The 277,278-nt window shown below is 44.3% G+C and overlaps 11 protein-coding genes and 1 long non-coding RNA gene across 23 annotated transcripts; 5 read left to right on the top strand and 7 right to left on the bottom strand.

The window, feature by feature from the left end:
- Window positions 1-26,434: 26,434 nt before the first annotated feature.
- RGS13 (regulator of G protein signaling 13) lies at window positions 26,435-39,677 on the bottom strand. The gene is given in 8 exon segments (XM_064664016.1): window positions 26,435-26,460; window positions 32,489-32,648; window positions 34,474-34,549; window positions 34,551-34,635; window positions 36,508-36,569; window positions 38,593-38,661; window positions 39,029-39,083; window positions 39,620-39,677. Coding segments are annotated over 8 exon segments (591 nt in total).
- Window positions 39,678-50,642: 10,965 nt separating this feature from the next.
- RGS1 (regulator of G protein signaling 1) lies at window positions 50,643-54,307 on the bottom strand. The gene is made up of 5 exons (XM_064664427.1): window positions 54,078-54,307; window positions 53,611-53,694; window positions 52,920-52,981; window positions 52,214-52,377; window positions 50,643-51,522 (listed from the first exon to the last, which is right to left on the bottom strand). The coding sequence occupies exons 1-5, from the start codon at window positions 54,176-54,178 to the stop codon at window positions 51,337-51,339; spliced, it is 597 nt and encodes a 198-aa protein (XP_064520497.1). The 5' UTR covers window positions 54,179-54,307; the 3' UTR covers window positions 50,643-51,336.
- Window positions 54,308-86,418: 32,111 nt separating this feature from the next.
- On the bottom strand, window positions 86,419-89,681 carry RGS21 (regulator of G protein signaling 21). The gene is made up of 4 exons (XM_064664012.1): window positions 89,661-89,681; window positions 89,184-89,301; window positions 87,762-87,928; window positions 86,419-86,795 (listed from the first exon to the last, which is right to left on the bottom strand). Exons 1-4 carry the CDS (start codon window positions 89,679-89,681, stop codon window positions 86,592-86,594), a joined length of 510 nt encoding a protein of 169 aa, XP_064520082.1. The 3' UTR covers window positions 86,419-86,591.
- A 5,680-nt stretch (window positions 89,682-95,361) lies between these two features.
- LOC135418795 (uncharacterized) lies at window positions 95,362-109,570 on the top strand. Of its 2 annotated transcripts, XR_010432666.1 has the most exons (4): window positions 95,362-97,197; window positions 97,474-97,611; window positions 107,980-108,090; window positions 109,178-109,570. It is a non-coding gene; the product is annotated as an uncharacterized LOC135418795 (long non-coding RNA). The 2 variants fall into 2 exon arrangements; XR_010432667.1 differs by lacking the exon at window positions 97,474-97,611.
- On the bottom strand, window positions 97,332-107,081 carry RGS18 (regulator of G protein signaling 18). Of its 2 annotated transcripts, none has more exons than XM_064664416.1 (5): window positions 106,774-107,081; window positions 106,005-106,106; window positions 102,621-102,685; window positions 101,386-101,552; window positions 97,332-98,927 (listed from the first exon to the last, which is right to left on the bottom strand). In XM_064664416.1, exons 1-5 carry the CDS (start codon window positions 106,890-106,892, stop codon window positions 98,673-98,675), a joined length of 708 nt encoding a protein of 235 aa, XP_064520486.1. In that variant the 5' UTR covers window positions 106,893-107,081; the 3' UTR covers window positions 97,332-98,672. The 2 variants fall into 2 exon arrangements, with proteins under 2 accessions (XP_064520486.1, XP_064520487.1); XM_064664417.1 differs by having other exon boundaries at window positions 102,621-102,682.
- A 333-nt stretch (window positions 109,571-109,903) lies between the features above and the next one.
- On the top strand, window positions 109,904-142,399 carry RGS4 (regulator of G protein signaling 4). Of its 6 annotated transcripts, none has more exons than XM_064664423.1 (6): window positions 109,904-109,995; window positions 134,961-135,190; window positions 138,012-138,116; window positions 139,053-139,114; window positions 139,868-140,034; window positions 140,546-142,399. In XM_064664423.1, the coding sequence occupies exons 3-6, from the start codon at window positions 138,022-138,024 to the stop codon at window positions 140,795-140,797; spliced, it is 576 nt and encodes a 191-aa protein (XP_064520493.1). In that variant the 5' UTR covers window positions 109,904-109,995; window positions 134,961-135,190; window positions 138,012-138,021; the 3' UTR covers window positions 140,798-142,399. The 6 variants fall into 6 exon arrangements, with proteins under 6 accessions (XP_064520493.1, XP_064520491.1, XP_064520492.1 ...); XM_064664421.1 differs by lacking the exon at window positions 109,904-109,995 and adding an exon at window positions 134,337-134,532; XM_064664422.1 differs by lacking the exon at window positions 109,904-109,995 and adding an exon at window positions 134,720-134,859.
- A 748-nt stretch (window positions 142,400-143,147) lies between these two features.
- On the bottom strand, window positions 143,148-155,431 carry LOC135418794 (regulator of G-protein signaling 5-like). The gene is made up of 5 exons (XM_064664426.1): window positions 155,291-155,431; window positions 149,976-150,086; window positions 147,819-147,880; window positions 147,540-147,706; window positions 143,148-147,035 (listed from the first exon to the last, which is right to left on the bottom strand). Exons 1-5 carry the CDS (start codon window positions 155,332-155,334, stop codon window positions 146,874-146,876), a joined length of 546 nt encoding a protein of 181 aa, XP_064520496.1. The 5' UTR covers window positions 155,335-155,431; the 3' UTR covers window positions 143,148-146,873.
- Window positions 155,432-160,054: 4,623 nt separating this feature from the next.
- On the bottom strand, window positions 160,055-162,467 carry HTATIP2 (HIV-1 Tat interactive protein 2). Of its 2 annotated transcripts, XM_064664418.1 has the most exons (5): window positions 162,243-162,464; window positions 162,052-162,159; window positions 161,808-161,945; window positions 161,093-161,154; window positions 160,055-160,552 (listed from the first exon to the last, which is right to left on the bottom strand). In XM_064664418.1, the coding sequence occupies exons 1-5, from the start codon at window positions 162,411-162,413 to the stop codon at window positions 160,327-160,329; spliced, it is 705 nt and encodes a 234-aa protein (XP_064520488.1). In that variant the 5' UTR covers window positions 162,414-162,464; the 3' UTR covers window positions 160,055-160,326. The 2 variants fall into 2 exon arrangements, with proteins under 2 accessions (XP_064520488.1, XP_064520489.1); XM_064664419.1 differs by lacking the exon at window positions 161,093-161,154 and having other exon boundaries at window positions 162,243-162,467.
- Window positions 162,455-166,015, top strand: LOC135418789 (1-phosphatidylinositol phosphodiesterase-like). 2 transcript variants are annotated; one of them, XR_010432664.1, is made up of 3 exons: window positions 162,455-163,454; window positions 163,657-164,868; window positions 165,261-166,015. XR_010432664.1 is itself a non-coding variant. In XM_064664415.1 (2 exons), the coding sequence occupies exons 1-2, from the start codon at window positions 163,215-163,217 to the stop codon at window positions 164,770-164,772; spliced, it is 1,356 nt and encodes a 451-aa protein (XP_064520485.1). In that variant the 5' UTR covers window positions 162,455-163,214; the 3' UTR covers window positions 164,773-165,073. The 2 variants fall into 2 exon arrangements, 1 of the variants encoding a protein (XP_064520485.1); XM_064664415.1 differs by lacking the exon at window positions 165,261-166,015 and having other exon boundaries at window positions 163,657-165,073.
- Window positions 166,016-166,104: 89 nt separating this feature from the next.
- Window positions 166,105-179,612, top strand: LOC135418785 (P-selectin-like). The gene is made up of 19 exons (XM_064664410.1): window positions 166,105-169,119; window positions 170,086-170,173; window positions 172,213-172,602; window positions 172,698-172,805; window positions 172,918-173,100; window positions 175,159-175,344; window positions 175,478-175,663; window positions 175,799-175,984; window positions 176,118-176,303; window positions 176,440-176,625; window positions 176,761-176,946; window positions 177,088-177,273; window positions 177,407-177,592; window positions 177,719-177,904; window positions 178,071-178,256; window positions 178,398-178,517; window positions 178,879-178,909; window positions 179,091-179,146; window positions 179,287-179,612. Exons 1-18 carry the CDS (start codon window positions 169,111-169,113, stop codon window positions 179,143-179,145), a joined length of 2,844 nt encoding a protein of 947 aa, XP_064520480.1. The 5' UTR covers window positions 166,105-169,110; the 3' UTR covers window position 179,146; window positions 179,287-179,612.
- Window positions 179,613-180,280: 668 nt separating this feature from the next.
- Window positions 180,281-258,088, top strand: ATF6 (activating transcription factor 6). Of its 2 annotated transcripts, none has more exons than XM_064664414.1 (16): window positions 180,281-180,418; window positions 180,502-180,566; window positions 182,235-182,322; window positions 182,641-182,735; window positions 183,205-183,334; window positions 183,597-183,803; window positions 186,581-186,801; window positions 192,545-192,730; window positions 193,153-193,244; window positions 204,801-204,944; window positions 206,719-206,838; window positions 207,743-207,845; window positions 209,003-209,067; window positions 212,983-213,094; window positions 239,882-239,966; window positions 255,759-258,088. In XM_064664414.1, exons 1-16 carry the CDS (start codon window positions 180,349-180,351, stop codon window positions 255,965-255,967), a joined length of 1,992 nt encoding a protein of 663 aa, XP_064520484.1. In that variant the 5' UTR covers window positions 180,281-180,348; the 3' UTR covers window positions 255,968-258,088. The 2 variants fall into 2 exon arrangements, with proteins under 2 accessions (XP_064520484.1, XP_064520483.1); XM_064664413.1 differs by having other exon boundaries at window positions 212,980-213,094.
- Window positions 258,089-258,560: 472 nt separating this feature from the next.
- Window positions 258,561-272,363, bottom strand: OLFML2B (olfactomedin like 2B). Of its 2 annotated transcripts, none has more exons than XM_064664411.1 (8): window positions 272,165-272,363; window positions 270,796-271,059; window positions 267,236-267,343; window positions 263,990-264,166; window positions 262,102-262,339; window positions 260,972-261,448; window positions 260,389-260,565; window positions 258,561-260,110 (listed from the first exon to the last, which is right to left on the bottom strand). In XM_064664411.1, the coding sequence occupies exons 1-8, from the start codon at window positions 272,306-272,308 to the stop codon at window positions 259,509-259,511; spliced, it is 2,187 nt and encodes a 728-aa protein (XP_064520481.1). In that variant the 5' UTR covers window positions 272,309-272,363; the 3' UTR covers window positions 258,561-259,508. The 2 variants fall into 2 exon arrangements, with proteins under 2 accessions (XP_064520481.1, XP_064520482.1); XM_064664412.1 differs by having other exon boundaries at window positions 262,111-262,339.
- Window positions 272,364-277,278: the final 4,915 nt, after the last annotated feature.

Raw genomic sequence — 277,278 nt, 5'->3', positions numbered from 1 at the left:
TTAAATGTTCAGTCTTCCCTAAAAAAAAAAAAAGTGTCTCATTACAAATGGATCTTGTTTCACTTAACAGCAAAATCCTCTGTCTGAGTAATCTATAAACTAGACAGAGTTTTCTGAGAACTCATCATTCTCGGCCGTCAGCCACCTTGTTTCACATAAACACTGACATTAGTTTATAAAAGTTCTAAAAATAGAGCTGAAATTTGTCGAGAAGTGGATCAGCTGGGACTGTGTGTCTACTTACAGGCTTGCTGTAGTGTGGATGTGTACGTCTCTGTTTTAGTGATGCTGTAAAAAGAGCAGGAATCCACGCACTGAGCAGTTGCTCGTGATTCCACCTCTACCTGTGGATGTTTGGAAATGTTAGTTTTGAAGGGGAGATACTGTAACAATGGTGGGCAGGAGTTGGAACAGCGGGTTCCTTGGGGAGGCTGGGATGACTGTCCTCCTGTAAGATCTGCTTCATCCCTTCTGCAAAGACAAGCTGAAAGGAGACCTGTTAATATAGTCTGCATTCTAAAGGACAGGACATTCTCGTATTCCCTACGTCTTTTGTCAATACAGAAAGCAAACAGCTTAGCAAGAAGCAGTGTATTTTTAACAATGAAATTTTCTTAGCGGAGACGAGCTGGGTTACACCATCTCAGGTAAAGAGATATGATTAATCTTGTTTGAGGTTAGCTAGGTGATGCAGAACACTGGCTCCATGTTCTGTTCCAGTTGCAGCCTATTTTGTTTCCCCCCAGAGGCCGTATTTGTTACACCGGGTGTGCAGAGGGACATTAAACAATCAAATGTGTTTGTTGAATCTGGATATGGGCACCATCTTTGTCATATCATCTGCACGTAACACAGTCAACACACACTCCTTTTGATGACTACTTAGTCCATATTAATGAAACTCTCTGTAAGTGCCCGAATGGTATTAGTCAGACAATGATTCAGAAAGTCTTTGTGGCTTACAGAATCAACCCCCTTTTACAACTCCTGCAGATAAATACTGTCAGGAGCACATCAGTGAGAAAACTAAAGATTAGAGAGGGATGTAAACATTTTTTGCTCCACCTGCAAAGTTCAAATTAAAATAAGCATTGAAAGTAAGTGAAAATAAGCATTGAAATGGAGATAAAATGTCAGTCTGTCTTATTTCGTGATGGGCAGAAAAATTTAAACAAAACCACTTCTTGGAACACCTTGTTTTCCAGGTTGGTTAGAACTAGCAGAGTTAGAGTTTCTTAGTGGAAAATAAAAACACTAGCAAAATATCAAATTTGTCAGTGTAAATTTTTTTCATTTCCTTAAAATTATTTTAGCGTGGTATATTCTTTTTATCACTTTCAGAGTTGCTGAAATTTGCAATTTCTTCTCTGATCGTAAGTACCAAAATGCACCAAATAGATAATTTAAGGTGAAAAAAGGAAGTCTTGCCAGTTCTTAAAGGTTAATCAGAGGTGTCAGAGAGGAGAGTTGAATATGTCTGTGAACAGACTTGTATCTGTAAGTTTGGTAAAGATCTAGAAAGGCTGCCAAGCTGTGAAGACAACCAAGGATGTTGGTCAGCTCATTTGGAACCTCACAAGATACTGCAAATCCTGACCTTTACTATCCCCAAGCTAGGATGAAAGACAGTACTAAAGTCCTGAGAGGGGAGTGATCTTCCAGCAGGCATGTAGAGGAAAAGGGAGGGAGAACTAACTGCATAAGAGGGGCCAAATATTGCCCGAGTCCCACTGTGGACACTGCCTTTGCTCCCCTCAGGTGTGACCTTGCAGGTCACCATTTCTGTCCAGCCTGGTGGCTTCTTTTTAGAGATGAACAGCTACTGCAGGGGAGGGGCATGCTCTGTCATGTTAGCTGTGCGTTTACCTGGGCCTTTCAGGAAGCTTTTCTTAACTCTTCTAAAAATGAAATCAAATATATGGCAGTTTCTAAACGAACGCTTCATTACTTGTTCTGGTACGTGTTGTTCTGAGGTGTGATCTGTGAGCTGCAGTTCAAATTCTGGGATGGTGAACTTATTTTACAGTTACCATTGTACTAGTGTTTAGTTGCTATGGTTTTGTTGATGGTTTTTGGTTTTGCTTTTTTTTTTTTTTAAATCAAGTTGTTTACTTAATGCCTTTGTTTTAAATAAATGTGTTCTTCTGGTAGTTTTCCAATAAGAACTGTTACTCGAAGGCTGGGAAAATATTCCTGGCAAGTTTATAACTGAGAAAGAAACCAGGGGACAAGATGGCTTACATCAGCCCTCTGGGATACACATGAACATACCAGGAGTCACTGGAGACATAGGTAAATTGCAAGGAGTGATAGAAGAAGCTAAAATTATCAGGAGGAAATTTCTTTCTGCCGTGTCCTATACCAGTATCCACTGAGTAACTAATGCCCACTGTATTGATTATCTTCTGCTTGTTTTGGCTGCAGGAGAAGCGAGGACAGTTTCTTCCACGTATTATGGAATTATTACTTCTTTATATAGTGTATTTTCTTTATTTCAGACAAGTACTCTAATCCATTTACAGTATGCAGCGAAGAGAGATTTGGAACTGGGCACAGAATCAACACATGGAAAGCCTCTTGCAGCTAGAGGATATTTTTGCACTGACAGTTTCCACACAGGTGATTTGCAAGTAAATGAAGAGCAAAGAAGGATGTGATGATGTCCTCTGCTGTGTTTTTGGTTTTTTGGCAGGTATTACAAAACTACTCTCTGTGCATCATACAGGCATGCTGCTTTGAATATTTTTTACTAAATCTTCTGTCTGCCAGCACTATTTAATTTGCATTTGTTAAAACATATTGAAACAAAAGGTTATTTTGTTACAAGTCAAAATGGCTAAGAGACTTTTGTTTTCTTTGCCAGTTTGCATTTACATTTCTAATGTATTACTAGCCAGCTCATTTTCTCTTCTGATAGACTTTATTTTCAGTGACAAGTACAGCTGAGAAATCAGCAGCTTTTTATTAAACTACATCCCCATTTTTTTTTTATCCCTCATGGAAGGAAATTTAATAAGATTTGGTTTTGTTTGCCTGTCTGTTTGTTTTTTTAGTTTATGACTGAAGAATCAACATGTATTTATAACATTATTATAGTGAGTCCTTCCTGAACTGGGGAAAATAGATAAGAAGAGTCATCTTGAATAGGAACAGTCAGGCCTACAGGGTGTCTGCCTGTATTTCGGGCTGGCTGTCCTGGGGATGGAGATGGGTTACCATGATGGCTGCAGTATTGAATAGCAGCATTTCACAGCTGGAGCACAGCTGCATATGCACATGGCAGTGAGGCTTTCCTGTTAGGTCTGCCTGACATCCAGCCAGCTGGCAGCACAGGCAAAGCACCTGTGAGCCTGGCTGGACCCCCTCCGAGTGAAGCAGCCTTCAGAAGTGGACAGGTTGTTCCTTGTTCTCCACGAACCTCCATTTTCCCTGCCACGACCGAAAGTTTACATTGCAAATGCATGTTCGAACGCGTTTGTGCCCGGAAAGGGAAGGGATTTTATCAAGGGGTGAGAAACGAGCATTTGCCGCTCTGCGTCTGTGCTGATCCACTGCTTTATCTGCTCCCGAAACAACCGTCAGCCCGAGATCACGTTCTGTGCCGGACAGCCCCGTGCCAATGTTCCACGGAGCGGGGCTGAGCTGCAGCAGCTGGTGACTTGGCTGGAGCAGCCCTGGCTCCAGCTCTCTCCCTGTCACAGCTCAATCTCACCCCTGCACAGGCTCCGACACCCTCAGAGGGCAGAGCTGGGCAGCCCCAACCCTGCCGGGGCTGGAGCTCACTCTGGACCCCGTCCCAGTTCCAGGCGGGTGTGCACCAGGACCACGCACCTACTGCTTCTCTTCAACAGAAAAATCTCTCTGTGGCTTCCTTCTTACTTTGTGTGAAGCCCTCAGGCTCAGCGAGCCCTTTGAAGTGGTGCTGGCAGCTGGGAAGTAACCTTCTGAATAAAGAGACTGAAGGTTTCCCTTTCCCTATCTGTATTTCTATTATTTTACTTTTCATGTTTTCTTTCTATTCTGAGAACTGCGCATTCAGTGCTGCTGTGATTGTAATTCTTTTTGTCTTTTCTTCAAATCCTCAGTGAAACAGCAATACTGGTCCGATGTTTTAAGCTTTTAAAAGCAGCAGGTCATTACCATTTGCCATTGCTCAAGTTTAAGAGGATGTTTATTTATAAATATTTACCCAAAGGATAATGAAACAAGAAACTGGGAATGTTTTCCCAGTCTCCTATACTGACCTGGTCATGTGGTACCATTTAATAGATTTACAGCAATTTTCCAGCTCTGTGAGTTCTCCTAGGTAAGAGAGCTACCAACAAGCAGCTCCTAGATTTCCCTTTTGCCAGCAAATACACTGGGAGAAATGGGAAGGTATGAAGTATCCTGAAAATCTGCAGGTGTCTATATTGGTTGTTCTAAGCTGTGCCATAGCTGACATTTATCCTCACCCACTTTGGTCTGCATAAGCTGCATGAAAGCAGCTGAAAGCATGGTCCAAGGACTGGATAACTGAGATTAAATAGTAATTAAGATTTAATTAAATTAACAAATTATATGCTGTTCAGCAAGATTACAAAAAGTAGATAATATAAGTGCCAGCTGATATTCTTTTTGCAAAAAAATAAACTACAAAAAAATTCTCCTTTGCAGACTCTGAGCTAAAATAGCTAAAATGTAACCTCTCCCAGAGTATATAGAGGAAGGTTGGGTCAGATTTCTACTTGTTTTCAAAAATCTAAAAGAAATTCTTATCTGGAAAGCATCCTGTTATTTTTACAGTAACAGAGGATTTTTAGATTTTGCAATCTCAAATGTTTCTATATTGGCCTGTATTTTGCCCTGCTGTTAATCAAGGGCTTCCTAGAGGGTAGTCATTAGCTTTTACTTAAATCACAGAATTCTGGGATGCATTTGAAAGACATGATGAAATTTTAAACTTACTCCAAACAATGCAGAAGAAAAGCTGTCTGGAAGACTACATTTGCTGTGGAGAGGCTGCGATGAGATTTTTAGATCAGTTTAGTTGGTACCCCAAGATTTTTAAATCATGGGCACCTGGGTATTAACTCATGCAGCTGCCTTGCCTTGCATCATCTTTTAGAGAAGTAGTGGTTGCTCTCTGTCTTTTGTCTCGTCTTTGTCATTAATTAGCAAGAGTTTACATGCTCAGGGACTTCTTTTCCTTAAGAGACATGTAACCTTTGAATATTTTCAGCCAGCAATGTAATTACCTTGATCTTCCTGCTTAATCCAGTTGCTGATTTTAAATAGCTATGTTTTTTTACGCAACCTTTTCATGAAGTAGACTCAAATGCATGTGAAATTATCCTCATCTCCAGCCAAGCTCCATTTGAGCGGGAATGTTCTCAGACTGTGATAACAGCATTTTGTGCTCTTTGGAATTTAGGGTAATTTTAGAGAGAGAGATTGAGAGCTCCAATTATTCTTTTTCAGAAACCATTTCGAGGAGAAATCCTCTCTAGGTAGACACATCCATTTGTGTTGTTTATTTTGCCACAGTCACCCTTTGCTCAGTCATTACCAGGTCGATTTTTCATCAGCTCCTGGGTAAACTGAGCTTCTTTTCTGCTGGCTCCTTAGTTACTGCAATGCCAATTTTCAGGGCCACACAAGGCACCCTTCATTTTCTAGACACGCATTTTGTGAAATATTGAAATGTTATTTCTGCTCCTGTTTCCTTTTTTTCATTTTTCCTAACCAGATTTTAGTCAGTAGTTAAATGTAGATGCACTCAAGAAACTTTGCAAGTACTCGAGATGTAAGACAAAAACATTACTAAGCAGTTAGTGTTTGATGCTTCATTGCTGCCCTTTTTGGAATATGTTCAGAACTACTGGAAAAATGTGGTAATGGTAAGAGCTCCATGTTATTTTGTCACCTGATGCGTGGGGCCTTATGGCACATGCTGTTAGTTCTTGCTGGGAGCAGGCTGGAGAGTTCATGGGCCATAGGTCTGTAAATGGATACTAAAGGATAGTTATTTTGGGCTTGTCTACCAGGAGCAAGGAGATAGTGCAAAGAAGGGATATTAGAATGATCACAGGGATGAAACCAGGGGATCACTTGATAAAAGCAGTAGGAGACCAGTTAGAATGGAAACAAACTGTCTTCAGCCAGCAGACAGTGACTACTGGGAACTTGCTTCCACAGGAGGTTGTGGAGATGGGGCAGTTACTGGGTTCAAAGTTAAACAATAGATGCTAAAAAGGATAAGGATCCTCTGACATCCCTAGTGAAATAGTTGTGAATGCTGAGCAACTGTGAGGGAAGCAGAGCAAGAAAGCAGTTGGGTTCTTGTAGTAGGTTTCCCTGCTCAGCTACTTCACCACCACTGGAGACACTTCTGGGCTAGACGAGGCAGTGCTCTGTCCCACTGGGGCATTTCCTATGCCTTTGTAAGTTTTTATTATTGCTCAGACCACCACACAATTAGGACTTAAAGCATTTACCCCTCAAAACTCTAAAAGGAAGGACCTTGTATGTGCTCAAGATTTTGCTAGACTCAGGTCCTATACTTTATTTGGTTAAATAGTACAGCGAACATTTACACAGCTATACAAATAATCACATCCAGCTAGTCCTGTCAGCTGAGCCAAAATAGAGATTTTAAGTGCCAAAAACTTAGAACATCTCTTTCTAATTTTACCCTGGCTCAAAGTATGTTTAGAAGATAAGCAAAATTATTTAGTATCCTGTCACTTGTAAAATGTTTATCAGTTAAAAATAAAAGAGGTGAGAAAAATGAGTTAATCTTTTGCAAGAAACAAAAACATATCTAATGGCTGGGTTAGGAGCCTGTGTTTAATAAGCAACAAGCAATGATTACAAACAGTCCACACAGGCTCTTGACAGACATCCTGTTTTTGGCAGTTTGTGCACAATTCACAAAGAGATGCTACCTGCATGTGTTGTCTTAGCTGTAGCTAATTAGCTGGAAGATGGGTAGAAAAACATGAATGACTAAACTGAATATTGGAGCTGTTTGGAGATGTTCCAGCTGACTGGTTTTCTGGTAGAAAACGCTGATTCTTCCAAATGAAAACATTTTGCTAGAATATGTAGTCACAATAAGACTGACTTTTGTGCTCGGTCCAGACTATTCTCCCACTTTGTCAGGCTCTCTGGCAGTCACCAGACAGATAGTAGAGAGGTGAACCCTTTCCCTCTTCCTCTGCTGGATTTGCAGTGCCTCCTACCTGGTCTTGCTGTCAGTGGCCATGTCTGTTCTTACAGCCACATCAGCTGACTATGTTGTCTGTCCAAAGCTACCACTGGAGATGATATTTTTTCATGTGTTTGAAATATTTTACAGGCGGAATAGAAAATCTTCCAGGAAGCTGCATTAATATACAAAGATCCTGGAGGCAAGAGAAGTCCTTGCAGAAAATACAGCAGATCCTTTTTTTTCTCCTGCAAGAAAAACTTCCGTAGGCTTCTCATTATTGATTTGTAAATCAGGAGGGATTTTCAGTGGTTTTCTGAAATATTTCCAGCTGAAACTGGGCTGTTCCTGCCCTTAGCAGTGTAATAATATCTAATGGCTTACATATGCTAAGCTTCATCCTTGTTTATGAAACAGGACTTGTGGCACAAAGGATGCTGAGAAAGGTTCCTATGCAAAAAAATTTAATAGTGTGTTTCATAGCTTATGGTATACAGTAACTCTAATGATGCATGTTACTTTTGGGGAGACAGAGGCAGAAAAGGGAAAAGGAAAAGTCTCAGTAGCCACCTGAGAAGAGGAAAAAGCACTGCCACAGCACCTCAGGTAAGAGGTCTCAAGAGCTGCAGGTGGGAAGCAGCTACCACGTTGCAAAGAGATTTTCAGTGCTACAAACAGTAAGGCTCCTTGCAACATCCAGCTGCTACATTTTCTCTTTACCAGGTAGTTGGATGTCTGTTCATCTCTTTCAATATCTCACGTTTTATCGAACACTCCTCTTAAAAAATCATGGGATTGTGCCTGTCTAAAGGCACGTTGCAAGTTTGAATGGTTTTGTAATAGTTCAGTGTTTTCTCAACCTAAAATGTCGCTTTTGTGAACTGTTTCACTGCTTTTGCAACCATGAGTATAGCTGAAATGACAGGGTAGGAACAAGCAACTGTGCATTCCTCTTCATCAGAAAACAGTTCTTTATTTCAGTTACGATATTTGTTTCTTTTTTTGGCTCTAAGGTGTTACAAGTTCTTCATCAGAGAGATTTATTTTGTGCTTCGTAATTTATATCTTTGTGTCATGGATGTCAAAACTTCACAACATAGAAGGCAGTAAAAATGTTGAGCTCAGCAAGTCATAGTCCAGGCAGAATGTCAGCCATGGATTTGTCCTTCCTGGAAGTCGAGACATGATATTAAGGAGAAACGAAGAAGTCACTTATGTTTGTTTGTCACAGTGTAAGGACTAGCTTACCCTGATGGTGGGAAATTTGGACTCATCTCTGTCTTTTCCATATCAAAACTACTGTACTAATAAGGAAGGAAGGAAGAAAAAAATGAGGCAATTGCTAGACAATTAATTCTTGCAAAAGAGAAAAAATATGTTTACAGAACGATGTTTATATTATTAGATGGAACAACCATTAGGGACTTTAAACATGAGCCTTTTCAGTCTTTGTAACTCCCAGATGTTCCTGCTGGCAGAGGCCAGCTGTCCCTCAGCCTTACTGCTTGTGCATCCAAAAAAGGGATGTGGAGTGATGGAGTTTCACCTTACAGCTAAACACATCAAATGGTGATTTGCTTCTGCAGGGGCTGATCTTGTTGTTCTGGCTCTAGCCCCCATATAACCTCTGGGTGTGATTCAGCTGGCTTTTCCAATGCCAGACTGCTGCTTTTGTCCCTTTCCCAGTCACTGTATTGGATATGAGAGAAATAATGGGAAGAGGGTGCAGGGTAAAGCTCCTCTCAGTGCTTCTTTGTGTCTTACACTGCCTTGGCTGGGTGACATTATACCCTTAGGAATGTGGAGGTTACTCCTTTGCAAGTTCCATGCCTGGAGTTTGGGACACCTACAAAAGGATATTCTGGGGGATAGACATGTAGAAAGAAAAAGAGGTATTTTGTGGATCAAATGACTTCTCCTTTTCAGTGATAATTGATGAATTAAGAATAAAGCCAATTTTTAGAAGTGTGTGTTGTAATAATGAAAAGAGAGGGTTGGGTTGAAAGACTGGAGATGGTCCCATGACACAATGTTTAATCTTGATCTGGAATCGCAAGTTTTTTCCTTTGTTTTCTTTGAGACTCTGTAATTATTAAAAAAAAAAGTCCAACACAGCAGCTGGCTGAAGCAAAACATTTAAAAAACTTCCCTGCTCTGTGAAACATTTCCTTTTAACCCTGAACTGATGAACAGTGGAGAGGCAAGTTATTATTCCTTTCCTTTACAAGGAGAAAACATCAGCCTTTCCCTATTGCTGGTCAGCAGATTTCACCATGGATACAGATGACATAAAATACTTTTTTCTTTTCATTTTATGCTCCATTAAAATATACTTGGCTCAGTTCAGAGTACTTCTGAGATGGCCAGGTTTTAATCTTTCAAATAAAAATATGCCTGTGCTTTCTGATTTATTTCTCCTATTTATTGACTTCTTTTTATTTCAACATAACAAGCTAACTCTCAGGAACAAAGCAACACGTGAGAAATACTGTGGCAGGAATCCCAGTGCAGTGCAGCCTATACAGCAAAGCACCTGCAACAGGACGTGCTGATGATGACTTCTGCTGCATTTTAGTTGATAGATGGAGTTGGGGGTAGTGCTAAGGTCTCTAAATGCTATTGGTGGACTTTGCAAGACCCAAAGGATAGCAGAGTCCAATAAGACAGAAATGGTTTTGTATATGTATTATATGGGCTGAACACTACGGTCACGGTTGCAGGTACGTTTCAAAAAGCAGGTGCTTTAACATCCCACCCTCTCCCTGGCAGAGGGTTTGTGGTTGTGATGAGACCTGCTGTGGTCAAACTGCAGTGACAGAGGCTTAGTTCTGGTACTGGTAGGTATTATTACACATAGGGCACAGCGAGTTTGTTTTGGGGTTGCTTGTTAAAAATATAAGCAGTGAAGATTCCAGTTCTGAAGTTCTCACATTCCTCTAGTCCCTGGGAAGGAACAGGAGAGGCACAAGCTCAAAGAGGCAAGAACATCTTACATTTTTAGAAGGTACTGTGGAGAACATATTAGTATTATTTTGGTCACATGCATTCCAAAATTAAAAAGAGATAAGGAGTTTCACTGCAGGAAGATGTTAAAATAATCCAGTCTTATATTTAAAAATTAGAAAACAATCTTCCCAGTATGTTATTTAAAGGCTTTGAAGGCTGCTTGTATTAGATGATCCTGTCTCTCACAGTGCAGTATCAAAAGAATCAACTTTCTCAAGACCACAGGTAGAATTAAAATAGCAGAGAAAGGATGGCTGCCAGAGCTCCTTTTCCAGCACAGCGTCTTCTTGCAAGTGTTCTGGGAAAGAAGCAAGGAATAATAACAAGAGTGTTGATCTAACTCCTTTTCTCCAAATATATTCCAAGAATGACCTGAAAAATATTCCTTCTCTAAACTTGCAATGGATGTCCTCTTCCCTCTCCAGTGTCTCTCTCTAGCAATGAGAGAATTGCTGCAACAGGAATAAGGTCAACTCCTTATCTAGATTTTTATATTTTTTTTTAACTAGAAGTAGATTATTAAAAGAACAAATTGAGACCAAATTTGCTATGCAATATCATGTGGAAATGCCAGCTTGGTGGGAGATGTGTTTGAAAGTCATAAGAATATGCTCAGTCCTCTCAAATTTTTGTCTCCTAATTTTAGAAAGGAAACAGGTGCCTCAGAAGGTAAATAGTCTCAACAGCTACTTGCAGAAGTTCTTACAAAGAGAGTTTTCAGTGCCTATGAAAATGTAAACAGTGCTATGCTGCTGACTATTTATTTTGGCTTGGCTTTGGTGGTATAAACTTTGGAGTTTCGGTTGGTTTGCTGTAAATAGATGTCATGGGGGGCTGAGAATTCAAAAATGCATTACTTCTGTCGTGTCACTTTCTTCTCATTGTGTAGGATAGCTAGCAACCAAACTTATTTTATTGTACAGCTTTGCTGTTTAGAGTTATTACATACTAGTGAACAATTTGCTTAAGAAGCCTAGAAGGACCTTCTCCTAACAAGAACCAGTCTCAAGAACTGAACTTCAAATTCTCTGAAAAGGACATCTCTTGTCTCGTTTCCAAAGTGTTCGTCTTCCATTTCCCTTATAATTGCATGGTACTTCTAGGAGACATTCTGAGTTCTGAATCTCTTCTCATAACTAGACAGAAGAAGTTTTACAGAAGTCTCCTTCAGTGGGAAATGCAAGATTGTGTAGGTATTTAAGATGAGAAGTTCATATATTTTTGTGCAAAATCGTTATGCTGACCGGAAGACTTAGATGGTCCCACTTAACATCTGTGTAGTTTATCTGTAAACAGGGGAAGCAAATGAAGAATTATTAGGGACATTGGCTTGTTTTCTTCACACAATTCTAGGCTCAGTGCCAGAGAGGCCTTCCTTTCCAAAACTCACGAAAGGCTTTTTTGGGCATGGACTGCATCATGGTGACCGTTTGGAGAGAAAAAAATTCTTTAATTTTGGTGTATAAGCTCAGAAAATTCAGAAGCATCAGGTGAGAAAGAGGTGACGACATATTTGGGCTTCATTAAAAAGAAAAAAGCAGCAATAAGCCAGATTCAAGGAATTGGCCACCAAGGAAACACAGTAAACAAACAAACAAACAAGAAAAGGACATGATGGTTTGCAGGCAGGAGGTGCTCCTTGGTACTAGATGAGGCTGGAAAAGGTGCATGTGGTGGAAATTCTTCTTCTGTCTTCATGAGAGTAAATATTCACAGTTAGCATTATGTAGGGTGGGAATTTCTTGTACGAGTCGTGATAAATAAAAGCATATTGAGGAACAAGGAGGGCTTTGCTGCCTCTGGGAGAACAACCTTCCAGGCATGTCCCCACCATGCTGGGCAGGGCTGGCTGGAGATCCACTTCAGCCACTTAGGAACTTCTGCAGATGAACAACACAGAGAAGGACACAGATGTGTTCTGGGCAGGAAGAAACGCAATTTACTCTCTCATGAGAAGTCACAATCAGAGTGCGAGGGTACAACCCATGTACAGGCCATGCTGTCAGCCCTGCCTAGAGGCAGGGGCAGCTGCCCTGCTGCGGTACCTTCAGGGAGATTCTCTTGTCTACCCATATATATGAGCATCTTCTTAATGCTTGTGGATTGAACACAGTGATTACTCACTAGTAATCACTGACATAGAGATACTGAGCCACTGAATGTAAGGTGTTCACAGATATTGTTCATGACTCTAAGTAACTTATTCTGGAGAATCCATCTTATTACAGCCCTCTGCTTGTCATCTAATTGCAGTTCCATTATTCCTGTAGCCACAAAAGCAATGTGCTTAATCTTTCAATTTTCAGAGGATGAGTCAGAGGACTTGTTTAACCCATAAAGTATAACAATTTTTTCCTGTTTGTGACTTCCTGGCTTTACCTTACTAATCATGGTGTAAATATTTGACATTATTTCCAGGTAAGCTTATCTGATAAGGCTCACATTGCATAAAATAGAATTTTACATTATTCACCAAGATATTTATTTAATCCTCAATTCATGGGAATGAGGCTGAAAGTATTCCATAGAAGGACACAGTCAGGGTCTGAGTGACTTCCTCTAGCCTACATGCTAACATATGACTGGCTTTACTAGCAAACTTGTGACAAAAACACGGAACTACCACAGTCCTGTAAAAGTCTGTGAAAAAAGTCCAGCCAGGTTTTGCTACATAGTACTGAACTGTACATGTAAAAGGGAGGGATGTAGGGATTAGAAAACTCTTGCAAATAAATTTCTTTTTTCTCGGTGGAAATATTTTTCCTTCCTTTTGTTAGTGGAAAGGAAATGTAAGGAATAGGGACGGTATTTGTGGATTGCACCAAATACTGTCAATACTACAAATACTGAAGATTGGAGCAATATTGATTTATATAAAAGATAAGCAGGAGGAAGTGTACAAAATTATGTTTGTCCATCTTCCATGACTTGGAGAACTCACAGTGAAGTTCCTCTGCGTACGATACGTTGAGCTAAGCTGAAATTGCAATAAATCTGAGAAAGCTGCAGTACAAACTGAATGTACTGAACCACAAAATTTATGAAAATTGGTCTTATCTCATGTTCTGTTGTAGGTTCAGACTGTTTCTTAGCCTGATGCCAGAATTTAGTCAACTAGGTGTTTTTTAAAGACTAATTGGATTTTGAAAGAAAATATTTGCATAGGCATCAGATGTGCTTTTTGTTCCATTCCCTTTCTTAAACTGATATGGAGCATGCACCTCTATTACTGAAAATTAATACACCATTTTTGGACAAAACTATACTACTATTCAGCAAGACATACTGTAGCAGTCATGTGTAATGTGAAAATCACAGCAGCTCCTTAAAATCCCTTCATCACCAGCCAGTGCTGATGCAGCCTCGTGCAGGATGGTTAGTCACCTGCTCGACTCCAATCCCTCTCCTGGTGAAATGATTTCTTATGCTACCTTGTTAGGTTAGTCATCTGTTACTAGCTTGGGGAGGCTTATATGTTTCATTTTACCTCCCAGACCTAAGCTGCCAACGTGTAGAAGTACACTAATAAATGGCTGGAATTTAAGGAAGGGCAGAGTGACCAAATATCTAATTAAAACCTGGCGCAGTTGTGATTCAGGCCTCTAAACCAAAGTCCGTGGAAGCTAATAAAATGTGGGTCTTACAACTCTGTGCATAAACACAGATAAGAATCTAATTTTTGGCCCCTGGTTTTTGGAGACTTTTGGCACAGATTTCTTGAAGTGCAGCATAGAAGCCATTGTTACTTGACGGCTTCTCCAGACAGACACTGTGACAGCTGACCTATGATGCAACTTGTAAAAATTATAAAGAAACCATATTTCTTTCTTATAAGGAAAACAACGACAGCCTCAGATCATCACATTTTAATCTCCTCCTCTGTATTTCCTCTGAACTCAGAAGGAATTTGGCCAGGGCTCTCCACTAGTCCATCTTTACTGGAAATTTGTGCTGAATTAATTGGCAGACTCTGTAAAGCTTTTCTGCTTTTGCTGATGGTGATTACAAATCAGGACAATAGTGACTACAAATCAGTGCAATAGCAACCTAGAGGTGACAACTGCTCAGCTGCTTAAAAAGAATAGCAGAGAGCTGTTCTCCTGGGCATACAGGCTGCAAGCAGAAAGTTTTCCTTTTGTTAATGGTCCCTGATGGAATGGCTGTTCCATGTTTCTCTGGTTCTCTAAGTATGATGATATGTCAAGGGGTCTTGCAAATCCAAGTTTAACACCAGGTTTTCTTTCCATGGGGTAGGTACTTTTAAATGAAATGCAGCACTCCAAACTAGACAAAAATATGTTTCAGAGAACACCATAGACCAGAAATACCAGGAAAAATACTCCATAATTTTGGCGGCTATTGGTGGATATACTGACACCTAAAATTAGCCATATAGGTAATTTCAGTAAGGGTAGCCTAATTTGGAACAAGTAGCAGTTTCTGTCCCACTGCAGATGGAGTTGAACAGCTCATTTAGCAGCTGCTGCCAATCACAGCCCCAAAACCCCATTGGGCTGTCCTAAGTAGCAAACAGGTGATGTGATAATGGCTAATTGAGCAATTAACTGCTGTTATATGAAGAGGCTGAAGGGAGAGGAGGTTTTGCCTGGTTGGAGGGCGCATATTTGGGAAAGAAGTTTTGTAAGTTTTGATGTAAAGAGTTTGTTTAGTTTAGGTTGTTTGTGTGAAATATGTAGCGGAGTGACTTGAAAAAGCTATACTGAATTATCCTTCTAATTCACTAACAGGATACTGGCACCAAATCATCTGAGCAGCTGAGACTAGGACATTCCTACAGGAAGCTCCTCCGGTACAGATGGCTAGATATACAACCTGCAAGTGAGTTCAGTGGACTTCTAGTACCACAGTTTTAAGTAAATATGTTGAGTAGTAAAATATGGTTTAGGTAAATAGGTAAAGTAAATGATCAATTGAATAATCACTCTTATTTTAGCAGAAGTTTTCTGCAACTTGGGCTTTCTTCAGGGAGAAGAAAAAACCAGCATGTGGGTAAATGTCACCTCCCTTACCCCTTGATGGTAGCTGTATTTTTAAACAAAGCTTGGGAGCTCAAGCCTTAGAGGGGCATGGTTCAGAGCAGCAAAGGTGAATGCTGTGGTGGCCTTGCAGGTATTACAGTGCCTAGAACTGTGGCTTCTCAGGAGTTTACACGGTTTGCAGGCAGAAATCACTTTGCTCTGCCAAAATGCTGAGCTGCTGGGAAGGGTCATTATGTAGCTGCCTTGAGTTCAGTGGTGTGCTTGGCCTGCCTGCAAGGCCAGGAGTCTGTCTTCGGAGTTTTTGCTGTACAGCTTTGCGCATTTTGGAGCACAGGCAAGAGCCTGTGCCTGCTTTGTTAATGAGCCAGTCAAGCCTGTTTCTGCTTGCAAAGTACTCTAAGGACAATCTGTAGGTTTAATAGAAGGCTGAGGTATGTCCAGCCAAAGCATGCAAAAGATATCTCTTATCAATTCTCTTTTCTGTTTCTATTTTTATTCTTTTAATAAATTTTTTACTGTAATACTTCCAATAAAGACTGAGTAATAAAACTGGGGAGCAGGGCTATAGATTTGAACTGCTACCAGGGAGACAGAAGGTACTCACTGCTCAGTAGGATATTAAAGTTAGTTACTAAGTTAATCAATTAGTTAATTAAGCTCAGCAGAGTTTATGGAGCTGATGCTTAGAGTCTGACTAGCAGCATTTCCCAGCACTACACAGATGTGTATGTTCTTTTCTGTTCTTCTCTGTTTTAAATTCATCTTCGTGCTTTTTCCGTTGGAAGAGTTTTTAACCAAAATCTACATTTGTTGCCTTCTGCTGTGCGACCTGCACAGGGATATTCAGCAGAAGGCAGTGCTACCAGACCAGATGTGAGCTCAGACCTGCTCTGGAAGCTCTCATAAGTATTCCCTTTGCTCTTTGGCACTTAGTGAGCTGCACTGGCTGCTTACCTATGAAATGCCTGATGTCCCTGCAGCTGCTTACCTGGACAGAAATAGTAATAACAAAAAAAAATACGGAAAGAAGTTGGCACTTCACTTTTATAATTTAATTTGCTCTTGAACTCCAAAGCAGAACCTGAAAGTATCTCATTTAAGAGTGTAGCATTTTAATTGCATCATAGTCTGTATGCAGTGAGGTCTAACAACGTGTATTTTAGATTGAATTAGGGATGGGTTTGCTACTAATAACTTTCTCATTTCCTTGTGATGAATTTAGTGTTATTTTGTTGTGTGATCTGTTATTTCTGTAAATACTTTGCCTAATCTAGTTATAGGAGCATCTGCCTTTGTGAAGAATTCCATTACTATACCTGCTCCTTATATTTGCATCTCTGCTTTCCGGGCTTGATTGTCTTCAAATTTGTGCATCACAACAAGTTAGTCTGTTTTCCACTGAAATAAGTCACATTTATACAAAAAGTGCACTGCCTGAAAATTTGTGCAAGTCATATTATGTGTTCTTTAGAAACTCTAGTGTTTTATTTCTGTCTTTCTTGCTTGATGTTTGTGTTTTGTAGCCATAAAGAAGGAGAGGGAGAAAGAAAAGAGAGAAGGTTACATGAAATGTTTTCTTGCATAAAAATTAGGCTGTGAATGACTTTAAAGATCCTTTTACAGATTAAAGGGTTAAAAAAGTCACTGGAGTGTACTATTTAGAAGTATGAGGGCTTTTAGTAATGAAAAATCACCAATGAAAATGCTGAAATTATCTCTGTATGTATTTTTTCTTGAAGAAAACTGGTGTTGGAGCATGCATGTTTCCTTACTTTCATCTGAAATATTCTCTTGGAAAAAGCTACAGAAAGTGGGTGTAGAATAAATATTTTTGGTACTGCAAATGTATACAATAGGAGGTTATGTATTTGTTTTACATCATAGAAACCTGGCTGGGCTTAATCAATTGCTCCTCCTTGCTAACCTTCCTTGAGGTAATTTGGCTCTTGTTTTATTAGGGGTTTGTATAATTACGGTTTTTGAAATATTGCTACTATGTTGCAGGAGACAGTATCTGGAAAGAAAATCGGCAAAAAAGTGTGACAGAGAATTAATGTTCTAGTTATAAGTTTACAAGCAAATTTGAACAGTCTGTTCTAAACTATTTTGTACTTCTGGCATAGGAAGACAGAAAAGTGATGCTGGTAAGCTGGAGCAAGTTATGTGTTTGTGTACTTGGCGTGTGGGATTTTTGTGTGTTAAATTTGGCCAGATCTCTGTGGTCTGAAGTCAGTACAGCTTTGCTGGTCAGGACCAGGCTAATGGGAAGCTAATTTTTTTCATTTAATGTTATGTTGGAGATCAGGCTTGATATTCCCATTCTGTCTCGTGTGTGTGACTTTGTGCAAAGGTTGTCTCATGATCTGCCTTTGATTTCTTTGTTTACAACATAAAACCAAAATATCCTTAATCTGCAAGGAGTCTGGAAGAGTTTAGATAATTAGTGGCTGTTAGTACCGTGTCCTGGGGCGAGGTGGCTCAAACCTATCCACCTCTTAATTATGTCTTTCTGAATGGGATCACTCACCTTTTCAAACAAATCTTCCTTTGCTAATATATCTTCCAAAACATTTTTTTCAAGTCTTTCTTTTTGGAACCTAGAAAGAAAACGTGGTTTAAAATTTAACCAAAATCAATTGACTGGGGAGAGCAAACCCAACTCTTGCCTTATTTCAGTTTTACTGTGGGTTTGATGTCTCGCACACATTGCAGGTTGGGCAGAGCAGCAAAGGACCTGCCTTTCCCAACTCTTGTTCCTCCTGGGGGTGTTTCTGGGAAGGAGAAGGTAAGGTGGCTGTCTGTCAGCAGGGTCAGGGCCCTGAGCTGAAGGGAGGCAGCTGTGCTGATGAGACCTGTTGCACTGGGAAAGGTGGCAAAATCTTCCACAGCAGAAGTTTTTCCTGAGGTCACAATGTTGGTGGAGCAGGGGGGGAGTGATTTTTACACTGTTACTCCTGTACTATTTTACATCTTATTGTAGAAGCTTCCCTTTTGTTTGCCTGCTGTCACCTTCTGGCTCCTTTCCCTGATAAGAGGTTTTCTGTATGGGCAAGCCTGTTACATCTCACCAGGTAGCAAGTGCTCTTCTCCTGCAGTCCAGGCTTCAGGAAAGACAAAATAAAGCCTAACAGAAAACCTGAGAGAGATCACGTGGATGGTCTTCTGAAGACACCACTAAATAAATGTTTGTGACAGTGGGAGTTCTCTACATGTGATGTACTCTTTCCAAGTATCCCAGGAGGAAGTATACCTCACTGACTGGGGACATTCATGGATCTATTGAAAGATGGAAGAATGAATAAACAGAAGGCTTTATTTAAACAAACAAAAAAGGAAAAAAGAGAAAAGGAAAAAAACCCACCTCCTGGGTACCAGAAGCAATGCTGTTTGCTGTGATCCTTTATTTGCACAGTAGGCAGGTATTTTAATTTCTCTATTCTAATTACAGTGGCAAGTACATGTTGCCCATTTCACCTTTTGTTGTTGGGTTTTCTGTTCCAAGTATTGTAATTCACATAGAACTGCCTGGAAATGCACAGTCTGCTCTTGGTGTAAATAACTTGCTATCAGTTGCTTTTGAGTAGGATTTTGGCCCCTATCTGATGGAGGAGACAGAACAGCACAGTGGGGAGCTGTGCATGATGAGGAAATGACTCAGGCCATCTTTACATCTCATTTGAACCTGCGGCTGAGGATTCTTGTACTTCAACAGGCCTGGCTTTAAACTTGTGCACTTAAACACAAGGATGGATTTATTTCACTTATGATCTAATCTGATCTGTGCTGCTGGATTAATTACTTTCTAAATGAGTGTGATGATTCCATGTAATAATGGTGCTCTTTTTTCCCATTTATGGGGACTTAATGCCACGAAGGATTTGAAGCTTGGCATAAAACCATCCAGCAGATCAGTATGATAAGTAATGGAACATTTTACTGATAGCAAATTTCACTTGGTGGTATGAGACAGTTAGAGATGTAGCTGGTCAACTTCAGATTTCTTGCCTTTTCTTCCCTCCTTGGTGTCTACTCCTGCTAATAAGCTTATAAGAACAAGTACAGTAAGTTTGGTTTCCTGTGTTACTCTACTTCTCTGGCATAAACAAATCCACAAAGTAAAGGCAAAATGAATATGGATGTCTTAGTTGCATACTTGCATTTTTATCAGAAATTATAGTCTTTGCTCAGCTGAGCCTTTCAGTTGCCCTGGATACAGGCACTTTGTGTATTAATGTTCTCTCCTTATCAGAACTTGTCAGGAACTTTCAGTGAAAGAAGAAAATGATAATTCAACTAGTCTTTTAAGTTCTGATAAAAATCAGTGGTATCTGAGCTGCTTCTGGCAAAGATGTCTTAGCTCTTGTGGTGAAATTCTTTTCCAGAGTTGAGAGAAAAACACTTCTAAAACCTATTGCCTGGACACTGAGGTGGCTTGAAAACCCAATGTCTTCTATTTGTTTTCAAGAGGTCTATCTAAAGCAGACTGCTGGTTGGCCACTGCTGCTCAGCTTTATGTAACCACATTTAACAGGAGCTCTTTCTTCCATACAGCAGCTGAGGGTGCTGAACTAGTCACCATTTCAACCAGGTTTTGTTTGGATGTGGAGACCCACTGTGGCATGACCTAAAGCTGTATATTGTGGGGACTTAAGACATTTACTTTTGGCTTTGGATGAGCACAGAAAGGACTGGCATGGCTCCTGAAAACACAAATGGGCATCCAAAACCAATGGGTGTGATTCCTAGCCTGCACTCAGCCTCAATTAACATTGGTTAAGTCTTTTCTAATGCTTTCCTACTGAGACTTGGCTATTAGGGATTGCATCTCATAAGGTTACCTGGAGAGCTTGTGCCTGCAGAAGAAATCTTTGTGACACTGACATGGTGATTGCAGAGCTCACCTCTGTCAGCAAGCATGGATGAAATAGGGGGTGTTTCCTTCAGGCTGAGGGTGAGCCCTGGAAATCATGCAACTGAAACTAAGCACAGTAAGAGCCTTGGCCACTCCCAGTGTCCTGAGCAATATGTATTTATATGATTTTGGAAAAGCTGATTTCTCTGGAAACTACAGAAAAGCTAGCATTTACAAAGCAGAGTTTATTTGTCTGATGCTAATACTACTTGATCTGTGTCGGACTACATCTGGGTCTTGGATTTTTGCCTAATAGACGACAGCTTTGGAACTAGTGTGTTATAACAAATTAACTGAAACACCTGCTTTATTATGGTCACACTTTCTTTCTTAGATTGTTGAGACAGCACTATGAAATTTTAATTTATTTGAGGATATATTGCCATTTAGTGCTTTGACAACTTGCCAAGTGTTAAGTGACTGAGTTTTCCAGCTACATGAAACTCTGACTTCCTTGGTTTTGTTCCTTTGAACTATTATTCTGTTTCACCAGCACACTGAGTCACCCCCATACACTGAAGTTATTTGGTAATATTCCTGGAACACTGTATAAACCAGTTTATTCTGAGAAGTTACAAACTAAAACTGGCAAAATCTTACTCAGCAGACCTACTCCTCTTACTCATTACAACTTATTCCAGCTGACACCAGAGGCCACCTACCTTTTGCCACCTACCAAGTTTCCTGGGAAACTTGGTCAAATGTGTCAAGTCCCAAACCTGTGGTATCAGAACATTTCTCAGGAGGTGCTATCAAGCACCATTGCACAGTTCAATGTGGAAAAAATGCTCTTTCAGACATCTGCATGAAGGAGGAGAGCTTTGATGACAGTGCAATGAAGTTTAACCTTCTTCTCCAAAACGACAGTGTTTGTGCACACATATAGAGCCAAGGATGGAAGATGAGAAGAAAAGTGAAACATTTAAAATATTTTGTAAAAGTCCACCATGTTTACTGACACAAACCAGCAAAGAGTGGAGAGACTGATAAGGAATGCTTTTGCTTTTACTTTTACAGAGCAGATACTGGCTGGGTTTTGGCTGTCCCTGTGTTCTGTGAACACCACAAGAGTGACTGATTATGCAGACAGTTATGGAGTTGGAATTCCCTGGATGAGAATTGTTTGGTGGCAACAACTTTTGCCAAAACAGAACCCTGAGTTTTATATATGCTTTAAAGCGATGTTTAAATGCCTCTCTTTAAATCATAATGAGAAAATTGTGGTGGTGGAAGGTATTATCTTAGGTTTGGCTACTTCTAAGCTTGTGTGCTTTACAGAAGACATTTAACCTCTGAAAATGAAAGGATTACTTCTGAAAATACCTCCAAGACTGTTATCAGGAAAGAAATGTGCTTCTAGGCTCCTTGCCAAGCCTCGAGGTTGCATCTGTCCTTTTAGAGTATGTTTTGTTAGTGCTAAAGAGACAGTGTACTCCTGTGTGTGTTGTCTCTTTTCACTGGAGTAAGAGAAGTGACCTTTCAAAGGATAATTAATTGGATTTTTCTTCCTCTTTTGTATGCTAGTTTCCTACTGAATCTAAACTGTAAGGGCAGAGACTTGCTGGCTCTGTGATCTGTTGAACTGTACCTTCCATCTTATCAGGGCAGCAAATTACAGGTCTCCAATATCTATTGTTGTTGAATGAAGGGCTCAGTGGGTAATTAATATTCCAAAATACCTAGGTATAAGACACTTGTGGAGAAGTTTTGGACAGTAAACAAACTCATAAAAGTTGCAGAACTTTTCTACCCAGCATGTAATCAGCCAATAGGGAAACCTGATGGCTAATTTTCAGGTCATTTAAATGTGTTTTTTTCCTCCTCCTTTTTACCGGCAGTGATGGATGGGATGGGCCAGGATTGGAGGTTTTGTTCCAGGCCCTAAATATGCTTTCCCATATCATGATGGAGCAAGCTGGTTTTTGTATTTGATAATTTGAACACTTAGGAAAGCAAGCAGTCAGTGGTTTGAGTGCTCAGAGGAGTTGGGAATTCACCTTTGCTCTCAGTGTTTGCAGTAGCACTGACCAGGTGAGAAGGGCTGGAATAGCCGGGTCAGAAACATGATATATCTGCATGGGGGAGGAAACAGGCACAACTGTCATGCAAATAATAATTGGAAGAAAAATCCACACAATACTCAATTAACAAGTGATCCTAATGAGAATGGTAATGGTACATAAAAAAGGCCCTAAACATCTAAAGAACTTGCATGTGAATCTTGAAAAGTTCACTTCCAGGTTCCTCCCTTGAGATATGTGGCCCTAAATTGCTCATCAGTTGAGGGTGTTATTTCTTTTTGATGCTGACGTTTTCTGTATGATTTTTCAATTTCTTTAGAAAGTCAAGGAAACGTATTAATATTTTATGGAGGGGCAGAATTCCAGCTTGTGTTTGTATAAAATTCTATCAGCATGCTATTTAGACACACCACTGCTCGGACTTTTATTTAGCTTATTTTATTTCATGTTTGAACTTAAGGGGTTTTTTCCTTCTTTTGCAGCATATATATCAGTACTAATTCATCTATATATGAGTAATAGCTGGCAAGTTTCCAGAATGTAGAAGTCTCTGAAGAAACCTTATTCAGAGTCGCGTTGCTTACTGTAGTGGGAAAGCAGAAATAATCTGCACCCCTGATAGCAGCATCTTTTTAAGGAATTACTAAAAGAGAACACAAGTGACGCCTCTTAGTATGTATTAATATGCTAGAACTGCATGAGATGCTTGATTGGCCACTGAGAGTTCTGCAATGTGCATTTACCCCCTTCCAGTTTTGGTAATGTCAGCTCTTAGCTACGTCACCTTCCTCTTCTTAAACAAACTAACTGCAATCTTCACAAAGTGGAAGTAAACATAAATTTCACTCTAAACAGGTAGGTCTGACTGCCTTTTATGGACTAAACTGTGACAAGGCCAAGGACAAGTGTAGCTTGTGGTGGTAGTACTGTCTAAATTGGAATGAAACAAAAAAAATTATTAACTCATAAGTGAGTTTTAAGAGTCCTTTATCAATTATGGGAAAGAATTTTTATAAGGAAGTTGTTGAGGTTTAACAGATTTTAGGTCTTCAGTGTGAGTTTATGAATGGATGATGGGCAAGTCTAAGAATTAGATGATTTCCTGAAGAGTATCTCCAAACTTTTTTGGCTTCGGTCATTAACTGAGCCCTGCACAGTCCTCCTGCTTCAATTAAAAGCAGAGACATCAAAGACTCCTGTAATATTTGAAGTCTTCTGCCATACAGAATATTGTGTAGTTGTAACAAATGCAGACCACTCCTCATGCTTTTCTTGCTTAACATAAATACTTGTGTGGTCACTGTATAATACATATGTATAAATATTGGGCATATTAAAAATCAGTCTTTGTAACAAAGCCTATCTCTTTAAAGACTGATAGTTAATATCTATAATCAGCAGTAGCATCATCTTAGCATGCTGAGGCCTTCTTATGTGCTGCATAGTTGTAACAGCAGATAAAGCTGCATTAGTCTTCAAAACTGCATGGCAGGAATAAGTGATCTCTCTTGAAATTTGAGCACGACCACTGTATAAGTTTTCAGATTTATCTTAAAGTGGGTAAAAGTAACTTAAGAAAATTAAGGCAAAGCATGTGACTGCTTGTTTGAGGATCTAAAGAGTCCGCACAGCAACTAATCAATATAAATCCGCTTGAATTAACTGGACTATTCAGGACTTTTTGTGAAGCCAGATGCTTCTAATGGTGGGGAGTAGAAAAACCCAAACAGAAAACGAAAGCCTCCCTCTGAGTCCTCAAGAATGTCCTGGTGGAGGGAGAAGCTGATGCAGTAAGACTTTGAAAGGTAAAGGAAGTGTGTGGGCTCGATGTTTTTTTTTTGTTTGTTTGTTTTGTTTTGATTTTTTTTTTTCTTCTCTGCAGACAGTACCTATCACACATTTCCATTCTGGACACAGTTCTAGGAGTGCTTTGACATAATCTGTCATTAGATAGAGTTGTTTTGTTGTTTTAGTATGGTATATAACCAATAAGAATTGGAAGAAAGGTTACAGCAGCAGGTTGTGCAGGTGTGGTATGGTTGTAAAGATTCCATTACGCTTGAAGTAAAACTTCTCCCATGGAAGATGCTGGACCTAGGAACTGAACTGGGGAGTTGTAGTTAAACAAGGAAGTCAGGCCTGCCTATTTTTAAATGTAATCTTTAAGAAGGAACAAGAAAAGTGAATCAAAACAAGTACAGAAACAAATGTTCAAGAAACATGTAACTGTTTATCTAAGCTCACAACATATTTTTACACACCAAAAAGGCTGTGACTTTTATTAAGGCTGTTGGTGAGCTTACTCATTTTGAGAGTCCAGTTAATTTTTGTGTTTGTGTAAGATTAGCCACACATTCCCTGGGAACTCCACTGACAACCCTAGTACCGATTTAAGCAGTGTGGAGGAACTACTTTCTTGCTGAGAGCTGATGAGACCTTTCAGATGTCTTTGGGGACTTTCAAACACGTCTCACAGTAGCGTTACTTCCAAAAGCACGAAGTAGAAATGTAGGGAAGCATAACAACTACAGCTACATGACAGAAAACGTGATCTGTATCCAGTTGCTGGCATTCCCTTCTCTCTGGGCAGTTTTGGCAGAACAGCAATGCTAACTGGAACTGGTTTCAACTGAATATTAAAGTGACTGAGTGACATAACAGGTCCTCTTTGCATGTTGAAATCAATGTGGTTTTGGGGAGGGTTGAAAGGAGGTGTGTGAAAGGCTACAGCTTGCACCTTTCCTGATCTTTTCCCTAAATGCTCTTCTGTTTGTGAAGCTTCCTTCACAAGTGAGAAATCTTGCTTCTTTATCACAGAGAAATTCTTTTGCTCCCCTAATCCATGACCAGATGCAACTTTTTGGTCATCATCTTTCCTGACCATTATGGGTCAGGACCAGTGCAGGACTGATACACAAATAAAATACAGATATGTTATAAAATTTATATATCATATAAATTATACAAAACCATAAATTGCTCTACTTTGAGTTATTCACCTTATCTTTTGCTTTTAAAGTACTTCTTCCTGCTTGTTTCTTTTGTTCTTTTTTGGTTGATCCCTTTTGTGACACTGCACTTCTTGTTTCTTCAGTTATCTGAGAATCCATCTGGGATTAATTCTGCACTGGATAGTGTGGTTGTATCTGCCATCTCATTTGTCACGCTGCAGTAAAGCAGAGTACGTGTTGTGCTTTTTGTCTCAGTGAGCTTTACCACTTATTAATTGTCACACACTTTAATCATTTGCTCATGTAAATTCTTTTCAAACCTTTCATTAAAAAGGTTAATGGTAAGCAGCTGAATTTAAATGGCAAATGTAACCATGCAATTGTTTCCTGACAGAGCTCTCTAGACGAGAAGCAGTAACAATTTCAGTTTCCTGAGTGTGTTTGAGGACCATATTTTCTTTATCACATAAGAAAAGGCTCTGCTATGCCTGTCCAGGCAGGTCTGCTTTGTACATCTATCAACAGAGCTGTTTGGCCAAGGGAAAAAAAAAAAGAGAAAAAGAGAGCTCTAAACAAAATAAAAATAGCAACAGTGGAAAACTGACCAAAACCCATTTTAATTCATTGAGCACCAAAGGAATGTTGAGTTTCTATAATGGTATTTCCCATTGGATCCAAATTGTCCCCTTTACAACATTGATCGTAAATTCTTTTTTCATTGCTTCAGTAATAAATATTATTGCACATCTGGACTAAACATGATCAGCCTTAGATCTTACTGATGCAATGCATGCTGGTGCATTTGCAGGAATGGACTGTGCACAAGTTGAGAGGGAAAAGAAAGCTTCTAATCTCCTCCATGTGTGGTAGACTTTAAATTATTTGTGAGGGTTTGAGAAAGTTGTGTTAGGCTAAATGGGAAGCCAGAGTCTTTTTATAGTTTTGTTTCTCTACTTTCTTAGTTCTTCTTATTTCTGGTCTTGCAGGGGTGGTGTCCTGATTAAAACATTCTGCCTTCTGAAGCCTGTTGGACACATGTTAATTGTGGTTTTAAATAAAAAAAGTCAAATAAAACGGAATGAGAAAAGTCTGCTTGAAACTCTAAGTTTCTGATTTATGTTTGTATGTTTGGTGCAGTTTGCTTCTCTAAATATCAGTCATAAATGATTATGACTGATTGTTTCGTGGGGTTTTAAGCTGTGCGTATTAAAAATACTTTTCTAATATAAAAATACAGAATTATGCACTCTTACTGAAATAGAAGCTGTAATTTAAGATGGCTTGATGTGGTAATGTGGATACTCTGTTTTTAGTTTGAAATTTTAAAAGAATCTCTCTTAATAAAGAGCTGAGTTTTATTCACATGACTCAGTTTTTAACCCTGTTTCCTTGAACACTTAAAAATTACCATTACCTGCATGGTAATAACCCCTAAAACACTTCTGTAGCTGATGGATGACACGAAGTATGACCCTTGTTGGGTTGCCCTCTTTATTGGGTGCAATGTTTATCTGGCTGGTTGTAGCAGGTAAAGAGCCTGTGCTGATGGTGACACATCGAGTTGTCCTGCAGGTTACTCCTGGGATACCTCCAGGGACTCTTCCCAAGTGCTTGTCCTGGCTGGCAGTGGGCTGTCTAAGGCTGTGGGCTGTGGCCAAATAGGGGTGTGGAGGGGAGGAGGTCAGGTTGAGGTGAGCTGGCCCTCTCCCAGACTTCTTTCTGCTGTTTGTTTCATTTGGGGCAATATTTCACCAGCAAACCTGGTACTCCCCTACATCTAATTAAGTTTCTTACCTGCTGGCTTTCCAATCCTGTTACTCCTTCATGAATTCTTTTGTTGTTTTTTTGTTTGTTTGTTTGTTTTTTAAAGCAGCATGTGCTAACACCCTAGGGCTTTCCATAAGGACTACCAGCATTAACATGATGTAAATATATGACAACCTGGTCCTCTCTGTCCAGAAATCCTTCCAAGTTACATCACTGCTAAAGTCTAACTGCCTCAGAGTCATGAGATGTGCTTTTGTCAAAACAGTTTCTCAGCAATGGTTCTAAACTTTTGCTAGTGGGGTTGGGTAGCTCTTGGCACTGGAAATTGTCTTTCTTCTGTTGATGTGAAGTGCAGGTGGAGTAGATAACACCTTTCTACTGGTGCTGTAGATATACTCCAGCTAGCTGGCTTCACTTTCAAACCACTAGATTCTGGGTAGAAAAGCTATTTTTATCACCAAAATGGCTGTCAGGCCCAGTGCAGATACAGAAACTGGAAGAATTGTTTCCAAAAGCTGTAAGAAGAACTATCTGAATTATTTGGACAATTAGCTTCATGTATCACTGCACAACAATCAGTAAGTCCAAACTAAGTTACTCGAGGCAAAACTATCAGCATATTCTGTTAAAACTTTCACCTCTTAAGACAGGTAATTTCTTTGCTAGATTTAATCTTCACTGTTTGATCTCATTTCTGATCATGCTGAAAAAGTTTTTGTAATGCTATACCTTTTACAAGTTTATTAGAGAACATAATTATCTTGGTAACTGTTGTTTTGCAACTTATCACTTCTGTAATTGACACTAGATGTAGATTTCACCCACTCTTCAATACTTAGAAATGTAAAACTATCTGGTTTTAAATGTCAGTGAGCTGTTCATCCAGTGTACTACAATTGTAAAGACAATACAGGCTTATTATCCTCTGAACAATTTTATCTTGCCATGCTGAAGTAGCAGCAATAAAAGTTTAACTAGAATCTCCCCCTTGTAATTTGGTCAGTTGCCGTGTTTGTGTTCTGGAATTATATTTGATAATGTCCTATTCATCATTTCAGTCTTGTAATTAGTCCTTGTGAGGAGTCCTCTGAGTCAATCAAGGAGCCCTTTCGACTCGTGGGCTGGATGGGCAGCACTCCCTCTGAGCAGCAGGGAGCTGCCACAGTTATACCTTGCTGTGGTTTAGGTGGGACTGCAGGAAAGTCCATGAACAGCATTTCTGGGAGGGCTTTTTTGGGTGCTGGAGTATTACTGGTGCTTTGGACTTGTTATCTGGGCTGATTATGAAGAGACTGTGGTGGTGCTGGAGAGTATTCTAGAAGACTCAGTAGGGGTAGAGTGGAGAGAGGTCTTTTTAAAGTAGCATCAAGATAGCTCCTGAGAGAGTATGAGCTTGTCCAAAAGGGCTGGAAGTGATAGATGCTGACCTGGAACCAATGTTGTAAAACTTTACGTTATTTAAAACAAACACCAAACCCTCTAAAATATGCTGAAATATGTGAGTGTTAAATATGCTTTTAAAAAAATACTGAATGTAAAAAGAAAGGGCAGTCAGATTGGAAGGGAAGGAATTTGTAGAACTGCTGAGATAGATATATGAAGGAAAATATGTTCTAGAAAACAAGAGCAGGGTGTCCATCAGCAGGAACTGTTGCAAAAATACAGCTAAAATGAGAAGTAGGGAGAGAGTAAAGAAGATAATGAGGAATAAACAAGTAATTTATGTGTTGGTATCTGCACTGAAATGAGATTACATGTATTAGTTATAAAATCCTCTTTCATTGTTATAAGATTATGTCAGCAACAGACAAAATTGAGTGAAGGAACAGGGATAATGATTCACAGACTAAATATTTATTCCTTTTGAATTTTTTCATTGATTGTGGACTTTTTGAATTATGATATTAAAAAATAAGTAGGTATTCATTGGTAGAGAGTAATTAATAGAAAATATTGCTGACTACTACTATTAAGAATTGATGTAGTCTGCCATGGTACTGAATGACTCATTAATAACTGACTGGGTCATGTGTTGTGAATGATAAATCTTTATAATTTCAAGTGTCTGAAAACTGCTTTTAGAACTTTTGAGAGTTCTTTCCCTGTATTTTTATGCAAATAAAGTTACGGTCCTGTACTCTTTTTATCTAACCAAAAGCAAAGCAGGTCATGTCATGGTAGTAAGGAAATACCTCCATGAAATAATTGTGTAACTACTTCTTCAAGGCGGGGGGGGGGGGGGGGATTCTTGTTCATATTTACTCACCTGTTGTTTCCAAAGTGATTACTGGAATCACCATTTGCTGATAAGGAGTGTGAGAGAAAAACCTATTTGCCTTGACTGGTGCTATGTGTAGCAACAACCTTAAGGATGGATGTTCTGGGCAGGTTTTGACTTAGCAGTGGGAGACTAGTGAGACAGACAATCCAGGACAACAAAGAGGTAACCAATTAATTCTGTCGTTAGATGAATGCCCTGTTCCTTCAGAACTGAGCAAATACAGTGACAATCTGTCATTTCTGATTATTGGCACTTTCAGTGCTTATGAAATGCTATCTGCCAGCTGTGGTGTCACATGATGCCTTAAGACTTGTCACCAGCCTGGCAGAGCACTCTTACCATAGTTACAAAGCTGCTGCTCTTCGCAGCTGGGCAGGAAGGCAACACTCATATACAGTCTTTGCTACAAGTTTTAGGTTTTGGCTTCTGAGTTGTTTCCCATTAAGAAGTGCGGGCTGTGGATCTAGAGGGTCCTGTAACAGTGACTTACAGGGGGATGGGTTTGTGGAAGAGGAACTGCAGCCCTGTTTTCCTGCTCCTTTGCTGTAAAGCCTCGGGATTTTCCCCCCGTCCTCAGATTTGTGCACCTAATGCAGAAATCCAGAGAGAGGAAGTAGCACTAGAGAGCTATGGGTGTGAAGGTGGGCTGTGGCTCATCAGTGGAGGTTTGACATGGTTAAAACCCCCTAGCTGGGTAAACTCCTCAGACTAGACCTATCCCATTTCCCCATTGTGTGAGATGCATGTCTTTGCAGTAAGGAGCTGCTCTTAGTCCCTGAAGAGTTGCATTATAATTTGAGCTGAGCAGAATCTGAGGTTCAGGACACTTGAGATAACTGCCATGGCAGTTTGGGAGAGAAAATACATTTATAGATGAAACAGTTCTTCAGTAAATGATTTAAGATGGCAGAGGTGGATAAAGTCTAACAAATGTGAAACCTTCAGTGAAGAAATCGGGCTTGAGTTGTGTGAACACAGGCATCTAATCCTACTGAGATGCTCTAGATCTCTGGCATCCACTTACCAGCAGGGAATGGGCAGTGTCAGACCTCCTAGTCATAGGAGAAGCCTTAGATATCCCAAGGGGCACTATGTGCTATAAAGTGTTCATGTAGCTGAGTCAAGACAGAATCTGTATGTCCATAATGCTGACTGTCTGCACTTCATGATGTCCCGTTCCGTGTCACTGTTCCTGTAAAGACATGCAGACACATGAAAGTCAATGGGAAGACGCGCCTGGAATCCATAATATGATGCTCTTTCTGATTTACATTCCTTTCTGAAGAACCAATTGCACAATTTGGCTGCAGTGCCTGATATCTTATTTCTGGTGTCATGAGAACTCCTAGTTCTTGGAATCTGCACACCTATGATGTATAACATCTAAAAGAGTGCTCAGCTACATGATTATTTTCCTGAATACATAATTTGCTCCTCTTGTGTTTCTTTATCTTTCTTTCTACATTGCTTCACCTGTTTCTTTTTTATTTTTAATCTAAAAAAAAAAAAGAATATTTTTTGTTTTCTAATCAGACCCTGAGATGGGTCTACTATTTTAAATTTGAATTTTTAAAAGTTCGGTTTTCTAAAGTGTTTTAGCGCTTGAAATTTAACATTTTGATATCAAAACACCTTAATACTGTGCTACTGATAAATTATTAAATAGGTAATTCTGCTGAGAGAGGTTACCATATTACCACCTCTGTGAAGCTTTTTTGTAGGAGACTGTAGGTAAGCCTGTGTTAGGATGCAGTCTTTGCCAAGAAATAGCTCTGATCTGTAGCCATGGATTCCAGCTCCCTGGAATGTGCAGCGAAATGTTCTTTTTGGAAGACTTTTTGCATTGCACTCTTCCCACTGTTTAGCGAACATTAGACCAAACGTCATTTTCTGAAGGGTCCTGTGATTGCAACAGCACTGTACATTTGGTAATACTTGGAAATGCTGCAGTCATTTCCCTTTCCTCTGAGGTTGCAAGGTCCCAGACCTTCTCATCTGCCCTGTAATTGGTGATAAACATTTCTGCTCACAGTTTGTTTAAATCTGTTGTCTACAGTACCAAGTTCTGTACAATTGTTCGTTGCTACACTTAGAGTGACACTGCCTGCCATTTGTTTTTTGGGACTTAAAAGTAGAAATATCTAGAGTTAAAATGGAAGTACAAAATTGATTGAGAGAACCTGAGAGAAAAGCCTCCTCACAACTTATTCTCTGAAGTCTGTTGATTGTACAATGAAGAGACATTGTATGTTCTCACCACCCATCTGCGCTGAAAATATTATCTTGTGCTATTCTTTCAGCTTTGGTTTGATTGACTCTGATTATAAGCAGATTTTTACTTTGTTTCATAGGTCTGACCTGCAATCTGCATTTTTTTATTCTATGCTTATCAACTATATACCAAGAGAGTGGATGTAAAAACTCATGAAAACAGCAGTATAATAATAAAGTATGAACTTCAAGACTGTTATCAAGAATGGAGGCTAACACGGCTCATATTTACAAAGAAAAAATTATATAATTGTCAGCTCTTCTAAAAACAAAACAAAACCCAATAAACCCCCAGACCATCTGTTCAGTATGGTTGTTTTCCTGGGTGCCTCCATAGGTCAACAGTTTCCAGGGTTGAATACGGTTAATTGCTATAGTGGTTTTATTAATCTGCATTTTAATCTTGCCAAATTTAATGTTAGAAGAGTTGCCTACTTAATTTTTTTAATTTTGTTTTTATTCTTCTTAAATAAATAAGGGAAGAGACAGAATTCTACCAATTTAGCTATTTCTAAGGTTTTTATCTTTTTCAACAGTAGCTTTGAATGATTAATGTGAGCAAATGCCTTTTAGTTTTGTCTGCCAGTGGAAAAGTGTACCTGAGCTCGTTCAAGTGCTGTTAATGAAAGTGATAAAAGCAGTGATTTGTTATTGCTGCTGCCATTAGTTACTGTTTTATGAATCATATGATCTGAGGAAATACAGTGTTATTGCCTTGCATCTGGTAACACAAAAGAACAATCAAGCAGGAGAAAGCTCTGTAGCAGTTAACAATAAATCTATTTTTGGGAAAAGGACCCTCTCTTCTTCCAGCTGGGATGGGGGGGATGTGTGGAATGGACTTGGGGGACAGGAAACTAACCTCTCAAAATCAACCTTTTAATTATTTCTAGAAGGAAGGGGGAAGATAATACCTCATGAATTCTAGTATCAACAGAACAGTTGAATGGATCAGTAATAATATTCATCTATTGTCTGATTTCTCCTGTCTACTTAAAATCTGAAACACTTGCATACCAGAAGAACCTTTTCTAAATTTTCAACCATTTCTTTAACTTACCATTGAATTGTTTGCCATTAGTTTGAAGACTGTGTTTGAGTTTTTGGTAGAACTGTGGTTCAAGAAATCGTGGATGAGAATCTCTTTCCATGTGCATGTAAATTATTCTCTGTGCTTCATCAAAGCAGGGTTGTGTTGGCTCTTGGATATTCCTCATGATCCCGTTCCTTGCAGGACTGTCAGTGTTAATCTGAAACACAAAGTAACACCACTGAGGTATCTCTGAATATATACAAAGGAAGGGGAAGGATCATTGAATTCAGGGGATCTGTACTGAATGCCTTCTATTTATATCTTTTTACGTATTTTATAATCTAAAATCAGAACTGAAAACAAACCTTTCATTTGCTAAGAGTTGTTCCTAGACCTAGGATTAGATTCTGTAGGAGGAAGCCTGACTTTTGATTTGTAATGAGTCCAAGTGTGTGAAAGTGCACATTACCAGTGAAAAACAATGTCTAAAATTGTTCTGATCTCTAGGATAGATAAAACTGAGCCTGTATACAAACCTTGTTAAGGAAAAGTTTTAATTTCTAGAATTTTTCTGCTGCAATCCATGGCTTGTAGCAGATAAATTGAAGCTCTGCAGGTGTGTAACAGCAGAAGGGTGTAGTGATCAGCAAATACACCAGGGAAAAGGAAATGTTTGATAATCCATCAGCTCATGATGAATTACATTGTTTATTTTCAGCTTCACTTTGTCTGTTAGTGTTGAGAGGAGATTTGGTTAGTGCTGATGTCTTTCATGGGTTGAGATCTTGCACTTCCAGAGGAGTCATTTGAGTGGCACCTTTTTATATGCTGCTGAAATCTGAATATAGACTGGTTTTAAATCCTCATGAGCATCTAGTTTTTTTAGAGTGGTACCTAGTTCTTGTGTTAATAGTGAATATCAAGAATATATGAAATCAGTGTGTCCTGAAGACTTAAAAACCAGACACCAATAGCAAGATTCTATTACACACTATTTTAGAAAAAAATTGCACAGCTTATTTTTAAATGTCCTGATTTAAGCCCTGACTTTTCATTAATTAATTTGTGGTTGGCAAAACTGACATTTCTCTTTTGGAAATGCAAATGTCTTGCTGAGTTTCCTATAGCTGCTCATGCTAAAAATAAAATCAGGAAAAAAAAACAAGGGACAAGAATGCACTGTCTTGCCAATTGGCCTTTAAAACCAAAAGAGGGAACTTTAAAATTTTAAAGTTTTGGATTTGTGCAAGTGGTTTAATCATTTAAAGCAGCAACTGCTCTCAGCCAACATTTGGGAATCCAGCTGATTTGGGTTTGGCTTGTCCTTCAATGCTGGCAGGGAGGCTGCATTTTGAGACTCTATAATAACTTTATTGTTACACATAAACCAAAAAATAATCTAGCATGATTCTCTGGTTGTGTCAGCCTGCCAAAAGCAGTGGCAGTAAAAGCCAGTACTGGCTTATTTTTGCAAGGAGAGTAATAAGCAGGAATGGTTAAAGGTCATAGAGCATTACTGGCTGAGCAGGAATGACTTTTTTCTATAGCCACTTGTCAGGGGAGAAAAATCAGACATTTTATATACAAATCTGCTCTGTTTTCCCTAAACCTTGTGCTGCTGGAAACAGGAATAAAAAAGGTTATCTGTCTTGGAATCTTTCTTTTAGCCCGTTTTACAAAGGGTAGAGCTTTTACTTTGTTCATGTATATTTACTCTTGCAAAGACCAGACTAATATATATATATGCTGCACTGCCATAATCCAAAATCTCTTGAAGTTATATCAATGGATCTGATGCTAAGGAGAACAGGACAGATCCAAGAACTCGTGCCTTTTGTATTCTTGGTGGATATAGGTGAAAGATTTACCTATAGAGAAGATGTAGAGTCAAGTATTAAAATTTGGGAAAGAGGTTTGGGGAGGATGAATAGTTTTCACTCCCTTTAATACAAGAGGTGCAAGGCATTTAATGTTGTTCTTTGTTGCATGACACATCAGGCCCTTCTGTAAGAGAAAATAAAGAGCTCATGATATTTTGTCACCTCCTTGGGAACCTGGGGTTGAATATATCTCGTAAAAAGCTTCCTGGCCATGGAGATCCTTCTCCTCTGACATGTTCTTATAAGCTTCACAAGCAAGCCAGAACCCTGTATTTTCATCACTGTGTTCTGTCTTCAAGTAGATCTTGCAGATGAGAGGTCCATCTGTAAATATTTTAGAAGCCAAATTTATATAACCTGTATATATGCATTACCTTTAAAGTCCTTTGGAGGCAACAGAGATATTTACAAGGCAGTGTAATTTTTGATTGTACACCTACAAATATTGTACTTATATAATATAATATAATATATAAATATTATTAGATTATGTCAAATGGGCAATTAATCCCTGTACCTCACCCCCACACTTCAACCTTGCATTTTCCTGCATGTGCCGTGCTCCCTTTAACTTCAGTGGCATTTCAGTATACAGGGGCAGAGCATGGAAAGCTTTGTTCATTCTGGACTCTGTGAAAAAAATATCCAAAGACTTACAAGTATTCCTAATTTCCAGTTCTAAGTTTTTACAGAAAATATCTAAGTATTAACAAATAACCACGATCTGAGTAAAAAACCAAGACCATTTTTTGTGCTGTAAGAATCTAGGGGGAAAAGCACTTAGTAAAATAGAAGACAATAACTTTTTCCTTGGTGATATAAACATTTAAAATAATTCTTTCTTTGGCAAATAAGTGGTTCTGCACCTGAGGATGTCTTTGAAACACGTGACATGGAGTTTGACAGGAGCAATTAGTGGGACCTTGGCAAAGATTAAGTTCCTGAGGCTTGCTTTGCACAGAATTAGGTGACAGAGTTGCTAAAATGCCTCTATCTAGCAGAATATTTATGAGGCCTCACTCGGTGGCACAAGAGTGGAAATGGTGCTTGCAGTTGTGAGATGTGCTTTCAAAGTAAATCCAACACAGGCAAACACTTTGCCCACTTTTCATAAAGAGCTGCAAATCCACTGGCTTTAGAGTCTGTCTTTTTATGTGAGCACACCTTTGCATTTCTTGATGTCATGAAGCTTTGAAATTAATTAAAACTCAACGAGTAGTGCCATCTAAGAACAATGAAGGAGGCATTTTAAGAAGGGCAGCGTTCTGAGTACTGCTGGAAGATACAAGTGTTTTATTTAAAGCAAGCTTTCCTACTTGTGCAGCACTCTGGGCTTTCATACTTCTGAAGACGTTGAACACTGTCTATCATCTGGCAGTAGTGGTGACCACACGTGTGCCTGCTGCTTCTGCTGTGGTTGTGTCTCTTCAAACTGTTTTCTTTTGTGGAGTTTCTCCCTGTGCTTTCCCTGCAAACTGTATCATACTAATTTGTTTCCTGTTAAGGCTCTAACTGGCAAAATCTTTATAGTTAGAAGTTCTGTCTGTTAATCTGCTTGCTCTTCGTAGTTTGTCTGTAGTTTGAAAGTAATGTCAGTCCTCAGGAATAATTTTTAGAAGTTTGTGCTGTGATGTAACATTTTCGTCAGTATTTAAAAAAAAAAAAAAGGCAGTGATGTTCCAGACTGCTGGCCATATGAGAAATGTGGGAGAGCTCTGAGCCCTCTGTGAGGCAGAGGGAGGCTGGGGTGGGAAAGGTCAGAATTGCTGCTGCAGCTACAGTTCTTCCCGTATCTGAATACGGGAGTTAACTTCCATGGCATCACCCTGCACAGAGGTACTATTAGATACAGTGCCTTTGCCATACATGGGATTTCCCAAGTCAAATTTTCTTTCACTTTTCTGCTAATATAGGTTGCTATTCAGTGCTCTAAGTGGGGATATAGCAGATAAACCTGCCCTCATCGTATGTCTTTAGAAGAATTATGAGTGAATGCAGAAATGGCAAGTTTGGGAAAGCATTTACAGCATGCTACATTTATTTTTAGTGCAATGTATGCTGAGCATGTCACATACAGTTGTTTTTCATTAGTTGTATATAAGGCAGCATATATTATACAACATGAGTTGTTGATTTTTGCTTTGTGGGAACTTTTTTTCAGTAATCCATCTGGGATGCAAACACACAATTACTTACATTTCCTTGTTACCAGCTTTTCAAAAGACTGGGATCACTGTAGCACTTCCTCCAAAGGCACACTTCAGAAAAAAGGAGAGCATTATTGCAGGATTAGCTACAGTTCAAAGTATTAAAAAAATATATTACACTGTTGAAAATCTGTCCCCTAATTTAAGTATGATCTGTGTGAAAACTTACATTGGAAAAGGACTTTCTGTGTGTCCTAAATCTTGTGCTTATTATGGTGACACAAATATTTTTCTTGCTGCAACAGATATATTGCCATGTAAAGGTGTTCCCATATAATTCCTCTAGAAATGGCATTCACCTATTTAAATTGTGCTTAGGAGGAGCACAAGAAGTTACTAGCTTTCTAGACAGCAACTTCATTGGGACAGGAATCCCCACACAGTTTGGGGAATACTGAAGTTTGTATTTAGTAGCAAAGTCTTCAAGGATACAAGATCTTATTGTAATATTTAAAGGCCTTTAACATCTAAGCTGACTTATCAGCTGAGAGATTAATATAAACTCTAAACATAAGGTAAATAATGAAAGGCTGATGCAATCTTAGCTGCAAGGGTACTTTCCATCTCTCTCTAGTCTGTTTACAATGCAGAATGACACATTATTACTAATCTAGACAGATCTTGGAGGTGACTAAAATCAGATTTTTACTTTTATGTTTGCTATTCTTAAGCAATAAGTCCATAAGCTTGTAGGAGTCTCCTGCCTGGTTCTGGGAAAGAGCATGGAAGTAGTGAGGTGAGAGACTAAACAATTTAAGGAAAAACAAATGTTTGAGGGCAGTAGCTCCATTTGAGTGCACGTAGCTCCATTTTCACCAACTGATTTTTAAGCATTGCAGTTTTAGGACATCAATGCTGGTAACTTGGAAAAAATTCTTATGCTTATATTAGTAGAAGAAAGCACAAGGGATTATGTGCCAGCCATTCTCATTGAGTATTTAGTTTTCATGTAAGCTATAATTCTGACAACAGCTTTTTTTTGACACAGCACTTCTTAAAAATCTAAATTAAAATTTGTTACAAGTGCTGCATAATTCTGTGTAGATTTCTGCTGCAGAACAGCCATTAGAAGCTTTGTACCTTTTTTAATTGGTGAAGACCCATTTATTTTTAATTTGATATAATTATCTTTCTCGGAAAAAGTACATGGTGTGACTCACAGATTTTGTCAGGCTTTCCTCCTCAAAGAAATACACAATAAGAGAAATGTTACCACTGTTGAACTGTATTGTCAATAACTCTCTAGCAACTCTGGCCAGTAAAATAGTTATTTTCTTTTTCATTCTCATGGGCTATTATCCTTCTCTCTGCATAAACTCATGAAGTGTGTTGTTGTGGGGAGTGAGAATCCTTTAAATGATTTCTTTTTTTTCTCTTTAAGAGCTATTTCTGAGTCATATTCACTGTTACTGACGCAGATAGTTTTTCACCTCTGTCAGCAATGGCACTTGTATATAGAATGAGTGACAATCAGGTCTGTCTCACCGAACATCGTCAGTAGAGCTGCCTTATTTCCATTTCTGATTATTTGTCTTTACCATTAATCTGTGAAGCAGAAAGAACACTGCCCCATGGGGCAGCTGACACAGAGGAAAAGCTTTTTACCTTTTTACTTTCCTTTAAAAATTGGGAAAATGAGAAAGACAACAAGGGAATATGAACATGAGTTATGATCTGTATTAATCCAACTTTAATAGCTGTCGTGCTGATAGTAAGAGTCTTGCTGCACTGATCTGCAGCATGATTTAATTTGCTGAAGAATACATATTACACTGAAAAAAATTTAGTATTCCACAAAAATAACTAAAGCTTTATAGCTCCAAAATTTAAATTGTAGTGTCTCGTGGGAGCTATCATTCACTTATTGTACACCCTCCACTGTGAGTGGCTTCCCTCGACACTGTGGTCCAGAAGTCCTTGTCCAGGAGGCACCAGGTTGGGGCAGTTGGGAAGATGTCACACCCTTTTGCATGACCTTAAGCTTACAAAGAAAACTTCCACTGTGAATTTTGAGGGTTTTGTATCTCTTACTCAGCTGCACGTACTGCAGAACATAACTCTCCTCTTTACTTACTTAGAACTGATCCCATTTTCTTCTGCTCTGAATATCTTGCAAAGCCAACAGGTGTTTGGACTCATTCTTCTAAACATGGAAAATATGTGAGTTTTGAATCTGCTATGCTCAGTTGTGGCCTTCTTAAATAAAAACTTAAAATTCACTGTACGTATAGCAGTGCAATCAGTTCTAACAGTATTCTTATTTTATGTATCTGATCTCTGTGTGTGAGTCATGTCTGAAGCATTTGACCAAAATATATTTTTGTAACATATGAGAACTTAAAAAAAAAATAAAAATTAATAAGCAGTCCAGTGAATATCTCTTAGGGAAGAATTGAAATGTTAATAATTCTCCCTTTTAGCTTCCTCAATTGTGAAAAGAGATTAGAAGGTTGAGTCTGACCCAAAGCAGAAGGAAACTAGCAGTCTTCTCCCTGAAAGTTCAGAGTGACCTGGATGAGAGATCAGAGGTCAATGTAAACTGGACAATGCTGATTAAGTTGTTAACTGTCAGAGATTAACACTGATATTTGTCCAGCATGTATCTCAAAATCAAGAAAACATCATATAAAACTTGTTTTTGTATAGAGATGATATCCATAAGAAAGGGTGTAAGTTTTTGTTAGGAATGAGGCAGTTAAAAATATGTTTGTCCAGAAAAGACAAAATTTAAAAAATATCTTGTGGCACGGAGAATGTTTATTGCTTCTCCTTTGGTTTCCAAGCAATGCCAATACTTTGGTAAGTTTTCACAGGACAGTGAGTAAGTTTGTATAGACCTGTCTGAAATCAAAACAATAGTTTTATTTATCTAAAGTCAGAGTTTCTTTCAGGTTTGGGTTTGACTGGCACATCTTACTCCTAGAACCAATTTTTTTTCCTTCAAACTGAAACACACAATAAAACACAGGACAAGGCTGTATCTTCCAGCTTTCTGAACTGGTGAACTATGCACATTTACCTTTCATCTTATTTTCCTTCTTTCCCTGACATCTATATTGAATTTTACATTATTTGAGAGTCTTACCCAGTACGTTTCCTACAGGATATTGAAGCTTCATAACTCTGCCCAGCTGCTGCACTGCCACTCCTGCTGCTCATGCTCCCTGCAGCCCTATGATTGCCAGTGGCCACTGCCTGTTGCCTGCTTTGGAATTCTCTGAACTATGTTCTCTGCTTTGTTTCTTTGTCACTTCCTATTTGTTTTGCATTTACTTATCTCACCCTCTGCCTAAAAACAGAGTGTCTTTTAAAACTGCACAATATTCTATATTTAATATGAAGTTATACATTTAAATTCTGGCATATGATTATTACTTATCACCTTAGTTTAGACTATTTTACCCAATGCCATCTATTTTGGGTGTTTTCATGTGGCAATCATTAGCCTTCTATTCACTGAAATCTAAGTTGCATACAGCCTTTGTGGCTGTTTGGAAACCTGAAGAAACTCATGTAGGTTGCCTGCTATACAGAAATCCTCAAGAAATATTAGATTAAGCAATGTAATGTAATCTAATTCAGCTACTTCCATCTAAATTCAAACTGTCAGTCAGTAATTTTTTTCTTCAGGTGGTTTCTGCATGAAGTTACTTCTGTGTAAGGAAATGTTATTGTTCTGAGGAGCCATTTTAATTTGAGTGAGAGGTTCTATGCAAATATTATTCCCCAGGGTTGTTGAGTACACACATTTGTCAAGCATACACATCCAGGGCTTTGTGGTTCTCTCCTCTTATGTTACTCATCTCCTAGTAGACCAAGGAACAGAGCATGCTGATTATATCTTCTCCAGAGCTCTCTGGAACATCTTTTTTCCGCTGAAGCATAGTATATGTTTCACTAGTGAGATGCTGTGTGTTTCTGCTGACCATAGTGTTAACCCTAAAATAAGACAGGAATAGTATGAAAGCTACAACATCCCTTGAGCAGTTTGTTGGGTTTGGATCGTGTGATCTTCACAAGTGCTGCCTATTACTTTACCTATATTAATGTCTATTGTAAATGGTAAATCACATCTTAACTACTCAATACATCTTTGCAGAGTTCAGCTAGTTCTGATTCAGAGATCAGACTTGGATCATGGGAACTCTTTTCATCCAATCTGTATAAATGACGTGTAGAATCCTTTCTCTTTGCTCATTATGAGGCTTTATGGCAACAAGGCCAGAAGTTCTTTTAACGTGTAGGACCTGTGCTTCCTGCAGGACCTGTAATCAAACAAAGTCACGTGGCTGCAAGATTTTTGGAAAAGGAATTGCCTGACTGATAATATATGAATCCAAGTGCTGAAGTTACTCGTGTCTGTAAAACATATAAGTAGTACTGATCTGGAAATGACCGTTTAACTGTTAACATAGTTTATATTGGAGAAACATCAGAAAAACTGATTTAATATATCAAAGAACAAGATCTGTTTACTTTTCAAATTACAACATGCATTTTGATTTTTTTCACCACCTTTATGCTGTGCCAATGAATCTGTAAACTACCTAATGCCACAGTTTTTAGTACACATCTAGCTTCCAGCTAGCCCTCAGAGAGAAACTGCTATATTAAAGTTTTAATTAATTGCCTCTAATGTTATTCAACTTACTTTGCACTGTTACACAAAATATTCATATATAAATAGGGACGAAGTTGTTTATACATCAGAAACATTTCAAACATGAATGCCTTTGCTATGATGACATACCTTTTTTTCTCTCGGCATGAAAAGTTATTTCCCTGCCTTTGCTATACTTTGCTGTTTTAATGTATCAGAGTATGAAATCTTATACTTGCACAAACTCTTCCTGTTTGCCTTGTTTAAAAAGCTTAATTTAGCAGTTCCATTTGTAAGGGTAATTTTCCGAATTTCTTGACTTGTTCTTTTGTTTCATCATTTTCTCATAGTGTAGATAGTCTTAGTACCCTTTGGCTGTGCCTGTGCTGCTTGTGTTAGTGCCTGACTCCCTTTTTTATACATACTTGGGCAAACAGTTGCTGTGGTTTCTACCAGAAAAAGCTCCTTTGATTAAGGGGTGGAAAACATTACTCACAAAACTTGGACAATACATGCAAGATTTCAATGAAGTAAAGCACGGTTTCATGTCATTACTGCTGATCAGTAGAGATGTCAAGATAATTTCTGTGTAAACAGACTGTCAGTGGTGCATCAGAGTCCAAAGTTCTTTATATGAAATCTAAAGTCCACGTTGAAATGAGACAAAAGGCACAAGCATTGCATTGAAAACAAGTTTCATCTTCCTACAGGAGAGCATTATGAAGCACTTTGGGCTGCCATGAGTGAAGCTTTATTTTCTGCTCTGACCCATTAGTGTCAGGCCTTTATGTGCTTCTAACTGGTCAACCTGCTCTTGCACAGCATCTGAGGGATGTTAGACCAGAATTCTCTTTAAACTTGTATGAGGTCCCCTGTCATTCTTCTCATAGCTGTTGCCCAGATTATGGCCTCCTTTTAAATTGGGACTTGGGTTATCTATATTTTGCTTATTCTTCTCCAGCCAGGTGTTTCAAGGCAGCTGTGCAGAGCAATAGCACTGAAGTTGCTGTTTGTGCCAGTGGTAGATTTGTTCCTAGTGATATTGGGGCTTTGAGAGTAAGTGCTACCTCAACTAATTGCTGCAAATTAGTCGTGGAAGGGGATATTTCCAGGGAGTTTTCTGTTCTTCCTGGGGTAGTTGTGACTTGTGATCTCTGAGGATTTGCCAGTGCCTATAAAGTGCAGACTGACACTATTGAGAGGGCAAGGTTGGTCATCTCCTTGCTCCATCTGGCAGCCCAGTTGTGTGCAGTGATATTTCTTTCAATCTTGTCTCTCTGTTCTGACTCATTTCTTTTCTTTTTACAGAGCCTCCTAGGCAAAGCATGAGCTGTGTAGAATTGGAACTTCAGTTGAAGCTTGAGCCTACAATAATACAGTGCACTCATTTATTTTATTGCAGCTCACCCTACTGGTATGCAGCCTTTGTGTGTGAGGATGTACACCAGTTTCCCCACAGTAAGGGTTCTGCTAGGGAGGAAATTTATGTGGTGTGCTCACCCACAGCAGAACCTTGTGTTTGAGCAGGGCAGCATCAGACACATGAGACTTGGCCTTGTGCTATTGGCTCCTTGCTATTTGGCAAGGACAAATATCCCCATGTGATCTATTTTCTATGGGTTGCTATTTCATTAAATCTTATTTTGTATTCTTCATAATTTTACACAGGATTTTGGAGTATTTTATTCTATTTCTATATTGGGAATGAGAAGGGGCAAATATCTATGCAATGTGACTGAGCTGATTATTCAAATAACCACAACAGTGACATGTTTTGACTTTCTCACATACCTCCTCAAACATCATACTTCTGATGTCTCATATAGAGGCAGTTATATGCTAAAAGCATCTGAGGGCTGGAACTTGACAAGCTAAATATGGCTATAAACAATTTCATTTGTAGAACTACTTAAAGTTAAATAAGAAAAAAAGCAGCACGTTAATAACATTGGCTCTGGAGAAGTTACAGAATGAAAATCCCAATTATGTTGATAGTCTCCAGTAGTGATTTGAACCAGTATTTAACTACTTGATTTACATATGTTTTGTAAAAACCTTGTATGTATAGATAGGTACATGTGCAAGTTCTTTTGCAAAAGCCTAAATCTATCTTATTTTTGTAATAAATTTCATTGGCATGAAATGACAGTGCATCTAAATTCTCAATATTAAAATTAATGATAATGAACTACTTAGGGCTGTTTTTTCTATCAAATGATGTTCAGGAGACCATATATGACCAGATATGACATATCTTTGTAGGTTTGAATTGTGCAGAGACTGAGGATCAGTAACTAATGACTTTATGTTCACATATTTTTCTTTTACATATTGCAGACATAAAGAAATAGCGTAATATTTCTTGAATTGAAATAAACTTGTTTTGGGGTTTTCTCTCTAAGTTTGTTTTTACTATTAAGTTGAAGAAAATACTTTTGCAAACCTCTCTTGACTTGTACAGTGGGAGGATATTTAGGTACAGGACTTGTTGCTTATTTCATATCTGCAGTTTTGTTGTATTCTTGACCGTGCTCTAAAGCATCATTTGAAATGTAATGGTTATCCACAGGCACTTAGCATTGCCTGAGTCCCCTAGCATTGGGTGACTGACCTGCTGGAAAATGTGTCCTTGGGTCAGTGTAGAGGAACTGTAAAACCAGAGAATTTGTTTGGGTGGGAAGCCCTCAGAAACCTGAGAGACCCTAAAAGGCAGTGGGTACATTCCTGGCTGCCATCTCCGTGCCTCCCAGCCAGTACAAGGTTTCTTCTTGCTCTTGACAGAACTGCTGCCATTCAAACCTGTTCCTACTTCATTAAACTTGTTGCAAATATGATTTTACAATTTGTTTCTGACTCAGCTCTCTTCACTACCATCATTCATAGCTTGATACCCAGAATGTTACCTATATACTTCTGTTTTTAAAGCCCATAGGAGTGGAAATTTTAGTCATTAACCAGGTGTGCAGCTTCACTGAAATACTGTGATTTAACCAAAATCATACGCTTCCTTTTATTGCATCTATATTCCACTAGAGGTCATCTGGTACCACTCTGAAGAAAGAGGTTGAACTGTGGTGTTCATCAGCTCAAACTGGCCTCATGAAGGGTGGATGTGGGTGCAGGCTCTGTGGACACTCTGCAGTGCCATTGATGGATGGTCTCATTTAGCCTCAAAGACTCCTTGTGCAGATGGGTGAGACACTGAGATCAGCAGGAAACTGAGATATAGTTGGAACAGGCAGGTTGACATGGCTTCTGAAAGGGCCATTCCTTTGAATTTCTTGTGTTGCCATCTGCATGGGCACAGAACAGCTTTAGTGTCATGAGGGGATGTGCTACCTAGGAATTGATCATTGGCTGGACATCCTTTTCAGAAAAGAAAATGATGAGGAAAATTGAAAAGTACAAAAAATTAGAAGATGGCTATATCATACCAGAGCTGCTGAATTTGTCAATTGTCAGACCTGTTCTTTTCTAGGGATTCGCTCTTAGTTGCCAGCTAGTTTAGAACATGTATGCTGACCATCTTGATTGGAACAATTTTTGCTTTTAGTGAGGATAATGCTCCCAGATGAGTTCTTGCTCAGTCTTCTATTTCCTTTTCTGTTTTCTTGCATTCACATACCTAGTATCACCTCTTAACTTTCATGCCTTCTCTTTGGGTTTTTTTCCTCCTGCTGTTATATTAATTATTTCCCATTTGTGTTTCTATTTTAATGTTCCTCTGCTCAATAAACATCTCACCCACCTACATCTGTTTTGCACTAATGCATGTGGAAGTGCTGTCTGTCTCATTCTCTGTGTTGTACCCATTCTTTCCATCTACCCACATGCTCCCTTGCCTGCACATTTCCACCCTTCCTTCTGCAGTGCACCCACACACTGGCACTCATGAATGCCAGGGACACTGCTTGTTGGGGCTTGCCTGGTGCTCAGGTCCCACAAGGGCATGTTAAATAGGGACACCCAGGATGGGCCTAGAGGTCCAGGTCTGAGCACAGGAAAAGCAGTTAGAACAGTAAGATGCCTTTGTTAATCTTGAGGTGAGCACAAAGTGGATACTCTGATCTAGCTGCTGCTCATCCTTACTGCTGTTTGAGTGGCTGTAGTGCAGAAATAATGGATCAATGTTCTTGCTTCTCCCTTAGTACAACCTTAGATGTTTCTAGCAGAGAGTCCCGTTTCTCTAATTACATCTGACTTGGTGGCTTTGGCAGATTTTGTTGGGAGCTTTCTTGCTATACATATGAAAATAGCCTCAAGAAAAGTTAGGTTCAGTGTGCAACAAAGGTCTGCTCACAGGGCAACAGGGAACAGTGTGCACAGGTTCAACTCCTTACAATAAGTCACAACAATCAGTAAGTTGTCTGCAAATATAGAGATGATGCAGTGGTTTGGTTCTGGGTAGAAGTAGCCAAGGCCTGCTAGTAGTTACTGACTGAAGAATTTCAATAGTTTCTGTATTCATGGCTTTAGGTTTTAACAATAAAGTTGGACAAATCTTAACATTGTGACTGGTTTCTGCAAGCTGTTAACTATTGTCTGCTGAGTGAGAACAGATTCAAGTCTAGATAGCACTTTTGGAAGTCTCACCTCAGTTGTACTGTGTGACCTTTCTCTTCCTTTTTTCTTCCTAATACTGTGATGTCATTGTGTGAGCCTGATATCCTGCAGCTATTGCAGTAGGAAAAGACATCGTGTCATTAGAAACTTGGACTGATTTTTAAATGAATTTTCAACCCACTCCTTCAATCAGGCTTCCTGGAGGAGCATACTGTGGTCTGGGTATGATGCACTGCATACCCTGAACTCTGTCAGACTCTGCATTCCCACACAAAGCTCTGCAGTGAGCAGGGTTAATCACACCACCTGCAGGGGCACTCATTTTGAAGATCCTGGTTCTCCATCTTGCCACTCTGTTTATGTCAAGTTATCAATTATGGTGTGGGCCAAGTTGGTCAGAACACTTGACTGTGTTAATCCAGGGCCCCTGTATCCTGTTGTTCCAGCTGAACTTTGGGCTCTGTTTGAACATCCAGAGTGTGTTCACTGTTTCCTCAGACTGGCATGAACAAGCACGCTGCCTTACTCAAACTTGTGGCTGGTTGAATTCTGTTCAATATTGAGTCTCTTCTCTATATCTTAAGTTGGCTTCTTGACCTTCATGGTTGACAAATCATTTGCTACAGTAAATGTAGTACAGACTTTTTCCATAAGTAGTATGGAAATCATGGGTTACTGAGTTATTACTCTTATGCAAAGAGTGTTTGTTTTATTTTTGAAGCTTGTTCTCTAATAGCAGAAGCCCTCCAACCACAGTAACTTGAAAAAAAACCAAACCCCTTGTGACTCAAGTCAAGTTTGTAGGCAGCTGTGCTGTCACTTCAGTACTTTGGCTGCATAACAAACTTTGAAGAGAAGCATTGCTAATCTGCTCTGTTTCTCTCTGCACACAAGTCTAGAGTGGTCCTGAAAGATTTACATTCCTGCATTTCATGTTCTACTCAAGCTATTTCTAATTTTATTAGTGAAAGGGACCATATGAGGGCTGGTCTCCAAACTGGTTTAGATAAGTGCTTTAAGGCTGTGTGGTGCTTAGGCTGCTTGAGGAAATTGCAGGGAAATACTCAGTAGAATGTAAATGTTGATCATCTTTGGGGTCTTTCAAGAGAGTACCTTCTGGAGATGCTTTGAGAAATGAGGGGGAATGAGTTTATTTCCAAAGAAGGCACACTGATTCATGATTGATGTAAATCCTCTTTTTGTGACTTAAAACCTTTGAAGCTGTATCTATCCAAGCAAAGAGAAGAAGAGGAGGCTCAGGGGAGACCTCATCACTCTCTACAACTCCCTGAAAGGAGGTTGTAGCCAGGAGGGGTTCGTCTCTTCTCCCAGGCAGCTCTCAGTAAGACAACAGGGCACAGTCTTAAGCTGTGCCAGGGGAGGTTCAGGTTAGATATTAGGAAGAAATTCTTTACAGAGAGGGTAATCAGGCACTGGAATGGGCTGCCCAGGGAGGTGGTGGATTCTCCATCCCTGGAGGTTTTTAAGATGAGACTGGATGTGGCACTTGGTGCCATGGTCTGGTAACCACGGCGGTGTTGGATCAAGTGTTGGACTTGATGATCTCAGAGGTCCCTTCCAACCCAACTGATTCTGTGATTCCAAAGCCAGGGGATAACTTTAGCTCCCCTCTGACCTTGTTTCTGAGCATCCAATAAAAATTTAAATCATCCCATGATTAATTAACCAAGAACTTCTTTCGCAATTTCTGCCTGTGTTTAATGACTAAAGATGTAATTTCAAAAAGCTTCATTTATAGACATTACACACTCTGATACAATCAACCTATGTCCCTGAATGGAAGATGAGAAAATCTAATTTTTCCATCTTCTGTCATCTATTTTTGCTTTTCAAACTCATTTCACTACTATAAAGGAGGTGACATCTGGAAAGCCTGCTGCTGCAGAGCGTGGGCAGGGAGAGGTGGCACAGAGGAGTCTAAGCGCTGAATCTGTACTGTGTATCACTATCTCAGCTTCAGTTTCCTTCCTGCTTCACTGTGCACAATGATACAATGTCTCCACTACCAGGTTTCCATGGATGGCCTATTCACTATATGGGAGAGATTGGTACTATGTTACACCATGGCTTATTTGGGAAAATATTAAAAACACCTGTTTCAGTGAATTAATTTTTTCCAAATTGGAGAGGTTGAAGTTGGTCTTCTAAATTCACATTTGGGGTCTGCTGGACCCTTGAGTCCTTCTGTAAAGAAAACTGCAGCAAAGTTAATTCACTCCAAAAGTATACTCGAAGATGGTACAGTAATTGATTTTTACACTGGAACACTTGCAAACAATGAAAATGTTTCCTTCAGGGCCAAGGCAGAACACATAAAGAAAAGTCTGAGTCACTACTGTCAAATCTTAAAGCTTCTCCATGTACTGCATCCTGTTTTCCTACACTCTTCTGTATCTGATGGTCAGTCTGATTCAACTGCTTCTCTTAGAGACAGTGAATGGAACAGCAAATATCCATTCTTTTATTGTGTGCTTTTTCCAGAAAGGGAAAGCTAAATCTAGTTTAAAAAAAAAAAAAAAGGCACAACCCACAGCTGTGAAACCAATCTGTGATATTGGGGCTATTCATGTGCGTGAGTGGAGGGAGGAGATGAGTAGTGCATGCACCTTGTAAATAAACCAAGGATCACAGAAAGTACTGAGTTCCTCTGATCTGTATGTTCCACTGTTTTTCTGAGTCCAGAGAACCTCTGTTTAGGCAGTATTTAAAAAAAAAAAAAAAAAGGAATTCACTGCAAAATAAGCATTGTATACTGCATTTAAAAAAAAATTAATAGAAATACCTATCTCTGAACCATTTTAAAACATGTAAGTATTCTTAACTGTCTTAAAGTAATGTAAAATTTCTTTCACGTGTACTGTTGGACTACTACTTACAGCTTCTTTTATAAAGTATGGATGACACTGTAAATTGTCATAAAATATATCCAGATCTCTCGGACCTTGTTTAAACACTAGTTTTGTATAGCCCTGCTATAGCAACAGATGTATAATACTGGGTGTATGACAGCACCCCAGAGCCAGGTCTGAATTTCTGCTATACTGTTTATTGCTTTGTGAAACGTGGTCGTGTTGCCAGGGGACGCTGGAGTGGGCTGGAATATCTCTGGAATTAACAACCTGGGTGATTGACCTCTGCAGTTGATTTTGGGTTTGTACTGCAAATAAGGTGAAAGACTAAGAAATATGCCAAGGTTGGGGTTTATGGAGTGGAATCGTTTCTTTTTGATCAAGGAAAAACCTTTCAATTCTCTCACTGTACCAAATCGTGAAGTAGGGAGAGATGTATGTGGAAGAGAGGCAAAAGTCTCTTCTTCCCTTCTAAAATACTCTGGTCTGTGCTAGCTGTATAATACAAGTCATTCTACAGTCCTCTCTGCCAGCAACAAACCATTGAAAAATAAATGAGAACTCTAACTATCCATGCTATGAAATATGATTTTAGTCAGAAATTTCATACAGGTGCTTGGCTAAATTGTAGCAAAATTGTAAAACTGCAGGGGAAGCAAATGAAGACTGTGGCCATACTAATTTAAGGGATTTACAGTCAAAAGAACAATGTTACTTGAAGGCAGTGTCTGTTCAGAGAGTAGCTGATATTTCATAGTTCTCTTTTGTCTTCTCTGAGGTTGAAGTAATGCAAGAAGTGCCATTTGGTCCGTGTCTGTGTCAGAACAAACATCATGATCCACCTTGTGTGGGAGGCATATTCGTTGCTCCTGCTTCACAGAAATTAGATTTATTCGTAGTGATCCTGGGAAATTATTTCATGTAAGAGTGCCAGCTGGAGATTGCTTTACATTGTTTCAGGAGCATTCAGGTTTTGCAGTCAGACTTCCTCAGGTATACGCATTTAGCAATAATACTGCAAGACCAGATTCTTTTCTTCTGCATTTTTTGGCCCTGAAAGGAGGAAAATGTGATTTGCAGTGGCTTCCAGCTCCAACAATTGGTGATGGTGGAAGCTGGCAGCGTTTGCCGTTTTGCTCTGTTCCTTCCAGCTGTTTTGCTTGTAACATAGATTTTTTTTGTTCTCCCTTGGAGGTCCCAAAGTCCCCAAAGGGTGGCAGCAAGAACACACGGTCTGTTCTCGCCATGAGATGACGTCTCTGGGTTTATAGCTTCTCCATTTGGTGAGGAATAACAGAGTGGGCCTGACTAAGCTCATGTTATTTTGGAAAAATGGAAAATGTGAGAAAATCTTGTATTGCCACCCATGTGATACCGGTATCTCATGATGGTAACTCACTAAGACCAGGGCAGTCTTTGATTTATTTTTCATTGTAAACTCTAATGTCACAAGATCTCAAACACTTTAGTTTTGGTGGTACTCATGTTCATAGTTACATAGTTCAAGCATAATCGCACAACTTTTCTTCTTTTACTTTAGTTCTCATCACTACCCACTGTGGTACAGGCCACTCAACATTTGCAGTGAAATCATGTGATCTTTGATGCTAGTATTGGTATTGTAAGGTACAGTCTGGATCTTGCCAAGGTGGTGAGCAAGCAATGGGACTCCTGGTGAGCCTCACTGATTGCTGCCTCTCTGCATAAGCAACCATGGGTGATCTGTGTGCTCAACACATCATTAGTGTCAAAAGGGGATTGAACTGTGAGTTCAGTGGTTAAACAATTTCTGTATCTGAGCTTTGTTTGAAGTGCTGGTAGCTGGGGCAGTATGAAAAACAGGGAGGAAGTTCAGACCTGCTCCTCTTTTTTGTTTGTTTGTTCTTTCTTGGGGGTTGTGAGGATGGATCTGTGTCAGTCAGGATCACCCACTCCAGAAAACTAAGGTTATGGTTGTGTAAAATGGATAAAAAGAGACAAGTCCTGGTGGCAAAATTAATATTTGGATACCAGGATGAGTAGTGGTACAGTGGGATGGAAGGGGATCATGTTTCAATACTTCAGTAATTATGGTTGAAAGATCACTTAAAATAAGATACAAAATGACAATAAAACTTTATTTTTAAGTAGATCTCATTGAAGAGTTGCTTATTATTTTGCAATAAATTAAACAGCAAAGATGCTACATACCTGCCTGTTGAGTACAAACTTATTAAAAGTACAGCTTATATAATTCTTATATAATTTAAAACATAAATTTTAACACATGTCAATTTATAATATATTTACATAGCACAATAGCATCGTGGAGCTCACACTCACACTTATTAACACTTCACAGATTTTTATGACAGCTATCAGTCTTGTCTGAACGTTTTCTCGTTATGCACAAAATTGTCAGTCATCCTTGTTTTTCTTCTGAACTTGATAATCTTTTCCCATTACTCAGCTTGATAGTCTTGCACTTCCCAATAATCAGCAGTTCTTTGGGATCTAAGATTTGTTTCAATGTTCATAGTGTAGTTCAAACAACAAATAGTATCCATATCCTGTCTTGACTCCATGGTGTATGGGAGGAGAGGATTTTCTCCCTGTGCTGCTCTCACCCTTGTGACAGCCTTGCCAGTTTTTATCCTGCATTGTCTTGGCTGTGGAGCTTTTTGCATCTCCCTCGTACTCTTCCTCCCAAGGCAGGGATTTTCCTTGCCGAGATCCAACCACCCTGAAGGATCTTGTCAGGATACTCTACATAGAGTTTACCTGGCTCTTCACTGCCTCAAACACTTTATTTTGAAGTGTTGGGTTGCAGCTGGTTCAAAAGGTTCAGGTAGGTTTTGGATTTTAAAAATCTGGGATATGAATCCCTTTCCATAAGGGTGTACACTGTTTTCTGGGCTTCATCAAAACTTGTGTGAGTTGGGTCTTGAGCCTTTTTGGCTGTTGCTTCTCTCATCTGATAGTCAATATTGATCTGGAAAGGAAAAACCAAATGCCATTGAAAACTTAAAAATGTACTCTCTATATCTAATGTTTTCAGCCTTAGAACTCAGTGTGATGGTTCAATGTCAGAACTGCAAACTGAGGGAATTTAGGTACTTATATTCCAGTTAGGCACTGAAATTGCTGTTCATTATAGAAGTGCAGTTTCTTATGGAGTCAGAAGTAATACAGCTCAACAATGGACTACTTGGAGGAACAGCCTCCAGTTAAAGAGAGAAACCTTGTGTTGATTGTCTCCAGTTTGAAATATGACCAACATACAGAACTTTCAATTTTCTAGAAGGTCCGCATATTTTAAAAGACAAGAAATTACCCATGGTGCTTCTGCTAGCAAAACTCTAGGGATCTACAGACACCATCAGTAATTCAAACTGGGCTGACTCAGCAAGAAGCATCATGTGCTAAGCTGCTGAGGCCTTTGCTGAGCTCTGCTATTGGTGCTGCCAAGTACCGGCCTGTATCCTGTGACTCTGTTTGTGAGATCTGATAATCTTATGGCTGAAGACAGCAGTGATGCAAGTATGGTCATGAAAACATATGTCTATCTCTTCCTCTTATGTAACTGAGTGAATGTGTGAGTACGTCAGTGAAGCTACACTTCTATTTTCTCACTGTCCAGAATCCCTGTACTGTAACACTGCACTGACTGACTCTGTACATACCTGTTTAATAGCATCTGACTGAACAAACTCCTCATAAATCCTCTCTGCTTTGCCATGTAACTGATCAGACTTGGTTTTCTTGTAATCCTCACAAGCCAACCAGAACTCGATGTTTTCCTCGCTGAACTCTGACTTCAGGAACTCCCGAAAGACACCTTGACCACCTAAAGCCAAACACAAATACATCTTCACTTATTGACCAGAAAGGATAAAGTAAATAGCAGGAGTTGTATTGAAATCTGATATAAAATCTTGCCAAAATACACTGTTCTTCCCTTCTTCACCATACTACAGATAGTCTAATATTAAGACTGGTGAGAGTCTTCATAGTAATGTTCAGTGTTTTTAGATCTAGACCCTGAGTACCATATTATATCAGTGGGTTCTAGTCCTTCCTGAACAGACTGTCTTATGGTACAAGTGGAAAGAAAATTCCAAGTTACACTAATGTATTATCCAAGGATAGAAGACTGAACTAAAAGCACTGAAATGAGCTATTTGGGGGTTATTTGCTATACTGAAAATGGAAAGAAGAAAAAAATCGACTTGGAAACAAAGCTGTACTTGTGGCCATGGCGAGAGCTGTAAAAAACTGGAACGCAGCTGGCCATTCTCTGGCAGTGTTTATATAATGCTACAGCTTTGCCTATTTGGTGAGGTTGGACAAAAGTTTGTCCTCAGAGTCATATTGAAGTAATAGACTTACTTTGGCTGGCCAAGAGCTTTTCCAAAGACTGTGACCACTGAATAACTTCCTCTGTAGAAAGCCTAAGGTGACAAGAGAAAGAAAAACTTTAAGCAAGAAGTCATGGGGGTTTTTTTGCACATCTGAAGGAGATAAATTTTATTATTATATTCTAGGAATATGTATACCAGGTATTTACTAAACTTATGGTTTTCTCATAATTTGAGACCCTGGAGACAGCCTATTTTCAGGAAAATAATCAGAGATGGAAAAATGTGCAACTATGATGTTGTCCTGAATTCAGTTTCCAGGAAGATAAGCTTCTACTGTGATTGCAGTAAAGTAATTTTGTACCTGTACTTCTATCCCCAAATTTCTGCAAGAATGATAATACCTCCTGCTCTTCACTTAAGTGTGAAGCACCGCTTCTTGTAAATCTTTAGAGAATAGATACCAATGTCCTTCTGATGAAAATGGATTTAACTGAGGTGTCTTCTCCCTCACTATTTTATGTAAATACATCAAATCACTAAGAAAACATCTCTAACTCCATGAATAGTTTCTATTTACTAATGTTCACCTCTCTTGCAGTTTGGAAATTCTAGGCATTATTATAATATTTGTTGTTCTACTAGTTTAGAAATGAAGTAGTTTATTACATTGTAAACTAGCTATAGTTATATTTTATAACTTGTTTTATCTCAGTACTTACATGACATTTCTAGTGTTGGAAGTCTTGATCCCAGATTCAATATGTGGTACCATGCACTTCAAATAGTTTTTGAGATCTGCACCACTGAAACAATGAACAGACATTTTTGTAATCCATTAAAATTACAGTTGCATTTAAATTCCACTTAAATTTTCTTCAAACTTTTAAACAGAGACAGACAGGTCCATCCTATGACTGAAGTCTGGGAAGCTACGTACCCAAGCAATTTTTTTGAAAAGACTAAGAGGCCCCCCCGTATCCAAATCTACTTCTGATTACTTAAAGCAATCAATTAATTGATATGCCTCAGCTCATGCCTTTTTTAATGTTGCTGCAGTCGTGGGCTTTGAGCAGGCTTTTGCAGTCATCTAGCCTGAAACACAGTGCTAATTCTTAATCTCCAAGATTAGCGGAGTGCTATTTTCACTTCTAATACATTAAAGTTTGTACGAGTTGTATATACTTACAAAGACTTTTGCTTCTTTTTATGGATTTTGCCTTCTGCAAGCTTGCAGTCTTCTCTTCCATTTAATTCAGTCATGTTGTGAGAAAAAAAAAATCCTGGCATTTTACTTAACTTCAGTGTGAAGCGACTTTTGCAGTGATAATCCTCCAAGCACCAAATGTCAGCTCCCTGCCTCTGCTGCTGCCTTTTATTGACGCAGGCAGACCTTCTAGCTGGTGTGAACAGATCTGTTTATCATGTATCCTCACCACAAACTGGAAGTTCCCTTTTTTCAGTGCACAGTGACGTGAGTCTTTTGAGAAAGAAAACAGACAGCGGTGTCTTGTGGTCGAAGTTAAACCGGATGACACTGTGTGTGTCTGTTACCCAAGAAAAAAAAAAGAATCCCCTCTAGAACTTTGAATCCTTGTCCCTTTCTGATTGGTACTTGCAAATCAGAAATATTTCTTGGTTTTATCAAATGAGGTGCAAATACTGCAGTCTTTTTCTTCGTAAAATTCATCTGTTACATGCCCATGACCTGAAATTTTCAATTAATTAGGTGGGTTTAGCAGAATACCAGAAAAAAGTACTTTAAGATACTCCAGTATTAAAGTTCCATATGCAACAAGTTATATGAGAGTCACCAATTATGTTTCAAACTAGAATATTATATTGGACAGAGGCATCTGGTTTGTTTAGATATGTGCTGTGAAAATATTTAGAAGTGATTTTCATAGGAAAGGGTTTTGAAGCAGCAAGAACTTATTTAATTTGGTGTAATTTTACCAAGTCAGATTATTTGGAAGCACACTGCCATATTTCAGGAACACTTCCATAATTTTAAGTGACTTGGCACGTATAAATATTAAGTTAAAGAGCTGCTGTTGTAACCACAGTGTGAATATTACAGCAGGTTTGAGGGAGGTGTGCGTTTTTTGTGCATACTTAAGTTCCATTGCAAAGAAGAAACCATGGATATAAAACAAGATGAAGAATTAATTGTAACTCTCTGTCTAGGATGATGATTTAGATGTTGAAGTACTTGATCTGGTCCCTGGGCATCCCAATTTCTACTTGATTGCTTGTTGGGTTTTTTTTTTTGTATTGGTGGTTTTGTATTGTTTTGTTTTTCTGTGACATTTTGAAGATTTTGTTGTACTAAATAACACGTACAACTTTGATTACTTATAAATAGCTCATGACTGATGCGAGCAGGGCTGCATACGATCGTGGTAACTGCTCACACATCTACAACTTCCTAGTGAGGTGTGATGCAAAGGACTGGGAGACCAAAAGCTGTCTGCAGACAGCTGTGCACGCAAGGACACACCGTCTGCATCAGGGTGGTTTTAACCGCAGGAGGCTCCCGATCCTCAGTGTTTAGTGACACAAATGCATCTGCATAAGTCGTACTGCAGGAAATATTTATCTCCGTGCTATCAGGTAAACACTGACCTTTGTGCAGCAGAGATATTCACCAACTGCTCTTAGCCGCCCTGAATAAGGCTAAAAAGGAAGAAAGAGATGTTATCAGTACTGTGTGTGTTTTCGTACCCAGCGTGCTGGGCTTTGACATTCAGCCCCCTCAGCACCTCACTGTGTTTCCTCAGTTAGTAGCCGTCCTTAGTGAATTGCTGGGAGGGTTTTAGAGGTGCTGCATCCAAACTCATCTCACAAAGGTGCAATAAAAGGGTAAAAGGCGACAGACAAAAGTCACATCGAGGGGGGGAAAAACCGAAATCACTATTTCCTATCATATCTCCCGGTACTTTGTAGCCTGAGGCTAGAAGCAGGGCAATGTCTTGAACTTACAATTACAAGCTGGTATAAACAAGCCACCAGAGACGTTCTGCGAGTCTAAGAGGGATTCGATAGAGTAGATTTCTTGAAGAATAGGATGGTTTGTTTGTTTATACCTACTCTCAATGCAAGACTGTTGACAGTTCGTTTGCAAGACAAGGAATGTCTGTTCTCCGTTTAAAATGAAATTACCATCTTTACTTTTGGGATTTGTTAAATATATCAATGCATATAACAGGTGTTGCATCAGACCTTCCTCTAGAAAGGGATTATCATGTGGTCTTTGTACTTCATGTTCTTGCAATAAATATTCTCTTGAGTAAAGAAAGAATAATATTCTTGTAATTTACATCAAGATAATGCTGCTGTCACACAATATTTGAATTGCTTTCCAGATACTTTATTTTTTATAGAGGAGATCAGATGTATTAATATTACAAAACAGTGTCACTTATACCACTGGACTCTAGGAGAAGTGATAACCTTTGTCTTTAGGATCCTGGTGCTAATAAAGACAGTCAAAAGTGAAGTAGGAATAGGTGGGGTACTATACTGTGAAGGAAGAAAAAGTAGTGGTTAACAAGCAGACCACCTGCCATCAGCTGATGTTCTTATGTTCTGTTGTTCTCACATCCTCAATTAGCAATGCTCTTAATACATGGGAGAGTCCTCTCCTGTCTTCCAAATCAGTAAACCCCATGCCCTGCACTACTACTGCTGCTCTTTATTCCTGTGCAAAGAAAATCAGAGCTGCCTCTCTGGTTCACTCTATGCCAGGTCTATTTGTCTACTTGTGTAAAGATTCGTTTAAGACTGGGAAATGCAGAGAGAAGACCGGGAGTTACGAGTATCTGATGTGGAGAGGGGATGAACAGTGTGTGCCTAGGAAAGAAGTTTGGCTCATAAACTTCTTAGCTTAGGCCATAAAAAGTGTAAAGGCAATATAAAACAACAATATTCTCATATCTTACTGTAAGCAGTGCTCAAACTCCGCAAAATCAAAGCCTACTGCATTTAGTAGCAGACATCTCAACGTGGAAGTGTGATTATTATTCACTTTTTTTCCTCCACTGTGGATAAATTCTTTCTTCCTCTGAGCAACTCTGATATTCAAGACATCCTTTTTTTTCCTCAATGGCATGTTTCACAGACTTTGATTCACTCTATGCAAGCCTACTTGTCTTTAAAACATTACTTGTTGAGCCCAGTGCGAGTTTCCCAATTTCAAAAATGGGAAAAATTGTCTACAAGGCTTAGGTAAATATACAATTACAGTGAGAAGGCAAAGAGCAACTGCAAGATTCATAGGGCTGACACTAACTTCTCATTACTTGGGTAACCTTATGCTTCCACAGAAAGTCTGCAGACCACAGAAAACCAGGAAAACCCCTGCATGGAATGTCCAAAGTTAAAAGTGCTTTGCTAACTATGTGTTTGGTTATTGTAGGGGATTCTGCTTTGCACAAGAGTTGGACTAGATCCCACGGATGGACTAGAGGTTGATTACCTACAGCTTGCACCATTTTATTGCTCTGAATACTCTGATTTGACATTTGCAGTGTCAAAAGGGCTACTGATTTTTAACTTGACTTAGAAAATATAATACTTTCAAACCATGTGCATACATCCATATTCAGGGGCACTATCCTTGTTTCCTGTAGACAGAAGTGTAGTCCAGGTTCTGGTGGGGTTTAACATGATTCCATGAGGTATCATAGTTATGTCCAGAGCCTGTGGAAAGCTTTTGCATAACTTCTGTCCTCCTAATTTCCTGGGTTTCCTCCTCAGTTTCCTCAGGAGATGGTTGGTAATAGACCTGTCTTTTTCATCTCCCACTGTCTTAATCTACCCATATAACACTTTCCTCTATTTCATGCAGAGCATGATGGCTAATTGCTGCTTGAAATACTTCCTAGCTTAATAGTCAGTCTTCTTCTGTGTTATTACAGGAAATTGCAAAAAGGATATTTTATGCCTTACAATTGTAGGGCTTATTAGAATAATCCCATCATTTGATACAGAATTCTTTTTGTCCTAGGGTTTGACCCCATTGCCTCCTTTAACTCTGTCCAATAAAAGGACAGAGGAGCACTTTTTGCAGCAACAGTAGCACAGGTGGGCTTCATCAGCTGATTTCTGCTGATTTCCAGATCTCTTGTAGGTTTGTGATAAGTAATTAATCCAACTTAATGTGCACAGAAAACACTTGCAAATATTTGCTAATATCCAACCTGTTTCCATGCATTGTTTTCTGTTGTTTTTGGTGACCAGTTGGTAGAGTGTAAGAGAGAAAATATGAGAATTTCCAAGGTTACTGGACAAGTTTGGTTAAAGCAAAGAGGATAAAACGTTCTGTGAACTCTTAAGTCCCATTTGCTGGTGTAAATGACTTCAAGCTTCTCCTTCTGACTTCTGCTTTTATGTTTCTTTTTGGTCACTCTTGACAATTTTTAGCTTCACTGCACTGTTGCTGTTTATCACAGAGTTCTCTGGAGTTAAGCCTGGCCACATCTGCTGAGTTGAGTGCCCAGCCAGACAGTGCTGCCCCACTGCAGAATATCCACCTGCCCATCACATAGCTGAGTGCCAACTATGAAAACAAGTGATTTCTTTGAAATGCTGCTGTCTTTTATGTGACCTAAAGAAGTCAACTGCTGATAAACCATCTCTCTACCAAAAAAGAAAAAAAAAAAAAGGCGCTTAAAGGAAATAGAAACTAGTTTTTATGTGAGAGGAAACAGTGCTCATTAAAAAAAAAAAGGGTGGGTGCTTTTGAGGTGCAGGGATGATATGTTGGAACATTAGGATTTTCTCTAATAGCATGTAGTCAGTCCATAACAGTCGTGGTATCCATTATGATTTATTTTTATATCTAATTTCTGCTACAAGCAAAAGTTTGCTCGAATGAAATACTGAAGCCATTAAGATAAAAATCTTGCTACTGGTTTTAGTGGTCTCGTTTTTGGTGTTGGAATGATTTGACTGAGAATTGGTTTCTTTGAGGACTATTGCTTTTGTTCGAAAGTTCAAATGTTCCCAATGTTAGCTGTTGTTCCTGATTAATTCAATGATAGTTTTAATTTTGGAACCATTGGGGCCTAACTGGGATTGAATGGCATTGTACTTCTCAAAATACAAGAGGACTTCTATATTTGAAAAACAAGTGAAGCCTGATGCCAACCTCGGTCAAGGAATGCCACAAACTAAACCTTGGGCAATGATCTACCACTTGAGGAAAGTCTTGTGGTGTTTGTTGTGTGGGAGACCTGACTCTGGAGGACAAGTAACCAGAGCTTTCCTGCAATCTGTTTTAGCTCTTTCACTTCCTCAACATAAAATAACTTGACAGAAACATTCCTGCAAACTGCCAGTTCTACCCAAAATTGCCCTGTCTGTCTCTGAAGTATCTGCAGGATACTTTTAGGGGATTTTTTTTTTCTTTTAGGGGTTCCCCTAGCTTCTGAGGGAACCTTGTGGAGTTTTGGGGGGGTTTTTTGGACCATGGCAGCGAAGGAGAGACCTGTCAGGAGCTCTTGAAATCACTGTGGAGAGCACTCAAGTGATGTTTTCCCTGGTTTTATGAATCATATGGAGATTAAAATACAGTCCAGTCTCTACATCCATTCTGGTATGCCTACTGGCTCTGTAAAGAGATGGCAACGGGTCTTTCCTTTATCTGTCTAAACCTCTAAATGTTTCCATGGGCACTGTGCTTCCACCTTTTGTGACTTCAGTCATGTCACTCACCTCTCTGGCTGTTGTAAGTGACCATTGGCTACTGTAAGCCTTCGAATTTAAAACATTGTGGAATATAAGTTGTTATCATGGTTACTATTTTCTCTATGGCATCTTTTCAAACTTTCATGACTCAGCTTTACAGAAAAATATTAACAATATTTTATTATAAGTGTTTTCAGCATTAGCAGTCATGTGATTATAGGACAGAGTCAGTGCAAGGCATTAGATGTATATTTTTCTCATGGTGCTGAAGCACATTTCACTGATATGCACATCCAGTAACTCTCCATTTTTTTTGGTGACCGTTTCTTAATTACAGTGTAATAAGCTTGTACAGTTTATCAGAAATCAGATCCTTTTCTCTCTGAGGCTTTGCATCTGAAATAAATTAACTGTTTGATTTCTGTGAAATCAAAGGACTTCTGGTTCTCAGCCAGACTGAGTGGGTTGACAAAAAAAAAGGGGGAGGGGGAGAAAAAACTGCAGTACAGTGACTTTTGGGTGCTGATGCTGATGGTGATGCTTCCTGTATCTGCTGTTTGGTAGCGCAGGAAGTGTTCATCATGCACCATCTGGGAAACGCACACATTTCTGATTATCTCCTCACATTTTTATGCAGTCACACACTGCACTGACCCAGCGTGCTGTTTCTCATGTTTTATTAAGCAAAATAGAGTGAGAACAGGACCTGAGGCACTGGGGTGTGAAGCAGAGTTCGCTGAGTTGTCACTGTCAGCGTGGAAATGTGGCGTGAGCAGAGTGCAGCTGTAGCTTTTGAACTTGACAGGCTTCAGTTTCATCTGAATCTTAACAGTGAAAGATTAGGTGCTTTTTCTCTCTTAGTTTTAATAGAAGGTAAAATTCTGTATCCTTCAGTACTAAAGTAACAAAAGGTTTGATTCAACGCAGCAAGCTAAAACTCATGGTTTCCATTTTTAAAATGTTTTCAAAAACTTTTAAACGGGAAAAGTATTACTGAAGCTTTAAGTGGGATTATGTTCATAAAGACTTCTCTGTAGGATTACAAATAGTTTTAAGTGTCTATTTCATGCTTGGTGTTATAAATTTTCTGGCTGAATTATCACATCAGTGCTGGCCCAAATATGGCTCTTGCTTTGACCAAAAAAAACCCAAAAAATCCTCACAGGGATGGGTTCATCCAAAGATTGCCTTATTACTGGAGACCACTCCAGACACAAGGAGGATCTGTCCTGACACTCAGAAAAACAACCAGATGTGTATCAGGAGACTATCTTGGCTGAGCAGGGAACTCACGATGGAGCTCAGATTTAAAAAAAACAGCGTACAGGGAGCTGAAGAATGGACATGTTAAAAAGAAGGAATTTAGAAACGTTGTCCAGGGATGTAGAGATGTTGTTGGAGGGCTTATCAAGGAGGTGAAACCAGGCTCTCACAATGCTGTGTGGTAGGAGGATGAGACACAATGGGTGCAGATTTGCACAAGAACAGTTTTTGGTTATACAGAAAACCTTCTTCCCCCTTAAGGGCATCAGAGCAGGCTGCCTGCAGATCTGGGTCATCTCCATCCTTGAAGATTTTCCACAGCAGACTGGATAAATCTCTAAGCAACAGGGTGTTGGAGTAGAAACCTGCTCAGTTCCTTCCCAACCTGATTTATTCTGAGATTCTATGTATAACTAATGAATAATGTCCTGACTATAGAAGTGTAATTCAGTTAGGAGAGTCCTACTTAGGAAAGAATGGTGATTGTAGAAATTATTACATGTTTCCAACTTGACTTTTTTAATAAGAACTACATACTGGAAGTGCATAATTCAAATTACCATTTCTTCCATCTCCTTCTGAAAATCCTTGCCTAGTATATAGGAGAAGTAGTAGAAAGTTACTTCAAGAAATGGGAAAATTGGAGGTAGCAATGTAGTCTCAATTTAAATCTATGGAGATTTAAAAGCAACATGTTTTCTGTGATGTTCTCTTAGAACCAGCTCTTCTTGTGATGAACCAGGAAAGGAAGAGAGTTTAGTTGTATTTCCTGCCACTTACTTTGAATCTCACCTGCTGTCTACTTTGACTTCTCAGGAATCAGAATGTTTGCAACAGAAAGACTTGAATTTGCTCTCATTTATTATATTTGCTGTTTTATGCTATACCACAGGGACCAACCCCATCCTCCCTCCCTCCCTTCCATATGACTTGCACCTGACGTATCCTGAAACACTGGGACATCTTGCCCAGAGAGGTGGTGGATACCTAGGAACGTTCAGGGTCAAGCCAGACAGGGCTCTGAGCAGCCTGATCTGATTGAAGGTGTCCCCGCTTATTACAGGGAGTGGGACTGAATGACTTTTAAAGGTTTCTTCCAACCCAAACCATTTTAGGATTCCATTAAATGCCTGTACTAGACTGGCTGCTACTTTTGAACTGCTGGCACCTCTGTGCATTTGAGGAAATTCAGCTACCAGCAGTTAGCATATAATTCCTGAGAAGAATGTGGGCAAACACATTATTACAATGCAAGTCTACTGTAGTTCTTAGAAAACTGAACTGCTCTTTGATCATACAATATTTAGTTAAAGACAGTTATTTGTAAGAAACAAGTGGGTTTATGTTTGACAAGACAAATATTCCTGAATGTACCCACCCATATTACTGGTGCCTGTGCTTGGCACCTGTTTTCAAACATGCATCACCCAGGATGCCAGTCTGAAAGCTTAACGAAGCCTTTGGTGCATGGGTTTGATTAAGAACAGCCTAATCCTTCACATACCTTCTCCTTGCAGAGTTGAGAACAGAGTTTATGTATATGCCTAGGGTTTTACTAAAATAAATGTGTGCTTCTTTGGATCCCTACAATTCTCTCTCATCCCTAACATGTGTGGGAAATGACTCTTTAATTCACATCTAAATCACAGGACATAGGCCGTAGATGAGCCCTTGTCATTCAGAACCACTGCTCAGTTCCTTGTTAATTATCTACCTGGAAGCCTACAGACAAGAGTACTGATTAGAATCTTTATTCAAAAGAGGATTTGTCATATCCTCAGAATGGATTTTCCTAATACGTGTCGTTCTCAAAACGCAAAGTGACTACCATGTCACACCAGTTCCTCACCCATGGTGAAAACTAATTATTTCAGCCTTGTTTCTGTGACCTCCACAGACCATTAAAACTGCTCTTCCTGCAGCGTGGGCTACGTGTTGCCAGGTCTGAATTCCCCATGGCCTGTGTGCTGTACATGTCAGTACTGTAAACCAGGTGAGTTCTGACACATGGGGCCACTTCCCTTTGATTTTGAAATGAATTTGAACGCATGAAAATTCAGTGTGCAAACCAAGATAACCAAATCTGGAGGGAAGGTTTCATATGAGCAGCAGGAAACGGAACCCGCTGAGTTTCACGACAATAATAGTTTTGCTCTTAACTGCTGAGCTTTTTTGTGCTGCTCTGAGTTACTCTGAAAGAGTCATCAAAACTTGATATTAAAGTTCTTCTAACCTCAGCCTGAGACATGGGGCTTAGAAACCACAGGATAACAATCCTTTATAAAGATAGCTGTTCTATTGGTTGGCACTGCCTTGGCAAGTGCTAAAAGGAAGCAAAAGAGACTTATAAATATATTTTTCTTTCTTAAGAGTGTGAGATACTTGTAAAAGCACATGTGGGTATATATGTGTATATATAACTTTATCTCTAATATCCATTTAAATGTAATAATAGAATGGCTCCTCTCTTTCCATACGTGATAGGTAACATCAGAATGTTTGCAGCAGATCTGATTAATACACATCTCTTAGGAAATATTCGTAGATGCTTGCATGTGTTTTATTAATAATGTTACTTAAAAGCAGCTTTGCAACTTCCAAGTTGCCAAGTTTCCTCTCAAATACAGTTTGTTCTTGGTTTTCATTTAAACCTTGTCATATTTAACACTCAAGCAATGTATTGGAACACATTATGTCAGTGACAAACATTGCACAAAACCTGTTGGTGTTAGAAAATAAAATATAAAACAAGTATTATTCTATATAGAAGCATGGGGGCAATTCTCTTAGATTTGCTTAGAATCTGATTACACCCTTCAGTTTTACTGTGAACTCACTTAATGTAGGAATAGCCACAGTAAGTGAAGGAAAAGGAAGGCGACTTGGGGATTTTGGTTATTACATTCTCTTTTTTTGTGTGTTAATGTCCTTGAAATGCTAATGCTTTCTGCATTTGTTTTTCTGGAAACTGCAGAATAGCTCCCCCCAGCTTTTTACTCTTAATGAAAAAATCAAGTCAGGTAATGATGCAGTTTGAATGAAAATCAGCAGAACTGGAGTGATCTCTGCCAAACTTCACCCTTAATTGTAATGGTAAGAGACACTTCCCTCAGCTTGGAAGCTCTTTCTTTCTTTTTAGCTTTCACTTCCTCATTACTGTTATTCAGAAGGATGAAACTCAAATTTTCTGTGAGGTTTTTTTCTCACTTAAGACTGTAGAGAAGTCCCTGACCTTTTTAATGTAAAGGTTGGGATCCGTAACCAGAATGAGTAAAGGCAACAACTCAGGAAACAAGAAAGCTGACTTCTGAACTGAATAATAAATAGGACTTCACTTGCACCAGGACTCAGACACATAGTGAAAGATTAATTATAAAATTTCTCCTACCAATGGGAGAAATTCCTAGCAATAGGAAATGGCAGGACATTACCTGCTTTATGGTTCTTCTCCTCCAGTGAATTGGCATGTCATGCCACTTATTTTTCATGTAGTAATTGGTTATGAATAACTGGACTATCTCCCATGAGAAGACTTTTCCTGTGGTCCTGACTTCGTTTGGTTATATTTTGCTTAGGATCTTGCATGTGGCAGCTTCCCCCTCACATAAACAAATAGTGCTGATTGGAAAATGACAACATCGGGAAGTCCTATTACTGCTGGGGAGGGGGAAAATGTATAAAGTGACATTCTGTATGACATGGCCATTCTAACTTCGGCCATCAAGGATGGTATGAGTAGAATCTACTAAACACAAAGCTACAGTGAACCTTGATGAATATTTAACAGATCCTTTCTGTATTCTCATGGTTCATGCAAATAACCCTCTAAAGTCAGGTCACAATAAAAGAGAGACCTAACAACATTAATTTGCGTCATTTGAAGCTCAGAACACTGTTTGCATATTGTTCTCTTTTTTTAACTCGTTTCGTCTGCTGTTGTAGCAGGATTTGTATTTTACAAGCCAACCTCTTTCTGATTCCTCTTACGTTCATTGAATAACCAGCACCACTTTCACTTGTCATCTGTTTTAATCTCACTGTGGGTTGCTATGGAACGTTCCAAATATTAGGGAGCTGCGGTGTTACAGAGCCCGAGGCTCCATGTGGTTTCCAGTCACAGAGCAAAACAATTGGAAAAATACGATCTTTGAACCTGAGAAACTAACACAGACCTCAAAACATTGCAGCACATGGAATATATATTTTGCGACACTCATGGTTTATGATTGAATGAGGTTTCTGTTTACCTGATCTATCAGTTGATAGGCTCACGTGAAGAACAGACTATTCTGCTATTTCTGCAGATGTAATTTCTGTGAATTTTACTTTCTTGCTCTCATTGGCTCATACTAATACCTGTTTCCTTTTTGCCCAACTTGTGTTATACCTCGTATTCATAAAAGAAGGAAGAACACTTACAACTTCAGTGAATCTCTTCAGAGATCTCTTGTCCAATTTTTCAATACTTGCAATATGCTGCTTGCATTTTCAAGAAACGAAGGGAGGGCTAATGTCAAGACAAAGAAGCAAATAATATAGTTGCCTAAAAAGTATATTTTTATGTATCACACTGGACCTGTAGTTTATCTGGATTCTTTTCCCCTTATGTTCATCAGCTTTTGCTTTTCATTCTCTTCTTTCTACGAAGCATCTCTGTCAGTGCTAGAGACTATTCAGCCTCTCTATCTGGCAAGGCTGCATGTGGATGTCGAGAAGATTGCAGGGTGCAGAAGGGCTGTGGGTGAGGTAACACTGAGAGGAAACTGAAGAAACAAAGGAGCTGTGAGATGGAAAAAATAAAAGAATAAAAGAGTGAGAGGGTACTTTTCCCATAGAACCTGCCACTGTGCTGTGGAATGAGCCCCAACCCTGTACTTTTTTCAAGGCAATAGACTTCAGTGAGATGCGGAAGAAGCTGTTGTATTCATTTTCTCCCTAAACTTGATAGCAGAGTTTAACTTGAAACTTCATGTTCACAAAGCTTTCCATGAAAATAACAATGAAAGCTCAGTACTGTCCCAAACACAAAATTTGCCAAGGATATGTGAAGTGAGGTTTCAGAAAAAAAAGATTCAGTTTTAATCTTCCCAGTCTTTTGAGGATGGTAGTGAAATCTCTTGTTACTATATACTGGCTCCAGGAGCGATACAGAAAACCCAGTCTGCATAAATCTGTTTGTTCTAGAATTCAAGCCAAAGCTTTAAGGCTTTCCTCTTGTGCGTGGTCTCAGAAACAGCTGGAGCACCTGTGGCCACCAGTGCATCTGCAGTTGCTATCCCTGGGGGCTGGCAAAGGGAAACCACTTCAGAATGAGTGGTTTTCCGCTGTCTGTGCAGTGTTTTTCACTGTTACAATGGCCAACCAGATGTGGGAGGGAGGGCACACCCAAGGTTTAGAACAAACCCAATGCCATGATTCTTTGGAATAAACTTAGTCTGTCACGCACACAAAGCACCTGTGTAGCAGTATGACATTCCTCTTCTCTTCTTCCTTCTATGTAAATGAGTCTGACTGCCTTTGGTGGGATCCCTGCTGAGAACTAGCTTATTGCAGAATATTTTTGTTGCAGAGGCAGATGAGGAAGTTTTATGCAGCATCAGCAGAACTGTAGGATACTCTATAATTACAATTAAGTGATTGTTGTGAGCTCACCCTGACAGTGAAAAACACTCATCTTATTTCAGAAGGAGATAAAAGGAAGTCACTGGGACATGGGCTCTAAGAAATCTGTGATACTGCTAGAGTAGCACTGGGAAGTTTATTTATCATTCTTAGGAGACAAAATTGGAGTTCTTTGGTGTGTTTAGTTACAAAATTCTAATTAAAAAAAAACAATGAATTGCACTGAATTGTACCTATATTAATGAGAAAACTCTCTCAATATAATTTGAGATAAATTTTCTGTTTCATTACTAAAAATCCAGCTCAATCAATGGCCTTGTAATTCCCTAGTCACTGTTGAGCTTGGCTGATGGAGATTGTTTTCTGTTAAACAAGATAATTTTTTAGTGAAGACCACGTACACATTCTTATTTTAACGTGTTACCCATTTGTCAAGGGTAGGCCACGTAGGCAGCCTCACAAGGAACACCAAATAATACCATGTTTGTCCTTGAGTAGAAGGGGATAGTATTTGGAAGCTACATTGCAAAGGAAAGGCCAAAAGGCACGCTCTGTGACCTGCTACATTAATGAGCTTTTATGCTTTACGGACAAGTTCACTGAGTACTTGTAGACAGCGAAGAATTTCAGAAGCCAATGTAAGTGCAGATATGATACACTTCTTTTTAAACTCCTTGCTACACTAATACTGTCACGTTGTTCTAGCTCAAAGCATGAGCACAAGGAAGTTGCAGCATCTGTCAGAGGAGATGCAAATTTGTTCAGTTTGGATCCATTGTCATGAAACCTGGGACAGAGTCTTTGATTCAGTACTAACAGGCATGATGGTAGCTATTGCTGTTTGCACACTTACATAGGTAAAGGGGGGTGTACAAACCATTCCATGGTGCTGGTAGTCCTGGGTCCTCAAGGTCTGGGAATAACAGGAGTTAGTTTGAGCACTACAGAGCTGACAGAGGGACAGGGAGTGCTGGATAGGCATAGAAAATCATGTAATTTGTTTAACATAGGGTTCTGGTTAGTTGTTTACTATTTATATAGATGTATGTTTTACATGATACAAAAAGAGAAGAAATTTCTTTCTTTTGTTTATTTCCCTGAATTTGTAATAATAATAAAAAAAAATTAATAACATCATAGCAAAGAATTTTGTGCTGAACACTATGTTCTGAAGCATATTGATCTTAAGTCCCAGGGTATACCAGTCTGCATTTGCAATGCAAAAAGGTAGTTATGAGTTCCTGGAACAACTGTTGACATGTAACCTGGGTCACTCCTAGCATCACTGATGCAGGTTTAAGAAAAACTCAAAACAAAAAAACCAAAATGCTAGATGATGCTGTATTCTTTGGGCTTTGGACCTGCAAATGCTGAACCCAGGTGCTTTTTGATTGATCCTCTCCCTAAATTGTAATCTCTTTGAAGTTTTGTGAAGAAACAATTATCCAAAAGTGCAGATTCTTGCGGAAACAGGGTTGTAGGTTGTGTAAGAGTGGTAGTATCAAATTGGCTTGGCTTTGTGGGTCCTGTTGTTAGATGTGAGGCTGCAATATTATCTCAGATCTCATCTCAACAAAGAGATTTTGTTGAATGCTTTGCATAGTCATCAATGTCATTGACCCTCTAAAAATTATTTTAACATTAACAAAATTAAATGAAAATTACATGTACCTACTTATAGAAACTTGCACATAGATACATGTCAACCTTTGTGAAACATCATCATGTGATGTTTGACTTTGCCTAGTTCCAGATTTGAGCTGAAGTGTTGAAGGATGTTATTTGCCCATTATAAGATGAGGTTTTAATCTTAGCTCTTTTTAGCATGGAATAGCCTTCTAAATCCGGTAATGTGCTCTCTAACATGTGAATTTTATTCCTCCTTAATACTTCTGCCCCTTTTTTTTTTTGGCTTTGTCACAGAGTTTTGTGATGTTCCAACTGTTTCTCCTTTTATTTACAGAAGACACCAGTCAGTAGTACTCTGAAACCTGTTGAGCTCAGTCTCCTATTAGTTCACTGGATGTAGCTGTGCACCTGCCTAAATACCAAAGCAGATTGAAGACATTTGGAATTGGTGAGAACATGGCCTTGTGCAGATATGAGAGAGGAAAGCAGACCAGCTTGCCACCTCAAAACAATTACAGGAATTCAAACTTGTATATTTTGATTTCAAATACCTTTTGTCTGGTTTTATTTGGCTCATAACTATTGTTCTACAGATAAAATTTCAATAAATCAACTAGATACAGTTTCACTGCTAGAGAGCACACTTGAATGTATGATGCTAGAGTATTAGGTTGGCAGATATGCAACTTGGTGTTTCAATGAATTCCTAATATGTGTGTTGGTCACACATCAGCAGTATTTACTGATACAGCAGTGAGAACAGTACATGACAGAGAACAGAACATGATAGAACAGGAGAAGGAAATAGATTGAATGTTGGGTACAAAAATAGCTAAGAAGTCATATTGCTGTGGTTGGAAGATAAAGTGTGGGTTGTTTGGTGCTAGAGCATATATAAAATGAAGGCGTTTCTCACCACCAAAAAGGGGTGATCAGTTTAAACAAGTTTCATAGCAGCAATAGCAGGGGTCATGTAGTTATGGAATGACACTTCAGTAAACTGGGTCTGCCATGGATTTCCTGTGTGAGTTAGAGCAAAACTTATTCTTTCCGGGTTCTTAACAATCACCCAGGCATGGGTATCTACTCCCATGTGAAATATGGTGCTGTGTCTGAAAAGTCTAGGCAGCATTGGCAAGTATGGCCTAGGAGCTGTGGAAGCCCTGTGGTCTCCTCAAGTGATGAATGAAGATCAGGTGGCTCATGAAGGGGTGTCAGATGACAATATGTCACTATGTGCGGGCTAAGTGGTGAGAAGAAAGGATTTGTAGGGATTTAGCAGATGTGCTGCAGGTAGAACAACCTAGATCCAACAAAAAACTTACTAAGGAGAAAAAGTAAAATGAACCTTGGCATAGCTTCATGTAAGCAAAGACTAATTTTGAGTTTTATTATCAGAATGTTTGGGTTTCTGAATTTCACACAGCCCCCGAGGTAAGAGCTGGTGTTTACAGGGGAGTTTTGTTCAGATTATATATGTCCAGCCTGGGACAGGAAAGGCTATGAACTCAAAAGGCCATGAATTCAACCTGATGTGGATCTGAAGTGAATCGATAAGTTTTATGAAGTTGTCTAAGGTACTTCGTCTGATTTTGACTGGATTTTTCTAAGTGGTTTGCTCAGAGTTTGAATAATACCAAAGCAGTTAGATATTTGGCAGCCTCAGACTGGCCCTGCATCACAGTTAACAATGGCCTTGTTTACTTTGCTTTTGGGGAACATCTTTTAAAACGTGTTTTCTCTTTTCGCTTTATTGCTCCTTAGATAATCAAAAAACAGTGAAGTACTTTTTTTCCCCTTTCTTGTTTCCTTTTCTACAGCTTTTAGATACACATAATATGACTCCATCTGCTGCTTTCCTTATTTACACCCTCAACTGCTTTACTTAAAGAGGTGACTGTGGGGAGACTGTACTTCCTCCACGCTGCTAAAATGTCCCATCATCAAAACAGAGTATCAGAGAGGTCCTGGAGGTCTTCTGCCCACACAGCTTTTTTTTTTTTTTTGTAAATCTCACCATGAGATTACAAATATCGAGCGAAATGAGTAAGAGTCCCAACTGATTAGTCAGTCCTTCAAAAGCGGAAGCAGACGACTTCCACCCAGAGCCCTGCACAGGGGAGACCAAACAGGAAAAAGGAAATGGGGGACAAGGAGGCTGAAAAACTGCGTTCACGACGTGCGTCCCACACAACCACACGCTCCTGACAGGCAGACAGACCCAAAACTTGTCTTACGCACTGTCTCCTCTTGTGACTAAATCAGCATTTACTTACTAAAGCGGTTTGTTTGTTTAATCGAATAAATCAAATAAATAAGTGTACGACATCAATATTTATAAACCCCTTCCCTTTAAGTGAATAAAGTGGCAGCACATGTTCACACCATTTAACGTAACTACAAAAGATGTAATTTTCTTTTTTTTTTCAAGTACTAACTGAAATTTGCAAAAAAATTCATAAAGTCCCCCTAATACCATTTCGATGTGAGAAAAATGTTTTGGAAAACGAAATATTTTTATAAAAATAGTTAATGAAAAAAAACCACAAAGAAAATCCAAGTACAAAGGCTGAAAGGGATTATATTCCCATCACAAAATTAAGCAAATGTTTGCTAGTGTCCCATCAAGCCTTCCATCTACAGAGTCCTATCTATGTCAATCTACACTTTTTTCTGGAAAAAGGGACATGTTTTGGGGAATATTTATACAAGGCTATAAAGAGAAAGATTTTGGACTGACAAATACATTTTGAGGGTCCATACAAATCATTGATTTCAAGAAAAAAGAAATAAGATACACTAAATGAACTGACATGGCAGCATCATGTCCACTTTCACAGACTTGAAAGTTAGTGCTTCCCTCCTAAGTTTCTTCTGTCTCCCTCCTCACAGAAGTATTGAAAGGTTAAAATATACATATTCACCAAGTCACAAAGGCTCTGGAATTTCTCTTCTTTCCATCTCTCTAATGTTTGCTGTGTCCAAAAGCTCTGCACTGCCAAGGGAAGGGTTTAAAGCATTTCCTATGTACAGACTTGCCAAAGACAACACCAATGGCTAAGGAAAGAGAAAAGATGATCAGCACACTAAACTGGTATGGATTTTAGTCTTATGAATATGTCTAGAGATGCTATTAAGTTCCTGAACTTTTGCCTTGGATGAGACTACATAAAGGCTTAAACAGCATGTCAGCCATTATTGAAGATTTGTGTGGGTTTTGTGGTTTGGTTTTTGATTAGACACAGTGGGGACAAGACTGTCCTGGTTAATAGAACTATGACTCCCTTTGTAGTGAATTTATAAAACTTAGATGCATTTCTATGCATTCCCTTCCATATTAAATGCACCATAATCTGGTCATCCTTAGGTACTTTTATAGTAAACCCATAGTTTATCTTCTCACTTCAGACAATAAGGGAAAGGTAAAGTCTCTAAGAAATAAGATCCCTTGGTAATATGATTTGGTTCTGTTCCTGTAGTTGTTCAGCCCTCAGCCCTTCAACTGACTTCACTGGGATCTGCAAAAATGTAGCTCTAGGAATGCTCCTTAACCAAGGTCATTAGTCACTGGTATGATTTTCATGTTCCTGCGAATCCTGTTGACAATGAAACAGTACAACTGCCAGAAGTTTAAGACTGTTTCTAGCTGTTAATAGCAACCAGTGTATATCATAGAATAAATGTCCAACAACCAGGGTGTTCTGTGTTCTCTCTTTTTGAGTGTTATTTGATTAATGTTAGCACGCTCAGCTTACATGAAGAAGGATTTACTGGTGGAAAAATAGATAACAGGCACAATCCTACAATTTAATGTACCTCATGAGTAGCAATAAACCAACAACTGATTCCACTGATTCTGAAGTCCATGTGAGGAGTTATGAGGTTTATGAGGTTTGTAGTAGTCTCTACAGAGATTCTAGATGTCAGATCACAGAAGTAATGAGAAGATTCTAAAGGGCTGAAAAATATTTGCATAGATTCAGAGCTTTTTAAACCCCTAAAAGACCTTGATGACCTGGTTTGACATGCTGCAAAATAAAAGCTTTAGAATTGCATGCAAGTAAAACATTCTTTAGAATGCTATTTAGTTTGGATTTGGAGTCTATTACTGGTCTAATACGTCTTGACATGGTCTTGTCATTAACAAGTGTCTCGTTCTAGTTTGAACTGGTCTTGCTTTTGTACTTCAATTTCTGTTATGGGTTATGATGACATTATTTGTTGATCTGTTCCATGACAAATTAAATAGATTTAATTTCTTTGCTCCTTTACTAGCAAGGAGATTGCTGGGCCCCAATTCTGGCTCTTTTTATAAGCCCTTTAAATTTGGAAATGATAGTTTTAACACATGGAAATCAAAATGACATAGGGGATGGTATTTATGTCCCACTTTATATGCAAGGATATTAATACCTTTCTGTGTGAATAATCAAAATACAAAATGAGCTGCCTATCACATTTGGAATGCAGAAAATACACATTTTTGCGTATAGAATATATATTTTAAATATATATTTTTGGGGTATGGTCTGTTGGTGAACAGTTCCTGTATTAGGAAGAATGCAATTTTGTACATAAAGAGCAGGAATATATTTCCTTTTTTAATTCTGCGGGACTCTTTTCAAATGAGACTGTATGTTAACTATCTCCTGCACATTCATATGCTAATAGCTATTTGGAGATGGTGCAATTCATTTTCCAGTATTTTGAGAATTTTACAGGGTAGTAAATATTGTTGGAAAACACTTGTAACAAAGTAAAAATGTCTTATTGATAATGTTTTGAAAAGGACTCTTTTTCTCATTTACTAAGGCTGAAAAGAAGAATTCTTGATTTTCACTGGTCCCTCAAAGAAGAAAACCTTTATCCTGATTTTTAAAAGCACATAGTGAAGGTTTTTGTTAGTTTGTGATGGGGGACCATATAAATGTTGTCATTCCTTGGTGGTAAAGTGTCATCAAATCTTGTGGAATATGAAGTCATGGAAAAGGACAGCTATGATCAGACATGACTGTATTCAAAACTTCTTCCCCATCCAAAGAACCAGAGTGTGAGACAGCTGCTGCCTAAATATAGTGTATACTGTCCCTGCAGGTAAAAAATATTGAAGGTATAGGGCTGTCAGTTATGACATTGAACCTGCAGATCTCAGACCTTCTGAAATAGCAACTAAGGGCAAGTAGGAACCCATTCAACATGTAAAATAGCACTAAATATCTTTATTAAAAAAAATATCTCCCTGGATATTTTGGTTAAATAAAATAGGGTATTGCATTTCTAATCTAAGATTGAGCCTTGTGATCCACACTCCAGGTTTTTACTATTATTATACTACAATTCTGGCTGAATTTGAGCACAGTGCTTAAAGGCAACCAGGTTTAAGAACTGAGACTTTCAGTATCCAAATGGTGTAATAGTTGTGCAAGTGTACAGCTCAGTCATTTCTCAAGAGATCTTTGCTTCTGTAGCACATTTATGTGCACTCTTGACTTTCTTTTTGGATGCCTTTGCCCAGTGTTACCTAAACACTGAACCATCTCTTCTCTCAGAGCAGAAAGGAAGATCCATCTCTCTATATGTATAAAGCCTTGCTGTCCCCTGCTGGTAAATAATGTAAACTTTAATTTTTTTGAAACAGGGTGTACAGAACCTTGTCTGAGCCCAATTTTCTGCAAACTTACTGTTCTTTTTATCCCATCAAACCTTGGTAAAGTTTGTGTTTGTTTTATTTTGGTGCCTGTGCTTGAGTGACTTGGGTCATTGAGGCCCAAGTGTGTCTCCAAACCATGTGCTGTGCCTCTGCCAGAGGTCTGCAGGCAGTGGGAGATGTGAAATGTGGGTGTAAGAAATGGAGCCTTATGTAAGGGTGAAGTGGTGGGTGACAGCAGGGCGAGACTTTTTGATACTAAGAATAGAAGACACAAATTTCCATAGAGAAAACAGGTTTCACTGGTTCCAGTCTTCTCACAACAGCTTGTTAAAAAAGTGTAGTTGCAAAAGCCATAGTTGGAGTTTTACTTTCAGACTAAGAAGATGTCTTTGAACAGCAAAGGGGATTGTGTACCAGACTTGGTCAGGATGGGCAATTCAGAAGTGGCAAGGAGGGGAGAACACAGCAGGCTGACTCAGGCATGCATTAATAGCTGGGCATGTTGGCAGAAACTTTCCATGCAAGTCATCACCTTCCTTCTGTTTTTTTTTAAAACCTACAGTTGTGGAAATGTCACATGTATACATCTATATATAGATGGAGTGGCTCAAATGTGGGCCAGAGTGCTATACTGATCACCCTCCCAAAAGTCAGACAAACCTAAAAAAGCACACAAGGTCATGATGTCTACCCCCATGCTGAGTAACATTGAGTCTCTGTGGGCAGAGACAGACAGGGGATCACATCATCAGGACCTCAAAAACCAATACTCTTTAAATCAAGAAAAAAGGCAAGAGGGAGGAGTGGAAATTTGAAGACAAATGGTCTGGCTTAAAGAAAAAACCGAAACAAAACCAGAACTGAAGCTACTGCTACTACAGAAGAACCCACACCAGTCAGACAGACACCCTTCAGTCACAAGATAAGCAGTATCTGGACTGAGGGAGACTTGAGACAGCTGTTCTGTGCTCTGTTGCACTTCCATACATCCCGACAGGTTGTGAGTCACTGGTTACCTTCAAATGAGGAAGGAAATACTGCAGTCATGAGGAAAAGAGATTTTTTTTTTTCTTGCCCCTCCCACCTGGTCCTGAGAGTTTCATGATGGTCCTTTTAAAATATACCTTTTTATTTTTTTAGGAAATCAGAGAGTTGCCTCCTAGTTTTTGTTGAAAAATTCTGACCAGGTTTAACCCCTTGACATACAGAGATATTTTCTTTTCAGTCTATTCATTTGTATATTGATTGCAGGATCTGAACTTGAAAGGATTCTTCATACGAAGCTGTGGAAGGAGGTACAAATAAGTTAAGAGCAAAAATGTTAACTATTACAGGTGCATCTGACGAAAGCCTCCTCCAGCTCCGTGTCTTTGCCACCTTACTGTGCCCCATTTTGCAGATGGCTAATGTATGGTGGTTTACAGCTTCTTTATCCAGCCCACTGGGACAGTATTCAGCTCATTCTGTAGCATGAAAATAACTGATAAAAAATCACAAGGAAGTATAGAAGGGCTGTATCAGAGTTTGAAGACTCTCACTGAGCCATCATAGTTTTCAATTCCAGTTCTGTGTATACAAGTGAATATCAACATATCAACAACTCTCACTGTGCTCTTATCACTAGTCCTGTGACTGTGGGAGCGCTGCTGAAGGAAATGGAGTTTTTACCTATCTTATATAAATCTAAACTGATATCCAAAATTATTTCAGAAAAACTATCTATTCCCGTTGCACTTGATTTTGTTGCTGTTCTCCTTAGACAGTCATGCTGTGTTTTCTCAAACTGTTCCCTCTCTTCCTCAGACTTCTTCACAGTGAGGACTTGACTTTCTCCTCGCCAGCTGGGAGGTGAGCAAATGTTTAAATACTTTCTGAATTGATCTTCTTTCTCAAGAAGAGGACGTGTGACGTGGTCTGTTTCAAGTACACAGCATAGATTGATAAATGGGTGATTAGTGTGTTGAGGTTAAAGCAGCTGTTTAAGAAACCTTCCTTTAATTAGCTCGATGTATCTTCCGAAGGGAAGATTATCTACTGCTTCTCTTTATCATGAGTTATGACTTATTTAGTATAGCATCGAGGCATGGGCTTATAGCTACCATAAATGATGGATATTTGCAAAGATTATTTGACAGGTTACAGTCAACATTGCCTTATAGAGCATGCATGGGAGTTTGGAAAACACATGTCCCAGGTACATAAGTGCCTACTAAGTGGAAAAATATCTGACTATAGTAACAGGCTGTGGCATTCACTGGGAAGACAGTAGTGTGAGCCTTTAAAGGGTAGCTTTTAAAAACGAAGAAAATAGTCAAAATTTCGTATCTGGTTATTCTGTCAGAAAGTAATATCCATCAGAGTGCTTCAGGAGAAAGTGGGTTTATTGCTCTGATCACTAGGTGGGCACTCTTTTGTGACCTTTTTTTAAACCTGAGGTAGAGTGGTAACACAGCCATTGGATGGGAAATACTAAAAAGTGTGACAGGAAGGGATCTAAACAGAGAGTCTTCTGAGAGGGTGTAAGAGCCTTTGTTCACATCTTCTGTTGCTTTGTATTTTAGCCTTCTGCTTTCTCTTCAGTTTGACCAAGAAACATCTGATCTTTTGGCATTTTCATATTTCATTGCCACCTCAATAAGTAGGTGTAATATGTAATCCCAATGCTTTTCTCTTTGGGGTTCAGCTGGAAACTGAAAAGTGAGATGCTGGAGAAACTAGTTCTTGAGGAGCCAAAACCCCTTGCTTCAAATTGGGTCATTCATGGCTAATTTCTGTACCAGTTTTTGATCTTTTCTTACATTAAAATGATGCTTGTAGTTAGTGAATGAAACAGGAGCACATGTGAGTTTGAGCTGGGGTGTGGCAAGCTGCTTCAAATTGGAAGCACGAATTTGAAAAAACCCAGAGCTTCCTTGTACACAAAATAAACAACCTGTTAACTCCCGTTTTCAAACAAGGGAAGTTCTCCTTCCTGGTCTGTGTTTTCAAATCAGTCAAAGCTGTAAGATAAATTTGTCCCTAAACTTCAATACTCTGAGATGGACCTCCACTAAAGCACAAAGTCTAAACAGATGGTACATCTTGTTTAAGAGCAGAAGCCTCATTTCCTGCAGTGATGTGGAAAGGAGGCTGAAGATGGCTTGTGGGAGAAGCAGACAAAAAGGTTCTTGAAACAATATTGTTTGTTATACTTTAGTGCCTCTAAAAAGATTCAAAACCAGGAGAGTATGAAGGGGCTAATTAGCTACTGGCCCAGCCAGGTCACCTAAAATAGATGCTTTTTCAGTGTGATGCCTCCAGTCCACTTAGCAGTATCTGTATTTCTGTGTTTTTCTTTCCAAAAGCTCATTTTTACCATGGCAGCTCAGTTACTCATCAGTTTGCCTTCCAGAGTTTTCCATGACTTCTAATCTTAACACCATGAGAGTAAAACCTGCTGTCTTCCCTGTGTTACCTCTCTGTACCTCTTATTGGCTTTCTTCTCCTTGCAAATCTGTGAGACAACAGGGACACTCTGGGCTCCTCCAGGTCTGTTGGTTCCCTCTTGTGCTGCTGGTGCCTGCAGGCTCTCAGCAGCTTCCTGAGCTGTCACTCCTACCTGACAGATCTGTGGTGTAGATCCCACCACAGTGCCTCAAAAAGAGGCATATATGTATATATATATATATATATATATATATATATATATGTATATATAAAGTGCTTTCAAATAATGTTGGAACACCTATATCCAGCATTCACTAAAATGCATTTGAAATCTCCTTCACATATGAAGTATTCTAATTGGCAGGAGGATGCAGATGGTTCTGAACACAGCTCAAAACTCTAATGAAAGCAAATGCTAACTGTTCTATTTTAATTTTTAAAAATCATTCACAGTCTTAATGCCAACAGAGCTATCTAAAAATCTGCCACAAGGTGGTACTGGAGTATTTGATAAGATTTTGAAGCTGTTATATTAAAGCAACTCTTTTCTTAATATCAGTGCAGTGTAAAATAGATGTGGATCCAAAACAATGTCTTTTTCTTTTTTAAGATAAGGCCCCTTAGTGCTGCAGAAGGGCTCTCTGCAGAACTTGGATCTGCTCCTACAAAGGCACCAGCAGTCAAATCTGTCTGACAGCAGTGATTCAACAGGGTACCAATGTTTGCAATGTGCTCTCCAGGCATAATTATGCAAGATAGATTTTTTTTTTTTTAGGTGCTGAAAGTTAAGCAGATTAAATATTTTCCTAATAATAATAATAGCTGCCTAAGTAAACAAATTAATCTTGATGTCTATCTTGGTTTTTCTCCTCCCTTCTCCCATATGTTAGTCACTGTAACATTTTCCAGTTCCTTGGTGGGGCAATTGTGCCTGAATTGTATAAAGACATTTTCCTGAAAATGCCAGGATATTTAAGTGTCAAGGAAGCAAAAAAACCTGGGCAGATTTACTGTATGGGAATAAAGCACCAACTTTGTGTCTCTTGTAGTGGTGGGATCAGTATCCAGCTGAAGTATGGGCTGAAACAAAATATTTAGTAATGAAAGTCCATCAGCTGTGCCAGTGAGGATTTCTTCTCTGGTCCATTATCTATCTAGTATTCCAGTGAGTATCCAGTCTCATGGGAATTCTTGTCCTTTCCCTTGGAATCAACAAGGAAAAAACTTCATAGGGCCTCAATCTGTATTATGTAGCTGTAAACCCATCACTCTTTGGTGTCTCTAAACTACACTCCGTGTGACAAGATAGATCATATCTTCTGGTTTTATGCTATTTTAACATGCATGGTTCATGTTTCCTTGACTGAGACACCATATTTATGTTACTTTCTTTAATGTTTCTTCGTAAATTAAACCTCTGTTGCCCTAATTACCTAGACATTGAGTTCCTACTGATTCACTTATATTGTTCAGGTAACTGAGGTGCCTCTGATTTCAAAATGCCAATGTATGGAAATTTTAGATAGCAACAGTTCTGTGCCTGTTGAATACAAATAGGTTTTTGAAAAAGCCCTAAATAGGTCCAGACTGAAGTGTTCAAGGCCTGTATTGAATTCCAGGACTGTGTATGGGTCTGTACGTTCAGACTCATCTGTACTGCTTTTGATCCTTGAAGCAAAGCTCAGTGGAGTGGGTTGTGCTTAAGGCAAGGCCGTGTCCCTGGAATTTGATTTCTGGACTCTACTTCAGCTGAAACCTAAAGGAGCAGTATAAACATTATCTGTTGGCTCAGATCTTTGAAAGGTGGTTTTGATGAGAGTTAATACATACCTGTGAATAAGCAAGCTCTCATACCAAGGCACACAATGTTTTTCAAGACTATTGCTTAGCTATCACCTGCCCAAGGGGCTGCATTTCAAGCTGTCTTCCCTCAATTTTATTGGATTAACATTCATAAAGGTTTATAAAGTAATATAAAGCATTTATATTTCTCTGTCATTATCCTGCTGCTGCTGTGCAGCTTCTCTGCAATTACATTGTACCCACCTCCCTTTTTAATGCCAGTGGATTCCATTTGCATATGAATTTCCTTCACTTTTATATAATTGATGAATTTAAAAAAGATCTCTAATGGTCTGCAATTCCTTTTACCATTCCTCTTTTTTTCATATGAACTGTCAACAAAAGATCAATTCCTCACTTAATTTTAAATACATAATTAACAAAAAAAGGACAGTAATACAAAATAATATTGAAATGTATTACAAAAATAAGATGCAAGACACGATTTTTTTATATAATAAAACCAGACAATTTTGTAGCACAGACTGCAATGCTTCTGTAAACACTTTAGTAATCAACAGCTTGCTGGTAATTGAAGTCTCCATCAGACAATTCCTATGCATAAAACCCTGTTTACACCGAGGACAGAGAAGTATTAATTCATATTTCCATCCATTCTAAAAGGAGACAAAACAAACAAACCACTCTGTGTTCTCCTTTACCATTCCTCCAATTCTAATTTCAGTTCAGTATCCAAACTTATTACCCCATCATGCATGGTAAAAAAGAAAGTGTTATTCCTAATAAAAATGGGAGAATAAGCTTATAGAATTACCATTAAAAGTTGACTGCAATCAACAAGGTTTTTTTTAATATATCAAATTATCTTGTACTAAAATTTATTCCAAAATGTAATTTTTCTATGAAAACCAATGTATTCCTGGTAAATGGCATTGTCACTGCAGAGAAATCTACATAAAGTGTGAAAATAATTGAAAAATGGTATAAATATCAGCAAGTGTAAAGTATGATCCAAGTACAGTGTGTTCTAATAATTTCTGTCTCAGAAGATGTAATTTCTAATACTGACTCACTATCAACAGTGAAAAACATTTGAGACTGAAAGGTGTATTAATGAGTCTGTTTAGTTTAGAATATGTTGTACTTTCCACTTGACATGAAAAGATATCATGTCACAAAAACCCCTTTTATGCCATTTAACATGCCACACATTTTATCCTACTATAAAGCTCAGCTGTGGAAAAAAATTAAAAAAATACAGAGCTTTTCACTAGTGCAATTTTATCTCATTACAACAGGCAAAATGATTGCATCGAGATCAAAATCCAGTCCATTTGTTCTGGAAATTAAATTCAAATCAATTTGAAACTATTCGTATTGTATAGTTGCCGATGGCACTTGAAGACAAGTGATAGCACTGTGCAAATTTAGAATGGGCTTGAAGCAAGATTGGTCCCTTCACAGCTTGGGTAAGAAAGAAAGGGAGGCAGAATGCAGAACTTAGAAATGTACTAGGAATACAAGCAGTGGTGTGATTCTGTCAGATAAATCACTATGGGCTGACGTGCCCTGGTTTGTGTGATGTCACTTTACAGTGTCAAGAGCGTTTCAGAAGTTCTCTGTTGTCAGCTCATTCAGCCTGCATTTGCCTATGCATTTTCTCCACTGAATATAATGTTTTTAGTAACAAACCAGTCCAACATTTCAAAGGAGCTTCCCCCTGTGCCATGGTATGAAGGATGAGCTTTCTTGAGTTTGTGATATTTATACTTCTTTCCATTTTTTGATTTCCCCTTAAGGTCTGGATATTTGCTTGGGTTAGTGGCAGAAATAGCTATTAACTAAATGAGAAGAACTACTAATAACATTATTTATGTGTAGTGGTGGTTTAAAGACTCTGTAGCCTGTAGTTAACACAGTGCAGTTATTCTATATTTTGGAGTGATTAAAAAATTATTGATTTTTAGTAAGAGTCTTTTTGCTGCTGGAATTTGGTGAAGAATTGAAAGGTGAATACATTGCAGCTCACCAAAGAGCTTCAGCCTTGGGATGATTGACCAGTGTGGGAGACTGGCCTGGGTGATCTCCCTGTATCCTGTCTTGCCCTGTGCTGTGGAGGCGTGGAGGTGTTTCTGCCAACAAAGAAAAGATTAAGTTGTTTTTCATCCAAAATGCCAAATCATGTATCTTCATCATTCCTTCTATTTCAGTTTTATCCTCTCTGCTAAAATACAATGTTTAGAAGCATAGCATATTTGAAATTATTCAAGAAACAACTTATTTATGGATTTCCCCTCCCCCTTTCTTTTCTGGTTTATGAGCCTGTAATTTATAATCACTGTATTAGGAAAAAAAATGTTTTCCCTACGGTTTTTACTGAGTACTTGCTTTTGTTTGTCTTTCCAAGACTGTTATGCATAGTAGGAAAACTATTCATAGAAGTAAAAATAACCTCCATGCAAACCTAAAGGGAAACAGATATGGACTGAGAGACAAATCCAGCTCTACTCATTTTATATGCAAATAATTGAAGCCATGCAATATAGGAGAAAAAAATTACAAGGTGCCGTTTCATTTAGTACAGAGAAATTATGACACTGCAGCTAGAAACCATAGCAACAATATAAAAAAATAAGGTAGGGAAGCATTTGATCTCATATATTCTCATTTTTCTCACTAAAGATCAAAGCATCCAGAGCCTCCTTTGAAAGATGTAGTAATACCTTGAGTCTAATTTCCAGGCCCTAATATTATAGAAGTTGAAAAGCTGGGGGAAAATGGAAAAGAAACTTCTCTGGGAGGTGTTTTTTTCTCCAAATGAGCAGCTTCAGAATACTTAAAGTAGAGCTTTTAGTGATAATTTTAGTGCTGCTTGTCAGTTCATCAAAATACTTTCTGTTACTAAGTAAGTATTTCAAATTATTTCAAAATTACCATATCAGACAATTAGTGTTTCCAGGCAGTGCAGAGACTGCATCTCATGCTGTATTTACGGAATGAAGGTGAATATGCATGAGGATCTCTTTTTCATTACTCAGTTTAATTTTTCCTTAATGAACACGAGCTGCTTCTTGAGTTACATGAGACCTTTAATCTGTGTCAACAACTGTGATAATGCTTCTTTTCATGGTTTTTTTTCCCCCTTGTTTTTCAGTAAACTGAAAGGCAGGAAGTACACTTCATTTTTCAGGTCCATAATGTGCTTTAAAGCTCCACCAGCACTACAGAGTGTGATTATAACCCAGAAATGAAGACCTTACACTGATTTCATTAGTTTAATTTATCTGTCCCTTTGCAGGAGTACATATATGACAGGTTTCCCTTTCGTACACATAGCAGATGTCTAAGATGCCTAGATGTAGCAATTAGTCTTTCCCAAAATTCAGAGAGTTTTTTGGTAAAAAATGGTTAATTTTAGCCTCTAGTCTTCAGAATTTCTGGAAATGTTGTATATCTAGTTCAGACTGGATTGTATTCCCTTGCATCTGATCTAGCACCCCCATAGGTGAGCGGGGGCCCTTCCGCTGGCTAACGTACCTTCATTCACATCATTTCACACGAGCTGGAGCTGTGTGCTATAGAGGGAAGGTAAAAATCAATCATGTCATGAGCCAGCTTTGACGTAAATGTGTAGGGAATTTGTCTAACTGAGCGTTTTCTAGCTGCTGCTTGCTGGAATAGTTTGAACACACCTGTATCGCTTGTGTTTTGGATGAACTGCAGTGGTTGTGGGAGCTGTCACTGACTCTTTCCATGACTGGATTTCATTTCAAAACCTGCATCCTCTAAAAGAGCTGAACTGGGTCAAGAATCACCCATAGACATGTCATCAAGAGAGAGATCTTTATACTCAGAAAACAAGGCTGATTTAAGAAGAGTCCTGTAGCCTCAGTGGCTGGTGAGAGCTCAGGGAGGCAGAGGATGAGCAGTGTCCGCGTGTCACGGGGTCAGGTCTCTGGGGTCTGACATCAGTCCAAAGGCCTTGGGAATGCCTTGCACTGAAGTCTGCTCGTTGAAAATCTACTGTAGCCCCTCACAGATCACGTAGGTTCTTAGAGCAGTGGTCATTCTGCTTAGCAGCAGACGCTGCCTGAGGGTTTCTGTACTCTGAACTGCAGTGTTTGGGTTGAGATCAAAACAAAATCTAGGAAGCTCTTGTGCAGACCCTGTAATTATGTGTGTTTGTTCAGGTATGGTTTTGCATTATTGTGTTAGCAGAGAATTTTCTGACAGAACAGAAAATACTGAGTCTTCATCTCCAACATGTACTGAAGAGGCTGTATTTAACAAACCTCTACTAAAACATGTAGGAGTCTCACAAATCCTGTCCACAACTGGAAATACACCTGGCTGCCTATAATTTGGGATCCTGTGCTTCATAACAATCCTGATATGAGTCCTGTGTCAAGGAATACTTATACATTTATTGTCTTTATTTATATGGTCATTATTTTATATATTATATAAATATGAAATATAATAATTTAATAAAAGATAAACTATATGTCTTTAATTTTAAACTTGGGGCAGTCCTGTCATTATGTGAGTGTGATGGATCTGGTGGGATCTATAAGTATAGATGCTATTGGAGTTTTAGGATTGACACTTTGTGAAGAAATTGAGATTTTTTTTAAAAAAATTTTAATTTTTTTTAAGAAATGTGGTATTCACTTTGCATTTATTACTATCATTTCTATTTGGTAGGATTTTTTGGTAGATCTGCCTTTTTGTGCTGAAAGAGATTGAGTCCTTTTAGCAAAGTTCAATCTAAATCCTCTAAATCGCACTTCAGTGCCTGGCCTTTTCCTATGTCAAATTATCAGAGCTCAGATGCTAAGCTGTGACATTTTTGGTGTTGTAGAAGTATGAAACATCAGTTTTAAACCTAGAAAATAAAGAGAAATAAAGACTACTGGCTCCTATCTTTCACCTCTGGGTGTTTTCAGATAGTTTCTGAAATAGATTTTTAATAATGCTTAAATGATAAGTTATATCACAGAAGTGTTCAGAAATTTGATTGATACACTCCAAATCCCTTCAATATGGTGTAGATTCTTTTGTTTAATTGTGTATAATACAGAGAGTGCTCAGAGGGTTTTAAAAATTAATTGTGAATGTGCATCCAATTACTATTGGATTTATATGAATTTATAGTGATCATTTATTTAAACTTTGTAAAGCATCTGAAACAGATTAATTAGTAAAACTGTTGAAAGGCTTGATCAACAGCAAAAGTTTAATTAACTTTGTCAATTAAATGTAACACAGTTTTAATTAAGGGGTTATGAAAGGATTAGTATTGTTATGTTACACTTAAGTCTGTGATAACCCCTACAAGTGCCATTACTGTACATTTCTCTTAAACATTCTAGATGAATTGAAAATTTGTTAAAACCTTCATGGTGCTTTATTAGATAATTATTAAAATTAATGCCAAATGTTAAAATGTTAAGAATTATTGCCTCTTTTGACAATAATTGTGCTGCTGATCATAATCAGCCAGACATCATGTGGACATGATGATTCATGCTATTGCTTTTATATAGTTATCAGAATAATGGCATACATTATTTTTATCGTGTTTGCCTATTATATTTATGCTTTTAACTTCTCCATGAGTTGTGTTTTCAAACAGCCAGGAACTGGAGCTCCCTGGCAGCCATCATTCTGGCACTTTCCCTCTCTGTGATGGAGTAAAGCCAGAACTGTGCAAGTTTACAGGAGCACTGAGAGAGCTGTGAGATTTCTTGACCACACGTGTGTTTTCAAGGTACTTTTTTATCCTCAGGTCCCAGGTAGCACCGAAATTTTGGGGTTTCTACTTGCCCTGCTACGAAAAGTGCCACGATCCCACTCCTTCCTCTACGCAGGAAATTTCAGTTCTGAAAATGAGAATTAGACTTGCAAGGAAGGAAAATCACTTGCTACGTTTTTTGAGCAAATCATATAATTTCAGCAATCCTGACTGCTGCCTTCGCTGTGGCTTCAGCCAGCAGAAATCCCCGGGTGCAGAAAGGCGCCGAGGCTGCACCGCGGGCAGAAGTTGCGATTTTTCCACTGAAATGTCACCGCGAGGTAAGTGGCAGCTGCGGGACTGCCAAAGAAACCCACATCCTCCTTGTAGCTTAACCTCAGCCATCGTGTTCATCTCTCTGCCAACCATCAGGAGTGGGGAGGAAAGAAGAGAAAGAACGGCGGACATCAAGAGGAAAAACCAGGTGATAGAAGCTGAAGTGTCAAAGAGTAGAAATTTTTCGCCCTACCTACATAAGCTGTGGTAGGATTTTAACCTCAGTTCACAACTGGAGCTTTCAGGCTACTTAACACCTTTTATTGTCTAAATTAATTGGTTCCTTAACGTAGTTTGATAAAATAGAGAGGATCTCTTGCATAGAGGATGTGATGGCATGTAGAAGGCATGACCAGAGTTCCAAAGAGGGGGAGATTCCTGGAGATTTAGAGCAGCTCAAAAGCAAAAGCATCAGAAGGATCAGACTAATAACAAATGAGGGGTATCTATTTTTAAAAAAATCTTATTGCTTTCTCCTGTATTTAGAATTATTTTCCATAGTGAAGATTATTTCTGCCCCATATGGTTTAAAATACTTTTTCTTCAATATCATGACACAGCTCCTTCCTTACCTAAATATATGCAATAAATCCTCTAATAGCAGTGAATGAGATCAGTGCATCTTGAGACACCTGAAGATTGCACTAGAATCAGATTGTATCTTGCTAGTTTGAAAGATAACCTCATGACTAAGTCCCGTTTTACACATTTACTTGCCTAAAATTGTTTCCTATGCCTACTTTTCTGCTTATCTGTATTTCACTGAAAAATGATAAAAATTAATGCAATTACTTCTTCATGAGTGCATGGCAACAGTACCACTGATATATTTAGAAAATCAAAGAAAACTAATTAATTGAAAATGCACAAAGGAAGATTTACTCCTTTTTGTTTTCCAAAATGCCTACACAGTTATTGAACGAGACTTTTCAATAAAAAAATTGAATTAAATAAACACAAAGAAAATTGAACTCATTCATATTGAAGACAGCTGTATTATGAAACATTAATTTGCTCTGAATGCCAGGAACATTTGCTATAAAGCAGCTGCCTATTTATTAAATATTATCATAGCGTGTTATCTACCATATTTCTACTTGTCCTGTTTTGAATTGGTATAAAACATGTTTAAAAGAGGATTTAAATTTTTTTTACAAACTACAAATAAGATAGCAAATGAATGAATAGATGTATTCAAGTGCCCTGAATTTTTTTGGAGGCCATACTTCTCAGAAGAAATCAATAGAAACCAGAAAATCAAAACATTCTGCTTAAAAATGTCAAATTTCTTTGACAAATAAAGCAAACACTGAAAAAACTAACAATGGCGAACTTCTTTATTAAACAGGTAGCTCAAATTTCTAGCATATTCCATCCTGTTTCTTGAATATTTCTCTACCATTATTAGAAAGTATCATGTGCATTTTGCACTTAAGCTGGCAAAGGCAATTCTTGGGTGTGGTTTGTGCAATTATTTTAATAATTAATAATTATCTGTACTGAATTGCAGTGGAAGATGTTTATAAATTCATAATCCCTGGGGTATTTTCTCACAAAAATGGCAGCCATCTCTTCTGATTTCTGTCCTGATGCTTCTTTACAAGTTCCTTGTACACTTCTGACCTTAGAAACCTGGGGAAAGAGTCCTTTGCCATGAGACTGTAGATTAACCTCTGAGCATTATCAAAGCAGCTGAGCGTGGGCTCAGAGATATTCTGAGAGATGTCATTTTTGGTATGGAAGTCAATATTAATCTGTAGGAAGAAAGGAGGCATAAAACAAATGTCAGTTTGATTGGAAAGCTGAGATCTGTTTGTGTACATGACATAGTCTGCATTTGAATTTCCTCCCAAATTACCTGACTGATGCAAATAAATTGGAAGCTTATCCCTTCATTTTCTAGCATACTGAATTCTTCATTTTATTTGGCTCTTAAACAGATGGCATGACTGAAAAAAAGAAGGGAAAACTAACTTCTGAATATCTCATCTTTTTGCCAAGCCAAATCCTATGAAATACTGATTACCAAAGACTAAATTAGAAGTGAAGGTACTCAGCATCATTTTAGATTTTGGCCCCATGTATTTTGTAAGGATTTTGTGTTTTTAACAATAATAAAATGGATTTGAATCATGTATAAGGCATGATTCAAATCAATCATTCAAAGCATGCCTGCTAGCAAAGGCAAAAACATCAGTGTAAAAGTTTAAGGTGGAGAATGTGAATAAAAATAGGAAATTTGTTCTTTCACAGTAAGCATTTTTGAAATAATGATAAAATTGAATGCTGTGGTGGAACTCTTTGCAAGTTTGCATTCTCATCCTGTTTAGAATACCTATACAAAAGAACAAATGTCATCATTAACATTCCAATATACTGGAACCTAAAATATGGAAGAAATGGTGCTTATTGTGTTATAAAAAATGGTTAGAGAAAACAAATTATATTGAACATAAATTTCCTTAAATCTTTAGGTAGAAATTTCAGAAGGCAGGATAAACCTATGCTTTGTGTGAAGAATGTAAAGTAAAAACCATAATGTCTTTGCTTCACAGAGTTCCACCCAGTGTTTTTTACCTGTTAAACAATGGACGTGAAAAAGGAAGTTACAGTCATGTTGAATTGTATTTTCTGTCATTCCTTGAAGTTTGGTTCTAAGCTTTTCACTTGACTCCCATCCTCAGTACCCAAAGTACAAGCAAAAAAAACTCCCTATTTACCTCTTTTGGAGCATCAGCTTGAATAAAGTCAGAATAAATCTTTTGGGCTTTCGAGGCGATCTTGGTGGAGGACTTGGTTTTCTTGAAGTCTTCACAGGCCAGCCAGAACTCCACATTCTCCTCACTGAACTCTGACTTCAAAAATGTCCGAAAAGCTGCCAGGCCATCTGGGGAAAAATGAATGAGATGGTGGGTAGAGGAAAATTGAAAGGCCAATGCAGTTTATACATATTTATACACACCCACGTGTGTGTGTGTATGTGTATATATATATATATATATATGGAGCATATATATAGTGTAACCTGTGTGACTCATACTGGTTTGCATGTCAGCCAGCAGTTAGGCTTGAGAAGCTGTTGTGGGGGAAATATAAAGGAGATTAAATAACAGTGATGGTAAGGGGACTAAGAGAATTCTTCTGGTGAGTTACCAATGAGGGAACGCTCCCAACACCTGCCTGCTGTGGTTTGGTCTCTCTAGCACTGATACACTTAGTCAAAAGGGGATCCTGGAGATTTTGGTCTTCAAGAGAATTTGTGGTGTTTAGGAAACTAGAGATCTGAGGCTGACCCTGGTCTGAAAAGTAGAAATTTAAGTCATATTGTTGTAGTGTGCTTGACCCACAGCTGAGGTTATCTTGCCTAAACAGTGCTTCCACCTCCTTTCAAGTAATGGTTAAGTCTTGGATGGAGAGACAGACACCTCATTACTTCTTTGTTCCACTTTTTTTGCACTTTGAAGGGGGAAAAAATGAAACAAATTAAGGTTTGCTTGGAAGAAACTGCTTTGAAATTAATCCAAATCACAAGCTCTGAGAAAAGAAAGCTGACCCAAATGTAATTGTGTTGGGTTAATACTATCCAGAAACAGTGTGGAGGCACTCCAGAGTCCAGGCCACAAAGTTACTGCAGGAAAATGAGGCAAGGGCAAGGAAATTTTCAAGTTACATGTGGTTTGGCATGTCAGGACAGTAGGAATGGCATCTCTCAGAGAAGTGACTTTAGATGTGCTAGAAGTAATCATTTTTTGTTTGACTTAATTCACTGCACAACATGTATATTTCTTTGGAACAGGAATACTGAAGAAAAGGTTTGTGAGGTTTTTATTTTTAAAAAATATGAAAACCGGAACCACTGTACAGACAGTTTAGCAGTTATCTTAGTAAAAAATCTTTCAGAGAACTTCTGCTTTATTAAACGTCCCCTGAGGGCTGGTCAGAAGGTATATTGTGTTTGCAGCTTGGACAAATGTGACCCTCTGTCTTTCAGGACAGCAGCTCACCCACCTCCAGCAGCAGCTGATTGGTTCAGTACCTGTGGAGAGCTGAACTGGAGAGCAGTGTGAAAACCTGACAGAAATCTTTGGCAACTGGGTTGACGCATGTTTTTTTTTCAAAAAATATGTTTTTCAGTCACTTACCTTTGTTAGCTAGTAGTGTATCCACAGACTCAGACCAGGCCATGGTTTCCCCAGTATTTGACCTGTAGAAACAACATCTATCCTTGAAAATAAGATTTTGATCTTTCACCTGTGCAGTCTGTGGTAGCTAAGGGTCTATGATTTGGCTTTCTTCTTGAGGGAGTAGGCGAGTCATTCGTCCCACCTTACGCACAGAATAACAGAAACTCAACAAAAAGTGTGACACGGTTTTTGTGTGTGTGTAGAGAACCGCCCAGACTCATCAAGTACACTGTTATTTGACACTGGCAACTTGATTATTCAGCCTGGAAATACTAGTAATGCTTGCAATTGGTGGAACTGTAGTAAAACATAGGAGAGATATTAATGATCTAGAGCGTGTGTTGCATTTCTTCTTGAGTTCAGATGGATTAACTATCAATTTATATGAGACTTTGTGCTTGGAATGACTAGAATTATCTAAAATGTTACACTAACACTGGTAGGATACATGAGCATTATATCAGTTTCTCAGTGGTATAAATAACTGAGTAAACTCATAATTTTAGCTCTTCCTCTGTAACTTTCTGTGAGCTTCTGTTAGACACGAGAGCAAACACTTTGTTCTGTATAAAATGTTACCACTTTTCTTAATTAAAAAAAAACCAAAACCCAAAAACCCAAAAATCCCCACACAAAAACCTCAAGCACTCTAGAATTCTGTAAAAAAAATTTAGTATTCCCAAGGGGGGGACTCAGACTGCTCAGCTATCAAAACTCTGCTCTGAACTATACAGGTTAGTCTGAGAGCTGTATTCCAAAGCCATTTCTCATCATCAACTGTAAAGGTATTTTCTAATTGTAAATTTATGAAGAGATTATATAAAAGTGTCACTATATTAATGTAGCTGTAGTTATAATTACATGAAGTTGTGGCAGTGACATCTTTAACAAGCAAGCTTTTTTGTAGCTGTCAATTTACTTGTGTCCAGAGTGCAAAAATCATATTTAAACAAGAAAAAACATGCATGTTTATGAATAGATTTAAACACATACATGATGGAAACTGAAGTGTAAATATAGTAAGTCTGTGAAAACAAAAATGAAAAACAAACATAGCACGATGTTGTACTTTGTGACACGTTGAGTGCCAATGGAATTAAGCAGCAGAAAATTTGTTTTAGCAACTGTAAGAAACTTTTATGAAAAATGTAGCAAGTTTTCAGGTTATTCAGTAAATGTTTACTAGCTTTCTTGTCAAACAAAAAAGGCAAATGAAAGACCAGGATAAAACAGACAGTTTTGCTTCTTATCCTTATGAGCAATATTACTTGTTTTAATGTTTGCTTACCACTCAGAGAATGATCTCACTGACCTTGTGAGATTTACTTGAATGGGAATGGCAAGCAGAATTGACAAAAGGAATCAAAATAGTCATATCCACTTCAAAGGGGGAAGGAAAATAAAAGCTGTACAGATTATTCAAAATTTGGTCATCCCATCCCATAAATCTCCTACAATTAAAATAGCCATAAACAGCAACTCACTTCACTGGCATTTTTTGTTCCACTGTTTGTTTGTTTGACTGTCACAGGTTGGGCAGAGTTTCTTTTTCTGACTGATCTTCAAGCTGAAGGCAATGTGACAGCAGGAACAGTACAGTTAGCAGGTGAATAACCAAACAGGACAATGCAAATTGACAAACTGCTTTTAATGCTTCCTTTAAACATGGCTTATTTTTTAACAGTGGCTATTCACAGCTTACAGTGGCCATAACGTGGTGACTTGAGGGATGACACCTTGCTGACCTGTGTGGGTGCTGGGGCAGGTCCAGAGAGGGCACCAGAACTGGGGAAGGGTCTGGATCACAAGTCTGATAAGGAGTGACTGAGGAGGTGTTCAGCCTGGAGAAAAGGGGGCTCAGAGGGGACCTTATTGCTCTCTACAATTACCTGAAAGGGGGTTGTAGTCAGATGGAGTATATATAATTTGTCTCTTGCTCTTGATAATTATTCTTTCATCCCCAGCTCTTTTCTTCCTCTGTTTGTTCCTTGCTGTCCCTCACTGTCCTGACCAAGTCAAGCAGCCTTACCAATTTTCTTATCTCCCTCCAAATCTTGTCCTGATGCCCAATCCTTTACTCACCCCACCCAGATTCCTGGTTCTCAGCGTCTTCACTTGATATAAACAAACTTCCAGTGGTTCAGGAACTGGGATCCTAGCTGTCACAACTTGTAGAAAAAGGGATTTTTGTCTTCTTGGTTAAAATATTTTACACCAAGTAGGGCAGTCTTATGAGTTTAGGTCCCATTTGATTTCCCTGTGTGGTGTAGTCACATACCAAGCTGTCCCCTGCCTGAGGACAATCTCTCTTATTTTAGCTATGTCTTTCTTCTAAGGTAAGAAAACCCAAGCACCACATGCCATGTTTTGACCTTAGCAATGTTAGTAGGTTATTCCTTATCCTCACCTTTGGTAGATCTGTAAAAGAAGTTTCAGGCCTAATTATCTGATGAACTTCCCATGGGACAAAAAAGTAGCAAATCTGGTCGATTGTGCTTCAGGAAACTGAAATCAGATGAAAACAGAGAGAGGTGTTTTACTGGGATGAGCAGGAGAACTGAACTGTCTTGCAGGAGAAGAATTAAAGACCAGCTTGTCTATAAGATGTAAGCAGAGAAGAGCTATGATTGCCCTCTGAATATAGAGAATAGCCCAGTGAGAAAAAAAAGAATTATTTTAGCTTAGTGATCAAACTCACAAAAGAAAAAAAATGTATATAAACAGCCAGTTAATAAATTTAGGCTGAAAACCAGAACAAGGCTTCCCAAAGTATTGTTTTTTACAGTCTCCCAGTAGATTTTTTTTGTCCTCTCTGCTCCTCTGTACTTTGAAGATAGAGCTTAGTATATTTATGAGATTATTTTAAACTGTTGTCTTTGCTAACATTAGAAATTATGATCCAAGGTACCCCTTCAGTCCTACATATTACTAAAAAAGATTCCTGGCAGCAAAATACAAATCCTTTCTGCAGTTTCTTAGTTTTGCATTTACTTGCTTCTGAAAGCTGTAGAAGAGGAATAGAAATATTAATTATCATCATGACTTCCTGCAGTGCTTCTTGTTTTCCTTAATTGGTTATTTTCTCTTATTTCCAGAGAATGTACTGTGGACTGTAACACTGTGCCAGACAGGACCAAAAGCCTTCCATGCACTGTCCTGGTGAGATTGGCTTCAGCATCTCACAGGTGGAGAGAAAACTTTCAGCACCTGCATTTACATCAAATCCTTTGTGGCTGATTCAGTTCCAGGTTTGAGCTTTGGTAAAAGGGGATAAACATAATACAAAATCCAACCAATATTTGTTTGTAAAGCTTCTGGGGTGGCAGACTGTAAACAGCTACCATCTGAATTTTCTAACAGTGAGATCGTCTCTTTGTCAATTATTGTAGAAATAGTACCTTTTCCCCCTAATGTTATGTTTTGTGATTGCTGATTGATCTTTCTCATGTAGCAAAAAGGAGGTTCTTCTGCAAATATGTACAGGCTTTTACATACATTACTGTGTCTTGTTGTTTGTTGGAAGGAACCTTGCTTTTAAGTACCCCAAGTTCTCACTGAGAAATAGTTCAAAATTGGTGTTGAATTTTCAGCCAAGTAATAAAATTCTAGATGTAGGCCTGATGCAAGTTTCCTCCAGATTCTTTGGTGTAATGCCAGTAAAGTCAGTGCAGTTATGAGGGCAGGGGTGACACCAAATTAAGCAACACATCATTCTTGGATGATTCCATTTATTTCTCAATGTTTACCCTGTCTCATCCCAATGATTATAGTATTTATGCGCCTTAGAACTGGGACCATAAACTGACTTATTTTACATTTTTGGAGAGGTAATATTATTCTTGTTATGTGGTAGTCTCATTAACTCCTGTTGAAAGGAGTTAATGAAACTAAAGGAACTCCCTATGAAAGGGAGGGTTGGAGGATTTGTGCCTATTTTTTTATCATCTGATGATACACTTAAAAAAAAAAAAATTCCAAGCAGTGCAACAGATGCACTTTTTTAAATTTCTATCTAATTGCCTGATGTCTAAATGATAGACATGACAATCTCTTGAAGATTTTCAGTGCTGATAGATATTTTTAAGTCAGTCTTAGCAGGCCACAGGAGAGCTAGAACTGTAGGAAAGAGAACGTAGATCTATTGACTGAACATTTCCTCCTTTGCCAATATTACTTGCTAGGGAACACTGATTTATTAAATATTTAAATCTCCAGAACTTTTAAGCTAACTACTTGATTTTTTGCTGATGCTCACCTTTTATTTTTAGCTATGTTTAGTAATTAGTTTCACTGAGTTTTATTCCTTTATGAAAAGCTATTGGCTTCTAGTGGAATAAGGCATGTTGTTTTTTTGTTCCTCTGCCCCACATCTGATTTAGACACTAATCACGACAGAGAGTATAAAACAGTGTTACGTGATCAAACTATTTGGTGTATTAACCTAAGACATAATTTTCATTTATATATGTTCCTAGAAGGGCTGCCTTGTACTCACCTGAGTGCAGTGTGAGAAAAGCTCACACTCTCCAGAGGCTGTTTCTGTGTGCTGGTGCTCGCCTGGATCAGATTCAACACATTAATGCCCTTCAGCACGTGGCCTCTCTTAATTCCATTCCATACACAGGTCTGCTTGGATGGTGTTGTCTTGTGTAACTCAGCCTCAGCAGAAAAAATTGTTAATGTTCTGCTGGTCCAAGCAATTCAAGCGCACAGTGACTTGACTGCATTTCTTATGTTGGGAGAAGCCAAGATGATCTGAGCACTGCTGGCATCCTGGTAACATGGAAACACCTGTCCTACTGGATGCAAATTTATTTTAATCACAGCACTATGTAAATGCCCACCTTCCCATAGCACTGCACAGCATGGGCAACTCAGAAAATAACATTTTTCCATATGAATAACTCTGTGTGTCTGCAGTATGCCACAGAGTTGTTTTGCATAAGAAAATAAGCTGTTATTTTCCACCCAACCAAAGTATGCCCTTCAGGTGAAGTGTTTTGATTTCAAGAACAATCTGTCAAAATATTTTACAGCACTCTTGGCTCCTCATATATAGGATTTCCAAGTGCTATTCAAATACAAAGCTATATTGGAAAAAAACTGGAAACAATTCTCAAGAAAGTGTGCAACCCCAAAGATTCCCATGTAGTACTAACTAGCAGATTAGTTGGCACAGCTTGTGTCCTGGACGAATATACTGTTATTTACACAGCATCAGACCTCACAGAACTTCATACAAGAAGCCCATCTAGCAGAAACACAAGGGTTGTATTATGACCTTGTGCTTGGAGACAGGTATAAATTGCACCAATGTGCAATGTGGAAGGAGAGGTAAAAGCTTCAGTATAAAACCAGAGGGAGCTTTTATGAGACCAGCCTTAAATTATCAGAGTACAACAAATGAAAGATAACAAGACATTAGCAAGAAAAAAAAGCAAAATTGGAAACAAGCTTGGGTGGTGGATAGAGGAATACATTTCTATCTTCATCACAAAGCCACACAGGAGCTTAAAGGGCATTTGATTGAGGCATTTGACTAAAATGCAAAGAACAGAGTGGGATCTAGGACAAGCAGCTGAGCAAGGCGTAAGTTCATGAGCATATGAATCACTGATGGGAGGAAGATGGTTTTATGCTATTTTTTTCTCAGTTGAGGTCTTTGGCAGTATGCCTGGAAAGGGGAGGGAAATGCATTCAAAGCAGTAGCTAATTAAGGCAGTCTGAGCAACTGGGGACAAAAAGAAGAGAAAAATGATCTGCCATTTGTGAGTTGCTTATAAGTTGTAGCATGTAAAGGCATGTAAGAACCATATTACCAATTGCCTACTTTACTGGAAGATGGAAATTGATCTTCTTTGAGATTAATTTATCTCATATCAATTTATGAAATCTTAAATTTCATTCCTCTTGTTTCTTGTCAGTTCAAAAAATAATCACGTTATTTTTTGTTCGATAACAAATCCACAAGCTGAAGACGACGTGTATTTCTATCTCCCTCAGGTTAAACAAGAACAACAGATCATAATTAAGCTCATATAAAGCATCTAATTAGGCTGAAGTATTGAAACAGGAAGACAAATCTTTGTGCTAATACAAGTCAGCAGATTGTTTCTCTCATCTCACATCTTCACGTATGTGAGGAGTAAAGTGCAGTGCTTATGTGGGTAAATCATGGTGTTGGTAAGAGGAACATTTTGGGAGCTCTTCCTGAAAGCTGAATGGCACATATAAATATAAAGAGCTGCTACATAAAATAACCCTCAGTAGAAATGCCTGCCCAATAAGCTTTGTGTATGTATTACTTACACTAGGTCAGCTAAACGAGAGGATTTTCATAACTATGGCATTGATTCTGCCAAAACTAGAGAAGCCTGACTATGTTCTCTGGTACCACTCTAAGGTTCATGCTGTAAATATGTCTGTGCAGGGTCAGCCCTGAGTCTGATCAATTCTGGAAAAGCATCACAGACCAAATCTAAGCCTAGTTCATCCTCCAGTACTGCAGTAGAGCACTAAACAGTAGAGCGCTCATTTTCTCTCACTAAAAGGAGCCTCTTCTAGAAAAAACCTTTTGCCAGATAATTATGTCATTTTGGTTTATCTTTGTGTCCTTTGCCTTCCTTTCTCTGAGTTTATCTTGACTTTCTTTTTACAGTAGTTCCCATGGTATTACTCTGCTGTAAATTCAGCTGCGGTTCATAATTATCTTTGAAAAACACACATGCATAAATAGCTACCAGGAATATATTATTTGTTTGTTTTCATTATAAAACTCATAATAGAGACTAGCACTGATGGTTTTGAGGAAGGCCTCCCTGGAGATAAGCAGAATTTTCCATGTGTCTGTGAAATGAAATAACGGGCGCCTGCTGACTTGTATTTATCATTGCAGAGTGTTCTGACTAACAGCTGGGCTTTTGCTAACAACAACAAAAAAAGTCTTACTCAAGGTACTATATTTGTCATTTGTCTAGATTTTGGAACAGTATTAAATATGTGGGTTTTTTTCATTTATTTAGTCCGTGGCAATCCATCCAAGGTACAGATTCTCAGCTGATAATGAAGGAACATAGCAGGGCAGAATCTAGCTGCAAATGTCTGTGCTGCAAACAAACCCACTGTCAACACTCAGGTGGGGCTGTTCTCAAATCTGTTTCCTTTCTCTGACGAAGTTACTAATATATGACACAGGAACATGCATATTTTAAATATCTGAGAACTGGCTTCCATTGTTGGTGATGTATTATAGATTCCCTAATCACAGAATCATCAAGGTTGGAAGAGACCTTCAAGATCTTCTAGTCCAACCATTAACCTACCACCACCACAATCACCCCTAAACTGTACCCCCAAATGCCACATCCAGACAACTGTTGAACAGTTCCAGACGTGGTGGCTCCACCAGTTTCCCAGGCAACTTATTCCAATGCCTAACCATTCTTTCAGTGAAAAAAAATTCTAGTGTCTAATCTGAACCTCCCATAAGCAGAAACAGGATCATTTCTGTCAGAATTGATTTCTTTTCAAGCATCAGACAAAGAGCAGAGGTAAATAATCTATTCAGAAAAAGATACTGATTTCAGCAATGATACTGGGTTAGAAAGTTGCCTTCCACTGCATTCATTCACGTGACCCTTTGACAATGACCCTGGAAGTGCAGACAGCTTGTGAAAAACGGAGGCTGTAAAGCTCCAAGGCTGCATCTGATAGTGCTAAAGAGACTGAAATACAATGTCAGGGCTCCTAAGAACGGTTGAATTGTTCCTGAATCACTGTGCCCGGGTTCTGACTGCTTTACACTGTCAGGGAGAGCATGTGCCTGAAGTTTTGAGATCAGGGAAGGATAATGGAAAGAACCAGCAAGGATCATAGCCCTCATAGTTACAAATGTGTTTCCTCTCTATTTCCAGGGTAATGATAAGGGCTTGGAGATGGTTTCCAGGTCGTTGTGACTCAACAGCATTTCTTGGTGAGTTTGAATCTTTATGCACAGTAACACTTTTTATTAAAATGGTAATGATTACAGCTAGTATTGAAATTTAAGTGAAATCTTCATACCTTTCTCATCAATGTACTAATGATAAACCGAATCCTGACAACTCCTTAAGTAGATCAGATTTATTGAAAGTTAGTAAAGCAGACACAGAAACCCTCAGATCAAGCAGTTCATATACACTCCAAATTAGCAATGAACATAAAAGTCCCATCCTTAGGAACTTCCTCTCTTCTCTTTCACCATTTACAGAAAGGAGAAGAAAAGGGAGAAAACTTAAATTCCATGTGAAGCAACTGAAAATAGAAGCCATAGTTACAAATAAATCCTGCAGCCCCTTGCTAAACTGAACCAATGTTTAAGCTTTTAAGAACTGCCCCATGCTTCAAGGTATGTCTGCATCAATTCTGAAAGAGAAGGACAGGATAACTGTGTGTGCTGAGTATGAAAAATATATGAGATTTCAATAGTAAGGAAATAAAAATGGCGATTTCTCCTTCCTCTGCTATAAAGTATAGATAGTATATTAATGACCAATAGAACTGAAAGTTATTCTACCTGAGTCCAAGAGATGTTAGTTTTCAGATACACTTGCAAAATGAAAGACAGAGAAAATTTAGAACAAAGTGTAGTAACAAAGGTGGCATACCATGGCTATTTACAAATAAAAGTAGAAATATTATATATATATATATATCTACATGGACATGACCTGATATTTAATGACGCACATTGTGTTAAAATAACATTCTTGGCTCTTTTTTTGCTGCTCAAAATTAGAATACGAGTATTTGATGCCAAAGTTAATCTATACAGCATAACTTAAATACAGAGAACAGACACATGTAATAAGAAAAAAGTACAAAATGTATCCTCAAAAAATTAAATATGTATTTTTATGTTCCCCTTAAAACAGGCAATAGCTACATAATAATTATGCAGTGTCTGTAGTTAAAATTCATGTAACTTTGCATTATACCTTATAATGTTCCCGTGTGTTTTACAGCATGAGAAAATACCACAGATTCTCTGTCCTTAGTGTAGGAAATATGGCAGAAACATAAATATGTGCAAAGACTATGTATATACATGCTAACTGTGATGAAACTCTGGCCTAAATGATACAGGCCCAGGATAAATGTTGGATATTATCAAATGGCATTTTATGCCGCATTTTTATGCAGGAAATTCAATTTTTTCCTCCAAATATGATCACAGCTTTTGCTTGAGTTTAAAAAAAGTACTGTATAAAAACTTTACATTATATGACTTGCCAATATGTTGCCTACTTCTCTATGAAAATGAGATTAATCATCTACTTCAGAACTCTGACCTGGTGTAGGTGCATTTAATTTTGCTTTGCCACTTATTTACACCTGCTAAGGATTTGGATTTTAAAACGCATACAGGTAGCTGCAGTAGCTAGATGTTATGAGGGCAGAGGTTTCTTGTTACCAAACAGTAAAGTCTGGGCGTACACCTTGAAAATCATTGACAGTAAAAGACCGTGACCGCCTCCTAAGGGTGGGACGACTGGGATTTCTCCCTTTAACCAAATTTAAATAAGGATCAGATCTCAGGAAGCGTGGGTAGCTGTCTTGCTCCATCAGCCTGTAGACTGTGTTCTGTGCTGTGTCAAAGGTGGTGATGAGGGGCTGGTGAATATTCTGACTTGTGGCTTCTTTGGTGTGAAAGTCCAAATTCACCTGGAAAATGAGGAAAAGTGTATTTCTTTAATGTACATTCTCGCATTTCCTGAGTTATCATTCATAGCAATGACATTGTACATTGGTGAAAGACTTTTCTGGTAAGGAGACCTTGAATCCCCAACACAACAGGATGTAGGCACTCCAGAATCAGTATGTTCATGTTCAGAAGTGGCTGTCAGAAAGTCTTCAAAGCTGTGTCACTGGTGCAAAGCAAAACAGGTAAAATAGAAGATAAGGTCTGGTGCTTGACTAAAAGTGACTTTCTAATAGTGATCTTTGTACAATTGCAGCTCTGGGGCTTTGCAACACCAAACTAATACAGAACTCCCTCCATTCTCATTTAGGTTTCATGTAGAGCTTTGTCTAATGAGACTGTGTTAGTGAATATTTAAAATTTCTGGGTTTTGTGTAGAAACCAGTACAGTAGTGCTGTAGGAAGGTGAGAGTAGGAAGTAGCAGTAGGTGTGTAGTAGGAAGATGAGAAAATTCTAATAAAATGAAAAAAAAATATTTGAATGGGTCTCTGGAGCTTTATGTTGGAAAGCATATAAAAATTATTATTTATTCCATGTGCTGTTGCATTCATCCTGGGAAATGTTTATTTGGTATGAGAATTTTATTAAAGTGTGAGGCACTGATTTAAAATGTTATTTTCAAAAATAAGATAGAATATATAAAAAAAATTGTTGATTTAGTCAAAAAGTGAGTTCTATAATATGTTTTCTTTTCCTCACTAAGAGACACCTGTCATTTCCATACAACTACTTAAAATAAGTAGTTTAGATCTAAAAACTGAAGGGTAATTAGTGATGATAGAATGGTCCTCTCATCTAAGATTTTTATGAACCTGTTGAACCGTATGCTCAGAAATTTTTGTGTAAAAGAGTTCTGTGGACAAGAAGTTAAAGGAAAGGTGCAAACTCCTGAGCTGTGTGGTCTGAAATGAGGTGCTGTTGGCTGGTCTCAGCTGCTCAGCTCAACCCAAGGAGGAAGTCTGACCAAAGCCAAGTGCTTAAGGTGAACCCAGCACCCACCTACCTGCAGCAAATTAAAGTATGACACACAAAGAAATTGCTTGGTTATTGTGAGTCAAAGTACAGCTTCCATACCCTGTCCACTCCTTAAGCTTTCCTCCTGCTCATACTTTGAGTATGAGCAGTTGTTACCTGACCATAACTTCCCAGGGATTGATCAATTGGCAACAACAGGTTCTGCCTCAAGCGACTCAGGGTGTTCTTTTTATAAGTAAGGTCCACCCCAAAGGCACACAGCAGGGAAAGAAATGAAATGGGACACAAGCCTTTGAAAGTGGGCATTTCCTGGGAAAAGAAGACCTGAATCTTAAATGTAATCTATGAGAAATACAGGTGGAAATTGTACCATTTTGCAATCAGTTTCTTAAAATGAGAATTACACCTTTTTCGCCCTCGTTACAGGGAAGCAGCAAGTGTATAACTTCTGTTATTGTGGAAAATAAAAGAAAATAATAATGCAGGCATTGGAAAGTGACTTATTTGATCTGCTCAAGCTCAATAGAATTACAGGAAATTGTAAGTCCAAAAGACCTATTGGTTGTGATTTCACTGAAAAATTCATCATCTCCCAACCCGTTCATCTCCTCCTTAGGGAAGGCAAAAGTATTCCTCTTGCTCATTTCTGAATCCTTTATAACACACTTAAGTAACATGAAGAAGTTGTAAATATGAAAACTTTTTGCACTGTTATAATATTATAAAAAGGCCTTAGTGTTGGTGAGGACTGTCATACCAACGTATTTTTGTGCTGACAGTAACATAACAAGGATATGCAATTAGAGGTGGTGGAGGTGGAGAAGGGGGAGGGAGTCAATCATGACAAGTCCATACCTAAAACATAGTTATTATTTTAAAGGATATATTTAATTTAGTAGTTTCTTCTAATCTTTTTTATTCTTTTAGCTTATTTAAAATAAAAGCTTCTGAATCTCTGTTATGTAATAATTTAATAGATAATTAGTGTTTTAAGAGAAAGGGGGAATAAATTTGTTGTTCTGAAGATAGCTATGAATAAAGACAGGTGAGACTTCTCCACAAATGCTAGCTGATATATCTCATTGCAACTTTAACATTTACTATCACTTTTTTTCTTAAATATACATCGTGTATGTGTGTGTGTATATATATATATATATATATATATATATATCCCAGATTTAAAGATCACTAGGAATCAATGATTCCTATGATATAATATATATATTCATATAGTAACTTGAAGGGGGTATTGAAAGGAGTATGGAAGACAGTGAGAATTATCTCTGCAGATTTCCTTCCAGAGCTTTGATTTTTATTATTATATCCTTCTTATGCCACCAACTACATAAAGTAATTGTTGCACCTACTTCTGGTCATGCACTTCTTAAAGGCAGATTTCATCAGTTGTGTCAAATAGAGTGTAGAATGAAGAAAGACTTTACCTCCTTTGGAGCATCTTTCTGTATGAATGTTTCAAAAATGGTCTTAGCTTTTGGCAGAAGTTCATGTGCAGTTTTGCTTTTCTTGTAATCCTCGCAAGCTATCCAGAACTCGATGTTCTCCTCGCTGAACTCAGTTTTCAGAAACTTTGTAAAGGCATCCAGCCCAGCTACAGAAGGGAAAGTTCAATTGCATTAAAAAATATATCCTTATCAAACAGTTACTCTTTTCACACAATCTGTGCAAAAAGCAAAATAGTTTGTGCTCCCTTTGAATAATATCACGTTATGGATAATTAACTGCACTTATTTTTAAACCTTTATGTATTTTTTCCATTATGATCCTGAGTGCTGTGACTCCCATTACAGAATTCTCAACATCAGTAAAAATCCACTACCAAGACCTCATAAATTTAGAAAGAGAAGCAAGCAAAACATGTCGATGTAAGTAGAAGTGACGGATTTTATTCCATCTGAATATCAGTTTAGGTTGACCAAAACACTATTTGAATCCTCGCTCATAAGTAAACTGTTCTCCAGTAACAATTTAAAGTGGATGGCTTTCAATATATTTATAATTTGCTTTATGCTATTGTTGTTATGCTGAGGACATTTTCTTTCTCAAGTGTGCTTAAATCTACACAAGTCATGCAATTGTATTGAAGTCAACTGTTCAAAGAACACAGATTTGAAAAGCACATGGTGTCCAGCACTGTAGCTGAAACATGTGTGCCCCTCCAGAAGGAAAGGAGGAACATATGTGCACTTGATAATTATGTGAGCAGCAGGCCCTTCCAAAGGACAGGGATCCCAGCTTGGATCCTGTCATGGGTTTAGAAACAAGTTGTATCGGAAGGGACAAAATCTTTTCTTAAGTACATAGAACATATCTTGAAATCAGGAATATTTGAGAAATATTCAGATTAAATGCTCCTGTTTATTGAAGGAATTCTTTGCCATCTGTTATATTACTTTGTTCAATAAAATACAAAAGTTATTTTCAGTTATTTTCACTAGTTAACAGCATACTATAGCCGAAGCATGTGAGGAGAGCAGAAACACACACTGCTATAAATGACCCATCATACCTAATTTAGTTAACTGCCAGGTCTACTTAAGAGAACAACTGAATTTTATAATTTTCCATCAATTTTCCATCATTTTCCATCAATTTTCCATCATTTCCCATCACTTTTCCGTCCTAACACTCTGCACGGAGAGGAAAAAAAACTACTAACCTTTCTCAGAAAGCAGTTTGTCAAAAGATTCTCCCCATTTCACTGCTTCTTCAGGAGACACACTGCTTAAGAAACAGAAAGGGATTCTTAAGAATTGTGTGTACTGTGTATTTAGGAAGCTGTGTAATGTGTTATCAGTTACCCTTGTGGCTCAGGACTGTTTCACAGAGCCTTTGATTAGATCACATTACTAAAGGAACTCATTCTCTTGGGGACTTCAGAAACATTTTCTTTAATTTTTTTTTCTGACCTTTTTTCCTGCAGAGCTGTACTTCTTTTCCCCTTTTTAAAAAAACATCAGAGCAAAGATTTTTTTTTTTTTTTTTTTGCTTTGGTGTTTGCATTGCTCTACCAATCTTTAAGGGAATTGAGATCATGGGGTATTGTAAAACTCCTGAGGGACCCAAGTCTGTCAGCTGTTGAAACTTAAGAAATACTTGTGCAGAGGTGTGGTTTTGAATGCCCTCACTGAGGCTGTGTTACCGCAGTCTGCTTCTGATGAAATATGGAAAATTCAACAGCCTGAAGACAGAGCTGTAGCGATATGGTTTGGGGGTTAGCCTTCTAGGTTAATACCACACATAGTCTGGTTTGTTTACCACAAACATATTTCAGATGTCATGTTACTCTGAGACACTGTGCCTCATTTATAAAACTCCTCATATTCTTCATCAAACATGTCAAGATGCAGGTATTTCACTTTGATTTCAAAAACTCTCCCCTAGAGAACAGTGAAGAAAGGAAAAAACCACCTCGTTCCATTCACACATATACAATTTTGGAGAAATCATTTTTTTGGTTTTGTGTAGACTAACCCTGAATGCACATCTGGACAGTACTTGGATTTTTAGTAGACCAGAACTGTAGTAAGCAGGAGGTGAGCTGTATCGTGCTAGGACTAGGACTTAAGTTCTACACCTGAAGGTGAAGCCAATCTTTATCAACTGCTTTTTGAATACTAATATTTAGAACCATTTTCATTTGAGGACAAAGCACAGTACATGGAAAGTATCAATAAGCAATTTGTCTATGATTAGTTGGTTAGAACAACTTCTTATGGACTGAACACTTCTGGAATATGTTTCTCCCTCATGTTCTGTTGCCTGATTCACACAGTTTGGGCTCCCTTGGCAAAAGCTGTAGGCACATGAAGTTTAGATGAAAGGGAATTCCAATCACTTTGGGAAGGAATTTAAGCCAGTAATGACCTTCATTTTGCATAAAATTCAAAAGGAGGATTTTTTTATTATTATTTTAATAGGTGTCACATGTCTCCTAGCTGAAGTCATTGCTTACAGGAAGGGAATTTTTAACCAAGGAGAGAAAAACAGTTCTTGAGGAGAGGTACAAACGCTGGAGAAGTGAAATCCAAGAAATGAGTATAGGCTAGTAAAGTAGGGGAATTCTGGAGTCAGGGAAAATGAGACCTCGCTCCCTTACAGAATTTGTTAGTTATGAGAAGTACAAAAAGTGTGGTTCTCTGAACTGTGTGGACTGGTAAGTCTGGTAATTGTGGGTTCCTATAGTTACAGAAATTATTTTGGTCATAGTGGAAGATAAAGCCTTATGACTTCAGACCACATACTCAGTCCACAACTGCATGGAATGCTGTAGAGGTTCTTTGTTGGGTTTGGAAACTCCTAGTGCAAGTTTCTGTTTCTTCATTTCTCCTTCAGAATCTGCATCAGCCCAGTAGCCTCACAGATCCCCAAAACCTGGGTGCAGCAATGAGTTTGTGCAATAATGGACAGAAACCAAGATTTGTTCAGCTTTGCCACTTTCTAAATATGAGAAGAAACTAGTTTAAACTAACAGATTACAGGCTATTTCTACCATCACCCCACTGTCCATCTGCAGTGCTCCATTAAATTCTCTTTCTACTTGTGTTAGTAACTCCCTGTGAAGAATAGAAATCATGAAAGCTCAGTAAATCACTTACAAAATCTCAAAATTTTATCTCACTTTATTATTCAAAAAAGAGTCATTTTCTTTTTTGTTTGGTTTTTTTTCCATTTTTTGGCAAAAATAATTGTCACTTCTCTCTAATCTGTATATAAAGATCAGCAAAAATCTGCAAGTTTCTCTTCTGTACAAGAACAGATGAATCTGTTAGTCAGGCACCTATCTGAAGTAACATGGTAAAAGGTAGCTGGCTGAGTGAGGCAGTGATGGTCTGTTAAAAGGGGGAAATTCTTCAGAGAATTATTGTTGCTACTGTATGTTCCTCTGAAAGTGCCTTTACACAGATTATAAGAATGCAGTAATGGCTGTGTATTTGTATGAAATACCCTGGGTAATGAGTACTGTCTGCATACAGACTGCAGGGCAGCTGTGCTCCCTCTTTTTAGATGCAATCTTGGCATGGTTTTACATGTCTGGAACTGAGATGGGTGGGATATTTCCAAATGTGAGCAACAAACTGCTCAGTTATTCAGATACATGGGTGCAAGCGTTTAGATACCACCTTCTCAGCTGCTTTTTCATGGGTTCTAGAAAGAGAGTTTGGGCCTATATGTGATTTCTACTGTGTGCTCATAACTAGTAAGGGCTTGTAAGAAGCAGTTCTGGTCAAAGCAGGCAGCTTGGCCCAAAAGATAGGAACTGTTTAAACAAGGTTCATCAAGACAAAAGAGCATGGTAAGCACGGAAATGTTCTGAAATGGTCTCTGATGGGAAGAAAGGGGCAGCAAATTTTTTAGGCCATGGAGCTGCATTACTTTACATGTTCCTTCTTCTTAGTCAGGACCTAAAAGTGCAATTCTTAATATATTGGTCAGATCTTGGTACCCAATTGAACTCAGAAACGAAACTGTTGCTGAAGTCAATAAAACCAAGAATTTACCCTGCATCTTTATGAAAACATTATAACAGGGGTAATATTACCACAGTGTACAAGCATCAGTATGAATTTTGGAGAGAAGAGTATTCAACCAATTACTACAATTACTGAGGAACTATGCATTAAGAATTTAACATGCATATGGCATCTGTACAACACAGAATTCTTTGGAAAACCTGCTTTGCAGGGTGATGTATCATTTTGCTGCAAGCAGCAATTTGTTAGCTGCATTTCTGAGTTGATGCTTAGTCAGTGGACTAAGACAAAGACAAAGGCTGTTGGCATAAGTAAAGGTTTAAATGTATCTCCAAGTCTATGGGGACCAGTGGTGTGAAAATACTAGTGGTCAGTTACCTTGATGTGCTACAGATATTTCTATAGTGTGTGTATGCTTGAATTAGATTGGTAACTTTCAAATTAAATAGGTCTAGAAAGCATTACTCTGCCGAGTCTGAACGCACACACGTAGATGCAGGAAATGTTCTGAGTCACACAGACACTTCTTGGAAGGAATCCCCATCAGCTCAGTCATTTATAATGCTTACCTTGCTGGTTTTGCCACGTTTCCAGGTTTACCAAGATGGTCACTTTCATGGAATTCAGGTTTCTGCAGGAGCAGGCTCAGCCTATTTCTCTTCTGCTTAGCTCTACAACAGATTTGGAGTAGCTTTTCAAGAAACCGTTTTGAAAGTTGTTTATTCCCCCTCAAACATTTCCTTTGACTATTATCTCTGTTTCTGCATCATAGATCCTGCTATTTTCACTTACAGTAATGTTGATGTTACTTCTCCTACATATATTATTCACATTAGTTATTTTTTTCTTTACTGCTTAGCACAAATTCACATATGAAGCGAAGAGAAATGGAAATCCTTTTGTTTTCAGCATGCTTTTAATTTATTTTAAAGAGGAAGGGGCAAAATTTCCCATTAGAGAACGCAAACAGTTGGCTCAGCGTCTTCTACTTTTAATGTTTCATAAAGAAAAAAAGGAAGTATTGCTTCCTGTCATTTCAAATTTTTGAAAAGAAACCTTCCCAAATCATATTCAGCGTTTCTCAGAACTTCTTCCAACCTCCCTTTCCTGGTTTGCTTAGACCATTATTTGATTTGTTTCTTGTTCTTAAAAAAAAAATACTTCTGCAATGACTTAATATTTTATGTACACGGTTTCTAGGGTTGCAGTTCATGAGTTTTCATATGCACGTCAAAAATAAAATTACCTGTGCCCTAAATTCATACCCACAAGCTGCGTTAGAGGAAACTTTTATGTAAACAGAACACTCAGATGTTTCGGCGTGACCCGAAAACTTACCCAGGTTTGCTCGCTTTGTGTGGCTCTTCTTTAATCACCGATTTCATGACTTTGTAATAGGGTTTGTCCTTTGAAGCAGAAATGTTCAGCTGGGGGAATAAAAGAAGGGGGTTCTCCATCTTCCTTCAGAAATGCCTCCGAAAACGTTCCTCTTGCTCCCTTGCAGCGGTGGCACCTGGAGCAGCTCTCACATGCTGTGCCCAGCCGGGGCTGCCCCCGGTCGGGAACGGCGCAGTTTGCAGAGGGAGGTGGTGGGAAGAAGGTGGTTCTCCACCTTCACTGCCACTGCAGCTGCACGTACGCTGCGCTTTAAGTAGAGTTCTGGTTTTACATTCGTCATTTAGGGAAGTGAGGTTGCAGCTTTGCAAAATGTCCGTCGCTCGCGCCGACAAACCACAGCCGGAGAGCAGCTCCGGGGTGCCTGCTTCTGGGAGCTCATGTTCTGCCAGGCTTAGGGTGACACCAGCATTTGCCCCCAAACACCTGTAAGAAGTGTACACAGTGTAGTGTAGTTTCTCTAAAATTAACTTTAATGACGATAATATTGCATAAAACAGCGTACAGCATCATCTTAAGCTCTTAGAGAGCTTCCATCTGGCCTTAAACTACTCTCCACAGCTCAGGTGCCATGTGCTGGACACAGAAGTAGTTCCATCTGCAGCATGCTGACTTGAAACTCAAGGTTTCTCAGCATCTCCTGCAACACCCAGATGAAGCTGTGGTGGATCATGTATTTTGCAAGCAGAGATTTTAATTTTTGCACCATTCTTCAGAAATTATAACCACTTTTAATTTCAAGTTTGTACACTAAAAGATCCTTCCATATCTTCTCTATGTGTGGATTTATTTTTACTTGCAATCTCACAGCCAGGATAAAAAAAAGTCTTTAGTTCAGAACAAAAATATGTGACTTTTTAAATTATTATTTTGACAGTAAATAACCCAAAAATTCTCAATTCAGTTCCATAATGTAAAAATGTATTTATGTTGTAAGCTGATCAACACGAATTACTTCTTCACAAACAAGTTTGATGTCAATTAAGTTTCATGGTTTTAAGTTCAGCTTGTGTTGGAGATGTCATAGGAACAGTACATCTACTAAAGAAACCTCCTCAGTGTTAACTGAATGAGGTACTGGAAAAGATTAAAACTATGCAGTAGTTAATTGATTAAGAATTAAATCGTTCTCCCTTTTTTTTTTTTTAGTGCCAATATCTCATTTTGATTATTCAGGTAAGACATTGAGCCTTGGGGAGAAGACATGACCTCATCACCTCCAATAATTTTGTTGAGTTCTACAGAACTGCTGCAGCATTGGTAAGTTCTGATGAGAGTCCACTGTGACCTCTTTCCTGTGGCTTGCAGAGCTAAGGAGGATGGAGGTATTAATATTCAAAATAAACAAACAAAAAAACCCCAACAACTCTGCCGGGATTCCAAATTTGTGAAAGACTAGAAAAAGAAGCTGTTATCTATCGTGATTTTTTTTTAAGAGCAAAAAAACTGAAATAAAACTCACATGTGCTACATGTGTGATACAAATTTTAAAACCAGACTGAATGGGAAATACTCAGTGAACAACTGCTTTTGTAACCCAAGAACCTTTAAGGAGCAGGGTTATGGTTTGAACTTCATTTTCAGTTTCAGAGTAGGCTTTATATCACATCATGCTTATTTTAAACTGGCTTTAACCACAGCTGTGTTTAATCATTTATTCTGCCTTTTACTGATAAGTAGATAAATATAGACTGCATGATTTTATTTCACTTTTCTGCAATAGTGGTAGTCACATGAGCTTTTTCTACCTGTTATGTGTATATAATGCTGTCTATGTTTGTCTGCCATAATTTTACAACCTGGTGATTTCAGTTCCTGAAAAATGTCATTAACTGTAGGCTCAGCAATTCATATAAGCTGATTTATGAAAGATTTGGAACATCACTCAGAAGTGAATTATGGTGGCATTGCCACTGTACCAGGTAACTTATAGATGGGAAAGAGCAGCTGTGTCATCTCTTTGAGCACTCATCAGTGATGGGCTCTCCCCTGAGAACATCTGAATGGCTTGTCCAACACACTCTTCAGTGACCCCAAAGCAACAGGTGCTATGCTTCAGGTGCTTGAAATATTGCTGTACTACACTGTGGCAATAGCATCAGTCCCAAATGCAGCAGTGTGCTGTGCATCTCCTGAGAATTCATTAGGAAATCTGGAAGAGTGGGGAGAGGAAGGGAATAATCACAAAAAACTCCTCCCCCACCCCCCGCTCCCCTATTTTTTTTCCCCATTAATAGAAAGCTAATATTAAATCTAGGCCATGAAGTAGCCAAATTACACCCAAGGCAGCCTGTGTTTTGTCAGGGATGGTGCTGGTGCTAATAAGCATTTCTGTTTTGCACTGCAGGCTACAGTAGTTATAGCAACAGTATTAATGACCCTGTAAATGCTTCTGGGCCATTTTGGATACTGCAAGATGACGATATAGAAAAACGAATAAGTTATTTTAAGCTGGAAAAAGCAGACCAAGAATATTATGTTGATGACATGACTAGAGACCTAGAAATCTCTAAAGAAATTTGTGATGGGAACTAAATATCCTGCTTCTCAACCATTTCTCTAACCACTGAAATATATCCACAAATCTTTTGGGAAGAAGACTACTGATTTTTAAGCTCTTAAATCAAGATCATCTCTGTAATGTCAGAACATTATTGACTTAATGATTTATTACTTGTAGAAAAGAATAAATACATTTCTCAAGATGAATACAAAATGTATTTGCAGAACGATCTTTATGTGACACAAAAGTAAAATTGAATAGATCACAAAGTGCAGGAAGTTCCTTGAGGTGATGTCCTGACCCCTTTGGGCCTGTTCTTCAGCTGAAAAGTGTCTGCACTGGCTTCTGTACCTGTTTATAAAGTCCTGTCACAGCTGATGATCAAGTCGTGCTTGGTTTCTACAGACACAATAGCTGCCTGCTGTGAAAGAAATACTGACTGATACTGTTAGCAATAGGGGCATTGTACTATACACTGAGTATGTCTTGTTTCTTTTTTAAAGGAAGGCACTGAAAGGCTCAGCCTTTCAGTTCAGCTGAATAGAAGTGCAGCCCCGACTGAGCGGTTCAGCTCAGCACAAAGAGCTAGAGCACAATGGGGAGCTCTCCTTTGTCAGTAATCCTGCTGCATCTCTCTCCAAGCTATTTTCCTTGCTTGTCAGGTAAGTGTAAACTTTTCATCCTTCACGTCTCTGCTCATGTTCTGGCACTGCCCAGGTTCCTCCACAGCCAAGCTCCATCGCTGTTCTTATTCAGATACAATCTTACCAGTATGGCTTTCGTTGGGTTAGATTTCTGCTGAAGGGAAGCAATATTCATCTTTGTGGGAAGAAAAACAAACAAACAAACAAAACCAAGAGAGGTTCTTTAGCGTTCTGTGAGGAAATAGGCATGGAAAGAAACTTCACAGAAGAGCATGGGCTGAAAAGATGAATTTCTGTATTCCTTTTTCATGTAAAGGGATTTAAAAATTTGAAAATTAAAATTACATGTTTTTAATTAATTTGGTTTTAATAAATAACTCTGCTTTTTACCAACTTCTTAACAATTTAGCACTATGCAATATTTATGTTGTTTATTCCTTATTGGAAACCGTAACTGGACCTACAATTTAACAATTATATGATCCAACGTGTGGTTGTTCTGTTTATCTTTTTCCTATCAAGCAATTCCAAAAGTAAAATAGTTTTATTGGAAATCTCAAGTAGAGGATCCTGCAGTCTGCTAATTCAGTGAATTTGTTTAGTGGTGCACTTAAAAGTTTCATCCTAGCGGAGGGATTTGGCACATGAGATACTTCAGACTTAGTGAAAGAGAAGCATTGCAACACCTGCACATAGTTCACGTTGTAAGACCCTGTTTGTTGTTGATGTTTATAAGGAAGGAAACAAAGTTGCATTGCTTCATATATGGATTACTGACAACAGGAACATAACACTTTGCATTGGGGTCTGTCAGCCAGGGATCTCAAAAGAATTTTGTAAGGAGCCCGTGGTGAAAACTCAAGGCTTGGTGCAGGCTTGGGAATCTTTGTAGTTTTACCAGAACTTCTGCTGTGGAAAGTGTTTACATCTGTGCTAAACTGAATTCATTTGTTATGTCTTCGGAGAGGTCAGAATAAGAAAGTGAGTCTGCAAAGTTCTCAGCTGTGTTCATTTCCTGCCTGTCCCGTGGTTACATGGCCGGCACCTCTGATTAGTTCTATTTACATATTACATACATCACTGTCACAATTAATCTTCAGGAAGCTGGTTTCTCGGTTGAACCACTCCGTGTTTACAACCAGCTCGCACAAGTGCAGAGCAATGACATCAGCGCTCATTAGACAATTGCCTGTTAACAACCAGCTTCCGGAAGGGCTCACCTAGAACACTCACATGCATTTTTTTAAAACGTGTTTATTTTAGTGTGGTATTCACAGGAAACGCTAAAGGCAGGAATGTTCTCTAAATCCTGCCCGAAATATCCTACTGGAGTTCCGTGCTACTGGATTTATTTCTGTCTTACAGAAACCCAGAGGGATTCCTCACATGACAACCCGCTTTTATTTATTTTTTTTTTAAGGAGAAAGATTTTATCACTCCAAGACAACAGTGCAAGCAGCATCAAGTACTGGGCTGAGCGTTTTCTGGTCCTTCTGGGAAAGGTGTGGGAGAACAGAATGGAGGCCTTATTGCTTAATCACATAAGAGGGCTGTGACTCCTTGTCTGCTGACTCTTAGCCATGAAATCCAACTCAAGGGAATAAAATCTGTGTTACATCAGGACTCAGTCTGCTACCACTGAACTACTCAGTGGTTAAAGCAGAGCCACCATGTGTGATGCTAAGCATGCCCTCACTCTGCTTTTCCAGTCAGGAAATTGAGGATTATCTAGGGATAATTATGAATAAGGGATTCGGGAATATCTAGGGATGCTGCAGCCCAGGTTGAGCTACTGGGGCAGGCATTGTCAAACATCCACAATGCAGAACTAGGGATGCTGTAAGGAGCACTTCATATCAAAAAAGCAGCTCTGCAGGAGAGATGGCTACCCCAGGGCTGCGAAAGCACTTAGAACAGGTTTTGAAGGTCACACTTCAGTATTTAGGATGAAGTTAGGCAGGGTCTAAAAGCTCAGGTTCTGCTGTAAAACCACTCATGAAGGCTGCAGGGTTGCATCATGTTTTCCTTCAATATAAATAATACAGCACTGATACAGGGACACCTCATTCTGCCTGTTTAAAACACAGCTAAGGTTTCTGCAATGATACTTTCTTCAGCTTATATGTTATTATGTTTTATTCATTGTTACTCCTTCCTGATAGTGCATTGTTCTGATGTCCTGATTTAGCTGATGCAAATAGTCCTGGGATTTACAAAGTAGTATGGTGGATTGCTCATCAGAGCAGCAAAAAAATTGGTACCCAAAAAAATTGAAAATATATAGCAAATATCTATCTATATGAATATATAAATATATTATCTTCAAAGTCTGTCAAAAGCATCTGAAGATATAAAAGCTACATGTCACTGATTTTTCTCTTCAGTAATTACCCAAAGAAATTCATCACTAAAATTAGGCAAAACTTAGTAATAATGCCACATCACATTTCAGTGAGTATGAAATCTTCAGAATGACTGAGAATGTTTCCAGGAAGGTTCAACTCTTTTTTGAGGATTGAAAAAAGCTGTATTCTAAAATGTAAGTTGGAATGGTTTTATTTCCTATGGAACTTTTTAGGGAAGTTTTGCAGTAGCAGTTTCTTTTCCTACTCCCAAACTGTTAGCAATCTTATGAGGAAGCTGGCTTCAAGGCAGGGACACTCATTGTCAGTGTTCACCAGCCAGTCATAGTCTGTCTTCCTCTTAGACTGTGGCAGAATTTCCAACAAAAGCCTTCCATTATCAGGCACCAGGGTACCAGTGGCTTTCCAAAAACAGCCATCCAATTTTTTCTTCAGATTTGCAGGAACCCTCAAGAAAAGCTTGCTGATTGCCTAACACAGTAATATGCTGAGGGCTGTGAATCTTAGCGAGCCTTCAGAAAAGCTTCAGGCATAGTAGAGACAAAGCTTTGCTCCAGAAAAGTACTCGTGTGTGTGTTTAATTCCAGTCGTGCAAGGAAATCTTGTCTGATTAATTCGCTGTGTTGGATTGGAGGCTGTGTGATCTGGCAAAGACTGAGCCATTTTGGGACACAGCAGATGTAAGCAGCAACATCATAAAGAACTGGACTTATTCTTCATTCTGCACTCTAGGCAGCAGGATGGATTTTATTAATTCCTCACTGCCACCTTGCTGTTATGTTCATGACAAAAGACCTTGCCATTTGGGCACTATCCATTTCTCGAATTTTTTGAGCTTTTAGCCTGAGTCATGCTTCATGATTACAAATTTGATGGTACAGTTTGTAGCTTTTGCAGATGCCGTCCTCGATGACCTCTGGTTTTCACACCAGCATCGAAACCAGATTCTCATCAGGACCAATCTGCTGCTCCTGTCTTTCTCATCAGTGCTTCTCTGCCACGGCCAGAATAATGGGAATCATGAAAATAAATTTTGCAAAGCTTGCCAAAAAAGCTTCCTCAAAACAGAGGAAACATGATATTTGCACTTTCAGTATGCACACTAGGAAACAAGCTATTCTAGTCTCTCTGTTGAGTAAAAACAGGTGATCATACATCAGGTTACACTGTCAATTTGATAAAGTTGAAACAGGTTTGATATTGCTGTGGTCACCAAATCTAATACAAACGTTGCATTTCATTCGTTGCCACTCAGTCTAGATTGCCTGAGGACAGAGACTGTTGGTCTGAAACCTGTCTGTGTGGCACATATGAAATAATTTCCATTCCAGTTCGCAGTGACCACAAGTCATTTCTGTAATGCCTAGGGAAGGTCTGCAGACTGCTTTGCTCGATTCCCAAATGCCTTTCAAATTCAAATTTAGAGATTGTCGGGGAGGCTAGGTAAGGCTTTTTTTTCTAAGCCCAGAATGGTCTCCAGGTTTAAAATCTTTGCTTTCTGATTACCAAATTACACCCCAATCCTGACAGTGTAGATGCATATTCCCCAGAGGATGCATGTATGGGCACCCAGGTTTTCCAGTACCAAAATAAGGCACCTCAGGTGATGGCTGACAGTGGCCACGACAGTCCCGGTGCTCCCCCTATTGGAAAAGTTCTGACATGCCCTTTCTCCTTCAGAAAATGAGAGCATGGATGGCTCTGCTTGGGAATCAACATCCCACGTTTTCCCCAGTCAAATCTAAAAGAGCTGTGCTCATCCCTCTGCTGCTGGTACCTTCCATTCTCCCGCCCTCCCATCTCCACCTCACTCTGGTGAGGGTCCTTGGTTCAGTACCAATACACAGAGCAACCATTTTGAAAGATTTAAAAAGAATCAGTGCAATAGTCTGATTGTTTGCAAATATTCTGCCCAGGTGCTTCCAAGATGAAAGAAGTCAGTTGTTTGGGGTTTTTTTTTAGCATTTGATTTCCAGCACAGGCCACAGGCTCAGGTGCAGCCATAGAGGACACAGGACTGCAGTTCCCTGTATGTTCCCCTGGGTAGGGCTCCTTCCAGCCCTCCTGCCCACCTCCCTTTCATTATCACATGCTATTTCTTCTCTGGAGGGGGTTTGGCCATAGCTTGCCCTGTCAGGGTTTCCCCCAAGGTTTAGAGCTCCCTGTGAGCAGGGCTGGACCTGCAGCCAGCAGAAAGAGCAGCTAAGGAAAGCTGAGCACAGCCAGGCCACCCTGGGGCCAGGGGTACCCATCACACACCCCAACAGACCCCTGCTGAGTCACACAGAATCACAGAATCAACTGGGTTGGAAAAGACCTCTGAGATCATCAATTCCAACCTACGACTGAACACCACCACGACAAGTAGACTATGGCACTAAGAGCCACGTCCAGTCTTTCCTTAAACAGCTCTAGGGATGGTGACTCCACCACCTCCCTGGGCAGTCCATTTGAGTGTTTAATTACCCTTTCTGTGAAGAAATTCTTTCTAATGTCCAACCTGAACCCCCACTGGCTCAGCTTAAGACTGTGTCCTTTCATCCTGTTGCTTGTAGCCTAGGAGATGAGGCTGACTCCCACCTGGATACAACCCCCTTTCAGGTGGTTGTAAGAGAGTGATGAGGTCACCCCTGAATCACTTGGTTGGAGGGTCGAGCAGTCCACATGGGGCCAGACCCTGTGTCGGCTCTTGCCCCTGCTTAAGCTTCAAGATTCCATCCCCTGTTCCCTGGTGATCCACCCTGTGAGCCATGGGAGCACACACAGGTGAGCCAGGCCTCTCTGGTACCTGCAGTTTTGCTATCTGGTTCACGCCAACTCATCCCAGACACGTGCTACCATGTGAACTTCTTTGTCAGCTGCCTGGGGGGCAAAAGGGTTGGCCCTCTTGACTCTGCAAACTCAGACCATCAGCCCTCAGTTTAAAGATCATCTATATCAGAGAACCCCTCTGTCCCTGCTGAGAATGACCAGGATGCTCTTATCAGCCAGTACATTGTTGCTTCTGATGGATCTCCAGTATCTAGAGCTGGGTGATCATGCATCCATTTCCTGGTCACCCGCTTCCAATGACAGCCCCATTAATAAGAGATCCCTGTTTGTGTTGAGGGCACAGGCCTCATATACATTTTTGTTTCTGCTACTTCTGTGGCAGGGCTGTGCAGACGTGGCAAAAGACACAACTGCTCTCTTGATGTTTGCGCCTGGAGTCATTATCTTGTGACTGAGCGCATGCAGGAACCTCTGTAATCTCAGCTGTTAAAAAAACAGGTGGACTGTGAGCTGGGGTCCTTTTCTGACTTCTGAAGAATCATTTGGCACAGCTTTGCCTCTGCGCTTGCCACGCTGCATTCATTCAGCTGGTGTGATGGTTATCTGAGCAGAGCTGGAAACAGGGAACCCCAGCAAGTCCCTGGGGCAGAATCAGAGCAGACACTTCAAAGATAAATCCCAGGCTTGTGCCTAGGACATGTGAGGGAAAGCCTCTTGTGCACCAGTGAACCTCCCTGAAGTCTCATTTAGGCTCCTGCAAAACGTGCTCATTTTCGGGTGCCTTCTGTATCTCCACTTTCTGATTATCATCACTTGGGGGGTAGTTATGCTCATGTCAGGTCTTGCTCTAGCCAAGCGTGATTGGATCAAATTTTAGTATTTTAGCTCTTAACTTATACAAAACCCGGTGCAAGCAAGGAGAAAGTAATTGCTTTGGGGCTGACTGTGTCCAGATTGTGCCAGGGAAACTGAAGTTGTTAATCACCATCTTTCTGGGTGGGGGAGGATGCTCTCCCTTTGCTTGAATACTGCCTGCTCCAGCAGACCAGCTGGTGCACCCTAAGATCACAAGTGCTAGATGTAATACTGTCCTATGATATTTCTCGGCACAGTCTGGCCTCTGCAGGGATCAAACTCTTGGAGAGAAGTTGTTGGCAAACAACCTTAGTCATATGAAAAAAATGGTAGTCCAGTGACCAGTTAGCTCTCAGTGTGTAATTGCAGCTGAATGCCACAGCGATAACAGCAGGCTGACTAAGTCCAGACAAAGTTAGTTTCTTGAAGAAAATGAAAAGTTCTTATCTCTCATCCCCAGTGAGAGTGACTCACTGGCTTTGTATGGGCACTGTGTGAGGTATATGCTGGCACATGAGACATGAGCACCAGAGCTCCCCAGATGGAGGGATTGCAGGGTCCAAGAGCAGAGCCCGAGGTGTGCGCAGGGCCATGAGCCTCCAAACTGCAGTGTGTGGTGAAAACCAGCCTGAAGGAAAGAGATGCTCACTGGTGTCTATCTACCCCACATCAGGCACCCAGCTGACTGTTGCCTCCTCTCTGTCCTTCTGGCAGTGGTGCTAGTCCTGTGCCGTGCCTTCCCCTTCCTTATGAGGCATTGGAGTTTTTCTCCTGAAGTTTTTCCCTCCCTGCACTGCCAGCTGTGAGCTTTGGGACAGAGGTGTGGGTGATGGATGTGCACAGCTCCTGACTGCAGTCTTAGGGACAAACACAGTGAAAAAGTGTAAGGTGAAGTGGTCCAGTGTGATCTGAAGAGATACTAAAAGAATGAGCAATATTGCTGTGGCCTTGCAAAGCTCTGAGTAGGCTAATTAGCCAGGGTGATGGCATGGCTAATTGGACAAGGCTGGGTGTGGTGCTGGTACATCTGTTCTGCTGGTATATGCAGGGAGGAAGCCCTCCTGACTGAACTTGAACTACCTCTAGGTCCTCCCTAACGTTCCTGGTTGAGGTTTCCTTTTGGTGGGACCAGATGCCACCTGATTCATAGAATGGATACAGGATGTCATATCTCTCCTTGCTTTGTGTGAGTGTTGGACCAGATGGGTTCTGGCTGCCTTCCAGCCTCAGTTACTCTGTGAGTCTGAACTCATCAAAGGACTTGACAGTCTCCCCCAAAACAAATGAGCCAACAAATCATCCCCAGTGAACCAGAAAATTGTAGAGTAATGAGCATCGCAAAGCCCATTGATCTTTCTCTCAATCCAGCATAGCAACCAAGGAGTTGTACTTTGGACTCTTCCCCAGTTTGCTCTAGGACACTTTCCAGGGGCTGCAGATGTCATCGACAGAGTCTTGTGTTGCAGGGAGCAGCTGTTGAATAGAAATGGTGGAGGGTCATTTAGCTGAAGTTAAAGCAGAAACAAATCATAAATTGTTTGCAGCTGTGTTGCTGCAGGCAGAACAGTGCTGTGCACACCAGCAGTGGGCAGTCGAAGTCCATTCCAGTGTCCACCCAGCGTCCACCCAGTGTCCAGCCTGCACTCAGGGTGGGAGGTGGGAGAGGTGTCCCCTACAGCCAGGGGAAGGCAGAAGTTTTGTCTAGATTTCCTTTTAATTTTAGCACTGCCCTGGACATTAGCATCTGACAGGAGTCTGCAGGCCAGGCAGGAGCTGGGAAGAAGGTTTAGTGTAAGGAAGAAGGTAAAGCAGCTTTGGTTTATTTTCTGAGAAGGATGAGATCATTTCTTCCCTCCATATCACAGTCCCGGGCTCTTGTATTTTTCATGCTTCATTAAAAGTGTTTGTAATTATATGAGTGGCTTCAGAAGCCAATTAAGCCTTCATTTGGAGGCTGCTCTGGGTGCTGGAAGCCCTCCATTAGCCTGGGCTTCTGCCAGGGAAAAACACTACATAGTCTTTAACAACTGCACCAGCTCCTATCTGCTTAATGTTGATTTTCCTATTAAGTTCAGCTAATACTTTCCTAATTGTGTGAGCTGGGCCTGAAGCCAGGCTGGGTGACTTTTGCCAGCTGCTTCCAAGGCTGAATCAGAGATGAGCAAAACCCTCACAAACACTTCACTATGCACGTGTGCAATTGCATATAAACCGGCTGTTCTCCCCAAAACTGACTCAGACTTTGGTTTGTGACCCCTGTGTTGTTTCCCAAGGTAAGCCCCATACCATCAGGAGACGAGGATGCTCGAGAGCCTACTCACCCAGGGCACTAGGAGTCTGGCATTGCATGGAGCTTACCCCATGAGGTACCAGAAAGGATGCCAGGAAATCAAAGGTCTGCCCACATCTCTGCTTGTCGATGAGCCATAGGCCAGGAACTATTGTGGGGGTTCTTTGAGGCAGGTGATACAGTGCAAACTGCCCAGGAGGGAATACCTACAAATGGAAGGACTTGTTACATCTGCAGGTCTGCACATGGAAGGGAGGACACTGACACCATTGCGGGGTAGGAGATTTCAGTCACAGAGCTTGGGGATGCCATTCACCTGCTGTGAATCTGCTACTCATGAGAGGGTGGTATGACAAACCTCCTGGGCCAGGCACTTCTCACTGTGTTTGAGGCAGAGGTGTGATGGGAACCACCTCTACCCCCACAGTCTAACTGGAGAGTCACCACCTGGCTGCAGGCTGGGCATCTCTGCCCAGGAGCTGGTTCTGGAAGCCTTAAGGAAAGATGGGATTTTTTTCTTTTGGGAGCCAGTGTAGAGGCAACATCCAAACAAAATATCTGTTATATCATGCTGGCAGCAGCAAAGTTGCATGTTCTCTGAGATCCTTGCTGAGAAATAGAATCCATTATCAGCAGAGGATCGACAGCCATTCGCAGGTGACACCTACTGTCTACACATGAAAAGCGTGCCCTTTTCTCTCAGGCTATGGATTGCCCAGAAAGGTGGTGGATGCCCCATCCCTGGAGACATTTAAGGCAAGTTTGGATGGGATTTTGAGCAACCTGCTCTAGTTGAAGGTGTCCCTGCCCATGGCAGGGGGATTTTAACTAGATGGCCTTCTAAGGTCCCTTCCAACCCAAACTATTGCATGAAATTTAAACAAATGTGTAGTTTCATTGTGGACTAGGAGTGAAACTAAGCACATCTGATTTTAATAATTGAATCTCATTCTTTAATTAAAAATGGCCAGGCAATTAAATAATTTAATAAAAAAGCTTATTTAATTTCAATTAGCTCTGATTAATGGCTATTGCTTCAAATTAAAATATCACAATGATAGAAAGCACTGGTTTGGGATTTTTCACTTTAGAAACATTATTCTCTTTTAACTTTGAAATCCTTGCAGCTCTAATACAATTATTATCTGCTAGTTAAGTTTTAATGCCTTATTACATCCTAACACTGACAAATGCAAGAGGCATTCACCTTGACTCTGAGCAGCTTTTGTTTGGAGCTGATTTGCTTCTGAGTGCAACAGTCCCTTGTTTCAAGCCCTGCTGGGCATGGCTGTAGCCAGTCACTTCACAGGGAGCCTGGGCTGTGTGACAGCACCTGGTGCTGGCCAGGTCCCCGGGGGTACAGCAGGCCACCAGAACTCACTGATGGCTGCAGGACTTCTGTGGTCACTGCACATGCTTGGACTGAATTTGTTTTTTCCAGAGTTTATCCCTTTACTAAGGCAGGATTAAGAAAATGGGAAAGATTGTTGAACATTTAGGTGTTTAAGACAGGAAATGTGGTCTTTTGGAAGCCAAAATCATGTTTATTTTCTTGACCATAATAAAAATAAAATTTAAAAAGCAGCGACATGACAGGTTTAAAACCTAATTCATCTCGGAATTTCTGGCTACAGAACATGGCTCCTGTGCAAGGTGTTTGGTACACAGAGAGAGAAGTTTAGAGAGCTTGTAATTCTCTGCAACACAGCACTCGACATCCAAACAAGTCATTATTGTAGATGGTTTCCTGGTAGCATAAAGAAGCAAGAGGAAGACAAGGCTGTTTCAGAGCAAATTTGAAAGCACTAATTGACTTTTACTCGCTGGGAAAGAAGATGTAGCATGACAAATGGCCTTGTGGTTGGAATCATTAGAGACTGAGGAGAGAGTTGCTGGCTAATGGGGCAGAAATGGCTGTGTTAGGATTGCTGTGAGCAATTTGCACGATGTGCTTGTAGAGCACGGGAGGAGTCAGCAGGACCCCGGCTGGCACCACGTGGCCAGGCAGAAAGTGAGGCAGCAGAGGGATGAGGCTGGAAAGGATCAGAGAGGAAACCAGCAGTGCCTGATGGTTGTCATTGCCTCTGGGATGAGCAGTGCTGTACAGCTCTTCCTGGGGAGGTCAGAGGAGCAGGCTGAGTGCAGATATGGTATTAGAGCCCTGATGGCACTAACAGGCCTTAGTTATCCCAACCAGCCTCACCTGGGCCCCTGCCCACACCTTCTGCTCATGGGCCAGGACTCTATTTCAACTCATGCCTTGAGCTATCTTGTTGGTAGGTCTCTGTCTAACCCTATCTCCTAGAGCTCCTGATAGGCCTCCCTCAATGTCCCCTGCCCTGATCTATCCCAGGGCTGTGGATGGACCACTAGTTCACCCCTGTGCAGCCTACCATGCTCAGCTGCTGTGGGATGGTGCCCTCAGTGAGGACACAGCCTATGCTGGGGTCATCCTCAGCTCCTGGCTCGTACCCTTTTATGGAGCATCTCCACTTCTGCTGCCTCCTGACAAAGCATGTTTTTCACCATGTTCTCCTGAGAAGGCAACTGGAAGTCTGCTGAGCTGCAGAGGGGGCACCAGACAAGCCCTGGGAGGAAGGAGTTGTTCTTCTGTCTTATGGCCTGTCATCTGGAGGAGAGATGCCTTCTCACTATAGCAGTTGAATGCATTTCTTTGCTGAAATAATAAGGTATGAGTCCAGTGTTCCTAATTTCACATCATATGCATCAGGGTTTATTCTAGTTGTTGGAAGAAGTGAGCTCAGAAATAATTCAAGGGTCAGTTTTCTAACATTAGGCCAAAATTGTCTTTATTTACTTTTACAAACTTGGCCAAAGCTCAAGGCACTCTAATGTTATGTATTCTTCAGTAAACATAATTAATTGGAAACTCAAAAACACTGATATAACCTCTTCCCTTGGGACTGGTCACTGTGAACTGCTGTGTCCAGCCAGAAAATCAACTTCTCTTTCTCCAGGTTTGCAGAGTAGGTGGAAATCCATTTAGCTAAAACCAAACAAACAAACAAAAAAAAGTGAACCAGCTTGATGATACAACCCAGCTTGGCTTACATGGTGATCAAAGGGCAACAAAGGTTGGTAAGAGTGGGAAGGTCAGGATTGCAAAGGGCAGGTTGTACAGAACCACTGGGTCCCTGCTATTCAACAAGAGTTCTGTTTCTCTCTGAGGCAGCCAGGTGGGATTGTTAGGAACAGGACATGCTGTGCACCCAAAGTTCAACCACAAACTTCACATGTGGGTATTAAAGCTGAACTTTAAACTCCTGTTTTCCATCTCCTCAATAAGCCCTCTCTGAGGGGATGCAGAGGGGCCATCTAGAGCCTCACCAAGGTCCAAGGCAGAGGCAAATAAACTTTTTAAAGTGTTGTTAGACGCCCTTCCCCAGGTGATTCAGTCTAGTACTTCATGATCTTACAGCTGGAAAAATCCTGCCTGCTGTTTGATCTAACCCTTACTTTCTGTAATCGAGGACAAACATTTCTTGTCCTTAACCAGCATGGACACAATAACAGTTTATCATCTTCTTCTCTGTAATTGCAGCCTTTTATGGATGTGACACTTAGATACTTCATGTATCATTACCCTGTGTCCTTTTGGTCTGCCCACTTCTAGATTGAACAAACTCCCGTTCTTCCATCTTACCTTATAGGTCTGTAATCTGGACTCTTTCCAGTTGGTCTGCAGCCCTCTTGGGACCCATCTTCCAACCTCTTACTGATCGTCTGAATGAGGCAGAGCACAATGATTATCCCACATGTGTGTGTAAGAGATTTGTGACAGAAACATTAAGGCTGAAGTGAAGCCTGAGTTGTGGTGTATTTAAACAGTGGGGGAAAAACAACACATAATGCAGAGCACTGCTCCCAGAACTGGGTTTCTAGGATGCCATTCCTGACTGTAAAACTGAAGAATGTTTTTATGGCATGACCAAAAGACCTGTGCTCTGGTCAGGTCACAGCACAGACGAGTCATCACAAAACTCCACGTCCTGCCCAGAAAATGGCATTGAGGTTGCAGGAATTCACATACCATTGCTTTTCCTGACAGGCCACCAGGAAAACAAACATGTCCCTGCTAGGGGAAGCAGGTAATTCTCAAATTGAAAAGTTTAGCCCGTTCTGTTGGTGGCAAAAAGGGTACTGTGCACAGCTTAAAGCTGGTACACCTGGCTTTCTGAGTGCTGTCCTGTGCTTTTGGCTTCACAGTCCCAGGTTGGTGGCCTTTTACCTTCTGGGGAAAAAACTTTGTCTTCTTAGCCATGTAGTTGATTGAAAGCTTCTGTATCTCATCCATTCGTTCTGCACTGACCTTCAGCAGCCCGTCTGTGTGCACAGTACACTCTGCTCTCCCTCCCTTCATTCCCTGTGCAGGACTGCCCATGTTCTAATGGTTTTCTTCCTTACCAACCTCTACTTATGCTGCTCCTGAGCCCTGTACAAGCTAGATCAGCAGTGCTCTTCCATGACTGAATGTTTGGGAATTCTGGACTGATTAGGAAGGGAGAGAGTGTCTCCACCCAAGCCCCTTGGAGGTTTTGATCTGATGTACTTGCTGCTAAACAAAGTATTTCCTTCACTGAAATGTGAACCCTGAATTATTAGGCCATTAGTTCATCAGTGGAGGTTAGTTGAGATAGTCATGTTTCTGCACCAGTACTGAAACAGGTTAACTGAAAATACATTAGCAGCTAGAGAACACAGAATAGTTTGGATAAAAATTTGATGGAGTCTTGGCTGTGAATAATTTCCATGTCCCCATATAATAACACCTGAGCGTGCGCTGTGGGTTGTTTTGGGGTTCAGGGTCTGTTGCTGTTTTGTTGTAATATCAAGCAGGTACTGTTACACCCAAGGATTTGCTGCAAAACTCTGTTAGTCTAGGGCTAAGGGCTGATATCTTCCCCCTTCTCTCTCATGAACAGCTCCAGGCAATATCTGAAGGGCAAATTGAAGAGGAAAAAAATCCTTCTTCTTTTAGAGCTGTCCCCATTCTCTTTCCAGCCTCTGCTGCACATTGCCTTATGTGACTCATACAGAACAAAGTCGAGCAAGGTTTCAGAGATAATTTCTTTAAAATTTGAGCTCACTTTGGTCTCTGCTGCTGACAGAGTCCATCCCGTCTCTTGTACTGGACTGATGGGTTTTGAATCAAGTGCACATATATTAGAGAATTTAAAAATCACAGTGGGATTCAGCCTCTATTATCCAGGAGCCATAAGTAAAGGCAATCCACAGCTGGGTGCAGGGAAATGGAGAAAAACAGAAGCAAACTCACTCCTGTAAGCACCAGATTTCATGCAGTAGAGTAACTCTGTGAAGCTCAGCCCTGTCACACTGATGTACCTTGGCTATGAAAATACACAATGGGTGTCATCTGTTGACAGTGCCTGTTCCCTCCTAGTGTGAGCATCATGGTGTGAAGTCCTTTTGGTGTATCAGCCCTGGGAACGTGGCACTAGGCCGAAGATGCTAAACTGGAATATGCTGGCTCCTGTTCTAGGAGCAGGAGCAGTCTGACTTTTCATTAGAAATACCCTGAGCCATGCTTTCAGGGCTTAGGGCACTGCTTGAGCAGGTGATGCTCTTGGTCCCACTCCTTCCTCCATGACTTTTTTAACGTTTTGGGATCGGGATACAGGTAACAAGGCAGCTGGCCTCTGTGCCTCCTGGCTTACTTTCTTCACATCTTATTGATTAGAGTCTGCTTCAAGAGTTGCTCATTAACCCTCAGAGAGAAAAGTCCTGTGTGAACACAATTTTTTGCTTGATACAGAATGCATCCCAGTCCTTACTGGGAAGATGCAGCAGAACAGCTCTGAAGACCCATGGAAGCGTGCTCAGGATGGTGCCTTTAGATTGCTGTAGCAGAGTCCCCCAGCATAACAAAGATCTGAGCACAAGAGATTAGCAGAGAGACCAGGCTTCAGGGCATGTTTTGATTTCTGCTCCAGTGTAACAAGCCGCACATCGGGGAGCAGGGCACGGAGACACTTTGTTCTCATATCTTTCAAAGTCAATCAGTTGCATAATATGAAACACAGAGGCAGCAGGAACGTGACCAAGTGCAGAGAAGGGACACATCAAACAGCTTTATTGTGGCTATGGGAAGGGTGAGCCAGGCCTCTCTCTATCCAACTTATCTTTCCCAAACTGCCTTTTGAGCCTGTTTTGCATCAGCTGCCTGTCACTCTACACACAGCTCAGATTGCAAGGTAGCTTCCCTGGAGCCCTTGTCTATTAGAACAGGAGAAGTAAGCACCCCCAAAAGCCTCCGGAGTATTTTGGAGACTTTAAATGAGCCACTTCCTCTGCATTATACTCACAGCAGGGCAGGGATTGCTCAGGGTCTGTGCAGGGCTGCATGCTGTGCAGAGCCTGGTTAGAGCAGCATGCGTGTGAGACAGGTGAGAGACAGCACCAGGGCAGGGGTTCATCCTGCCCTTCCTATTCAAAGGGCTGAACTCTGAGGGGGAAATGGCCTTTTGTCTTAAGATAAGGCTATAACTCAGAGCTCCTGCAGCCTGCAAGAGGTGTCTGGGCAACAAGTCCAGTGAGGGGCAACTGGGTTTCTTTCTGTGTGTATGTGTGCGTCCTCATGCAACCAAGAGTACCTGTTGCACCATCTGAAGGAATGGGAGCACCAGGGATCCAGGTATGGTAGCCTGAGATCTTGGGTGTTTCCCCTTTTGAACCTTCTGCTTCTCTCTCATCAACAAGTGCTTAAAAATTTTACAGATCCATTGTGCTTATTCAGGGATTGAGCTGCAGATGCACTAGGCCACATCAGAAGGGACAGACCCTCTGCATGTGGCAGAAATTGCAGTACCCTAAGGGTGAGCCTGAAAAAAGCCATACGTGTTTTTGCTCATGTCTGTCTGTGAAAAGGGAGAAATGCCTCATTGATGTTGACTTAGAAAATGACAGAAAGCCACTCTGTTCTCTCCCAGTGAAAGGTTTGATGTCATGGTTTACCAGATGCTCTGCACACCTGCTGACACCTAATCACCATATATTTTGGTTGGAGGAAGCAGGGTTACAAGGGGAACAGCAGTTGAGTATGTTGAAGGAAGAGGGGGCAAAAAGAAATCACTCCAATACGAAGCCTTCCAGGCATCTGTGACTGTCATAGGCAATTTGATTTTTTGCCTAACAAACAGCAAGAGCATTTGCTGTTGAAAGCATGTCTGAAAGCTGTGGGAGTGCATAATGACAGTGAGGGGCTTCTGGGCTTTCTTGCTCCACTTTGTAAATTCATCTCTCATCCTTGTTACATTAGCACTATTTTTAGCTGTTCTTACTCAGAACATAAGTGATTCTCCATGATGCATCTCAAGCACAAGATAACAGTAAAGACAGTTAGGATGTTGCCAAGTAGAAGGATCATGCTGGAGGCCTGTGTCTGGCACAGCTCCCCTAGAGATCCCACCACATTGCCCCAAAGCACTGAGGCACTGCTTTCAGCTCACCGACCTCCCTTGCAGGTCAGCAAGGCCACTCAGCACATGCACGTGCTCCCTCCAGAGGCAGCTGAGTGTCCCTGGAGACTCTTGGCTGCTGGACAGCGTTCCCAAGGATTGTCTTGTCCAGATGCTGTGGGACATGCCCTCCTTCCCACGGCTCATCTCTGAGGCCACTCCTCACGTAGCTTCCTGCCCCCTCTGTACATCACTGGCCATTCTTCTCCTTCCCGGCTCTCATGACCCCTGCCTTTTCCATTCCTGGCCAGTGTGGCTCCATCCTATTTCTCAGCCTGGAATTCCCTTCAGAGGCACTCCAAGATGGTGCTGTTCACAGGACAAGGGAATACAGATGGGGACTGCTGGCAGCAAAGGGGTAGGAAGTGTCTCAGAGAGCAGAGGTGAATGCACAGTGCAGCGTGGTCGTGGCGTGAGGCTGTCTCAGCGACAGAGGGAGAGAACAAGCAATGCCCAGGGAGCGTTTGCTGGCTGATGGGATACTGGGCATGTTTTTATGGGCATCTAGTGCTCTGTGTAACAACCCAGGGTCTGTGTCTGGGAATCCTTTCCAGGTGGGACAAGCCCATGAAATTAAGCTGAGTGGCAATCTCATGTGAGGGTTTGGCAGGTGAGGTTTAGCTGGGCTGACTGGGACTGCAGCATTATTTCACAAAGTTTGTCACAAATTACAAATTCCTATGATGCACAAATAAGATAAACACTCTGTATTTATGACATAAAATGCTTTGTACATGATGCTAGTCAATTTATGCCATGATAATGCTGAACAATGTAATTCCTTTCAATGTCATGGTGTCTTTAGAGCTGGCTTGTCTCTCCAGTGATCAGAAACAGTGCCCTGGAGCTGAACATCCTTGATTTGAGAAAGTCCAGGTCCATAATGTATCTTTGTGGCTCCATCTCTAAGATTATCCAGAGCAGCATCTCCTTTGATATTTTGCATTATATCCTTGGGACTGCAAGTCCTCTGTGGATGACAGTTTAGGATTGCTTCAGTGATGTTAGTTGGATTCTTGTGTGATCCAAGTAATCCTGTGTTAGATGAGCCAGTTATGGACACTGGAGGCTTGATTCAAAACAGGTGCAGAAGCCCATATTTTTTCCTTTTGTGTTAAAACTTATTTCCAGCTGAAACACTAAAGCATGAATGTGCCTTGAGACAGCAGCTTGCAGGAGGCTCACCTGCTGAGCCAGTAATTGCAGTCTTTAGCATCCAGACTGTATCTGGAGTACCAGAAAGACTGGTAAACACGGTTTCAGAAGAGACAGTAAGATCTCAGCCACTTGCATCCTGCTGAGAAGTTCAGAGGGATAAAATGTAACAACAAGAAGCATTTATTTCTTTTTTTGGGGAAAAGCAGAAATTTTTAAATGGTAAGGCATTAAACGTTGTCACTCTCAGCATGGTGCTATGAGCATCAGCTGCAGGGCCATGTGCCATGTGCCATAGATTTTGCTCGAGCTCTTTCTCTCACTTTTTTTTTTATTCTTCCTCTGTGGCACAGAGAAACTCAGGTCTGCTTGGATTTTCAGCACTGCTGCAACATAAATTTTAAATGGCAAGAGGTCCTGACAAAACAGAGCTCAGCAAGCAATGACTCTTTTCCAGTGGTCTCTATATGTCTGTTATATGCTGTATGCATGCCTGTGCAAACAGCCTCTGCAGCAAGTCACTTGCTCCCAGTGCAGCAATTCCACAGTTTTGCTACATTGGATGTTTGCTATTTGCAATTTCACTTGTCCAATCCACCTTCAAGACACAGGTCAAGAAACTTTAGGCTGAGATCAACTGTTGCCAGTGTTTCCTCTTACTGCTTCCTTTTTGTGAGTGTTAAACTATATGCAGATCAGGGCTGACTGATCAGTTGAATACCTGGCACCTTTTTGAACTCTCCCTCCAGCTGGGGCCACATGAAGAGCATTTAGTTCTTTTCCAAGTTACCTCAGCCATTGTATGCAGCAGGCTGGCATCACAGTGCTTTTGAAAAGATGCTGTTTCTCTGCTGCAGCTGCTTGTCCTTACTTTTGTGTTTTTCTAGCCTGCAACCATGATGCTTGCCACCCCATTCACAGATGTGTCAGAAATCACTTTTTAAATAACAGGCATACCCTTGAGACAGGCATTGACACATGCTTGCTGCTTGCAAATTGCTTTTTGTAAGCAGACTTAAGAGAATTCAACAACTAAACTGTTAGCAGAGCAGTAAGCAGTGTGCTTAGGATGCTGAGCCATGACCCCACTGACAAAATGTCCCCTGGGATTTGCACTAGTCAATAAAGCTCTACCCTTTGTTCCCTGGCATGGGCCCTTGTGGTCTGGCAGCTCTAATCCTGCTCAGCTGCCACTAGAAAGATAAGAGGGAAAGGAGGAAGAAAGGTCCATCTGAGGTTAAGACAGTAGATCCCACTAGATCTGCAGTGGTGAAAGATTTAGCCTTGCAGCTCGTAACTTCCCATCCTCCAGTAACTGTCTAGGCAGAAGATGGCTCAATCACATTAAAAGGTTGGGCTTTTTAAAGCTGTAGAACAGAAGTCACTGCACAGCTGGGTTGCTAAGGTGCTCAAGGCATGAGGAGTGGTTTTGTTGCACACTGTACATAAAGACATCCTAATTTCTGGCGTATCAACCCTCTTCCTGCCTCCCTTTGTGCCTCCTCCTCCCCTATACCTTAGGGCACCGTCAGGTGAAGCAATCGGCCCATGAGTGAGAGGTGTGCACAAACCACTGACTGTAAGCTCTCATGGTGATGAGCCCACGAGGTCAGTCTGAGCTGTCCCACCATCGCCCATCACAGCTCCTGGCTCCATAGGGAGCTTCCCGATGAGCTTCAAATAGACCGTGCAAACCATTTGCAAAGAACATGAAGGAACACAGAATTGTGTATTTAAATGAACAGCAGCTACATTCATGTTACACTATATCAGATCAAAATGTGGAGTGAAAATACTTTGGCCTGGTTGCTGGGAAGGGTGAAGCTGTTCACTGTGAGCAGTCAGTGGTGTGTGTGTGGCACTAGAGCCACCTTTGCTCAGCGGGAGCAGCACCCAGCTCTCGGGCATTGTGCTTCAGCCAGGGTGTGTGGGCTGAGGAGGGGCTGGCAGCACACAGGCAGGACAAGGACAGCTGCCTGGCACCCCCAGGCACAGAAGCAGCAATGGCAGCGTTGGGGTCTGGCACTGGGAGACTTCCAGGGGGGCTGCAGGCAGTGCTGACACAGCACAAGGGTCTGCTCAATGTCCACTGCAAAAGACAATGAGTGTGTCCCTGCCTGGGGCTACACAGCCCTGGGGATCATCCACACAGTCTTATGTCAACCAGGTGCAACTGGCTTGCACTAAGATTCTTGGAGGAATAGGCCAAAGAGCTCCCAGCACAAAGCATGGTTTATTTAGAATACATTTATACATTTTAGAATAAAAGGATATTGGAAGAAAACCATGCTTTCTTTTCTTCCCACAGCATTCTCCTGGAGAAGCTGACAGCCCATGGCTTGGACAGGCGCACTTTTCACTGGGCTAAAAACTAACTGGATGGCCAGGCCGAGAGTGTGGTGGTGAATGGTGCCACATCCAGTTGCCAGCCAGTCATTAGTGAGGTTCCCCAAGAAGCAGTACTGGGGCCAGTTCTGTTTAATATCTTTATCAATTATCTGGATGAAGAGATCGAGTGCACCCTCAGCAAGTTCACAGATGACACCAAGTTGGGCAGGAGTGTTGATCTGCTGAAGGGTAGGAAGGCTCTGCAGAGGCATCAGGACAGGCTGGATCGATGGGACAAGACCAATGGTCTGAGGTTCGATAAGGCAAAGTGTCAACTCCTGCATTTTGGTTACAACAATCCCAGGCAGTGCTACAGGCTGAAGAAAGAGTGACTGAAGTAGGAAAGGACTTGGGGGTGCTGGTGCAGCTGAACATGAGCTGGGTGTGCCCGGGTGGGAAAAAAGGCCAATGGCATCCTGGCCTGGATCAGAAATAGGGTGGCTAGCAGGACCAGGACAGTGATCATCCCCCTGTACTCAGCACTTGAATCCTAAGTTCAGTTTTGGGCCCTTCACTACAAGAAGGACATTGAGCTGCTGGACCAAGTCCAGAGAAGGGCAATGGAGCTGGAGTGCAAGTCATATAAGGAGTGGCTGAGGCAGCTGGGGTTGTTCAGCCTGGAGAAAAGGAGGCTCAGGGGTGACCTTATCACTCTCTACAACTACCTGGAAGGACGTTGGAGACAGGAGGGGGTTGGTCTCTTCTCCCAGGCAACCAGCAACAGGACAAGAGGAAATGGCCTCAGGCTGTGCCAGGGGAGGTTCAGCTAGGCATTAGGAAGAATTTCTTCACTGGAAGGGTGGTTAAGGACTGGAAGGAGCTGCCCAAGGAAGTGGTGGAGTCACCATCCCTGCAGGTGTTCAAGAAATGCCTGGAATTAACACTTAGTGCTATGTTTTACTTGGCATCGTGGTGTTAGGTCAAAGGTTGGATTCAATAATCTTGGAGGTCTTTTCCAACTTTAATAATTCTGTGATTCTCTAAGAGCGGGTGAGCTGTATAGTCACGGAGCTGGTAACCTGTTTATCAGTGCAGGAGCACTATTAGTAGGGACGATAGCAAGCTCGTTTGAAAAAGGTGGTGATGCAATTGATACCAGCTGACGTGATTGAATGGAAAAAATAGACCTTTTCTAATGAGCTTAATAGTTTTTTTATGAGGGAGTTATGGTGGTGAAATAGATGTATAAGTGAATACGACTTGCTATCAATATTTGGCTTCATATGTCATAAAGTCCATATTAAATGGATTAAAAGTGGCTAAATGAGACATTTCAAAGTGGTTTTAGTGTTTAGAAAGCATCAGTGAACAGCCATATGTTGACTTGGTTTGTGGTCCAGTGTTATTCAAAACTGTCTTAGTGATTAGCAGGAAATGTTTAAGGGACTGTAAATCAAGATGGATGATGAGACAGATTTGAGAAATTGGAAGGCAAGCTACTCAAATCATAGCTTTTTCTGTGGTCTGATGCCCATAAACAACAATATCCAGACAAAACAAACAAACAAACAAACCAAATGAAACACACTTATTTCATTAGCAAACCCAAACCAGGAGAGGAAAAAAAAAAAACATCCATTTGGGCTGAACAAAATTCTTCCTTTGATACAAGATGAAATATTTTCTTCCGGGTAGTAACAGAAGAAGTAGGCAACCCAAAAACTGAGGGTTGAAGCAAAGAAAAACGCAACTCCCACCACCCCCTTCAAATGATTAGGAAATTCCAAGCCCTTAGAAATTACAAAAGTCCACTGATGGTATAGGTGCCCATATAAGTAGGAAACACCTGAGAGCATGGGAAAATTGTATGGACTGTATGTTTGGTTGTATGGACTGTGTGAACTTGGAGCTAAGGAATGCACTGAATGAATGTACTAACATTTACAGAGCATCATTTCAGAGAGGAGCAGGCTCAGCAAGAAACTATGACAGCAAAAAAAAGCTGCCTTGTCTTTAAAAGTTCATCTTTGCCTTGTGCAAGAGAAGCAGGAGGTTGACTGGGTCAGCCTGGAGATACATCCACTCAAGAAGGTTTCTGTGTGAGCAGCAAATTAACCATGTCGCAGAATGATGAGTCATCCCTCTCTCAGGGCTAATTTGAGAAGAGATGCTCTCTCCTCAAAGGCTGCCTCTGGGGGCTGCTTGTGAGGGCCATGTCTGTGGTCATGCAGAAAGTCAGGTGGTGCACTGCAGAGACATGGGAAAGGACAGCTTCCTCAGAGTATGCTGTGGGATAGAGTTTCTGGGAATCCCATGGCTGGCTGGGGGACCCTATGGGGAAAGCGTGGCCTCTCCATGTGGCTTTTAGAGGGGTCAGGCCACAGTCAGTGCCCTGGGACAGGAAACATGGCTGCATGCAGTGTCAGGCACAGGCACGTGCTGAGCTCATTCACCCGAATTAGGAACCCAAATAGTCCTTCCAGGAACTCTCTGCTCCCAGCTCATTAGTTATAATTCACTCAAACCACACATCTACATGAATAAGATGCAACCCTTGGTACTGGAAGGAAATCTCAACCACTAACAGGTGTACTGGAGAAGAAATCAGTGGTGGGCAGTTGCAGTGGAAGGGATTTTGTGCAGAGTCCTTGGTGCTGGAGTACAGGGGAAGCAAATCAGGGAGTTCAGCATAGCTCCAGGCCCACTCCCCACAGCAGGGCTCTGTGCCAGGGATGCTCAACTGGACAGAAATGTCACCAGAGCAGCTGATTATGCAGGGCTTCAGCCTGGGGCCTTGGGGGCCAGTGCCATCCAGGCTGGTGTTTCTCAGTTGAGCGGGAGCTGCTCCAGTTCCACAGCAATGCTGTCTGCTAGACATGTATTGAGATGAGAATGCCCATAGGAAAGATGGGCAGTGCCTTGCCCAGTGTCCCTCTGTGCACCCAGGCATTTGCCAGCCCGATCCCAAGGTGCCTGGCTGGCTTTATAAGACATGAGAGGGGGAAGAGTGAGTCACTGAGCCTCTGCAAGGTGGACTGGGGAAGGTAGCTGTGACAGGAGAGGCTCTGGCCCAGCAGCACATCCTCACAGCTCCCATGTCCCTCTCAGTTTCCAGTGACGCAGAGCATCCACCTTCCCTGCGTGCTCACATCCCACGGCTGCTCGGAGATGGGAAGGGATGAGGCAGGAGGGCAACAGCCTGCAGTAGCTCAGCTCTGGGCAACGACCACAGAAGCAGCGTTCCCGTGCTCCCTGCCTCCTCCCACGGCCTGCCTCTTGGCTGCAGCCAAGCCGAGGGACACATCCCACACTCACTTGTGTACGGGGGTGAGCACACGTGTGTGACGTTTTTCCCTAAAAGTGGTGGTGGGAGGGAAAGCTCCAATTCACAGCCTTGTCTCTAGCTGCTTGGGGAGGCAGGGTGTGGGATGCAGCAGGGATGAGTGGGTGGGGAACAAGGGATGCCACGGTGGGTACCGCAGACATTTACGACTGTGCTGGCTCTGTGAGCCCCTGGGTGCCTCCAAAGCACCACAACGCCAAGGGATGGACTAGCCAGGGAGCCCCCACCCCCAGCCCATCCTCACTGCTGAGTTCTCCACGCTGCAGGTGAAGCGAGGCACAGATGACGTGACAGGCGTAAAACGTGGCATGAGCTGCTGCTTCCCTAACTGGCAGGGAGGAGGAGGAGGAGGAGATTTTGGTATTGAGCACAGCACAGTCTGTACGCTGGGAGAAGAGGCCTGACTATGACGGTGAGAGATGGAAGGGGGTACTTTAGATTGGGGACCAGCTGGAGCAGCTGAGAGGATATTAAACTGCAACAGCTGGAAAACACAGCTTAGAGGAGAAACAGTACACAAGCCCAAACTCCTCACATGAGGGCCAGAGTGAACCAGCCTGTGTTAATGAACTGGAAAAAGGGAAATTTCAACTGCAGCATTTCTAGGAGCCCGCATACCCAGTCTAGGGAGGATGCTCTTAATTGCAAAGCCCTTTGGGCTGGCTGTTGTGATGGCAGTGTTAGAAATTTCTGATTAGAGCCTGCCCACACAGAAGTTGGGGAATGCAGAAGGTGACCTGATATTGACACCACCAGCATCTGAGTGTCATTAGAGCCACGCAGCAAACGTGCTTACAATCCATAGAGAAGTGTGACATTCCTAAATCAGTTTCCACAACAATTTGCAGAGAAACTGCAGAATATTTGTGTTCTGCACAGAAGCTCACTGCCCTAGCAAGCAGCCTTTGGGACCTTTCTGAGGCAGGTGGTCTGGCTCTGGCTGCCAGGGTGAGGGTCAGGGTTAGAGCTTGCAGACACTTTGACCATGTCTGCCATCTGAGCTTGTGAATTGCTTGAATGAAAGCGCTGCATTTGCACATGACCAGCAGTAACATTGCACAAGTTTGCAATTAAAATTAAATTAATTAAATATTTAGCAAATAATTAGTTTTCCTGTTGGCCATATTCTGCCCTTTGACTTCTCATGTCCCCAAACAGAAGACATGAGAGAGCTTTGCCAGTACTCAGTTGATTCCTACAGTTCCACCCAAGTGCTGTCAACTCATTAACACAAAAAAGACAAGGGGATTCACTCAATGAAAATTTTACACTGCCCTGAGCTGGAACTGGTTTTTAGTTGGAACAGTGCAGGATTTGCAGGCACGTTGCCTCAGGTTTGGCAGCAGGATGGTTTTCCTACAAAAGCGTTTTACAGTTAATTAGAGCACTGCCTTTCAGCACAGTTAATGATCTGAGAGGATGCAGTACTCAGGTACTCATCCGGGATTTGGGTTGTCTGTGCTGCTGGCTATTGGCTCTAGAGACACAGGAGGGAAAAACTCATCCTGCAACTTCTGCAGATCATGGGCAAAGTATTGAAAGGTTTCTGGGAGAGGGGACACAGCAGTGGGTAGCGTGGGCAGACAGCCTGCTGCTGATCAGAAGCTTCTTTATTTCACAGCAGGAGGAAGACTTAGAATGCAGAAGACCATATGCACATCCGTCTGCCCAAAGCTTTCCCCTCTTTTATAATGATGCTACAGGCTGTGCTGAGCTGCAACTCAATAAATATCAGCCAATTCTCTCTCTCCAGAGGGGCAACTGCCTTCTGTACCATCCAAGAGCTGAGGACAAGGGGTGTAGCTGAAGTCATTTTGTTCTTCTTGGGACTACAGCAGAGCCAGGCAGTGCAGTGTTTGGTCACCACCAAACACCCCCAGAGCCAGGTGTCTCATGAGTCCATTCTTTAGCACGAGGTACCCTCAGCACTGCTTCAAAGTCCTCTCTGGGCAGGTACAGTTATGCCTATTGTTTTACTTACATATCTTTCTTTGGGGATTCCTGAGTCCCAAGCTCTGGCTTTTGATTAGGGGCAAGTGCAACTGGAGAAGTAAGGTATTGCAGCAATACCCATATCTGAGGCAGACGTGTTGCCAGCCTCCTGAATTTCTTTTCTCCACCCATGTACATGAGCTGTCCTCAAATCTGTGTGCTGAGACACGCACATTTTTTATTCCAATAGTGATATGCCCCTCAGAGCTTTTGTTTCAGCCTCACCAAAAGTATATATTCATGACTAGAATAAAACAGGACAGTCTCATCTGCCTGGGTATTTTTCTGGTGAATTTACATTCTTCTCTCCTTAAGAGCTCCGTTTTCTCCATTTGTTGGGATTACAGGAACCTTTTGTGTTTAAAATTCTTGTCCCTTTTTTTCTCCAGGTTACTTTAAATAGAAGAGGAAAGGAAATGAACAGAGGAGCCGGCAAAGCTCATCTCGCTTCTCAGAATTGATTCTCTGATCCTTTTTACTATCTGTGCCCCCCCGAAAATCTCCTCTAGATTTCTATCTGCACCATTCCAACTTCCTGCAATAGAGGAAAGTCCCTAAAGCTTTTTCAGCCCTTTTGAAAGAATCCACCTCTGCAGCCAGACACCAAGCTTCATTTCTGGTAAGGTTTTCAATCTCACTCACTCCTTTGTCTGGGTTTATACGTCAGCCTCTTCCTCTTGGGTGGGCAGAAAGGGGACGGGTGCTGCTGCTGTGCTGACTCCTGACTGGGTCACCCAGTGCTGCTGGGCTGTCTGGGCTAGGCTATAAAACAGAGCCAAGGCAGCGCAGCTGGCTCAGAGACCAGACTGAATTCTGCAGTCGGCGCAGGACCCGTGCGCAGCCTCTGCCGCCTCCTGCTTTGTTGTTTTTTCCTGGAATACTGAACCGACCCCGGGAGCAAGATGTGCAAGGGACTCGCTGCACTGCCAGCCACTTGCTTAAAAAGGTACTGTTTATTTCTGAGCATCTGGTAATGGTCGTGTTAGCCTGGAGATACGCTGATGCATTGCGCTTTGTGTCTGGAGCAGAAAAGGCAGATTTGGCTCTGATTATTTTGTAAGATACAAATGATTGCTTAGAGGCTTTTGAGAGTTTTTTTCTGTTAGAAGCAGGATTGCAGAAAGGTTTCGTACTGAGCTGCGGGAACGCTAAACCTATCCTTCCCATCAGCAAAACAAGCAGCTCTTAGCATTGCTATATTTTTATATTCCTGTCAGCTGTTTCTGCCGCAAGCTTTGCACCCCTTTTCTCCTTTGAATCCTCACACTGCCGACTTTTTTTTTTCTTGATTTTTTGAGGGGGAAGCAAGGCAGACAGGATAAAAATTAGGGATTATCCCCCAAAATGCATCCCAAATGCAGAAACCTAGCCTGGCAGGACCAGAGACCCGTCTGCCAGCAGGCAGGGATGCGAACCAACCCAGTGCACTGTGGATCTGGATGCGGCACCAGCCAGTGTGGGGTCAGCGCGAGTTCCCCGGGCGTGCAGTGATGGTGAGGGGCCGGGTCAGGCTGTACCCGCGGTGCACAGCACTGTGGGGCTGGTGTGGGGCTCATCATACGCCCACAGTGCAGTGCCAATTAGGATGGGCTGAGCTGCACCCCTGCCGTGGGTGCAGGATCTGGCTGCATCCCAGTGTCCGGGACCGTCCAGGCATTCCTGCAGTGGCAGAGCCTGCCACATCCCTAAGCACAGCCTCGGCTGCGTGGGCTGCCCCACAGCCCAGTGTGAGGGGTCTCTGTGCCTGCAAGGTGGCCACGACCCCTCCTGGAGGGGTGTTACTCCTTTTCAGGTGCTGTGGGCCCTGGAGATCCCCAGCAGGGTGGCACAATACTCCCTGCTCACCAAGCCCATGCAAACTTGGACAGGTCTCTGGTGCAGCACTGCTTTTCTACCCACTCGTCCCCTCAGCAGCGCTCCTGAGACTGCTTCCCAGCAGCTGTGCAATGGATTGGGAAAATGCAAACAGAGACTCAGCTGGTTCCCATATGGGGGGAAAAAGCTCCCTGATCATGATTGGATTTGAAAACAAATGCTGAAAATGCAAGGGAAAAATATTGATGCTCTCCACTCCAATTTTCAGGAACATTTGATGGAGATGAAACAAAAAAAAGAAATTGAAAAAATGCAAAGAAAAGTAGTTTGCATCTTTTAAGCACCTCTGTCCAGGATTCCTAAAAAAAACCCCTCTCTCCCAGAAGGCTGTGGGACTCCAAACAAGCAAGAGTGTCTTGTTTCCTCCTGCTCCTGCCTTCCTGCAGACCTGAGTGGTCTCCTTCCCCTGGGACAAAGAGCATGACAGCGCCAGGCAGCCTGATCCTAGCAGCACAGAGTCCCCATGTCTGTCTGGGCAGAGCCTGAATGTTGGTCCTGGCCACATGCACCCTGCTCTAAAGCAGCTGTGAGTTTCCTTTGCTTTCACCAGAGGGCTGGATTTGAGCAAGCAGTGAGAGAAGATATGGCCAGGATGGCTGACAGGGTGCTACTGCTGGGGCAGAGAGCAGTGCTGAGAGGCTGAGCAGCTACCAGAGCTCAGTCCTGTGGCACAGCCTCTTGCTTTTTTTCAGGCTCAGATCTGATAAGCAGGAGAAGAATTTCCTGCTTATGCTATCATTGCACCCTGTGACAGGCCAGGGCTTGCACGGCTGAGCAAGCAGGACTGATTTACCCACCCCTCATTCTTAAACTGGAAGGAAACCCAGAGAGATGCCAAGGCCAATACCAGCTGCTTAACTAGATGCTGCTGTCAGGAGATTGTCCTGAACACGCTTGAAGGCAGAACAAAATTAACAATGCGTCCTCAGAGAGCTTGCTGTCCTTCTTGCAGAGGAGCAAGAGAGTCCTTCTTGTAGTCAGTGTGGGCTGGTCGTGGTGAAACTTTTGGCTCATCCCCTGATCTTACCCCACAATCCTTCTCCAAGCCCTTGGCTTCCTGCCTTCCCTCTCTGTCATGGGCAGCCTCTTGGTGGGGTGGCCTGGCATGGCCCTGCTGTTCCTGTAGCTGGGTGATGAGGTGGGGAGATGGCAAGGGCAGCAGGAAGGGATTAGTAAGGCTGTAAGAAGCAGTCACTGATAGTTGGGCAAATCAGTTCAAGGAGAAGTGACACACACAGTGTGGGGATGCCTTTCTATCACAATATTTTAACTGGAAACAGTAGGAAAACAACAGCTTCTCCCCCTTTGGCAGCCCTGCCTCCAGGCTGATGACCTTCTCAGCAAGAAAATGCTGCTGTTGAATATGAAAAATTACTACTTTGACATTGTTGTATTTGTCTAGAAACAAAAATGTGCATTATGCGAGGAGTGTAAAGTCAGCAGTGGAGTCACCAGCAATGACCTGCATTGGTGTCACTGAGTAATGCTGAGGGAGCTTGTTCAGTGAGGAGACTGCAGAGGGAGTGTAATGCATTACCTTCATCTCCTTGATTTGTTTCTTCCAGTGCCAAAGACATGAAGCACCGTCTGGGTTTCTTGCTGCAGAAGTCAGACTCCTGTGACTACAGCTCTTCCCAGGGCAAGAAGGAGAAGATATCTTCAAGCCAGAGGTAAGAGCAGGTGGTGTCATGTAGCTAAGCATGTTGTTCACTGCCTCATCAAGCTGGACTCCATTAGTGTTTCTGCTGCTGCTTCCTAGTTCCTCCTGAATGCCTGTGTTTGAATCTAGTGTGGCAAGAGTCCTCAAGTGTTGACAGTCCCTTTTCATGAAGAAGGTTGAACTAGAGATCCCTTTCTGCCAACACTTCTATGATTCAATATCTGTGTGCATGTGGGAAGGCGTGTGCCGTCTCCTGGGCAGGGGAACAACGCCATCCCAGACCCAATGTGACTGGACACACTGCAGAATCAGCATCATTGTCTCTTGGAGCTGGATTTGTGCAATGGTCCACACAACTGCAGAGAGGTGCTGACACACAAAACAGAGTGAGCAGCCTGCCAGGGTATCACTGGTGCAAGGTGATGGTGTTCTCTCCAAAGAGGACTCCAAAGGCTCCTGGAATAGATGAGCCATAGATGTTTTAGTATGGCAGGTGGAAGGAATGCAGGATGTGTTCACACATTCCCCATATGTTTCTAGTTCCCACATTCCTCTCTCTTCCACATAACTACTGTTCACCTGACATATTAGAGAAATCAGCTCTTTGGAGTTCACTGATACAACCTGTAAGAGTGATTCCAGGTCTGTGCTCCAGCAAGAGATGCAGCCTCTCACAAAATAAACATGAATTCCATAACAATTTTTCCAGGAAAATTCCAGCCCATGGCTGGTGATAGGAATTGCAACCCAAAATTTCCGTAGATTAGATCTGGGATCCCCAGGGGTATCTGTAAAGCAGGCAGGCATTTCATTCTTGGTCTCTAGTGTATGCTCTTACAACAATCAGGGAAAAATATTTTCTAATGGTACTGAGCAAAAAACCAAATTTGTCCCTTCAGTACTCCCCTTAACTCTTCCCCGTGTTTCTCCCTTTGTCTCCTTTTAGGCTTAGCCAAGAGGAAGTCAGAAAATGGGCAGACTCTTTGGAAAACTTGATCCATCATGAGAGTAAGTAAAGAGGGCCCTTATGCTGCCTGCAGTGTGTGTGCTGTGAGCAGTCGTGGGAGGGGACATGGGATGTTACCTTATGCCTCTTAGGAGCACACAAGATCTCCTTTGGCCACACAAACCTCTGGAAGGGGTGATGAAGGGTCTTCTTGCTCAGATCCAAGGCAAGGGTCAATCCCAACGAATCGTGTGTGGCTTTGACCTACTGCTGATCTGTCCCATTTTTGAAGGCAACTGGCATAGTCTGTGTGTAAGGGGAGGGCAACCCTGGGGCACACAGTTTGTGATGGGCTAAACAAGAATGAAAAAGTGGAGACATTGTTTGCAGCTGAGCCCCTGGGAGACTTTGTCTTCCCAGCAGTTCCAGGCTTCACTGATGTCCTTGAGGTTTCCTTCTCATGGTTCCCATGGCCTGAGACCTTGTGGAGTGTGTTGTCTGTCTCCTCGGGGCCTCATGGGAACACAAGAATTGCTTGTCTTCTCCTGGCTGAGACACTGAAGTTCACAGTGGGGGAGCAGGCAGCTGAGGCCCCACAAATGACATCCCCAGGGGACTCTGAATTCCAGCCTCCCACATCACGCACGAGTCACTGCCATGGAGGCAGGAGCTGTCCCTGCTGCTAGACCCAGGGGAGCTCCTCATTCAGCTCTGGCAAGGAGAACCCAGAATCACTGTTTTCTGGGGTTTGTGGGTATGGCTGTCCAGGAACCAACACTCTTACCTGAACTGGTTTTCCTCTAAACAACCCATAGGAGGACTGGCTGCTTTCCGTGCGTTTCTCAAATCTGAGTACAGCGAGGAAAACATCGAGTTCTGGGTCAGTTGTGAGGACTACAAGAAAACCAAGTCACCAGCCAAGCTCAGCCCCAAGGCCAGAAAGATCTATGATGAGTTCATCTCAGTGCAGGCCACAAAAGAGGTACGTGCGCAGAACATTTCTTGGGCAAAGGTATCACCCTCAATTCTGAACCAGGCCAGCAGTACTGGGATGTAGAGATTGACAGTTTCACAAGAGAGGAAGGGTTCTGCTTCTCTGCTTGTTAGCAAGGAAATGGTGTCATTTTTATTACTTTTATGTTAAACTTGGATAGAGAGAAAGTGTGTTTAGTTACAACCACATGGCCATTCCATGTGCACACTCAAATGTGAGAAGCCCAAGAGGACTATGATTCTCAGTGTTCCAGCTGCTCCCATGGCTGCATCCCAGAGGGATGTGTGTCAGTCTCCCCAACAGTTCTCCTGGCAGCAGGGATGCATTGGTATCCAGCTGCACAGATTCTGCCGAGGCAAAGGGTGTCAAAGGGTGTCAAACAGCTGTTTCAGACAACAGCTCACCAACCACACTTGGTGGAGAGAAACTTGGATTTTCCCTTTCCTGTGCCAGCCACTTCTGGGACGGGTTCTACTTACACTGTCCCTTTGGCCCACAGGTGAACTTGGATTCATGCACACGGGAGAAGACAAGCCACAATATGCTGGAGCCTACACTGTCCTGCTTTGATGAGGCTCAGAGAAAAATATTCACCCTCATGGAAAAGGATTCTTACCGCCGTTTCCTCAAGTCCCCTTACTACCTGGACTTGGTCAGCCCACCTGGGGCTGGCTGTGGGCCCGAAAACTGCAAGAGAAACCATACTCACTCCTTAGACTGCAACTCTAACATCATCTCCCAGTGTGCCTGAACCTGCAGCAAGGCAGGTGCGGGCTGGGCTCTCGCAAGAATATACGGCAGCAAAAGCATTCATTGGCATGAAGCAACAGAGCTGTCTCCAATAGCTGTCTAATGTCCCAGTTGTATCCCATGTCATGCAACAGCCAGCATTTGTAACCCAATCCAGGCTCAGTTTGTGTCGCAAACCCTCCTCTGACTCGGTCGGTGTGGAGTGCTGGGGTCTGTGTCTGACAGGAAGGCTGGGTGCACTCACGGCGTGCCCGCTGTGGGTCTGGCGAGCCCTGCGAGCCCAGGCGGGTGCTGGGAGCTCCTGCCCAGCCCCGGCACTGCCCGCCGAGGGACCAGGCTTGCGGTGTCACCCCATGACACCCAGCAAGGAGCAGGGCAGAGAGGAAGCCCAGGGAAGCGTCGAGGATTGTGATCTCCCCTTTCTAATCCACAAAAGCTTAGGTGAAAAGGACTCGCTCTGGTCCTTAGCTGTTCATATAACTCCCAAATGTGTCTAGGCTGTCAGAAGTGTTTGCTCAGAGCTCAGGCTGTGCTGCATTGCAGTAATCAGGCATAGGAAGAGCTCCTGCTTGTTCTCAAAGGGAGACCAAAACTTCTCAAACAGCCTCCCTCAACCATCACAGCCACCATCACAGGGAAGCTCTTCCCTCTGGCTGCTGCTCCCTCTGTAGCTTCAGGTTTATGCTGGGCAAGGATCTTTCCTGGAGCTACAGAGCTGTTATTTTGGTGGAGGTTCATTATTTCATATATTATTAATTGTGACCTTCATGCTCCCAGGTTAAATAATTTAGCTGAGCAGAAGAGAAATATGTTCCTTCTCTCCCACACTGACAGATGTATATTCCTGACTCTGGGAGTGCCATTTGGATTCAGGTTTACCTGTCCTGGCTTGTATGGAGCAGTTTGTGATGGAATAGGACCACAACAGCTGGGGAGGAAAGGCCCTGCTTGGGAGTACTTGAAAACGTTGAGGGGTTTTATAGTGATATTTACGTGAGTTTGCATTTCAGTAGTAGCATGGCTCACTTTTCCTGAAGATGATAGGAGGAATGTGTCTATCTCAGTACTGCTGCTGGGCTTTGCCAGAAGGCATCTTACTTTTTAATTGCTGTGGTTAGACACGGCCTTCGCTGTGGGCTTTGGGACTGGCACTGACCTGCAGTTGGAAGCACAAGAAGCAGCTGCAGAACTTGCTGCCTTGGGCTGCAGCACCAGGTATCTCACTCTCCCCCAGCCCTTGGTCTCTCCTTAATTAGGTATCGCTGCTCTGGCAACTGTGTATTCCACACTCTGCATCCCAGTCCAGACAACAGTTCTCACACCAAGGTTTTTGGCATGGCAGGAGGAGGATGTGGTTCTCCAGGCCCATAGACAAACGCCTTTTTTAACATTTGCTTTATTTTGTATTTATTCAATGTACTAACACGTATTGCCCTGCATGTTCAGCTAAAAGATGGAGAGGCTTGCTAAAGTGCTGAACGTAGCCAAGCATGTGGCTATGTTTTATTTTCCCCTGGTACTGGGAACTCTTGATAACTATTGCAAAAACTGTATTGATATTTAAATAATGATGAATACATTCTAAATAAAAATGTTTGCGTTAGTCCCTTCTAAAATGCCATTGTGTGAACCAAAGAAGACGCATGAAGATCCAATTCATTGGCCAAGGTTGCTCTAAAGAGTCATTTTAAAAGTGGCTTCACTCATAGGTTAAGTCACAGCTGATGAAATACCCATTATGTCCTCCAGGCACCCTCAGCACCATGAGCCTGGGGGATGTCAGGCTTTTAGGGATCTGTGCTGTTCCTGACCATCAGCTCAACACAAGGGACCACCCATCCTTGCCAAGGGTCTGGGGTGAGTGTGAGGCACCCCTTAACAGCTTTGGAGGGGGGAACATCAAGGAGTACCTCCTTGCTGCAGACACTTTCCCACCAGAGCTCCAGAGGGTAACAGGTTTTAGTTCAGAGCTGAACCTGTTCCTGGGCCAAAACACAGTGGGGGGAGCAGGGCTGGCCTTTGCTGTCACCACACCCCTGTGTCACCACAGCAGCTGCTACTGGTGTGTGAGCTGACCCTGCAAGCCAAAGCCCAAGGCAGCACCCACACAGTGGGGCTGGGAGTGCCTGTGCTGCCCTGGCCCTGGGGAGTTTCTGCTGGATCAGCCTCCTGGGGCGATACTTTTATTCCCTTTTCAGCTTACTTTCAGTCGCTACATCACTGCAGCAGAAGCTCTCAGAGGCCTTTGGTCTTGCCAGGACCTTTTGAGCACAAGTTTTGGGAGCGCCCTGTACAGGGTAAGGAAACACTACACCTTCAGTGCAAATAGACAAAATGAACAGTCCATTGAGTTAGTAGCAGAAATACATGTTTATGTGTGGATTACTGAGTGGTACAAGAATATGGGTTAACACAACCAGTTCCTCTGCACACCAGCACCTCACATCTTCCCCACATGAAGATCTCTAGTGGAAATCACACAGAAAATTTCAGACCAAAAACCTCCTTGCAGGTGTGAGGAGCTGTTCTTCGCTCCTAACCTTGGCCACAGCACCCTCCAGGGAGTGACCAAGGGCTGGGCGGAGCCTGGATGAGCCCCGGGACACCCTCAGCCCTGTGGCTGCCACTGTGTCAGAGGCTTTGGCAGTCCCCAAGACTGGGACCGGGCAGCTGAGGCAGAGCCCTGCCTCAGCACATGGGGCAATAGCTGGTCTCTCCATGGTTCACATCATGGCTGGTGAGGTGCAAGGCTCCTCGTCACTGAAGTCACCATAAAACACACATCAAGCCATCCTTGGCGTTAATCTGAGGGATGCAGCTGCAGAGAGCCCTTTTCCACATGTCCCTGTGGCACAGAGTGGGCGCCAGGGAGGTGTGGAGGCAGTGCCTGGTGCCCAGGGACTCTGGCTGTGCCCCACAGCAGAGGTTGGGGTACCTCGGAGAGCACGAGACGTGCCTCCTGCACCAGCTCAGGCGCCAGGATGGACCAGGGCTGCGGGCACAGGGCGATCCCAGAAGATGTTTTGGAAGATGTACCATCATGTTCACTTGGGCAGATGACCAAGGTTTCCTTTGAGAGGGTCTGGGACCATGCTAAACCCATGCATTTCTGTGATGGACCCCAACCACAATATCCAGAAACTCTGCTTTTTGGCTCTCTGACTCACAGGGGATCCAGATGCCCATGTTACGAGTATGTATGTATATGTGTGTGTGTTTATACTTATATAAGACTATAGGAATACAGATGTACATGTTGTGTGTATAGTGTCATATATGCTGTATTTCAAGAGAGCAAGAGTGATAAAATACATGAAGTATTTCCTACCAGAAATATGATGGTTGGTGTCAGCCCGACAGTAAATACCTCTGGGCCTGTGGAAAGCTGGGCCATGGGCTGGGTACAGGCATTGCCACCTTTCTGGGAGAGCCTACTCATATAGTTGGCCAAATGACCCTTCTACACAAACACAACTTCCCAAGAGCTCCAAGATGCTTCAGGGGCCACATTTTATGGCTGCCCAGTAGATCACTGGCAGCCCTCAAAGTAGACTTCCAGCATTTTAGCAGAAATTGAGCTGGGGAGGGATTTCCAGTTTTATCTCTCCTGAATCCAGCCTCCACCTTTCTTTTCAGCACATGCAAACCTAAACACCTTCTCCCTACCCCACGCTACTGGAGCTGTTGTAGCTACTGACGTCTCAGGTTCTGATAGTGCATAGCAAGATAGCCTCCAGCAGCATCCCGACCTTATGGCGTTGGTGGTGGCATTTAACTCTGAAACATGTGAGGGAATCTGGAAATAGCTGCCAAAGGATTAAGTAGAAATGAAAGATCTAGGTCTTTCTGCAGGGAAGCCTGTTCGGTTTTGCATTTCTGAGTCACACTGTAAATAAGGAGCTTGAACGTGCTGAACCCGCTTGTATTGACACCAGTTCATGGAGACGCTGGGAGAGTGCAGGGAGCACGGGCAGGCAGAGGTGGTGGGAGCACCATGCAGCAGCAGAGGAGCTGGCTAAGCTCCCCATCCCATGCCCAGCCCTGCTCCTGCCTCCCCAGCTCTGAGCAGTGGGCACTGCTGGGGGATCCTGCGCCCTTTCGGTGGGACCCTCCTGCTGCTCATGGGCTCCCTTGGGCTCTTTGGGGGCACCCAAGCCACCCCCTGCATTCACCCCTGCTGCTCCAGCACCAACTTTCCCAGACCTTTTGCTCCAGTGTTTAAAAAAAAAGTCACATTTGTGACTGCCTCCATCCTTTCCCTGCCTCCCCACTCCTGCCTGGAAAACATAGCCCACTTCCTGCAGCTCGGGATGTATTTTTCTTCATCACCATAGTGACAACATGTAAATATTTGGGGCTGGTGGGGTTTTGATCAGATTTTGAGAGTCTTGAAGAGGCTGGCAAATCCGTTGTTTATGTTACTGCATTTTGCATGGAGTCCCATGACTTGCAGCGAGGCTGAGCAGCCCAGGGAAGGGGGCTGGTCTGGGATGCCTGGAGGCAGCACGGACATGGGTTATTTTGCTGGCATCTGTCAGGTTGCTGGCTGAAGCAGCTCCTTGCAAGCCATGACCTGTGGATGCTGCACCAGGAAACCATCACGGGGATGAAACAGAGGCCCTATGGAGCAGTGGTTCATTGCATTTGCCTCGAGGCTGGAATAAGATCCCAGCTGCTTTTCATGTATGCCCTTGCCCCATCCTCAGGTGTGATTTATTCTGTTAGCAGTGGGCTGGCTTTGAATCAGAAAAGAGCTGGTCTTTTTAGAAACAGCCTATGGAATCACACATCCTTGGCAGATGGGAGGAGACAGGAGAGAGAGATGCAGGCTACACAAACTCAGCAGTTTGCATCTGTTCAAGAATCTAGGGGTTTATTTTTCATGTTTCCAATGACGGTTTTTAATTTGGGTTTGGGTTTTTGGGTTTGGTTTGGATTTTTCAAATTGGATCTGAACAGCTGCAATTGCAGCTTTTTTTCTCCCCAACATGACTTTCCTCCCTCCTCTGATCGATGCCCCTCGGTTGGGTTTGTGCAGAAGTATCACTTTGGCATGCCTACTGCAGACAGAAGCAACTGGAGCAAGAAACCCCTGCAGCAACCCCCAGAGCTGCCATCCCAGCACGCCACAGACACCAGCCCTGCGAGGGCTGTGCACTGGCACTGGGACATGGCGCGGGCTGTGGTCTGAGGGCTCAGGACATGGTGCAAAGGTTGGAGAGAGCGAGAGTTCTGGGTTGCTAAACAGTCCTGGTGTTTTGGACAAACAGGTCTTGTTTTACCCTCTTTACTGTCTTTAGTGTGGAGCAAACAGGCTGTCTCAGCACTGACTCCGAGCAGAGCTGTTGGGGAAGCGGTGCTGCAGGCTCGCTCTGCTCACCCCTCGTGCTTGCCAGGTACACTCTGGGGCTCCTGGTTCTGCCATACAGCCATCACTGCCATTCCTGCCATCCCTGCTGTATGGCTGTCACACTGTCCCTGCTTTGCCTCCATCCCTGCACGGCTGTCACTGTGCCTGCTGGTTGGCTGCTTTCTGAAGACAAGATGATGCCAATCAGGCAGTGGACACATCTCACCCTGCACCTTGGCCAGGGAGGGAAGAACCTGTAGGGTACCTGCGCAGTCTCAGCAGCACCCTGGGAAGTTGGGAGGAGGGAGCGAGCCTGGGCCAAATAAGTGATAGGGGCAAAACTGTGAGAAAAATTGTCATGTCCTAAGGAGTCCTAAGAAGGCAGCGTTGGCACCCCAGAGCCTCCAGCTAATGCCAAGCTCTGCAGCGCCAGAGATGTGCCAGCTGCCCAAGTGGCTCCCGGTCACTGTGGACCTGGGGCTGCTCTGCCACCCTTCTGGGTCCCAACTCCAGGGAATTTCTGCGATTGGTCTTTTGTGGGAGAGGAAAGAGATGGGAAGAGAGGAAACACCAGGACATCTGACAATCCAAAGCACGGGGAGAGATGTTTAGCAACATCCCTGGGTGCTCTTCTAGGGTGGTATGAAGAAAGCAAAGCAGCTGCAGGAGAAGGGGCGGGTGTTTAGATAGAAGCAGTGGGGATGCCTTGCACAGCCCTGCCACATTGCTACTTGATTAACTCCTGATAAAACTCTGACCGCACAAATCTCGGCAGGGAGTCTTTCTCCATCAGGGCAAAGATCCTCTTCTGGGCCATGTCAAAGCTGGTTGGTGACGGCTCCACCAGGTTCTTCATGGTCACAGCCTTGGTGAAGTGGTCGATGTTCACCTGTGATGGGAGTGTAAGAGGGATGGGGACCTTGCCTTTAGAGGGGTATGTGATGGCATCTCCCCTCACCTGCTCTGCCCCAAAGGGTGTGGGGAGAGACTGAAGCAAGTTCTTTTCTCTGGAGGAATTACTAGTGGCAAAGCTGTAAGGATGAGGTCTGTCCTGCAGCAAAGCTAACTTGTGGAGGAGGATTACTGTACATTGCCATCCCTTACAATTAATGTCAGCCCTCTGTGGGGAAAAGGGGGACAGGCGTGTGTTGAAGGTGCCCATGGCAGGAGACAGCCCAGCAGAGGCTGAGCATGAAAACAGGGGCACCAGGGCTGTGAAGGGTGGGAATGCAGCACATGGGGATGGGCCTGCCCCTTGCCAAAAATACAGCCCTCTGAGCCCCTCAGCCATGGCATAAGGTGCCCTGCAGCCATCACTCTCCTATGGGAAGGGGGCCAACAGTGCAGCAGCCTCACCCCTCCCAGTTCCATCTCCTGCCCCATGGCCACTGACCTCTTTGGGTGCCTCGGTCTGGATGAACTCCTCATAGATCTTCCTGGCCTTCTCTGCCATCTTCACAGGGGACTTGGTTTTCTTGTAGTCCTCACAGGCCACCCAAAACTCGGCATTCTCCTCGCTGAACTCGGAGCGCAGGAAGGTGAGGAAGCTGGAGAGCCCATCTGTGGGAGGGCCGAGCCCTTGCTGAGCACTGGCAGTGCCAGGGGGGGCCAAGCAACAGCAGGGGATGTGGAGAGAGGGGAGGTGACTGACCACAGGGGGATGTGAACTTACAGGGGTTTTGCAGGAGCTTTTCCAAGGAATCACGCCACTGCAGAGCCTCCTCTGGTGATGGCCTGAAGAGAGTAAAGAAAGCCCAGGTGGTCTATGCTTACCCCACAGCCCCAGTCTGGGCCCCAGGTTTTTAAATAATTCCTTTAAACATGTGGAGAACTGGAGTAACAATCTGCAGGGACTTGCAGAGTGAAGGTGATGGTCTGGGGATGAAATGGTGATGCTGCTGCATTGCAGCACGAGTGCCCTCCTCCTGGGGAGAGCTGAGTGCCAGGGAAGGTGAGGATGGGGCTGGGCAGGCAAAATCCCCCATTTTTGACCAGAGATGTGGCTGACCTGCAAAATGGGTCCCCTCTGCAGCCACATGTCTCCTCCTTACCTCACTGCCTGTGCATGGGATGGTAGAGCAGGAGCTCTGCAGGCAGCTGGGATGCATCTCTGTGTTTTCCTGCTGGGATGGGGAAGGATGCTCCCTGCTGGCAGGGGCTTGGTCATTCGGCCCTGTGCTGCTGGGGCTGGGGTCAGCGCCCTCCACTCCCACAGCCTGCCTGCCCCGTTCCCACGCCCTAAGGCAAGGCAGGACAATGGCCTCGGCACCCTTCCCAGTGGAAACCTCCAGTGTTTTCCAGCTGTGAGGTTTTTCCTCTTTTTTTTTTTTTTTGCTATATTTTTCAATGTGACTAAAGAGTTGGGGGGGGTGGTGGTGGTTGACTGTGGCTTTTTCCTGTTGTTTTAGTTAGGCTCCAAGGAGTTTGGCCAAGCTGCCTTGGGCTCACAGTTCCTGCCCTGTGACCCACCAGGGCAATGCCTGGTGTTGGCTGGAAGGCGAGAGAAGCCCCTGTGCAACTTGTTTTGCTGCCACAGGAGCCACGTGTTGGGGCTGAAACCCCCTGGGTGAGCGGAGCATCCCACAGAGCGTGGGCAGGACAGCCTGATGCTTCAGTGGTGGGTCTGGGGGAAGTGCAGGTGCTGCTGCCCAGCCGTGCTGCCCATGTGGCTCCAGCGCAGACAGGGGAACAGCAGGAAAGCAAAGCTTGCTCAGGGTGGGTACTTGGCCTCACTTGTCATCAGACTGCAGCAGTAAGGACCACGACAGGGGGTTCTGATTGTCCACTTCCTGGACCTCAAATTGCATTTGCACTTCCATCAAGGATCAAAAACTCTCCCTGTTCCTGCCAGGTGACTTCCCACCCCCATGAGGTGAAGCATCGCTGCAGTAACCCAACACAATCCAGATTTCCTGGAAACTACCAAATTCACATTTCCATTATCTGAATGTCCTAGGGATGATATTAACAGCAAGCGAGATTCTGACAGGTGAGTGATGACGAGGCTGCACAACATTGCAGTGCAGAGAAAACAACTCCTCCAGGCAGTGGGGAGAGAGGATGTTCTCTGGCTTTCTGAGGGGACAGCTAATGGGGACAAATGTGTCTCGGTCACAGAGGCATCTGGGGCATGGCAGCTCTGTCTGCCCTGCTTGATCTGGGCAGCTCTTGCCAGGCAGCACTGTGGTGAGCAGGCACCCTGCCAGAAAGCCTCCCCCTGTATATCACCCACCACAGCCTGGATTAGCAGGCAAAACAACTAATGTTTCATGTGCTTTAAGTAATGCTGATAAAGGAGAGCCAATATTATACACCAGCTCAGTGCCAGAGAGCAGTGGCTCAGGACAAAGGCAATAAGGTGAGGAGGTGCCATCATCCCAGAGCTGCCCAGAGCCAGGCATCACACCATACGGTCACACAGCCAGCTCAGGGACACGCTGCCATCCCAAAGCCAGATGGCCGTGAAGGCTGGCACCTCTGGGCTGAGGCAGGTGACTCAGAGAAGTCCAAGTGCCACATGCCTCTGGGAAAAACCTTTATCCAATAACAGGAAATCTCATAAAAAATAAATTGAGTTTCCATGGGAAATTTAGTTTCCATAGAGCTGTATTGCCTGACAGGTCTCATGCTGCCCTGACATAACTTCCTGAGCCTGCACTTAGCAGTCAGGCCACAAAGAGCATGCCACAAGCTGCCTGCCATGTAGAGCCTCCTGTGCCCCCCCCCCCACCCAGCAGGGCTTCAGCTCCTCTGCACCCCAAAAGGGCTCATAACCACCCCACTGGCTGGGCACAGGTGCCAGCACAGCCCACCCCAGCGCAGTACTCACTTCTGGGCCTTGGGCGGCTTCTCTGGCTTCTCAGGGTAGGGGATGATGAAGTCAATGGCTGAGTCGTGCTTCTGGATCAGTGTGCCCAGCTTCGTCTTAATCTCCTTGGCCCTGCAGGAGGGGAGGAGCAGAGGTAGGTCAGGCAGAGGAACGGGGCAATGGGGACAGTCACAATCCCTGCCCTGCACAGCCCCTGGTGAAGTACAAAGCTCTGTAATTACTTACAGATGAACAAATGTACCCTCATGTTGTAAAGGCTGCGCCTGGCTGGTGCTGTTCAAACCGGGCGCTCCGCATTAGCGGCAGCTCTTGATCTTGATCTCTTCACTCTATCCCCATCTGTGGCTGGGATAATTGTATCAGCAGAGCTGGCGGGCTGCTCTGATGGTGAATTAGGGCCGTGTGTGCAGCACTCAGTCTCTATAGTGATGAGCCTGAAGAAGTGCTGGTGAGGAGGTGAAGGAGCTGTCTCCGGAGAGGAGGCTGTGGGGGTGCCGTGCTGGGCTGTACGGCAGTGCCTGCCCCACCGAGCCCTGTCCCACCCTGTGCCTGCCAGCCCTGCACTGCCAGTGGCACTCAGAGCAGGACACCCTCAGAGATACATATATATATATATAGTGTAATAAGTAAGCTTTATATCTGCAATGGGAAATAGACACTGCAAATAGACACCTCCTGAGTGCTGCCTTCCCTGGGGCAGAGGGGGAAGAAGAGTTTTGTCAGGAGCTGAAATACTCTGACTGCCAAAAGCTTCGTGCCAGTTCCCCGTTGCCCCAAGGCCATGCCCTAGACCTCTGTTTGGAAGAAGCAGAAACAAGAGGGGTCCTGGGGCTTGACAGCAGGCCCAGATGTCTCCCGAAACATTCCCTTTTGTGCAATACAATTTGCAATGAGGTCCTGAGCATCTAAAACTGCAGACGAGGCTCCCCTCTGCTGCAGCTCAGCGATGGTAGCAAAAGCAAGCTGAGCTTTTGCAGGGAACACTGAGGTATAAGGGTGAAGAAATAAAGGGGTGAAAACAGATACCCCAAGCCCCATCTTTGCAGGGCAGGACTTTTCCCTGACACAGCAACATTTGGTGGCTTCCAGGTCATCTTGCTGGTAGAGGAGGTGAAGGAGAGCAAGGGGACACACTGCTCCTCACAGGCTGGCTGGGCTGAGCTTTTGGCATGACTGGCAAAGCCAGGCTGTAGGTTCCTGGCTTCAGGGCTCCCTACAATTTTCCTCTCTGCTGTTTATTTTCACAAGCCCTCTGTGGATGATCGCTCCCTTGCTATGTCTGCTGTTTTATTGCAATTCCTTTAATTTTTTTCCCTCCCTGTAAAACTCCCTCTGTGTTTTGGTTTCCACTCGCCAGTCCCCATGGGTGACTTTTTGAGACCTGGAGCAGGGGCGTCTGCTCTGCTCCCTGCCAGCTGCCCCCAGCTTCTGTGAAGAAATCTGCCTCTAAACAGCCACCCTTGCATGAAAGCTCAAAGCAGGGCCAGCCAGAGTGAGCAGCCCAGCTTGGGGCTGCACAGACCACCCGCCGTGGGTGTACGGCACAGGGCATCACACACCCAGAAACCCAACTGTTTTCATGGAAAATGTCAGCAGCTACAGGGACTAGCAGTTCCCACTGCTAGTGCTTCTGAGAAAACTTGAATCTTGGAAAGAGCAGAACCTCAGGCAAAAGGTGATGAGGTCGCCATGCTCCCACACTGAGGTGTCTGGGACAGGGATGCTGCCGTGTACCGTTTGTCCTGCTCCCTCTGATAAATAAATAAAATGCAGATAAATGCTTGGAGCTGGCTCCTGACATCCAGTGCCTGAGACTGTCTCTCCTGCAAGCCTCAGGCACCCTCCTGGCCATCACAGCTGGGACACCCATGGCATGGCCCTGACCAAAGAGGATGGCACGGCTGCAGTGATGGGGAGCAGGTGAAGCAGGCAAGGAGCTGCAGCCCCATTAGCACCAAAGCAATGGGTGGGTGCAGAGGGTGCCCCAGGAAAGCTGTTGGGGCAGAACAGCCTCTCCCTTGGATCTGCTTTCCCAAACATCTGTGCTGGTGGCTACAGGTCCCTGCAGGGAAGGGGACACATGAGTTCAGGGAGAATCTCTCAAAGAGGGGCTGAGCAGAAATGCTGGCTGCCACCATGTGCCTCTCCCTGCCACAGCCCAACACTAGGGAGGGTAAAGCTGTGGATGTTGCCATGGCCAACCCACTGCCAGTGCTGGGTGCTGTGCACCAGGGACAGTCCCTTCCAGGAAACTGGACCATGTGCCCTATCATGAGAGGCTCATCTGGCAGGAGCAGGGGGAAGTTGCCCACCTCTGAAGCAAGGATGGTGGATGCAGGAGGTACCGTGTAGGCAGGGAGATAACACGAGCTGTGCTGGGAGCAGGGGCACCAACAGCCAAATCTAGCCCATGGTGACCTAAGGAGCTGGGAGGACAGGACCAGTAGTCTGTTGCTGTTTGAACATGACCCGGGGACCCCCCCCGCTCTGGTGTAGATGAGCCAAGACATGCACAAGGTGGTTGGGATGCTACTGATGGCAGTTTCACACAGCAGCAAGTACTCCCCTGGATAATGCTCAGAGCTGGTTCAAAGTCTTTCTCTCTGATTCCCATCCTCTGACAGTGACTTATGGGCAACATCTGTCAGGCTCAAAGGGCACTGACAGGTCCTAATGGCCCTGAGCAGCTCCAGCTGAGCCCCACACCCTGCACTTTAATGGGGCTCCATTTAAGCTCAGCCCTGGGGTCTCTTTGTCTCAGGCTGTGCTGTGCAGTGGTGTTAGACCTATATGGCAGCCCCACTGCCTGCTGCTCCCAGTGAGACTCTTTGGATGGATCCATCCTGTTCCATCCCATGGTGCTGTCAATGGACCACCAGTGGCTGCCCACCCCACTGGAGCCCTGCAAGTCCTGGTGTCAGGACAGCAGAAAAAAACCTCCCCCCTGCACTGGAGCAAGTCCTGGCTGTGGGATCTTCATGAAATCCATGGAGGCAGCAGAGGTGAGGAAGGTTACTAAAAGGAAGTGAAAGGACTGGAGCAGGCTGAGAGATTGCAGGTTGAGGGAGGGAAGGGCTATTTAAAGACACCATCCTGGCGTCCTCCAGCAGACAGATTGCAAGCTTTCAAGCAAGGCTTCAGCAAAGGCTAAACAGCAGGGTAAAAAAGGCAGTTATAAACAAAAAGGCATCCTTCAAAAAAAACCCAGCTATGGCCAAGTGAGAAAGAGCAAGAGGACCGTAAACGGTGGAAGGTTAAGTGTGAGAACAGATGGGAGAATGCCAAGAAAAAGTCTGAGAAACAGCTTCCAAGAAGCATTAATAGAAAATATGGGCTCTGTCAAACACATCAAGAGCAAGAAGGCTGCTCGGAGGCCCAGGAGAGACTCCAGCTTTAAAAGCAAAACAAAAATAGAAGCTCAAAGGAGTTAAAGCTATAGCTGAAAGCTAAAGGTGCTGCTGTGCCCAAGGGCAGGAAGGTGTGAGAGGAAATGCCCCTTGAGGGGAAAAAGGCTCCAGAGGGGATTCAAGGAGCCATAAGGCTGCAACTGTGATGCTGTATGGGCACGTCAGTGGCAGCTGTGTCAGATCTGTGGTGGACACATGGACAAATATGGTCTATTGGAGAGAAGTCAAGGCAGCTCTGGCGGTAGGAAGAGATTCCTTCCAACCTATCATCCTTCTCTGAAGAGGCCAGCAACCACGTTTTGTGAGGAGTCAGGGGGTACCAGCCCCTTGGGTCTTCAGGGGACTTTGGGTGGGCTTTCCAGACCCCAGGCAGCCGCAGGGGGGAAGGCCATCTCATGGATGACAGCGTGGGAAAGGTAGCACACAACTGTGGGGATGGTGCTATGGGAACACAGGCTGGGACCGTGCTGTTAAACATCACACATGTGGGGAGAAGGGGGTCAGTGGCCGAGGAGCAGATATTGCACTTCCCAGGTATGGCACTCAGGGACAAATTGTGAGGAACTGTGGGAAGATCTCATGAGACTGGCAGTGGAACAGCTGTTAGAATGCCTCACAGAGCAGTGCAAAGTGATGCGCAGGGGGCAAACACAGTCCTGACTCTGCGTATGAAAGTGTAAGTGAAGCTGCCTTCAGGAGCAAGGATTTGAGGGCACAACAGGTGAAAGCATCAGCATAGCAACAGGGGGAGAAAATCTTTATTGAGAAAATTTAGTATTAGAAAGCATCAGAAGAGTGAAAACAAAGGGGATAGCAGAACAGAAACACGTGGATCACCCGCATCTGGAAGAGTGCTGCTTGTCTGCCTGTGGCGCAGGAGGCTGCAGGGGAGCAGGCAGTGGAGTCACTAGGATGGCCCAAAGACACATTTCCAACAAAGAAACTGCCACAGGTCCATGCTCCTGTTTGTTACCTGTGATAGGAATTTGCCTTGCTTTTGGGCAAGCAGCATCAGACCCCAGTGCCACAACTTCAGCTGGGACTTCTCTGGAGCTCCCCCCAGGACAGTGAATGTCCCCTCATTCTCATCCAAAAACCAGTGCTGAGGCATTTGCAGCCATGAGGGAATTCTCATTGGGGGATTCACATGTATAGTCTTTTCCCAAGCTTCCTCCTTAGGTGAAGCGTCGGGTGCCCTGATGTCGCAGGGAGACCCCAGATTCCAATCACCATGGAAATAGCTGGGGGCTGGAGCTTGCTATGGCTCCAAAGAGGGTTGAGAGCAGCCTGGGAGGCAGCACCAACACCATCAGGGGCAGGTTTTGAGGAAAGCACCCGGGTGGGTAGGCGTGAAGATGAGGATGGGTGCCACAAGCCAGGCAGAGCTGGTGCTCTGCATGGAACTGAGCCTTGTGGAGAGGGGCCAGGTCTGGCTAATCCGTGTGAGAGCAAGACACAGGCAGTTAAAGAGGATTTAAAAGCACTTGTGAGCCAGGGCTGGTTTTGCCTCAGAAAGGCAAAACCTCTTTTCTGCTTTTTTCCTCCTCCCCTCCTCCATGTTTTGCAAATATTAAGATCTGACAACAACGCACTCCTGCTCAGAGCAGCAGGGGTAGAGGGGTGGGTTTGGGGCAGCCCAAACTCACCCAGCAGAGAGGTTCCCAAGTCAGAGTGGGTAGTTTGCAACTGAATCACCACTCGCCCCACTAAGGGTCCCAGCCTCTTGCAGCACCCACTGAGCCGCCCCCAGAAAGCCTCCCCTTCCCTCCCAGTTCAGAGCTGGATAATCCCAGTCCCCATATGAGATGTTCATCTCGGAGACAGGCTTAAGGAAGAGCCCCTGTGCCTCCAGCTGCCCCGGCAGAACCCTGCGGGGAGGCAGCCCCCTGGCATCCTGGCCGTTCTCACCTCTCCAGGCACGTGTGGGGCAGCGCTGCTAATCCTTTGCACATCTTGGCAGGCTGTAGTTTCCTCGAGCCGTGAGAAGAGTGTGAGTGATGGCTAAACCAAGCAGCAGTGGCTCCGTCTGCAGCCCAGCTCCCCCCTCTCGTTCCTATATAGCGCCGGGAGCTGGACCCCTGCCAGCCCCGTAACCAATGCCGGCCGGCCTGCTGCAGCTGGCCCCGGCCCCAGTAGCTTCTGGATTTTGTTTTCTTCTCTCAAAGCTCACACGGGGGGGAAAAAAATGTGGTCTTTCTGGGGTGAGATCAGGTAATCAAATTGGAAGGGCCAAGCTGCTCTCTGGGGGGCTTCAGGAAGCCCACAGCCTTTCTTTTAACAACATATCAAGCTCCGGGTCAGTATTTAGAAGAGCCAGGTAGACATGCTCCATTCAAGTGAGGTTTTTTTCCAGTGAAAAACAGTACTTTCAGAAAAAAAAAAAAGTTCTTATGAGAAGTCTTGCTGTTGATTTAAAGGCTGTGGCTAATGTCAAAGCATCCACAGCTTCAAAAGTGGCTACTGGCTGGTGGATAATAGTGAATTTTGTGCCAGAACAAGTTCCTTTTCACGTAAGCTTGAAAAAACAAGTCTTTTCATCATAGCAAATGTTCTGGTTTTATCTAACAATGACACTGATGAGTCCAAAAGCATCTGCAGTGTGATTTTTCTCCCAGCCTCAGCCAGTCACTTAGGCACAGTGTAGGTGCAACACCAACAAGTGAGGCTGCCTGCTGAGGGGCAGCTCATGGCAAACACAGGGACCAGCCTGGCTCCATAGGGTCCCACAGCCAAAGATCTGGCCCCCCTCACGGCTGCTCAGGGAGAGGATGAGCTACAGCTAGCAGCTGCAATGGAGTCACTCCTAGCACAGCTTAGCAGCACTTGGAGTGGAGAGGGTGACCACAGCCAGCACTGAAAACCTGCTGTGTGCCTGGCCCTGACCTTGGCTGTCTGGGTGACTATGAAAATGTGCATGAGTGCCTTGTTTAACACTCGGAGCTGGGAATAGGAACCTTGCTCCCAACCTGGCTGTCCACACCCTGGGTCACTAACGATCATCACTGCCCTGACCAGCCCCACCTGCCCCCCAGCCTGGGGCTACATTTAAGCTGAGGCCTGTTCTTTGAGCTGTGTCAGAGCTGTGCCTGGTTCTGTTTTCCAGCTGGATTTTGGACCTGTTCTGGGACTACGCAGTAAGACACTGTCTGCATTTCAGCTTGTGAGCGCAGTAAGTGAAAGGTGGATGTCTGTTGGAAACTGCGCCTCCCTGGAGAGCTTGGGCAAGCTTTGTACTGGTTTGTAATGGAAACTGAATGAAAAAAAAGGACAGCCTACAATTTCAGAGGATTAGATGCTCGAATGATGTTTGCCTGGGCTTGGGCTGACTAGAGTCCCCCAGATGTACCCAGGCAGGGGTGCCAGATGTGGGGTTTCGCTGGGGTGGGTTGCCCCTTCCCACTGCTGGCATTGAGGTGCTCACCAGCCTCTCCTGTGTCTTGCAGAGGGGGTAAGGAAACTGTGGCAGCTGCAGAGGATGGAGGTCCTTTACTCCTTCCCAGGCTGCTATCATTCTGTGCTTTTCCCAGAGGAATCAGGAGGAGGGTCTTTTATTAGCATGGAGGTGAATTGGAGGTCACCTGGTCATCCCAAGTCCCAGCAGCTGGGGTGCAGCCCCTGCTCTCCAAAGGAATGCAGCCTTGCAAGCTCTGCCCCTGTGCTGGGCTGTACCAGTACCCTGGGGTCAGAGAGCATGTCAGGGCCATACATTTGCTAGCAGGGATGTCACTAGGATGTCACTGAGTACCAATGAGGCTGCTTTGAAAATCTCCATTCAAGCATGATGCTGTTTGTAGGATGCTTTGCCAGCTGTCCAGGCACCCCCTGACTCAGAGAGGAGCCGGTGGCATTGTGGGCTGGGTGAGAGGTGCCAGCAGTTCTTGGGACTGGGAAGGACAGCAGGGCCATGGCACCACACAGGAAACCCCTGTAGCCCCATGCTCTCTGCTGAGCCATTGGGAATGCAGTTATTTCTTCTCATTAATCTGCAGTAATAAAGTCAGCATTGGAATCCCTTGGGTCTGTGGGACCAGGAGGTTTGTGCAAATGCTGTCCAGGAGACACTGAACACCCTTCTGTGCTCTCTTCCCAGCTCCAGCCAGGGCTACAAGCCCCTGGAAAGCAGAGAGACACGCCAGGCATGCCAGGGGCATGGCCCCATCTCTGCAGACCTCTTGCTGCTTGGAGGAACCTGGAGCTTCACCCAGTGAGACACCATGGAGGAACTGTCTGTTCCCTAAAGACTTTTACCTCCTTTATCTCTTTCAGCCCTAGGTGGGCAAATTGCCTGCTCCTGTGGCTCTGCCGTAGTTCAGTGACTGATGCCCTGTGATCTCTTCCACAGCTCTAGGGTGGGGGGGTTTAATGAGTGCACAGAGCAAACTGAGGAACTGAGGTCCAAAATGTGTGAGGAAATTCCATGCAAGAGAGTAATAAGGAAGTTATACTGTGTGCTGGGATTGCAGTTGTGCATTCTAACAGAGACTTATCTGAAACACTGAAGAAGAAACTGTGTGCCACTTGAGCAGAAACAAGGGTTACACAGAAATAGCTTGCATTTTCCACAGACCTTTGTCCAGCAATAAATGTTTGTTTCGTGTGTTTCAAGGCTTTGGAGTGCTAAGAAAATATTTCCAGTAAGAAACTACACAGACCTTCCTTTTCTTCCCACGACAGCTTAATTTCTTTAAGAGCCCTTCTGGGAGAGCTTTTTGGAGATCCAAGTGCACTCTGAGGACCAGATTGTCTTATATACACAATGGCTGGTTTCCTCCAAGAGTGCTCTAGGGTTGTGTCTTGCAACTGCCCCCTCAAAAGCCATGTGGAATCTCCCACTACACCACATTTATCCTGGGCCCTGTTATTTCCAGACTTTATTATCCTTTCTAACAACATGCCTTTTATAGAAAGCAGCCTAGCTGCTTTGCAGTTTCCTGGTTCCCACTGGAACTTTTTAAAAACTAGTATCATATTTAACAATGTTGACTTTTTGGTACAGGGATCACTGCAATTCTCACCCAGGAGAGTATTTGGCAATTCATCTGAGTGCTCCTTCTGGCAGACTTTTAACCATGTGTTCTAAAAATGGGGTTAAAAATATTTTTATTTTTTTCCCCCTGTGTGCTTTGGGACAGTCATGCAAATGTGTGTCCCCTACGGAATGATGCTAGTGTGAGCTCCTTCACAGCAAAAGGTAATGCAAGTAATTCCTCAAGTCTTCCTGTGATGGCTCTTTTCTTCCTATAGAGCCTAATCACATCCTGTCCCTCAGGCTCCCTTTCTGCTTCTCACATAGTCATAATTCATTTTTATGCCTTTAGGATGCTTTCTTCAAGTCTTCTGTGGCTTGCCTTTTACCTGTAACTTTCCAGAGCTTACATTCTTTTTTCAGTCTCTCTTCTGTATGCAATTTTTACTACTTTTAAGGTCTTACCACTTCAGGTGTTCATTTCCACTCCCCTGTATAAGCACATCCCCTTTTTTAATAATCTCTTTGAGCACTGGAGTGCATTATGCCTGTGTAACTCAGTGCTGCACGCTTGAACAGCTTTCCTGCTCCTCAAGTTCAACACCCCTCCGAGACTTGTGTGATGCTCCTGACCAGCCTACCTCTCATCTCCCTTTGGATATGAAATTTTAGTCTAAAGGTACTCTCACTGGGACAGTCTGAGGAGTAACTGTGGCTCTGTGGTCCCTTTGAACTGAGCCCCACATGTGGTTGAAGAGTTGCTCGAGTGCAGGCCTTGCACCATCTCACTGCCTCTGCCAACTTTCTGAGGTCCTGCCCAGTGATTAAACTGCTTGTGTAGAGGACAGAGATGAGATCCAGGCTCCCTCCATTTGCCACATCCAAGTCACTGACACAGGAGCCACGGGTGAGGTCAGAGAAAATCCTGAAAAGCAGCATTACCCGGAGTGCTGGGACTCTGGCCAGCTGGGAATTTGGGAGTCACGTAAGTCCTGCATCCCAGCTGTCGAGCCACCAAGTTCCTCGACCCCAAGCAGGAGGCCTGAGAACAGTTGGGACTGCAGCTGGGACAATGCACTGCTCCGTGCCTGCTCCATGCTCACTGAAGGAACCTGCTCCCCTTCTGGTACCTGGGCAGCATGGGGCAGGGGCAAGCCCATTCCAAGATGTGCATGTGGCTGGCCTCAGCTCTTGCACATGCACAGCACTCTGAGGAACATGGGTCTGAGCTCTGATTCATTTATATAAGGAAAGGCCAGAGAGACATGTGGAGAAAGGTGTTTTCAAGTCAACCCAAGTATTTGCGTGGTGTTGATGTGACTACAGGCACCAAGCGACAGCGCAGGCCCAAACAGCTGCGTCCCTGCAGCAGTCCCTCTGCACCCTCAGCAGATCAGCGAGGACAGTGTTGTTTGCAGAGACCTGCTGTGGGCAGAGCCACCCCCAGGCGCCTCAGCAGCTGTTGCTGAGCACTCAGGAGCTCGGCTATCTTAGCAGCACTGGTGCCACCGTGTGCTCTGTGAGGTGCAGCCTCTGCACAGACAGCTGAGAGCTGATTCTGCCTTCTTGTGTCCATCTACTGCATGGCCGCTTGCCTGTGGGCATTCCCTGTAGTGTCACTAAAAGACACAATCTCGATAGGTAAGGCTGGGTTGTTGATGTGCAGGTGACAGGTATAATTTAAACACAAAGCTGGCACAAACAGATCAGTCATAGAGTTTTATTCAAGGCCTGGATTACACCACTTTATCTGCATTTGCTTTTTGGATCCAGGCAGCAGAGCACATTGTTTCTCCTCATCCGGCATCTGCATTTTTGATTCCTTGACAGAATGAGCCACTGTGTAAAGAAGGGCACCCACCTCTGGCTCCACATTAGCCATATAAGCACCCTGCACCTCTCCCATGCGTGCGTTCATCCTCGGCCCAAAAGAGCGTCTGAATGGTGAACCAAGCTGTTTCCTGCCATCCCTTTTGCTCTACATGCCCTGCTGTGGCACTGCCTTTCCCAGCTCATGGATGGCCTTGTTCTCCAGCACCTTCACCTTCTCCTCGCCTGGCTGCAGCACACAGGCCACCATAGCCCTGGCCACTGTTTCCACAGGCACTGAGTAAGCGGTGGGGAAGACCCGAGCCACAACACCCAGGAACTGCCGAGTTACCCACTCCATGGGCCGGGACTCCTGGCGCTTGCACAGCAGCACCCTGCAGAGCGAGGAGGTAAGGTGGGGTCAGCCTGAAACCATCCCCAGGGGAAGGCTAGAGACTGGGTTCTACAGCTGCACCAGGGCGCAGACCAGCTTCCTAAACCCACATGGGCTTTGGGGCTTTAGCAGGGCCACAAAATGTGACTGAGCTGAGCCCCTGGACACTCAACTCCTTTTTCCACTGTGCTGCCAAAAGCAGGATGCCAGTTCTCCTAGGCAGCAAGAGTGCAGTGCAGCTGAAAGGACACAGGTGAGTACTCCCCCCCTGCATAAGGTCAAGGTCCATGCAGAGATAATCTCCGACCTATGTGCTCCAACCTCACGTGGCACTAGCACTGGGATGGGCCATGGGAAACTGCTGCAGAAAGCAAGCTCTGCATTGGGAAGCAGTCTGCTCATCCGTGAGCTGCATTTGCAGTTGGTGGCTTCCTCCACTTCCCCCTGCTTATGCATCCTTTCTCCTTCTCCATCTCCCAACCTGCTGCCCTGACAACCCTCCACCCAAGCCCTATGCCTTCCCTCCTCCACTGCTACTCACGCTGGCCGGAGAATGGTACAGCGATCAAAACCAACAGCCTGGACCAGGTTCTCCACTTCTCCCTGTCAGAGCAGTTGGGCAGGAATGAAAGGAGACAAGGATGACTGCAAGCACCATCCCTGCCCCTCTGTGAATGGGCAGGAGAGAGTTGCTGAGCTGTGGGCAGGACTGCACTAATGCCAGTGCAAAGCTGGAAGAGGCCAGGCAGGGAGCAGCTCTGCAGGACAGGCAGCGTGGGGCGAGTGCCCGCAGTGGACACGGACTGTGAGTCAGCAGCGCACCCTTGCAACCATCATGTTAACTGCAACGGGCCGCTCCCGAGAGCAACTGGACTTTGCATCCAGCCTGGGGATGGATCCAGCCAGCTTTTATGATAGGTATGGTCCCACCTGGGGAGCCTGTGGGCTATCCATCCCTGGGACGTAGCCCCCCCACCGAGCTGTGAAGCAGCTTGAGGCTGGGGAGCTGGGTCTGGGCTAGAGACCCCAGCGAGTCTTTCTAGGTTTAAAGAGGAAGATAAAAACTGCACGCAGGGTTATGCTGCTTCAGATGAAGCCAGTCACATAGCAGCCCCTTCCCTTGTCCCACAGCACAAGGAGGACCCCCAGAGCTATTTGCAACTCTTGAGACCTCAGCTACTCCTTCCTTCACGAGCATCCCAGCATTTTGTGACTCCTACACAAGCACCAGGAGCCCACCCCAGCTGACTCCTCACCTTCACGCGGAGGTAGAGGAAGCTGCTCTGTGCGTTTGCCCCCTGGGAGGACTGCAGGATAAAGTGCTTGCAGCCCCCTGCCCGTGCCAGCTCTGCTGCCTGCGCCACGTAGTCCCGGTCCACCCGGACAAAGCCGTCCTGCGGGTAAAGGGGAGAGGAGGGTCAGCAGGGCAGGGAGCGCGCCGGCAGGGCAGGGGGCAAACAGGACCCCTGCTCTCCCAGGGGGAGGAGGGGCCCCACTCACTGCGCCAGCCTTGGCCCTGGTGGTGCCCAGGCAGCAGAAGCCCACGTCGTGCCCCTGGAAGGCAGCGGCGTGCTCGCCCAGCCGCTCGAAGTCCACCACCGCCTGCTCCTGCGGGGAGGCCGAGGGTCAGCGCGGCCGCCCAGGAACCCCCGCTCCGCAGCCGCCCCCGCCCCGGGACCGGACCCCCGCACCACGGCCGCATCCGCCTCCGGGCCCAGGCTCAGCCGGCGCCGCCCGATCAGCGTCACCCGGGCGAAGAGCCGCCGGGACAGCAGCTCCCGCAGCAGCGCCCGGCCCGTCTCCCCCGAGCCGCCAAGGACGAAGCAGGTCCGGCCGCTGCCGCCACTCGGCGCGGCCGCCATAGCGAGGAGCGCCCGGCGGGGCTGGGGCGGGCCCGGGCGGGAGCGGCTGCGCCGCCGCGCTGCGGTCTGTGCCGGGCGGGGCCCGCGCCCGGGGAGCGGCTGCTGCGGCGGGGCTGGGGCGGGCAGCGCGGCGGGGAGGGGCGGCACGGGGCCGAGCGCAGGACGGGGCCGTTCCCGGGGCCGGGGGTGTCTGCCCCCCGCCCCGGGGGCTGCCCCAGGGACCCCCGCTCAGCCCCGCTGGGAAGGTGTCGGCTGGAGTGTCCCCGCTTGGTGTCCCTGCAGGGCCCAGCGCTGAAAGCGACTCCCGAGGATCCCTGTGCCTGCCCTGCTCAGGTGGAGGGGATGTGACCCGGAGGGATGCCCAGAGGAGTCTGTGACCTGTCGGGCGGCTCCTCTTCAAAACCCACTGGGCTCAGTGTGCGCTGCCGACAGAGGTGCCCTGGGCAGGACGTAGGTCACCTCCCGGGCAGCCTTGTAGTGATTCCAGTGTGCAGCAGCCACTGGTGGCTGAGGAACAAAGGGATGAAACCCACTTCCCAGAGAGCTATCGCTGAGCAGGTCCTGGGATGTGCTAACAAGCACAGACCCACTGCACCGTGCCCCTGCCTGGACGTTGTCCCTCTGACAGGCATGAGGCTGATCATCACCAGGGCAGTGCAGGTCCCACCAGGACGTGGTTCTGGAGCAGGTGTGTGGGCACCCCAGGCTCTGCGAAGCCTCTCCCATGGGGCCATCAAGGGGCCCTGCGGCACCTCGATCCCGTTTGTCCTGATTCCTGGGGAGGGAGGTGCAGAGGCCTGAATGGCTGCTTTCGGGATCAGCCAGGCAGTTTTCCAGCCTGGTATGTCTGTCAAGCGCTGCCCGTGGCCGAGGGCTGAGGATGAATCCCTGGTGCACGTGCCATTTGCGAGGCAGGACGCGCGTCATGACTGTCACCGGGTTAATGGCTGGCATCCCGCTCTACCTGCCAGTGTGCCACTGGCACCCACGGCCGTGCACCCCGTCCATCGGGCTCCGCTCCGCAGCCACAGGCAAACCCAGGTGAGTGCAGGAGGGGGAGTACTGGGAAAAGTGCTTGAGAGTGGGAGGGGACAGTACGCTGCAACAGTGTGAGTATTGGGGGGCAGGTGGTATGTTATAGGGTTTCATGGTGTGGTGGGGATACCACTGAGGAGGGGTGGGATCAGGATACATGGGGGCCATTTGGTGCTTCCATGGCTCATGGTGTGCTTCTCCATGGCAGGGCTCAGGGCGGCCAGCCAGGCGCCGGGGTGCCCGCTCTCCTGGTGGCATGGAGACATGGCGCCGGCGTAGTGCGGCATTCGACTGCGTGCCCCAGCCGGCAGCCTACTGCCCTGACTGGATGGCAGAGCTCCCCGACACCCTGCCGCTCTCCCGCCTCTCCATCCCTGGCACCCACGACTCCCTCAGCCTGTTTGGCGGCCGGCGCCTGCGGTGTCAGAGCTGGGGCCTGGAGGCCCAGCTGGCGGCCGGCATCCGCTTCCTGGATGTGCGCTGCAAGCTGTCACGGGGCGAGCTCCGTGTCTACCACCTCTGCACCTTCCAGCGGGCCAGCCTGCGTGGGGTCCTGCGCCGCACCCTGCGCTTCCTCCGTGCCCACCCTGGCGAGGCCGTGCTCATGCGCATCAAGGAGGAGCTGCCCATCTTCTCCCGGCCCGGCTTCGCTGCCCAACTGCATCGCTGCCTGCTGGAGGAGGGACAGGGCTGTTTGTGGTGCCAGGAGGAGATGCCGACGCTGGGCCAGGTGCGCGGGAAGATTGTGGTACTGGAGGCACTCAGGCGGGAGGTGCTGGGCATCCCCTACGAGCAGCTGAGCATCAGCGATGCCTGGAATGTGCTGTCACTGGAGCGCAAGTGGGCCCGGGTGCGGCAGCACCTGGAGAAGGCAGCTGGCGGGGACTCCACCACCATGTACCTCACCTTCTGCTCTGGCAACGGACTCTTCACCTGCCCTGAGGAGGTGGCCCGCATTGTGAACCCCCGCTGCTACCAGCACCTGCGGCGCCGGGGCAGGCAGCCCGTGCGCTGGGGGGTGGTCATCATGGACTTCCCTGGTGCAGGGCTTCTCCGGCTCATCGTGGAGAGCAACGGCCTGCAGGCCAATGGACGCAGCACAGGAGTCCCCAGCACTCCCGCAGCGCCCTCGCAGCATCCCCGTGGCAGAGGGGACAGACGCCGCAGCCGGCACAGCTCCGCTCGCTGCCTGCGCCGGTACCCATCGGGTCGGACACTGCTCCCGGCCGCACGCCTCTGCCGAAGGACATCAGTGCCCGTAGAGCAAAAGCTGGTTTCTAGGTCTCGCAGAGCACCAGGAAGTGTTCGTGTGACAGTGGTGTGACAGCGGCAGAGGCAGCAGAGAGCTGACAGCCCAGTGGTCGGAGCTGGGCAGCCCGGGGAGCTGCGCCTTGAGCATCGCTCTGCCCGGAGGAGCCAGGTACAGTGCTGGGCCAGCCAAATCCCCACAGCACAGCAGGGAAGGTGGGGAGAGAAGGTCCTGCCTCACCTCCTTTTGGGCCAGTGAGTCCTCCCATAATATCCGTCTGCAAAGTAGTCCTTTTGCTTTCAAGGGTAAATAAAAATAAAAATAAGCTAGGAAAGCACTCCCTATGTTGCCGTACCATTTCCTGTCAGAAAAGTGCTGCTCAGATATGAAGGAGTCTCTACCCCTCTGCCCATGGCCAAAGCACAGTTAAATTGGTGTCTGTGATCATCTTGGTCTTTAAAGCAGAGCTGCAGGAGGTCAGAGGAGAAGGAATTAATTTCAAAGGTGACAACAAAAGGAATGTCCTTCTCCTTGTTATTTTAGCTTTTGTTTTCTTCCTGCAGGGGCTTGCCCCAAAAGTCAGGACTCTTAGGGAGAGCCAGCTTCAGCAAGTGCTGCCAACCCTGTGCATGGACAGCTGGATGGCCACAGGAGCAGTGATTCCGAAGGGGCTGTCCTGTCCCTGGGATCGAACAGATAGAGGATGCTGCACAGGGCAGAGCCCAGTGATTTGCAACAGCATGGGCAGCATGGGCAGGGCAGTTTGTGGATTCACAAAAGCAAAGTGATTGGGACATAAAAAAGACCTTAAAACCAGTGCCAGTGCCTGCCCTATCTGCAGATAATAAATCAGCAATTTAAACAGAATGGCAAGTCAAATGACACAGAAGTTCCTTGGAGCAAAAGGATAACCAAGATCCCAGGGGAGAAATCATCAAACTGCTCTGTGCTGAAGGAGGGAGCTGGGAAAGAGAAGAGGAACTTTTTTAAAAGAGGAAAGCTCAGCCCTGGCCTGCCAAAAGATGAAGGATGTCCTCAAGGATACTTCTGTCTCAGAGGAAAACACAGTGCCTGCCAGAGGGGATGCTGCAGGATTTCCTGGCTGGAGGAGGGGAAGTTTTTTGCTCCACAGGGGCTGGCCCTGGCTGGAGACACACCTCTTGGTGCTGAGCATGTTCATCTGCTGGGCCAGGGAGGGGAACAGGCAATAGTACGCAGTGGGCGACAGAGGTGGCAGACAGAGGAATCTGTCTCTGAGCTTGCTCTGTGAGACAGGAGAAGATTGAAATCTCTGCATTAAAACAGACATGTGACAAAAGCACTGGTCATATTTGGGGGGATGGGGGCCTACTCTGTCAGCTGCCAATGACTCCACCACCTGTGTTTCCTCTGCGCCAAGCCCGTGTGACAGCTCTAGGTATTGCTCTCATGCCAAGAAGATGGGTGCTGCCAAGGGAGGGCCAGGCAGGTTAGTGGTTGGCTCGGCATTCCAGGGGTGCACAATGCCATGGGGAGCTAGGCAGGGCACAAGCAGAGCAAGCACAGTTCCCAGGAGTATCTCTGCAGGCTGGGTGATTCTGCTGTCACTTAGGGCAAGGACTGCCTGCATGGCTGAAGGGCTGCCCTTGGATGTGGCACATGGAGCTGCACTCCAGCACCCCATACCCATACCCACCCAGCTCACTGGCAGGGGTGCTGGGATTCCCCAGGTGGGCAGAGTCACTTGTTTACACCCTACCACACAAGCAGTGAGATAAGGTCAATGTTACCTACGCCCCTGGCATCCTGTTTGGCAAAGCCTTATCTGTGCCACCCACGTGTGGCTGCTGCCAGGTGCCAGGGAGCAGCAGGCAGCATGGGCAGGGCTACCCAAGTGGCAGTGATGCCCAGTGAAAAGGCTCTCCATCACTGCCTTGGCAGTGAAAGACAAGAGGCAGAGAGCTGTCCTACAGCTGAGATCAAAGAAACATCTCTGAGAGGGACAAGGGTGGGCAGGAGTGATTTCCCCAAAACTAACCCCCTATTCCACAGCCAGGGCTGTCCCAGTGTTGCAAGGTCCCTGTGGGTGGGGGGTGTAGGGTACCACTGTCCTTGGACTGTCTTGGAAACATCCCTGTCCATCTGGTCCTGACTAATCCTTGCAACCATCTCACCCTTCCAGTCCAGGGTGGCAGTCATAATGCATCTCCCTGTGGCCAAACACTTCCAAATTGTGAGAAAGTTTTTATCGGGTGCTGCTCTCCTGCAGGATCATCCGAGGAGGCTCTGGCTGCTGGGGTTGTGCACCAGGTGCCACGCTGGGAGACTTGTTCAAAGGCACCCTGCAGACCAGGGACAGCCTTTGGGTCAAACACTCCCCGGGGACCTGGGGAGGCAGGGGAATCATCTGCTTCCCGTGCTCAGGAGATGCCTCTAAAGCTTCAGAGGGAGCTGTCCGAGTTCCCAAGGAGGAACAGAGGGATAGCAGCAATGAGGCTGCACCCCAGGGGTGTGGGTCCTCACTGGTACCATGCTACACTCCCAAAGGGGTGCCATTGGGTGCCTCCTTGCTCCAGTGGGCTGCTGAGCCCTCCCCGGGGGCAAGGGGGGCTCCCCAGGAAGGTGCCCCCTCTATCGCCGGCAGCAGCCGAGCCGGACGGGCTGTGCCAGGGTGACTCGGTTCCTCTGCGGTTCCTCTGTGGGGACATTGCACAAGGAGGGGAGCAGGCTGTGCCACCGTGGGGCGGGAGCCTCTGCTGTAAACAACACATACCCGTGCCCGTTCCCCAGAGACAGAGCCTGCGGCAGATCTCTCACGGGAGAGAGAGCATTGCCTCTGTCTGTTGCTCAGCGCTGGGGCACAGTAAAGGAGGCACATTTCCATTCCAGATCCCTGCGTCCAGAGGGACAGTAACACAAGAAAGTATCTTTGTACCTGCTCCCTCGAGTACATGCTGAGCAAAGCCCTGGCTTGGAGCTTGCGCTCTGCCTTCAGAGGGGTGGGCACAGGGTGCACTACGTTTCCACCTAGGAAATCTCTGCACTGCTCAGGCAGGGACAGGCCCTTCCTTGGTAAGTGAGGCAGCAGGAATCCAATGGGAGCATGTGTCCTGCAGCATCCTGAATCCCTTCCAGGGAAGCCAACCTTGGAAATCATCTGAGATGTGAAAGGGCTCCTGGCCATTAACCAACTCCCAGCAGAGCTGATTTGGGTCTTCTCTTCCTCGTACCATGTGTACCTTTTTCCACTACCTGCAAAGCAACCCTCAGTATCTGTCCTGCCATGTAGAACCCCCTTTCTGAGCCCAGGTATCTGTGGGCATGGAGTACCTGATCCCACAAAGTGCTTTGAACTTGGCCATGTACTGCCATGTATTTTGCAGCAGCAGCAGCCGCCTCTGAGTGTCAGCCACCTTGATTCTGTTTTTAGAACAATACCAGAAACTATTTGTAGTTAGAAAAATAAAGGTGGGAATATTTTTTTTCTACTACTCTACCCTACTGTGTTGGGTTTCAGCAGAAGTGAAACTGGCAGGGGCACAGCCTGCTCTCTCCTTGGGCCACACACCCACAAACACCTCTGTGAGTCCCAGCAGGTGTCTCATCAGTGGGAGAGGCAGTTCCCACCCTGGCCAGCTGACCCTCAGCATTTGAAGATGCTCTCCTGTCCCAGCAGCTGCCCCTCAGCCTCTCTGCCTGCCTCTCCTGTGCCATAATTGACCACCCTCAGCAGATGAGCTGCTAGAAAGGGAGTGCTCCTGAATTACTGGACATACAGACTCATCCCCAGTAATTCCATAGAAATAGACAATTGCAGTAAAACATGATGCAAGGAAGATATCCAGAGACAGGAACTGAGTTTCATTTGTATTGGCAAAGTGTAAAGTAATTAGTGGGTTATGACTTTTGTGGGATGGGTTCCTCCTTTTGTTTAGAATGAGTCCCAGTGGAGCAGAATCAATTTCTTTGGAACTGGAAGATGAATGTGACCTGCATGGCTCTTGCTTGGTTTTAGCTGGAAGCGAGCAGAGTAATTCCTACAGAAAACCCTGCCAAGGCAGTTTTACGTATGAGCAGAATGGGGTAAGGAAAGATTTGTTATGATTCAAGAATGATCCAAGGGGAGGTGGACGCAATTAAGCATATTCCTGAAACTCTGGTGGAAGTTTCTAATGGAAATTAAGAAGTCAGGGGAAGTTCCTCTGGCATATTATTGGACCTTTCTTATAAAGATAAGGACAGGAAAATACATTGTGTAAGTAACTGTTTATAAGCAGTATATGAGGATTCACAGCCAGAACAAAACTGCATGCAAGGAGAGCATCCAGCATGAGAGCTGGGAGGCTGTGAGCCACGCTCCCACTCAGCCCCTGTGGGACCTCATCACACCTCATCCCTCCTCTGCCTCCCAACCACCAGCGTGGATGCTGCCACATGGACATGGTGGGTCGGAGAGGTCTTGGTGCCCCGGGCACCATGGGCTGGGGTTGAACCCTTCCTGGGGGACCTTTTTCCACCTCCTGGGGGGCTTGGGCAATTCTGGCTGGTTGTGGGTCAGCTCCTGTGCTTGTCACATCCCTATATGGCAGTGTGGGGATGCACTCAGCTCCCATGCCATGGGGCTGGTGCTGAGCTGAGTCCCACCAGGGCTATGGCCAGTGGGGACCCCACTGTTCCCTTCCAGCCCCAGGTGAGAGAAGGGTTTCTTGGGGTGGGAGAGCCCTGTGGTGTGGGAGGCGATGTGGGGCAGGATGAGGGCTGGCAGTGGGGCCAGGGTGGGAGGGGAAGAGGCCGAGGGCAGGGAGCAATGCTCTGCAGGCTCAGAGGAAGTGTGAGCACCGCTGCCTGCCGGGGACCACACACGCCTGGCACTGCCACTGGCTGGGCACAGCGTGTCTGCAGCACCAACATGGTAGGTCCTGCTCCTTTCCTTGGGGATGACTCAGGGTCTGCCTGGAAAAGGGGATTTGGAGGAGGGCAGGGCTATGGGCAGGCACTGAGAGGAGCTGTGGGACACACACAGGCTGCTCCAGAGACCCCCTGCCCGGCTGACCCCAGGCACACAGGGCACTGCCAGGCACACAGGGCACTGCCACTGCAAGGCAGATGCCAGCCCTGGCTGAGCAGGAAGGGCTGGGAGGCCACAGGACATGCCCTGGATTTAGGGACTCCGCAGGAGTGACCTGCATTGCCAGCAGTGTCTCCCTCACTGCTCAGCCGTGCTGCAGGCACAGCCACCCAGAGTGCCTCCCTAGAAGGGCCCTTTGTGCAGCAGAGCCATACCTGGCAGCACTATCCATGCCTGTGTGTGAACTGGCACAAGAACCGTGCCCTCATGTCCACCTGGCAGCACTGTGGGTGTGTGTGAGCCTCTTGGGATGTGCGTGCTCACATCTCCCTCCCTGTCAGGGCACTGCTGTGGGACTGCAGTCTGCTGGGAGGACATGGACTCTGGGCTCTCGTGGCATCTACCTGGGCATCGCTGCCATCACATGGGGTAAGTCACCCACCGCCCGCTCAGTGAGCCCCGTGTGACCCTGCTGCCGAGGAATCTGCAGGTCTGGGAAACTGGAGCAGGGCAGCTCCAGTGTTATTTTGGAGGGTCATCAGTCACAACCCTTGTGGCTGCCAGCTCCAGCTGGATCCTCCTGGGCTGGGAGGGGGCTGTGTCTGCTCAGGCCAGCTTCCTCCAGGCAGTCAACGCTCCCCCAGGGTGAGCTCGGCTGCATGTGGGGTCCCTGCAGGGTGTCTGGTTCCCCACATGCAGCATGGCAGCTGCTGCACCCTACTGTGAACTGGAGAAAGGCAGCAGCAGCTCTACCCACTGCCTACACCCACGCCTGTGCTGCAGAGTTGGGCATGGACACGGGCACAGGACACACAGGTGCAAGGGTTGGGAGCACAGCTGGGGCAGCACCACACAGAACTGGAGCTGCTAATTGACATCAGGAGGAGAAATCAGAGTAGAAAAGAGTTTGGTTTTGCTGCCTGTAGGATATTTCCTTCACATGCTGGCATTGCACAGAGCAAAACCTGCTGTTGACTGCTCTGTCCCTGGAAATCCTCTGTGAGCTGAATTATTTTCCCAAGGACCTTTCCTGACTGAGCTAAGGAACAGAAATGAGGCAAATGCAGAAGTGTTAGGAGGAGTCTGAGATTTAGCTCTGAGGGGAAAAGAAAAATGTAAAGACAGCTGGAGCGTGGAGGGTGCTGAGCACCACCCTGGGAAGAGGTATCAGGGCTGCCAAGGGAGCCAAGGAGTTGACTGGGGAGTCAGTGAGGGCCAGGAGGGGGCAGTGGGAACTGAGGATGGGGCAGGCTCCCAGAAGGTGCCCTGAGCTCCTGTCCTGGAGCCCCAAATTCCCAAAGGGGAAAGATGAGGGCTGTAGTGGGAAACCACATTTTCCTCAGCTTCAGTTTTTGTTGAACAAAGTGGATAGTTTGCTCTTTCACAAGGAAAACTAGACAAATTATGAGAATTTACTTAGAAAAATATATAATTATTGGCCAAACTACAGCTCTAATTAGACTTGAGAAGCCCTAAATTTGCATCTATTCTGTGATGCCCAGACCTTTGTATAACTGCAGTGTGGTGTGCTCTCCTGAGACACAAGGCACTCCAGGCTGGTTGTTTGGAGCAGGCTTTTATTCCCATATCACTTTCTGACAAATGAAAATATGAATACCATATCACTTTCAGCTGTTGTGGAGATGCCTACTTTTGGGGAGAAGGGGGGAAGCTTCTTTTTGTGGCTAAAACCCTTTGATTGCGTAAAGTTGTGGTGTGAAATGCAGTAAATAAGAGCAGGGTTTCAGCAAAGTGTCCTTCACTTGTGGCTATGGGTTCCAGTTAATCTCTGGCCATGCCCTGCCTGATAGGCATGACCAGGATGTGAGTCTGACTTTTGTAAGATCTTGTTTTGCAACACTGAGTTTTACAAGACTCCTCAGACCATCTCTAGCTCAGATGAGCAGGTTGGGATCCAAATGCTTTTGAGAGTGAGGGCATACCTGTTGCTCTGCCTTGCTCCAATCTGACTCTGATGTAACACTGTAAAGGAAGAAAACCAAAGTAGCACACTTCTGCACTCAGGGAAGGAACCATGTTTAAGGAACCGTCTTGAAGCGAGGTTTTCCCCTTTGGGAAATTTTTTTGTGGGCAGGGGAACAGGGCCATGGGGCTGCGTTTTCAATACTTGTGTTGGAGAAGGGGTTGGCATCACCACTTGGGGTCCTTCTGCCACCTGCACTCTGCCTGCCCCATGTTGCCCACTGTCTCAGCCTTCACCCTGTCTCCCCCATCTTCCTCATCCCTGTGCCATCCCCTTGTTTTCAGTTCCTTCTGCCATGCCCGATCTACCCAGGTCTCCATGTACCCTTAGAGCCCCATTCTCATCCCCATTTGCCCTTTCATCCCATCCCCTCACTCAGCTGATCACTGGCCAGGCTTAGACTGCCCTCATGCCCTAAGGGATCCCATCCCTGACCCGGCTCCATCCTTTCTGCATTGATCCCAGACTTCACCTTCTCTCACAGGCATGGTGTTGTGGGAGGAGGTGGATGCCTGGAAGTACTACTACAGTGACCGAGGGGACTACACATGGGACCAGGCCAGGAATTACTGCCAGACCTTCTTTACCGACCTGGTGGCAATCCAGAACAAGGAGGAGATCGAGTACCTCAACGAGAACCTGCCCCGCCATGGGACCTACTACTGGATTGGCATCCGCAAGCTGGGAGGCATCTGGACCTGGGTGGGCACCAGGAAGGTTCTGACAAAGGAGGCAGAGAACTGGGCAGTTGGGGAGCCCAACAACCGCCGCTCCAACCAGGACTGCGTGGAGATCTACATCAAGCGGAAGGAGCAGTCGGGCAAATGGAATGACGAGCCCTGCAGCCGGAAGAAAAAGGCGCTGTGTTACAAGGGTTAGTAGGGGGACTGTGGCCCAGACCTGGATTGGGTGGGCTGGGGACCACCAGGGTGGCCAGCAGCTCCTGATGACCATCCTCTGTGTGTGCAGCCTCCTGCCAGCCCTCCTCATGCAGCCAGCGTGGCGAGTGCGTGGAGACCATTGGGAGCTACCGCTGCGAGTGCTACCCCGGCTTCCACGGCCCTGAGTGCCAGTATGGTGAGCCATCCATACCCATCCTTCCCTCCCTGCTGGAGAGCCTGAGCCTTGGTGGCAAACTGGGCAAGTTCCCTGTGCTCCTAATGGGCTGGCAGTGATGTGTCTCTCCCAGTTGTGCAGTGTGCTGAGCTGAAGCCCAAGGGAGTGCACATGAACTGCAGCCATCCCTATGGAAACTTCAGCTACAACTCCACCTGCGTGTTTGGGTGCCAGGAGGGGTTCAAGCAGCAAGGGATGGGCACGCTGCGGTGCCTGCCTTCCCAGGAATGGTCAGCAGACATCCCCATCTGCACAGGTAGGACCTCTCAGGGCCTGGGAGTCTCAGGGATACGGCACTGATGCTTTGGGGGGACCACCACTATGCGCCCAATGCTGCTCAGGCAAGTCTTGCCATGCCCTGCCCTTTGTGGAAGCATCTCCTGGTGCTGCATGTGGGAGGCAATTCCCTCATGAGGCTGCAACGGGCAGAGCAGCTGTGAGCTCTGGATAAGCCCTCTGCTCTGCCTGGCTGTCCCAGTGCCCTTGCTTGCTGTCCTGAATTCCACCCAGATGTCAGCACCCTTTGTGCACTAAGCAAGGGGTCAGGATGGTGTCTTAGTACCTCTGTCAACCCAGTGGCACAGCCTTCATCTCCCCAAGCCCACTCTGATCTGCCTTGGAAAGGTGCTTGGCACCTTGAAGGTCCTCAGAAAAAAGAGGGGCTGCTGGCCTGCAGCCAGGGGAAGGGGGTATCCTGGCAGGCCACATCAAGCCACCTTGAAAGGGGACAAGGACCCATGAAATGAGGTTAGATACAAGCTGGGAGGGACAGAGTGTGGCAGGAAGCCACAGAGGAGAGAAAGCTGTGGTGTGTTATGCTGCAGGGGCAGGGAAAGTCTTCCTGTTGGTGGTTTGAGGGCTTGCAGCCAGGCACCACGCGTCCCAGGGAAGTGCTGGGCTTTTTTGGGGATGTGAGAGCCTTGCTCCACCTTTCCTGTGCTGCAGCCTTGCACAAGGATGGGATGAGCCAAGGACTGGAGCAGACATGGGATGCAACTGGGGACCCTCTCTATTGGGAGACCCAGCAGAAATTGCCAGGGGCCAAACAGCATCTCTGTACATATATTCTTAAAAAAGAAAGCCTACCTTGAAGTTAGTGCTGCTAATGATGCCTGTGCAAGGTGTGCCTGTAGTCCAATCTGGTGCTTACTTTAGGCACCTGAGACCAACAAAACTTTCTGCAGTTAAGAGCAACAGTCATGGAGCTGTGATGTGATTCTCTGTAGTCATCATCCCCAGCAGGGGCAGGAGATGGCTCCCAATTTTGTGGAAGTCTCCCCAGGCAAGCTGGGCTGTGCCTGCCTGCTCCAGGCTTTTCAAGTTCCCAGAGACTTGTTTTCCCAGCCCCTTGTTTTTTTCCTGCTGGCTGTATGTATGATTGATTCTTGTTTCTTGCAAAGAATTAGATGAGTCAGACGGTTGCTTGTGATAACAAAGCAGTGTTAGTAACCGTTGCCAGTTGGGCTTACTCCAAAAATGAGCAGAGGCTGATGGTGCTGTGAGGGCTGTGAAGGACAAGGCTGCCTGCCGTCTCAGACCGTACCCTGTGCCTGCCTGCAGCTGTTGCATGGTCACTGTTGGCCCCAAAAGGGGCTGGATCACTTGCTCCCATCCGCATGACATGTTCACCAAGACACCTCTGGGAATTCTGTGGGAAACCAGACTTGCCTGTAAAACAGCTACGAAAGGAAAAGTCTACCTAGGAAAGTATTTGGTGTTGGTCTGAAAGCTGAAGGTACAGTAGATGGGGTGTGTTTCAGCTGGGCTGGGTGATGGGGGTGTTAAATGTCCTCCCGGCACTAACCTGCAGTGGTCCCGCAGGCAGCAGAGCCACTCACCCCAGCAAATGCTGGGTGCTGCTCTGGCATGCAGCAAAGCACGTCCTGGCCACAGCCTGGGGACGCTGGCACACAACCCTTGTAGCCATTGCCGTCATCCCATCTGGTCCTCTACAGCCCCAAAGCCATTCCCCTGCCACTGTGACAAGGATAGAGTCAGGTCTCTGCTCCAATAAAGGAAGGGAGGCAAGTAGACTGCAGCAGGTGTGGTCCTACATCCCAGGGCCTTCAACGCAGGGTAGTGCAAGGGATAAACAGGGCTCTTGCAGAGCAGCAATTGTGTGCCCCCCAGCAAATCACTCGTAGGGCAGAAAAAGCATTGTACCAACTACTGTTTTTGAAGAGGCGAGTCTGGGTGAGAAAGGCAAGCTGAAGACATATGACCACAGCTTTGGTTTCCTTTGATTTGGATTCAGCCCTAATCCTTAGATTTAACCTCATCTATTCTGTCTCTGAGACTTGCTCTCCCATTGCAGCCATCACCTGCCCAGTGCTCAGTGCTCCAGACCAGGGAGAGCTGAACTGCTCCCACCTCCATGGAGACTTCGCCTTTGGCTCCATGTGTGCCTTCTCCTGCCAGACAGGGTTTGCACTCATGGGGTCAGAGAGCCGCCAGTGCACAGCCACGGGGACATGGACAGGGGATGCCCCACGTTGTGAAGGTAGAGCTGCTGCCACAGTGCAGGGTGTCATTTGTCTTGGGGGATGCTGTGATATTCCCCAGCCCCTTGGTCCCAGAATTTTAGTCTCCCAGTTCCCAACCTCCTGCTTGAAGCGTATCTCTTCATTCTGCAGCCATTGCCTGCCCAGTGCTCAGTGCTCCAGACTGGGGAGAACTGAACTGCTCCCATCTCCACGGCAATTTCACCTTTGGCTCCACTTGTGCCTTCTCCTGCCAGACGGGGTTTGTGCTGAAGGGGCCGGAGCATCGGGAGTGCACGGCCATGGGGACATGGACTGGAGACATCCCACACTGTGAAGGTATTGCTGCTGCTTAAGCTGTCACAGGCCTCTGGTTGACCATGGAATGTTCTCCAGTGTCATGGTCCTTTCATTCCAACAGTTTATCCTTGTACTCCCCAGACTCCTGCTTGAAGTGTGTCTCTGTCCTTTCAGCTGTCACCTGCCCTGTGCTCAATGCACCAGACCAAGGAGAGTTGAACTGCTCCCATCTCCATGGGAACTTCACCTTTGGCTCCACGTGTGCCTTCTCCTGCCAGAAAGGGTTTGTGCTGATGGGGCCAGACATCTCTGAGTGCATGGCCACAGGGACCTGGTCTGAAGACACTCCACGCTGTGAAGGTAGAGCTACTGCTAGAGCTCAAGGTGTCACTGGCCTTGGGGTCACACTTGGGTTTTTCCAAGCCTCTCAGATTGAACAGTTTAGCCTCATAGTATCTAGGGTCCTACTTGAAGTTTTTCTCTGTCCTTGCAGCCATTGCCTGTCCAGTGCTCAATGCTCCAGACTGGGGAGAGCTGAACTGCTCCCATCTCCATGGGAACTTCACCTTTGGCTCCACATGTGTCTTCTCCTGCCAGATGGGGTTTGTGCTGAAGGGGTCAGAGACCCGTGAATGCATGGCCACAGGGACCTGGGCTGGGGACACCCCACAGTGCAAAGGTAGAGCTGCTTCTCAAGGTGTCACAGGCCTTAGAGTGACCATGAGATGCTCTTGGGTGTCTTGGTCCTCTCATTCCAACAGCTGACCCACATAGTCCACAGACTCTTACTTGAAATGTGCTTCTTTACCCTGCAGCCATCACCTGCCCAGTGCTCAGTGCTCCAGACCAGGGAGAGCTGAACTGCTCCCACGTCCATGGAGACTTTGCCTTCAGCACCATATGTACCTTCTCCTGCCAGATGGGGTTTGCACTGGTTGGGTCAGAGAGGCGTGAGTGCATGGCCACAGGGACATGGACAGGGGATGCAACACGATGTGAAGGTAGAGCTGCTGCTCAAGATGTCTCAGGCCATAGGTTGACCTGGGATGTTCTTCAGTGTTTTGGTCCTTTCATCATAAGAGTTTAGCATTGTAGTCCCCCACCTCCTTCCTGAAGTGTTTTTTTTTGCCATGCAGCCATTGCCTGCCCAGTGCTCAGTGCTCCAGACCAGGGAGAGCTGAACTGCTCCCACCACCATGGCAGCTTCACCTTTGGCTCCACATGTGCCTTCTCCTGCCAGACAGGGTTTGCACTGATTGGGCCAGAGAGCCGTGAGTGCACAGCCACGGGAGTCTGGACCGGGGACACACCACAATGCAGAGGTATTGCTGCTGCTCAAGGTGTCACATGCCTCAGGTTGACCATGGGATGTTCCGCAGAGGACCCTCTTGGTCTTCTTGTTTCAACAGTTTAGCCTCATAGTACCCAGGCTCCTGCTTGAAAATGTCTCTCTGTCCCTGCAGCCATTGCCTGTCCAGTGCTCAGTGCTCCAGACCAGGGAGAGCTGAACTGCTCCCACCTCCATGGAGACTTCGCCTTTGGCTCCACGTGTGCCTTCTCCTGCCAGACAGGGTTTGCACTCATGGGGTCAGAGAGCCGCCAGTGCACAGCCACGGGGACATGGATAGGGGATGCCCCACGTTGTGAAGGTAGAGCTGCTGCCACAGTGCAGGGTGTCATTTGTCTTGGGGGATGCTGTGATATTCCCCAGCCCCTTGGTCCCAGAATTTTAGTCTCCCAGTTCCCAACCTCCTGCTTGAAGCGTATCTCTTCATTCTGCAGCCATTGCCTGCCCAGTGCTCAGTGCTCCAGACTGGGGAGAACTGAACTGCTCCCATCTCCACGGCAATTTCACCTTTGGCTCCACTTGTGCCTTCTCCTGCCAGACGGGGTTTGTGCTGATGGGGCCGGAGCATCGGGAGTGCACGGCCATGGGGACATGGACGGCACATGCCCCACGCTGTGAAGGTAGAGCTGCTGCCAGAGCTCAGTGTGTCGTTGGCCTTGGGGTGGCACTAGGATGTTCCCCCGCCCCCTGGTCCCAACTGTAGTATCCCGGGCTCCTTTCTGAGGTGTGCCTTTTTACCCTTGCAGCCATCAAATGCTCAGCACTGACCACCCCGAAGATGGGCCAGGCTTCCTGCTCCCACCCGCTTGGGGACTTCACCTTTGGCTCCACGTGTGCCTTCTCCTGCCAGAAAGGGTTTGTGCTGATGGGGCCAGAAAGCCGCAAGTGCACAGCCATGGGGACCTGGACTGGGGACACCCCACAATGCAAAGGTAAATCTCATGATCTCACACCTGTCTGGGAGCGCTCTGTTGTAGCAGACTGCTTTTCCAGTGCTTCAGTCTATGTCAGTTCATCCCCTGGCTTCCCAGCCCAAGTGTCCCTGTCTCACTACCATCAGTCCTGTCCTCTAATACTGCTGCTGTGCTTTATCTCCAGCCATCAGCTGCCCAGTGCTGGACCCCCCCAGCAGAGGCCAGCTGAGCTGCTCTCACGTGCATGGGAACTTCACCTACAACTCCACGTGCACCTTTTCCTGTGAGGAGGGGTTTGTTCGGATGGGAGCAGAGGTGCTCTGGTGTGAGGCCACAGGGAACTGGACCAGGCATCCTCCTGTCTGTGCAGGTATGGTGGGACCCCCTGCTCCTCTAGTGCTGCGGGGGGGTCCAGCTTTCTTGCAAGTGCATCTTGAATGTGGTGAGGGCACTCCAGGGGCTGAGAAGTCCTGGCAACTTTCTAACTTGGAGGTCTGTGGATCTGTTTCAGAGGATGGTGCCTTCTTAAAGCAAGTCCTGGCTTACAGCAGTGGCACAGCCCTGACAGTAGCTGGTCTTGTGCTCTCTGGGGGGCTCATTGCCATCCTTGCCAAGCGCCTCAGTGACAGAGGTATGGAAACACCTCCCACAGCCCACAAAAGCTTTGTCCAGGGGCTCTCAGGCACGGTGGTTACAGAGTCCCTGGGGAGGGTGGGATGATCAGAAGAGTTTAACTGTGTGACTGCCTCAATCCAAGTGTCTTATTTGCTGCAAGTTGCATGGTTCCGTGGCAGTTTGTTGAGCTGAAAGTGTCAGCAGCCAGCTTTGGAGGGCAGAGCCAGATAAACACCCTCACTGTGAAGAAGACAGGAAATGCTTCTGCCCCTCCCCGCTCCATCCCATACTTCTGCTCCAGCTTCTCATGATCTTCACTAAACATCTGGTTTTTTCTATCTGTTCTGTCCCCATGGATATTTCAACACCATTATCAGAGGAGAAGAAGAAGCTCCTGAACCCCACCAGGTGAGAGCCATTCCCTGTGACTCTCACAGCCCAGTGGTCACTGTTGTCACTCAGATCTGCCTGTGTGAGGCTGCTTTTATATGCAGTGGGAGCATCTTGGGGGCTGACAGGGCTGTATGAACACCTGCCCTTCACACACTCCTGCACTGTCCAAGGTGACACCCTTGTGTTTGCCCTGCAGTGACCTAGGATCACCAGGCATCTTCACCAACGCAGCGTATGATGCCAACCTGTGAGGTGAGTGCTGTCAAGACACTCACAGCACCCTGTTCAAAATTCACCTGAGCAGCCATCCTCCTGGCTGGAGTGCTCCCAGGTGGGGACACCCTTGGGGACCAAAGTGGGTAACACCAGCTCCATCTCTTCTGTGCTTCCAGCCTGCCCATGACTGAACCCCACTGTGTCCCCCAGTGCTGCAGGCCCAGTGGGAGCTGCTGGTGGGGCCCAGAGGGACTCCATGCCTAGAGCTGCAGCCCGGACCAGTGCTGCCTGTGGAGACTGTGCCCACACTGCACATACCACCAGGAGGGGAAGCTGCCACCAGAAAAGGTGCTGGAGACCTGTCTGGGGCCATGGGCCACTGTCTCATGTGGGCAGCCTGCTGCTTGACCCGTGGACATTCCCTGTGAATTTGGACATTCCCCCTCGGCTGCCCCAGGGACGGGCTTGTGTCAGCAGGGCCCAAATAAATGCCTGTGTCCAACCAGTGTCTCTGTGTGCTTGGGAGGGGGGGAAGGTCTCCATCAAATAGTGTGGCCAACAGGACCAGGGAAGTGATTCTTCCCCTCTATTCGATACTGCTGAGGCTGCACTTCCAAGTACTGTGTCCAGCTCTGGGCCCTTCAGTTTAGGAAGGACATTGAGGTGCTGGAGCATGTCCAGAGAAGAGCAACAAGGCTGGTGAAGGGACTCAAGCACAAGTGCTGTGAGGAGAGGCTGAGGGAGCTGGGGTTGTTCAGCCTGGAGAAGAGGAGGCTCAAGGGAGACCTCCTCACTCTCTACAACTCCCTGAAAGGAGGTTTTAGCCAGCTGGGGATGGTCTCTTCTCCGGGGCAACTAGCGACAGGATGAGAGGACACAGTCTTAAGCTGTACCAGGGGAGGTTCAGGTTGGGTATTACGAAGAATTTCTTCACAGAAGAGGCGATTAGACATTGGAATAGATTCCGCAGGGTGGAGTCACCGTCCCTGGAGGTGTTTAAGGAAGGAAAGACTGGATGTGGCACTCAGTGCCATGATGGTGTTGGGTCACACACTGGACTCAGATCCTAGCTGATTCTGTGACTCTGGGGGGTGGGACAGCGACCCGCGCCCGTGTGAGCCCCGTGCGGGCCCCGCTCCGGCCGCTCCCGGCCCTGCCCCGCGCAGTGTCCGGCGGCGGCCGCCGTCGGGGGCGGTGCTGCCGGAAGCAGACGTGTGTTTCGGGAGGAAAGGGAAGCGATGGCGGCGGCCAAGGCCGAGTGGGAGCCGGCGGGGCTGCTGCCCGCCGCGGGGGGCGGCCTGGACTGGGGTGAGCGGGACTGGGGGGGCCGGGGCGGCGCGGGGTTCCCCGGCCGGGTCGGGCCGGCGCTGAGCCCCTTGTCTCTCCCGCAGAGGCGGTGCTGGGCGAGGAGCTGAGCGAGCTGCTGGGCGCCGCGGCCCCGAAGGACGAGCCCGACGTGAGTACCGGGAGGGGACGGGGCCGGCGGGGGCCGGGCTGCCCGTTCGGCCAGGGGGGTGACCCGCGGGGATCCCCCCGGGGCAGCCCGGCAGGAGACCGTGGTTTCCCGGCCTTCACCCTGCGTGAGTCATTGGGATATCGATCGCTTAACAAACCGTGGGTCTCAAGGCCGGAGGCTGAAGGTGTAAAGGGGAGAGTCCAGGGTGAGAGCTGGAGGTGCCGTGCCCAGGCGGTGCCGTGCCCAGGAGGGGCGGTGCTGTCGCTGCCCCAGGGAAGGTGAACCCGCAGGGCAGCGCTGCGGGAGGGGAGAAGCGTGGGCGCGTTACACCTGCATCCACCGGGGCTCGGCTTTACCACCCTGCCTGTTAGATGGCTTCGTGTTTTCTTCTTTACTGTACGATTTTCTCCAAAAACCTTTGCTTGCAACCTTATGCATTAATCCCCGTGTATTTTGCTGTCCAGCTGCACGTACCACTTTTTCTTTCCCGGGGCACCTGTCTCGTAGATTCTCCATTCCATATTCTTCCTCTTGCCTTCTCTGTGCTCACTGTGTCCTGACTCATTTCCAGCACAACCCCTGGGTTATCCAACATAAATCTCAGGTACTAAGAGCCTTCCTACAGGTGTTGTAGAGCCACTGACTGGAGAAAACATTGGAATTGCATGACTGTACAAGGGAAAGGTAGTGCCCGTCAGCAGCTAGGCATTAGTTGCCTGTGTGGAGGCTCTTACTGCACAGCTTGGGCTGTGGGTTTTTGTCATTCTTCCTATCAATGTACTCTGATGAGCTTTCTCTTCATTCTGACTTGTAAGTAGTAGCATCTGGGCAGACTTTTTGAGCCTCCCTTTACAGCCAAGTTGAGAATGTAAGGAAAAGGTACATTTGCAGGATGGTTTTTAGTAAGAAAATCTTTGCCGTGTATTTGTGTGAGTTGGGTATGTCATGTTTGTTTTTTTCATGCAAGTGCTCATAAAATGCCACATTTGCATAGAGAACTGGGACTTACAGATGCACAAGCACAAAAAAATGGAGCAAAACTCCCAATTGTTGTTTTAAAGGTCCCATGATAAATCATATGTGTGAAGTGACTTTAATCTTTTTTTCTTGTTTGTTTTTATTTTTGTTGGAAAAGGAAATTGGAGTCCGTGGCTTTAGAAAATGATGATGTCAGTTTATTCAAATATAGGGAGACCTTATATATACTGTTCATCAAGTCTTAAACAAATCAGTACTTGTGTCTCTTTTCCTTCTGGTAAACCGTCCCTAGTGGTGCTTTTGTTTATAAGATGCTTTGAGATGTAACGATGGAAGGACATTAAATAAATTTTTCAAGGCAGACCTGTGTTTTATTTGAGGTGGTTCAATGAGTGGACTTAGAATTTTTGGTTTAGAAACTACCGATAAGGGTATGATAATTAATGATGGTCTTAAACTGACATGCTCCTTTCCTACAGGTCTAAGGTTTAAAATAAGCCTTGTCTTGTATGTTCCAGTTGAGAAATTCTCCTTTAAGGACTTTTATCTCTGCATGCCTTAAGGCAACTGAAGTGGTAGTTGTATTGTTTTGTTTTGTTTTCTGGAGCTGTAAGAATGTGCACATAATGGTTGGTGGTGTCAATGTATCTTTCTTTTTGTCTTGTCTCTTTTTCTGAACTGTCATTTCAGGAAAATGATCTCTATAACTTTCATTTTGATTTGGATTTGATGTCTTGGGACTCAGACCTTTGGAATATTACAGGCCATGCTTATACAGGTAATTAATCTTCTGTATTTTGCAGGTGTGACTCTTACCCCTCTGCCCCACAAGGGTGAGCTGTTACAACTTAGTGGTAACTTATGTGAAGCTATTCACTTCCCTACAGCTGTGTTATGAGAAGTTGTGCTGTGTAGGGCAGGTACAGCTGGCAAGGACTGCCCTACAAGCTAAGCTGTTTAGTACCTTTAGTTTCACTGTGTTTTCTGCTGTGCTTTGCTTCAGGAATTAAATAGCTGGCGTAGAGCAGTGTGTTCTTTACTGATCTCTCCTTGCTAAAAACTTGTGCAGTAAAATTTCCTTATCTGCCTCTTGCAGATGACAATGTGAAGACAGAACCCTTATCACCAGCCACTTCAAACTGTTCGGTCCCTTCTCCGTCGTCTGTGGACTCTCCAGTGCAGAATGTGCCTGTATGCAGAAACCTCCATGTGATACATATAGCAACAAAAGCCCAGTGATTTACTTTTCGGATCAAATTCGTGGCATAAGAGGAAACATTTTCCAACCCGTGCAAAAGCACCTTTCCTTCAGTGGCGTTTTCTTACCTCTCTGTGACCCATTCGAATAAGAGCATGTTCAGTTCCGTTTCCTCAGTTATGTTTATTAGCCTGGTTGCCAAACAAAATGCCTTCTAAAGGCTTCTGAGTCTAGCAGTTGCTGGCCTCTGCCTTGCATTGCTCTGCTGATGGGCAGAAGTACTTGTTGGGGTTTTTTTTCGTGGTACTTGGCATTGACCAGGATAAAACTGCAGAACAAAACCTTTCTCCTGTTTGCTGCAGCAGCAACACAGAAGTGATGAAAAGTAGATATACTCTGAACTGCTAGTAGACACTTCTTTGTGTTTCTGAAGCATTAATCTCATGTACTTTCTGTGTGCAGGATGATGTGGACTTCAGCTGTAGCTCCCAGATGTCTCCTATCTCTCTCTACAGCAAGAGCTGCAGGAGCCCTGCATCCCCCGAAGGAGATGGGGGGAAGAAGCCTGCTGTCAGCATCTCTTCTCGATCTGGTATGAGAGATAGAGCTACTTTGATCCCATAGATAGTATGTGATTTACTTTGATCCTACAGCTAGTATGTGTGTTGTATATGAATGATTAACTAACAGACTATAGATATCCTGTCATTTCTGACTTGAATTTTTGATCAGATATCTTTATTTTTAACAAATATTATAGATAGGTTAAAAAAAAAACATACCAAAAGCCATTTTATTATTGCTTGAATTCTTTATTTTATGCCTTCTGTTCTGACTTTTTTTTCCTTTTCTAGGAAATAATTCTGTGAGGAACCTGAAGAGGTGTAGTCAGACAGTGTCCAGGCCTTTGATACAGCCCAAACCCCTTTTGCCTGCTGTGCCTGAAGCTCAGGCTAACATTGGCGTCCCAGCTAAAACCATCATTATTCAGACTCTTCCCATGCTTGTACCACTGCCAAAGAGTCAGCCAGTTGTTAACATTCAGCCAGCACCTCCTAAAGGTAGGTGAATTGTCCTGACTGAGCCAGGTCTTGGGGGTAACTTTGTCTGTTCGGGTTGGCTGATAGAATGAAGTGAGGTTTGGTGCATGAAAGGGAAGGGGTAGGAGAAAAAGGGGTCCTACATGCTTGGCTGAAAAAACTTAAGGCTGAGAAGGTGGCCTTACTCTTCTCATAGAGTCCTATGAGAAACAGCCCTTACCTGGGTGTTATTTGGAAAGGAAGACACTGGATTATAATAATTCCATTATTTGGAATGGAAGACAGAGACTGTGCTGAGCTGTGGAGATAAAACTGCTGATTGGGAAAGATCTGTAGGGACCCTCTGCTGTGCTCTGCTTGTGATGTCAGGTGGTGCATAATGTGATTATAGTGTTGTTCTGTTGTAACCAAAGGAAGGTCCAGCAGAATCAGGGTGGCTTGAATGAAGCTGGAAAGCTTGGGGAAAGTGGTAAAAGCTTTTTTTTTTTTGCCCGCATGAAACTGCCATAGGATGGTGGGAACATGAGTTTATGGCTTTTTATCTCTCTAAACAGCATCAAATAGAATGTTGTGAAATCTGCTAAAAACTGAGAGCTGTGTCAGAGGTTAGAAAAGTTCCTTACAGCTGCAAGCTGATGCAAACTAGAGGCAAGTGATTTCCTGTCCCCTGATAGTTCTTCATGCCTGCATAAGCCTAGGTCACAGTCAAAGCATAAGTAATTTCACAGTCCCTTGAGTTTTGTGCAATAAGGTTATTTGGGTGTTAACGAGATGATGAAGGTGTACTTGTGTTTGTAAAATGCCAGTGTGGGACTACTGAACACATTTAACCCAAAATTCATTGTCAAATTAATTAAACGTTTCGTATCCCTCCAACATATACTTTATTCAAGGCAATGTGTCATTAAGAAAAAAATCTAGTCATCCATGAACAATTCCTGAAGTTGCCCTGTAACCGATTTTTGAAGTAGCTTGAGCCTTCATTGCTGAATCCAAAGCCTTATTTCAGTCTCCAGCTGAGGCTGTGGGGACATTGCTTGCGTTGCAGGAATTGTCAGATGCAGTTGCTCGTTTCACCAGCTGATGGCCACAGTCCCTTGCGGTTGAATGCGCGGGCACTGAGGCGTGGAAGGAAAGGGAGACAAATTGTTAAGGGCATGTATCTAGAAATTATTGCAATAGTGAAAAATTTGTCTTCGTTACTAATTGCTCTTCCATCAGGAGTTCAGCCAAATCTGGAGACACTGATGTTTGTTACAAAGTGCCTAAGATTGTTAGACTGCTTAAAACACAGGTCAGCACAGTCAGCGTGACCTAATTCTTATTCCTTCTGATGTTCCAGCTGATAAAATACCATCTGGAATAAGGAATGTTGGGGATAGGGAGTTTTTGGATGTAAGTATAGTAATGTGAAGATCAGCTTCTCCTTTTCCCTGAAGAAAAGTCAGGACAGTAGTTTCTGTGAGACAGTATAGAGGAAATGCTTTTGGGAAAGTATTTCCATGTGATGTTTAAGTGGTGATATGTTTAAAAATTCTATTGTACCACTTCAATAATGAAAACCATAAGGATCTTTTTTCATCCCCTGCATATGACAGGTTGGAGCTACCAGTTTGAAATATCCCATTATCTTCAAAGGAGCATGAGAAATCGTATTTTTACAGTCCCTTTTATAAAAGCTTAAAGGAGAAAGCATGGTCTTAGAGCATCACATCCTTTATACATAAAAAAAATTTGAAATAGTCTCAAATTCACCATTTAAGGTTCTTAAATAGGGTAGTACTAACTCATCGTGTCTTCAAGACTGTGTCTGCAAAAAAAAGGGAGATCTAATCCTGCACCCCATACATAAAAGGTCTTGGCACTAGGTATATTACTTCATTTTTTGCCTTCCAGAAGATCGGGTAAATGCTGTAATACACTGTCGTGCGTTTTGGTTGGAATGCTCCGCTGGAATGTGCTGTTTCTGAAAGCTGGCGAGGTCATCCTGTTACAAAGGATTAAAGAGACGTTAATGTGTTTTCAGACAACAAAATATTACTCAAGCACCTGCTTGAGTTAAATGTAGTTGTTGGACTGAAATTTCTTGGACGTGACTGTTTTTAATTCCATTTCAAAGTCTGTCAAAATTACCTCATTTTTTTCTGCTTGCTTTTCTTTAAACTCTGTTCAGCTTGTGCATAAACTTTCTTGCATAAAACATTTTTTAAAACAAATGGTCTTAGTGTGAATTGAAGTTTTAGCATAAGTTTTGAAAGTGTAACTCACATTGTTCTTTTTTGTTCATCTTCTATCTCTATGCTATTTTGTATTAGTCACTGTAGTATGAGTCAATTCTGTGTAGTAAGTTTTCCATTGAATACAGCAAAAAAGTAGGTATGAACAAAGGGGAGAAGGAGGATTGAGGAAAGCTGGCTAAGTTCTTTGAAAAAGTTGTCCAGAGTGCTTCAAGTGTTAGCAATACTGAAATGAGTAATGTTTATAATAAGTGTTGAATTTTATTAACTTTGAAGAGCTTTTGGGAGAGAGTTTGATTTATTGGATCCCTTTAATATGCGTAATTTTAGTTTGCAGGATGGATTAAGAATCCTGCAAACTTTTAAACTATTTTTTTCTGTTCCTATTCCGTGCAATATACTAGTGGATTTGAGATACATTGTGCAGGGCAGGTGGGGAAGCAAGGCTTTCTACCTCCTCTGTCAGTATGCCCCTACTGTACACCAACGTGTAGACCAAAGTGATGGTGTACAAATCCCTTCCATAGGTGCTGAGCTCTGCTGTTTGTTCTTGTGTTCCAGGTCAATCAGTGGTGCTCCCCCAGCCCTCCGTGGTGCAGCTTCAGGCTTCTGGGGTGCTTCCTGCTTCCCAGCCAGTCATTGCTGTCACTGGAGGGACCACACCACTTCAAAACCACACGGTGAATGCGTTGCCTCCAGCTGCTGGAAATGGCTCGACAAGTGGGAAAATACCAGTGACTAAGCCCTTGCTTCAAGGCAGCACACCAGCAATGGGGCTGGATGTAAGTTCTGACTGTGTGTCATAGCTGATAACCAAGGCTTGGAAACAGCTCTCAGTTACCTATTGTATAATAGGTATTGTGGCATCTAATGGGATAACCAGATCCCTTCAGAGTCTCAGGGAAACTCTAATAGGATTTCTAACGGTAAACAGGGAGTCTGGCAGCTTGGCAGAGAATGGGGATAAGCAGCTTGATATCTGCTGGCCTACCTGGAGTTGCAGACCAAGGATGCAGGCGTAGCAAAAGACAGTGATGATACATTTTTTCCATCATTTTTCTTCTCAAGTGCAAGCTCTCAAGGCCTCTTACATACAGGAAGATATATCTGATTTTTGATTAGTGCTAAACCATTTTTCTAATCCATATAATAAAAACACTCCTTTTGAAATAGATGAATTGGAAATGTCACTGCGTAGTTATTTTTCCATCCCCCTTTATCTCCCCAGATTTTACTTATGATTTTTAGAAACTTCAGGTATTGAGTTTCATATGAGCCTAATCTCTTCAGGCTCCCTTTTGGTCATATACTGTATGAGTAGAAAAGGTGTAAGCTCTCAACAATCCCTATGCAAATAAAGAAGTTTTTCCATAGTAGCTCACAATAAGCAGTAGGTGTAAACAGAAATAGCTTTTGATATGTGTGGGGTTTTTTTTCCCCTTTCAGCTTTGACATCTTAACTAGATAGAGAGCTGGGTGTTAAATTGATTTAGTTCCTAGTAATTTGGAGCTGCTTTGGTTGCATTTTGTTGTCCAAAGAAGGCATAGCTGTGAAAAGTACCAAAGCTTCTTGATTGTGGCTTTTAAACTCTGAGTGTTGTTCTTCAGTGTCATATTCTGAAAGCCATTGTGAGCTGAGGGTCCTATCACGTCTCTCAATGTAAGGGAGAAAACACTGGTGTCCATTCACAGGAATTTTGCTGTATTAGCTTATTAGCAGTGCAGGTCACTGTATGTCAAAGGCATGTGCCTTCAGCTTCTTTGGAGGGATGTTGCTGTACAGTTTCCTCATGTCTGAGAATTGCCACTCGTGCTTGATATTAAATTTTCCTCACTAATCGTGTTTGTGTGGGGGCTGCGTTTTATAATGAAAAATAACGTGCTACAAATAATTCAGGAGACAGAGTGCAATGAAAACTTGATATTGAATTCACGAGAGGCTAACAAAGGTCTGACAGTAGACAGTTAAGAGCACTGCATTTTTAAATGGTATTTGCCTGCTATACAAAGCCAAACTGAAGAGACCTATCAGTAGTCATTTGATTTGAGATTCCCTGTAACCAGGACTAACATGGCACCTTGCCATTGTCTGAATATAAGGGTTAATTGACAAAACCCACTTACTGTCATTTTACTCTATGTACACACCCGTGACAGTCACTAGTCAAATGTGTAGCCGGGTAATGATCAGCTGTTTGTTTCGGAGGATGGTTGCATGGGTATTTCCACCCAAAGCTGTTTTAGGGCAACAGTTTTAGGGCTCGTGAAATACTGCACATTGTACCTGTGTTTGTTGAAACATGAAGGAACAGTTGCAAATGCTCTTCAGCACATGCTGTGAAAAAGGGCTTTGAGAAGGGACAAATGTTTTGGGATTCAGCTGGCGCCAGCAGGGTTAAATCATCTCGCGGCTGCCTCAGACGCCATATGTGGGCTCAGAGCTGCACAGATGTAGCTGTCATTTGAGCTCTGTAACACGTGTTTTTGTTTGCTAATCTGAGCAGATGTTGCGGGATAAAGAGAAACACTGCAGGACTTTCTTTTGGGCTTAGGAGGGATAAGCTGCTGGCTTAACACTCAGCCCTTGCAGTGGGTTATGCTGAGATGGGCCGATAGCAAGCCGTTGGCGTGAGGCCCCTCGTGGTGCATGTCCTGGTGGCACACGTTTGTGCAGCCTGCCAGCCGTGGGGAAGTGCCAGGCTTTCTGTGCAGTCACTCCTCACTGGGAAACAACCTTCCACTGGGAAGCTGAACAAAAGAAACGCTGCCTAAGCAAGCCACTCTTCCGGTTGAAGGAAAGAGGCTCTTAATGAAAAGAAACAGATTGCCTTTCCTGTTGCAGTTAAATGATATGAGGGCATAAACAGTAGGTGTGTGAAGCAGTTCGGTTTGTGTCCTTATAGGGCCTTTTTCTCATGTTTCCACTTTGTAGTGAGAAAGGATTTAATTCTGCCTTCCAGTTATCTTGATAAAAAAATTTCAAAATCTAGAAAAAATTAGATGATGAAAAATTCCTTCAGCATAGGTGTGGATTTCTATTGAAACATTTTTTCTGTGCTGTACATTGTGTAATATTCATATGAAATAAACTCAAGAAAACCCAGAACTTCCATAAGAACAGACAAAAAACTTGTATAGGTTTTGCATTCCTGCACTTGAGATGCATCATTAAAGACAGCAGCTTTTGTAAGCCGAGTTAAGAAGCCAGCCAATGCAAACTTGAAATGATTTGTACTTTCAGCTCTTCATTAACTTTCCCAGTGTTTGTACAGAAAACTCTTTGGAGTGTGAGAGATGTTCTTACTGCCTTGTGCTAAAAGTACAGCTTGCATTGGAATGGAGGTTAAATTTTGCTCATAATTGAGTTTTCTTTGGAAGTAAATTGAGGTAGCAGTGTTTGTTCTTTTTTCCTAAAGTGCATGGCTCTTCGTAAGACCTCTGCAGATAGAGGACAATCTGAATCTAGTTAGTCCTGTTTGAAGCAAGGGTTTGCAGTGAACCTTTCAGTTCTCCATATTTAAAACACTCTTATGTGCTAGTGGTGGTGTAGTTTTTAAAGCTAGGAAGCAGAAATTGCATCGCTGATTACTGTTTGATGTTAAGGCATATGTTTTCCCTCTATGGTCTGTGTTTCCTGAGGACCAGAAGTTACTATTTTGAGTGGAAAATTAATACAATACAACTTAAAAAGTGGAAGGCTGCAAAAGAAGTTAGCAGGGGTGTTTGCTGCGTTTAATCTTGGTTCAGGACTTGTACAAAGCAATGTTGCTCAAGCAGGCTGACTTTATAAATTAGTTCCTCTCTCTTCTGATTATCAAAGTGCTCAAGCAGGGAGCATGTTTATTTTGATGCCAGGCCAGCTGTGTAGTGCTTATTGCTATACCACTTCCACGTTCAAGCATTCTTGCACCATTTCACTCACTCAGCTCTTCCCATTTCCTGCATCAGATTTAGGTGGGATTGGGTGTGTAGTTGAGGCTTATTTCCCAGGAAAAGCCCGACAGGAGCTAGAAGGTTGACCAAAGGCCTTAGATTTTTTAGGGATTGTAAATTAAATTAACTCAAGGATGCAAATATTGGGTTTCACGTAAGCAAGCTTAAGAAATGAGTCAAAATGAAACTGGTGTGGCATAGACTGAAATGCAATTATTGCTCAGAGCACCTTGAATCGGGCTGGGTAGAGCTGCTGTTCCTCCAGCTTCTGGAGGACAGTGAGCAAAGGAGGGCAGTCTGGATGAGATGAACAGTGAGCAAAGGAGGGCAGTCTGGATGAGATGAACAGTGAGCAAAGGAGGGCAGTCTGGATGAGATGAACAGTGAGCAAAGGAGGGCAGTCTAGATGAACACCCTGTGAAATGTAGCTGGCAGTGTCTGGAACAGCGACAGATGTACCTCAGATGTACTCTTTGTGTACAGGCACTGCACTGGTGCTAACACCATGTTTTCTGCAGGGAAGCACGTTGATTTGCCAGACACTTAATTAAAAGCTATCCGGTAATGAATAATCCTAAGCAGGTCTGCAAACAAGAGTGGGTGTAAACAACTTGATCTTCTCTGTTTGACTTCATGATGCAAAACCTCTTTTCAAAAAGAGGAGTGTAACTACTTGTTTGGAATATCTCACAACTCGAGCCAAAGCTGCTGCATGAACTCATTCCTTATTATTTCATCTGTGTACAGTTTAAGTGATCCTGGCCCCAAATTGGTGTGTTCTATACACTGCAGTTCTTGGCTAGCCCGAATGGGGTTTTTTTGTCCAGTTTTTATATGTCTGCAGAAGTTTTTTTTATGTTGAATGTTGTAGTACTTAAAAAATTCAAGACAAAGCTTAGTGTTAATGAAAATATGTTAAAATCTTTTCATTCTCCACTCTGCTAAAGACAGATACTGGAGTAAGTACAAACAGCTACACTTTCACAGACTTTTGTTGGTGGCAGCAGACTAGAAATATAATAAATGATCTTTCTAAAAAGCAATTAGACCAACATGGGGGCAGCCCAGAATGTTAATGCGCTGTAACATGTTTTCTTAGTTTTTGTCACCAGCCTGCAGCATGATGAAGAAGAATGTCATCTTCAAACAGCCTGTAGCCACTTTTTTTTGCAGACACCAAAGCCCTAGAGCAGCACATTGTCTGCGTGCAGGTATATGCAAGGAGGGAGTTGGAAAGCTGTGGTTAAGGTTCTTTACAAAGCCAGGCCTTAGCCAGAGCACACTGTCTGAGTTAGTTAATGTTACTATTCTGTGATTTGTTATTTTTTCCCTAGAATAATACTTCTGGAATAGTTCTCATCTGTTTTTCTTTAACTTTCCTTCTCTGATAAGTACAGGTCACTCCAGTGCGTGTGTTGGCAGCTACTGGAGGATATTCAGGTCTGTGTAAGATAGAGCAGTTGATTATCTTTCAGAGTAATTGTCATCAAGGCACGTCCAGTTGTAGCTTAATAATGAGATGGAAGTCTTCTGTTCTTAATGAAAACAGAGTTGCTGTTGCTAATCTGTGAGGGAGAGAAAATCAACAGAGTAGTGTTTAAACTTAATATTTCAAGTAGTTTTGTACAGTTCTGCAGTATCCATCGTTATCCTTGTCAGCAGCAAGATGCTTTCAGTCTGGGTCATCCCACTCAGTGCAAACCACAGAATGAGTAAGTGGTAAAAGACGATGGAGTGTTCCTGCTTGGGAAAAAAATCAGCCACCAGGACTGTTGGAGGATGGGGAGGGGTTACTTTGAACTGTCCCAGTCTGGTCTTGCAGACTGAATGCCTGCTAGTGCTCTCCTGAAATATATTTGCTGGTTGAACTTCATCCTGAAGCAATCCAGTTTGTGTGCTCTTTCAGAGACTGTTCTGTCATGTGAACCAAAGCACATTAAGTGGAACAATCAGGAAATGTGCATCAAAGCCACTCTCCTGATCTGAATTAAAATGTTAGTGTAGATGCACCCGGAGACTGCATTTAAACTGCCATGTAAGTGCTTGATACACGTAGAATGTGCAATCTGAGGCCAGCAACAGTATTCAAAAGCTCAAAAACGATATAGCATAGCTGGAAAAGGTACATAAGCAGATGTAATCAGTGTGGAAATGGTTTCCATGCAGAATAGACTGTAAAACTGTAGAACTTCCCTGTTAAGAAAGGAGGTGACTGATTGTAGCCTATAAAATGGTGCATGGTAAAGTGAAGGTGAATGACATTCTTGCTGTCTTGCAGACCTGAAGATGCGTATTTTCTGTCTTTGTGATTTGATTGATCAAACTGCTGCTCAAGTATACATTTTGTGTCCCCTATACATAGGAGGTTGAGAATGCAGGAACAAGCAGGCGGTGCAGGGCCCGTTTTTTCATTACCCCTGAGCTACGACTGAGAGGTGTAACCACGTGCTGAACATTTCGGCTCATTTGAAGCACAGCCTGAGAAACCATCTGTGCAGACTTTTGACAAAGTGGAGAAGCAGAAATTATGCATGAAATAGAGGCACTTTTAAACTTGTGAATTGTTGACAGGCCTGTGTATCGTCTGTTCAGGTCAATGTCTTGAGACGGCAGCAGCGCATGATCAAAAACCGTGAGTCGGCCTTCCAGTCACGCAAGAAGAAGAAAGAATACATGTTGGGACTGGAGGCGAGGCTGGAGGCAGCCTTGCTGGAGAATGAGAAACTCAAGAAAGAAAACAGCACACTGAAGAGGCAGCTGGATGAAGTAGTATTAGAGGTAAGAGATTGTGATGAAAGTCTGACTTTATATCAAGACAGTTGTTCAGGTGCAAGGCGCTAGAACAGAATCGTGGAAATGTTGTCTGGAAGACCTTTGGGGATTTCTAGACCAGCCTCCCACTCCAGACATGGCTTTCACCAACTCTGGGTCAGGACACCTGTCACATTACCTGGTTGATTTTTAATTCTTTACCCCATGGTGCTTCTTAAGATTTCACTGAGAAGATAGACGGGGTAGAAGCTGAATATAATGTACAAACAAAAGTTTTGTTTTTAAATAGTCCTGGCATGTATTCATACATAATTAGGCAAATATAAATCTAAAAAGCAAGCATCATTTGGTGTATTTAGCTTCTGACATACATTTGCATATCTGTGCCCCTCTTCTATTGCATGTCTTCTGATTTTTTTCCTGTCTAGAACCAGAAGCTCAAAGTATCATCTCCAAAGAGAAGGACCCTGTGTGTGATGGTGATACTGGCTTTTATAATGCTCAATTATGGCCCACTGAGGTAAGCTGCGTAGAAATTCCTCTTTGCATAGCAAGTTTTCTGTTCTGCAAATTTTGTTTGAATCATTAATACAGGCAGCAGTGTGTTTTAAAGACTGGAGCTTGAAGTCTGACTTCTGTCCTTTATTTTTCTCCTGGTTAAGGGAAGATGTATCTGTATAATGGTTCTTTTTTTGGACTCCTTCTGGCACCGAGAGCTAGATCTTGTACTTTTAATTTCTCTTGGCTTGGCATTTTGTTAATCAATGCAGCCCAGAGCAGTTTGTCTGCTTGATTTATATCTGAAGAGATTAAGAACTGTGTTTAGAATCCTTTTAGGAAAAAAAGTTACAGACTTCGAGAGCTCATCTGGTCGTTTATACCTGTGCTCATTTCAGTACCGATGAGTTGAAGCTGCATTAGTATCCAGTGAGGAAATCCCTCTGTATGTTCCAGTGTTTTGCAGTCCTGACCTTTAGATGTGTCTAGCTGCAATCTCCCTTGTTATTATGAGCCCTGCATTACTTGTCTTCTAGATTTGGTGAAGAGGTTTTTCCCTCTACTTGATTAGTTGAAGTGATAGTCAAAAACCTCTCATTTGAACTGTTATCAGTGGGGCATAGGAACCAGAGAGCAGGAGGGAAATGCTGCATTACTTCCCAAACACTTTAAAATAAAGATCCGTGGAAGAAAGGAGAATAAAAAGCAGTACTTCTTGCACACACTTGTTTATTTAATTTGACTTTGGAACGTAAAGGGTTTTTATACGAAGCAGTTTGCTTTTTCAAGAGGGGATAATGTTTCAGTAGATTCTCAGTCAGCTGTCTCCATTTGTCCTCAAAACCCCTGTCAAACTACAGGAATGGAATGGGATAAATGTGGAGGAAGACTTTGTTTCTGACTGTGCTAAATTTTTAGAATGTTGGTGTTTGTATTTTTAATAATATTAGCAAATCTGCTAAAGCCGAAATTACTTTTGAAGTATTTGCACTTATTGCAGATACTGTGTATCTCAGGCAGTGAAATATAGCTGATAATTTTACTTTGATATGGATAAGGTAGACCATTTCTTAACGCATTTAGGGTCTGTATTATGATGTTTTGACTACCAGGCAGAAAAATCAGCATCCAGAGATTAAGTGATTGATTTTACATCCCATCTGCATTTCAAATGTTACCACTCACTTGAGAGAGACACTTGGTGAGAACTACTAGAATTAGTTATCTTTCTGAAGCTGAGGGAAATTCTAGTTGTCTCTGCATTACAGTGAGGTGATGGAATGCATAAAACTCTTGTTAGTGATAAAAGGCTTGGGAACATGGAGAGATGGATGAGAAGTCTTTTACCACAGTCCTCTAAAGCTCCTGTGGCAGCTTCTCTACCCCCAGGAATGAGTAAGCTGTTGAGTTTGATGGCAAGGCACTTCTGTCAAAGGAGGCTGAAAGGTCAGCTTGTGTTCATATCTTTGCAACAGTCAGTAACTATAGAAATGTGAGAGGGTTAACTTCTTGACATGTTTGACGTTTAATAAAGTAGATAAAGCAAAAAAGAAATCCTTGGATGTCTGGCTGTTCCTGGCCAGTGCAGTAGCTGAGCATGCCAGTGTGACTGCTGTGCCCGAACCAGGTGGTTTGCATCAGTACTGGATTTAGGCAGTGAAGAGAAATGTATTTGCAAACTTGCCTTTTTTTTTTTTTTTCTCCCTAGGAGAATAAATGCTTTGCACTGCAATTAAAATCCTAGACTTTATCAAGGTGGTGTGAATGATTGTGCAATACTCTTTGGAAGACCCAGAATGTGAGCTATACAAACCATTTCTTTAGATTTCACTCCTCCCATACGTGTTTTCTTCCTTTTATAAAGGTGTCACTGAATGGTAGCTCCACAAATGTGATAGTCAGGATTGCTGTTCTGCTTAGTCCTTAACAAGAGGAGCTTCCAGTGTATGTGCTGTTTTTCAGCACCTGCAATTTCTTACAGAAAGAAGTAATTTTTTGTTATAATATCCATGCTAGCTTATAGTTCAGCAAAAGTACTCTTTTCCCCCAAGTTAGCTAACTGTGGAATACCTAATTTCTGTGCAGTGATCGGCTGGAGATAAATATGTTCTGAAACCTTGTGACAGTGTTGCCATTTCTTCTGTGTTGGAAATCATTTAACTTGCACACCTGTGTGGAGGTGTGCCAGCATTCAGGCTCAGGATGTTTTGATTCGGGCATATTAGCAGTGAATAATTCTTCAAAACCAGTGAACCATTGCAAAGGGAGAGTGACATCCAAAAAAAAAGCAAAATCATGGGAAATTCACCCCCTAAATTCTAGAGCAGACTTTGGAATTCCCTTAGCCATCTTTATTGTGAGACGCTTCTCAGGTTCTTAGCTGGAAGTGATAGGATTCTTTGAAGACTTGAGGTAAAACAGAAGGTCAGATATATAGATTTTCTCTTTAGTTATCTATTTCTGTCAGGTCAGAGAAAGAGAAGCAGTTGGATTGTTTTGGGACAGGAATGTGAAGCTGAAGAACAGACAGTCCTGCAAACCCTCCATGGCCTGCAGTGGGTTGATGGAGGTGCAGTGTATGGGCACTCAGCATCCCACAAAAAATCCCATCTGGATGATTGGCTGTGTAGTTAGTTCTGTGTTTTCCTCTGCATTAATGGATGTGTGTTGCACTAATACTGGCTCACACATAATTTTTTTAGATTGGTCTGAAGTCTTGTTGACTGTGTATTTGAGTGGTGAGATGTTTGTGATGTTTCATGGAGGACTCCAAGACTGCTGTTCTGCTGTTTTAGGGTTATGGGAAGCAGTCCAGGATGTGGCAGCCCTTGGCAAACAAGTTTAGCAGATAAAATTATTCTGCTGCCACATTTTTTCATGCTGACAAATATGTGTATGGGTAATCTGTAATATTGAATTTGGGAATATGGGAGTGGGGCCGAAAGTCTAGTAGGGAAGCTGGCCTGTTGACACAAGAAATCTGTTGGAAAATACTGGAGGAAGAGTCTAGTCCAGTCTGCTTAGTTGCCAACAAGCTTTTAAGAACATCCTTCAGTCTTGGACACGGCACCAGGTTATCTAAGAAATGAATGTAAGTGTAATTAAATATAAATTGAATATCAGTGTGAATTGAGGATGTGAAAGTGGCTTGTATGGAGTTAATGGTAACTCTGCATTAGGTTGTACTGTGTTACTAAACTCTGTTGGGTTTGTTGATACTTTATATAGAAAACAGAAACTTTCAGTTATTAAAAGCAGAAGTAATTTAGCAGGAATTGTATTAGTGTAAGTTTCTATTTTATCTGTTTGTTTTACACTAAAAGAAAGGCACCTGGGAATTTCCCATCTGTGTGTCAGTGAACTATTCTGTAATCTTTGTGAATTATTTGGGTTTGGACTTAACATGTATAAAAACCTCCTTTTATTATTATTAAAGAATGATTGGTGAGGTGTACGAAGGGAAAAGGGTATGTTTTGATCCAGCTCCTTGCAGAGGTCACCCCCTTGCCCCAGTCTTGCATACCATGAGGTGCAAGACAGGAACTGGCAATCCAGGGTGTTTGCACGAGAGGCAGTGAGCACACAGACCTTGGCACAGGCAGGGTTGGGAGCTGGGACCACGGCACCTGGAGCAAGGTGTCTGTGGGATCTCCTGCCTTCACATGTGCCTTCTGTGAGAGGCAGGCCAGTCACTGCAGCCGCATTCCCAGCTGGCTTCTGGCACTGAGAAACACCTAGTTTGCTGTGCATTTTTGTTTTACCACTTACTATGTGGAATCTGAACATTTTCAAGTTATTACAGTTCCTAGATGCCTTTTTTTCCCCCTTGTTTAATTTCCACATTTGTGTTAGACGCTGCCTGTATAGTAACCAGATCTGAAAATGTGTTAAACAAGCACAAACAAGGCTGAAACAAATAGAAAACAAGCCCATGTTCTAGTCTAAACAACCTGTGTATTTATTTTGGGAATATTTTTATTTTGATTCTATTCCCCATTTGAATATAAATTGTCTTGTGTGTTTTGGTTTTTTTTAATGCAAATCCTAAATGTGATAGTAACATTTGCAGGAAGATAACACAACCAATGGATAAAAATTGGCTATGGGAGAATGATCACAGAAGAAGCAAAAGATAATTTTTCTGCATATCTTTTTCTTGGGAGAGTAGCAGCAAAGCATGTAAAGCAGGTATTTGCTAATGACCTTAGCATTATTTTTTGGCTATGAAAAAATGTTCAACTACTTATTTTTTTCCCCCATAATCAGTCTGCTCAAGCTTACATGGTAGCTGTCATCTAGCAGCAGTCTTAGAGCATTAATTAAGATGTCAGCCAGCCAGAATGTGTCCTAAGTACCATTTCAGATATTTAGTGGACAGAAAACAAAATAAAATATGAAGTTGGAGAGAGGAAAGGCAAATTTGCAAAGAGATTGGAACAGGAGGTTTGAAAGGGTGGTGTGATATTTTATTTTTTTATTATTTTTATTGCTTTTTTGTTATCTTACAAGTTGGCCACCTCTGTATGATTGGAACCTCTTTCAAACTGAAAAACAAACTTAATGGTGTAAAGAAAATTTCTTAAACTGTATTTGTGGTGGAGGATGACTGAGATGGTGATTGATGGAGCTCAGTAAAGTTGCTGCTGCTGCTTCAAAACCTCTTGTGTCCTGTTGACCTAAAGCAGCTGCGCTAGAATGGCTGGCCTTTTACAGAAACTTCATTGCAGCTCCTCTCTAGGGTGTTCTCATGGGTTTTCCTCTGCTTTCCAGGACTATCCTGGAAATTGAATAATCTATTAAAAATTTAGATCCAGTGACCAATCTGCAAATAAAGACACTGGCCTGGCCAGCTGAGAAATGTCATTTATCTGGTATTGTCATGGACTACAGCAAATGAAGAAACAGTGATTTTTTTGACTCCTGAAAGACTTCGGGGTGTGTCTCATTCCTTAAATTGGTAGCACAAACAGGAAAAAAAAAAAAAAACACACCAAAAACAGAAGTGGTAAGATTAATCATCTTTTACTAAAAATGAAGAAATTGCCCAAGGATTGTTCAGCTGCATGCTACCACGACCTGCTGCTTGTAAGGATGAAGTAATCAAAACACAAGTCTTCCACCAGGACTGAGATTAGCACCCTACCTAGTCTGCAGGCTGCTAGTCAGTACTAATGTAGCCTGGTGAGGTTTTGGAGCACGAGCAATTTGAGCTGCCAACAGCACCAACTGAGCACACCTATATCGGTGTCACTGTAGTCTTACACAAGTAAGTGTAAGTGCTCTTACACAGGCTGAGCAATCTTGAGTTGGTGTGTGGGAGAGCAGGATTATTCTGAGGTCTGGTGCATTCAGCAGTGTTTTTGTGCAAGTTTTCTCTTGTTTGAGCCTTTATGGTGGACTCCTTGATTAAAGAAACAGACCCATCTTGTGGCAAGCAGGAGCCCAGGGATACCTTGGTGGTGGGATGTTGGAAAGTTAGAGAAATAATGCCATAGTTCCCTCAAAGGGAGCATTTGCTGTGTGGGCAAAGGAGCTGATCTCCTTACCGTAACATCACGTGCAGCAAGAGTTGTGTTGCTACAGAGGTGTTGGAGCTGTGTGTTGTGTGCTCACGTTTGTCACTGCAGATCCCACCCACAGCAGCTGCTCCTGGGCCGAGGTCTGGAGCTCACCCCTGTGCTGCCCTGGCAGGTGAGATCAGTCACGAGATCAAGCAACGTCATGGTGTGTTTGAAAACACCCCAAATGTCCTTTTGAATAACATGGGCTAAGTAGGCTAAAGCCACGTGTCTGGCACCTGCCCCAAATGAAGGGCAGTGACTGGCAACTGAAACACAGCATTATTTTTGCCTTATATTATTTTGTCGCGTTACCAGTTCTTTCCCAATTGTGTGTGTGCTCCTTCCTCCCTCCATTCCAGTGTGAAGTGGGGCAGATTAGTTGGAACCTCCAATGGCTTGCAATGTAATGGAGGAAGAACCCTCCAGCCAGGTTCTTTGCCTGGCCTTTGCTGCCTTCCAGCCAAGCCTGATCTGGGAGAGGTGCTGAATTGTGAGCATTAAACATTGTGCTGGTGGTCCATGATTTCCTTCAGCTGCAGGTGTGATGGTGTTGTGTAAATTTGCAGTGGCTACTTGAAGCATCTCTAAAAGATGTTCTGGTAGCAGAGAACCACAGAGTCCGTTTCTTATTCTCACTTCATCCAATCCTGGGATTTTTTACACTTTGTGAAAGATATAAAAGGGTTGTTTCTCTGCTTTTTGCAAGCCTCATTAGCCTTCCATATGTCTTCAGGAGGTCGATAGGCTTAAATGTGATGTATACCTGAAGTATGCTAACAAACCTGCATCCAAATGATGACAGGCAGAGGGCTATTAATTTCTTACACACTACCAGAGAGGAACTGGTGAAATGTGAAGAGAAAACTGTTAATGAGTGCAAGAGGCATGAAACAGTGCCATGTGTAGCCAGCTCCATGTCTTCTGGCTGCCAAGGAAATACAGAGCCCTTTGAGTGTTTTAGCAAAAACAGCAGAAGCATCGGAAGGCATTTGCGACTCTGAACACTTGTAATATGGGAAACTTAGTGTAACGTTTGTGACACTGAAAGAATGTGTTTCAGTGCTGAGTGTACATTTGTGTTGCAGATGGCCCACAGTTAGAAAACTGTTTCTGTAGCACACCTTTAGCCTTGTATTGTAGTTTCTCCTTGAAGACAGAGAGAGGAGTCGAGAGGAAAAGGACAAGCTGAGTAAATTGGACTCAGGTCCAGGTTCCAGACCTTTCAATACCTCTTGTGATGGGTTGATGCTTGAATAAAATTGGATACTTTAAGTTTTTTTACAAACTACAGCTGCAGGAGGAGGAAGTGATTCATTCCTCCTTCCTTTGCTGATCACAGCCACAAGCTTTGGCAACAAAGGCCAGCCCACTTCCAGATAATGGTATAGAGTTTTCCAAGCAGAAGAGAAGTGCTCTGGGTGTCAGTATTTGCTTTCTTCCTTTCTTTTCCAGCAGCTTTATTAAAAATAAATTGCTTTTTAAAGCATGCAAAACACAGCAAAAAACACAGAGATCATTCCTCCACTTTGTGTTACTTTCCTCATCTTCCTCTTTCCAACCCAGTGCTTGGAGAGGGTAGGTCTGGAGCAGCCCGGCAGGGGAAGGTAGAGCCTTGCTCTTGGCAGATGGTGCACTCATCGGGAATAAGAAACAAGAAATACTTTCCAGAGAGTGTCTGGCACTGTGGCAACCTTGTCTGGAGTCGGTTAGGAAGAGGACAAGGTCTTTGGTTGGTGTCTCCTTGCAATGTCAACTTTAGCTTGTTGGAAACATCCCAACTCATACTCAGAGATGGTTCTGTCCCCAGAAAACTCTTTGTTATGATATCACTATTGGCTTTCGTCTACGAATTACTGTACAGCTTAAATGTCAGTATTCAAAGCTTGAAGTGCACAGCCAGAAGCACAAGCAATATTTAGTTCGTGCTCCTGGCAAGACTTGCTTTCACATTTATCAAACTGACGTTCAAACCAAAGAAGTAAAAATACAGCTAAAATATCAGGTGCCATTGAATGCCTGGAGAAGCCATGGCAGGAGTGTTGCTTTTCTTTCCCTCCTATAATCAAATTTATCTACACTTCTGAACAAACATCTGCATGAAATATTTAGTGGTTCTTTCTTTTTTTCCCTTGGATCTGGTTTTGCATCTGAAACAAGCTGATAGCTCAGCCAGCTTGGACATGGTGTTCGCGACTTGTGAAAACCCTTTCATGCTCGTGGTGTCTGGGATGTCCAAATGCAGGCTCTAAAGCCTTGGTACACCCCAGGTGTGTAAGTGTGGCCAAACAGGAAAGATTCCAACTTCTACACTGGCCGACTTGTCCAGTAAAACCATTTTTCAGCTTCAATTTTTTTTGACTTTTAAGGTGCAGCAGTAACTCAGGTCCTTCGAATAGTAGGACTTGCTCAGGGAAGATATGCCAAAGTGCTCTTCCTTTTCCAAGTTATCATCTTGTAGCCCAACAGAATGAAAAAACTGCCCATGCTTTTGCCATCTGTCATATTAAAGCGGTTCTTAGAGCAACTATTGATATCTTACTTGAAAATACTGTTTTTCTGAAGCTTTTTTTTCCTCTGAATGAGATCTTCTACCTTTCTTTCTATGGTTTCTAGCCTCTTCTACCTGATGTTTTTAAATGCCCAGTATTGACTTCATCTTCTGTGTCATGGTGTTCGATCTGCTCTGTAGACCCTTCCTGTTCCAGCTTGTATTGTTGCTGTTGTGCCTGGCACTTGTAAACCTCAGTATGCCTCAAGTGGACCGGTGTTTCCAGATGTAGTTCTGCAGGAGAGGTCCATCCTCTCCCAGCTGCTTGAAGGGATTCCTTGGTCCTAAGTCATGATTTTTGCCCCTGTGTTAATTAGAGATTTCAAAGAAGGAGTATTTCTGATATCCTTTGTCAGACTGCCATGAACCCACTTGGTAAGGAAAGGTCTTTGAGAAGTCAGAGGATACAGACCATTACCTCCATGTCTTCTCCTATCTGCTTCCTGAAGATGGAGCCCTATTTATAGACAAACTTCACTAGTGACCTCTCGTGGGAGAAGGAAAGAGGAAGAAATGATACAACAGAACAACATCATCTGTTCAGATGGGGAAAAAACTAACAAAACCACCCAAGTAACTAGAAGGTGGAAGAGGGGGAGTATTTCAAGTTGTGGGGCTTTTCCTTATCCAGACTTAGTTATTTTGGGTTTGGGTCATTGCCACAAACCAAATGAGCAAGAAAGGGGGTTTTTAATTTTTTTTTAGGCATATTTTAGGCTTTGAGAAGGAAACTTTTGGTCATCTTCAAGGTACAAAAAGGAATGGGAAAGGGGAGGCAAATGTGGCCCATATGGCTTATGGCAGAAATTGCTGCTAGCCCTGCTTCAAAAGAAGCATTTTGTGGAAAGTAACAATCTTAAAAAGGAAAGATCATTTGAATAAATACCTTAATTCCATATTTTGTTCTCAGTTGGTGTCTGTGTTGTCAGAAGTGGGAGCCATGGTTTATGTCTGTAAGGATGGCAAAATGTACTCTGTTCACTTCCTTCTTTGTCTTTTGCTGCTGAAAATATCTTCTTTCATGTTGAAACATCCCATACTTGGCTGCTTCCAAAAGTGAAATTTTAATTTTGATGAAAAGATTAAGGTGCTTTAAGCTTGAGAAGAGTAAAAATAAACTTTTCCTCTCTTCTAAATCTGATGCTATAAAATGAGGTGTGTGTGGTTTTGAATGGCTGTAGAGCTAAAACAACTAAATTAAAAAAACTGAAGATTAGCTGTGATTGTAGAGCAGTGGGTGTCTTTATCCTGGATGGATTTGGTTTGGATTTCTCTGCTGTTGTTCAGAGCTCAGGGTGAACTGGAGTAGGAATGTATTGCATGTGACACTTCACCTCAAACTGGCCACCCCACCAAGCTGGAACCTGAAATAAGAATCGCCTTTGCAGAATGAGGCAAATAGGAAGGAAGAACCACCATGGAAAAATGCAAATTTGTTACAGATCTTCTGCTTAGATTTTTGTCAGCTTTAGCTAAGTAATTACATGGAAAGTTCCTCTGGTTCGATGTGTCATTTTGAACAGGAAAGGAGAGAGGTAGGATAGACCAAAATGCCAGATCCAGTAGGTTCAGCAACACACTGGATGGCTGATAGACTTCAGGCTGTGGAGAAAGGGTTTGCAGGAGAGTTACAACTTTTAGATCTTCTGACAGATATTCTTGGTTTGATGAATAAACTACCCTGTCCTTTTAGCTGTCATGACTCCGGGTTAGGTAGAGTGAGGCGTTTCAACAGTGAGCGACTTCCAGCAGGAAGGTGTGGCATCTGTTTAAGCCTCAGCCTTAGTTTTGAGCTCTGGTTCTGGGCTTGAGATGCTGCCAATTGTGCTGATGCTTTCATTGGAAGAGAAGAAACATGGTCTCATAAAATCCAGTAGATAGTGGAGATGACTTCTGTTAAATTGGATAGCCTGGTGTTACCTGATACGAGGTTATGAATAAACCATCCAGCTTTCCATGCTATGCAGTAGAAGCAATGAAACATTTGGATGTCAGTGCACACAGGCAGTAAGGAAACTGTAAGTACTTTTCTGCCCATTGGCACTAGTGAAAGCAGAGCCTGTAGCAGTTCTGCTCCCCTGACTCAATGATGCTGCCTAGAAACCTGGAGAAGATGAGGCAGCCAAAGTGATGTCAGCCAGGGTCTAGGATTGCCCTGACTCCTGTGGTTCAGAATATGACAAAATTATTCACAGGGACACCTGGGTTACTACTAACAGGGGTGCAAATGTGTTGGCAAAAGACATGAAGTTGTTAGGCAACTCTGTGTGCCTTCTGTGTAGTTGTGGAGTATTTAATCTTGCCCTCCTAGTTTCTGCCTGTCTCTTGTTACCATTTGTATTTGTTGCCTGTTGCAAAGCGATGCCATGTAAAGCTAGGAAAATGAGAGATTCCCCTGTAGAGTTTATGCTCTGCTGCACAGGAGAAGTGAGGCATGAATTAAAATGTGCTCTGTGGGCAGTGGTCAGCATGTATGGCAAAGATCTCATTGGTGCGCTGGGGGCTTGTATTTTTGTGTTTTCACCATGTTGCTGCTGGTGATGCTCTGCTGTTGTCAGCCAAGAACGTTAGGACTTGGGTTTGTAAATACACTTTTTTCAGGAAGCAACCATGTAAAGGCAGCCTCTGGAGAGGAGAAATTGAAGGATTGCTTTTGTGCTCTCAAGATTTCTCACTTGCAAGTCGCGCTTCTGAACTCGGATGCAGTCGATGTTGTACAGCAGTTGGCTGGTCGTTTTTCCAGCTCACATGTGCAGTGCTGCTGCCTTGCTTTGCACGGAGAGCAGCACAGAGGTTCCTGTGCTGCATGGCTGGCTGGATGAGCAGCCCCCAGGGAAGGATCCTTGAATCAATGCAGGCACACACTGGAACAACAGGGTGTCTGGGACCATGGCCTGCTGCTGCTTTGTAGATGGGGCTGTCAGCCCTGCCAGTTGTTCTGAATCCAACTAGAATTGAACATACATGTTTGTGTACAGTTTTGTTAGATGTCTGGCATAACATTCCAGGCTTGCAGCTGCACAGGATTTGGTAGCTAAGTTTTCCTTACATAATGTATTCATATAAACTGTGTCAAATGTACTTTGAGGCTGATAAAAGTTAAAGTTTAGGGGTGCTTTTATTTGGATATAGATAATTTTATTACGCCTGCAGATCTGGGTTACAAGCAGATTGATCTTTGTTTCATCAGGTGAAGCTTATGTGGGGGAACATGAAAAACAGAGCATCAAAATCCTTCAGACAATTAAAACTGAAGAACTACTTTTCTGTCCACTAATGCTTTGAATGACAGTATTATAGTGACACAAGATATCAAGTTTTTACATTAGATAGGATATGAACTTTATCCGTGTAACATAACAACAGCCAGAAGCTTCTCCACCTGAGAATATTTAACACTTCACAGTCAAGTGCCTTGCAGAGCCTTTATGTGCATGATACATTTTGCTATGTTTATTATGTTTTCCAGTATATTCGAAAAGGATCCCAGTGGAGTTGATTCCACTGCGAGTTCTAATCACCGGACCAGAAATCTTCTGGAGTTCTCAGCTGGCCAAGAGTCCAGTGCAGCTCACAAAATACCTGAGGGCATCATTCCTGAAAGGAGTAATAGGTGAGATGAAAACCTTTAACATATTTTGAGTGACAGAGGGCAATGGCGCTTTTAGCTCCCCCTGCCTTACTGACCTTTTTGGCCAGCGCTATTGCTGTTTTTGTAGAGCAGCAGAGCTTACAAACACAGTGTTTTGAAAGCTGGTCTTTTATTATTCAACAAAGTTTACCAGGTTGTTTTCCAAATAAATATGGTATTTTATCTCCAAGATTACCCAATACGTAATGCTTCAGAAGTGTACACGTGGCTGTGCTGCATGGTGTTAGGGAAGAGAGCACATAAACAAGTGTATGTCACAGAGGCTTTCAGAACCTTTTCCAGTCCTTCATCTGTCTGCTTTTTTCCTCTAATCTATATTTTAACTTGCATAGTTCTGATATTTGTCATATTATCTATATCTGCATACTTTTCAAGCTGGAGTATTTATTTTCTTAGTTGCTCGAGAGAAGACTGGGCAAGTTCACAATTAAGAACACACTCTGAACTTAGCACTGTACATTTTTATAAAACTCTGAGTCCATCCTTGTGTTTTTGCATTATTTAATTAAATACTGGCTTTCAGGCTTCCTAAATCTCTAGCATGCAGTTCATAAGTGAACATATAATTGCCTCCAGATTGAAGTCTGGCTAATACAGCTCATGTTTTCCCCTTACAAGATTTATCCTATTAGACTGTCCCTTTCCAGTAGAGTGTTTTGGCTGGTTGAACAAAGCCAGGCACAGATGTGCAGAAAGCCCTAATGTATTTTGCCATGCAGAAAGAAGGCAATAAATCAAGAGCATTTTAAGGCTGTAGCCATGGTGAGGGCTTTGTGTCCTATGTGGTACATTTCAGACCATGACTTAGGTGATGTAAGAGTAGACTAGTTCTCTTAGGAGGATATGCATGTGCCTGTATCTCCTCCTTTTCTTTCACTGTTTCACCCTGATTTTGGCAAGCTGTGAGCTCTTTGCTGCATATTCTTCTTTATCAGTCCTAGATGCAGTAGACAGGAGAAGCAGACATGAAGATGGAGAGAAAGCTGGGAAAAGGAAGGGAATGTAAATGAGGCTTTCATGAGCTCTTATACCTGATTTTTCAGAAAGAAATTGAAGTTTAGGAGCTACAAGTCTATCAAAACCTAGAGGACTAAAGCTGTTACATTGATAACTTATCAAGGGAGAAACTTATAATAGGTATTGTGATAAGTAGTTAACCTCTCAAGAGGTGCTGAGAGTGTTATGGATTTTTGTACTGAGAAATAGATGCTCCTTTTCACTTTTTGTCAAAACCAAGCTAGATTCTGGAGACACTTGGAGATGTAAGTCCTCTCCATTCAGTTGTAATGTAGTTCGTGGCTGCTCTATTGTTGTATAGCTCATGGTCTTTACATCTGCATGGTTTTAGTTGATAATAAATTTAGTATTTCTGTAGCACAGCTCTGGAATGAAAAAGAAAGTTGCCTCTGCAGAGATCACATAGTTTACATACTATGAGGAATATTTTACAGGCTACATTTTCTTTCAATATCTGGCCTTTATGGGAAGAGATCCAACATCTGCTAATGCTCAGCTGTCTTCCCTGTGTTGAGTGCTGTCAGACCCCATTGAGGAATTGACTGAGAACATTGGATGTTTGATAGGAATTGTTATTCACCTGTTTCGAAGGTCCCAAGGGAGCAGCTATAACATTTGTGGGTCTGCTGATATTAGTGCTCATTCTCTGGATTCGGTCAAAGGTCCATAAAAAAGTATTTTAAGGGATTTCTTGATATCCTCTTCTTTATTTTTCCAGGTATGATCGTTCTGTGTCTGATAATAAAGCACTAATGATAGTCTCAGAAGAGCCACTTTTATATATTTCACCACCACCCCCGCCCTGTCGGCCTCTGATCAACCGGACAGAGTCACTGAGGTGAGCAATCAACCTTTTCTGAGTGTTTAAGGTTTACTAGGAGTTGAGATACAAATTCTGTGTTGGCTGAGTGCTACTGCACAGACAGCTGTGAGTGATGTTATTGTACATTCATAGAGTTCATCCAGTACGTGACCAGTGTCTGTCTAAACGTCTGCACTGTCCAGTGTCTGCTGCCATAAGGACAGATCGACTTGGATCTTTGTAGTCTTTTGATGATTTTAGTCATGATTTTCACTCTGTTTTCACACTGGTCATTTGAGGTAACTGAATAACAGTTTTCTGACTGGAGATTTTTCGTGACTCAGAAGAGAAATTGTTTCGTATGTAGGTATGTTCATGATACGGAAATCAAGTCCAGCTAAAAGTCTTTTCCATCTGAATTACATAAGAGATGGTCTTCTATTTTTCAGCTTCTGATACAAGCAAACTGAACTTGAGCAGATGTGCTTCGTTCACTGTTAGAAAATACCTACCTCCACTTTTTCCATAGATGTGTCACTAACCTTATCTCCATCTTCTTTGTCCCTTCTCTCTCTCAGATTTATTTGCCATAGTTTAGCCTTCTTAACCAATAATTTGTCTTGATCAACTTTTGATTTTGAATTTCCATGGTCCTTCCAGTAACTTCAAAATTGTTGTTCATTGGGCAAAAGGAACTACTGTATCTACTTTATATTGAAACATCCATCAGTACAATACTTTATAGATATTCCCTTACAAATTCCCTCATAAATTTCACCTTACAACTTTATTTTATTACTCCTTTATTAAAAATAAACGATCATAAGACAAAAGAACAGTAATCTGCAGTGTGTCTTTATAGTGGCTAAAGTGTTTTATAAAACTAAAAATCTCTGCCATTGTTCTCTGAAACATCTGTTGATGCTGTGGGTTTTTCTAGGCTGAATCATGAACTTCGAGGATGGGTTCATAGACATGAAGTGGAACGAACAAGATCTAGAAGGTTATCAAATAACCAGCAGCAGAAAGCACGGGTTATGCAGGTATACAGGTTTATACTCATGACTCAATAGCATGACAAGATAATTCAGTCAATGTGAAATATTCTCTCTTACTTGTTTGCACTTGTTATTGTAGACAAAAGTAGCGATGGTGCCTGTAATTAGGGTACCCAACACTTCCCATTTTAAATTGCTGGGTTTGGTTGATCATTATGTTGTCAAAGTTGTTCTTCCATTCCTGCTCTTGGATTCAGGATAGAAGTTCTGAATTTTTTTAGCGGTCATCAAAATAGGTTCAGCATTTTCTAAAATTAAATCAGTAGTTAGCCTTTTTATGGCTTTTCTGCAAAGATAAGCAGTTGGTTGCAACTGCACATTCATCTGCCTCACTGTTAAGGGGCACAGCTAATTGATTTTGTTGAAATATTTCTATTTCATTTTTCAGATTTTTGCTGGAGGGATTACTTTTGGTAAGACTACAGAATTATGAGACTTGAGCTCATCTCTCTCTTTTTTTGAAATCCCTTTTATATGCATAAATCCTTTCATCTACATGGCATACTGATACCAAGACTGAAATGAATACAATGAATTTTCAAAGTCTTTTATTTGATTAGAGGTAGTAGCAGCTTGAAAAAGAATTGAACTTAACAATGTGGGAAATACTTCACTTTTCTAGGGAAAAGGTATTGTGCATTAAACTTCAGATTCTTTTCACTGATGTCCAAAGGAGATTGGCAGAAGAGTTAAGGAGAGAAAATTCGTGTGCTTTTAGTGTTTCAAACACCAGAAGCATGTTGTGAATAGTCTGTTTTAGCAGAGTTGCAAAGTGGACGTGACCTCAGAAGAATTCTGCACATCTGATGTCAGCGGTAGCAAATTTTTCAGTTGGATCACACAGTTTGTGCAACTGTTGGGTTTGGTGCCAGGCTCTCTTCTTTGTCTCTGAATGTGTGACTTCAAATTTGGCTGTATTAAAATTTTTTTGTTGTTTTTGTTCCAGCTTGATTGCTGGCCATTTCAGATATTCATGTTTCACCAGTGGAAAAACGCACATTTCTGGTGCAGGGCACTGATTAACCTCTGCACCCCACTGTACTCTCTGTTACAGATGTGCAACGTGTTTTATGTAGTGGCAAACCAGGAAAATGCCTATTGTTTGCACTTTGTGTCATCTTTTCATATTCCCCCTTTTTCAGAGCTCCCTGAGTGAGAAGGCAGATTCCCAGCTGATGGCCATGCCTTACACAGACACCAGTCTCAGGTAAGGCAGAACAGCTCCTTTGTTACTGCTTTCTACTTAATAACCCAACTCTTCACCAACAGTTGGTAAAAAAGGCTGGGTTTCACTTTGTCAGAATTCTTAAGCCAAATGCAGCTACTTTTCTTGGCCTAATTTCTGTGCCTTAGCAAATAATTGCTTCTAATGATTTAAACTACACTTAAAGGTATCACAGCTCCACTCTGGGGTCTTTCTACCAATAAGTCTTACGAAAATCTTTTCTTCACTCTGCAGAATCCCTTTCCAATCAGATTTGAATATTTAGGGAAAAAAGGGGAATTGACTTGGGACTATCTGTGAGAACATCATTAGTTTATAAGAAAGTTTCAAACAACCATGAATCTGGTAGGAGAAAGGTTTCTTTCACTACCTTCAAGAGTAGAGCCAGTATAGCTAGGACCAAATTATTATGATGAAGTTAAAGTACCATTATGCCTTATTTGCATGGTTTGTCTCAGTCTCCTGATTTTTCCATGCTGATTATTGGAGCACACTAATCCAGAGATTCCTGATGTCCCCTGCTCCCTCCTCCACGTAACTATCCTGTCCCTCTTCCCTGGTGGCAGGAAGTACTGGAGAGTAAAACTTGAGGAAACAAAATTTCTCTCTCCTGAATTCTGTGTGAGACAGTTCAAGAGGTTCTCTGCTTTGAAGTGCCAAAGAGGAGTGTAAGAGCAGAATGGATTATAAAGGGGACTTTTTGTTGGGAACACCACCTGAAATGTTGCTGTTGAAAGACAGCTGTGGGCCTTCGGTTTGCATTGCTGCTTTGACAGCAGGATCAGCCGGGGGAAAACAGCAAAGCTGCAGGCCAGTGTTATGGAAACCAGGCTGTCAAATTTTGATATGTCCTGACTTACAAGAAAAAAAAAACCTGTTTGAGTTCTACAGGTAGATGAAAAATATCTGTTTTAATTGAACAAGCCTCATGGCATAAAGCAGTTTAATATACATGCTTGCATTACTCTTGAAAAAAATTATCTGAATTACTGGAAACAGTGTGCAACATCATGTAACTGCATGGAATAATCTGTTGTGCTCAGAAGGAAGTGAGAATTTTTTTTTTTTTTCAGATTAATGATGTTTACATGAACAGGACCAGTGAGTCATGGCAGCTGCATGCTATGACTGTCCTGGAGCTGCTAAGAACATAGAACAGATTTCCAGTTCCTCCCAGAGCCATCAGCTATTAGGTGCTCCATGAAGTCATAGAATCACAGAGTAGTTGTAAAGAACCTCTGAAGATCTCTAGTCCAATCTCCAACTCAGAGTAGATTTAACTTAAGGTTTACTGTATGTCTCTCTTAGAAGACATGATCTCCATCTTTGTTGTAATCTCCATCAGGAGTATTGCAGTTAGAGCCCCCTCAGCCTCCTCTTCTCTGAGCTGAACAAGCCCTGTTCCTTCTGTCTTCTGTCTCTCCTTGTACATCCTGTGCTCCAGTCCCTGTCCATAATCCAGCCCACTATGCAGTTTCCCTCCAGATTCCTGCTGGCTCACATTCAGCTTCCCTGCAAGCATCACAGCTCCTTTTTGCAGCACTTGTGCCTCATCAGTTGGGAATAAACTGCTGTTTATATAGTTTGGTCGTTGATATTACCCCTGTCAAGGTGTTTAATTTTTAATACCAGTGCTGTGACTGTAAATTGAGTGACCTTTGTCTTCTAGAACACCCTGCTTGGTGACCTGAATCCATGGACAGGAGGACATTAGCAGTATCTAGATTTATCTTTGTAGCACTGATTATCGTGTTGGTCCTGGATTCCAAAAGAAATTTTATTAATTGAAAAAATTGCAGAGAAGTCAAAGCACGGGATGAAGACAAAAATTAAGATGATTTCAAAGGAAATCATCAAAACCCCTCATCTGTTTATCAAGCTTCCTTCAAAGGTGGTTTTGTTGAAGGCTTCTGCAAGTGTGTATTTTAAGGCTTTCGATATTAAACTCTCTAGTTATTTTCTTGTTTCTGAGTTCTTCACTATTGAAATTATGGTTGTTGATGCATAAAGCCCTGTGTCCGCAGTCTCATTCCTTCTCAAAACAAACCTATGTGCAACAGTGCCCTTCAAACTTTTAAAACAAGAAAGACTCATTTATCTCCCAGGCTCAGCACCACTGTTTTGGATGTACATTTAATATGATGTTTTCTTGTAATATGTGAAGGTGTTACTGAAACAACTGATGTTTTTGCACCTGTTTTTGGCTCTGAAGTTCCTCCCTTCCTTTCATGGAGAGGTCCATTGCAATTACCCATGGGTGTTCAAAGGTAGATGCAATGTAATGCCTGTAATCCCCTGGTATCACTTGGAATCTGGGACTAGTGTTAGATTTGTTCCATGACCAGGAGAGCTTTGTAAAAGCCCAGTGGTTTCCAAGTGCTTTGGAACAGTTTTCTCCCATGCCTGGATTTAGAGTTATAAAAGGCCAGTTTTTGGGTCTAGCTGCATCTTCTGGAGTGTGGGCGAGCAAACGGATCTGTGGGGCCCGTTTCAGCTTTCAGGATGTGTTGTGCTGAGCAACACGTGGGCGTGATGCCTTTTATCACAGTACAACTTCAATGCTGAATCTCAGGGGTGGCTTGGTGGGCCTACGTGTTTTCATGAATGAGTAATCAAGCTCAAATTAGCTCCAGTCTTTGTTTCCTGTGTGTGAAGGATGTGATCTGATTCCTTGCTTGCTTAGTTCTGCAGAAGAGGATATGTAGTGTAGAGCTGCCTGCTCTTGATCCCCCAGGACTTACACCCCCAATCCTGTTAAAGGGCAACTGGTGTGGCAGCTGCAGTCCTTCAGTTGCAGCAGGACTATGTTAACAGTAGAAGAGAAGATAATGACAGTCTGCTATTACTGCTGCTTGAGAAAATCACTTGATGATAGATTTGTGCCTTGTTTTGGGTGCATGGTCATATTTTAGAAACACATCAAAATAGTCTAAATTAGCCACCATAGTTTAAAACCTGGGTCAGCAGAAGACAAGCTTGGGAGGGGAGGGATAGTCTGATCAGTGTCCTTGCCACAAACACTGCAAACACACAGTGTGCTATTAAGATAAAATGACTGGTTGAATGTCCAGATAATGGTTTGTGTAAGTATAGCCTTCCAATTTGTTTAAATATGTTATTTTGGAATGGGATTGGGGAAATATACACGATAGCAGTATGTGCCAGGAATTTCTCACCTTTCCAAGATAAACAGTGGATAAGTACCGTGATTGTAGGACTTGCCAGTATTTTTGCTTAGAATGGTTTAGAGCATCTTTTCCTTGTGTCTGATATATGTGAGATGAGAACTGTGGATAAGATAAGCCAGAATTATGCAAATACCTTATTTTTGCTCCACTGTCTGAATTGAAAATCAAGAGCTAATCTTTGAGTTGACCAAGGACACGGGGAAAAAAATTAAAAGGTGGGTGAGAGAAAAAGTGGAGTTGTCATTTGACAGTAAATTAAAAGCTCTGTTTATGCTTAACTTTGCACTTCTTTCAATTTCAGTGGTTTGGATTCTTATCAGTAAAAGAAAATTATTAAATGTTTTGATATTTCAGAAGGACATTACATTCTAAAATTTATTTTCAGAAGTCATCACAATTTTTCAGACACTTCATGTTGAAACTTTTTTTTTTATGTTGAGCTAGCAGACGGGTTTTTGCCAGCCTCAGAACCATGAATAAAAACAAGCCTGGAAAACCTTCCTAAAGTAAGACCTTCAAAGCACCTTGAACTTTCAGAAAGTACCCAGTACTTTCACTGTCTTCACCTGTGTTTAATGCTCCTCGTGCTTCTCTCAATGGATGAAGAGCTGCTGTTCCTTTGAAAAGCAGGTCTTTTAAAGTCATTGTCTCACTGAAGTTAACTTTCTTGTCTAAAATAATTACCTTTCCCCCTTCTTTATTTCAGCAGGAACTCAGGGAATGAGCTGCAAGTGTATTATGCCTCTCCAAGGAGCTATCAAGACTTCTTTGAAGCGATTCGCCGAAGGGAAGATACTTTCTACGTGGTGTCATTCCGCAGAGTGAGTGTAGTGGTTGTGTAACACTGGCCTCTTATTTGTGTCCACAAAATGTGACTTGGTCAAGGTTGAAGCTAAATTTCTTTTTTCTGAAGTGATGCTTCTGTGTACCCTGTACACGGCCAGATCATGGTCTTTGCAAAATATGCCCATCACAGTTGGAAATGCAAAGAGCTTTGCAGAAAATATCATAGTGCTGGGGCAAGACAGCACAACATGGCATGAACCCCGTGGTTAAACACACATTATAGCTATTTAATAGGTGTATAAGCTTTTTGTGCTTCTTCTCGGTATAGGAATAAATGTACCCTGTGCACAAATTATTTCTGTTAGCTTAACATAGTATTGTTTCTATCTTCCCCTAGAACTTTTGCATTTGCAGTTTTATGTGTCACATCTTGCAGCTGTAGAGGACTGTGTGCAACAGCACAGTTTTTCTGCACAGTTTTTTGTGATTTGTAAGTTGAGACAGATGAGCAGTTCTGCTGTCTGTGCTTTGATACAGCATAGACTTGTGCTGCAGCTTTGTCAGGCATGTCCTCACATCTGCAGTGCAGTTAGTGACAGTAAAAGGTGTTATAAAATGTAATTCCAGGTGTTTGATGACACTTTGTGAACTGCAGGCCCCACTGGTATTGAAGCCAGGACAGCTGCAGTAGTGAGAAGCTGCTTGGGATGTGGTGATGGAAATGATCAAGGCAAACAGTGATTGAAACACCAACTTGGGGTTGGAGGAGTTTATTCCCTCCTTTTTGCAAGGGTCTTGATGAGCCATTAGATAATGTATATAATGCACATTTGTCCCGGGACTGAACCTGGGGTCTTGGCTTGCTGAGCCTCCTGCCCTGCCATTTTGCAGCTGGAGTGTTAGATGAGCACTGTTATATTCATGTTCACACCCAGCCATGGTCCCCCTGGGGCCCTGCAAATCTCCATTTCCTTGTCTTAGGAGTTTTCTGAGAGGGGTCCCAAGGTAGTGGGGGACCAGCACTGGTCACGACAACAGTTCATCCAGCTATAACCTGTTCTGTGTAAGAGCATACAGATAAGCCTAACTAGTTTTAGCAGTTTCTGTGTTGTCATAACTTTACCAGTCTGTAGATGCCATGGGTACATAGGTCACCTGGTACATGGTAACTTTTTTAATCTGTGAGATGCATGTCTTTAGAAAAGGTTCAGGCAAAATAAAACTAGTGGTGCTCTTATTAGGATTAGGGCTTTATGCTGAGTAGAAATGTGAGGTTAGTTTCCAGTCTTGGGATTACTGGGTTGTGTCACAAGGCTGGAATTTTGTTATTAAATGCTTGGCATGTTCTGCTGTTCTTTCAGCTAGCAACACAAATATAGCCAGCACCAGGCTCCACATATCCTGAGGATGAGGAGAAGGGAGTAGAGAATAGAAGGTTTTCTGGAAACTCAGAACAAAAAGCTGAATAGTGTTTGTCTAGGTCTGCATTTTGGGGCCATTGCTCCAGTCCACCTGAATGCATGTGCTTGTACATAGGTCCTGTTTATGCTGTCGGGTTAATGACCTGGAAGTTGTCAGCTCTCATTTCAGTTTGCAGAGCTGTCCTTGAAAACAGTGTGTCTTGTGCCACAGAATCTCTACAGCTTGACTCTGCTCTACTGCAGGGAGAGATGCAGAGACTTTTTAAACCCATCTATGAAGTTTATTTGGTAGCAAAGCTGTTGGTATTTCTGTTTTATGAATGAAATGTCCTCAAATCAGAGGCAGTTTTATCCATTACCTCATTTATTATCTTAACGGGGCAAACCTGATCTGGTGGCCAGCTCTGCCCTGAGGCACTTTTAAATGACTTGCTTGGATTCTTTTGTGAGTGCAGAAGAAAGGGCTCCTGCACAGCCCGAGGGGTGCCATCAGCAGGGCCCCAGCAAGGGAGGTGCCCTTTCACCTCCTCCTGAGGACTGCTGACTTCATTTTCTTTGGACCACAATTCCCTTTTCACTGATGATTAGGAGCTGAGTGGGGACTGATTTCCTCAGTTCACTTTTGTTGCTTTCTCTTGTCCAACTTAGGAACCAAGGCCTGGAGATGATAGGTTTTGTTCCTTCTCTGGCTGTTTGCCATGCAGACACTCCCAAACAGTTAATAAGCAGCCAAATAACGTAACAAAAGAACAAGAATCATCTAGTTAAAAGTTCCAGGGAGTGGATGGTTCTGGTATTGGTGATTGTCCTGCTCCAAGTGGGAGGTGGGACTGTGGATATCCAGAGATCCCTTCCACCTGATGTCACTGGATCCTTTTTCCATGTGTTTTCTGCTCTGTGTGTAGCACCACATAACCTAGCATTTCTCCTGGTTGCATGTGCTAAATTGCAACAGATTTTTTTTATGTGTTCTCACTTGCACTACAGGATCTGTGCTCTGAGTTCCTTGGATTTTCTGGAAAATGGCATTTGCTAGGGCTACCCGAGCCTCTCATATGGTAGTACTCAGCCAGGGCTTCTGAAGGTGCAAGGTTGGAGAGCAAAGCTCTTATGCACTGTGTCTTCTTCTGGCAGTGCTTAGTACCTGTAAGACTGAGTTTTCCCATGATCTCATAAATTTTATTTTCTTTCCTTGCCTTGGAAGGCTTGCAGGTATGCATATTTACAGTTGAAGTTTGTGTGGGGTTTCTTTTTCTTTTTTAAGGAGGAGAGAGGAAAATAAAGTAGTATTTGGATCAGCTGAATCCATACAAGAAGCAGGGCTTTCACTTTGGGAATCTAGAGAAATTAATTTTCTGCTATTGCCAGGGGAATCTCTAATGTAATTTTTAAACAAGAAGAAATATGCCATTAACAGTGACTAAAAAATTGTTGAACTGAAGCAGTGTTGTCTCCCAGCTCTGCCAGGCATCAGCAGCCAACATCCCTCGTCGGCAAGGCTCTTCACCATTTCTTTCTTCAGATAGTAGCTTGGTCATTTTAATTTTTTTCTTGCTACTTAACTTTTAGGAAGCCGTGGTTTTCAGGAGTCATTTAGCATTGCAGGGCGCTCTGCTCTCCCCAAGTACTCCAGCACTCCAAAGTGATGTCTTTGCACTGTGCCTCTGAGTTGCACTGGTTTGGGTTGTCTTTGAGAACACATCCAGAACTGGGAGGTCTGTGCAGCAGGTGCTGAGAACAAGTTGCCTGGTTCTGTGCAAAGAGTGCGGCAGTTTGAGCTCTGCTGGAGCACACTGGAGTCTCCAGTGGGTGTTGAACCTTCCTTTCATTTCTCCCAAGTCTCAGAGGCAGAACGGAGAGCCTGCTGCTCCGCCAACACCTCTGATTTCTGCCCTGTAAACGTCTGTGATAGCAAGTCTGCTTGATCTGTTGCAAACAAACCCCCAGTGGAGCACGGATACAAAACCCAAGTTAGCTGATCCGAGGTGCTCTGTCCGCAGGGAATAGACACCTGGCTGCTGCTTCAGCTCTCTCTAAGCCTGGCACCCACACAGCTCCCTCCCAGAGCTCACATCTGTTTTGCCACAGAGTATTCAGGCCTTGAGGTTGTTTCTAGAATTACCTGAATAGCTAGCTTAATTTGAAAAGTAATTAAGGAAATCATTGGAGAAAACAAATCCCTTCCAATTTAGTTTGGCCTGTAGTGCTGCTTGGGATCATTCCATTCTTGTGTGGTTGGGATCAGAGTTCCCACAACTTGGAGTGATTAACCAGTTGATTTCCCCATCCTGGAAGGTTCAGTCAGTGACCCTTTGATGACATGGCTGCAGGGCTTATTTAGGGACAGTGACATTTTTTAGGGTAAGAATGTAATTACTGTTTTTAAGGAAAGCATGGTTTAAAGTTTGATTCACTTGGGAAATTCAGAAGACTACTGGCATTTCCTCTTGCTGCTTTATCTATTTCAAAGCACAAATGTCTCCTGATATCAAAGTTTGCCACTTGCATTTAATGCAGTGCATATACAGTATCTTACAGTACATTGCAGTAAAAAGTAGATATTAAAAGGTGCTTCTGGTTATTATTTGTTAGAGTGATAGTGATGGAGCCCTATGGAAATCAATGGGAAAGCCTTTACCAACTCCAGTAGGAGCAGAATTTCACTTGGTAAATATCTGCTTCAAGTGCCACAAACCATAGAGCTTCAGGGAAACCTCTTATTATGAATGTGAATTTCTGGTCCTGCAAGCCAACATCTGCAATGAGCATTTAAGGGTTTCTCAAGTTCTGCAAACAATTTTTCACTGAAGTGATTAAGCCAAATTTAAATCAGAACTTTTGTTCTTTCTTTGTGTGCTGGGAATAAAAATGTCTAGATTGTGTTGTGCTTCTGTTGGTAATAAGCCTGTGCTGTGCTAATTGTATTTGGAATGATGATATAATTGTATTTGGAATGATATATTACTTTCAGGAAGCAAAAGATTATAAAGCCTGGCTTTGACATGCTTGTGTAGCAGTAGGTTGCTGTGCTGCACACACTTCTGGCAATAATAATTTAAATGTATTCAGAGAGCATGAGACAGGTTTCAATTCGCTGCACTCCTGATGCCATCTACATCCTGCAGGCAAAACTGCTGGATAAGAAGTTGGCTTAAGATGACGTTTTATAGCCAGAAATTCAGTTCTAACATATACTTTTCTCCTACTTTGTTGTACTTGACAATGGGTGGTTTTTACTGAACATGAAGTTTTCTGCTGTTGACTTTGTTTGCGGATTTCTGTGGACTGGGGTGTGTAATTTGGTCTTTCATTCAGATAAAATGCCCTGATTAGACCCACACAGTCCTGCTGCTCCTAAAGATATAGCAGCTATTTTATATGTTTTCAACTGCTGCAAGTTAATATGCAGATTTTTGAAATATTTTACAAACTCCCCTTTCTCCTGGGGAGCCTGACCTTAGCTATTGAGGGGAAGAAAAGTTACTTTATCCCAGGATCCTAGGATTTTAAGATCTTGTCCTATATTGTATACAGATGCTGAGAATAATATGTGTTGAAAGAACTGAGGCTCAGGGCATGGTATCCATGATGAAATTGCCTGTCCTTTTCAAAGCAGAGGTCACCCTTTAGCCTGTCTTCTCTGTGAGGCCAACTCTTGCCTCTCTGGGAAAATCTGAGAAAGCAAACAGTGTGTGTGATTGTGCTTCAGCATGCCCTGAAGCTCAGTGAGCCAGCCTCTGTCAAATTACGGCTTCATTTGACTTTCAAATTTGAAAATCCATTATGAAAACCTCCTGTTGCCATCTAAGTGTCGATAGTGAAAATGAAGTCTGGCCTGCTGCATTCTTTGTTACAAATTCCCTATTTTTTGGCTAAACCGTAGATTCTCTCTGTGTCAGAGGGATTTTTCTCCACCCAAATCCCTGATGTCTGTATGAAAACAGTGAAGGAGTTTTGGTTTTGGTCTTTCTCAAACTGTCATCCTTTCTGGTGTGGAAGGGGAGCAGGGAGAGATGACTTTCAAGGGGACTGAGAGGTGGTGAGGAGAAGGGTTCTCTGTGGTCTTCTGGTTACTCAGCTGGAGAAGATGTAGCTTTTGGTAGCATCTTGGAGCTTAGTGTAAAAACCTCCAGAGAGAAATGTAATAGTCTAAAATTAAGTCTAAAAGTGTATATTGGTCTTTGGAGCACAAATGGCCTTACCTCAGTCCTGAGATTCTCAAAATACTCGCGGATGAGAAAAACACAACTGCAAGTTTAAAACAAGTTAATTTAGGTTTGCAGCTAAAGGGCCAGCAATTCCTTAAAAAGTGTTTCTATCAATACCTTTTAGTGTTTTCCAGCAAAACCTAGGAGTGTGTCATTATTTCTCACTGTAAGGACATGCTTTTGGGAGGGAAGCAGCAAAGGGCTGTGTGTGTGTGCTGTAGGGAGCGAGCAGACTGAGCTCAGGAGGACGGGAAGGAGCCAGGCAGTGAGACACCTTGGATGTGTAGGAGTGGAACCCAAAAAGGAGCAGCCAGCAAGTACCAGCTGCAGTGTAGCATCTGCAGGGCAGGAGCCTGGCTCAGCCAGATGCAAACAGTGGTTAGGAGGGACCAGAACAAGAATGCAAAAAGCATTCTTCGTTACCTCCCTCTGAGAAGGGAGGTAATGCCTGTCACGTCAAGTGGGGTTTTGTTTCTTTTGGATATGTCTGTTCTGTTCCTACCTCCTACTTGGAGAGCTACTCCAAGGTATCTTGGAAACAAAGTCTTTGTCACTCTGATTTTTATCTCCTTGAGTCCCTTTGAACCTCACTGTCCTCCAAATAAAATTGAGAATGAATGTAGTGTTGAGGACGGATGTGTAAGCAGAGATAGAAAAGTCACTTGAATGTGTCTGGCATGGAGCAAAAGATGCTTTTGGGTTTTATGTGTATAGTCTTGATTCGTTTGTCTTCTGTATGGTTGTTGGAACTTCATGAATCATATTAATGCCGTCACTGAACTTCTTTCAGCCTTAGATGTCCCAGACCTAACTAATACTTTGTTATTTTTAAACTAGTATTTGGAAGGACAACATACACTGCAGATAATTATAGTGAAAATAAAACATACTGCAAAAAATGTCTCCAAAACCCAAAGTGGTTGCAGACAGACGTGACCAGTAATAGTATACATGTATTTAAAATGTGCTGCATGCTTACAGACAAAGAGTTGTGGGCAAGAAGTAGAGAAGGATTGTTGGTTTTGGAAAACCTCTGTAAAAGACCCACTGCTTATGAAATTGGTGTGGACATAGGCTAGAGAAGTATGGGAAGCATGGAAGATGTGATTATAAAGTGGGAATTGTGTCAGTAAAGGAAGTGACAGCAGTATCTCACTTAATAAGAATACAGAACAGACAATTGCTGACAGCAAAGTGAGCAGGAACACAAGTTTATCCACAAACAAGTAATGTACATTCAGTTAGAGCAGATTGTGGAAATACAGCCCTGAAGTAGTTCCCTTCCTTCGGGAAATAACCCAAGTTCAATAATGCATTAATAACACTTTAATTATGGCAGATAATAGTGCATCTCTCTTCAGCGATAGCATGATATTCATGGAAGAAAAGTTTGCTCAGATTATTCTGAACATTTCCCATAAGGGAATGATGGGCTCTTGCTTATGATGTGTAGCAGTATTTAATTATGGGATCGATGCTGACTGAGCCTTAACTGTATAAAGACAGAAATTATGCCTTTCAGCTCTGGAACTGCGGTAGCCAGTAAGGAATTGATTTGCATTTGGTAGGAATGAGCTGCATGAAAACAAATGACCTTCATGATATTTGATTTGCCTTGAATGACAGTATACACAGAGAGCACTTTGAAATACTGCTGCTTGCTTTCTCAGTTGCACTTCACACTTTCACAGCTTCAGAAGTAAAATGTGAAGAATTGAGATGTTTTTGGTTTCATTAGGTAGTGGTTTTGTCCACAATAGAAATCCTACCTTTTAGCAAATGTTAATCATTATAGTATTACATTTGAGACTATTATTTAAAATCTTAGGCACACTTTTAGAGTTAATTCTGGTCAGATTAAGTTATTTGCTTCCAGTTTGAATTAATCCTTTTGCCAGATTTTTAGCTGGACAGCACACAAAGCTTTTTTTATGGAGTAAGAGCCCAGGTGTTATTATGAGTGTGTGCAGATTATCATCTCCTCCCACTGGACCGAACAGAACACTTGTGGCTTCCAGGTTTTATTTTTAAATCACTTACACTCCTAAGACAAGAAGTGTGATAAAATTAACGGTACATTTTTATCTTTTAGCTGGCTTTGAATCTTGTAACTGGCTTTAAAACTGCGTGAAAGTGGAACATAAAACTTGTTTTCTGGGACTCCTGGTTGCTTGTGGCCTGTCTACTGGGCTGGCTAATGGAAAGGCAGAGTAGCAGCTGCAGAAATTCACTGGCTTCTCATAAAGGGCTGAGAAACGTTAGGAGACACTTGGGCATGTAAATCTCCTCTCTATAAATACTAGAAAGCAGAAAGGCCTTTTTCTCAGAATACAGTTTTTATTTCTTCCCTGTGTTTTATCACTGTATTGGGATGGGTCTGTTGCAGAACTGTATGGCTAAATGCTCTTTTAGAGAATCCTATATAAATGTGTTCTACCTGTATCCATAGCAGCTTCTCACCATTTAATTATTTTAAAATATACTTCCATACCAGCTCCCAGTAGGGTGAACCTCTGTTTTTGATAGTTGAAGGAGAGATACGGGTCTGAGAATGAGCTCATTTTGCTTCATGCCTGTTATGGCTTGTTCCTCACCATGTACTTGGATAAACTCCAGTTTTGCCAGCATAGTTGATAGAAACTGTCCAGCTTTGGGTTAGTGATTAAGAATCTGGAATATCATGAGCTAAGCAGAGGGATCTTTCACTCTGGAAACCACTGTTCAGGAAATCCTCTTTGTGTTTTGATTGCAAATGCTGAAGTGTGCATGTGAATAATTCTGGCATTTGAAAATACTTCTGTCAAGACAAGGCAAAGCTGTGCAGGAGGGGCACATGCACAACTCTCAAACAGCGTGTGCACCATGAGGGTGCAGGGTAGAAATGGCCTGTCTGTTAAATCCCACTGTTAAATCCCACGGGCCACTGCCCTCGGAGTTGAGTTGGCAAAGTGCCACGAAGCATTGCATTGCAGCAGTGACTATTACTGTTCCTTGGTTTTCTTGACTGTCTGACGTGTCAGCTACCTCAAAGAGGTGTTATATCCAATATGAGGAAAGTGGTCTAAGCTGTGCTCAGAGAGCTTGCTGTGTGCGAGGAAGGTACACAGACCTTCTGCTCTTGATCTAAGTCCTGCCAGGCTCCTGTGTCTTAAGCAATGCTCTCCTCTGAGACTCTAGAAGTGGACATTCCCAAGCTGTTCCTCAGTGTGGAGATTCCTGGGTTGAGTCACTTGTTAACATCTGGGAGGCCCTTTTTTAATCTCCTTTCTAGGAAACCAGCATGGAGCTCTTCTCCTTTTTCAGAACAGTCCTGAGCACTCGGACCTGGAGTTTTTCATCAGGATCAGGAACTCAGTAGGTAATCACTGGGCAGGTGATTACTGGAAAATGAGACTGAAAAGGAACCATTTTGCTGTCTCGGATAGTCTGGGACCAGCATCTCTGGAATGACATCTCCTTAACATCAGGGAAATAACACTGTGGGTTTCTCTTTTCTTTTGCTAACCCATCTGTTTGGTATTTGCTAACCAGCTGTAAGCTGTAACTCTCCAGCAGGCAGCAGAGGTGCTGCATACAATCTAGGTATGAAGTTTCCTATCTTCTCAGTTTCCGAAGTGCCAGCATCAAGAAACGTGTACAAAAATTAAACAGGACATAAACATGCTGTCATTTGGAGAAAAGGGACAGATGCAGCGGTTTTCTGGGTGTAAAATTTTAACAAAAGCAGTTAACTGCAGCTCTAGGAGAATAAGAAAGTGTAAAGAGCTACATTTACACAAGCAGAAAGAAACTCTTTAGGTTCGTGCTAAACACAGGTGTGGTACTACAAATGCTAAGAAAAAAAGGGTGTGAAGCCAGCTGAGTAAACTGCAATGTCGTGACAGGGTATTTCCATTTCAGTGTAGAGTTGGCTAGTGTGGGTTTGGTATGGCAGCCCAGGAAGAGGATATTACCCACAGCATGTGACTTGTCAAAAGGATGTAACAAATGCGTGTATAAGTGTGTATGTACTTCAGTCTCATTATCTTGCACACGTGTGTCTGCAATCAGGAGAGTACAGCTGCAAACCTTGCCAGAGAGAACAACCTCATGTCCTTTAAGTTCCTAAATAGTTAGCATTTAATTCCCTACAGCACTCCCTTCCCTCCTCTGCTCTCCTGGCAGTTATAACCATCACCGTCCTGCAGAGTAGAATGTCTTTACATGGATCAAAACTGGCAGTCCTTATGACTTATACAGTCTCTCCAAATCTCGGTGGCTGATTTAAAAATTTACCTGTTTGCTAGTAGAAGTTGCTTCCAGTACCTTAATTCTCATAGGAAAATAGACATGTAAGAACAAGACTGGTGTGGATTAAAGAAGGAAAATAAACCCAGAACCCTGTACCTTGGCAGTAGTACCTTCTGTCTGATTCTGTTACGGGTCACTTCTATCTGCTTGCGGTGCTTTTTCTGTTTGAAAATGTCCTGACAAAGCCTTGATGCAGCTGCTTTGGCCTGTATAAAGTTACAGTGCTGAATCTGGCCCATCAAATGATGTGTTGCTGTGCTCCTTGTCTGCATTTTCCTCCCAGTAAAGGCATGTGCAGTTGTTACAGGGCTGTGTGTGCTTACAAACAGATTTCTGTGGGATCAGAGGGAGAGGGGGAAATGATTTGGAGCTCAGGGACTGCCTGGAGTTCATGTTGCCTTTGTGCAGGTCAGGGGTAGCTCTGCAGAGCAAGGAGAGGTTCAGAGGGCAAGAGGGAATGAAAATGAAAGGAAGCACATCCACCAGGATGAAGTAGCCTCAGGCTCTTGCTCTTCTGTAAACCTGCACATTGAAGACCTGATGAGATATTTTCATTGATGAATTCGGGTAATAAATAGTGACTACACATATTAAACTGGCTAATGGCAAGCTGATTGGCCCTCCAGCTGTGTTGGAGGAGAGGATTAGGATTGGAGCCTTCAGGGCATCTGATATTTTGCAGAAATTGTGGTGAGTCCAGAATGTTCAATTTTTTTATTTTTTTTTTTTGATAGAATTAAAACCAGTACAGTAGTAAGAAAAGATGGGAGGGCTCATATGGGAGCATAGTTTGGGTGATTAAAAAAGTTCCCATGCAACTGATGCTATCCACAGAGTAAAATCAGTTCTTTTGCCATATTATTTTTATCCTCAGTGTCTAAGAGTACCCTGATGTACTTACTCATCTAAAAACTTCCATGCATCATTCTTCACATCTTTATCCTAGGATTAGAATTCCAGCAGAGCCTTTCTTTGACCTGAAAGTCCTCTGTTTTTTTGAAATAATAAAGCTGGAAGCTCCAGTGGCTTGGTGAAATGTTGTCAACGAGGCATTTCATTTTTAAAACTCATATTTATGAAAATGGAGCTTCTGCGGTTCTCTGATATGGTTGCAGGATGTTTGCAGAAAATGTTGAAATCAGCTTGAGACTTCTTGTTTCATAAGCAAAATACACATAATTAGAATACTTGGAGGCAAAAGCATTTATTGTAGTTCTAGATGTTAGTGGCACATGTCAAGTGAGAAGTGCACAGATAAAGGCAGAGAACTGCACCCATTCGTTACTGGTTGGTTTCACCAGCACCATCTCCCTGTACACCAGAGTTTCTAAATAATCTTTAATGAAAAGGATTTTGTAAAAATCCACTAACAGTCTTCTGCAGTATTGCCATTTTGGTTTTTACTTGTTAACAATTCCAAGATTCTGAATCCTCACAGAATCACAGGAGTGTTCGTTAGAGGGACCTCTGCAGGGCTCTGGTCCAAAGCAGGACCATTGTCAGCACTAGATCAGATCAGCTGTGGCTTGGTCTAGCTGAGTCTTGGGACATTCCAAGGATTGGGAGACCCTGTACCTCTGTGGTGACCCACAGCAAGGCTGCACTGCCAGGCAGGGGAAGAATCCAAATGTCCCAGTCCACCACACGTTGCTGGGGCACCTTGGCACGTCATCCAGCACTGCAGAGTTTGGCTCCATTGTCTCTCTAACTCCCTTCTGGTGGTTGTAGGTTGCTCCTAGATTGGCCCCCCTGTCTCCTCTTCAGCAGACTGAACCAGCCCAGCTCCCTTCAGCTCTCTTCACAGACCACGTGCCCCTGACCATCTTGGTAACCTCTGCTGGCCTCTTTCCAGTTTCCCCACATCCATCTTTGCCCAGGAGAAGAGAAGGGAACCCAAAACTTTGCATCCTACTTTAGTTATGTCTCACCAATGCTGGAAGGAGGTGACAGAATTTCCTCAGTGGCCTGGTCACACTCCCCAGATTTGGCTTAGGTTTGCTTAATTTGTGGTGTTCCTCTAATACTTACGGTTTTCTTCCTTAACTTCTTTGCATCTGGGTTTTGTTCTTAAATCATTTCACAGGTTACTGTTGCTGCTTTATGGAATACCAGGCACCACAAATTCTCAAGCACCACATGTGAGGCTCCTTCTCCTCTTAATGGGGGCAGAAAAGCTCTTCTCAATTTTTCCCACCTATCCCAAACACCTACCACTGCATGGACTGAATTTCCTTCCGGCTGTGCCTCTCCTTCCGTAGCTTTTAAAGGGAGCCTAGACAACTCTGTCAGACAGCTAAAGCTGGAAAAAATTAATCTCACCCTAAGTGGGGAGATGAAAGGCTTCTATTTGCTGGAGCTGCTATGTTTAAATGTGGTTGAGCACTGGCAAGTACTGATAGAAGAAAACATATTGCTCTCCAGGATGAGAGACAGGCCCAGCCTGAGAGCTATAGCCTGATGTGTCTTTTGAGTAGCGTGCAAGGAAGCATCTCTCTACATTTTTATCTTCCCAAAGCTGACCTTTCACTCTCTCTAATCTAATCTGGTGCCTGTGATCTTGCTAATTCAATTGCCGTTGCAGACAGACACTCACATGCACGCTCATGAGATGGACAAGGAGTGTTCTTGCACCAGTTTATATCCCTTTATCATTTATCAGTCAGTCTTCAGACCAGGATCCAAGTAATCTATTGTCACAAGAGAAGGCTTTTTCTAAGGAAACTGCAGTTTTGAGCACAATAAGTGCATATTGCTTTGCCTTCATCACATTGCTGTAAGTTTTGGGGGCTTGTGTGAGTTCCCACAGCACTGTAGTACTCTCACAGTGTTCAAAATTGGATGATTTTTTTTCTCTTCCCTAGATACGTGAGCAGATTCCAGCATTTTTTACGGGTGAAGACCAGTGAGTCATTTAAATGGTTTACCACCACCAGAAGGGAGGGTTCCTGTGGTCCAAGTTGGGTCCCTGGTTGTGCATACTCTTGTCAGATCCCTCCTTGAGCCATTTTATTGTGTTGGTGGGAAAACAGCCCGAAGAGTTCAGAGGACTCTCAGGAGAGTCTGACAATTGCCAGAGGCTGGCAAAGAAGGTGCCAGGGCTGAGGGAAGGAGAAGGAACCCTCCTGTTTCAGGTGGCCACCTGTAGGCTATGCCCAGCCATTCTGAAGTGCACTTAATGTAGGTTGGGGGTGATTAAGGAAGAATCCTCAACATCAGGCATCCCAGATCCTTTTTGCTACCAAATGTGAGTTAATCATATTCCTTATGTATGCTTCTAAGACCATTTTCCATCAGATTGTTTTCTTGTTTTGGCTTAAGGGGTTTTTTTAGGGGAAAATGTCAAATGTTTATAGTCCTTTTTCCCCTCATAAAATGAAGTCTGTTTCTAAAATGGATTTACGTGTTCCTCAGCAGCACTAGAAATTCAAACAGAGCAGACGTTTGGCAAAAAAAACTGGACGCAGAATTAAGATTTAGAAGTGAAACTTAGCTACAAATATGGAAAAGGAAGTTCATCAGGATGGGGTAAATACGAGTTCTGCAAAGCAGCAGGCAAAAAAATGAAAGGAAACTTCATGTTCATACTCTCTTAACTGAGATTATTAGTAACAGAGGCAATAACTTCTTTAACATTATTATACTGAATATCTCTTTAATTAGAAGAAACTATTAATAGTTGATGAATCCTTAGCCATACAGATGTCCTGGGTTCTGCAGAATGAGAAACATCTTTCCAACAATTATCTATAATGGAATACACATTGCACAGATTAAAACACTGCTGTCAAATTTGGATTCGGCCCACTGCATCTTAATATTAAAATCTTGTAGTCTGTGAACGGACATTTTGGGAAAAACAGAAGGCAGCTTAGATTTGGAGCCCCAGCCACGGCCTGAGTGTGCCAGACCACTGTCCAGCCTTCGGCAGCCCAGGAACTTTGCCTGTCCCTGCTGCCAAGGTGTACAGGGACCCACCCAGGTCTGAGCTGAAGTCATTGCAGAGCTCTAGGTAAATCTGGGGCACTCAGGCAAAGGTGCAACCCCACTGCTGACTGAGAAGAGTATTTATTTCCACGTTATCTGGTTGTGTTTCTTTCCTTATCTCTCACGTTGCTTTATTCTTTGTGTTTGACGGTGCCGTTTGCATTGTGGAAATTGTATTTATATGAAGGTAGGCTTTTATTCAACATTGACATAGTGTGGAAGGAAGGGGAAACCATTTTCTGTAATGAAATCAGAGGAGGGGAAAATGGCAGATCAGTAGAGAAGGAAGAGCACTCATTTCTTTAGGTTCCATAGGAAGGTGATTTTATTGCCACTTTACCCAACGGGTACTGACAATGCAAATGAGACCTAAATTTTTAAAACCAGGTCAAAGCAGTTTGCTGAAAGTACTGCTTGTATTTATATAACACCTTTCTTCCTGTGACCTAAAACATCATTTATTGGCACTGCTTGAGAGATGATTACCTCCATCTCAGTGAAGAGGAGTTCACCTCATAGAGGTTAAGAGATATATTCAGCTATCTTGAACATATCAGGCTAAGGGATGGGGGGCAGGAGGAGATCTCCAGGAACTTAACTCAGGGTCAGTTGCTTTTCCCAAGAAGTTGAGGAATAACAAACATTTCTAACACAGACTTTCCACTCCTCTGATGTATGTCTGTGTAACTGATTCAACTTCCACAATTAGGAAAAATTTGTTGCTAATTTCCTGTACATCTGCTGTGCTCTCAGAAGCAGCATCTCTCTGGGTGCAGATGAAAATCAAGCTGCCACTGTCTGCTCTTGGGCAGTGCCATGGTTTAACCCTATCCAGTAACTAAGTAGCACACAGGCCCTTGCTCACCTCCTGTCTCCCCACGGGTGGGGAGGAGAAGTAGGAAAGAAAAGTAAACCTCGTTGGTTGAGATAAGAACAGTTTAATAATTGAAATAAAATAAATATGATGATAAAAATAGTAATAATTGTAATGAAAAGGGGAGAGAGAGAGGGGGGAAACACATGATGTAGAGTATAATTGCTCACCACCTGCTGACCAATACCCAGTCTGTCCCTGAGCAGCGATCAGTGGTTCTTGGCCAACTCTGCACAGTTTATGTACTGAACATGACATCCTGTGGTATGGAATATCCCTTTGGCTAGTTCAGGTCAGCCGTGCAGGCTCCCAGTTCTTGTGCACCTGCCCACTGGCAGAGCATGGGAAACTGAAAAGGCCTTGATTTAGGGTAAGCACTACTTAGCAACAGCCAAAACATCAGTGTGTTGTCCACATTATTCTTATATAGATTGGAAACAGAGCACTGTACCAGCTACTAAGAAGAAAATTAACTCTATCCCAGCTGAAACCAGGACAGGCAGGCAAGAACAAACAGCAGCAAGCTGGGAGAATAGAGAGGAGCACCCTGAGTTTGGCTCTCACTAATTTTGGCCTAGAATTTAACTCAGACTATTACTTTATTCTCTCCTTTTGTTAGCGTTGCTTTCAGTTTATTTGTTTACCCTCCCCAGTGAATATATTGCCAACAAGTTGGCAACAGTCACAGATCAGTGGATGAATCAGGAAAAGGAGAAAGTCACAGTGGCTGTGAGATGTAAGATGCAGTTGTCGTTTTATTCTCTCAAAGCAGATCTAAATCCAGTACCTGATGTCCTGGCTGCAAAGGACATGTATGTTTTTTGCAGACACTAAAATATATTTTAAGATAAATCCCATGCTAGGCATTCAAGTAAAGAATGCATCTGCTCACATTAAGTATTTGGGCTAATGAACAGTTTGGTCTCATTGTGCAGTATGATGGATGATGATTTTCAAATAATTATCAGCTTCTGTAAAATGGAGTTTTGCAGTCTGGTAGTATTTTTATCTAAAACTTTAAATGTGTGTGCACCTGTGCACCAGTAATAAATATAATTGTTCTTTGCATGGGAACATGTTTTGGCTCCACTTAATGAAAGTTGCCCTTCAGACTAAATCCTGCATCATGTGTCCAAATTCTGACTGTTTGGCTCTTTGGCTGAGCTGTCCAAGATGATGAGTCCGATGCAGCGACAACTGCAGGTGATCTACTTCTTGGCTTGCAGCTTTCTTACACAGGGGGGATTGAATGAGAGATTTAAACAAATTATTTCTATTGCTGCAGAAGGCAAGAAGACAGTGATTTCATACCATGGCTGGATCTTGTGCCAGATGTGTTGCAGGATTGAACACACTGGGATCAAATTGATTTAAATGAGTTTGAAGTCTTGACTCTACTTAACAGTTGTTTCTGGTTAGGATTTTAAAGTTCTCTTGTGTTCCCAGCTACCTGCATGTGTGGGCATTTTTGCTCTGCAAGAAAGGATGCTTTCTTCAGCTTTGAAATGAAATTTTTCAGCCAGGAGCACATTCAGTCACAGACTGTATGACCTTTCAGGGACTTGTGTAGCTGTTCCTAAATGTTTCTCGTGTGTATGTAGCCCTGATTGCTATCAACATCTTTCTCAAACCGTCTTTTCGTGAGAGGTTAAGGTAGTGAGACCAGGCAGAGGTAAGCTAGAAATATAATCTTGACAGACTTCCAGATTTGAGACCAGGTCCTTATGGATCTTGGAAATGCTGGTTAGAAGAGCCCTCAGGTCCATCCTCCTGTGTGAAGGAAGGCTGTTGCTGACACTGCGTGAGGTTGGCTGTGGCGTTGTCATTGTGGCTCTGAAGACCTCTAAGTATGGAGATCTCACCACAAAGTGAGATCAAAGTGTTCTAGTGCTTCACTGTCCTTTGAACTCAGTTGGAAGAGAAAGCAGAGGACAGCTGTATTAGCAAATGGGTTTTGAACTGCAGTGTTATGTTGATCCAGCATTTGGAGAAAGCCTGGCATAAATTTATTTTTACCCATCCAGCTTCTCTTTTATGGGGAATCTGATCTAGAGAGAACATGTTCCACTGTAAGGAGCGTGCCCATGAAACTTCATCATTTTTGTGCCCTGGTTGGTTCTGTGCTGGTCTGACAGGGCTGTAAAAGGCAGAACAGCAGAAAAAAAAGGTGTTCGCTTGTAATAACATTCCCCAATTTGGTTTGTGTTGTATGTGCTCTTTTGGGGCAGAGTCTCCAGCTGGACAATAATTCTGGGAATCCAGGATTTGTCTTCTGTAGAAGACCTGAGGTCTTGCAGGCAAATATAGAAACTTTGGGTTAATGTTTTGTGAGAGAAGCAAAGAATCTGGATTATATCCTTTTTGGTTTTACTGGACCGTATTCACATGCCCTACCTAAATTACATGTTTTTGCAATTACAGATTGCAGTTGCAAAACTAATAGCCTGCAGATGCTATGCAAAGCCAGAGCTCTGCTGCAGTGAATTAGAGAAGGAGGGGAATTTCTTTTTATGGGTAGTAGTAATAAAACAATTAATTCCTTTTGGGTCTTACAACTTTGTAAAATCTGCAAAGATAATTGACAGACTCAGCTTGCAGTTACAGATGAACATGCATTTCTGTGCTTATATTGCCCCTGGGAAGGACAGAAAATGGCAGAGAAACATAATTTTCAAATAATTTGGAGCAAACTTTTTTTAATTTTATGATGCTGGTTTTGTTGAGAGACCCTTTAGAAGAAAATCTGATCCTTATCAAATGTAATAGGAGGAACTTTTTCACCAGTACAAGCTGGGATTTTTTTTTTTCCTTCAGAGAGGCTCCAAACTGAGTTAGCTATTCACATAGACATACCTTTTCCAGTTTGTTTTGAAACTCAGCTAATTTCCACAAGTAACACACACACACACACACACAAATTTTCAAAGCATTTTCAAGTCCTTAAAAACCTTCCTATATGATTTTAACCAAAACAGTTTACTTAAACAGAGAATTCTGTTCCTCACATCCTCTTACTTCGCATTTAGGAATTTTTTTTTAATCTGCTGCCAAACCAAAATTACATCATAGCAAATGCATGCATTGTTCTTTACTGTCAGGCCGGCAAAGCAGTTCTGCAGACAAGCTTAATTGGCTGCATTTCTGTCCAGTCTCTGTCTTGTGCCCTCCTTGTTCACATGGCCTTTCTTTTTCTTTCCTATACAAATCAAAAAAGGCAAAATTACAAGGAAGCTTATGATAGAAATAAAGTCCTAATCGGGTGCCTTCACCTCATCCTCCCTTGCATTTAAACTGTCTTTGCCGTGCCTCAGTAACGTTTGCACATGCAAGCTTCTGTAACTGTAATTTCCTGGAGCATTCCTTATCCACTGGGGAAGGATGATGGTGTTTCGTGCCTCTTATTTAGGATGTGTTGCGAGTCAAAAGTGGTATTCAAAAAGCTTGGATAGAAATGAGACAGGTTCATCTTGGGTAATTCCAGAATGAGGGATTTGCAGAGGAATGGGGAGCTTGAGAAGACCTGGTAATTTTGCAGCTCTGGTGTCACTTTGTTAACAGGATGTTTTAGCTGGAGAGGTGGTTGTTGGGCCAGTCTTCTGGAAGTGTGCTCATGTTCCAGTTCCTGAAGGGAGACAGGGTGCCTTCTCAGAGGCCACTGGGTAGAGTGTACTGTTTGGTTAATAGATACTAGTCAGCAGCATATTTCAGTGTTACCTTGAGACATAACTTGTGTTTTGAATAAAGGGATTGTAAACCGTGAAAACTGTAAATTTTAAACCTCAGAAAAACTGAGGAGTATAACAACATCTTCCACCTTTATGTGGCATCTGCTTTACAGCTGCCTTTTGTGCACCTATATAACACTTTGCATTATAATCTGTTGTGTATTAGAAAGCTGTGTTGGTCTTTTCAAACCTTGGTGGTGTCATGAGGTACTCTTGCATTTTTATTCTTACTTTCTCCATTATAACCTTCATCCTTCTGCCTTGAGGGAACTGAGTAACATACCAAATGAAACAAAGGGTGGCAAATTAATCTTGGAGGATGTGGGTTCAAACCAAGGAAAGGAATTCATACAATAGAAGTAGACTTGTGGAACTTCTTGCCAGAATGCATTATAGATGCTCTAAATTTACATGTATTCAGGGGAGGACTAGGAAAGTTCATGGAAGAGAACTCTATTAATACCTGCTAAACATACAGAAGTCACATCTTTGTTAGAAAATCTGTAGAACTGTAACTGAAGAGTGGCTGGAAGACAAGTGGGGGAAAGTGTCATATCTTTACACGGTGCTAGTTTCCATCTTAGCGAGATAAATTGGCTTTCCTTGGAGTCAGAGGAGGACAGCATCAGCTCCCAGGAAGAAGCAGGAGTGCCCAGCCCAAGACAGGCAGGAAGAGGAAATCCGCAGCAACTACAGCAGCAATAAAGCTTAATTTGCCTCTAGTCACTGTGAAGCAGGGACCTCTGCTTTTAGCCTGGAGAGATTTTTTTGTTCTAAAGTACAATCGTATGGTGGCTGTCATTATATTCGGGATCTTTTGGAACTTAAGAGCTACCAGAGAGATGATCTGAATAAATGTCTAAGCCTGAGACACTTGCACTCCATTTAAAAATCTAAACTAGTCACTTTAATCTCACCTCTGCTTTTTAGGTTCCTTCTGACCTCTAAGGAAATGTAACAAAAATTCAATCCCAAAGGAAAAGGAACAAGAAGTAGTTCTTCCTTTACTGATGTTTGCTGTCTCCATTTGTGAACTGCAGAGACACAGTTCCCAGCAGGTCTTTGTATCCTTAGTAGTCTCCATAACCTTTTTAGTTCTTAATCCAGGAGAGGTCCTTTGCTGCTGGTTCTCCTTTACACTGAGAAAACAATCCAAAACTGAGCCCTGCTCAGCATCAGTGCTGCTATTGCAGCAGAGAGTGGAGGAAACTCCTCCAAAGGAAGCTTGTGACAGAGTGAATTTTCCATTCCTCTGAGGTCTCTGGGATTTTCACAAGGCTCTCTGACTCACAGCGAGGTGCTTTCCAGTTAGTTTAGCTTTGGAACCCAGACCGTATCACATCTGGCAGTAGCACAGTTTACAATAAAAGGCACTAAAGACTTCTTCATTAAAAGGTCTCTCACATGGGAACTAAACTGGATAGCAACTCCCTCTTCTGCAGGGACAATGAGCAGAAAGTGTTCCAGAGTGCAGTTAGGTGTTATTTATAAAAATTTGTCTGAGAATGGCAGAAAGGTGTAGTCTTACACTACAGGACATTGTATTGAATGTGGGATTGAGGTATTTCTGGTAAAACACTTAAATAAAAAGCATATCTCATCACTTCATTGCTGTGTGCAAAGTATAGGCTGTAAAAACCACCTGTGCACAGAAACACTGGGATTGGAACAGCATCAGGGTGAAAAGGAACACTTTTGGCAAAAGTAAAAGCACTATTCCCACCACTTTTTGGAGGTTTCTTGTTATGGGACAATCTTCCCCTCCTGCCCCATCCCTCAAAACAGGCTTAAAACATATAAAAGTAATTAAATTCTATGATTAGGAGTTGGGAGTTGAATTCTCAAGTACAGACTCTCTTCTTTAAGTATGCTGCAAAATCAAACTGTGTTAATGTATGCTAGCTAACCTCAAGTTTAATATATGTAGAACTGGTACACTTTCAAATTAAGTTAAATAGTTATTGTGAAACCAAAAGTAGTAAAGCTACTGGAGCCTCCCAGGGTGGGCTGTCAAGAGCTGGTGCAGGGAGGCTGAGACCTTGTGAAATTTTATTGTGGGTTTTCTGCGGATTCCTTGCTGTCGTTATCCCATCTCTGACCTGCTCCCATACTCATCTTTGCCTGTCATGGATTCCCTGTAAGGATCCATGATGAGGTGAGTAAATCTGCTTGGATTTATAAGGTCTACCTTAAAAAAAACCAACCAAACAAAAAACCCCACACGTCAACTTTAAAAACAAGGCAAAGTTCATGGTATAATGAGAAGTGTGGTGGCTATGAGTCACAGTTTGTGTAGAGGTGTTAACTGGTTTCCTCTCTTTTTTCTGCTCTTAAAACCATCCCCATGCTTTTCAGATATAAGGGTCAGACTGAAATGGTTTCAGAGGCACCCTCCCCTCTGCAGTTTCTGCCCCATTTAATATCCACTGATAGTGAAGGCAATGTTACAGCAACTTCCGGCATTTTCAGATGGACCAATGTTGTATCCAGTGTGGTGTAACCTCAGGACACCATATGGTTGCCATCACCCAAACAAATCAATAGTGAAATTATACAGCTATTTCCTCTACAAATTTGTAAACTTTCATACACATCCTCTTCGAACTGACAGAGGAAACCAGAAACAGATACTCCGAGGCCAGATTCCCGTTTACACCCTGATCTGTGCTGTGTGCATTGCAATTTCTCTTCCCTGGAGAACAGCCTCCTTTTGTGTCTGGAAAGCTACTGAAGTCCAGCTCTGGCTGTCCTGAGAATGAAGTTCCACCTTCAGAGGTACCACTTCCCAGTTAGGAGCTGTGTGCCAAAGGCTGCAGTGCTGCTCAGGGCAGAGTCGATGGCCTGTGTAGGAGGTCAGGACAGACACATCACATCTCTGGCAACAATTATTTTGAAATTTTTAAAAAGTGTAAGACCTGTGGTTTATGAAAGATCTGTCAGCCCAGGGGTTTAAAAAGTCCAGCTCCTCAGAGGATCTGTGTTCTTGAATCAGTCTGTGAAGTGGCATGCAACTTTTTGGGCCTGGGAAAGCACATTTTTGTTTCACATTCTTTGTTATGGCCGAAAACATGCCTCTGTAAAAGGTCCAGTGTCATCTCATTGACTTGAAAGCCCTGAAGATGTTCAGAAAAAATAAGTTGGAAAGACAGTACATGGATTTGATGCACAATTTTTTTTTTATGATCAGAAAAAGCACTTGATTTCTATCTGCTTCATCTTGAGATCACTGGTCAGGTGGTTAATAGATAAGCTGTTAGGCTGTCAGGAGGTGTTGAACACTACTAGAAGTACTGCTGTTAAAGAAAAATGGTACCCCCAAGAGCTTTGGGAAGCTGCCAGCGCTTCAGTGGGATGTGGGAAGCTCCTCAGCCTGTATTGGCAGTGGTTGTGATGTGGTCCCAGAATCACAGCATGAAGATTCAGGCTGGAAGAGATTGAGGCATGATTCCCTGGGAGACCTCTTAGTCATAAACAGAGATGAAAAATGCCCAGCTACAGTGTTTGTTTACTGTAAGAAGTCCTGTGAAGCTGCTGGACAGGGTGCCCTTTGGCATGCAGAGGCGCCTGGCTATCTGCCCCCATTGCTCTGGCAATGCCTTTGTTGGTTGCAATATTCTAGCACGTAGCTGGTCTCCAAGGCAATGGTAAAGATCAAATCTCCTCGTCAAGGCAATTGCAAGAACACCACATTAAAGTTTTCCTTTGGTATTTTACTCCAGTCTCCTTGGAGCTTTTATTCCTGTAAAGGAACAAATGTCACTTGTTTTCACAAAGGTTGTCCTTAGTTGGTCAGAGATGGATCTCTTAACAAAGAGCAGGGCTCATTTGGACCTCTTCACCAAGTCTCTGTGGGAAGTGAGGTAGGGGCTGTCTTACAGGAGCGGAGTCTTGGCTTCCACATGGATCACATCTGTACTTTGCAGGGTACATGCTCCAAACCACTGGGAAGGTCAGGCTTGGTTTGCCCTGCCATAGCATGACAAGCAGTGTTCACACTGGCAGATGTGATAAATGCACTGTAACAAAGGACATCTAAATCAAGTTTCGTTAATTATTTTCTGGTCTTTCAATGCTTTTGCTCAAGACCTTAGAAAAGGCTTTTGAAAAATACTTATCCATACCTAAGCACAACAACTAAGAAGGTAAGAAAAATCTAGGGGAATTGATTTGACAGATAGTAACCTCTGGGATAGGAGGAAAGACAGCTCATGCTGAGAGTGCAGAGCCTTGCAGGGCTGGAAATCTGTTCCTTTGTGTCCTGTGTCACTTGGGTATCCCTCAAATGCATGCACATTCACTCTAAACATTCCCCATAGCTCTGGTAATATTTTCCTCCATCATAGTCATACTGTGAGGATTAATTCCTTCATGTTTCTTTGAAATGGAGGAGGAGCTCAGCAGATTGCCTGCAGGGAGGTGCAGCAGTGCTCCCAGGGAGATGCCTGTAGCTGAGGGGACATGCATTGCAAAAGCCAAACCCAGCAATATTGCCAGTTCTATTAATTTAAAAGCCAGGAGTCCAGCTTATGAAATGATGATAGTTTAAGAAACAAAATGAAATCAAAAAGATCCATGAACAGCATGTTTTTTCTCTGTTTAATGCAACTTCATTGTATGCAGTGGTGATGTTTTATGTCCTTTAACTATGAGTTAGAAACAGTTTTTTTGTTTTTCAAGTGCAAGTTAAAATGCCTGCATATTTTCATGTATCTAGGTAGGAGGGACTTTAAGTACCAAACCATATGTCATGAGGGTCAGGCTGAAGCTACAGGAGCAGGCTGCATATTCTAGCACAGTAGAACAGGATTTCCATTGCCTTTTTGCAATGGAATTGGGGCTTAGAGATACATGAGGCTGCAAAGCTTAATCCCTGTTAGAGCCCTGATAACACTGATCTTATATGTAAGAAGCCTCAGAATCCTTATTGCAGTTCCATATGTTGGTGAGTCCAGAAGCTGATCAGCAGGCATTGAATTAGCCAGCAGAGTAAAGATTCAGTCAGGAAATTCATTCTGTAGGGGTGCCTAATTTCTAAGTGTTTACAGCTCTGATTAACTATATTCTAATAATATTCCTGGATGTTTTGTGGTGACAGGGACTTAGTAGATGTGATTATTAATCAGAAGTTTAGCAAGTAACGTCTTCATAATTTATCCCCAGGAAAAATGTCCTTCAGTATTCCAACTTATTAAATTAAGGTAATGTATTTGTGGCTGGATTTTTAGTTTCTATGTCTGTATTTATCTATTTGTCCATCAGATATCTGACTTCAGTATCACTGAACTGTAGAGATGATCAAAAGCAAAATGAGAATGCTGAAGCGGGGGTCTCATTTGAAATATTGTCTTTCCAGACTGATATTTTTCCAGTCATTCTGCCAGGAGTCTCCATCATCTATTTAAATTGTCGTCTAAGTGCAACTCTTGGCCCAAGTCAGGGCCATCTGTTGTTGGGTAATAGTTGTGATTTATTCTGCCTCTGGTTGACGCTCGTGCTCCTGGACCAGATGCTGACTTGCAAAATTTGCTTTTATTAATTTTCGGTTTTATACCATGTGTTAATATCACAAATAGCATTTTAATTTTAGATTTTTTTTGTCTAGTGTTTAAAATTAGGGATGAGTAACAGTATCACGCCCCTCTCTGGAATGCAATTCAGCATACTTGAGAACAGGATAGCACATTTTAGAAATACATTCAAACAACGTTTCTAAATGTCTGCTTTCTTCCTAATCAGTAATCTCTATGCTCATTTCTGTTGCATATAAATAATTAGGTATTGCTTTCAAATAAAAGTTTGGGACTCTTTGAAGATTTTTGGAGCTTGAGAATATTGTGGGTGGCTAACTGTAGTGAAAATATCTGTGATAGTCTGCAGCATAAACTTTGCTTTCAGTGTAGAATGAGGGTAGTTATGAAACTGCAAGTTTGGACTGACTGTCAGAAGGATACCCCTGCATATAAAAGATGAAGGTTATTAGGGAGATGGATAAATTTCCCTAATTCCAGATTTTAAAAAATGGCTCTTTGTAGATGGGCAGCTTCCAGACAATCTGTGCTTCTTGCACAGTAACTCCTGGTGGCAGTTTGGTTTTAGAGCTAATTGGCTTTTTGTATGTCTGTCTTCTCCAGAGCTGGTGTTGAATCACTGAGGGGTTGTGCAGCAACTCCAAAGCACATTTGAATACAATTCTGAAGCCCTTGTGGTGGTTCTTAATACAATTTTTACATACAGTAAGTAAAAATGCCATTATAAGCAAAGCTAAGCCAGGATAAATTAATGCACCAATCTTCAGATAGGTTAGCAAAAAATAGTTTTTACTTATAATGATTCTCAGGTGTGCAATACTTCTATTTTGCTAAGTAATGATGGAGTGGACTCTCAGAAACATTGAAAAAGAAAAATAAAACAGTATAAGCATTTTTAAGCAATGCTAAAAATAGTCATCAAGTCATGACAAGGGCATTGTTACAAAATGCAGTTGTAGACATCTTATCTTTGGCCTGTTCCCTTGGGAACATTGGATTTCAAGAACGGTTTTTATGTAAAGTTCATTGTCGTACTGAATGTTGTCTTAATCTTAGTGGTTCAAAAGTGAAATGGTTATTACATGTGTGATCTGAGATTTATACCAGAGTGGTTTTATAATTTTGGTACCAATGTTTTTTACAGACATTCATTTAAGTAATGTTTTCTTCTCATGGTCAGCCATTTGGGGTTTTGGGGGGGGAAATTTTTGATGGGAGAAAAAAGAGAGTGGTATTTCTTCAATTCTGTGTCTACAGAATATCTTGATATATTTAACACCTAACTGTGTGTAACTCAGTTCCCTGAATCTTACACATAACAATGTAGTGTTTAGATATTAAAATGGCAAAAGTACAGTTACCCTGACATTAATAAATCAATAACTGTGTCCTGAAGAAAGTCTGATTCAGTCTACTGAAAAGATCACCTTGGCCAAAAGTATGAGGTGTGTGTATGCCTGTTCTTACGTGGGAACATGGAATTTCATCCCATGAAATGGGATGGGCCCATCAAACTTGCTTCTGCTTTTTAATGATGTGTCTGGCTCTTGGAAAGCAAAAGGCAGATGTTCTGTTCTGGTTTTAGGGCAGTTACAAAAACCTCTTAATGAGTTGGTGTCCACATATTTGCATGGTTACACCTGCCAGCTTTCATTTTTCTCAGGGACACTAGGAATGAATTGCTGGGATTGGGAGAAGGGCAAACACAGGGGCTGGGAAAATAAACCTTTCCATTAATTCTTGGAGACCTGGAAAAGGTACTTAGTGACTGGCAGGTTTTCGTTTCACTTAGAGCCTGAGTTATAAATTTAAACTCAATTCGACAGTTACATAAACAGCCATTTGTTCCTAATTACTAAGAGAGAGCAAATATACTTCCTTCACAATGCCCACTGCATGCTGAGACAGTGCAGTGAAGCAAAGTTCTGTCAGGGAATCTAAACTTTGAAAGACATGGGAAGCTTCCCTCATCCTTAGTAGTCTTTCTTTGGTCCAGCTAGATCAGCAAAGCACTATAATATGGGAGATGCCTGGGCTGGAGCTTTTAAGTGCTGTTGACAAGGGAAGAACCATATTTTCCCTTGAGCAATCTGAATTTAGCAACAGCAAAAAAAACCAACCTGAAGAAAGGCTGCATTTTTCCTTGCGGGTCAGGTCCATATCCAGAGTGTTTCCTGCAGATGCAGCTTCCACAGCTCAGACCCAAGGTAGTTAGTTTGAGCGCTGCTGTCTTACGGCAGCACCCAGGCACCTCACAGTTGAGATATGATACTAAAGCACAGCTTTACCATCAAACTTCCCTGGGAGGTTTTGTCAGCAGAGCTCATACTTCACACCCCATCACAACTCTGACCAATGAGTCCTACTGCACGATGCATGTGGTGCAGAGCTTGACAGAGACAGCAAGATGACTTAGAGTAAATGGCGCTGCAGATAAAACTCCAATTCAGCAAGGTCCTCTAACCACATGTTTAAATATTGTTGAAGTCAAGTTAAACTACTTTAATCATATATACATAAGTACTCAGTTGAATGAGGGCTTAATAGTAGTTTCCATCTCTTTCCCCATGATCAAGGCTTTTTCATATTCCACTGCATGCGATAGAGATTTCTTCTTGGTTACACAGCATGAGCAATTGCTGTGACTTTTGGAAGACTTCCACAACGATATGAATTTTCTAAGCTGTTGTAAATAGTTCTATGTGGAATGCCTGTAACACAAAATGGAAAGGAATTTTCCCAGCTCTGTACTTTCAGAGTAGATTTAACACATCTTTTCCGCTGTTTTCCAGGACCACCTGTTATTGCCAGCCACCACACATAATAAGACCAGAATGCCAAAGATGTCTATAGTGTTGCCAGCTGTAAACATCAATGGTAAGTCCAAAACATGAAAGAGAACGATAAGAGAACAATTTCAAAGAGATGTGCCTGGAGTGTGCATGGAAAGCAAACTTAGACCAAGTGTCTGTCATTATAGCTTTACAAAAGAAGTCAAACAGGTCATTACTGGGCCTTAGTTGCCAGGGTCCCCTTTGAATCTGGAGTACTGGCAGATCACCAGTGCCTGGTCACCCAGACTATATATGGGACTTGGCCAGTGGTTCTGCAGTGTCTCATTCTGGCTCCTTCGAGAACAGAGGGGGTGCCATCCAGTCTTGATTTGTACACAGCTGGTTAAGGGTTACATGAAAATGATTTAACTTCTCTGACTTGGTGGCTACAGAGATCCCATTGACCGTGGAGACTGTCCTCATCTTCTCATTTGTGTTCCTCCTACGCCTGCCTAGCAGGGCAAATTCCTTGGCCTTGCTAGTTTGTTAGGATGCTGACTGCCTTCCATCAGCTTCCTCAGCTGTTTACCACTGTGTTATACAACACTCAGTGTGAGTGGGACCTCTCAGCACTGCATGGTCAAGATTAATAATCATCATGTTACAGTGCTGCAGGACAGCAGGGAAAACAGCTTTGCAGTGGGGCACAGGCTTATTAGCGCACAGAAATGTTCTTGATCCACATTTCAGTCCCACATGAGAGACAGGACATGGCCTGTGCAAATATATTGTTAATTCCTATGGTGAGGAACTGCCAATTTAAGACATGTTTGGGGCACGGGGTCATTGTCACAGTCATCAAATGCATTGTGAACCCTGTAACAGTATGAACTTTACTTTCTGAGTAACTCTGCACATAATGCTTTTTTAAAATGTCTGTGTTTTACAGTACATGAGAATCATAAACCCAAATGTTATTGTTAAATTGGAGCATGCCGAAAACATTATCTGATGATGCGAATTTCCATAAACTAAGGGAAAAAAAATGAGTTCAGACTTTCAGCATTTTGATAATTACACTTTCCCATACAGTACTGTCGAGTGTGATAATCTGTGCAGCTGTCTTAGGGGAATTTTTATTAGACGTATCAGAATTATTTTTGGCATTTATCTGCCTGAAACTCCCTTCTTATGTCTATTACAAAAATCCTTCTCTGGCTGAGCTGAATTATCATGTGCAAATGGGTACTTTGTCACTTGAAGTACAAATGCTATTTCTAAATAACAAAGTATTTCTTCTTGACAGTTTACTTTGTCTTATTTTACTTGAAATAATTTTTCAGTTGTTGGAGTAAATATAATTTGGAAAATATGCATCAGAATCCAGTGACAAGTCTTATCCTTCATTTATTATTTCATTATTATGAAACATTGTGAAATATATTTTCTTGAGTTCTTTGGGATTTTTCTTTGGAACATCAGCATAATCCAGGAAATAAAAAAATGTCCAGGGATTTGGGCAGAGATGTCAAAACAGATGAGACAGAAGGATAGCATTAAGTAAACAATGGTGTCAAACACTGATTCCTCTGTGACACCCAGCCAGGTATTAGGAACAAAACTATAAGGTACACAAGAAACAGTTGGTAACTTGGCTTGATTTTCATTTGACTATTGGTAGATAACCTGAAGGAAACTATTTCCTAGAATGTTCTGTCTGGAGAAGAACCCATTTGTCTCCTTTGAGAATATTGTTTCTCCGCCCTATTCTGCCTCTGTAGGGACAGAGCATGTCCTGAACAAGCATCTGGAAGTTAGCTGTCAACAAGGCTTTCCTCCCAGCTGCCTTAAGTTCTTTTGAACCCACCTTAATTCTTTGTGCACCTGCAGAGAGTTGGCTGATAGAAAACCATGAGTCTCCTTGGGAGAAATTGGCAAAACTTTCACTGAAAGAGCCTGTCCCCTCCTGCCTTTTCTTGTGCCTCAGCCAGATCTCTTTGCAAGAAGGGAAACCTTTTCTACTACCACTTCCTTGCCCTTCCTTTTTGCTGCCACAGCCCTAGCAGAGGAGATGACAGGAATGCAAGTAAAAGGGTCTTTTTTGTGAAACTTTTTCAGAACTTCATGACTTACTTTCTTCTGCAGGGTCTTTTTCTGTGTGCTAAAGTTTACTCATGAAGCTGTTTCCAAACATGAAACAGTTGACAGTGCAGTTGAGCAGCAACCCTTTTAATTACTTGGACAGTCTTTTCCCATCAGGATACATTCTTTTCTGATCACACTTTGATTGCTCTAATACTTTCTGAGCTCCACTGGAGACTCTGCCTTTAGCTGACTTGAGCCATTCTCACCACTGGCTGCCGGGACAGAGAGCAAGTACGGACAAAGATTAGAAAGTGGAATGAGTTGTCAGCTCCTGTCCTTCATGGCTCTGCATGGAAGTTCATGACATGGTTCTGCAGGACTGGTCTGGCAGTTTTCACCAGTGTGCAAAGCAGAGTCAAGTCTACAGTCTGAAGAGGTCTCCTGTGAGGGAAGAGTTGGGGTGAGTCTGACCACTGGCAGTCCTTGTGCTGTGCAGGTAGTGGCAGATCTTTGTAGTAGACATGTGCATGCACATGTGTGCAGTCAGTAAGATGGAAGTTGAGGAGAACGACATTGTACAAGGCAATAACAGTACATGATTAAATTTCAGGATAAAAACTTGATTTAAAGTATTGAGTTACCGTATGTTGGAAAAGAGTAAAAATGGCCATTACTTGTAGTTTTCTGCCACATGCTTCTTCTCCCAGTCAGCCTGGACCACCCATGCCCCTCTGCAAGCTTGAGGATAAGCTAGACAGATCCTCACTGAGGGCATCTGTGCAGGTGCACAGAAATATATTTGAATATTTAAATATATTTAGTGCGTTAACATATGTTAAATATGTTTAATGTAATTTTTTTTTAAAATATAGGAACTTGTTGCACGTTAGTACATGTTAATCCTCTCCCTCATACTCCCTGTTCCTTCCTCCCGCCCTGTTCATAGCTCCTTTCCAAGCTTGCTGGGCTATCCCCCAATTCACAGTCAATACATGCTGTCAGCTCCTCCATTTCTGCCTCCCTAGATGCTCTTGCAGCCCTTTACCCTTCTCCCATTTCCCTGCTGGCTGCTGTTCCGTGGCACAGCTCTGCCCTTGGCCCCTGCAGCCAGACATGCCCAATTCTGACCCACCTCTGCCCAACATCAGAGCCCCAGCATTTGTGGACACGTAGTACTTGCAGAAAAACTGCCTGATGGTACCTAAGGACCTTACTGTTGGTAAGCCTGGAGGGAAAAAAGCAGAACTGTGGAGTCCTAGTCCCACTCTACATGGTTTTGGAGGCACCATTGGTCTGCCTTTCGGGGAAGTTATTCCAAGAAGAAATATCTTGCAGTTTCTCATGGGAATGAAAACCAACTGCAATTTACAGCTAAACTCCAGCTTTTGTTTTCAAGCAAGCCATGTTTGTTATGCTGGATTGCAACTATTATTTTAGAAATCTAACTATGCACTAGAGACCATTTAAGTCTCCAGTAGGTTTCATTCCTAAATTTGCTTTTATTGTAATTCAGAATCTTGTTGGCTCATTACACCAATACCAAACTGACATATAGGCGGTGCCTTTCTTGAAGTTTAAGTGAAACCATCTGCCATTAGCCTTCTATTTATTTAACTGCTGTAAAAAATGCGGTGGGTTATGGCATCGATCTTTGGGTCCAAATAATCTATAGAGTACAGCATAGCTAAGCCATTCTTCCTACCCCAAGCACAAGCCTTTTTTTCCCCTGCAGAATGCCTGCAGCTTTGCAGCACAGCACACCCCACACTCCTCTCTGCAGCACAGAGAAGTGAGAACATAAATAGAGCCATTCAGTGTTGGAGATTCCATTCAACATTTGGCCCAAGAGCCCCTTCCATGAACGTATTTCCCCCTAGGATTAGGTGAGGTGCTCTCACAGCTTCCTCTTCCTCTTGGTAGGAGCAGCTGTAAATGTCTGTGCAGGTGTGTACTAACCAGGAGTACTGGTGGCCCTAGCAGCAGCAGAAAGACCATAAAGGCCTTTTTTCTTCTTGGGATCCTTATGCAAAACAGTTCCCCGAGCGGGAAAGTCCTTCTATCCTTTGCTCTCTCTAAATTGAGGATTGGTGTCTGCACTCTCAGCCAAACAAAAGTGAGAGACCTGATGAGAAAGCCCCTGGTGCAATCTGAGGCTCATTTTCTTGGAATTGGCAACCATGACAGAGAGAGTTTAGAATTTTTTACAAATATTCTGGATAGATCCTCAGTCTCATGTAACCCAGCGGGGCTTGTCTTCAATCTGCCTTAGCTGTTTGTGTGCCTGACCTTCTATCACTTGTAGGTTTCTGGGTTCTTAAGGAGCCCTGTTCTTTTAAAGGATACATTTCGTCGTGAAACACAACATCAAAATAATCTTCTAAAGGCAGAAGTAGAATGGGATAGTGAGTTATGCAAAGTCCATGTGCTCTATCGTGTTGGCCAACTTCTGATTGTGACCACTTCCCTCAGCTTCCCTTGTTAGCATCCGTCATCCTACTGATGTAAAAGACTTCAAATGTGCTCTGAAATAACACACATTCTAATTAAAAAGGTGAATTGGTAAGTGGTAAGGCTTTTTGATCAAAACTGGAGTGATTTCTGACATCAAGCTGCATGATTATTTGCATGCAGCTACAAAGAATGTTCTTTCAACTGACAGCCATGCACAAGCAGCTCACAGATGTCCAAGGCTGGTAGCAAACTGTCTGTGAAAAATCCATAAGGCAAACAACCCACACGGGCTGGGAAGGAAAATAAAAACTAAAGCTCTTTGGGAAGTGACAATGTTCTGTAAGTTCCCATGTCTTGGGGTTGAATAAATAAAGTCTTCAGCTTCCTCTGCCTTTCAGGGTCAAGCAAACAAAGGATGCTGAACATTTCAGTTTTTCAGAGCAAGAGGCAGAATTCCCAGTCAGTCATTGAGGAAGGTCTGAAACAATACATATCACTGACTGAACAGCAGCTGACTTCCCTCAAGGTTACTGTTTGATGTTTTGGGTAGCCTTCTCTCTCACTTTGAATAGCCTCAGAGTGGTTTCCAGGAGGGTAATGGCCCCACCTATCTCTAGCTGTTGTTGGTTCATTCTTCTCCTTGTGCTTGAAAGCCAAGTCTTAGTGCCTGTGGCTCCCTCTCACAGCTGCTCTCCTTGTCCCCAGACTGAGAAGCTCATGCCACTCTAGCAGGCACAGAGGACGCATCTCTCAGGTACAAAAGCATGATCCATAGAGATACTGCCCTCACTGTTTCTGCTTTTATATCCGGATTTAGCAGAAAATGCTGAGAACTCAGCACAGCCCTACAGGCTACAGTGCATGAGCAGAAAGCTCATTGTGTATGTGGAGTTACAGCCTATCTGTGAGATGAAAGAATGGTGGCTGCTAAGGTTTTGTAGGAAAGTCACTGATAGTCCTTCAAAGCAGCAAGTTCTCTGAACTAGGATGTAGGAAAATACATCTGAGAATGTCTCCAATGCTGTAAGACCTTTTGAAGTGTTTTGAAACTGCCACTCTTCTGCTTCTTGTGCTGCCAGCTGAGGAATAAAAGTAAATTGGTGAAGTCTGACCAGGGAAAAATCAGAGCCATGGTTAGCTCTTGGTTAGATGTCACTGCAACCACCAGTCACTGAGCCTGGACTGAGAGAGAGAGAGAATCTTCTGTGTCCTGTATGCAGCCATGGACAAGCAGCATGTCAGGTTACTGTGGTTCTCCTGTTATTAGGATGAATTGCTAATGTCACAGATGTATTTCTGCTCTCATGCTCATGTAAAACTGTGCTGCAGAGGTCAGGATTGAAAGGATGGCAGAACATATTTTATTGAGGAATTTTAACGACAGATTTTAGTCATCTTGTAAGATGCTGCTATTCTTACTTCTGTTCTCTTTTAAAAGTGATGTAAAACTGCAGTTTCTCAAAACAGAATACTCCCTCAAACTTTCCTACATTTCTTTGAACATCAAAATTGATCATTGCCTAGACTGAACTTTAAATAGAAGTTTTCAGCAGCATTTGTTGTCTCTGAGAGACTACTCTCCTCAGCCATTGTCTGTTAATATATGTTGTCTTTGACAGGAAGGAGAAGATTAAATTATTCAAAAAAGTATGAAAGAAATCATTCAAGAATCTGTGCACAAAAGTAATGGAATCTGTGTCACTTGAGTTCATGTTTATTTAGTTAGACAGGAAACGATCAAGAAATGAAATCATAAAGGCTTATTCCCTAATGACTTTTCATAACGAGCTGTTTACCTAAATTGCTAAATGAGTAATCTATTTTTATGCATTCAAAATAACAGGAAGGTTATTTCAGAGGATCTTCACTGTCTTTTTGCCCCCTAGTTAATATGAGAAAGAATATCTCTTGGGTTTTGATAGAGCAGGCCAAGCCCCAGTGTGACTGGTCTTCCCTGTATAGTTAGGATAACTGCTACAGATGGCATTTCCTTGGGAACGCACTGTTCAGGAAGGGGGTAGAGAATTAGTCATAAATTAATTGGGCTTCATGCTTAGTATTTCCAGTGCCAGTGTTGAGCTCTTACACCAGATTGGTTTTTCCATATAAATGACGCATTTCTTTAAAATTCACAAAGTATCATTAAAAAGGCTGGCAGTACTGATGCCAGCATGGAGTTGCAGAAGGAGCCAGGTTAGTTTGAACTGAGCGTGAACTGTCTTGCTGCAGAGACCCTGTCTCCTGGGTGTTTGTTATCCCTGGATGCTGATGCTCCTGTGGAGATATGCTCTCCCACCAGGCTTCAGAGAGCACTGTGCTGAGAGCTGTGCAGCATATCCTAATTCTAGCCTCGAGCCCAGCCAGTCTGCCTTAATGTATTTTCAAATGTTGTAAATTCAAGATTATGTAATTCCTCTTAATGTGAAATTACAGGTGGCAAACACAGTTTTATGTTTAGGATACACAGAACCAACTCTGGTAGCTCTTTATTTCTGCAGTGGTCTGAAACATAATTATCCATAATGAGTTCACCCTGTAAAACCGTGAAAAGCTGCAACAGAGCTGGGAGAGGAAGTTCACATTTATGAGTTCTGTCTTGAGAACATCAGTGGAGTAAACCTAGAGATTAGTGGAAGCACAGCAGTCCCAGACCGTCTGTTTCAGTGTTTGGGTTGCAGTCTCTAAGGAGATTGCTGCCAGTTGGGCCAGGAGGATTTTGCCTGCTCCTCATATTCCATGTCTGTCCTCCATGGTGCAGCTTCCCTTGCCTCTTCATGCAGTCCTCCTTACCTCTGGCGCTTCCTGGCATGCTTCTTGGGTGTCCTCTGGGCTTGGAAAGTGTTTGAAAAATACATCCTGAGCATCTGAAGAACATATTTGGTCATTGACCACTTCATTGTAAATCGTCTGCCTCCATCCTGTCTTACTCTGTAGTAGCTCCAGAGAAGAGACTGTGGCACAAGTGACTTCTGGGTGAATGTGGGTGAAGAAATGACTGTCAGCCCAAGCTGCCCCTCACTGTGGGAAAGGAGGCACCTCTGTTTCAGAGCAGGACTTGTACATTAAAGCTGTAAACCTCCTGTTGCTGTAGCTGGGAGACAGAAGCCTTTGAAAGGGACGTCTCCCTTTATTAGTGTTCTGTGTTCAGACAGGCACTGCAGCAGTTTTATAATTAACTGGCAAATGCATTGAATCAGAGAAGCTCATGTGGAGGAAAGTACTCACCCCACACAGACAAAAGCTTCACAGAGATGGTGTTAAAAATACTCTTCTGCGAGCAAGAGCTGATTGCAGTATCTAAATAAGTGAGGTAACTTTATGTATCCAAGTGAGACAGGTGGAAAATTCAGCTCACTCTCTGGAGACCGTCCAAACTAGAAAGGCATTTTAACTGTAAGTGAATACAGGCTCTTACCAACCTTCACTCTCAAATCAGTGAGACACATTAACACCAGGATACAAGTGATATTGGGTGATAGAGAAGGTCCATGTCAATGAAAATGTGATACTGCCTCTTGAAAAAAAAGATTAAGTCCAATAGTTAAATTAAATTTATCAGTAAGTGCCTACAACTTGAAATGGTGAAGTACATGCTACAGTTCAAAGGTAAGGGCTAAACAAGAATAGGAAAACATATTAAAAGAAAAACAATTGGGATAAAATGCTGGCAAATGTTATGAAGATTGATTAAAGATTAAAAGCTCACTGCAAAAATCTTTAAAAGGACCCTAAAAATACAAAGGGCTTAAGTAACACATTAAAGTCAATTCATAGAAGTAAGAAGATATCTTTTAAACAATAGACATTGTAGCCAAATGAGGAAATAGGAAAAAAAAGAGGATGATTTCTGGCAGACTAAATGTCAAACCATAAGAAGTCAAGCCAGAAAAAGATACTAAGAAACAGCATGCCTGAGGCATAAAAAAATAATAAAAACATTTTTCAGAGGAAGCCTGCCAGGGAATCTCTAGGGCCTGTGGAGGACGAAGGTAAAAGAGCACTTAAAGTAGAAGTCAGCACTGCTGAAGGGAGGAGCAAAAAGTTCTTGTGCTGGTGCTAACCACTGAGGTGATATAAATATCAGGGGAACAGCAGGTGACAAAAATGGCAAACTTTTAAAAAATGGGTTAAGGAACTGAAGTTGGCAGAATCTGTGAGAGTTGAGTGTGTCCTGGTACATACAAGAGATTGGGACGAGAGCACAGCTCCTGCAGAGGAAAGTCCTCCTCGGTGCTGGGGAGATGCCACGGCTCCCATACCCACCCTGGTGCACTCAGGGGGAGAAGCCCCCTTGTCATGGGACAAGCCCTCGAGCCCTAGTTCTTGAAAGAAGCCTTTGCTGGAATGCCTTTCTCCTGTGTGCAGTTTTTTGTGTTGTAAGTGGGTATGTCTGGATTTGCAGGCAGTGTGGGAAGGTTGTTTATTCTTTTTGTGCCTCCCAAGCAGGCATGGGATGGTTCTGACTAAGCACTGCTCTTTCTCCAGCCTCCCTCCTTCACTCCCAGGAGTTTTCTGTGCAGCAAAACTCCTTTGACCCTTGTCTTTCTTTTCTCTTCTGGCTTTTTCCTCTTGTCATTAGCATTGCCACAGCTGGTTAGATTTAAGATACAGTCATCCTGCAGCAGTGATACCCTGCCAACAACACATATTGCACAGCCAGAGCTGTCAAAAATGTCAGGTTTTCTGAGAAATACTCTGTCTGAGGGAGATTTAAAGTAAGTGCCTTTGAGGGTCAACACTGGTGATCCTGATCTTCTCTTCCTGAGATGACCATCAGCTCTCTCTGCAAAAGAAGAGCAATCACACCAGGTACACACTGGGCCATCTCCTCTGTAGCTCATGTTCTTTCTCTTAGAGGGAAGTGACTGCAGCAGGAAAGAAGTTTGGAAGGGGAGGTGGGCGATCAGGTGGGAAATGGTTCCTGGGAAAAACCACCTTTCCTTCCCTCTCCCTGAGACCTCCCACTCTGGACCAGGTACTGCAAAGCACCATCTGGCACAGGTTGGCCACTGACTGCATTGCCCAGAGGTGCTGACCTTTTCCAAAAATCAGAGTGGTGTAAGCTAAGGGCATGTGATGTTCCTCAGCCACAGCCAGTGCTGATCTCTCCTCTGTCTCATTATTTTCTTAGAAGGCCACCGAGAGCTTGTTTCTTCCAGTTTTCTTGCTTACCTCTCGTGCCTGTATATATCTCCCTTGGATATCCCCTGGCATCAGTGTTCCAACAGCTTAGACATGGAGAAAGACCCTGTCTCCTTGCTGTCAGCTCGTGGCTTCTCCAGGTGACTTTGATTCTGTGGATCCACTATTTCAGACCATGGCCCCTGTTCCTACACCCATATAGACCCTGCAGTGTGGCTCACAGTCTGAGAGGTGGTCAGAGACCTGGAGACCTGAAATGCCCAAGATCTCCCTTCACCTCTGTCAGGGACTGAGGACAGCTGAGTCCGCAGAGGTGAGATCATTGCAACTGCTTTGTTTAGAAATAGTTCCAAGTGGGAATTCGCTTTTAAAAGAGAAGTTATTTGGGTCACAATATAACTTTCTCCCTTGCCTCAGACAGTCCTGTCTAACAAGCAAATCTGTAAATGTTTTAGGAATCCTGCTGCGTTGTTGCAGTGAGCGTATTTTTAGTCCGTAATGCTGCTTCATTTATATACTTATTTGGTAGTGTATATCAACCCTTCAGATGGAAACATTGTCCAGATGTGCTGGGTAGGACAGTCAGGGCTGCTCAGCAGAGATGAGATGGAAGATTGCAGAAGTGACAGTGCAGAGAAAGCCCCCTGAGTTATGTTTGGGGACAGCTGCAGCCTTTCAAAAGGCCAGTGCCAGAGCTGCCGCTGCAGCTGGTGCCCTCTTCGTATGAACCCTATACTGCCCTAAACATAAGCTCTCTTTTGGGCCAGGGCAGTATAAATCGTGTAATTTGGTGCTAAATCATTCTTACAACCAGACTTCAGCATCATCAGCTGAGCCCAGCTAGCACAAAGCACCAGGTACTGGAGCATGTCTGGTGGCTCTTTGAAAGCTGCCTTGATTGCTGCTGGTGTGATGGAAGGGGCTCTAAGTGTAAATTAACACTGACACAGACTGTCTTTGGAATCTGGTGTGGCAAAGCAAACTTTCCCATTAGAAGGAATAGTGGAAAGTGTAAAAGGTGTGGGTAGCTGTTCAACAAAGATTTTAAGAGAGTTGGTGGGTGTTTACCATCTTATGCAGAGGTGATTCCCTGACACCTATTTTGACATCAACTAAACTGGTTCCATGGTAGCAAATTCACTGTATGCTACTGTCCATGAGGAGGGGATGATTCTCTAGCCTTAGTGACAAAGACAGGTAGTTAAAGATAAGGCAAGTGATTTCCCTTCCTGTATCTTACCAGAAGAAGTGAGGACATGTAGTCCAGATCTATGTGGTTGACAGTACCTTAAGTGTGTATTCGGTGAGCACAGTAGACACAGAGCTAGGCAGGTTCTGACCTTTTCTACAAGTCACCAACTAGGAAACCACCCAGTAGGTTGTCTACTGCAAAGGCAATAGGGGCCTTAGAAAAGAGTCTGAGGATTGGGGTCATCAGGCCCTGAGTATTGGTCCCACGGAATATTTTTTTGTAATCCACTGAGGCACTGCCCAGAGTAAGGTAAAATTCATAGTTGTTCTGGTAGAATAAGGCTCTATAAATGTAGAATAAGGCTCTATAAGCGTGAGTGCGCCTTCAGAAAGCTGTAAAGCTTTTCCATGGTGTTTGGTTACAGCTTGAAACACTCCAGCAAGCTCAGGTGGCCTTTCAGGGGAGCTCTGTTTCAGCCTCTGTGCAAACTGCAGTTTTCAAAATGAGCATTTTCCTGCAGCTAAACTTTCTTGGGAAAGTGTATGTAAGTGGCAAAGGATAAATTACCATAATTACATCTTCTGTCCTATTACTGTGTCTGTAGGGCCAAACAGCCCAATGATCTGTGTAAAGTTGAAGTCTAGAGAGGCAGTTGACATCACCATTTGTTCTGACTTAGTGCATTACCTGCCTTTCAAGCCCTCTGCCTGTCTTCTGCCTTTCCCTAAGACAGCATTTCTTGTGGAAGTAGATGCCTGATCTCACAGACATTTAAACAGTCAACTGATGGATACATGTCAGTGCTACTGAGGGAAGAAAGGGGACTTTGGTTCTATGGCCTTTCTAATAAGACAGTTTTGAAAATCTGATGCTTCAAATACGAAGACAATCTTCCATCATCTTCAGTAATTTATAACAGTAGTTAATACCCTCAGCCTTATTTTTTGGTTTTGGTTTGGACCACAGACTTCAGCTTTCATCTGTGGGATCTTACAACATGGGTTTTTATAAGGGGAGTTGCCCTAGACCCTGGGGAGCAGCACTGGGAATTAGGTTTCTGTTCCCTAGACCAAGCTCGTGCTGGGAGTTTGGTACAGCCCGTGAGAGCCAGTGAGGCTCTTTGGGAAGGTGCAGTCAGAGCAGCAACGCTTGGCACAACTACCTTTGCTGTTAATTTGAAATAGTCAATCATCTGAAGCATGGCTTTTAAACCTGTTAACAAATAATTAACTGCAATGCGGTCTCTTGGCACAGCAAGGATAGCTTCTTAAGCCTGAGGCTGTACCATGTGAGAAAGTGTATGTTCTGAACTTCAAAGAGGAGCAATAAATCTATTTATAAATCCAGACACCTCTACAGGAGATCCGTTCCTGTGTTTTCACTTACGTAATCCCACAAAACATCAGTCATACGTAATTCAATACAATAAACTTTAGAAATCACTCAGTGTCAGCGTTGCTCTGGGCTATTAGGCAGCCCTGTGTAATGCACACTGGCAGTGCTGACCTTCCAGCCAGCAAAGAGCAGCAGGCAGCAGCCTGGGGCTGTCAGCCCTGCTTCACAGACACCCCTGTGCCCCCCTGGGAGGTGTGATGGGGGCATGCTCAGGCAGGGCAGTACACACTGATCTGAGCACTGGTTGTGCACACTGACCCCTGCAGAGATGAGCCACACGCAGCTGGTGAGCTCAGCACCCAGCATGGACACTCTGGAAAACCCGCCTTCTGCTCCACTGGTGTCTCCCAGATGTTGGTACTGCTGGATGGCCCCGTGGGAGGGGAAGGAAAGAAAGCCTGACCAGGCTTTTTTAAAACATCTGACAGAGGAATGACCAGGAAAAATTGTCCTATTCTGTGATATTGCCCTCTTGCTCACAAGGGGTTAGAACAGCACAGCTCCAGTCTTGAGCAGGCACCTGCACTCCCAGAAAGGCAGGGTCAGAGACATCAGGAGCAACTTCAAGTATCTGTGCAGAGCAAGGGTTAGGTACCCCATATCTTGATGGGCAGGCAGTCATCCAGTCTTTCCTTAAAAACTGCCAGTCTCAGAGATCCTCTGGTCTCCCAGGGTACTTTCATCCAGGGCTTGTGTTTTGTTATCATCACAAACTCGGTCAAAATTAAACCTGTTTCTCTTGAGTGGGGCTGATAGTTTCTAGTCCTGTCATGCTGTTGGCTTATGCACAGTGATGCTCTGCAGTCCTCAAGCTTTTTCTGCAGGGCTTCTGCCCAGCCCCATTTTTACTCATGTTTTCCAGTTCTCTTGAGCATTGTACTTCCCTCTGGCCATGGTTGAAATGCATTCTGAAGATTTTGGACAGCCTCTCTCTTTTATCAAAACTGCAGTCTCATCCAATCCAGCCACTCCAAAATGGTTGAAATCTCTCCAGTTTAGCATCTTCCAGAAATCTTATAAGTGTGTTCTCTGTTCCTCATCCAGATCATGAAACAGTTTAATGGCATCAAACTCAGGACAGAGCCATGTGGAATCATTTTTTGCAATGACATTGAGCTAGTCTTCCCAAACATGAGATTGTGCTGCATTCAGGTCACGTTTGCCTGTTGTTTTGCTGAGACCATCACAGCCCATGGATGTTCACAGAGCATCAGCCTCTCCACCCTCTGGACTGGGGTGTGCCAGGCAGGGCTCCCCCATGGAGGCCAGGCACCCCCAGGCTGGCACGATTTCCAGACCACTCCTTGAAACACAGCTGGTCCAGGCACCCAGCAGCAGCATCAAGTAACTGCTGTTTCTGCAGAACATCCCACCTCCTCTTCTAAGTCAGTTTGGAGCTAATGGTAATGAGAAAGGCTGCTGGAAATGCCTGTAGTGGGAATTGAGCCATTCCTTCTACTGCCCTCATCCCTGCGAGATTAAATCCTTTGCAGAGGCTCCCTGCAGCAGCTTGTCATCAACAATACCTTCACCCCAAAAAGGGAAAGAATCAGATGCTTTCTTTAAACCTGCCTGTAACTCCTGGGCTAATTCACAGGCCCAGAGCAGGATTTAGGCACTTTATGAATATCTGAGTTGGGGGAGTGTGTCCCCTCCATGCCTGCTGGCCAGAGAGGCTCGTCATGAGCGTGATTATTCCCAACTGTGGTAGCCTAAGAAAGACACAGCACCTCTTGCCATGGGGTAGCAGGACTATGGCTTACTTAATCATGGTACAGGTAGTCACAAGAGAGCCTGTGTCAGTGCTGGGAGAAGCGGGATCCCAGCTGTCCAGAATGGGCTGAGCTGGTTCCCTTGCTCCCCTCTACCACCGACACAGCACAGCTCCCTCTCTTGCATGAGCTGCTCCTGGTGTTGCTGTTCTCCTCTGTCTTGTGCAATGCCCAGGAACCTAATGATAGCCTGCTGTGCTGGTTGCTGCCGGCACAGCAGGAAACTCTTCCTGCCTTACCAAGGGGTTTTCCTGGTCTTGGCCGCTGTCCCATCCCACCTCACCCACTTGTGGCTTTGGAGCACTGTTTCTCACATAGCTGGGGTCCCTAGGGTCCTATCGACTGCAGCAATGAGGCTGAGGAACTGTGTCTCTAGGGGAACCCATCTGTTCCCATTTGCTGTCTCCAGGCTCTTTGCTTCCCCTCATGCCCCTCTGTTCCCCTGTGCAGCCCCCTGTCCTGAGCAGCACCACCAACCTCCTCCGCTCTCTCGTGCTGGGTCTGTTGGGTGGAAACTGAGAGCACATCCCTTTGGGTGTGCTGAGAGAAAGGGTGACCTGGAGGGATGGCCCTCCTGTGGGGGGACCAGCTGGGGGCACAGCACCTGAAGTCATAGCAGGGCTTTATCAGCAGCACGGCATACAGGAGGGAGGAGGAGCTTGTCAGGGTTTTTGGGTCAGTGGCACAGAGATATGCACAGCTGCTCCTTTCTTCAGTGTCTCAGTGGCACATACAGAGCATTTTCCATTTCATTTCTTGCAGGTGGGAGCTTTGATTTCCCTTGCAGGCTCTCAGCCCCCTTAGCAGGGGTTTGCTCCTGCTTTTCATTTCTATACCAGACATACTTGATCTAATGGCTTCTACAGGTGGCGTGGGGTACAAGAGGGTCCGGCCATGGTTGTCAGCTGTCATCCAAAGTCAGAGTTAATCCAGGAAAACAGTAAAAATTAGTAATGTATATTGCATTCCTCCAATCCATACGCTTTCCATTAGATGATCTTCCATCCTCCTTAGCACAGGAGGAAAACCCTGCCAATGGCAGTCTTCTGACTCTGAAAGGCAAGGATTAGTCGTGCCTGGAAAGCCAAACTTGCATTCCTGGGCACACTGTCTATGCAGGGAGTAGTCTCCCACCTTTAAATCCAGGCAGCAGATGCTGGCCATGTGCACAGCCTCTGCCTGTAAGCCCAGGAGCTTCTGCAGCAGCAGATGTGCCAGGCCTGGGGCCACACTGGGGTGATGCAGCCAGGGTCCCTTGTGCTGATCTGGGTTTCCCTGTGTCCAGAGGTCTCTCAGTATAGTGGCCTTGCCCAGTGTCACCACATCACCCAAGAACAACAGCCAGGTCAGGATGGTAACAAGGCACAGTTAATTCTTTTGAGAGATCACATTTTAGCTTTTTTAAATTAATAATCTGATGAAGAAATTCCTCTAGATCATCAGTGTCAAGAGGGTTACACAAAGTGAAACATTCAGCTTTCTTAAATAAACCTTATCTTCAATCACCCCCACACTCTAGTGGCTCAAGAACAACAGTTCTGTAATAAATGTTGTACAGCACAAACTCCACCAGTAATTATGTGCAGATGAAGGAAGGGAAAATAAAAGACACATTAGTTTCTAAGTGTGGCTGCACATGCTAAGTGTGGCCTGGGCCTTTGAGGTGTCACAAGCAGACTGGGGCCATGTTGTGTGAGATGGAGCTCCATGTGTGGAGCTACATAAAGGAAGGGAGTTCCCCCCCTCCAGCTCCTGCTCCAGACAAAAAAAAAAGGTCCAGAAAGCTCTGCTTTTGGTGCTTTTGGGTCATTAGCTTGCAGGGCTAACTCCCCCCTTATTTTTATCCTTACTTTTGCAGAGAATGTCATCAACGGGCAGGACTATGAGGTGATGATGCAGATTGACTGTGAAGTGATGGACACCAGGATCCTCCACATCAAAAGTTCATCTGTCCCTCCGTACCTCCGAGAGCAGCGCAGAAATCACACCGACACCTTCTACAGCTCGTCCCCCTCCGTCCCAGAGATGCCCCATGCCCTGAGGGCCATTGTCAAATCCCCACAGTAGCTCCTGGTTTAGCACACGGCCGGTGCATCCGACATGCAGCAGGTCCTGCCGCCAGACTGAACCCTTCCTTGGCAGGGCCCTGGGGCTCCTGGCACATGAGCACAGCAGGGGCAGTCCCCCTGAGCCCATTCCTGTGCCTGACCCTACCCAACCACCGCATCCTGTCCAGGGATTATGCAGCTCAGCCCTGGGGGCCCCATGCAGCAACGCCTGGTGCCAGAGGTGTGGGTGAGGCACCGCTGCAGTCCTGGGGTCGGCATCAGCAGCTGCTGCCCAGGGCTGGCATGGGGGGGACACGGGCCATCCCTGCTACTTATGCATTGTCCAAAACTGTGGGTTGTTTTTAATTTTTGTCCCTGTTAGGCTGCCTCCTGAGGTGGGGTGCTGAACCCTGATGTCCTGCCCAGAGACATCACAGCAGACAGCCAGGCTTGAGATCAGGCTTCTCTCCCTGCAGTGTGCAATGGGCAGCAGCAGGAAGCAGTGTCCAGCTCCCAGCTGCAGGTGCAGGGGTTGCTGCAGCCCGACACCCCATGCTGGGCCAGCCACCCAGCCCTGGCCCTGCACCCCAGGAGCATCCTTCTTTTTCCAGAATGGCTGTGCTGGGCCTGACCGGGCAACCCCACTCCACATCAAGCCCAAAGCTGCCCAAATCCCTGCCTGTGCAGCCTCCCTCGCTGGGGAGCCCTGGGATGCTTCCCAGGGTAGCAGTGGTGCTGTGGGGCAGCCCAGCCACTGCCACCCAGGAGGGTGGTGGGACCCTACACTTGCAACTAAAGCAGCACAGCCCACACTGACAGGGCAGTGCACACCCCCCACACCTCCTCAAGTCCGTGCACTCTCCTGCACACTGCTGCTGTCTTTCCCAGCCCACGTGGCTGCTTGGCAAAAGGCTGGGGCTTGGCCCAGGGGAGGTGATTTAATGCAGCAGATGCATTTGCAAAGTTTTTGGTTTCTTGGGTTTGGTTTCTTTTTCCTGTTTTTTGTTTGGGTTGTTTTTTGTGTGTGCTATTTAATACTTTTCACTGCTAACAACAGCCTGTGGAGCAGCACTGGCCTCGCTGGGGCAGTTGGGCTGCTTCAGTTCAGAGGGACACAGTCACAGCACCTTCCTCCTGAAACCACACACACATAACGCACACTCAGCCCCACACACCCCTCTCTGCCTTCCCAGCACTGACAGCCACCCGCCAGGCAGTGGGGGGTTGTGCTGTTTGCCCCAAACGTGGAGCTGCAGCCGACTGCTGCTGTTCCAAAACCAGTGTGGAGCTCTGTTCGGTCTGTCCCACGTTTGCCGGCTGAGCCCCAGGCCAGAGCTGGGCCGAGGAGCACTGAGGTGCTCAGCCAGGACGAGAGCCAGCAGAGCATCGGCCTTGCATAATGACTTCAGCATGTTACAGCATTTTTCTTCCCCTTTACAGTTCACACAGAAGATGATGGGCTTCAGTTTGCCAGCCAGCTGCCTTTCCTTCATGATCTGAGCACTGACTGGCTCGTGTGGGGTTTTTAACTATGAATATTATTATGTGTGTGTGTGTGTGTGTGTGTGGCTGTTAGGAAATAAAAGCTGATCCAGCAGCAAGACAAACAGCTCCAGGGGCAGTGAGGAGGAGGATGAGGAGCAATACACCCCTGTGAAGTATGTGCCTTGCAACACCATGGAAAAACTTTGCCCTTTGCCACGTACTCGGCGCAAGCTGCGCAGGCCCCCCATCCTCTCGGCGCTCGCGCGGCTGGGAAGCAGCCGGGCTCGGCAAGGGGTTTGGCTGCACTCCTTGCACCAGTTCGTTTTCCTGGCCCCGGCCCCACCTGACTGTGGGCCAGCTCACACAATATTCAAAAATAAAAACCCCGGCGGTGCCCCAGCCAGAGGCACACGGCTCCCCTGCAGTCCCAGGAAGGGATGGCCGACTGCTGTGGGGGGCATTTACTGGGTTGGCACAGCCCAGCACATCGGGAAGGGCTGCTGGTAGAGGCTGGGGGCTCAGGACTGCTACAGCACTGCATCCTCAGTCAGCACCACGGGCTCCAGTGGTGGAGAGCATCTCTCATCCTGTGTACTTCTGTTCTCTGTGTCCCTGGCACTGAAGGCAATAAAATCCTTCTTTTATTTATTATTAATATTTGTTGTTATTGTGCTTATTAATGCTGTTTTCCTTAGGCAAATGACTAGAAGGCCTGTGCTGTGTCTGCTGTCTCTTGGGCTGCAGCGTGACTCTGCTCAGCACAGCATTGGCACTGCCCATGGCACATGCACCCAGACCTCTCTCCTGCTCCTGAGAAGGGCATCCTGCATGAGCTCCTCCACTTTGCCAGTGAAGCCTGGCAAAGAGAAGGCCACAAGGGTCTCACTGCAGCCCGAGTGACCCCAGTGCAGCTGACATCACAAAGCCAAAGCTCTTCTCAGGGCTGGACATGACTATGTCACCTTGGCCCAGTGCCAGTTCCAAGTGGCCTAGAGCTCCCTAGGGTCCCTCCCCGTTTAGTGTGAAAGTTGGGTCTCCCCAAACCAACCAAAACCAATCCAAAACACCCCCATGTATTTCCATGCACCCAAAGGTCTGAACCAGAGCCAAAGAAAGCCCCAAACAGCTGCAAAGGTACTGGATCCTTTATTACTGACAGCAGGTAAATACAAGATGCTGGTAGGCAGGAGGGCAAGGGTTTTGCCTCTGTGAGGGGATCCCGATGGTCAACAGCCAGGACCAGGCTGAGCACGGCAGCAAGAGGCAATGCAGGATTTGGAGCAGCAGGACAAGGGCTCTCCAGCCCCCGGGGCTCCCACAGCCCCCTGCCCAGGCAGCCCAGTGCCCAGCTGAATGGAGCCTTTGCCCAGCAAATGCCAAGGGGGACTACTTTAGGTTACAAAATGAACAAACAAAAGCCATCTACACGTATTTACAGCATCCCCCTCCTGCCACCAGCTCACTCCAGCTGTGAATCAGGGCTCAAGGTGCACCTGAACCCCCCGAGGGGGTTGCAAAGGGCAGAGCCCAAGCTGGAGGGGACAGTCCTTGGCGTAAGTGCCAGCACCAGGGGCTGCTGGAGCTGCGCTCACAGCCCCATTGTACAGCAGGATCTCCAAAGGGAAGCTGGGAAGATGGTCCTGAGAGACGGGACATTCCCATGGGACACACAGGTCCTCCACCAGGGCAGGCAGACATCAGCATCCCGCTGGGACCTGGTGCCCACAACAGAGAGGTCAGCTTTTTACTGGTTCAGGGTGTCTTGATCATCTTCAGCCAAAAACATCATCAGGGGGACCATGGCCACCTCCTCTTCCCTGGGCAGGAGGGCCCATCTGCCCTTCCGAAGGAGAACCTCCTTCCCCTGGGAAGGAAAATCAGAAGCAAGGATACAGCAAAGACAAAGGGGGTGGTTCTGGCCTGGGGATCGATCTACAATCCACCATAAAAAACCAGCTTGAAACAAAACCCATCATTTACTCTTCGATTTGTACAAAATAATAATAACAATAAAAATAATAATAAAAGGTGCTGGTGGCCCCTGGCTTGCAGTGCCCCACTGTGGTGGGGGGGTCTCAGTAGGCAAAGATGACATGGTAGGTGACTTGGTGGCCATTGTCCCAGGCGTAGAGCAGGCGGTCCTTGGGGTTATAGTCTATCTGCGTGGTGTAGGCGTACTCGTTCTCAAAGAGCAGCCTGGGGATGATCTGCGTGTTGGTGTGCGTGTCAAAGGCGTAGGAGATGTTGGCATTCCTCTTGTTGTAGCTGTCGACCGCGTACAGGACCCCACAGATGACAAAGCAGTTCCCGTAGAAGTTCTTCCGCAGCCCCGTCCTCCACGTGGTCTCCTTCTGGGTGCTGAGGTCGGCTGCGTTCAGCTTGCTCAGCACGATCACCTCCTGGTTGAAGCCCTCGTAGCTGATGGCCGGGTAGATGACCCACAGGCCGTTCTCATCCACAGCAAAGTCCACGTCTGAGTGGCCTCGCCACCGCCACGGGGTGGACTCCTCGTAGGCCACGTCGTGCAGCATGGCCCAGGCGGCCACGTACCGCTGCTTCAGGTCGTACTTGATGATGTTGCGCGTGAAGGCCCGGTTGTAGTAGAAGGAGCCGTTGTAGACAACGTGTCCCGTCCCAATCCAGCTGTATGGGAGCTTGTAGGAGTTGCTCCAGCGACCTGCGGGGCAGAGACACCTTGCTGGTGAAACTCTCCCTCTGCTTTGGGGTGAGTGGCCCTGCTGTCAGCACCCTCTGCCCCCAGCTCTGCCTGCGCTCCCTCCACGGCCACGAGCTGCAGCCTGACCTGCCCCATGCTCTGAACCCAGGTACTGGCCCCAGGATGGGGGGTCCCCAGGCAGGTCACTCCCCCATGATCCAGTATCCCTGAGAAGGAGGGTGCTACTTGGATCAGCCGAGTAGCAGCCAGCGTGGCATCGGAAATGGTGCAAAACCCACCTTGCTTGAAATTGTCGAGGTTCCTGAACTCCACCAGCGTGTTCCCATAGTAGTAGTTGGTGACATAGATCCGCTCCTCCCGGGCCAGGGGATCCTTCATCCAGGCTCCCTCATTGCGCCCATAGGTGTTCTGGGTGGTGGGGCCCGAGATGGTGGACAGTGTGTCCTTGCAGCGCCCTGCATGGGCAGAGAAGGGCTTGTGAGGCCCCAGGCAGGGTGGCCACACTCTCCCTGCTCCTGTCGGGGTGGGCATCCCCCCCCTCCAGCCCCTTACCCACCCAGCAGGTACCCCCTGCTACCTCAGCCCAGTTGCAGCCTCACAGGACCCAGTAGCACTGGCCAGATCCTGCAAACATCTCCTCACAGCCTCAGCCATGTCCCTGCCCCAGCTGAGGCTGCTACTTGTCTTGAGTCCATGTCCAGGGAGGCCTTTTTTTGCCCTGCCCAGCCCAGCCCCTAAAACTGGGGGAGACTACAGTAGGTTCCAGAATTAATAAGCAAGTAAGCCCATCTGGACACGCTGTGGGCACGAGCCAGCCCCCACGTGCACAGCTGGGTCAGTGCAGGACCTGCAGGCACTCACCAATGATGTTCCTGATGTCCTCCTCCTCCAGGCCCTCCTTTGGGGTAGGGGGGCTGACTGGTGTTGGGGGTGTGCCTGCCTGTCCCCAGACTCCTGGGCTGCTCTCCATGTCACTCCAGGCCTCAGCGGTGGTGGTTGGGGGCAGGTTCTCCATGGCTGTGTCCAAGGCTGCCAGTAGCTGTGGGGTCCCCTCCTCCACCAGCCCTGCTGGGGCAGTCACGGTCTCTGGGGTGGGGGTCAGCCAGCTCACAGCGTTGGGGTCTGGCGTGGGGTCCGTGGATGTGGCAGGTGACAGGGGCACCGTGGCTGTCACAGCAGTGTCAGCAGCTGGGGGGGTGGTGGGAGCACTGCCAGGGGTGGGTGGCCATCCCACTGGGGAGGGCTTCCTCACGCCCTCGCCCGCCCTGCTGTTGGGCCTCAGGAGCTGGTCCTCGATCAGCAGGTCCACCGTGTTGTCCCCGCTGAACAGCTCGTCCGCTGCCAAATACAGACACAGGTGTCACCCCACAGTCCCCCACAGCCCCTCCGTGTTGGCCCCTCCACGCTGGCCCCCTGCCCACTTCTGCAGTCTGTCTTGTACTAAGCCCACATGCATTCCCTCTCCCCTTCCAGTCAGAGAAGGGCTGTGTGAACTACAGAGGCTGACGGTGCTCACAGTAGGAGGTCAGTGAGACCCCTTCACAGCCACATCCACCACCCCAGGCAGGGCAGAGCAGGAGGTGATGGAGAGCAAATCTGTCCCAGCTGCATGCCCAGCCAGATCGCATCCACCTGACCTGGGATGCCAAAGGGAGTGCCTCATCCAGGGCACGGGGACCACTGGGGCTCCCCAGCCACTGCAGAAACTTTTGGAAAGGTGTTGGCGTTGAGTGTTTTAAACTGAAGCAGTGACCTATTTCTTTAGCTACCAGGGATTTTCCACGGAATAACAATGCTGCATTGCTCCACATATAGGGCTCACAGGCTGCATAGCAGTGAAGTACCAGTCATCCCACCTCCTCCTGCCTCCTCCCCCTGCTGCTCCCACACGCTTTGCCCACACATTCCCAGGGGATGAGGCAGGACTCAGGGGTGGACACTGGTTTTTCCACAGGACGCAGCCAGCCATCCCACTGACCGTGGCTGCATACCCAACTCACGTTGCTCCTCGATGTCATTCTCCGACTCGGTGGACTGGGCTTTGTAGTAGGTGACCCCTCGGACAATGGTGGGCTTGGAAGGAGGACGGGTCCTCACCCTCAGCTTCCTTTGCAAGAGCTGCTCAGGCTTCTTTTCCTCCAGAGAGAGGTGCAGCTCTGGGAGGGACTCAACAGAGTTGATCTGCTGGGATATGGTTTCATCTTTCAGGAATCTTTCTTCATATTTGCCCTGGAAGAGACACAGAATGTTGTTACTGGATAGGCCAGAAATGCAGCATTTTGGGGACAGGGTAGGTCAGGCTGGCCAGTCCTGAATTGGGTAGGAGCTCTGCTCCCTCCTTCTTCAGGGTCACCCTCAGTCCCTTCTGACATGGGAAACCCTCCAGGAGACAGGGATGGCAGACCAGCATTGCTCCTGCATATCCTTGGTGCCACCCTGCAATTCCAGGACTCAGCACTCAATAAGGCATAGGCTGTGGGATGCAGGACAGGCAGGCAGAGTGAGATCCACTCCCTTGCATGCCAGGGAGCAGTGCTGGCAGCTGATCTGTAGAGAGAGTGCAATGTGCACCGAGCTTTCACGAGGCAGAGAGGCTGAAGGCACCTTCCCAGCAGGACCGGGAACCCCCCCAGAGGCAGGGACCGGGAACACCCCGGGGCAGGGACCAGCTGCGGCAGCTCATGTCTTAAGGATTTCATCTCGTTAAAGGAAATCAGAAAGCCAGCCTGAAGGTTGAAGCTGTGCCCATTTGGCTGAGAAGATGGGCCCTGCTGCAATTAACAGTGAGAAAAGGGGCATAATGGGAAATGAGGTCACTCAGGGTAATAAAAGCCCCACACTCCGCTCCCCTTCCTGACTGGGGCTGGCTCCCCTCCAGCAGGCAGCAGCTGCTCAGCTTTCGGCGTGGGGAGCAGGGGGAGCGGGGCTGGGAGCATGGCCGGACATCCCCTGCCTGGGGCATGGCTCTCCAGGGGCAGAGTGTGCTGGCACGGCACGGCTGGGGCCATTTCCCCACCTGCCAACACACAGTGCAGCTGTGGGAGCCCACCCTTCCCACCAGGGCTTGGGGAGCCCACCCCCACATAGGACCTGCAACACCTGGGGGGTCAAGTGTTGCCACCCTTAGGAGCTGAGCACTTCTGTTTGAGCTGGAAATGATGTTTCCCTCCCTAGACACCTTCTGCCCTGCAGAGGTGAGGGCAGGATGCTCCAGGAGTTGCCCAGCAGGGATAAGAGGAGCATGAGGCCGTGCTACATCTCACTGCTGAAGCAGCAAATGCATCAGGACACTCTGGACAGACCTTTTCTCAAAACACCCCTCTCACCCCTCTCTGAGGCTGCACAAAAACTGCTGCCCCAGGCTGAGGATGTTGCCATGCTGAGCAGACCCCACGGAGACCCCCCCAGTCTGGGGCTGGGTGCCAGAGCCAGGGATGCCCAGCCTCTGCCTGGAGCCTGCCAGGCGCAGGGGCTTTCTGTGGAGGGGTAATTGCCTGGGAGGGAGGGAGGGCAGGCGACAGGCTGTCCCTCCACGGAGCCCCAAGCCCTGCTAATCAAAGGCTCTGAGTTTCCCACCGCTTCCCAGCCGGCCCCACAATGACATCACGCTTTCCGAGCAGTTCAGCCACTGCTGACCTCGAAAACCAACAACCCCGTGGGAAGGGGGGAGGCTCAGGGAGCAACCTCCCTCTGCTCCCACCTACATCCCGCCCCGGCGGCAGCTGGGCTGTGCCGAGAGAAGCAGGCTGGATTGGAGGCACGGAAACAGGGTCATCCGAGCCGAGAAAAAAACCACCGGCCCGGGGCCACATCCAGGAGACACCCCCAGGGCTGGCTGGTGCAGCAGCAGTGACATCGAGCCGTGTTGGGCAGCCGTACCTCTGCGTGTGTGTAGGCAGCCTCCGCATCCCGCTGCAGCGAGCCCTCGATGTCCGTGAGGCTGTTGGTGAGGAGCCTCGAGCAGTTCTCCCTGTCCCTGCCGGAGGGATCCTGCAGACCCTCCTCCCCACTGGCTCCTGCACGGTGACCTTCCTGTGTGAAGTTCCTGGACATGCCCTAGAGTAGCAAGAGAGGAGACTTTACCCCACTTATAGTCAAGGGGTGCTCCGTGGCCCCCAAACCACAGCTCAGAAGCCAGAAAGCAGCTCTTTGCTACCATCCTGGGTTTACAGCTGGGACGCTTTAGCTGCTAAGAAGATGCCCCCTGACCCTAGTGGGATTCAGAAACCCCATCCTTCGTGTGCACATCCAAGATCTACTCTTTTCCACAGGTCCCCATGGAGCAGGAGAATGGCCGTGAGGTTCTTCAACACCCATCTTCAGCTACGCTTGCTGGGTCATGGAAGAGGAAAAGACAAGCTAAAACACCTAAAGTCTCAGCCTGGTGTCCTTGGCCTGTGGCAACAAGTTCATCTCCCATTTATTAACCTCACTTTCCTAGCAGGATGCCATCCTGGCTGGTCACTGCCTGCCTGACCTTCAAGGGATGTCCTGGAGGTCAGTAACCCACTGGTCTGGTTTCAGCTGTCCTGGTCCTGCCCTGCTGCCTGGCCACACAGTGCCTGCACTCAGAGACTGCTCTTCCCCATCACCCTTCGCTCCCACAGAAGAGAGCGAGAATGTGGGGACAGGACAAGAGCCAGTGACCCTCAGAGAGTTCTCCTGTCACCAGGAGGGAGCTGGGGCTGGCTGCAGCTCATCAAGCAGGCAAACCCTTTGCCCTTCTCAGTTCCCCAACAACAGGCACATCCCATACCCAAGGGGTTTGTGCAGTCTCTGCTCATCACTCCTCGGCCTTCTACATCTCAAACAGCAACTGCTTTAAGTAAGGTGGCACATCAATCAGAGCACTTTTGCACAGAGACTGGGGGTGGTTACCCTGATCCTTCATTTTCAGTGTCCTGCCACTAATTTCTCTTAAAACCCACCGTGACCTCCAACTGTGACCTCAAAATCACCAGCTGATGCGACAGCTGTGAGCTAAAGACAAAGCAGAGGATCTGCCTCGCTGGAGAAGGTGCTGGTTCTGTGGTCTGGGAGTTTGGGGGTTCCTTCCCTTTATGGACATCACTTGAATAAAAGACCTTTTTATACTGGAAACAACTCACAAAACCTTCTAATCTCTGCAAAAATTCCATCCTGAGCTCAGTTAACCCCCAGCCCCCTCCACGTGTATCTGAATTCCCAGTCTTTATCCAGAAATTGTGAGTCACAGGTTTTGAGGTTGAGTCCAATGATGCAGGGACTTTTCAGCAAGTGTTTTGCTGTAGTAAGCAGATCTTCTCGTGATGCTCTCCTAGGATCAGCGCAGGAGCAGCTTTTGACACCATCCTCCTTTGGAGAGGATGACTGATTCCAACAGCCTTGTGCCCTTATCATTTATTCTGTGTAATGTTTGGCTTATGACCTGCTTAGGGACAAAATCTGCCTCCCCTTGAGCAGGGAGGCACCACCAAAGCCTGGCCTGTGATGCTGCTGGAGGCTACTCAGTGGCTTTGCTGCAGAGCAGCTGCCAAAAGCACACCCGCCTGGGAGGGCAGTGCTTTGAAGCCGTGCCAGGCTCTTGTTCAGCATCTCAGCTGTCCATTGTGTCAGACCCCGTGGCCGATGCAGGGTGTGATCCTCCTCCACGTCCTCTCAACAGGAATTTCCGTGCTAAGCCGGCAGCAGGAGGCGTTTCACACCTGCTGCCTGCACTGCCCTGCATCAGCTCGGCCCTGCCCCAGAGCACTGGGCAACCTTCATCTAACCCAGACTCCTCCTGTCTTTCTACATCCCAGACCAGTGCCTGTAGGCAGCTTCAGCTGTTTTTACATGATTCTGAAGCCCTGTTTCTGGGAAATTAAAGACCCCAACCTGTGAATTCCCTGCTCCTACACCTTTACTGCTCCATCTCTGGCCAAACTACTTCAGCCAGACTGAGCTTTCTGCCTGTCTGCCTCCCTGTGACAGGCTGTGAGCAGAGTGACCAGGCTGCAAGGTCACCCCACGTGCCCAAAGTGCCACCAGCACTGCTGGCTCTGAACCCCCCATACAGGACCCAGCTGGTAAGCAGGGCCACTTTAGCACTGAAGCAGAGTGCAGTGATAACCCCACTTGAAGTAATCCCTTGGCAAACCCAAGTAATCACTGGAGAACACCCTAAACCACAGGAAGAGGGTGGGATTGCAAACAGGAACATTGGTGCTTTGTTATTTTTAGACATCAAAACCCCTTTTCCCCCTTTTGGGTCAATTACTGTGCTTGGAAATCCAGAGCTCCTCAGGCAAGCCTGCTCCTCCCAGCTGTCTTCTTCCTGACCTTGGGAGGGAGCATGCCATGCCTTCCCAAAAACACTTTGCAAGTGGAATTTTGGCTTTATAAATCACCGCCTCTCAGCCTCTGGCTGGAGACAAACGGGACTGCTCCACTCCGACAAGAATGTGGAATTACTGTCCCAGATACGGACCACGGGAGAAAACTCCAGTATTTAATCTGGCAACCTGTTGCTACATAGCTGAGCACAGCTTAACAAACTGCAAACCCTAGGCTGTGCTAGCCAAAGAAATATTAAACTATATGGAAGTGAAAATTATTTCACTGGAAGTCTGCTCTAAAAAGAATGGAAGGTGGAGGGTTCTGCTCTTTTTTAATGCAGGCCAAGATGTAACTTGGTCCTTCAGGAATCTGAGCTCCTTGGCTCCCTGCCGTCCTGGTGAGTGTACCCCAGCACCAGCCCTGAACCTCTCGCCCCCACATCAAACAGCACAAAAGCAGCCTGTTGAGAGCAACCAGCACAGAGGTAAAACTGAGAAGAGGAAAAACTTAACAGCAGGCCCTTCTGACCCCAAGGAGATACTGCTCCTAGTGAGGCCACAGCTGGGATCCCGCACCCAGTTTGGGCCCCAAGGGATGGGGGGAGCTGGAGAGGGTCAGGCAAGGCTGATGGGGTGGTGATGTGCTGGGCACTGCCAGTGAGGAGTGGGAGGGAGTCTAGTCTGGTCTGGTTTAGTTTGAGCCAAATAGTTAATTAACATTTCTTCCAAAAGCAACAAGGCTCTGAATGCACCAAAGGCACCAGGAACTTAACTGGAAGCAATTCCCACCAAAGGCAACAACCTCAAGGGAGAGCAGGATTCATCTTACCTCCTCGAGCTTTTCCACCCGACCCACCAGCTTGGTTGTGACCGAGTGCAGCTTCAGAAGGTCTAAGCCATAAAAGGCACTTTCCAGCATCTCCATGATGGAAGACAGCTGCAAGGCAAAGGGAGCACAGTCAGGCAGCAGCACTTGCTATCGTGTGCCCTGAGTGGTTTCCTCAGCTGAAAAGTCGAGGGCGATGCACCCATCTGAGTACAAGAAGTTTATTAAAAAGCGAGTTTTCGCTTACACAGCCTTGCTGCACTGCTGTCCCCGTCAGAGCACAGCATGCAGAGCAACGTGCTATACCTCTGCAGAGCTTCAGGGCTTTGGGAGCACATTTTGGGTGCTGGGGATTAGTAGCAGAACAAGGAGAAGCACTGCTCTCTTTGCCAGCTCCAGGCAGGCTCTCCTGCAAGCCCAAAGGATTAGCTACAGTGATGCGACTGCCAGTAAAAGAGGCAACAAGAGAAAGGCAGCTCAAATAAAAGTGAGTTTGAGATCAGACTCTGAGCTCGTGCCATCCTGTGCTTTTTTTCCTGGAACAAGAAGAAACTTGTTAAAAACTTTTAAAATATTCCCAAACGCAAGAGTGAAGAACCAGATATTCAGTGCCAGCCTGGTAACAGTTTGCTTCCTGGAGAACAACTCTATCAGAGAGATGCTGCCCTCTCCTGCAACCACCCATTTCGGAGACACCCTGTATTTAACTCACCCCTATCCCACAGCAGGAAGGGTTGTGTCCCCTTGTCCTGCTCAGCATCAGCCCTTGCTCACCAGTCCTGGGGATCTGGACAGCAGTACCCTCATTCTGCCTTTTGTCTGGGTCCTGGTGCTCCTCCACAGAGGACAGTGCTGACCATGGCAAGGCTGAGGAGAAGCCAGCCCATTCCCTGCCTCGGCTCCCACACGTCTCCTCCCTCCAGTCCTATGTGTGCCCACATGTCCACATGGTGCTGCAGACCTTACAGTCCCAATGGCTGAGAAGGATTTTCAGTGCATAGGAATTACTACAGGGCAATGACATTTTCTCCAAGCAGCTACAAACTGGTCAACAGAGCTTCATAAACATGGGAGAATCACAGGCAGCACTGCTGGCAGCACTTGTAGTTTCCACCCCAGCCTCTGCAGTCTCCCTGTGGAGCTGACAGCAAAGGAAAGATTTTTTGGGCCAGATAAAATGGCAGCATTAAGAGACAAGAGCTGTTTTATGGCTATGCATCCACTTTCCACTGAGGGCTGGATGGAGACGACCGATACAATGCACACAGCCTGCCAGACAGCCACTGGAGACATGTGCTTTCCCTCCAGGCTGGATAATTTCCATCAATGCGCAAAGGTTACAGACTTTATTAACCTCCTTTCAAACCATCCTGAACACAGACTCCTTGCACTGACTCTGCACCCGAGACCCCACAACACACGCTGTGCCTACAGGCAGAGGAGCAGCTTGTTGCCATTTCACAAAAACAGATCTTTGATTAAGCTACTCCCTGCCAGCACCATGCTGACCCTCCCCGAAAGACCACACTGATGTTCCTACCAACTCAATGCCTCCTTCCCTTCATCCACTGCAGACTTACACTCCCACTGGTCTGATGGTCCATGAATTCCCATGGGACCTCATTAAAGACACAGGTGGGACTGAAATCTTCAGCTGGGATGCCCAGCACAGCCACTCGACTGAGTTGGGGTGCCCAGACATACGTTCCTGCTGCCTGGACTTTTCTCTCTGTGTTTATCCCTCTTTCTCACCGTTCCCTCAGGGACACATCCTCCAGCCCACTCATCATAATGGAAGGAACTTCCCACAGCTCTCCCACACGTGGAGTACCCACGGCTTTTGAGTCAGAGCATAAGAAAGTCTGGTAAAACACAACACACACAGAGCATGACCCTGTGCACTTCCCGCTGCTGGACTGAGCAAGGGTGATGCTCCTGGGACCAGCAAAGAGAGCTATACCCCTGGGGCTGACCCGGCCCTGCGCTGAGGAGTGCAGGAGCTGCTCCTGCACGAGTCACATAAGAACTGGAGCTGTGTCCTCTCCTATTCCCAGCTTCTCCCAAGAGAAGTGGCTGTTCCCAGTGAGCCCGACAGCAGGAGGGGCTCTGAGAAAACAATCCTGCTTCACAGCTCCTGGGGATGGACTTCCACAGCAAAGAAAACCCCCGTGTGTGTATGTTTGGATAAATCTTGTGAAATCGTTTGGCCGCGAATCCTTGTGAAATGAGCAGGGGAGCCGGGGCCAGTTCCTAGAGGACAGGCTTTCACACCACAGCTGGCTGTGAGCAGCTCCCCGGTGGGAAGAGCAGCTGCAGCCAAGGGCGCAGCTCGCCACACCACTCTGCTCCTCCTGGAGGCTGACCAGCCCCAGAGAGGATGGGGAGAGAGCTAGATGTGAGAGAGCTAGAGAGATGTGAGGTGGAGGAGCTCTGCCTGCCTCCTGGCAAGGGACTACAGTGTCCCCTCCCCTAACACACAGTGCTCACAACTCCTTATCTAAGACCATGTGTGACATTCTGGCTTCTCCCCAGACGAAGGACCACCAAACAACTCTAGACTGGGACTCCTCCTTCCCTGAAATGATGGATTGTCTGCCTGCGCCTGTTTATCTTCCCTAGCTGCAGGGGCGCTTGGACAAGAAGCTGCTAACTGTCTGCAGTTGGACAAGATGAAACACATCCTGAAGCTCCAAATTAATTAGAACAAGCCCATGGTGGTGATGGCCTCAGTGGCAGGCTGCCCCACAGCATCTCACACACCGCCTGCCTTCCCCCCAAAGCTGGGACAAGCAGGGCTGCCCCAGCATACATCCCATTGCCACCCACACCAGTGCCACCAGCATTCAGCCTTCTGCTCCAGGGACTCCCCAGGGCTGGACCAAGCCAGTGGCAGTTTCTGCTGCCCTACACTGGTAGAAAACTTGAAAACTCAGCAGGGTTTGCTGCCAGCTGCTCCACCAGCAAAACCAAGAATCCAGCAGAAGTCAGGAGTACGTAGAACAAACACTGTCATGTTTGGAAAAGAGTTCTATATTACTAGAGAGATAAAATACTAAATAGTAGAGAAGTGTCAGCATTTAAAACAACAAACCCATCCTGCCATCTGCCAGCTGTGCAACACACCCTCACGCTGACGCATCAGCAGCTTTTGGCCCACAGAAGCCAAAACAGCTTTTCTGTATGGGTCTTTGGGAGTCCCTCTCCACAACAGGAAAAAGACCTTACAGCTGCTGAGCAGAGCAGAGCTGTGCCCCAGGGACATTTGGAGCTGGACAAAGGGCAGGGAGCAGCCCAGTTCCTCCTGGGCTTCCAGCAGAGACAGCCACGGTGGACCCCAGGCAGCATGGGATCAATCGAGTGAATCATCCACTGCAGCTGCTCGAATCAATCCCTTAAGCTGAGCTTGATTTTTATATCAGACATGCGGACACAAAAATAAGTAGGAGATGGTTTAGAAAAAAAAGTTTGGGAAATATTTTTTTTTTTAGAAACAGCTCTGAAATAAAAGGCTTCAGAAGACCTCCCACTCCCCAAAGAGTCCCAAGCTCAAGATGCTCTCCTACCTTCAGGTCACTGCTCTCTGCCTCCCGCAGCTTCTTTAGCCTGAAGTCCCCCTCGCAAGGGTTGAGGGCCGAGGGGGGGGCCACGCACGCACACTTGCAGCTGGGTCCTGACGTGATGGTTTCCACCGTGTAAAAATCCTCTGCTCTGAAAGCGCCTTCGTTAATCCTCTGGCAGGCGCCGCGGCCCAGGGGTCTGACCAGGCATTTGCACCGGCAGTCGGAGCCTTCAGACACCGCCTTCACCTTGTCGTAGTCACCTAACAGCTGAGCACAGGTCACCGCAGTTAGCCAACCTCCCGTCCTCTGCCTGCACAGCAAGGACAGCCTAGACCTTGAGGTCAAAACGAGGACACTTTGGATACCCCGAACCTCGAGGAAACTGGCCGGCTTTTCCAAAATCTGCCAACCAAGAAGCTTTCTGGAGATTGCAAAGCTTTCTGACCCCTGCCTACAGGGGGAATAAAAACTGGCTTCTTACAACATGGTATTTTTTATTCCACTGTGTGCAGAATGCTGCTTTGAATTTTAAATACAAAGGATTTTAAATACGAACACCATCCTGCTGTCTTTTAATGCTCCACGTCCAAAAGACCCAATAAGTCACCTGCTTCCCAGAACAAGACTTTTTTACACAGGCAAACAGGGTAACGGTACACTGGAAGAGTGACTGAAAGCCACCCTATAAGCAGCATAACCTGGTGGTGAAGCAGTATTTCTGATTAGCCCTATACAATGCCAGGAATTTCCTTTACGGAGATCTGCAGACAGCGCTTCTGAAAGCCCAAGCACAAAAATAACTTTGGCGGTACGTTTCCAATAGTCCCTGCGTTAGCCATTTCCGAGGGCAGATAATCACACACCGTCTGATCGGCCAAGTCTAACAGAAACCTCCACCGCATCCCACTGGCAGGGAAAGAGCCTGGATCCCACCCCTCTGCACACAAAGAGGCTCCACTAATTCCCCTCCCAAGAAACTCCCCGTTTTCCGAGTCCTCCTCGGGGAAATGATAGGATGGAGGCTGTGAACTGCTCCCAGATGGGCTTCAGAGAGTTCACTGCACCCCGGGTGATGAACTCTCTCCAGTGCTCACCGGCGGTGCTGGCTGAGTACGCAGCATCACCCAGCACCGCTGAGCATGCACAGCAACACATAGCACCACCCAGGGTGCACACAGCATCACCCAGGGTGCACACAGCATCACCCAGCATCGCTCAGGGTGCACACAGCATCACCCAGGGTGCACACAGCATCACCCAGGGTGTGCACTGCATCACCCAGCACCGTCGAGCACGTACACCCGGCATGCCCCAGCACCCCGCAGGCTGCGCGCATCATCCCCCCGGCAGTGCCTGCATCCCCCGCGGGTACCTGGGAGAGAATGTTCTCTTGGTTGTCCGCCTCGTCCTGCAGCGGCTCTGCGGAGGGCCCGGCCGTGCCGGCAGGGGTGGTCCCTGCCCGGCAGCCGGCGCCCAGCGCGGCCAGGCAGAGCAGCAGCGGCAGCGGCCGAGCCATGGGCGGGCGGCGGAGGGGCCGGGGCCGGCGCGGAGCCGCCGCTGCTCGCTCAGGTGCGGCGCGGCGGGGCGGGCGGGGCCGGCCCGGGCTCCCGCCCCGCTCCTCCCTCCCACCCGGGCTTCCCTCCCTCCGTCCCTCCTCCCCGGTCCTCTCCCGGTCCTCCCTCCTTCGGCGACGGGACGGGGCCCGGGCGGGGCCGAGAGGGCGGCGGGGCGGGACCGGGGCCGCCCCGGGCGGCGCTTCCCACCTGCGGCGTGGGCTCCCCGCAGCGCCAGCCCGCTGCTCGGGCGGCCCCCGAGGCGCTCGGGCATCTCCCGCCCGAAGGAGGCTGCGGTGCGACCCCGCGCGTGGGGCTGCTCCGGGAGGATGCGACCCGCCTTCCCAAAGTGCCCGCACTGCCGGTCCGCACCCGGCAAACCTGAGCCTCCCACCCCTGCGGTGTGCCAGGGGGCTGCTGGGGGACGCAAAGCCGTCCTTATGACCTCCCTGGCTCCTGAGAACAGCCTGGCTCTCACCGTCCATTCCTTTAGGTCCCAGGGAAGTGGTGCTGGTGGCATGGCACGGCACACCGTGGCTCTCCAGTAACACTGCACACACTGGGGTCACACAAGCAGTGCATGTTTCCAAGACGGGCTCCCAGCCATGAGAGCAGACCTGTGTGCTCACTGAAATCCAGGCTGACGCCGCCGGGAAGCGGTTGCACTCTGGCAATCCTGTATCCTTCTGCACCTCCTGCCAAACGGAAATGTTCTGGACATGCTGTTCCCAGGGAAAGCACAGGCACAGCATCTTCTGCTGCGGAGGTGTCTGCACTGCCCTGAAGATGTCCTGAACCTCACTGAAGCACGAAGAAACCTGAGATGCCCTTATAAAAGTACCAATGACAATCAAACACAAGCCAGCACCATGTCCCAGATATGGCACATGCTCACATTTGCCTCAAAACCTGCCCACGAGGTCACAGAGAGAAGCCACACACACAGCAGGCAGCACGAGAGGCCACGTGAGCTCTTGCTGAAGCAAAACTGTCCACAAGCCAAGTACCCCCAGTCCTTCACACACTCATGTCCCAAAACCACCCCAAACCTGGTGCCTGCAGCCCTGGGACCAGGCATTTCCCTAGGGGGGCTCTGGCTCTCCCATCCCATCACTCTCTCCCAGGGTCACTCCATGGGGATGAAGCCGCCAGACACAAAGAAAACATCTTGTGTGAGAGAGGAAGCGGCTGTGGCACAGGGGATGGCAGAAGATGCTGACTCCAGGACTGCAGGATTTGTGTGGGATGGCACTGTGCCTCCCTCTCCTCTAGCCTCCCTGGGAAGTGAAGGCTGTGGAAAAGGGGGCAGGGACATGTGGGTTCCTGCAGCAAGGCTGAGTGGAACAGAGCAGGAGGGGAAGCAGCCAGGGAGGATGGGAGGACAAGGACAGCCAACCTTTGGGTAACTGGAGAGCAGTAGGAGTCAAAAAAACATTTCTAAGAGCCTCACCCCACCAGTCTCTCTCAAGGATAATAGTTCCCTTGGGCACCAGCTCCTTCACTTCTGTTTCCATTGCTGAGCTTCCCTGGGAAGCAGCTACTCCCTCTGTCATCACAGACTGCCCCGAGGCTGCAAGACTGGGGCTTCTGAAGCCCCCAGCTCGTGCCCAGTGGGGCCTCCAGCTGGTCCAGAGTGCCAGACCCCTGCAGTGATGGCACTGCCAGGGCTGGCAGTGAGAGCAATGCCAAGAGCTCCCACAGCAAACAGCACCTGAAACTTCGTAAGCCTTTTCCTAAGGATCACCTTAAAGGCTGGGAAAAAAAGGAAAACAAATCAACTGCAGTATTTCAAAACAAAAGGGAAGGCTTTCCTATGTTACTGAAGTCCTTCGTTGATTTCTTTTCTAAGAGGAAAAAAGCATTTTCGGTGGTATTTAGTTTGAGTTAAAGAGGGACTTAAGCCTGTGCTTTGGGGGCAAGAAGAGAAAGTGACAGGCATTTAGGGTTCACTGCAGTCATCTCTAAAATCTGAACATTTCCCCTTCAAGAAAAAAAAACAAGACAAACCCACGGACTGAGGAGGACAGCAGAGCAAGTAAGTGTGGATCTGCCTTCGCTGTCTAGGTGAAGGAGGCTGCCCAAACCTTGGTCTGAGCAGGAGATCCCAGGGTCCCCAAAGCTGGTCCCATTCTCTGTGACAGGGCTTGTGCAAAGCCAAGGCAGCACAAGGATGCAGATAGACAATGCTCTCTTCTAGTGCCACAAGAGTGCCATCAAGTGCCATCACCAAGTGTTGGAAAAATGGAATCTAACAGCTTCAAGACAGACAACAGAACATGTCTGTGCCAGGAGCTGTGGGTGCAAAAACCTGCATCCCCAAAAGCATGTCCTTGGTGCCTCTCACCTCCCTGCGCTTGTGAGGGGCTCTTGCAGCAGGGAGACCATTTCATTATGGGTCAAACCAGGGCACGGGCATGGCGGTGGGAGATTTAAGATCCGGGATGCCCCCGGCGATGGATGCAGGGAGCCATTCATTTTGATTGTCAGGGCCTGCTGAGATTGGCAGGATCGAGGGGGACAGCACAAGCGGCGGCACGTCCTGGCCTTTGGGGACGAACGCCGCTGTCCCCAGTTTGGGGCAGCCGGGCGCTCCCCTCGCCTGGGTACCGCTCCGCGAGGGATGCTCGGAGCCGAGGCGGGTGACCGGAGGCAGGACCCCCGGGCCCGCTCCCCGAGGGATGCTCGGCGCCGGGGCAGGACCCCCGCAGGACCCCCGGGCCCGCTCCCCGAGGGATGCTCGGCGCCGGGGCAGGACCCCCGCAGGACCCCCGGGCCCGCTCCCCGAGGGATGCTCGGCGCCGGGGCAGGACCCCCGCAGGACCCCCGGGCCCGCTCCCCGAGGGATGCTCGGCGCCGGGGCAGGACCCCCGCAGGACCCCCGGGCCCGCTCCCCGAGGGATGCTCGGCGCCGGGGCAGGACCCCCGCAGGACCCCCGGGCCCGCTCCCCGAGGGATGCTCGGCGCCGGGGCAGGACCCCCGCAGGACCCCCGGGCCCGCTCCCCGAGGGATGCTCGGCGCCGGGGCAGGACCCCCGCAGGACCCCCAGCAGCCGCCGCCGGTCGGTGCCGCCGCGTCGCGCTGGCGGGGCCGCAGCTCCCCCGCGTGGCCCCGCAGCCCCGCGCACAGCCCGGCCGGGACAGCCAGGGAGCTCCTTACAGTTCTCCGCAGTTAAAACGCTTCCTATTTGGGAGCAGCGATCCGTGCTGGCCGGCCCGCGACACCCCGAGCCTCCTCCAGGTGGGACAAGCCCCAGCGCGCCCAGCAGGAGAGACGCTCCAGTTCCGTCTCCATTCCAGTGTCCCTCCCCTGGAAGCTCTCCAGTATGCCCGTCTCTCCCTTGTACTGGGCAGCCCAATTCTGGACACAGCGTTGCAGGTGGACCTCAGCAGTGCCGAGCAGAGGAGAAGGGTCCCCCTCTGCCTGCTTTCAGCCCTCACCACACCAGTCGCCTTCTTTACTGCAAAGGCGTGTTGCTGGCTCATGTTCAATTATTATCTACCAGCACCCTCAGGGCCTCTGCAACTGAGTTGCTTTCCAGGTGGGTGGCCCAGCACACACTGGTGTGTGTGTGGGGGGGCTGTTCCTGCCCAAATGCAGGACTCTGCACTTCCCCATGTTGAACTGCATGAGATCCCTGTCACTCCACTTTTCCAGCCTGTCTCTGGATGGCAGCCTGGCTCTCTGACCTGTCAGGCACTTCTGCCAGTCCCGAAGGACACACACGTGCGCAGGACACACGTGAGCTAATTTAGGGCCCAAAGCTGAGAGATCCCTAGCATCCACATGGAAGGGACACGTCACCTTCCTTGTTATCTGGCCTGGAGATGAGCACGGTGAGCTAGAGGCTGTGGTTGATCTTGGCACGCTCCTGGTGTTTGCCTGAGCTCTTCCCAGCACCTCCATGGGGCCTCAGTTCACGTGGCTTTTGGTCCCATGGCCTTGGGTCTCAGCACCACATCCCGTTGAGACAGATCAAAGCTGCAGGAGGCAGGTCTCCTTGCTTGTATTCCCATGCTGGATTCTGCAAGGCCCTATAAGCTAGTCCAGTTGTCGTGCAGAGGTGACATGTAGAGGCTGATGGAGTATGTCACCATGTTCCTGGGCTCTGCAGCTCAGTGCCTGCTGCCAGCAGCAGCCAGGGGCTCCTGAAGGCAACACTTCTGTAGCTGCCAAGGGCCAGTGAAGAGATAGGTGAGCATTTAAAGGGGGAAGTGGACTCAAGAGAGACCATTCACCTAGACACAGCAGATGGTTGGATGGCAGGAGGCCACACAGCTCAGCAGTGGCCACAGCAAGTGGTGAGAGTCCCTCGGGCATCTGCTTCGCCACTCAGCTTTCCTGCTTGTGCCCAGGGTGAGGGAAGCTCCCTCCCACTTCCATTCAGTGGAGGAGGAAATCCATCTCACAGAATTAACCACTGAATTAACCAGCCAGGAAAGCTCGTGACGTGACTGTGAGTTTCACAGCAATTTGAGAGGTTTCCCTACTGACCTCAGCAGCAAGACTTGTGTTTACATCTGTGAGTCAAATGAGACCTGGGTGAACAGGCACGTGCTCTGGAAACCATCCCAAGGTTGTCCAGCCTGTGTCACTGCGGGAGGCACGGCTGCACCCAGCCTGACCCTTCAGCATCCCTCCTTCAGCAAGCCCTGGGCAGATAATGGAGGCCTGCCCAAGCCAGAATACCAAATGCATTAAAAAGTGTGTCCTAAAAACAACACTAATAGAACATTACAAGAATGGTTTTTGAAAATGGGATCAGGCCAGGATAGTTGCGCTGTGTCAGACAGGCTTGCAAGCTGGGAGCCCCAGGCCTCCTAGGAAGGTCTGTTCCACCTGTAAGAGTTTATGAGAACAGCTTAAACCTGGGTTTAGGAGATCTTGAACCAAGCTGAGCTGTGCAGGCACTGAGTACAAAGGTCAGGACAGATT

This window comes from Pseudopipra pipra, chromosome 9 (genome assembly GCF_036250125.1).
Source record: "Pseudopipra pipra isolate bDixPip1 chromosome 9, bDixPip1.hap1, whole genome shotgun sequence".
Taxonomy (NCBI): domain Eukaryota; kingdom Metazoa; phylum Chordata; class Aves; order Passeriformes; family Pipridae; genus Pseudopipra; species Pseudopipra pipra.
The sequence above is the reverse complement of the archived record's forward strand: the minus strand, read 5'-3'. Positions and strand labels throughout refer to the sequence as shown.

Bases quoted from the DNA above. Each gene is read 5' to 3' on its own strand.
- RGS1 (XM_064664427.1), bottom strand. From the start codon at position 54,178: ATGCCAGGATTTTTTTTTTCTCACAACATGACTGAATTAAATGGAAGA. The intron at 53,695-54,077 runs GTAAGTATATAC...TCATTGTTTCAG, and splicing joins AAAAAGAAGCAAAAGTCTTT to TGGTGCAGATCTCAAAAACT. The intron at 52,378-52,919 runs GTAAGTCTATTA...GTTTGGCTTTAG, and splicing joins AAAGCTCTTGGCCAGCCAAA to GTGGTCAAGGTGTCTTTCGG.
- RGS21 (XM_064664012.1), bottom strand. From the start codon at position 89,681: ATGCTCATGTATCCTACCAGT. The intron at 89,302-89,660 runs GTTAGTGTAACA...TAGCTACCACAG, and splicing joins TGCTCATGTATCCTACCAGT to ACTGCACAGGTGAAAGATCA. The intron at 87,929-89,183 runs GTAAGTGACTGA...ATTTTTCCCCAG, and splicing joins TACACTACTAGCTAACAAAG to ATGGCCTGGCAGCTTTTCGG.
- RGS18 (XM_064664416.1), bottom strand. From the start codon at position 106,892: ATGGAGAACCCCCTTCTTTTATTCCCCCAGCTGAACATTTCTGCTTCA. The intron at 106,107-106,773 runs GTAAGTTTTCGG...AATCTGTTGTAG, and splicing joins CACAAAGCGAGCAAACCTGG to AGCTAAGCAGAAGAGAAATA. The intron at 101,553-102,620 runs GTTAGTAGTTTT...TCCCTTCTGTAG, and splicing joins CAAACTGCTTTCTGAGAAAG to CTGGGCTGGATGCCTTTACA.
- RGS4 (XM_064664420.1), top strand. From the start codon at position 135,474: ATGTGCAAGGGACTCGCTGCACTGCCAGCCACTTGCTTAAAAAG. The intron at 138,117-139,052 runs GTAAGAGCAGGT...GTCTCCTTTTAG, and splicing joins AAGATATCTTCAAGCCAGAG to GCTTAGCCAAGAGGAAGTCA. The intron at 139,115-139,867 runs GTAAGTAAAGAG...AACAACCCATAG, and splicing joins AAACTTGATCCATCATGAGA to GAGGACTGGCTGCTTTCCGT.
- LOC135418794 (XM_064664426.1), bottom strand. From the start codon at position 155,334: ATGTGCAAAGGATTAGCAGCGCTGCCCCACACGTGCCTGGAGAG. The intron at 150,087-155,290 runs GTGAGAACGGCC...CCCCTCCTGCAG, and splicing joins CCCCACACGTGCCTGGAGAG to GGCCAAGGAGATTAAGACGA. The intron at 147,707-147,818 runs GTAAGTTCACAT...GCCCTCCCACAG, and splicing joins AAAGCTCCTGCAAAACCCCT to ATGGGCTCTCCAGCTTCCTC.
- HTATIP2 (XM_064664418.1), bottom strand. From the start codon at position 162,413: ATGGCGGCCGCGCCGAGTGGCGGCAGCGGCCGGACCTGCTTCGTCCTT. The intron at 161,155-161,807 runs GTGAGGAGTCAG...CTGCTCTGACAG, and splicing joins TCCTCTACCTCCGCGTGAAG to GGAGAAGTGGAGAACCTGGT. The intron at 160,553-161,092 runs GTGAGTAGCAGT...CTCGCTCTGCAG, and splicing joins TGTACCATTCTCCGGCCAGC to GGTGCTGCTGTGCAAGCGCC.
- LOC135418789 (XM_064664415.1), top strand. From the start codon at position 163,215: ATGGCTGCTTTCGGGATCAGCCAGGCAGTTTTCCAGCCTGGTATGTCT. The intron at 163,455-163,656 runs GTGAGTGCAGGA...TCTCCATGGCAG, and splicing joins GCAGCCACAGGCAAACCCAG to GGCTCAGGGCGGCCAGCCAG.
- LOC135418785 (XM_064664410.1), top strand. The intron at 176,304-176,439 runs GTAGAGCTGCTT...TTTACCCTGCAG, and splicing joins GGACACCCCACAGTGCAAAG to CCATCACCTGCCCAGTGCTC. The intron at 177,274-177,406 runs GTAGAGCTGCTG...TTCATTCTGCAG, and splicing joins GGATGCCCCACGTTGTGAAG to CCATTGCCTGCCCAGTGCTC.
- ATF6 (XM_064664413.1), top strand. From the start codon at position 180,349: ATGGCGGCGGCCAAGGCCGAGTGGGAGCCGGCGGGGCTGCTGCCCGCC. The intron at 183,335-183,596 runs GTATGAGAGATA...TTCCTTTTCTAG, and splicing joins CAGCATCTCTTCTCGATCTG to GAAATAATTCTGTGAGGAAC. The intron at 204,945-206,718 runs GTGAGATGAAAA...TTATTTTTCCAG, and splicing joins ATTCCTGAAAGGAGTAATAG to GTATGATCGTTCTGTGTCTG.
- OLFML2B (XM_064664411.1), bottom strand. From the start codon at position 272,308: ATGGCTCGGCCGCTGCCGCTGCTGCTCTGCCTGGCCGCGCTGGGCGCC. The intron at 271,060-272,164 runs GTACCCGCGGGG...ACCTGTGCTCAG, and splicing joins AAGAGAACATTCTCTCCCAG to CTGTTAGGTGACTACGACAA. The intron at 261,449-262,101 runs GTATGCAGCCAC...TGTATTTGGCAG, and splicing joins CGAGGAGCAACGTGAGTTGG to CGGACGAGCTGTTCAGCGGG.